At 47.2% G+C, this 288,358-nt stretch overlaps 8 protein-coding genes and 1 long non-coding RNA gene across 18 annotated transcripts in view; 2 read left to right on the forward strand and 7 right to left on the reverse strand.

The window, feature by feature from the left end:
* Window positions 1-6,855: 6,855 nt before the first annotated feature.
* Window positions 6,856-26,005, reverse strand: LOC141162630 (serine protease 27-like). Of its 2 annotated transcripts, none has more exons than XM_073648916.1 (6): window positions 25,902-26,005; window positions 10,537-10,563; window positions 10,096-10,258; window positions 9,534-9,808; window positions 8,961-9,130; window positions 6,856-8,285 (listed from the first exon to the last, which is right to left on the reverse strand). In XM_073648916.1, exons 2-6 carry the CDS (start codon window positions 10,541-10,543, stop codon window positions 7,872-7,874), a joined length of 1,029 nt encoding a protein of 342 aa, XP_073505017.1. In that variant the 5' UTR covers window positions 10,544-10,563; window positions 25,902-26,005; the 3' UTR covers window positions 6,856-7,871. The 2 variants fall into 2 exon arrangements, with proteins under 2 accessions (XP_073505017.1, XP_073505016.1); XM_073648915.1 differs by lacking the exon at window positions 25,902-26,005 and adding an exon at window positions 10,722-13,632.
* A 12,186-nt stretch (window positions 26,006-38,191) lies between these two features.
* On the reverse strand, window positions 38,192-51,817 carry LOC141162631 (very long chain fatty acid elongase 4-like). 3 transcript variants are annotated; one of them, XM_073648917.1, is made up of 8 exons: window positions 51,549-51,817; window positions 49,095-49,161; window positions 46,757-46,944; window positions 43,808-43,888; window positions 43,631-43,687; window positions 41,521-41,635; window positions 39,278-39,405; window positions 38,192-38,918 (listed from the first exon to the last, which is right to left on the reverse strand). In XM_073648917.1, exons 2-8 carry the CDS (start codon window positions 49,150-49,152, stop codon window positions 38,748-38,750), a joined length of 798 nt encoding a protein of 265 aa, XP_073505018.1. In that variant the 5' UTR covers window positions 49,153-49,161; window positions 51,549-51,817; the 3' UTR covers window positions 38,192-38,747. The 3 variants fall into 3 exon arrangements, with proteins under 3 accessions (XP_073505018.1, XP_073505019.1, XP_073505020.1); XM_073648918.1 differs by having other exon boundaries at window positions 50,348-51,817; XM_073648919.1 differs by having other exon boundaries at window positions 38,780-38,918; window positions 39,181-39,405.
* Window positions 51,818-55,142: 3,325 nt separating this feature from the next.
* Window positions 55,143-89,996, reverse strand: PFAS (phosphoribosylformylglycinamidine synthase). Its single transcript, XM_073648920.1, has 29 exons — window positions 89,858-89,996; window positions 86,123-86,256; window positions 85,768-85,903; window positions 85,585-85,690; window positions 85,202-85,388; window positions 84,935-85,040; window positions 84,715-84,855; window positions 84,359-84,483; window positions 84,156-84,284; window positions 83,937-84,068; window positions 83,689-83,817; window positions 83,508-83,581; window positions 83,268-83,424; window positions 83,115-83,176; window positions 82,877-83,038; window positions 82,595-82,705; window positions 82,383-82,514; window positions 82,072-82,302; window positions 81,691-81,871; window positions 81,533-81,616; window positions 81,298-81,453; window positions 77,031-77,150; window positions 76,811-76,956; window positions 76,343-76,544; window positions 76,168-76,259; window positions 74,286-74,400; window positions 56,003-56,155; window positions 55,771-55,923; window positions 55,143-55,634 (listed from the first exon to the last, which is right to left on the reverse strand). The coding sequence occupies exons 2-29, from the start codon at window positions 86,232-86,234 to the stop codon at window positions 55,315-55,317; spliced, it is 3,954 nt and encodes a 1,317-aa protein (XP_073505021.1). The 5' UTR covers window positions 86,235-86,256; window positions 89,858-89,996; the 3' UTR covers window positions 55,143-55,314.
* LOC141162638 (uncharacterized) lies at window positions 89,965-92,611 on the forward strand. Its single transcript, XR_012250794.1, has 2 exons — window positions 89,965-90,515; window positions 92,447-92,611. It is a non-coding gene; the product is annotated as an uncharacterized lncRNA (long non-coding RNA).
* A 1,550-nt stretch (window positions 92,612-94,161) lies between these two features.
* Window positions 94,162-105,303, reverse strand: NIF3L1 (NGG1 interacting factor 3 like 1). Of its 2 annotated transcripts, none has more exons than XM_073648921.1 (7): window positions 105,184-105,303; window positions 95,601-96,044; window positions 95,380-95,533; window positions 95,179-95,305; window positions 94,792-94,930; window positions 94,621-94,704; window positions 94,162-94,442 (listed from the first exon to the last, which is right to left on the reverse strand). In XM_073648921.1, exons 2-7 carry the CDS (start codon window positions 96,022-96,024, stop codon window positions 94,258-94,260), a joined length of 1,113 nt encoding a protein of 370 aa, XP_073505022.1. In that variant the 5' UTR covers window positions 96,025-96,044; window positions 105,184-105,303; the 3' UTR covers window positions 94,162-94,257. The 2 variants fall into 2 exon arrangements, with proteins under 2 accessions (XP_073505022.1, XP_073505023.1); XM_073648922.1 differs by having other exon boundaries at window positions 105,149-105,268.
* A 14-nt stretch (window positions 105,304-105,317) lies between these two features.
* On the forward strand, window positions 105,318-107,635 carry PPIL3 (peptidylprolyl isomerase like 3). The gene is made up of 6 exons (XM_073648929.1): window positions 105,318-105,473; window positions 105,656-105,730; window positions 105,998-106,091; window positions 106,295-106,362; window positions 106,605-106,723; window positions 107,320-107,635. Exons 1-6 carry the CDS (start codon window positions 105,396-105,398, stop codon window positions 107,444-107,446), a joined length of 561 nt encoding a protein of 186 aa, XP_073505030.1. The 5' UTR covers window positions 105,318-105,395; the 3' UTR covers window positions 107,447-107,635.
* Window positions 107,636-112,165: 4,530 nt separating this feature from the next.
* LOC141162635 (uncharacterized) lies at window positions 112,166-135,404 on the reverse strand. 2 transcript variants are annotated; one of them, XR_012250793.1, is made up of 5 exons: window positions 134,977-135,404; window positions 134,716-134,842; window positions 134,503-134,573; window positions 113,419-113,866; window positions 112,166-113,076 (listed from the first exon to the last, which is right to left on the reverse strand). XR_012250793.1 is itself a non-coding variant. In XM_073648924.1 (4 exons), the coding sequence occupies exons 1-4, from the start codon at window positions 135,290-135,292 to the stop codon at window positions 113,541-113,543; spliced, it is 840 nt and encodes a 279-aa protein (XP_073505025.1). In that variant the 5' UTR covers window positions 135,293-135,404; the 3' UTR covers window positions 112,166-113,540. The 2 variants fall into 2 exon arrangements, 1 of the variants encoding a protein (XP_073505025.1); XM_073648924.1 differs by having other exon boundaries at window positions 112,166-113,866.
* A 191-nt stretch (window positions 135,405-135,595) lies between these two features.
* Window positions 135,596-173,769, reverse strand: LOC141162636 (uncharacterized). 4 transcript variants are annotated; one of them, XM_073648926.1, is made up of 8 exons: window positions 172,212-172,544; window positions 157,530-157,592; window positions 147,067-147,086; window positions 146,302-146,376; window positions 143,134-143,202; window positions 143,043-143,059; window positions 139,012-139,267; window positions 135,596-137,646 (listed from the first exon to the last, which is right to left on the reverse strand). In XM_073648926.1, the coding sequence occupies exons 1-8, from the start codon at window positions 172,364-172,366 to the stop codon at window positions 137,492-137,494; spliced, it is 810 nt and encodes a 269-aa protein (XP_073505027.1). In that variant the 5' UTR covers window positions 172,367-172,544; the 3' UTR covers window positions 135,596-137,491. The 4 variants fall into 4 exon arrangements, with proteins under 4 accessions (XP_073505027.1, XP_073505026.1, XP_073505029.1 ...); XM_073648925.1 differs by having other exon boundaries at window positions 157,530-157,595; XM_073648928.1 differs by lacking the exon at window positions 172,212-172,544 and adding an exon at window positions 173,499-173,769 and having other exon boundaries at window positions 135,597-137,646.
* A 30,060-nt stretch (window positions 173,770-203,829) lies between these two features.
* LOC141161261 (uncharacterized) overlaps window positions 203,830-288,358 on the reverse strand; it is a 120,979-nt gene continuing 36,450 nt past the window's right edge. Inside the window, exons 2-10 of one of the 2 annotated variants that reach the window (XM_073646044.1) lie at window positions 237,427-237,486; window positions 237,301-237,357; window positions 236,545-236,564; window positions 235,575-235,649; window positions 215,971-216,045; window positions 215,639-215,707; window positions 215,548-215,564; window positions 212,370-212,625; window positions 203,830-204,220 (exon numbers count right to left, since the gene is read on the reverse strand). In XM_073646044.1, coding sequence (XP_073502145.1) covers window positions 204,066-204,220; window positions 212,370-212,625; window positions 215,548-215,564; window positions 215,639-215,707; window positions 215,971-216,045; window positions 235,575-235,649; window positions 236,545-236,564; window positions 237,301-237,357; window positions 237,427-237,486 — 784 coding nt within the window. In that variant the 3' untranslated portion in view covers window positions 203,830-204,065. The remainder of the gene's footprint in view (window positions 204,221-212,369; window positions 212,626-215,547; window positions 215,565-215,638; window positions 215,708-215,970; window positions 216,046-235,574; window positions 235,650-236,544; window positions 236,565-237,300; window positions 237,358-237,426; window positions 237,487-288,358) is intronic. The other variant, XM_073646045.1, reaches the window with a different exon arrangement.

The following is a 288,358-nucleotide window of genomic DNA, read 5'->3' on the forward strand; positions in this document are numbered from 1 at the left end:
GTATATTTTCTATAGGAATATGAGGTAGCAGGAGCACAGGACAATACATGAGGTAGCAGGAATATGAGGTAGGAGGAGCAGAGGACAATATATGAGGTAGCAGGAATATGAGGTAGCAGGAGCACAGGACAATATATGAGGTAGCAGAGGCACGGGACAATATATGAGGTAGCAGGAATATGAGGTAGCAGGAGCAGAGGACAATATATGAGGTAGCAGGAATATGAGGTAGCAGGAGCACAGGACAATATATGAGGTAGCAGAGGCACGGGACAATATATGAGGTAGCAGGAATATGAGGTAGCAGGAGCACAGGACAATATATGAGGTAGCAGGAATATGAGGTAGCAGGAGCACAGGATAATATATGAGGTAGCAGGAATATGAGGTAGCAGGAGCACAGGACAATATATGAGGTAGCAGGAATATGAGGTAGCTGGAGCACAGGATAATATATGAGGTAGCAGGAGCACAGGACAATATATGAGGTAGCAGGAATATGAGGTAGCAGGAGCACAGGACAATATATGAGGTAGCAGAGGCACGGGAAAATATATGAGGTAGCAGGAATATGAGGTAGCAGGAGCACAGGACAATATATGAGGTAGCAGGAATATGAGGTAGCAGGAGCACAGGACAATATATGAGGTAGCAGAGGCACGGGGCAACATATGAGGTGCAGCTTCTCATACGATAATGCACCTAAATTGATAAAATCAGGCATGGAAAGAGTGGGTATAAGCCAATTGTCTGTGGATATTAGACATGCTGTGCGATACTAATGTCACCTCCTCAGTGACCTCAATGGACCTAAATGAGCAGGTGTCTATTCTGTACTGCAGCCAGGGCCGTATTTGGCGTTCATGCTGCCCTAGGCACTTTAAGTGTTCATATCCCCTATTGGTAAGTTAGACTAAGAGTATATATGCACATTACGTTTATTTAAGGTGTATCCACTCCGTAATATGCCTCAAAAACTGCTAAATAAACACTAATAAGAATGCGCATATGCAATGCAGTGTAATAACAACTTGCTGAACATATGTATTTTGAGCTTCTTTTAACCACTTCAGATTTACAAAGACATAAAACAGTTAACATACTGTAAGTACGGCATAACCACCAGCAGTACTTGAATACATCACCAAAGCAACAATCAGAACATGAATAATGCATCACCAGAACCAGCATATGAACACATCCCTAAATCCACCATTAGTTCATGAATACATTACAAGAACCAGCAACAGTAAATGAATATAGCACAAGACCCGTCATCAGTGCATAAATACAGCACCAAAACCATCAACAGTACATGAATACATTATCAGAAACATCTTCAGTACATGAATAGAGCACTATACACACCATCAGTGCATGAATATAGCATCAAAACCACAATAAGAAGATGAATACATCAACACCACCATAAATGTTGGCTTTACAGGAGTTATACAGGGTTGTATAGAGGTTATGTATAGGTGTACTGGTTTTACAGGGTTAACCCCTTTACAACCCAAGGTGGTTTGCACGTTAATGACCAGGCCAATTTTTACAATTCTGACCACTGTTACTTTATGAGGTAATTACTCTGGAACGGATCCCCCTGATTCTGAGATTTTTTTTTCGTGACATATTGTACTTCATGATTGTGGTAAAAATTTCTTCGATATCACTTGCTTTTATTTGTGAAAAAAACGGAAATTTGAATGTAAAATTTGCTTGAATAATTAGCGGACGAAATGTTGCATTTGAGGAGCCCCTGATGTGCCTAAACAGTGGAAACCCCCCACAAGTGACACCATTTTGGAAACTAGACCCCTCAGGGAACTTATCTAGATGTGTGGTGAGCACCTTGAACCCCCAGGTACTTCACAGAAGTTTATAACATTGAGCCGTAAAAATAAAATTTTTTTAATTTTTCCCACAAAAATGTTTTTCAGCCCCAACTTTTGCATTTTCATAAGGGTAACAGGAGAAATTGCACCTTGCAGTTTGTTGTGCAATTTCTCCTGAGTAAACAGATACCCCATATGTGGGGGAAAACCCCTGTTTGGGCGCACGGCAGGGTTCGGAAGTGAAGGAGCGCCATTTGACTTTTTGATTGTAAAATTTGCTTGAATAATTAGCGGACGCCATGTTGCATTTGGGGAGCCCCTGATGTGCCTAAACAGTGGAAAACCCCACAAGTGACACCATTTTGGAAACTAGACTCCTCAGGGAACTTATCTAGATGTGTGGTGAGCACCCTGAACCCCCAAGTCCTTTACAGAAGTTTATAACATGGAGCCGTGAAAATAAAAAAATCAAACTTTTTCCACAAAAAATATGTTTTAGCCCCATTTTTTTTATTTTCACAAGGGTAAGACGAGACAATGGACCCCAAAAACTGTTGTGCAATTTCTCCTGAGTACGCCAATACTCCATTTGTGGGGAAAATACGCATACGCAAGTGCTCGCTACTTGAGTTGCATCGGGTACTCGGTTATGTACAAAGTATCGCGCGTGCTCGAGTCCCTACCCCGCATGTTTCACGGTTATTAGACACCCAAAAAAAAACATGCAGGGGATCGCTCGTGCATGGCAGGCAATCCCTGCGAAGTTTTTTTGGCCGCGAAGCATATGGGGCGGAGACTCGAGCATGTCACTCGAGCACCCGCGATACTCAGTGCATACCCGAGCACCCGATGCAGACTCAAGTAGCGAGCACTTGCGCTCAACACTAGTTTCCATATCGTCATCTTTTTTTTTTTTTTACTTTTGAAAAAAATCTCAACACTAACCCCAACACCAACCCTAACCCTAGCCCAACCCTAGCCCAACCCTAGCCCTAATCCCAACCCCAACCCTAGCCCAACCCTAACCCTAGCCCAACCCTAACCGTAACCCTAGCCCAACCCTAGCCCAACCCTAGCCCTAATCCCAACCCCAACCCTAACCCGAACCCTAACCCTAGCCCAACCCTAACCGTAACCCTAGCCCAACCCTAGCCCTAATCCCAACCCCAACCCTAGCCCAACCCTAACCCTAGCCCAACCCTAACCCAACCATAACTCTACCGCAACCCTAACCCTAGAGTTTATTTTTTACGCCATTCCTCGTGCGGTATAAGTCGGTGTGATTACAGCGATACCAGAATCATATGGGGTTTTTATGATTGACAGCTGTCACACACTAAAAGACGCATTTTTTTGTAAAATCTAGTTTTTGCATCGCCATATTTTGAAAGCTATAATTTTTCTATATTTTGGCAGACGGAGTCATGTGACGGCTTGTTTTTTGCGGGATGAGTTGACGTTTTTATTGGTGCCATTTTCAGGCACGTGACATTTTTTGATCGCTTTCTATTCTGATTTTTGGGAGGTAGAATAAAAAGAAAGAACAATTCAGGAATTGTTTTTTTTGTTTTTTTTTATTCTGTTCCGCGTGTGGTAAAATTGATAAGGCAGCTTTATTCTTCGGGTCAGTACGTTTACAGGGGTACCACATTTATATTGTTTTTCTATGTTTTGGCGCTTTTACATAATAAAAGCAATTTTCTAGAAAAAATTATTCTTTTGCATCGCTTTATTCTGAGAGCTATAACTTTTTTATTTTTTGGCTGATGGAGCTGTATGGCGGCTTGTTTTTTGCGGGACAAGGTGACGTTTTCAGCGGTACTATTTTTATTTATATTCGTCTTTTTGATCGCGTGTTACTCCATTTTTTGTTTGGCGGTATGATGATAAAGCATTGTTTTTTGCTTCGTTTTTTATTTTTTACCATTTTCATAATAATATTTATTGATGGGTACATTATATTTTTATTTTTGGTGGATTATTTTTAAAAAAAATATTTTTACAATTTTTTTTTCACTTTCTGACAGTTTTTTTTACTTTTATTCTTTGTCCCACTATGGGACTTTCCCATTTTTTATTCTGATCGCTTGTATAGCACAGTAATGGAGCACCATCCCTGTGCTTTGCAGGCTATCAGCGCTGCACAGTGAGAAGATAGTTTGGTCGTGCACTGCGCATGACCAAAAAATCTTCCTGCTGTCTGGTGACCCGGATGTTGTCATGACGACATCGGGTCGTCATGGCAACATCCGGGAAGCCGCTGCAGACAGCGCTGGAGGCCAGAAGAGGAGGTGAGTATTGCGATTGACTTTGCACCACGACAAGGTGTACCCAATTGGGGTGAACGCTAACTCTTCTAGTTAACCTCATTATATGAGAGTAGACCTCAAAATAGATGGGGGCAGAGCATGACTGGGTACCGACTGTTCAGAAAACAACAACAAAGAGCCACACCCGTGTATGTACAAAAGTACAAAAAACAAAAGCAAAACCAAAGAAATGAGCCAGTGGAGCCACAGTGTGAATGTGTACCTACATTGCACTTATACCAGCATATGATCTGGCTCATTTCTTTGGTTTTGCTAGGGTTGTCTATAAAGGTGTTATATGAAGGATTACTGGTTACATAGTTTTAGGGATTCACAGGGATTCGTGCACACACGACCCCCATTACTCACTACGTAGTTATCGGCAAGCAAGCAGAAAGCGTATGGGTACACAACTCCGGATTCCAACTCATGGAATATGTGTATACGCCCCAGTATGGTCACTGCCAGCTTCACGATAGCCCACTTAGTATTGACGCCTGCTTTCTGGTAGCGTATGTGGCTTCGGGGGAAGGACGATTACAGGACAAAAGAAACAGGACTATTAAATTTTATATTTAATCCAAAAGGGAGACAGTGTTTATGAAAAATATATAAAAGGTTTTACAAAAGGAGACATAAAGTACAAAATATACAGTTACACAAAATAAATGGGATTAAAGAAGAACTTACTATAAAGATCGCAGAGACAATTCAGTTTAGCTGGAGGGGAGGCACTCCAATGGACCGTTATCGAACATGACCCGTGCTATATGAAATATAAACTCCTGGCATGAGTACTGACCCATCCTCAGCTGGGTCTTTTATGCTGAAGGGGGAGACCTGCCCATACACCCTCTGTAATGACATCACATGGGCTCGGCTCCAGCCTTCACATTTTTATTAAAATCTCTAACTTATCGCTGGTTGATCGCAGAAGCTTGCAAGTGACACCATATTCTTTATTACGAATTTACCTTTTTTTTTAGAGAGTACATATGGCATAACTTCGGTCCATTATTTTGGTACTTTTGCGCCCAGCTCACCGGAGGGGCTACTGCTACGGAAAAATAAGCGTATTGTTCCTTAGCTGACCCTGACGCTAAAGATATGTGTCCCATTATTATCGAAATCATAGAAATTCTGATATTCCATATTTCATGTCGGTGCCGGCGAGACTGCAAACTGCTGTTGAGCAAATGGAGGGTGCCCTGGGGGGTGAGAAAGAATTTTTTTGAAGCCAAGGACTACATCCTCGTCACCTAGGTGTATATTTATCGCAGGCCTGTGCCACTGGAAAATACACTCGTATGTTAATTGGGTTAGTAGCTCTCTTTGTACTAGCATTTGCCTATCAGCCACTTCTCCTGTGTGTGCTAATTTGCATAGAGACAGCTCCGTAGATTGCCAGCTTTTCTACTCTGACAGATGCTCGATAAGGGAGGGGGGAAGAGCGGTTTGGGAGAAATTCTTAATATTTCTATGACCATATGAAATGGCTCATTTCTTTAGTTTTGCTAGGGTTGTGCAGATGTTCTATAGAAGTGTGCTGATAATTTAAGAGTATATAGGTGCTATATGAAGGTTTACTGGTTACATAGGGATTCAGTTGAGGTCTACTAGTTATGTATGGTTACATGGTGATACTGAATATGGAGGTATGCTGGTGTAATATGGAGGTATAATGTCATCAAGCTTGTGAGGAAAAGTAGATTTGGTCGCACCCGCTCAGCCCTTACGAGACCCCGTGTGTCGTGCCCTCAGTCTTCAGGCAGATGTACGCACCACAGATAATCCATTATATTTGGTGGTAATCAGGACCACAGCGTTCAGTTACAGATTGTCACCGCAGCTTTATATTACATGTGACGAGTGAGAAACTCTGAGGAATCTTTCCATGTCACATATACGTTACAAAAAGTCCAAAGGCACATAAAGCCAAAATATAGTGTAGAGTGAACCCCTAATGGGGCGAACACCCCCTGCCCAAAAGGTGAATAACGGAGAGTCAAGATCTGGTCTACTACTCTTGTCCTCTTTTGATGTAATAAATACTTTTCATTATTACTCACCGCCACTTGTTTTTCTTCTTTCTGTTCTGCGCAAGTTTTATAGGACTTCTATCCCATGTCTAGCAGTAAAACGTCCCAATTGTGTCAGCTGCGGAATTGTATCGATATAAGGAAATAGTTCAATAATGGGAAAACCCATCTGATTGTGGCCCTTCCCGACATCTCGGGCCCCTTCTCTCTACTGTATAGTTTGGGGTGTAATATTCAGGGAAAGGGAGAGATTCTACAATGTGTCCTCATAGGAGTCATTCGGGAAGAAACAAATCACCAACACAGAGGGTTTCATTGAAAAAAACAAAATAAATAAAAGTTTATTATTTATACACAATTGAAACAATAAAAATAACGTCTTTTTGGATCAGAAACACAAAACTCTTGTAACAGACGGACGGACATTATATACAGCAGATATGTCGCATATAGGTGACGTCATTACACTGAGGGTCATATGGTCACTGTCATTTCGATGAAGCCGTGGTCATCCAATGGCCGATGCAGCGCCGAAAAAAATTCCAAAGTATTTTGTTTACCCAAATGGATCTTCTAAAAATCTCGACAAAATTCCGACACCAACTTCATGTCAAGTGCAATCAACCTAGAGCATTAAAGACACCAAGAAGAATTTCAGGAAGTGATGCGGGTCTTTGTCTCTCCACAGGAAGTGGAGGCGGGTCTTTGTCTCTCCACAGGAAGTGGAGGCGGGTCTTTGTCTCTCCACAGGAAGTGGAGGCGGGTCTTTGTCTCTCCACAGGAAGTGGAGGCGGGTCTTTGTCTCTCCACAGGATATGGGGTGGGTCTTTGTCTCTCCACAGGATATGGGGTGGGTCTTTGTCTCTCCACAGGATATGGGGTGGGTCTTTGTCTCTCCACAGGATATGGGGTGGGTCTTTGTCTCTCCACAGGAAGTAGAGGTGGATCTTTATCTCGCCACAGGAAGTGGAGGCGGGTCTTTGTCTCTCCACATCTCCACAGGAAGTAGAGGAGGATCTTTGTCTCTACACAGGAAGTAGAGGAGGATCTTTGTCTCTACACAGGAAGTGGAGGCAGGTCTTTATCTCTCCACAGGATATGGGGTGGGTCTTTGTCTCTCCACAGGAAGTAGAGGAGGATCTTTATCTCGCCACAGGAAGTGGGGGTGTTTTCTTCTCTATAGGGAATAGATGATTGTCTTTATCTCTACAGGAATGAGGTAGAGGGTTTGTCTCTTTGGATTTCAGTTCAGGGCAGGGAAATCATTTGGCAATGGTAGAAGAAATGCATATTGGGAAGTGAGGAAAAGAAAGTCCCTGCACTTATAGTGCCCCCAAAATACACGTGAAGAGGGAAAAGACCACTTTAAAAAGAGTGATTGGCAAGTTACAGTTCCTGGATATATTAGACTTGTATGTGCCCCATAAGCAGTTTTGTCTTGGAGGAATTGTCAGGTTTGCATTCAGTCAATAGAATCTAGATGTGAATTATGTACGGCCGGTATATAGAGTGTGTAGATCTCACTGGCTCCAGAAAGCTGTAAATCGTAGAGGTTCAAGGGTTGATAGAGGTAGAGCTCATGTAGGAGCCCAGTCAGGACACATGAAGACCATCATTTCCGTCCCGTCCTTCTGGCGGACAGAGCGTTGAACGATCTAACAACTGCTGCAGACGTCATCATGTAACTATAGAAGAAGCACCAGACCCAGGAGGACAAGCACGGCATTAGCCATGGACCCCTGCCTTGTATGTGCCTTGCTGCCCACTAGAAGTTCTATCTTGGGCTTGCTGCTGTCGTCCGTTAGGTTCCCGCTTTCTGTATAGTTTTGCTCATACAGCATGTAGCTCTGGCTGCTGTTCTCTGGTGTGAATCCTAAAGGAGGATCCACTTTGTCTAAGTGTTTAGTGACTTGGAAAGTCTTCAGTCCATTGCTGTTCTCCGAGGACGTCATGTACAGACCAATCCAGGACACGTAATTTTGGACTCTCGTATAGACACCAGGATGATAGGGCTCTGCACATCCAATACCCCAACTGATAATGCCCATCTGCACCCAGACACCTTTAATATTGCAGACTAGGGGTCCACCGGAGTCACCCTGCAACAAAGAAAAGATGAGAAAATTGGTTCAGTGTTAATTCAGGAGAATCTAAATATTTTTGTGATTATAGTAATAATACTATTCCTGTTGCTCTACTGTCCCACTACCTCAGCTCCCCATCTTTTGCTACATGCATCTTCTTCTGGGTTATTTTTTCCTTCACCACCATGCATGACGTCTTCGCTGCATTTTCACTTTACACCTGGCTAGTAGACCTCTGAAGTGATGACTTCATGCATATGTTGGCACAGTTGAGGCTGGATGAAGCTGCATGCAGGACAGGATGGTGGGCTGCGGTGGTAGTACAGGTGAGCGGAGAGGAGAGCATTATTTTTTTTTTTTCAAAGCTTGAAGAAAAAGCACCAAAATTTTTTTCGAACGCAAACAATTTTCAATATAAATTGAACCAGTTGGAGAACATGGTACCATAACACCGAGGATGGGAACGGTCCCAAATCTCAAAGTTCTTTTTGTGTACCCTATTGAACACAGGGATCTTTTATATCTGAATTCAATAGCGTGTCGCTTTTGGACGCCTTAGTACTGTGCTATGAAATTGTTACCATATTTCCATCAAATGTCTACTCAATGTAGGACCTTCTGGTAGAACAGAACTCAAACAGAACAGGCGTCAAGAAGATCATCATATAGTGGTTTCATATCTTCACATACCTGGCAGGCATCCTTCTGTCCATATTTGAACCCAGCACAAAGCATGTCGTCATGGATCAGCCTCATATTGGGGCTGTAGCCAAAGCTGTCCCGATACAAGGATTCACAGTTGTTGTTGCTAATCAGTGGGAGCTGGACCGCCTTCAGAGTCTTTGGGCCAGTGAGTGGCACTGCAAAGAGAAGATGCCTTCATTGCCACCCGTTGGATGTCTTATCCAGATTAACTGGATTCTGGAGGCCAGATAACCCTCTACATAGTCCCCTTCACCAGAAATAGTCCCCTGTGATAGTACTTGCCAGATAACTGGTGACATTCCCCAATAATCAGTCCACAGAACCTTGTGATGACCACATCGTTACATGCCAGTCATCATAATGACCAGCTCTTTGAGACAGTTACCTAAGAATGAGTTGACAAGTGGACTATTTGAGGTGGTCTTTTCAAAGAAAGTGTCAAGAATGCAATGGTGGACCCTTAAAAATCTGTTACAGGAAAATCAAATCTGGATAAGGAAAGGTCTTTCGAAAAGTTTATATCCAGATGTCTATGGTATAGTCTACTTATGGTCTTACCATTATCTCTGACATAACCCCATCCAGTTGCCCAGCACAGCATTCCCTCTGGGAGGTTTACGGTATTGGCTGGCAGACAGATTGGAAGTATAGTTGGGGTATAATTGACCGGACTCTCCAACTTCACCAAGGCAATATCTCCACTGGATCCTTGATCTGTGTAGGTTGGATATACAATGACTTGTTTCACTTTTTTGACCACAATTTTGCGGTCCTGCAGGTCTGAAAGCTTCTGTACTCCAAGGTATGCAGTGACTTGTGAGACATTCACCGGCCTGTAAGAGAAATGATTAAAAAAATGTGTCACTCAATGTCAGATAGCTCCGGGAAAGTCTTAGCCTAAAGCTAGGAGGTAAAGAATGGGGACAAGAACCATTGTAGACCTCAGCTGTCACCATCAGTAAGGAACTAACTGTCGCCCACAGTATGGGAAGCCCAGGGTCTACCATAGATCAAGCAGATGTTCCCCCAAGTGCAGTGTAAGTAGATTTCTATAAATACAGAGTTTGACATTTTACATGTGAACACGTCCATAGAAACAGAAGTAATAGTGAAAACTTACGTATAGAAGCAATGAGCGGCTGTGAGCACCAAAGACTCGCTGATCAGTGTCCCGCCGCACTGGTTGCTATCGTAGAGCTGCAGGTAGACCTGCCACGGCCATTGTCCGATAGTCGTATCTGCTCCTCCTACGATTTTCTCTGATGCCAATGGTTTTCCACAAACTACACCATCCAAAGAAATTGTCATCAGATACTAATACATTGCTTCAACCCCCAAGACCGACCAGCTACGTGTCAACTACTGCCCCATGTTATCGCGTCAACTACTGCCCAATGTTATCGCGTCAACCCGATACCACGTATGTAGCCAGCATAGAAGTACAAAGTTCTAGACTTTTTCATAAAAAAACTATGATATTCTCATTTAGTTGACCCCTTTCTAATATATCTATGATGTAATATTCACAGAAATGATAAAAGAACATAAAATATATATTTACGTGTCATCGCAAGAAGTCCCGGGAATCCTGGGAAGGATGAACATTGGAGAATATGGAAACCATGGAAAGAGAAGATATGAAAAAAAAATAAGATCAATGGCACCAAGATCAAAGACATTATAATGACCATAAAATAGCCAAAAGTGATGAAACTTTGAGTGTTACACGTAGGGTCAGGTTCTTACCGGGTAGTGAGAGGACTGTGAGGAGCACAAGGAGCTTCTGCATGTTGCTGTGCTGGTGGCCTTGGTTGTCCTCCTGTTATCTTCTGGTTTTCTTTGATTAGTGATGTCTCTTGTAGTTTCTTAGGCCAAGGACATGACTTTTATAGAGACCAAGAGCCGCCCAACTGGTTCTTACTCATTAGCAACTCAGCCAAGATGTCCCGTAGGCATCAGACGATGCCCTGGAGGGAGCAGATAGGACTCTAGCCAATTTGTCACCCCATTGTTTTATGACTTTCCCCATCACATACAAGACTAGATTGATATTGAGAGTTTGATATCAATTCTTTAAAGTTCTAAAATTGACAAAAAGTTGCTATTTACTAAAGTTTTTGTAGAAGTATAATAACTCATTAATACAGAACGGATCACAGATGGTCCTCCTCCAGCCATTCGGGCTCAGTTATTGCTTCCAGGGTCTTATCCATTTTATTTATTTATTTTATTTTTATTTTCTTGTCTTTTTTTCTACCTTTTGCTTCATTGTTTTATAAAAACATTAAAAAACCCAACAAGCTGTGGATTTCTGGTACCAGGATTCGGCTCTGGGTCGGATCCTTAGTTGCCTGCCCCATTAGATCGGACGGCAGGAACAGAGCCGCGGCTTCTTTACTTTGCACTTTTCATTTCTTTTTTGGGGAAATTTTTTAACAGAAATTGCACCAAAAATGTCATGTGTAAGCAGACCTCCAGGGGGGAGGAGGTGTGGGGGTCTAGACCACAGACCCCAAAAACTGGATCTGTCCAAGAGTGAGCGTCCAGAGGAGGAGCAATATTGCATTTTATAGGATATATTTTGTGTTGTGTTGGCTTTTCTGTTGTTTGTGTCCTGTGTGTGATATTTCATGATGTTTGTATCAGATTTTTTTTTATATCCTTTCCTGTTTATATAGAATTTTTTAATAAATGTTATTTTGATTTGTTTTGGATGTTTTCTGCTTTATGAGTTGTAATTTGCCTTTTTTTTTGGCATGTGTTCTGTTGTGTCGTATTTCATGATGTCGCGTCACATTTTTGTTCTGTTTTGTGCTGGATTTTTAGTTTGATTTTATTTTTCTGTGTTGTATTTTGTTTCTATTTATTTTATTTATTTTGCATTGCGTTGCATTTCATGATTTTGTGCTGGATTTTATTTTTTTCAGTTTTTTTTTTTGTTGTATTTTATTATTTTATTTATTTATGCACTCCATAATTTTATGGTATTTTGTGTTTGTGTTGAATTTCATAATGTTTTTATTCATATTTTTTGCTGTATTTTGTGTCTTTTGTCTTGTATTTCATGAAGCTTTTTTTTTCATTTTTTGCCGTTTTCTGTTCTATTTGGATTTGTATTGTGATTTCTCGTTGTACCGCAGTTCTCTTTGTTTTTGTTGGATTTATTTTTTGATATGTTTTTGTCTTTCATGTTATTTTGTGTTGTATTTTTGTTTTAAATTTCACATTTTGTTGCATTTCATGATGTTCGTGTTGTATTTTGTGCTGTATTTTTATGTGATGTTTTACATTTTGAGTTTTGCTTTGTGTTACTTTCCTTTGTGTTTGGCTTCACTTCCATAATTAATAGTAACTTTACTGGGAATTCTTAGAGTGACAGTTCAGCCTTCATCATCTTCAGCATCTCACCTGCAGGTGGCAGTAAATCAGGGCAGACGCTGCCCCCTGGTGGAGCGGCCTGGAACTAGAAGCAGTTCTCTGTAAATCACCATGTCTGTAGTGGGGTCCTCAGGCCTCTCATAAATCATAGCGGGGGTCATATTCATTCCTACAGGATCCTGAAGGAGCTTTCACTATAGCATCCTGGGGACTAAAGGAGGACACAAGTGACGGAGAGACGATGTCACCTGCCCCCATCCCCCATCCACAACTATGACATAATGGCTCCTTGCTGTATATACTGCACATAGGTCAGAACTCAGACATATAGTAACGTGACGTAAAGTGACAAACCCAGCTCTGCTACATCAACAGTGCTGCAGGTAACACCAGACACATTACTTGTCATTTTACATAGGACTGCGGGGAGCATCTACTTCATTGCCTATGATGTTGCTTAGGACTGTAAGCATCATACAGGGCACTAACTGTGATCTTACATAGGACTACAGGTGACAAGTGTCACATTATTAACAATTGTACATAGGACTGTGGGTAACACCTTCTTTGCCTATGATGCTACATAGGATCACAGGTATCATATAGGGCAATGTTACATAGGACTGCATGTATTATATATATTTCCTGGTGAGTTACATAGGACTGCGTGTCTTATATATATACATTTCCTAGTGAGTTACATAGGACTGCAGGAATTATATATACATTTCCTGGTGAGTTACATAGGACTGCGGGTATTATATATGCATTTCCTGGTGTGATACACAGGCCTGCGAATATTATATATACGCATTTCCTTGTGAGTTACATATGTGGCGCCCCTGCGGGTCCAGTTGCCACAGAGGTACTGCATCTCAGCCAGAGGTGTGGTACCCCACTGTCAGGTAAGGAGGGAGCAGTACCCGGGACCCACACCACCACATCCAACACTATGCCACCTCATAAGGGAAGGTCCAGATAGCTCCTAAGGGAGAGCACAGACCCGGTCCCTCTCTGGAGGATGGAACTAAGTAGAGGAAGTGGGTGGAGGAAGTAGTTTAGGGGAGCACTGAAGGAAGAGTATAAAAGAAGGGTAGAAACATCTAGAAGGGGTCAGTCAGTTCAGTTAGTGAGGACCGTGGAGGAGTAGGGCCCAGTCAGGGAGGCCCAGTAGGAGAGTGAGGAGATAACACCGGAGCAGTGAGAGGAGCTCCAGAGAGAGGAGAGGATCCTAGGGGCACGGGAAGTGCGGAGTCAACCTGTGCGCCCGAGTTCACGCTGATCGTGAAGGGATAAGGTCGCAGTAGGGCACCGGCCCCAGACTAATGGACGACTGCAAGATTCAGCTAGAACACCGGAGGTTGCGGTATCTTCAAGTGCCTTAGCCAAAAAACACACACAATTGTTGAAAAGGTGGCCATATGGGACAAAGGGGACAGAAAGGACGTCACCCGACAAGGCCCGCGGCCACTGGCTCGGGACACTGTGTGTGAGGCGCAGGGCAGGAGGGTGAGAGCCAGCGCAGAGAGACGACCCGGGAAAGGTACACAAGAAGGGGGTCCCGATCAAGTGCACCCAAGTTATCTGAGAGTTGGCTGGATCACTTCCCCGGAGGACAGAGGACGACGTGGGCGGTTATAATCCAGAAAGTGTAACCTGGAACATCATAAGAACTATGAGTAAAAACTTGAAGACTCCACCCAGCTGCCTTGCAACACAACATCAACATCCTAAATCTCTTATTTAACTGCCCTGGGGCCTAGCTCTACCCGTGGAGAGCTGAACCATCTCTGCTGCGTCACCAACAGCCCTAGTGGATCTGAACAGCAGCGGCGGCCACCTATAGCCGCATACCACGGTTGGCGTCACAAATCTTTATTTTCCCAATTGACTTTCCATTTGTTGACAGCCCTGGGCCACGGACCGGGTCACTGCCACCATGACTACCCCAAAAAGGACCGGCCCGTCTACCGAGTACCCCTCGGCCCCAGGGGGCGCGTCAACTTTGGCGTCACGAACAGGATGTACCGACCCGCTACATCGGGTCTCGTGCGCCTATAGACTGTGCTTATTACTGAATGTGGCGCCCGCCCCAGAAGAACGGGCTCCATTATGTGTGTATTAAAGGACGAAAAGAAGCCTCCCATCGTGGGCCAGGTTCCGGAATGGCGCCAAAAACGGAGCCCGCCCCATGCATCTGCGGCCATATACATAGACTTGTCCATCAGTCTGGGGGAGCTGCCCCCTGGTGTGGGTGACAGCAAACTGGAGTGGAACCGCCCCCGGAAGTGGAGAGGAGAAGGAAAATCTTGGAGACAGGGCGGGGCCACAGGCAGAGGGGTCAGAATACACCCTGCAGGCGCCATGGAAGGAGGTGATGGCCAGACTCCCGCCTGTGGCCTGCAGGCAGAAGATTCCCCCCTTAACCTTGAGGGGATCCTGGGCAAGCTACCCCTGGAGAATATGGGGTTCCTGCGTGCCGAGGTACAGGAGCTGGGCCGGCAGATGGAAGAAGCCCAGAAGGCCGCTGTCGCGCAGTGGAAGGACGAGCTGCTGGAGAAGCTAACCCAGCAGCGGACCGCGCTAAGTCCTACCACCAGCACCCCAGCCCCGACGGGGCCTGTCCTGACCCCGGAGGCGACACGCAGTACCGGAGCGACAGAGAGCGCAGGCAACAACAGCACTCCTGACCCTGCCACCAATGACACTGATACCCTCCTAGACCCCCTTGAGGAACCACCTGCCCCTACACCCGGCTGGGTGTACCGGTGCGCCAAATGGGACTGGTCCGCAAGGATCAAGGACCAGCAGGGAGCCCCTTTAACACCCACGCCTGCGTCCCCGGTTGCCTGCAAAGGCGGAGAGGAGTTCCGGTGGGACAACCAGGAGGGCGACCTTATGGGATTCCCACAGGAGACCCAAAGAGAGGTCCTATGGAGAGAGGAGTATTGCAGGCGGGAACTCCAAAAACTGGCAGTGGAGCGGCGGGAACAACAAGAGCAGTGGGAGGCGATGGAGGCTTGCAACATGCAGGCTAAGACCCTGTCCCACAAAGTCAAGCCTTCCAAAACCAGTCGCCGCACCGAGGGAACTGTGGTTAAGTTCGATCTCGAAGGAGGTTGAGGCATTATTTGGGAGTCTCAAGTGGCCATGGACCTCTTCGTCAACCGGCGTGATGCGGAGTCCCACCTACAGCAGGGACACCCGGGACGGGATCTTTACTCTGGAGACAGGGTCACTTATACCCGGCACCATGGAGAACGGGGGCGGTACGCCCTACATGTGCATAGGGTAGTGGAGGAGGAGAATGCACCCCTGCCCTCTGAGGCTGATGACCCAGCTGGGCCATCTAGTGGTGGACAATTGTTCCCCCGGAGGGAGCACAACTACTAAACTGCACTAGTTAAAAATGGAAAAACTGTATATAGTTACCCGGAAGGGTATTGATACAATCATTTAATGTGTTTAAAGAAAAAGTTTTTGTTTGTTTTGTGTGTACCCGGTTAAGGTACAAGGACTTATAGGTTGTGGGCGTTGAACAGCCAGAACTCTTATTGTAAATAGTTAGCACTTCTTAACGTGATCCTTGTTGGTTTTATAGACCACTGAACAAAAACCCGTTTGTCGTGGCCGAACACGTGGTCCAACGAGTGGATCAGCTATGCTTTGCAACCAAGGGCCTACGTTGGGGTTTTTCGGACGGGTCCCTCATATTGCACCTACAACAGTGAGATGGACACCTGATAAGGATCTCACTACAGTCTGCTGAACTTACTTGAAAAAGTGATAAAAATGTTTTATATGTAAAAGAATGTTATTTAAAGTGGTTTTATATTGTTTTATATACTGGTAGTAATGTGTAACGTTTAAGAAAAAGTGCCTCCCATAAAGGGAAGAAAAAGTTATCTATTTACTTTCTTAACCCGGAAAAGCATTCTAAAAATTTTGCATGTCTTAAATCCTTGTTCTACTCTGTTCCAGCCTGCGGACGTGCTGTGTTTAACGGGGATGGGGGGGGGTGGGGGGTGGCGCCCCTACGGGTCCAGCTGCCACAGAGGTACTGCATCTCAGCCAGAGGTGTGGTACCCCACTCTCAGGTAAGGAGGGAGCACTACCCGGGACCCACACACTCACATCCAACACTACGCCACTTCAAAAGGGAAGGTTCAGGTAGCTCCTAAGAGAGAGCACAGGCCTGGTCCCTGTTAAGAAGGTGGAACTAAGTGGAGGAGGTGGGTGGAGGAAGTAGTTTAGGGGAGCACAGACAAAACAGTATAAAAGAAGGGTAGAAACATCTAGGAGTTCACGCTGATCGTGAAGGGATCAGGTCGCAGTAGGGGACCAGCCCCAGACTAGTGCAGGACTGCAAGATTCAGCTAGTAAACCGGAGGTTGCGGTATCTTCAAGTGCCGTAGCCAAAAAACACACACAATTGTTGAAAAGGTGGCCATATAGGACGAAGGGGACAGAAAGGACGTCACCCAACAAGGCCCGCGGCCACTCGCTCGGGACATTGTGTGTGAGGCGCAGAGCAGGAGGGCGAGAGCCAGTGTGGCGCCCCTGAGGGTTCAGTCACCACAGGGGTACTGCACCTCAGCCTGAGGTGTGGTATCTCCTCTTCCAGGTAAGGATGGACCACTTCTCGGGACCCTACTTCATCACTCAACACTACACCACTCCTGTCCTGTAGGGGGTCTAAATGCACCAGGGTGCTGCCCCAGCCCGGGATACAGGAGATGGGGGGAACCAAAGATAGGGGGAACCATGTAGTGGGTGAGGGTGGAGGACACACTTTTAGGGTACACTTACTAATTCATATTTAATTTACGGCCATCTTAGGTTCAAGGTCTTTGATTGTGATCTTCATTAGTGATTGTGGTCTCCATCTCTGATTGTGGTCACCCACCAGAGTTCAGTAATATGCCTCATCCGACTGAAGATACACGATCCTCGTTCTCTGGCCTTGAGGCGAGGAGCGGGTCAGAGTTAACCACTGTCTCTACCCAGTCAAGGTCTCTACCTAAGAAGGCCTGGAGGGGAGCAGAGGAGTAAAGCTCCACAGGCAAAAGGATCCCAGGGGGATACGGACGGAGCGGCATACGCCACCTGTATACCTCACTCTGGCCTAGTCAGAGGGACTCCTGCTGCAAGAGGGGTGACCGGCCCCCGATATCTGACTTTGTTACTTCACGTCTCAGTCAGAAAAGCCCGGAGGCTTAGTGGATCCCAGAGGGATACGGACGGAGCGGCATAAGCCACCTGTATCTCTTACACTGCGTTTATCCAGTGGGACCGGGCCTTACACCTAGTTCTAACTACACATACAGTCAGGAGAAGAGTTAGTGGGAGAACAACTTACCAGGGAGAGGAACACAGAGGGGTCTCGACAGGTGCTCCTGATCTACCTGGAAAGTGCTGAACCCCCTTCCCGGTGGCCGCAGTACGCCGCGAGGAGCAGAGGGAAGCTTTGTGGCTAAAGTTCATCTGAATGTGAGTAAAAACCCTGGATGACTTCACACCCCGCTTCAGCCTGTTATTTCCTGCGCGGCACTGCACCCACCATTCCTCATCACACTGCCCTGAGGCCTGCTCCGCCTGCGGGGAGCCGTCCCATCTAAACTGCCCCTTTAACATCGGCCTCAGTGGACTGAAGCAGCGCTGGTGTCTATCACCGGAAACCGTAGGTGGCGTAGTCGGAAAATACCACTCAACCCTGAAAGCCCATTAAAAATCTTTTATGTGACCGCCCTGGGCATAGACCGGGTCCGGGCCACGACTGCAACCCCGAGACACCTACACTGACCCAGCTCAGAGTAACCCCATTTACCAGGGAGGGCTGTGAGCGTCACACCAGCGCAGAGCGACGACCTGGAAAGGTACACAAGAAGGGGTCCTGATGAAGTGCACCCAAGATATCTGAGAGTTGGCTGGATCACTTCCCCGGAGGACACAGGACTCGGCGGGCTGTTATAACCTGCTGGCAGTTGTAACCTGGAACACCATAAGAACTGTGAGTAAAAACTTGAAGACTGCACCCCGCTGTGTCCTTGACTTAATTGCTGCGTCACCTGCCTTGCACCACAACACCACCATCCTAAATCTCTTATTTAACTGCCCTGGGGCCTAGCTCTACCCGTGGAGAGCTGAACCATCTCTGCTGCGTCACCAACAGCCCCAGTGGATCTGAACAGCAGCGGCGGCTCCCTATAGCCGCATACCACGGGCGGCGTCACAAATCTTTATTTCCCCAATTGACTTTCCGTTTGTTGACCGCCCTGGGCCACGGACCGGGTCACTGTCACCGTGACTACCCCAAAAAGGACCAGCCCGGCTACCGAGTACCCCACGGCCCCAGGGGGCGCGTCACATAGGACTGCAGACAATATACTGTATATACTGTACATTTCATGGTGAGTTACTTAGGACTGCGGGTGTTATATGTGCATTTTCTGGTGACTTACTTAGGACTACAGGTATTATATATACATTTCCCGGTGAGTTACATGTCTTGTCTTTGTCTGTGAAGAAGATGATATGTCCATTGTCCATAGAAGCTTTAATACTCTGGGAAGAAGAAAGAAGAAGAAATCTCCATTGTACTTGGGAACCTTAATTGTGAAAGAGTTTGTAAGCCCCAACCTGGACGTAGAAGAAGATGGATCGTCTGAACAATTGATGTCTCCTCTAACATCCCTACTCTCGTGAACATTATATATATATATATATATATATATATATATATATATATATATATATATATATATATATACATATATACAGTACAGACCAAAAGTTTCAACACACCTTCTCATTTATAGATTTACCCCAAACCATCTCGATTGGGTTCAGGTCTGGTGACTGTGGAGGCCAGGTCATCTGGCGTAGCCCCCCATCACTCTCCTTCTTGGTCAAATAGCCCTTACACAGCCTGGAGGTGTGTTTGGGGTCATTGTATAATAAATGATGATCCAACTAAGCGCAAACCGGATGGAATAGCATGCCGCTGCAAGATGCTGTGGTAGCCATGCTGGTTCAGTATGCCTTCAATTTTGAATAAATCCCCAACAATGTCACCAGCAAAGCACCCCCACACCATCACACCTCCTCCTCCATGCTTCATGGTGGGAACCAGGCATGTAGAGTCCATCCGTTCACCTTTTCTGCGTCGCACAAAGACACAGTGGTTGGAAGCAAAGATCTCAAATTTGGACTCATCAGACCAAAGCACAGATTTCCACTGGTCTAATGTCCATTCCTTGTGTTCTTTAGCCCAAACAAGTCTCTTCTGCTTGTTGCCTGTCCTTAGCAGTGGTTTCCTAGCAGCTATTTTACCATGAAGGCCTGCTGCACAAAGTCTCCTCTTAACAGTTGTTGTAGAGATGTGTCTGCTGCTAGAACTCTGTGTGGCATTGACCTGGTCTCTGATCTGAGCTGTTGTTAACCTGCGATTTCTGAGGCTGGTGACTCGGATAAACTTATCCTCAGAAGCAGAGGTGACTCTTGGTCTTCCTTTCCTGGGGCGGTCCTCATGTGAGCCAGTTTCTTTGTAGCGCTTGATGGTTTTTGCAACTGCACTTGGGGACACTTTCAAAGTTTTCCCAATTTTTCGGACTGACTGACCTTAATTTCTTAAAGTAATGATGGCCACTCGTTTTTCTTTACTTAGCTGCTTTTTTCTTGCCATAATACAAATTCTAACAGTGTATTCAGTAGGACTATCAGCTGTGTATCCACCAGACTTCTGCACAACACAATTGATGGTCCCAAACCCCATTTATAAGGCAAGAAATCCCACTTATTAAACCTGACAGGGCACACCTGTGAAGTGAAAACCATTTCCGGTGACTACCTCTTGAAGCTCATCAAGAGAATGCCAAGAGTGTGCAAAGCAGTCATCAAAGCAAAAGGTGGCTACTTTGAGGAACCTAGAATATAAGACATATTTTCAGTTGTTTCACACTTTTTTGTGAAGTATATAATTCCACATGTGGTAATTCATAGTTTTGATGCCTTCAGTGTGAATGTACAATTTTCATAGTCATGAAAATACAGAAAAATCTTTAAATGAGAAGGTGTGTCCAAACTTTTGGTCTGTACTGTATATATATATATATATATATATATATATAGACAACACAACCAATATCTCCTTGTATGTGGAGAAGAAGAATACAACATCCCCATGGTCCTCAGAAGCCAACTTGGACGTAGACAGAAGATGGATCGTCTGGATAATTGATATCTCCTCTAACATCCCTACTCTTGTGAACATTAAATAAATATATATATATATATATATATATATATATATACATACATATATATATATATATAGACAATACAACCAATATCTCCTTGTATGTGAAGAAGAAGAATACAACATCACCATGGTCCTTACAAGTCAACATGGACGTGGACAGAAGATGGATCGTCTGGACACCAGCCCTACTAATATGGCTCTGCTGAGCGCTATGGTGTACGCTGGAGTATGGTGGGTAGTTACCAGTCATCATACACAAGCCATATCTCAGCTCTTGGTTTCTTGTTACATATTACATAGACAATATGTCTCTGCTTGGGCTTTTAACCTACAATGTATGGGCTGGTAGAGCTAGTTAAAACCACCTGTGACTGAATGGGAGGGACACATGGTCAGAAAAAAGGCTGTCCCCATGGCTGTAGATGTTGAGGGGATAATATGATATTGTTGGTGAATTTTAGGGCAAAGAATCTCGTGTATAATGGAAACTTTACCACCGTAAAGAAAGCAAAATTCCGCCTTCAAACTAAGAAACTTCAGGTGGTCCTTCAAGCCTCACCATCTATGTGAGGTCCCACCATGTGAGAGGTGAACTATCTCCAAAGAGGAGCAAAATATCCTACAGATCTGCACATTACAACGACTCTTATCTTGTAAGGTGGGACCTGAAATTAGGGCAAACATCTCATCAAGACAAACCCACTGAAGGCTTTTTTGGAAAATCTATGAAATTCATCAGGTCTGTGCCTGTCTGTGGACGTGACAACTCGAGTCCTCCTCATCCCATTAAAGGGGCCTACGTGACAGAGGGAGCCTGGTAGGAGATAATAAGAAATTCTTGTGTTTGTGTTGAAGATCTCATTATCAGAGTTACCTGTTTAATGTGGAAAAACCAGTGTTGGGGACAAAGGCGAATGGATCTGTGGTGCCTTCATCTGCATCAGAAAGGTAGTCTTCTACATGGCTCCCTGTTTATTGCCTCAATCTAACATCTCGAGGCCGGAGCTGGCACCACAATCCCATGGTGACATCTTTGACTCCAGCTATTTATTGCACAACCAGAGTGCTTAGGTTTACTACTATGGTAGACATGGATACTCTCATTGACGGGAGTATGTGGCTGGTGGGTCGCATTCATGTCTATAATAGTAGCCAAGCAGAAGCAATTGGCACCAGATTGGGTTCAAAGTTTGACATTGTTGAACATAGATATAGGGTTCATCGAGTTCACCGAATAAATGGTGGCGATGCTCTAAGAGGTGGAGATCTCCTTCCATCTCACCGGGTCATATCTGGTTACATCAACATCACATTTATCTATGAGGTTCATATATAGGATCCAGATGGGTTCTGCACCCTCCTACACCGGCACACGTTATCCTGTGCCCATTCCCGAAGTAGCAGACGGTGCTAACTATATATATATACATCAAGGATGGCAGCACTCACATTACACTGTACAAGTATAATATGGAGTATAATACAGGATCAGTAATGTAATGTATGTACACTGTAGTATCAGAGACGCCGTCCCTCTTACCGCCGCGCTCCCCGCCCGGCGTCCCCCGGCGATCCTGCTGCTGCTGCCGGTGCATGCAGCTTCCTGGACACTGTGCTTAGGGCGCGCGCGAGCGCACTCTCTCCCTCTTAAAGGGGCCGCGTGCGCTGTCCTAAGGAGTCCCCGGCCCATGGCCGGAGGACCTCTCATATAAAAGGCACCTCCTCCAAAATGGAGGTGCCCGTGCAAGGTTGTAGCTTTGTGTCCTAAACTCTGCTTCAGCCCTCAGGTCCCGCTGCTAGTCTGACTACCAGTCCAGTCCGCCAGCCTGACTACCAGTCCAGTCCGCCAGCCTGATTACCGGTCCAGTCCGCCAGCCTGACTACCGTTCCAGTTCGCCAACCTGACTACCGGTCCAGTCTACCAGCCTGACTACTAGTCCAGTCCGCCAGCCTGACTACCAGTCCAGTCCACCAGCCTACCTGTCCTATACGCCAGACTGACTACCAGTCCAGTCCGCCAACCTGACTACCAGTCCAGTCCACCAGCCTGACTACTAGTCCTGTCCGCCAGCCTGACTACCAGTCCAGTCCGCCAGCCTGACTACCAGTCCAGTCCGCCAGCCTGACTACCAGTCCTGTCCGCCAGCCTGACTACCAGTCCAGTCCGCCAGCCTGACTACTAGTCCAGTCCGCCAGCCTGACTACCTGTCTCCGCCAGCCAAGTGCACTCTCCAGCCCGACGGTCTGCCTACGATCCAAACCCGCTCGTCTGTCTATGGGCCAGGCTTGCCTGCCTGCCCGGAAAACGTACCAGTTACCTGCCGTGCCTACCTGTCAGCCTACCTGGAGGCTCCTGTCAGTAACCTGCCGTGCCTACCCGGAGGCTCCTGCCAGTTACCCGGAGGCTCCTGCCAGTTACCCGTGGGAGTCACCTGCTCTCATACAAGGACTGGTCCAGAGTAGCACCTGGTCCCTCTGCTCGTTCCTTCCCTGGTTCACGGAGTCGATTGAGCCGCCGTGCGACCTGGGTCAGTCCGAGTTGATACCTAGTTACGCCCCTCTGGTCCCTCCTTGCACCTCAGCACAGAGGTTCCTCCACCCAGATCCGTAACATACACAGTGACTGCAACAGCAGAATGGTGAGTGCAGCTCTGGAGTATAATATAGGATGTAACTCAGGATTAGTACAGGGTAAGTAATGTAATGTATGTACACAGTGACTCCACCAGCAGAATAGTGAGTGCAGCTCTGGAGTATAATACAGGATGTAACTCAGGATCAGTAATGTAATGTATGTACACAGTGACTCCACCAGCAGAATAGTGAGTGCAGCTCTGGAGTATAATACAGGATGTAACTCAGGATCAGTAATGTAATGTATGTACACAGTGACTCCACCAGCAGAATAGTGAGTGCAGCTCTGGAGTATAATACAGGATGTAACTCAGGATCAGTAATGTAATGTATGTACACAGTGACTGAACCAGCAGAATAGTGAGTGCAGCTCTGGAGTATAATACAGGATGTAACTCAGGATCAGTAATGTAATGTATGTACACAGTGACTGCACCAGCAGAATAGTGAGTGCAGCTCTGGAGTATAATACAGGATGTAACTCAGGATCAGTAATGTAATGTATGTACACAGTGACTCAACCTGCAGAATAGTGAGTGCAGCTCTGGAGTATAGTACAGGATGTAACTCAGGATCAGTAATGTAATGTATGTACACAGTGACTGCACCAGCAGAATAGTGAGTGCAGCTCTGGAGTATAATACAGGATGTAACTCAGGATCAGTAATGTAATGTATGTACACAGTGACTGCACCAGCAGAATAGTGAGTGCAGCTCTGGAGTATAATACAGGAGGTAACTCAGGATCAGTAATGTAATGTATGTACACAGTGACTGCACCAGCAGAATAGTGAGTGCAGCTCTGGAGTATAATATAGGATGTAACTCAGGATTAGTACAGGGTAAGTAATGTAATGTATGTACACAGTGACTCCACCAGCAGAATAGTGAGTGCAGCTCTGGAGTATAATACAGGATATAACTCAGGATCAGTAATGTAATGTATGTACACAGTGACTCCACCAGCAGAATAGTGAGTGCAGCTCTGGAGTATAATACAGGATGTACCTCAGGATCAGTAATGTAATGTATGTACACAGTGACTGCACCAGCAGAATAGTGAGTGCAGCTCTGGAGTATAATACAGGATGTAACTCAGGATCAGTAATGTAATGTATGTGTACACAGTGACTGCACCAGCAGAATAGTGAGTGCAGCTCTGGAGTATAATACAGGATGTAACTCTGGATCAGTAATGTAATGTATGTACACAGTGACTCAACCTGCAGAATAGTGAGTGCAGCTCTGGAGTATAGTACAGGATGTAACTCAGGATCAGTAATGTAATGTATGTACACAGTGACTGCACCAGCAGAATAGTGAGTGCAGCTCTGGAGTATAGTACAGGATGTAACTCAGGATCAGTAATGTAATTTAGGTACACAGTGACTGCACCAGCAGAATAGTGAGTGCAGCTCTGGAGTATAATACAGGAGGTAACTCAGGATCAGTAATGTAATGTATGTACACAGTGACTCCACCTGCAGAATAGTGAGTGCAGCTCTGGAGTATAGTACAGGAGGTAACTCCGGATCAGTACAGGAGAAGTAGTGTAATGTATTATAAGGTGGCTAATGGTCGTGTAGTCGATGGGATGTAGCCCGGTGTATTTTCTCTAGTGCACGCATGCACTAAGAGGATTAATTGGTGCAGCTGGGAGCCGGGGTACGGGTTGCTAGGAGAGAGGGGCGAGTCCAGGCGCCCACGTACCTCACCTCTGGGTGTGGTTACCAGCCTATATAATGGAGGCTGTTTGTTTGGCACATGGTCTGTGTTTGGAGGGAGAAGCCTCCTGTGTGTAGTGCCAAGACTGAGCTGTGTGCAGTACGCTCATCAGACTGTGTGACCGCAGGTTCGCTGTACCAGAGACTTTCTACAAAGTACTGTTCTCCTTTGTTTTGCCTGCAGTAAAGGCTGCTTATTTGCACTTTTTACTTTTGCCTGTTATGAAGTTTAATAAACCGCTGTGGACATCTACAAGAACCTGCCTCCTCTTTACCTCTCAACGCACCTGAGTGAGTACCATCCGTACAATTGGTGTTAAACGTGCGGGCAGCGTTCCCTGCAGAGACGTGTGACTGCTATAGGAAGGACTGCGTGTCCTGGGTCAAGTCTGTCGTAAGCCAGCAAGTATCGCCAGACAAAATGGAGGACCTGCTGAAACACTTGGTCCAGTCGCAGCAGCAGGAGACCAACAGGTTGTTGTTAGAGCAGATCCAGCGGCACCAGCAGGAACAACGGCAGCAGGTGCAGGTTCTGGTAACCGCCATCCAGGGCATGACGAGCGCCCCAACCCCAAGTCCGGCTGATGACACCCACGTCAGGAAGTCGGTAAGATGGCCTTTGCAGAAAATGACTCCGGGGAATGCCTTCCTGACCATGTTTGAAAGAGTCGCCGAGAGGGAGAAACTTCCACCAGAGCAGTGGGCAGAGGTACTGGCGCCATACTTGACGGGAGAGGCCCAGAAGGCGTACTATGACTTAACTGTGCAGGACGCCAAAGCGTATAGCAAATTAAAATCTGAGATCCTCGCGTGCTTCGGGGTGACAATGACTAACAGGGCGCAGAAGGTTCATCGCTGGACATATCACCGGGACACACTGTAGCATCGGCGTCTCTGCCCCCTGACAGGCAGAGACGCTGTCCCCCTTACCGCTGCGCTCCTGGCCCGGCGTCTTCCGGCTCTCCTGCTGCTTCTGCTGCCGGCGAGCGGAGCTTCCCGGGCACTGTGCATATGGCACGTGTGCGCGCTCCCTCCCTCTTAAAGGGGCCGCGCGCGCAGTCCTAAGGAGTCCCTGGCCAATGGCCGGAGGACTTCTCATATAAAAGGCACCTCCTCCAAAATGGAGGCACCCGTGCAAGGCTGTAGCTCTGTGTTCTAAACTCTGCTTCAGCCCTCAGGTCCTGCTGCCAGCCTGACTACCAGCCCAGTCCGCCAGCCTGACTACCAGCCCAGTCCGCCAGCCTGACTACCAGTCCAGTCCGCCAGCCTGACTACCAGTCCAGTCCGCCAGCCTGACTACCAGTCCAGCCTGACAGTCTGCTTACAGCCCAGCCCGCCAGTCTGTCTATGGGCTTGGCCAGTCCGCTTATCCAGAGCCTGTCTCCGCCAGCCAAGTACACTCTCCAGCCCGACGGTCTGCCTACAGTCCAAACCCGCCAGTCTATCTATGGGCCAGGCTAGCATGCCTACCTGGAGAACGTACCAGTTACCTGCTGTGCCTACCAGCCAGCCTACCTGGAGGCTCCTGCTTGTTACCTGCCGTGCCTACCAGCCTGCCTACCTTGAGGCTCCTGCCAGTTACCCGAGGTGTCTGCCAGTCCGTCTACCCGGATCACCCGTCAGCCTGACTGCCGTGCTCATCTGCTGTACTGGTCAGTCCCTGCCTTCTGACCGGTACAGCCTTTGTTGTACCGGGTCACGAAAGTAAGGGAGTAGCTGGTGGAGCAGTCGTTGATGCCGGGGTCCTATAGACCGAAGGTGTTGGACATGGCCCATTCACATATCTTGGGGGGACATCTAGGGGTGGAAAAGACGCAGCAACAGATTATGCAGAGGTTCTATTGGCCCGGGTGTCACCGGGAAATATTGAAATATTGCAGGTCCTGCCCTACCTGTCAGTTGACTGCCCCCAACTCTCACTTTCGAAGTCCCCTCGTGCCATTGCCCATTATTGAAGAGCCATTCGACAGAATTGCCATGGACTTGGTCGGTCCCTTGGTTAAATCTGTGTCACGGGTGTGTCGCCACGAAGATCGTCGCGATTACACAGTCTGACTTCTCGCAGCTGAGTTTTTGGTGCTTGGTGTTTTTCGGCAGGGAGGGAGTTAATTCTCTCTCTCTGTGCTAGACGAGGCCCAGCCTCGCCCAGCTGCAGTTAATTCTGCAGTATGGGGACTCCTTCAAATACCTGCCGTTCTGATAGGGTAGTTGTCGGTGAAAGCTTCTCATGCAGACTATCAGAGCGGTACGTGGTATTGTGGAGTTAGGAGCGAAGTGTACTCGGTGTGGTTTTTTCCCTTCCTCACTTTATTCTTTATCCCCTTACCCATTGGTGTTCCCTCCGTTGTAGTGGTGTAAGTTTTTGTATGCGAGGTGGTTTTTGATTTGCCCCTTGTACTGTCTCGTTCGTCTTGTACTGTGTTTGGCATACACGGTCCTGTCCCCTATTGTTGTGATCGGTGTCCTTCTCAGGACTAGATTACTGAGGTTCAGGGCTTCTCAGGAGGTAGGTTTACGCTGGCGGCCTGGACCTCTGTACCATCAACAGTACCTCCAGTTTGAGGGATTAGGCAGGGCCTCAGTGTAGGGTCAGCATAGGCTCCTGACCTCCTGTACGCCGAGTTAGCGTGACATTTTCACTGACCACTAAAAAATTCTCTCCAGCCACCATGGATCCAGTAGCCAGTATAGCTCGGCAGTTGCAGAGTTTGTCCTTGGAGCTGGCGGACGTTAAGTCCAAGGTTTTGTATCCCCTGGAGCAAGCCGGATCAGAACCCAAAGTCGCTCTCCCTGACAGGTTCACGGGGGGGGCGGGACAAGTTTTTTGTTTTCCGGGAGGCATGTAAGTCGTACTTTCGGCTGCGGCCTCGGTCATCGGGGAGTGAGGAGCAAAGGGTGGGAATTGTCATCTCGCTCCTTCAAGGGGACCCCCAATCTTGGGCGTTCTCTCTTCCCCCGGGCTCTCCGGCTCTCTGGTCAGTTGATGGGTTTTTCTCTGCTCTGGGTCTCGTATATGATGACCCGGATTGGATCTCCCTTGCTGAATCTAAGTTACGTAGGATCCAGCAGGGAGATCGTCCAGTGGAGGAATTCTGTTCAGAGTTCTGTAGGTGGGCAACGGACACCCAGTGGAATGACCCGGCTCTTCGGAGCCAGTTTTGTCAAGGTTTATCTGACAAATTAAAGGATGTGTTGGCACAGTATGACTCTCCCGTGTCGCTGGAAGCCGCTATGGCCCTTGCTATTCGCATTGACAGACGGCTTCGGGAGAGGTGCGGGATAACTCCACCCCCTGTGATGACTCCACCTCCTACAAGGGTCCCTTATATGGAGGTTCCCCTGGTCAGTCCGGAGGAACCTATGCAGTTGGGAGGGACAGCCTTTCGGGGGAGGGGACCGGCGGTGCGCCACAAGACAGGAAGGTGTTTCTTCTGCGGGAGAAAGGGACATTTTATTGGGGGGTGTCCTTCCCGTCCTTTGCAGAGCAAAGAGTCGTCGGAAAACTGTTGATCCCAGGTTGTGTGGTGGACGGCAATCTGGGAGTAGGTATTTCGTCCCTAGCTTCATCTCAGTTTCTTGTACCGGCGGAGGTGGTGGTGGGTACGAGAACTGAGAGGTTATCTGTTCTTCTGGATAGTAGGGCCGGGGCTAATCTGGTGGACGCTAGGTTTGCTTGGGTTCAAGGTATGCGATTGAGTGTGTTGGCTAAACCCATCCCCATGTTCTCGATCGACGCCAGGCCTCTCGGTCAGGGAAGTTTTTCGCAAGTGGTGCATAACATAAATCTTCAGGTGGGGGCGATACATAAAGAACTGTTGTCTTGTTACGTGTTGGAGGGTCTTCCCACTCCTATTGTGTTGGGCCTTCCTTGGTTAATTAAGCATAACCCGGTTATTAATTGGCAATCCAGAGAGATAAGCCAATGGAGTGAATTCTGTAAAAAAAACTGCATGAATACGGTCAACGGTACGGTCGCTCCTAGGGTCTTACCCCCATTTCTGGCTGACTTTGAGGATGTGTTCTCGGAAAGAGGGTGTCAGGAACTACCTCCTCATCGCGTGTATGACTGTTCGGTAAAACTGCTTCCTGGGGCCAAGTTACCTAAATCTAGGTTGTATAATTTGTCTGGTCCGGAGAGGCAGGCCATGAAGGATTATATTTCAGAGAGTCTGGCTAAGGGGCATATTAGACCTTCTGATTCCCCGGTGGCCGCGGGGTCTTCTTTGTGAAGAAGAAAGATGGAGACCTACGCCCTTGTCTGGATTTCCGTGAACTTAATCGGATTACGGTCCGAGATCCGTATCCGCTCCCACTTATCCCCGATCTCTTCAATCAGATCGTGGGCGCCAAGTGGTTCTCTTAAGTTGGATCTCAGGGGGGCGTACAATCTGATTAGGATGAAGGAGGGGGATGAGTGGAAGACGGCGTTTAACACTCCGGAGGGGCATTATGAGAACCTTGTCATGTCATTTGGTCTGACTAATGCCCCGGCGGTGTTCCAACACTTTGTTAATGACATTTTTCGCCGCCTGGTTGGACAGTTTGTTGTCATATATCTGGATGATATCTTAATTTACTCGCCTGATCTGGTGTCTCATCAGGAGCATGTTAGGCAGGTGTTACAGATCTTGCGGGATAATAAACTGTACGCCAAGTGGGAAAAGTGTGTGTTCGCTGTTCAGGAACTCCAGTTTCTAGGCTTCCTAGTGTCAGCGTCTGGTTTTCGTATGGACCCTGGGAAAGTGCGGGCAGTTCTTGAGTGGGATCTGCCAGAGAATCTTAAGGCACTACAACGTTTCCTGGGGTTTGCTAATTATTACCGGAAATTCATTCGTAATTTCTCATCCCTGGTTAAACCTCTCAAAGACATGACAAAAAAAGGGACGGATTTTTCTAGGTGGTCAGACAAGGCTTGTCAAGCTTTCTCCTCCTTGAAAAAATGTTTTGCCTCGGCACCCATACTCATTCTACATGATGCGTCACAGCCATTCATTGTAGAGGTAGACGCTTCCGAGGTAGGGGTGAGAACAGTATTGTCACAAGGTTCGTCCCCTGGTAAGTGGCATCCGTGCGCTTTTTTCTCTAAAAAATTGTCGTCCGCTGAGAGGAATTACGATGTCGGCAATAGGGAACTCTTGGCCATTAAGTTAGCTTTTGAGGAGTGGCGCCATTTTTTGGAGGGGGCAATCCATCCGATCACCGTCATCACTGATCACAAGAACCTGCTATATCTGGAGTCCGCAAAACGTCTGAATCCCAGACAAGCCAGGTGGTCATTGTTTTTTACCAGGTTTAATTTTGTCGTCACATATCGTCCTGGATCAAAAAATGTGAAGGCGGATGCCTTATCTCGTAGTTTCCCTGGGGCCGGGAATACGGATGATCCGGTTCCTATCCTTCAGGAGGGGGTGGTGGTGTCGGCAGTATGCTCTGAGCTTGAGGAGGAAGTATTGGAGGCTCAGGGGGACGCCCCTGTTGGACCTCCTGGGAGACTGTTCCAGATCAGTTGCGACAAAAGGTGATCGAGACACACCATAACTCAGCTTTGGCAGGACACCCAGGGAGTAAAGCAACTGTGGATCTCCTTTCACGTCGGTTTTGGTGGCCTAATTTACATAGGGAGGTGGGAACTTTTGTTGCGTCCTGTGGGGTTTGTGCGCGCTCTAAGACCCCACATACCCATCCATCTGGGGCTCTCTTACCTTTGAAGATCCCGGAACGTCCTTGGACTCATCTGTCTATGGACTTTATTACGGATCTCCCGCCATCTTCGGGTAAAACGGTCATACTCGTTGTAGTGGACAGGTTCAGCAAGATGGCACATTTTATCGCTCTTCCTGCTCTTCCTAATGCTAAAACTCTTGCGCAGGTGTTCATGGAGAGATTGTGAGGCTTCACGGGGTACCCTCCGATGTGGTGTCCAATCGGGGGTCTCAGTTTGTGTCCAAATTCTGGAGGGCTTTTTGTACACGGCGGGGGATGCATTTATCGTTCTCATCGGCTTTTCATCCTCAGACCAATGGTCAGACGGAACGTCTGAACCAGAGTTTGGAGACATATCTCCGGTGTTTTGTGTCAGAGAACCAGGAGGACTGGGCTTCTTTCTTACCTCTGGCGGAGTTTGCTCTTAATAATAGGCGGAGCGAGTCCACTGGTAAGTCCCCGTTTTTTGGGGCATATGGTTTTCACCCCCAGTTTTGTACTTTCAGTAGGGGGGGCTCTTCGGGGGTTCCTGAGGAGGAACGATTTTCGTCATCACTCGCTTCAGTATGGAGAGGGGTGCTGAATAATCTGTGTACTATGGGGAACCAATACAAACGTATGGCTGATAGGAGGAGAGTGTCTGGTCCGGACCTAAGTGTGAACGATCTGGTATAGTTGTCTATCAAGAATATAAAACTTAAGGTTCCCTCCTGGAAACTGGGTCCCAGGTTCATCGGGCCGTATAGGATCTGCTCTATAATTAATCCGGTGGCATTTCGTCTTGACCTCCCCTCTACTTTTAAAATTCACAACGTGTTCCACAGATCTTTGCTTAAAAGGTATGTGGCTCCGGTGATACCGTCACCTTTACCTCCTCCTCCTGTGGTGGTCAATGGTAACTTGGAGTTTCAGGTATCGAAAGTCATTGATTCACGTTTTAATCGCCGGTCCCTTCAGTACCTGGTTCATTGGAAGGGGTATGGTCCTGAGGAGAGGATGTGGGTTCCTGCGTCGGAGATTAACGCAGACCGATTAATTCGGGCCTTCCACACGACTCACCCGGATAAACCTGGCCCTGAGGGTCCGGAGGCCCCTCGTAGAAGGGGGGGTACTGTCACGGGTGTGTCGCCACGTAGATCGTCACGATTACACAGTCTGACTTCTTGCAGCTGAGTTTTTGGTGCTTGGTGTTTTTCGGCAGTGAGGGAGTTAATTCTCTCTCTCTGTGCTAGACAAGGCCCAGCCTCGCCCAGCTGCAGTTAATTCTGCAGTATGGGGACTCCTTCAAATACCTGCCGTTCTGATAGGGTAGTTGTCGGTGAAAGCTTCTCATGCAGACTATCAGAGCGGTACGTGGTATTGTGGAGTTAAGAGCGAAGTGTACTCGGTGTGGTTTTTTCCCTCCCTCACTTTATTCTTTATCCCCTTACCCGTTGGTGTTCCCTCCGTTGTAGTGGTGTAAGTTTTTGTATGCGAGGTGGTTTTTGATTTGCCCCTTGTACTGTCTCGTTCGTCTGGTACTGTGTTTGGCATATGTAGCGCCCCGAGGGTTCGGCCGCTACAGGGGTATTGCACCTCTGCCAGAGGTGTGATATTCCACTCCCAGGTAAGGATGGAGTGTGGACCAGGGCTCAGTTAGCTGCATTCAGCACACACACCCCATTTCTCAGGGACAGCTCAACGGTGCTCCCACTAGACAGAAGTGCAGGCACGACCGACTATGTCCCTGTTGGAGTGGGGAGGGAGGGGTGGAACACCCAGTGCTGTAGGGGCAGATAGGGGTTGGTTCCTGAGCGTAGGTAGGAGCCCATTGGTTGCTGGTCACCTGGGCTCATGGTCAGAAGGAGGTATAAAAGGTGGGCACCATCTTAGTTCGGGGTTCGTTCAGCCAGAGGAGAAGACAGGGAGTAGAGGCTCTGTAGGAGCTCTACTCCAGGAGGGCCTAGTGAGAGGCCGAGGAGGAGGTGAAGGGGAGCTGAGATTCTGGCTCATCTCAGCTCCAAGAGAAAGGAACAGAACAGGAACTGCAAAGAAGGAGAGACAGAGAAACAGAAGGGCTCAGGAACAAGAAGGTGGAAGGGACCCTAAGAACCCACGAGAATCCAGGGTGCAGGGTCAGGCAGACTAAGGGTACCGGATCCCAAGTTGGTGGAGGAGAAACAACCCTCAGCCAAAGACCGGTCGTCGTGATCATCTATTGGTGCGACACCTAATCAAACCTGCTAGGAAGGCACCATATAGGACAGCGGAGAACGGGGCCCACGTTTAACCGCACAAGTCCGCGGCAGCTGGACAAAAGTGGGTCACTGGTGAGGCAGGCCAGAGAAAGGATAAAAGGGGGTCCTGTGCCATGCTCCTGAGCTGCCTGGGAGTTGACCGAGCCCCTCACCTGGTGGACGCAGCACGGCTCGGGCGGTCACTGCTGACAGAAGTGACCCGGAACAAACGAACTGTGAGTAAAGACCCTGGACTGTAACTTGTTGTCTGTGTGCTCCTTCGCGCCTCCAGCACTCTCAGCACGGGGACTCTCACCACCATCACTCCCACCATCCACTACACTGCCCTGGGGCCTCACTCTTCCCGTGGGGAGTCACACCATCCCAGCTGCCTTCATCATCGGCCCCAGCGGACTGCCTTGCAGCGGCGGTTCCTAATAACCGCAATCCACGGGTGGCGTAGTCGGACATTATCTGAAGCGCGTAACAGACTACCATTGGTCTGACCACCCTGAGCCACGGGATCGGGCCGCCACTACTACTCCCAGCGTCTCCCTATTGCCCGGTTCCGCGTGCCCCACGGCCCAGGGGGCGAGTCAGCTTTGGCGTAGTCGGCAGGATCATTACCAACCCGCCACAAGCGGGTATTGCGTGCCTGAAAAAAATTGCACATGTACCTTAAAAAGAAGTTTCCCGCCGTCCGGAGTCGTTTCCTGCCATCCGGAGCCGATTCCCGCCATCAGACGCCATCTTGGACCGTTTCCCGCCATCTTCATCCGTCTTTCCCGCCCTGGCAGAGCGGACGCCATTATGTGCGCACCAAAAGACAGCAGGAAGCCACCTCCCATCGTGGGCCAGGTCCCAGAATGGCGCCAAAGGAGGGGCCCGCCCCCACCAGCCATGAATGCAGCAGTGGAGATGTCTATCAACATGAGGGGGCTGCCCCTGAAAGTGATTGTCACCAAGTTGCCCCGGGGCCGCCCCCAATGGGGGTGGGAAGAGAAGAAAACTGCGGGGCAGGAGGTGGTCTGGATCAGTCCAGACAGACCGCACCCGGGAATGGATGCCCTGAGCAGCACCAGTCTCCTGGCCCGAAGCCTGCTGCAGGCCGAACCGCTCTGCAGCCTAGCAGAAGTCCTGGCGCAGCTCCCCAGAGATCCGGAGCGTGCGCAAGCTGCACTGGAGGACCTGGAGCGGAGGATGGTCCGGGCGCAGCAAGATGCACTCACAGAGTGGAGAAAAGAACTGGCCCGGCAGGCCGAGACCCACCAGCGACAGACTTCAGCCGCACCCCGCGGTTTGCCTGCCTTGGAGGACGGCGCAAGAGGAGAGAGGACCGGAGGCGACGCCGCGGAGGGAGCCGCGAGGACTGAGGCAAGTGAAGGGGACGTCACCACCCCAAGCCCAGCAACCGCAAGCCTGCCCCAGCCCCCAGTCGCGGCACCCGAAGCCCCACTCACCGCGCCTGTTGCCGCGCCGCCACTACTTCCAGCTAGGCCTCAAGCGGTGAGTGCCGAGGCCACGACCCGCCCGTCGCCACGCCCCTTGACCCCGGGCGCCGTAAAACGAGAAGCGTCATCGGCCCGGTCGCAGGGCCTGGATGACCCGGGCGCCATCGCTGAGCCTGCGCCCCTGTCCCGGACGGGACTACCACCTAGCGCGACCGAGAGACCCCTGGCCTGGTCGCAAGGCCGAGTGCCCCCGGGCGCTGCCCCCAGATCAAGTCCCTCTACCATACCAGCGCATAACAGACTACCATTGGTCTGACCACCCTGAGTCACGGGATCGGGCCGCCACTACTACTCCCAGCGTCTCCCTATTGCCCGGTTCCGCGTGCCCCACGGCCCAGGGGGCGAGTCACATACACGGTCCTGTCCCCTATTGTTGTGATCGGGGTCCTTCTCAGGACTAGATTACTGAGGTTCAGGGCTTCTCAGGAGGTAGGTTTACGCTGGCGGCCTGGACCTCTGTACCATCAACAGTACCTCCAGGTTGAGGGATTAGGCAGGGCCTCAGTGTAGGGTCAGCATAGGCTCCTGACCTCCTGTACGCCGAGTTAGCGTAACAATCTGCTCTTGGGCATCAATATATTTTGGTCATCTTGGACTATGCCATCCGCTATCCCGAAGCGATACCGCTGAGAAACTCTTCTGCCAAGACTATAGCCCATAAGTTTGTCCATGTTTTCTCCGGCACAGGGTTGCCAATGGAGATCCTGACTGACCAGGGAACACCCTTTATGAGTAAGGAAATGAGAGACTTGTGCAAGGTCCTGCAAATCTCCCAACTGAGAACATCAGTGTACCATCCTCAGACAGATGGCCTTGTAGAGAGGTTCAACAAAACACTGAAAAGTATGCTGAGGAAGGCCATAGAAAAGGATGGGAGAGGCTGGGACTGTCTCCTGCCGCACCTGTTGTTCTCTATCCTAGAGGTTCCACAGGCTTCTACGGGGTTCTCGCCATTCAAACTCCTGTATGGCCGACATCGGCGGGGTCTCCTGGATGTAGCAAAGGAAACCTGGGAAGCCGAACTCACACCCTACAGGAGCGTCATCGAGCACGTCACTCTGATGCAAGAGAGGATAGCGAAGGTGATGCCCATAGTAAAAGAACATCTCCAGGCACAAGAGGCGCAGACCAGGGTCTACAACCGCTCAGCCAGAGTGCAGCAATTCAATCCTGGTGACAGAGTCCTCGTTCTGATACCTACGGTGGAAAGCAAGTTCTTGGCCAAGTGGCAAGGACTGTATGAGGTGGTGGAAAAGGTTGGTGAAGTGAACTATAAGGTCCACCAACGGGGACAACGTAAGCCGTGCCAGATATACCACGTCAACCTCATGAAGCCGTGGCAAGACAGGTAGGCTGTGGAAGCTCCATGCTTGCTAGGCAAGCCAAAAGGTGACGTTGGAGGGGTTGCAATAGCAGAAATGCTAACGAAGGCCCTGAAACAGCAATGTTGGGAGTTACTGCAGAAGAACCGGGATTTGTTCTCGGAATTGCCATGCTGCACAAGTGTGATAAACATGAGGTTCTGACGGAGCCACATGTGCGGGTGAACTTGAAGCCCTATTGGATATCTGAGGCCCGACGAGAGTTGATTTCCTAAAAGGTGGCTGGTATGCTGAAACTCGGTGTCATCGAAGAATCCAAGAGCGGTTGGTCGAGCCCGATCGTCTTGGTCCCAAAGCCCGATGGTGAGTGGAGATTTTGCAACGACTATCAGAAGTTGAATGAAGTCTCCAAATTTGACGCATATCCCATGCCACGCGTTGATGAGCTGATCGAGAGGCTTGGGCCAGCAAGGTACATTACCACCTTGGATTTGACAAAGGTATATTGGCAGATCCTCATGGCTCAGGGTGCCAAGGAAAAGACTGAGTTTTCTACGCTTGATGGATGCTTTCAGTATGTCCAGATGCCGTTTGGACTGCAGGGGGCCCCTGCAACCTTCCAGAGAGCTATGGAATTCTTGCACCCGATAAGCAATACACCGCGACATACCTGGATGATATTGTTATCTTCAGCCTGGACTGGGAGAGTCATCTGGAAAATATCCAAGCGGTGTTTGATGCTCTCAGGAAGGCAGGGTTTTCAATTAACCCGAAGAAATGTGCCATGGGAAAAGAAGAAGCCAAATACCTGCGTTATGTGGTTGGTAGAGGCGAGAGCAAACCCCAAATCAGTAAAGTGGAGGCAATCCAAACCTGGCCGAGACCTCTGTCAAAATATCAGGTTAGAGCCTTCCTGGGGATCGTCAGATACTACAGGAGGTTCATCCCAAAATTCACCATGATGGCCGCACCCCGACTGACCTTCTTAAGGGGACAAAATCAGCCGTGGCCAAGTGGACGGCAGAGGCGGAGACGGCCTTTCAAGAAATGAAAGTGGCACTGTGTAGGCAACCGGTCCTGGTTGCCCCTGACTTCAAGAAAGAGTTTATACTCCAGACAGATGCCTCAGATGTCGGTTTGGGAGCAGTCCTTTCCCAGGAGATACACGGGGAGGAGCACCCTGTCCTCTACCTGAGTAGGAAGCTGTCCTCCTGCGAGAAAAATTATGCGGTCATAGAGAAGGAGTGCTTGGCCATAAAGTGGGTGGTGGACACATTGCGGTACTATCTGCTAGGTCAAAAATTTAGGTTGGTATCTGACCATGCCCCACTCAGATGGATGAGGGAAAAAAAGGGGAAAAATGCAAGTCACCTGCTAGTTTTTAGCCCTACAGGATTTTAACTTCCATGTAGAACATAGAGCAGGGAAGCTACATGGTAATGCTGATGCCCACTCGAGAATCCTCTGTCTAGTGGTTGAAGGTGCCAAGCCCCACGGCTTTAGGCAGAGGGGGGAGGTATGTAAGGTGGCTAATGGTCGTGTAGTCGATGGGAGGTATGTATCACAGAGATGGCTGGTCTCAGTGATGTAACCCAGTGTATTTTCTCTAATGCACTAAGAGGATTAATTGGTGCAGAATAATGAGTGCAGCTTTGAAGTATAATACAGGATGCAACTCAGGATTAGTACAGGATCAGTAATGTAATGTATGTATATAGTGACTGCACCAGCAGAATAGCGAGTGCAGATCTGGAGTATAATGCAGGATGTAACTCAGGATCAGTAGTTGCACATATGATTATGGAATACTTTGTATACTTTGGCTAGAACGTGTAGACTGCTATAGATTGTGGTTCCACCATTGGGGGGCGCTGTGACAGTGATTACTAGTCGATCCTTGGTCGGCCAATGATCACAACCCTCCAATCTCCTCATCTTCTAGCGCAAAGTAAGACATATAATGTAACTTCATGGCGTCTGAGGCAGTGAATGGGTTAATATTGCCCCTTTAATAATCTTTGATCTGTTTGTCTTCTACAATCCAGTCTGCTTTGCTTTATGGCGTGTAGTAAATACAGCAGAGAGGAGACGTCATTTTCTTCGCTGTAGAAGAAGATATATTTTTCCGATCAGAGTCTGGCGATGTTGGCGCCGGTCGCGGCCTCCAGGAGACGTCGCCCTGTGACCTCGGGTGACCTCGCTCATATACAAGAGGCCGATACTGGAGTTATTACAGGATGATGCATCACAGGTCTGCAGACGGTTAATGGCTGCATAGTAATCACTGCATAATCCCAAGAGGCTGCGAACGGCCTCGATCACCCGATCAATGCAGCAGTCATGCATGCAGGTCAACTCTTAAAGGGCCATACACGTTAAAATGCTGCATGGAGCCGCCATCAGTTGGATCTTTTATATGACATATCGAGCCTGTACGCTACACACCGCACCGCCACACCATACGGGGTACATAAAACAGGCATTTATTGATGTAGTGATATCCTCGGGGGAGGGACTTCAGCTCCTCATGGTCACATGATCTGCATGACAATCTGATATTTGCATATAATATCCTGTGAAGTGAGCAGTGATAACACTGAGTCCTGGGTTACTGGAGGAGCCGGGGCCCTTGTGCCGGGGCCCTTGTACCGGAGTCCTTGTGCCGGAGTCCTTTTAACGGAGCCCTTGTGCCGGAGCCCTTGTGCCGGGGCCCTTGTGACGGGGCCGTTGTGATGGAGCCCTTGTGCCGGAGCCCTTGTGTCGGGGTCCTTGTGCTGGGGCCCTTGTGCCGGGGCCCTTGTGCTGGAGCCCTTGTGACGGGGCCCTTGTGACGGGGCCCTTGTGCCGGGGCCCTTGTGACGGGGCCATTGTGACGGGGCCCTTGTGCCGGGGCCCTTGTGCTGGGGCCCTTGTGCCGGGGCCCTTGTGCTGGGGCCCTTGTGACGGGGCCCTTGTGATGGGGCTCCTGATAATGCACTTTCAGTCCCACACGACACCAGTCAGTAAATTGTGGCCCCTGAGGGCTCAGACCTTCTTCTTCTGGGGGCGGCGGAGGTAGGTCTGGAAGTAGAAGTTAAGGAAGAGGATGATGAGGGTGATGATGTAGGTGAAGACGGCCAAATTAAAGCCATCCGGGAACGGACAGTCTGTGAACAGGTTGTATCCGGAGTGAAGAGCGATGGCGGCAAACTGCGTCTACGGGAAGAAGACAGGATCATTATACCGGTGTAACGGAAAATCACTATTATCACAGGAGGGGGAGGGCACCACGACGCGCGATGCGATATTGTAACGTAAGATCCAAGAATGTGATAATGGGAAATGTATGGATCCATCACAGATTGTATCACATGAGATACATGGCGAATCGGTACATCGATACTTTGTGTTTTATTTATTCCATTATTAGATATTATCACATCCTCATAAATTACATTATGGTGACGTAATATCCTACAGTGTAATCATAACCATGTGACCCCCGACATCTAGTGACATCATCTGTTATACTGATGTGATGTCACACTGTTGTATCTGCGCCGTCTCCCCGTTACCAGCTGCAGGATCGTCAGGTGTCGCTTCCACCACAGATATTTCTGCAGCGGCGGCCCCAGGACCGCGAGAGCGTAATACAGGTACATGAAGGTGTGGACCAAGGAGTTCAGCATCCCGATGAAGAAAGCTGCCGAGATATTAGAGGAGAATTATATATATATATATATATATATATATGTACAGTATATATATACATATATACACACATATACATATACAGTATACACACACATACATATATATATATATATATATATATATATATATACACACACACATATATAAGCAATATACACACATACACTACCGTTAAAAGTTTGGGGTCACTTAGAAATCTCATTATTTTTAAAAGAAAAGCACATTTTTTTTCAATTAAGCTAACATTAAATGAATCAGAAATCCGCTCTATACATTGTTAATGTGGCAAATGACTATTCTAGCTTCAGATGTCTTGTTTTTATTGCAGTATCTACATAGGTGTATAGAGGCCCATTTCCAACAATCACCACTCCAGTGTTTTAATGGTACATTGTGTTTGCTAACTGTGTAAGAAAGCTAATGGATGTTTAGGAAACCCTAGAAAACCCTTGCACAAGTATGTTACCCAGCTGAAAACGGTTTGGCTGATTTGAGAAGCTATAACATTGACCTTCCTTTGAGCTAGTTGAGAATCTGAAGCATTACATTTGTTTGTTCTATGAAACTCTCAAAATGGCCAGAAAAAGAGAACTTTCATGTGAAACTCGACAGTCTATTCTTGTTCTTAGAAATGAAGGCTATTCCATGCGAGAAATTGCCAAGAAACTGAAGATTTCCTACAACGGTGTGTACCACTCCCTTCAGAGGAGAGCACAAACAGGCTCTAACCAGAGTAGAAGGAGAGCACAAACAGGCTCTAACCAGAGTAGAAGGAGAGCACAAACAGGCTCTAACCAGAGTAGAAAGAGAAGTGGGAGCCACGCTGCACAACTAAGCAGCAAGACAAGAACATTAGAGTCTCACAGCCTCACAGCTCCTCAACTGGCAGCTTCATTAAATAGTACACGCAAAACGCCAGTGTCATCGTCTACAGTGAAGAGGCGACTCCGGGATGCTGGCCTTCAGGGCAAAGTGGCAAAGAAAAAGCCATATCTGAGACTGGCTAATAAAAGGAAAAGATTAATATGGGCAAAAGAATACAGACATTGGACAGAGGAAGACTGGAAAGAAGTTTTATGGACAGACGAATTAAAGTTTGAGGTGTTTGGAAAACACAGAAGAACATTTGTGAGACGCAGAACAACTGAAAAGATGCTGGAAGAGTGCCTGACGCCATCTGTCAAGCATGGTGGAGGTAATGTGATGGTCTGGGGTTCCTTTGGTGCTGGTAAAGTGGGAGATTTGTACAAGGTAAATGGGATTTTGAATAAGGAAGGCTATCACTCCATTTTGCAATGCCATGCCATACCCTGTGGACAGCGCTTGACTGGAGCCAATTTCATCTTACAACAGGACAATGACCCAAAGCTCACCTCCAAATTATACATGAACTATAGGGAAGAAGCCGGCAGCTGGTATTCTATCTGTAATGGAGTGGCCAGCGCAGTCACCAGATCTCAACCCCATTGAGCTGTTGTGGGAGCAGTTTGACCGTATGGTGCAAAAAGTGCCCATCAAGCCAATCCAACTTGTGGAGGGGCTTCAGGAAGCATGGGGGGAAACGTCTCAAGATGACCTCAGCAAATTAACAGCTAGAATGCCAAAGGTCTGCAATGCTGGAATTGCTGCAAAGGAGCAAAGTGTGAAGGAGAAAATTATTCTCTCTAATAAAAATCATTATTTCTGACCTCGTCAATGTCTGGACGATATTTTCTAATCATTTTGCAACTGATTTGATAAATTAAAGTATCATGGAAAACACAAAATTGTCTGGGTGACCCCAAACTTTTGAACGGTAGTGTGTATGTATATATATATATATATATATATATATATATATATACACACACACACACACACGTAAATTCATATACATACATATATATATACAGTATATACACACATATAAATACATATACAGTATATATATATATATATATATATATATATATATATATATATATCCGCACACTACAGATTCTTACAAGAAAAGACACAAGAAAGTGACGCAGCCGAGACCGAGTGTTATACAGGATGACTCCCACAAAGGGTTAACGTTGGGAATGTGGGGTCAGGCCAGCGAGATGCCGGGGTACACACTCACCCTGACCCCCGGCCACGTACTTCACCCCCGCCCACCAGTTGAAGATCATGGTGCCGTGGTGGTAAACGTGAAGGAACGAGATCTGACTGAACTTCTTTCTCATAATGAAGAAAATCTGCAGAGAGAAGATGAGAGAAATACAGCCCATAATGCTGAGATACGGCCCATAATGCTGAGATACGGCCCATAATGCTGAGATACGGCCCATAATGCTGAGATACAGCCCATAATGCTGAGATACGGCCCATAATGCTGAGATACAGCCCATAATGCTGGGATACAGCCCATAATGCTGGGATACAGCCCATAATGCTGGGATACGGCCCATAATACTGAGATACGGCCCATAATGCTGAGATACAGCCCATAATGCTGAGATACAGCCCATAATGCTGGGATACAGCCCATAATGCTGGGATACAGCCCATAATGCTGAGATACAGCCCATAATGCTGGGATACAGCACATAATGCTGAGATACACTGGGTGACTGATACATTGTACAAAATAATTTCCCTCCCCAGACCCCTCTGTTCTCCTTTCCCCAGACTCCTCTGCCCTCCTTCCCCAGGATCCCTCTGCCCTCTTTCCCCCAGACCCCTCTGCCCTCCTTCCCCAGGATCCCTCTGCCCTCCTTCCCCCAGACTCCTCTGCCCTCCTTCCCCAGGATCCCTCTGCCCTCCTTCCCCCAGACTCCTCTGCCCTCCTTCCCCAGGATCCCTCTGCCCTCCTTCCAATTGACGACTCTGCTCTCCTTCCTCAGACCCCTCTGCCCTCCTTCCCCCAGAACACTCTGCCCTCCTTTCCCCAGACCACTCTGCCATCCTTCCCCAGACCACTCTGCCATCCTTCCCCAAGACCTCTCTGCCATCATTCCCCAAGACCCCTCTGCCCTCCTTCCCCAAGACCCCTCTGCCCTCCTTCCCCAGACCACTCTACTCTCCTTCCCCCAGACCACTCTGCCCTCCTTCCCCAGACCACTCTGCCCTCCTTCCCCAGACCACTCTGCTCTCCTTCCTCAGACCCCTCTGCCCTCCTTCCCCAAGACCCCTCTGCCCTCCTTCCCCAAGACCCCTCTGCCCTCCTTCCCCAAGACCCCTCTGCCCTCCTTCCCCAGACCACTCTGCCCTCCTTCCCCCAGACCACTCTGCCCTCCTTCCCCCAGACTCCTCTATCCTCATCAACTTCTCTTCCTCTGCCCTCTTCCCATTGATGACTCTGCTCTCCTTCCCCCAGACCCCTCTGCCCTCCTTCCCCCAGATGACTCTGCTCTCCTTCCCCCAGACCTCTCTGCTCTCCTTCCCCCAGACCCCTCTGCCCTCCTTCCCCCAGATGACTCTGCTCTCCTTCCCCCAGACCACTCTGCCCTCCTTTCCCCAGACCACTCTGCCCTCCTTTCCCCAGACCACTCTGCCATCCTTCCCCAGACCACTCTGCCATCCTTCCCCAAGACCTCTCTGCCATCCTTCCCCAAGACCCCTCTGCCCTCCTTCCCCAGACCCCTCTGCCCTCCTTCCCCCAGACTCCTCTATCCTCATCAACTTCTCTGTTTTTCTCCCTCTCCTTCAGATTCCTCTGTCCTACTCCTCATCCAAACTTCTCTGTTCTCCTCCTCCAGACACTTCTTTGCTCTTCCTCCTCCAGTCTTCCTCCTTCTCCTTCAGACTACTCTGGTGTCCTCCTCCAGACTCCTGTTCTCTTACTCTTCCAAACTCCTCAATCCTCTTCCTCCTGACTGCTCTGTCCTCCTCCTCCTCCTCCAGACCCCTCTGCCTTCCTGACTCTTCTGTTCTCCACCTCCAGACTCCCCTGTCCTCCTTCTCCACCTCCTCAAAACCCCTCTGTCCTCCTCCAGACTCCTCTGTTCTCCTCCTCCAGACTCTTCTATCTTCCTTCTCCTCCTCCAGACTCCTCTGTTCCCCCCAGTTTCCTCTTTTCCATGTAAACTCCGACATGTTCACTCCTTTTCTCTGTCACATGCTGTCAGGGTAAGTTAGGACACCCCCATACACATTTACATGTCGAAGATCCTCAATTTTATACAGTGAATGAGAGGAAAAGAGGAAAAGATAATGGAGAGAGGAGTGACCGCAGCGGCCTCTGTCCTCACCGTGTCAAGAAGCTCGATCACTTTTGAGAAGAAGAACCACCAGCAGACCCTCGCCATCTATGGGACAGAAGAGTGGGGGAGACTTACCACCCGGACCACAGTAATGCAGCACTCCGACCCAACGGACCCCTCGGGGACCACCGCCATGACACCTCATACAACATATGTTATACTCACCCGCAGGCCCAGCTCACTGTTACTGTAGTCCACAGGCTGACAGAAGTAGCTGTACCCGGCCAGCACCGACGTCACCAGGAACTGAGGAGAAACACAAGAAACCAGGAGAAAGAACATGCAGAGCACAAATCTAAGATCATAGACTGCATGGTATGGGGGGGGGGGTCCATGTAGATCAGGATGGGATATATAGACTGCATGGTACGGGGTGGGGGTCCATGTAGATCAGGGTTTGGTATATAGACTGTATGTTACGGGGCGGGGGTCCATGTAGATCAGGGTGGGGTATATAGACTGCAAGGTACGGGGTGGGGGTCAGTGTAGATCAGGGTGCGGTATATAGACTGCATGGTATGGGGTGGGGGTCCGTGTAGATCAGGGTGGGGTATATAGACTGCAAGGTACGGGGTGGGGGTCTGTGTAGATCAGGGTGCGGTATATAGACTGCATGGTACGGGGTGGGGGTCCGTGTAGATCAGGATGGGATATATAGACTGCATGGTACGGGGTGGGGGTCTGTGTAGATCAGGATGGGATATATAGACTGCATGGTACGGGGTGGGGGTCTGTGTAGATCAGGATGGGATATATAGACTGCATGGTACGGGGTGGGGGTCTGTGTAGATCAGGATGGGATATATAGACTGCATGGTACGGGGTGGGGGGTCCATGTAGATCAGGATGGGGTATATAGACTGCATGGTACGGGGTGGGGGTCTGTGTAGATCAGGATGGGATATATAGACTGCATGGTACGGGGTGGGGGTCTGTGTAGATCAGGATGGGATATATAGACTGCATGGTACGGGGTGGGGGTCTGTGTAGATCAGGATGGGATATATAGACTGCATGGTACGGGGTGGGGGTCTGTGTAGATCAGGATGGGATATATAGACTGCATGGTACGGGGTGGGGGGTCCATGTAGATCAGGATGGGGTATATAGACTGCATGGTACGGGGTGGGGGTCTGTGTAGATCAGGATGGGATATATAGACTGCATGGTACGGGGTGGGGGTCTGTGTAGATCAGGATGGGATATATAGACTGCATGGTACGGGGTGGGGGTCTGTGTAGATCAGGATGGGATATATAGACTGCATGGTACGGGGTGGGGGTCTGTGTAGATCAGGATGGGATATATAGACTGCATGGTAAGGGGTGGGGATCCGTGTAGATCAGGGTGGGGTATATAGACTGCATGGTACGGGGTGGGGGTCCGTGTAGATCAGGGTGGGGTATATAGACTGCAAGGTACGGGGTGGGGGTCCGTGTAGATCAGGATGGGATATATAGACTGCATGGTACGGGGTGGGGGTCTGTGTAGATCAGGATGGGATATATAGACTGCATGGTACGGGGTGGGGGTCTGTGTAGATCAGGATGGGATATATAGACTGCATGGTAAGGGGTGGGGATCCGTGTAGATCAGGGTGGGGTATATAGACTGCATGGTACGGGGTGGGGGTCCGTGTAGATCAGGATGGGATATATAGACTGCATGGTACGGGGTGGGGGTCCGTGTAGATCAGGGTGGGGTATATAGACTGCATGATACGGGTCCGTGTAGATCAGGGTGGGGTAGATAGACTGCATGGTACGGGATGGGGGTCCGTGTAGATCAGGGTGCGGTATATAGACTGCATGGTATGGGGTGGGGGTCTGTGTAGATCAGGATGGGATATATAGACTGCATGGTATGGGGTGGGGGGTCCATGTAGATCAGGATGGGGTATATAGACTGCATGGTACGGGGTGGGGGTCTGTGTAGATCAGGATGGGATATATAGACTGCATGGTACGGGGTGGGGGTCCGTGTAGATCAGGATGGGATATATAGACTGCATGGTACGGGGTGGGGGTCTGTGTAGATCAGGATGGGATATATAGACTGCGTGGTACGGGGTGGGGGTCTGTGTAGATCAGGATGGGATATATAGAATGCATGGTACGGGGTGGGGGTCTGTGTAGATCAGGATGGGATATATAGACTGCATGGTACGGGGTGGGGGGTCCATGTAGATCAGGATGGGGTATATAGACTGCATGGTACGGGGTGGGGGTCTGTGTAGATCAGGATGGGATATATAGACTGCATGGTACGGGGTGGGGGTCTGTGTAGATCAGGATGGGATATATAGACTGCATGGTACGGGGTGGGGGTCTGTGTAGATCAGGATGGGATATATAGACTGCATGGTACGGGGTGGGGGTCTGTGTAGATCAGGATGGGATATATAGACTGCATGGTAAGGGGTGGGGATCCGTGTAGATCAGGGTGGGGTATATAGACTGCATGGTACGGGGTGGGGGTCCGTGTAGATCAGGGTGGGGTATATAGACTGCAAGGTACGGGGTGGGGGTCCGTGTAGATCAGGATGGGATATATAGACTGCATGGTACGGGGTGGGGGTCTGTGTAGATCAGGATGGGATATATAGACTGCATGGTACGGGGTGGGGGTCTGTGTAGATCAGGATGGGATATATAGACTGCATGGTAAGGGGTGGGGGTCCGTGTAGATCAGGATGGGATATATAGACTGCATGGTAAGGGGTGGAGGTCCGTGTAGATCAGGATGGGATATATAGACTGCATGGTACGGGGTGGGGGTCCGTGTAGATCAGGATGGGATATATAGACTGCATGGTACGGGGTGGGGGTCCGTGTAGATCAGGGTGGGGTATATAGACTGCATGATACGGGTCCGTGTAGATCAGGGTGGGGTAGATAGACTGCATGGTACGGGATGGGGGTCCGTGTAGATCAGGGTGCGGTATATAGACTGCATGGTATGGGGTGGGGGTCCGTGTAGATCAGGATGGGATATATAGACTGCATGGTACGAGGTGGGGGTCCGTGTAGATCAGGGTGGGGTATATAGACTGCATTGTGCAGGGTGGGGGGTCCATGTAGATCAGGGTGGGGTATATACTCTGCCTGGTCTCACCTCATAGAACATATAGGCTGACAGCCCCACCAGAGCCAGGTTATAGACCAGGAGGACGGAGCGCAGGGTGAAGGGTTCCCTTCCTTCCATTATTTTAGGGCCCAGGGCCACAAGAATGAGGTAGATGGCAAAGATCAGGGTGACAGGGACGGGCGAGTAGACGAGCAGCCAGGGGTCCGTGCGGCTGTCTGCAAATAACAGGAAACAGAAGAAATGATATCCACATGTCAGGACCAGCAGACCACCATGGCAGACAGCAGGGAGCCATCTGTGACTAATGGGCATCACTAGTGATGAGCGAGCATGCTCGTTTAACCCTTTCATTGAGCATGCTTGGTTGCTTACTGAGTATCTTTGGCGTGCTTGTATATTACAGTGGTGGCCAAAAGTATTGGCACCCCTGCAATTCTGTCAGATAATACTCAGTTTCTTCCTGAAAATGATTACAATCACAAATTCTTTGGTATTATTATCTTCATTTAATTTGTCTTCAATGAAAAAACACAAAAAGAATTGTCCTAAAGCCAAATTGGATATAATTCCACACCAAACCTAAAAAAGGGGGTGGACAAAAGTATTGGCACTGCTTGAAAAATCCTGTGATGCTTCTGTAATTGGTGTAATTAACAGCACCTGTAACTTACCTGTGGCACCTAACAGGTGTTGGCAATAACTAAATCACACTTGCAGCCAGTTAACATGGATTAAAGTTGACTCAACCTCTGTCCTGTGTCCTTGTGTGACCACATTGAGCATGGAGAAAAGAAAGAAGACCAAAGAACTGTCTGAGGACTTGAGAAACCAAATTGTGAGGAAGCATGAGCAATCTCAAGGCTACAAGTCCATCTCCAAAGACCTGAATGTTCCTGTGTCTTCCGTGCGCAGTGTCAGCAAGAAGTGTAAAGCCCATGGCACTGTGGCTAACCTCCCTAGATGTGGACAGAAAAGAAAAATTGACGAGAGATTTCAACGCAAGATGGTGCGGATGGTGGATAAAGAACCTCGACTAACATCCAAACAAGTTCAAGCTGCCCTGCAGTCCGAGGGTACAACAGTGTCAACCCGTACTATCCGGCGGCGTCTGAATGAAAAGGGACTGTATGGTAGGATACCCAGGAAGACCCCACTTCTTACCCCGAGACATAAAAAAGCCAGGCTGGAGTTTGCCAAAACTTACCTGAGAAAGCATAAAACGTTTTGGAAGAATGTTCTCTGGTGACATGAGACAAAAGTAGAGCTTTTAGGGAAAAAACATCAACATAGAGTGTACAGGAAAAAAAAGAGGCATTCAAAGAAAAGAACACCGTCCCTACAGTCAAACATGGCGGAGGTTCCCTGATGTTTTGGGGTTGCTTTGCTGCCTCTGGCACTGGACTGCTTGACCGTGTGCATGGCATTATGAAGTCTGAAGACTACCAACAAATTTTGCAGCATAATGTAGGGCCCAGTGTGAGAAAGCTGGGTCTCCCTCAGAGGTCATGGGTCTTCCAGCAGGACAATGACCCAAAACACACTTCCAAAAGCACTATAAAATGGTTTGAGAGAAAGCACTGGAGACTTCTAAGGTGGCCAGCAATGAGTCCAGACCTGGATCCCATAGAACACCTGTGGAGAGATCTCAAAATGGCAGTTTGGAGAAGGCGCCCTTCAAATATCAGGGACCTGGAGCAGTTTGCCAAAGAAGAATGGTCTACAATTCCAGCAGAGCATTGTAAGAAACTCATTGATGGTTACCGGAAGCGGTTGTTTGCAGTTATTTTGGCTAAAGGTTGTGCAACCAAGTATTAGGCTGAGGGTGCCAATACTTTTGTCTGGCCCATTTTTGGAGTTTTGTGTGAAATGATCAATGATTTGATTTTTGCTTCATTCTCTTTTGTGTTTTTTCCTTGCAAACAAATTAAATGAAGAGAATAAGACCAAAGAATTTGTGATTGCAATCATTTTCAGGAAGAAACTGAGTATTATCTGACAGAATTGCAGGGGTGCCAATACTTTTGGTCACCACTGTATGTTTGAGTCCCTGAGTCTGCATGATTTATGGCTGTTAGACAGCCTGAATACATGTGAGGATTCCCTAACAAACGGGCAATCGCTGCATGTGTTCAGGCTGTGTAACAGCCATAAATCATGCAGATTCAGGGACTCGAACATAATATACGAGCACGCCGAAGATACTCGGCAAGCACCCGAGCATGCTGGATGAAAGGGTTAAACGAACATGCTCGCTCTTCTCTAGGCACCACCCTAGCGTGGGCGGGGTCTATGTCCACCCCACAATTGGAGACTCCAAACCATGGCGCTCGTGCCCAGCATTGGAAGGAGCTTGTCATCTTCTTACCTCCATTCTCCAGGGCCCAGGAGTAGAAATCTTGTGCTGCCTGCCATGTAGATCCCATCCTGCAGACCTGAAAGACGAGATATGTGGGGGTCACCAAGCACAGGAAGCCCACTGATCACTACAATCGGGGGAAATCACATATGATCATATTGGTTCTGTGGCCGGGATGGCGGACAGAGAGCGAATGATGAGACGCCGATCACCTGCAGCTTCCCAAGAACTGACCCTGGGTCACCAAAAACTACATTGTATCCACCGAGTGTAAACACAATGTATCCGCCGGGTGTAAACACAATGTATCCGCCGAGTGTAAACACACAATGTATCCGCCGAGTGTAAACACACAATGTATCCGCCGGGTGTAAACACAATGTATCCGCCGAGTGTAAACACACAATGTATCCGCCGAGTGTAAACACACAATGTATCCGCCGAGTGTAAACGCACAATGTATCCGCCGAGTGTAAACGCACAATGTATCCGCCGAGTGTAAACGCACAATGTATCCGCCGAGTGTAAACGCACAATGTATCCGCCGAGTGTAAACACACAATGTATCCGCCGAGTGTAAACACACAATGTATCCGCCGAGTGTAAACACACAATGTATCTGCCGAGTGTAAACACACAATGTATCTGCCGAGTGTAAACGCACAATGTATCTGCCGAGTGTAAATGCACAATGTATCCGCCGAGTGTAAACGCACAATGTATCTGCCGAGTGTAAACGCACAATTTATCCGCCGAGTGTAAACGCACAATGTATCCGCCGAGTGTAAACGCACAATGTATCCGCCGAGTGTAAACACACAATGTATCCGCCGAGTGTAAACACACAATGTATCCGCCGAGTGTAAACACACAATGTATCTGCCGAGTGTAAACACAATGTATCCACTGAGTGTAAACACACAATGTATCTGCCGAGTGTAAACACAATGTATCTGCCGAGTGTAAACACACAATGTATCTGCCGAGTGTAAACACACAATGTATCTGCCGAGTGTAAACACACAATGTATCCACTGAGTGTAAACACAATGTATCAGCCGAGTGTAAACACAATGTATCTGCCGAGTGTAAACACACAATGTATCCACTGAGTGTAAACGCACAATGTATCCGCCGACTGTAAACACACAATGTATCTGCCGAGTGTAAACACAATGTATCCCCTGAGTGTAAACACACAATGTATCTGCCAAGTGTAAACACAATGTATTCAGGTACATTATACATATTTCTTATGTTACCCCACTGTAGATGACCTTGGCTTTTTCCAATCAATCAGGAGGAAGACCCCGACATCAGGAAGCCCCCCGTGAAGGGACAATATGTGGCCGCTTTCCTCCTCTGACAGCTCCGTACTGAGTGCCCTCTTGTGCCTCAATCACCAATCATTGGAAGCCGTACATAATCTATCGGATGGAAAGGAGCCATTTCCAGGAGACAGGGGGTCCCCTAAATACTGGACCCGGCTCAGCTGCCTCCAAATTTAAGCCCAGTTCACACCGGCTGATAATCTGTCAGATTCTCACACTAACGCCTCGTCGCTCTCGATAGTTGTGATGTGAATGGGGCGAGCGACAGAGCGATGTGTCCAGAAAGGGTCGCTCATTGCGTGTGACATAGTTTATGTCAGCAAAAAAACTTCTCGTTCCTCCTCTGAAGTTTGTGTGAAGTAAATGGAGATTGTGGAATGATTGGACCGACAAGGAGGAGGAGAGGAAGGAGCCTGCTCCGCCCACCAGGCAGGATTCTCCTCCTGTATATACATTGTCTGACATCTATTCCTTGCTGCGAGTTATGATTGTAGGAATATCTGCAACGATCATTACCATTACAATAAATCTCTGCTTTACTGCAGCTGCCTGACGCTGTGTCTCCTGACCCCACTGCTTCCCAGGCGTGATAAAATAAAGCAAAAGAGTGGCTGATAACAGAGAATAACAGACTTCATTTCCACAGGAAGTTTCAGACACTTTCTATGTAGATGACTGTGGCCTGAAGCCAGGTGCAGGTCGCCCTCCGCTCTCACCTGTGCAGGTCGCCCTCCGCTCTCACCTGTGCAGGTCGCCCTCCGCTCTCACCTGGGCAGGTCGCCCTCCGCTCTCACCTGGGCAGGTCGCCCTCCGCTCTCACCTGGGCAGGTCGCCCTCCGCTCTCACCTGGGCAGGTCGCCCTCCGCTCTCACCTGGGCAGGTCGCCCTCCGCTCTCACCTGGGCAGGTCGCCCTCCGCTCTCACCTGGGCAGGTCGCCCTCCGCTCTCACCTGGGCAGGTCGCCCTCCGCTCTCACCTGGGCAGGTCGCCCTCCGCTCTCACCTGTGCAGGTCGCCCTCCGCTCTCACCTGTGCAGGTCGCCCTCCGCTCTCACCTGTGCAGGTCGCCCTCCGCTCTCACCTGTGCAGGTCGCCCTCCGCTCTCACCTGTGCAGGTCGCCCTCCGCTCTCACCTGTGCAGGTCGCTGGCCTCCGCCTGGTGCCTCCTCGCCCTCTGCTCCCAGCGCAGAGTCACCCTGGACTCTCACAATGACTCTGTGTAATCCCCGAGAGCACAGGCTGCATTACACAACTGAGGGAGGGAGAAGGCGAGAAACTCCCTCCACCGCCATAATGCCGAGATTAACCCCGTACACGCTGCAGCCACAGCCGGATCCCTGCACACAAGTCATTACTGTACTGGAAGGAGAACGGAAACCGCCTCAACACTGAGCAAGCAGGGAATGCTGGGAGATTGCACCACAATGAGTGCAGCTCTGGAGTATAATACAGGATCAGTAATGTAATGTATGTACACAGTGACTGCACCAGCAGAATAGTGAGTGCAGCTCTGGAGTATAACACAGGATGTAACTCAGGATCAGTAATGTAATGTATGTACACAGTGACTGCACCAGCAGAATAGTGAGTGCAGCTCTGGGGTATAATACAGGATGTAACTCAGGATCAGTAATGTAATGTATGTACACAGTGACTGCACCAGCAGAATAGTGAGTGCAGCTCTGGAGTATAATACAGGATGTAACTCAGGATCAGTAATGTAATGTATGTACACAGTGACTGCACCAGCAGAATAGTGAGTGTAGCTCTGGAGTATAAAACAGGATGTAACTCAGGATCAGTAATGTAATGTATGTACACAGTGACTGCACCAGCAGAATAGTGAGTGCAGCTCTGGAGTACAATACAGGATGTAACTCAGGATCAGTAATGTATGTACACAGTGACTGCACCAGCAGAATAGTGAGGGCAGCTCTGGAGTATAATACAGGATGTAACTCAGGATCAGTAATGTAATGTATGTACACAGTGACTGCACCAGCAGAATAGTGCGTGCAGCTCTGGAGTATAATACAGGATGTAACTCAGGATCAGTAATGTAATGTATGTACACAGTGACTGCACCAGCAGAATAGTGAGTGCAGCTCTGGAGTATAATACAGGAGGTAACTCGGGATCAGTAATGTATGTACACAGTGACTGCACCAGCAGAATAGTGAGCGCAGCTCTGGAGTATAATACAGGAGGTAACTCGGGATCAGTAATGTATGTACACAGTGACTGCACCAGCAGAATAGTGAGCGCAGCTCTGGAGTATAATACAGGAGGTAACTCAGGATCAGTAATGTAATGCATGTACACAGTGACTGCACCAGCAGAATAGTGAGTGCAGCTCTGGAGTATAATACAGGATGTAACTCAGGATCAGTAATGTAATGTATGTACACAGTGACTGCACCAGCAGAATAGTGAGTGCAGCTCTGGAGTATAATACAGGAGGTAACTCGGGATCAGTAATGTATGTACACAGTGACTGCACCAGCAGAATAGTGAGCGCAGCTCTGGAGTATAATACAGGAGGTAACTCAGGATCAGTAATGTAATGCATGTACACAGTGACTGCACCAGCAGAATAGTGAGTGCAGCTCTGGAGTATAATACAGGAGGTAACTCAGGATCAGTAATGTAATGCATGTACACAGTGACTGCACCAGCAGAATAGTGAGCGCAGCTCTGGAGTATAATACAGGATGTAACTCAGGATCAGTAATGTAATGTATGTACACAGTGACTGCACCAGCAGAATAGTGAGAGCAGCTCTGGAGTATAATACAGGAGGTAACTCAGGATCAGTAATGTAATGTATGTACACAGTGACTGAACCAGCAGAATAGTGAGTGCAGCTCTGGAATATAATGCAGGATGTAACTCAGGATCAGTAATGTAATGTATGTACACAGTGACTGCACCAGCAGAATAGTGAGTGCAGCTCTGGAATATAATGCAAGATGTAACTCAGGATCAGTAATGTAATGTATGTACACAGAGACTGCACCAACAGAATAGTGAGTGCAGCTCTGGAATATAATGCAGGATGTAACTCAGGATAAGTAATGTATGTACACAGTGACTGCACCAGCAGAATAGTGAGTGCAGCTCTGGAGTATAATACAGGAGGTAACTCAGGATCAGTAATGTAATGTATGTACCCAGTGATTGCACCAGCAGAATAGTGAGTGCAGCTCTGGAGTATAATACAGGATGTAACTCAGGATCAGTAATGTAATGCATGTACACAGTGACTGTACCAGCAGAATAGTGAGTGCAGCTCTGGAGTATAATACAGGATGTAACTCTGGATCAGTAATATAATGTATGTACCCAGCGATTGCACCAGCAGAATAGTGAGTGCAGCTCTGGAGTATAATACAGGATGTAACTCTGGATCAGTAATATAATGTATGTACCCAGTGATTGCACCAGCAGAATAGTGAGTGCAGCTCTGGAGTATAATACAGGAGGTAACTCTGGATCAGTAATATAATGTATGTACCCAGTGATTGCACCAGCAGAATAGTGAGTGCAGCTCTGGGGTATAATACAGGAGGTAACTCAGGATCAGTAATGTAATGTATGTACACAGTGACTGCACCAGCAGAATAGTGAGTGCAGCTCTGGAGTATAATACAGGATGTAACTCAGGATCAGTAATGTAATGTATGTACACAGTGACTGCACCAGCAGAATAGTGAGTGCAGCTCTGGAGTATAATACAGGATGTAATTCAGGATCAGTAATGTAATGTATGTACACAGTGACTCCACCAGCAGAATAGTGAGTGCAGCTCTGGAGTATAATACAGGATGTAACTCAGGATCAGTAATGTAATGTATGTACACTGTGACTGCACCAGCAGAATAGTGAGCGCAGCTCTGGAGTATAATGCAGGATGTAACTCAGGATCAGTAATGTAATGTATGTACACAGCGACTGCACCAGCAGAATAGTGAGTGCAGCTCTGGAGTATAATACAGGATGTAACTCAGGATCAGTAATGTAATGCATGTACACTGTGACTGCTCCAGCAGAATAGTGAGTGCAGCTCTGGAGTATAATACAGGATGTAACTCAGGATCAGTAATGTAATGTATGTACACAGTGACTGCACCAGCAGAATAGTGAGTGCAGCTCTGGAGTATAATACAGGATGTAACTCAGGATCAGTAATGTAATGTATGTACACAGTGACTCCACCAGCAGAATAGTGAGTGCAGCTCTGGAGTATAATACAGGATGTAACTCAGGATCAGTAATGTAATGTATGTACACAGTGACTGCACCAGCAGAATAGTGAGTGCAGCTCTGGAGTATAATACAGGATGTAACTCAGGATCAGTAATGTAATGTATGTACACAGTGACTGCACCAGCAGAATAGTGAGTGCAGCTCTGGGGTATAATACAGGATCAGTAATGTAATGTATGTACACAGTGACTCCACCAGCAGAATAGTGAGTGCAGCTCTGGGGTATAATACAGGAGGTAAATCAGGATCAGTAATGTAATGTATGTACACAGTGACTGCACCAGCAGAATAGTGAGTGCAGCTCTGGAGTATAATACAGGATGTAACTCAGGATCAGTAATGTAATGTATGTACACAGTGACTGCACCAGCAGAATAGTGAGTGCAGCTCTGGGGTATAATACAGGAGGTAACTCAGGATCAGGTGTTGATTCTGTAACAGAGGGACCCAGGAGACACAGAGTAGGTATGTTGCTGCAGCTTTATTGACTGCTCCTGGCATTGAGTGATGACTACTGACATTTATTCTCCGTTCACATGTAGAAAAGCTTAATATAAGCAACAATAGTCACATTAGAGATCTGCGCTGAGGAGTCGCTCCAATCCCGAGGTGTGGATTACGCGGCCCCCATCGTCAGTCCTGCACCGCGCTCTTCAGGCACCAGCTGTGACCGTTCTGGAAGAGTCGCATCCAGGGGGACACGTGCAGCGTCGTCCTCCAGTCCTCCGGCATCCAGGGCCACTGCCACCTCAGGACGCAGCGCTCAGGGTGCGGCATCATGGCCAGATGGCGTCCGTCCTCCGAGCAGAGGCCGGCGATCCCGAGTGGGGAGCCGTTCGGATTCATGGGGTACTCCTCAGTGGCCACATTCTGGTCGTTCACGTAGCGCAGAGGAGCCAAATGATGGGAGGTCAAGTGATGACGAACCTTCTCAGATCGGAACCTCATGAGACCTGGAGGACGGTGGAGAATGGTCAAAGCGGGAGACAACCAATGCACGACCCGACAACCAACGCACGACCCGACCACCGGCAGAACCTTCACAGACTTCTCCTTTAAGAAGGTCAGAAGTCACCAGGAGACACTTACCTTCTCCATGTGCCACCCAAACCCCCAAAGACGACCCCTCCATCCCCTGCAGGAGGACACAGGGACTCTCTTCAATATTCACAGTCACAAAGCGAGACTCGAACCTTCCGGACAGGTTGTGGCTCAGCAGGACCCCCTGTGTAGGACGCCCCCCTGCCGGAAGGACAAGTAGTGAGAAGAAAGGAGAAGCAGAATATACAGAAGCCCAACACCGGACGTGCGGGTCACTCACCTGTACCAACTGAGCCCTCCGCTCCTACCCAACCCAGCAGCGCCATCAGCTGGCAGCCATTACAGATCCCAAGGCTGAAAGTGTCAGCGCGACGGCGGAAAGTGTCAAACTGATCCCGAACACCAGAGTTATACAAGACCGACGCCGCCCAACCTACAACAGAGAAGAGAAAGAGGAATGTAAGAAATACCAGAATATAACAGCTATAATACTGTCCCCTATGTACAAGAATATAGCTACTATAATACTGCTCCTATGTACAAGAATATAACTACTATAATACTGCCCCTATGTACAAGAATATAACTACTATAATACTGCTCCTATGTACAAGAATATAGCTACTATAATACTGCTCCTATGTACAAGAATATAACTACTATAATACTGCCCCTATGTACAAGAATATAACTACTATAATACTGCCCCTATGTACAAGAATATAGCTACTATAATACTGCCCCCTATGTACAAGAATATAACTACTATAATACTGCCCCCTATGTACAAGAATATAGCTACTATAATACTGCCCCCTATGTACAAGAATATATCTACTATAATACTGCTCCCTATGTACAAGAATATAACTACTATAATACTGCTCCTATGTACAAGAATATAACTACTATAATACTGCCCCTATGTACAAGAATATAACTACTATAATACTGCCCCTATGTACAAGAATATAACTACTATAATACTGCCCCCTATGTACAAGAATATAACTACTATAATACTGCTCCCTATGTACAAGAATATAACTACTATAATACTGCTCCCTATGTACAAGAATATAACTACTATAATACTGCTCCCTATGTACAAGAATATAACTACTATAATACTGCTCCCTATGTACAAGAATATAACTACTATAATACTGCCCCTATGTACAAGAATATAACTACTATAATACTGCCCCTATGTACAAGAATATAACTACTATAATACTGCCCCTATGTACAAGAATATAACTACTATAATACTGCCCCCTATGTACAAGAATATAACTACTATAATACTGCTCCTATGTACAAGAATATAACTACTATAATACTGATCCCTATGTACAAGAATATAACTACTATAATACTGCCCCTATGTACAAGAATATAACTACTATAATACTGCCCCTATGTACAAGAATATAACTACTATAATACTGCCCCTATGTACAAGAATATAACTACTATAATACTGCCCCTATGTACAAGAATATAACTATTATAATACTGCCCCTATATACAAGAATGTAACTACTATAATACTGCCCCCTATGTACAAGAATATAACTACTATAATACTGCTCCTATGTACAAGAATATAACTACTATAATACTGCCCCTATGTACAAGAATATAACTACTATAATACTGCTCCTATGTACAAGAATATAACTATTATAATACTGCTCTCTATGTACAAGAATATAGCTACTATAATACTGTCCCCTATGTACAAGAATATAGCTACTATAATACTGTCCCCTATGTACAAGAATATATCTACTATAATACTGCTCCCTATGTACAAGAATATAACTACTATAATACTGCCCCCTATGTACAAGAATATAACTACTATAATACTGCTCCCTATGTACAAGAATATAACTACTATAATACTGCCCCCTATATACAAGAATATTACTACTATAATACTGCTCCCTATGTACAAGAATATAACTACTATAATACTGCTCTCTATGTACAAGAATATAACTACTATAATACTGCTCCTATGTACAAGAATATAGCTACTATAATACTGTCCCCTATGTACAAGAATATAGCTACTATAATACTGCCCCCTATGTACAAGAATATAGCTACTATAATACTGCCCCCTATGTACAAGAATATAGCTACTATAATACTGCCCCCTATGTACAAGAATATAACTACTATAATACTGCCCCCTATGTACAAGAATATAACTACTATAATACTGCCCCCTATGTACAAGAATATAACTACTATAATACTGCCCCCTTTGTACAAGAATATAACTACTATAATACTGCTCCCTATGTACAAGAATATAACTACTATAATACTGCCCCCTATGTACAAGAATATTACTACTATAATACTGCTCCCTATGTACAAGAATATAACTACTATAATACTGCCCCTATGTACAAGAATATAACTACTATAATACTGCTCCTATGTACAAGAATATAACTACTATAATACTGCCCCTATGTACAAGAATATAGCTACTATAATACTGCCCCCTATGTACAAGAATATAGCTACTATAATACTGCCCCCTATGTACAAGAATATAACGACTATAATACTGCCCCCTATGTACAAGAATATAACTACTATAATACTGCTCCTATGTACAAGAATATTACTATAATACTGCCTCTATTTACAAGAATATACCTACTATAATACTGCCCCTATGTACAAGAATATAACTACTATAATACTGCTCCTATGTACAAGAATATAACTACTATAATACTGCTCCCTATGTACAAGAATATAACTACTATAATACTGCCCCCTATGTACAAGAATATAACTACTATAATACTGCCCCCTATGTACAAGAATATAACTACTATAATACTGCTCCTATGTACAAGAATATAACTACTATAATACTGCTCCTATGTACAAGAATATAACTACAATAATACTGCTCCTATGTACAAGAATATAACTACTATAATACTGCTCCTATGTACAAGAATATAACTACTGTAATACTGCCCCCTATGTACAGGAATATAACTACAATAATACTGCTCCTATGTACAAGAATATAACTATTATAATACTGCTCCTATGTACAGGAATATAACTACAATAATACTGCTCCTATGTACAAGAATATAACTATTATAATACTGCTCCTATGTACAGGAATATAACTACTATAATACTGCTCTTATGTTCAAGAATATAACTACTATAATACTGCTCCTATGTACAAGAATATAACTACTATAATACTGCCCCCTATGTACAGGAATATAACTACTATAATACTGCCCCCTATGTACAGGAATATAACTACTATAATACTGCTCCTATATACAAGAATATAACTACTATAATACTGCTCCTATGTACAAGAATATAACTACTATAATACTGCCCCCTTATACAAGAATATAACTACTATAATACTGCCCCCTATGTACAAGAATATAACTACTATAATACTGCTCCTATGTACAAGAATATAACTACTATAATACAGCCTCTATGTACAAGAATATAACTACTATAATACCGCCCCTATGTACAAGAATATAACTACTATAATACTACTCCTATGTACAAGAATATAACTACTATTATACTGCTCCTATGTACAAGAATATAACTACTATAATACTGCTCCTATGTACAAGAATATAACTACTATAATACTGCCCCCTTATACAAGAATATAACTACTATAATACCGCCCCCTATGTACAAGAATATAACTACTATAATACTGCCCCCTATGTACAAGAATATAACTACTATAATACTGCCCCCTATGTACAAGAATATAACTACTATAATACTGCTCCTATGTACAAGAAAATAACTACTATAATACTGCTCCTATGTACAAGAATATAACTACTATAATACTGCTCCTATGTACAAGAATATAACTACTATAATACTGCTCCTATGTACAAGAATATAACTACTATAATACTGCTCCTATGTACAAGAATATAACTACTATAATACTGCTCCTATGTACAAGAATATAACTACTATAATACTGCTCCTATGTACAAGAATATAACTACTATAATACTGCTCCTATGTACAAGAATATAACTACTGTAATACTGCCCCCTATGTACAGGAATATAACTACTATAATACTGCTCCTATGTACAAGAATATAACTAATATAATACTGCCCCCTTATACAAGAATATAACTACTATAATACTGCCCCCTATGTACAAGAATATAACTACTATAATACTGCTCCTATGTACAAGAATATAACTAATATAATACTGCCCCCTTATACAAGAATATAACTACTATAATACTGCTCCTATGTACAAGAATATAACTACTATAATACTGCCCCCTATGTACAGGAATATAACTACTATAATACTGCTCCTATGTACAAGAATATAACTAATATAATACTGCCCCCTCATACAAGAATATAACTACTATAATACTGCCCCCTATGTACAAGAATATAACTACTATAATACGGCTCCTATGTACAAGAATATAACTACTATAATACTGCTCCTATGTACAAGAATATAACGGCTATAATACTGCCCCTATGTACAAGAATATAACTGCTATAATACTGCCCCTATGTACAAGAATATAACTGCTATAATACTGCTCCTATGTACAAGAATATAACTGCTATAATACTGCTCCTATGTACAAGAATATAACTACTATAATACTGCTCCTATATACAAGAATATAACTACTATAATACTGCTCCTATGTACAAGAATATAACTACTATAATACTGCTCCTATGTACAAGAATATAACTACTATAATACTGCTCCTATGTACAAGAATATAACTACTATAATACTGCTCCTATGTACAAGAATATAACTACTATAATACTGCTCCTATGTACAAGAATATAACTACTGTAATACTGCCCCCTATGTACAGGAATATAACTACTATAATACTGCTCCTATGTACAAGAATATAACTACTATAATACTGCCTCTATGCACTAGAAAATAACTACAATAATACTGCTCCTATGTACAAGAATATAACTACTATAATACTGCTCCTATGTACAAGAATATAACTACTGTAATACTGCCCCCTATGTACAGGAATATAACTACTATAATACTGCTCCTATGTACAAGAATATAACTACTATAATACTGCCTCTATGCACTAGAATATAACTCCAATAATACTGACCCCTATGTACAGGAATATAACTATTATAATACTGCTCCTATGTACAAGAATATAACTACTATAATACTGCTCCTATGTACAAGAATATAACTAATATAATACTGCCCCCTTATACAAGAATATAACTACTATAATACTGCCCCCTATGTACAGGAGTATAACTACTATAATACTGCTCCTATGTACAAGAATATAACTACTATAATACTGCCCCCTTATACAAGAATATAACTACTATAATACTGCCCCCTATGTACAAGAATATAACTACTATAATACTGCTCCTATGTTCAAGAATATAACTACTATAATACTGCTCCTATATACAAGAATATAACTACTATAATACTGCTCCTATGTACAAGAATATAACTACTATAATACTGCTCCTATGTACAAGAATATAACTACTATAATACTGCCCCTATGTACAAGAATATAACTGCTATAATACTGCCCCTATGTACAAGAATGTAACTGCTATAATACTGCTCCTATGTACAAGAATATAACTACTATAATACTGCTCCTATGTACAAGAATATAACTACTATAATACTGCTCCTATATACAAGAATATAACTACTATAATACTGCTCCTATGTACAAGAATATAACTACTATAATACTGCTCCTATGTACAAGAATATAACTAGTATAATACTGCTTCTATGCACTAGAATATAACTACAATAATACTGCTCCTATGTACAAGAATATAACTACTATAATACTGCTCCTATGTACAGGAATATAACTACTATAATACTGCTCCTATGTACAAGAATATAACTACTATAATACTGCTCCTATGTACAAGAATATAACTACTATAATACTGCCCCCTATGTAGAGGAATATAACTACTATAATACTGCCCCCTATGTACAGGAATATAACTACTATAATACTGCTCCTATGTACAAGAATATAACTACTATAATACTGCTCCTATGTACAAGAATGTAACTACTATAATACCGCCTCTATGTACAAGAATATAACTACTATAATACCGCCCCTATGTACAAGAATATAACTACTATAATACTACTCCTATGTACAAGAATATAACTACTATAATACCGCCTCTATGTACAAGAATATAACTACTATAATACCGCCCCTATGTACAAGAATATAACTACTATAATACTACTCCTATGTAGAAGAATATAACTACTATTATACTGCTCCTATGTACAAGAATATAACTACTATAATACTGCTCCTATGTACAAGAATATAACTACTATAATACTGCCCCCTTATACAAGAATATAACTACTATAATACTGCCCCCTATGTACAAGAATATAACTACTATAATACTGCCCCCTATGTACAAGAATATAACTACTATAATACTGCTCCTATGTACAAGAATATAACTACTATAATACTGCTCCTATGTACAAGAATATAACTACTATAATACTGCTCCTATGTACAAGAATATAACTACTATAATACTGCTCCTATGTACAAGAATATAACTACTATAATACTGCTCCTATGTACAAGAATATAACTACTATAATACTGCTCCTATGTACAAGAATATAACTACTATAATACTGCTCCTATGTACAAGAATATAACTACTATAATACTGCTCCTATGTACAAGAATATAACTACTATAATACTGCTCCTATGTACAAGAATATAACTACTATAATACTGCTCCTATGAACAAGAATATAACTACTGTAATACTGCCCCCTATGTACAGGAATATAACTACTATAATACTGCTCCTATGTACAAGAATATAACTACTATAATACTGCCTCTATGCACTAGAATATAACTACAATAATACTGCCCCCTATGTACAGGAATATAACTACTATAATACTGCTCCTATGTACAAGAATATAACTACTATAATACTGCTCCTATGTACAAGAATATAACTACTATAATACTGCCCCTATGTACAGGAATATAACTACTATAACACCGCTCCTATGTACAAGAATATAACTACTATAATACCGCTCCTATGTACAAGAATATAACTACTATAATACCGCTCCTATGTACAAGAATATAACTACTATAATACCGCTCCTATGTACAAGAATATAACTACTATAATACCGCTCCTATGTACAAGAATATAACTACTATAATACCGCCCCTATGTACAAGAATATAACTACTATAATACTACTCCTATGTACAAGACTACAACTACTATAATACTGCCCCCTATGTACAGGAATATAACTACTATAATACTGCCCCTATGTACAAGAATATAACTACTATAATACTGCCCCCTATGTACAAGAATATAACTACTATTATACTGTTCCTATGTACAAGAATATAACTACTATAATACTGCTCCTATGTACAAGAATATAACTACTATAATACTGCCTCCTATGTACAAGAATATAACTGCTGTAATACTGCTTCCTATGTACAAGAATATAACTACTATAATGCTGCCCCCTATGTACAAGAATATAACTACTATAATGCTGCCCCCTATGTACAAGAATATAACTACTATAATGCTGCCCCCTATGTACAAGAATATAACTACTATAATGCTGCCCCCTATGTACAAGAATATAACTACTATAATGCTGCCCCCTATGTACAAGAATATAACTACTATAATGCTGCCCCCTATGTACAAGAATATAACTACTATAATGCTGCCCCCTATGTACAAGAATATAACTACTATAATGCTGCCCCCTATGTACAAGGATATAACTACTATAATACTGCCCCCTATGTACAAGGATATAACTACTATAATACTGCCTCTATATACAAGAATATAACTACTATAATACTGCCCTCTATGTACAAGAATATAACTACTATAATACTGCCCTCTATGTACAAGAATATAACTACTATAATACTGCTCCTATGTACAAGAATATAACTACTATAATACTGCTCCTATGTACAAGAATATAACTACTATAATACTGCCTCTATGTACAAGAATATAACTACTATAATACCGCTCCTATGTACAAGAATATAACTACTATAATACCGCTCCTATGTACAAGAATATAACTACTATAATACCGCTCCTATGTACAAGAATATAACTACTATAATACCGCTCCTATGTACAAGAATATAACTACTATAATACCGCCCCTATGTACAAGAATATAACTACTATAATACTACTCCTATGTACAAGACTACAACTACTATAATACTGCCCCCTATGTACAGGAATATAACTACTATAATACTGCCCCTATGTACAAGAATATAACTACTATAATACTGCCCCCTATGTACAAGAATATAACTACTATTATACTGCTCCTATGTACAAGAATATAACTACTATAATACTGCTCCTATGTACAAGAATATAACTACTATAATACTGCCTCCTATGTACAAGAATATAACTGCTGTAATACTGCTTCCTATGTACAAGAATATAACTACTATAATGCTGCCCCCTATGTACAAGAATATAACTACTATAATGCTGCCCCCTATGTACAAGAATATAACTACTATAATGCTGCCCCCTATGTACAAGAATATAACTACTATAATGCTGCCCCCTATGTACAAGAATATAACTACTATAATGCTGCCCCCTATGTACAAGAATATAACTACTATAATGCTGCCCCCTATGTACAAGGATATAACTACTATAATACTGCCCCCTATGTACAAGGATATAACTACTATAATACTGCCTCTATATACAAGAATATAACTACTATAATACTGCCCTCTATGTAAAAGAATATAACTACTATAATACTGCCCTCTATGTACAAGAATATAACTACTATAATACTGCTCCTATGTACAAGAATATAACTACTATAATACTGCTCCTATATACAAGAATATAACTACTATAATACTGCTCCTATGTACAAGAATATAACTACTATAATACTGCTCCTATGTACAAGAATATAACTACTATAATACTGCTCCTATGTACAAGAATATAACTACTGTAATACTGCTCCTATATACAAGAATATAACTACTATAATACTGCTCCTATGTACAAGAATATAACTACTATATTACTGCTCCTATGTACAAGAATATAACTACTATAATACTGCTCCTATGTACAAGAATATAGCTACTATAATACTGCTCCCTATGTACAAGAATATAACTACTATAATACTGCTCCCTATGTACAAGAATATAACTACTATAATACTGCTCCCTATGTACAAGAATATAACTACTATAATACCGCTCCTATGTACAAGAATATAACTACTATAATACCGCTCCTATGTACAAGAATATAACTACTATAATAAAGCTCCTATGTACAAGAATATAACTACTATAATACTGCTCCTATATACAAGAATATAACTACTATAATACTGCTCCTATGTACAAGAATATAACTACTATAATACTGCTCCTATGTACAAGAATATAACTACTATAATACTGCTCCTATGTACAAGAATATAACTACTATAATACTGCTCCTATGTACAAGAATATAACTACTATAATACTGCCCCCTATGTACAGGAATATAACTACTATAATACTGCTCCTATGTACAAGAATATAACTACTATAATACTGCCCCCTTATACAAGAATATAACTACTATAATACTGCCCCCTTATACAAGAATATAACTACTATAATACTGCCCCCTATGTACAAGAATATAACTACTATAATACTGCTCCTATGTACAAGAATATAACTACTATAATACTGCTCCTATATACAAGAATATAACTGCTATAATACTGCTCCTATGTACAAGAATATAACTACTATAATACTGCTCCTATATACAATATAACTACTATAATACTGCTCCTATGTACAAGAATATAACTACTATAATACTGCTCCTATGTTCAAGAATATAACTACTATAATACTGCTCCTATATACAAGGATATAACTACTATAATACAGCCTCTATATACAAGAATATAACTACTATAATACTGCTCCTATGTACAAGAATATAACTACTATAATACTGCCCTCTATATACAAGAATATAACTACTAATATTCTTGTACATAGGAGCAGTATTATAGTAGTTATATTCTTGTACATAGAGGGCAGTATTATAGTAGTTATATTCTTGTACATAGGAGCAGTATTATAGTAGTTATATTCTTGTACATAGGGGGCAGTATTATAGTAGTTATATTCTTGTATAAGGGGGCAGCATTATAGTAGTTATATTCTTGTACATAGGAGCAGTATTATAGTAGTTATATTCTTGTACATAGAGGGCAGTATTATAGTAGTTATATTCTTGTACATAGGAGCAGTATTATAGTAGTTATATTCTTGTACATAGAGGGCAGTATTATAGTAGTTATATTCTTGTACATAGGGGCAGTATTATAGTAGTTATATTCTTGTACATAGGAGCAGTATTATAGTAGTTATATTCTTGTACATAGGAGCAGTATTATAGTAGTTATATTCTTGTACATAGGGGGCAGTATTATAGTAGTTATATTCTTGTACATAGGAGCAGTATTATAGTAGTTATATTCTTGTACATAGGAGCAGTATTAAACTACTATAATACTGCTCCTATGTACAAGAATATAACTACTATAATACTGCCCCCTATGTACAAGAATATAACTACTATAATACTGCTCCTATGTACAAGAATATAACTACTATAATACTGCCCTCTATGTACAAGAATATAACTACTATAATACTGCTCCTATGTACAAGAATATAACTACTATAATACTGCCCCCTATGTACAAGAATATAACTACTATAATACTGCCCCTATGTACAAGAATATAACTACTATAATACTGCCCTCTATGTACAAGAATATAACTACTGTAATACTGCCCCTTATGTACAGGAATATAACTACTATAATACTGCTCCTATGTACAAGAATATAACTACTATAATACTGCTCCTATGTACAAGAATATAACTACTATAATACTGCTCCCTTATACAAGAATATAACTACTATAGTACTGCCCCCTATGTACAAGAATATAACTACTATAATACTGCCCCCTATGTACAAGAATATAACTACTATAATACTGCTCCTATGTACAAGAATATAACTACTATAATACTGCTCCTATGTACAAGAATATATTCACTATAATACTGCCCCCTATGTACAAGAATATAACTACTATAATACTGCCCCCTTATACAAGAATATAACTACTATAATACTGCCCCCTATGTACAAGAATATAACTACTATTACACTGCTCCTGTGTACAAGAATATAACTACTATAATACTGCTCCTATGTACAAGAATATATTCACTATAATACTGCCCCCTATGTACAAGAATATAACTACTATAATACTGCCCCCTTATACAAGAATATAACTACTATAATACTGTCCCCTATGTACAAGAATATAACTACTATAATACTGACCCCTATGTACAAGAATATAACTACTATAATACTGCTCCTATGTACAAGAATATAACTACTATAATACTGCTCCTATGTACAAGAATATAACTACTATAATACTGCTCCTATATACAAGAATATAACTACTATAATACTGCTCCTATGTACAAGACTATAACTACTATAATACTGCCTCTATGTACAAGAATATAACTACTATAATACTGCCCCCTATGTACAGGAATATAACTACTATAATACTGCTCCTATGTACAAGAATATAACTACTATAATACTGCCCCCTATGTACAGGAATATAACTACTATAATACTGCTCCTATGTACAAGAATATAACTACTATAATACTGCCTCTATGTACAAGAATATAACTACTATAATACCGCCCCTATGTACAAGAATACAACTACTATAATACTACTCCTATGTACAAGAATATAACTACTATTACACTGCTCCTGTGTACAAGAATATAACTACTATAATACTGCTCCTATGTACAAGAATATAACTACTATAATACTGCCTCTATGTACAAGAATATAACTACTATAATACTGCTCCTATGTACAAGAATATAACTACTATAATATCGCTCCTATGTACAAGAATATAACTACTATAATACCGCTCCTATGTACAAGAATATAACTACTATAATACCGCCCCTATGTACAAGAATATAACTACTATAATACTACTCCTATGTACAAGAATATAACTACTATTATACTGCTCCTATGTACAAGAATATAACTACTATAATACTGCTCCTATGTACAAGAATATAACTACTATAATACTGCTCCTATGTACAAGAATATAACTACTATAATACTGCTCCTATGTACAAGAATATAACTACTATAATACTGCTCCCTATGTACAAGAATATAACTACTATAATACTGCTCCTATGTACAAGAATATAACTACTATAGTACTGCTCCTATGTACAAGAATATAACTACTATAATACTGCCCTCTATGTACAAGAATATAACTACTATAATACTGCTCCTATGTACAAGAATATAACTACTATAATACTGCCCCCTATGTACAAGAATATAACTACTATAATACTGCCCCTATGTACAAGAATATAACTACTATAATACTGCCCTCTATGTACAAGAATATAACTACTGTAATACTGCCCCTTATGTACAGGAATATAACTACTATAATACTGCTCCTATGTACAAGAATATAACTACTATAATACTGCTCCTATGTACAAGAATATAACTACTATAATACTGCTCCCTTATACAAGAATATAACTACTATAGTACTGCCCCCTATGTACAAGAATATAACTACTATAATACTGCCCCCTATGTACAAGAATATAACTACTATAATACTGCTCCTATGTACAAGAATATAACTACTATAATACTGCCCCCTTATACAAGAATATAACTACTATAATACTGCCCCCTATGTACAAGAATATAACTACTATTACACTGCTCCTGTGTACAAGAATATAACTACTATAATACTGCTCCTATGTACAAGAATATATTCACTATAATACTGCCCCCTATGTACAAGAATATAACTACTATAATACTGCCCCCTTATACAAGAATATAACTACTATAATACTGTCCCCTATGTACAAGAATATAACTACTATAATACTGACCCCTATGTACAAGAATATAACTACTATAATACTGCTCCTATGTACAAGAATATAACTACTATAATACTGCTCCTATGTACAAGAATATAACTACTATAATACTGCTCCTATATACAAGAATATAACTACTATAATACTGCTCCTATGTACAAGAATATAACTACTATAATACTGCCTCTATGTACAAGAATATAACTACTATAATACTGCCCCCTATGTACAGGAATATAACTACTATAATACTGCTCCTATGTACAAGAATATAACTACTATAATACTGCCCCCTATGTACAGGAATATAACTACTATAATACTGCTCCTATGTACAAGAATATAACAACTATAATACTGCCTCTATGTACAAGAATATAACTACTATAATACCGCCCCTATGTACAAGAATACAACTACTATAATACTACTCCTATGTACAAGAATATAACTACTATTACACTGCTCCTGTGTACAAGAATATAACTACTATAATACTGCTCCTATGTACAAGAATATAACTACTATAATACTGCCTCTATGTACAAGAATATAACTACTATAATACTGCTCCTATGTACAAGAATATAACTACTATAATATCGCTCCTATGTACAAGAATATAACTACTATAATACCGCCCCTATGTACAAGAATATAACTACTATAATACTACTCCTATGTACAAGAATATAACTACTATTATACTGCTCCTATGTACAAGAATATAACTACTATAATACTGCCCCCTATGTACAAGAATATAACTACTATAATACTGCCTCTATGTACAAGAATATAACTACTATAATACCGCTCCTATGTACAAGAATATAACTACTATAATACCGCTCCTATGTACAAGAATATAACTACTATAATACCGCTCCTATGTACAAGAATATAACTACTATAATACCGCTCCTATGTACAAGAATATAACTACTATAATACCGCTCCTATGTACAAGAATATAACTACTATAATACCGCTCCTATGTACAAGAATATAACTACTATAATACTGCTCCTATGTACAAGAATATAACTACTATAATACCGCCCCTATGTACAAGAATATAACTACTATAATACTACTCCTATGTACAAGAATATAACTACTATTATACTGCTCCTATGTACAAGAATATAACTACTATAATACTGCTCCTATGTACAAGAATATAACTACTATAATACTGCTCCTATGTACAAGAATATAACTACTATAATACTGCTCCCTATGTACAAGAATATAACTACTATAATACTGCTCCTATGTACAAGAATATAACTACTATAATACTGCTCCTATGTACAAGAATATAACTACTATAATACTGCTCCTATGTACAAGAATATAACTACTATAATACTGCCTCCTATGTACAAGAATATAACTGCTGTAATACTGCTTCCTATGTACAAGAATATAACTACTATAATGCTGCCCCCTATGTACAAGAATATAACTACTATAATGCTGCCCCCTATGTACAAGAATATAACTACTATAATGCTGCCCCCTATGTACAAGAATATAACTACTATAATGCTGCCCCCTATGTACAAGAATATAACTACTATAATACTGCTCCTATGTACAAGAATATAACTACTATAATACTGCTCCCTATGTACAAGAATATAACTACTATAATACTGCTCCCTATGTACAAGAATATAACTACTATAATACTGCTCCCTATGTACAAGAATATAACTACTATAATACCGCTCCTATGTACAAGAATATAACTACTATAATACTGCTCCTATGTACAGGAATATAACTACTATAATACTGCCCCCTATGTACAAGGATATAACTACTATAATACTGCCTCTATATACAAGAATATAACTACTATAATACCGCCCCTATGTACAAGAATATAACTACTATAATACTACTCCTATGTACAAGAATATAACTACTATTACACTGCTCCTGTGTACAAGAATATAACTACTATAATACTGCTCCTATGTACAAGAATATAACTACTATAATACTGCCCCCTTATACAAGAATATAACTACTATAATACTGTCCCCTATGTACAAGAATATAACTACTATAATACTGACCCCTATGTACAAGAATATAACTACTATAATACTGCTCCTATGTACAAGAATATAACTACTATAATACTGCTCCTATGTACAAGAATATAACTACTATAATACTGCTCCTATGTACAAGAATATAACTACTATAATACTGCTCCTATATACAAGAATATAACTACTATAATACTGCTCCTATGTACAAGAATATAACTACTATAATACTGCCTCTATGTACAAGAATATAACTACTATAATACTGACCCCTATGTACAGGAATATAACTACTATAATACTGCTCCTATGTACAAGAATATAACTACTATAATACTGCCCCCTATGTACAGGAATATAACTACTATAATACTGCTCCTATGTACAAGAATATAACTACTATAATACTGCCTCTATGTACAAGAATATAACTACTATAATACCGCCCCTATGTACAAGAATACAACTACTATAATACTACTCCTATGTACAAGAATATAACTACTATTACACTGCTCCTGTGTACAAGAATATAACTACTATAATACTGCTCCTATGTACAAGAATATAACTACTATAATACTGCCTCTATGTACAAGAATATAACTACTATAATACTGCTCCTATGTACAAGAATATAACTACTATAATATCGCTCCTATGTACAAGAATATAACTACTATAATACCGCTCCTATGTACAAGAATATAACTACTATAATACCGCCCCTATGTACAAGAATATAACTACTATAATACTACTCCTATGTACAAGAATATAACTACTATTATACTGCTCCTATGTACAAGAATATAACTACTATAATACTGCCCCCTATGTACAAGAATATAACTACTATAATACTGCCTCTATGTACAAGAATATAACTACTATAATACCGCTCCTATGTACAAGAATATAACTACTATAATACCGCTCCTATGTACAAGAATATAACTACTATAATACCGCTCCTATGTACAAGAATATAACTACTATAATACCGCTCCTATGTACAAGAATATAACTACTATAATACCGCTCCTATGTACAAGAATATAACTACTATAATACCGTCCCTATGTACAAGAATATAACTACTATAATACTACTCCTATGTACAAGAATATAACTACTATTATACTGCTCCTATGTACAAGAATATAACTACTATAATACTGCTCCTATGTACAAGAATATAACTACTATAATACTGCTCCTATGTACAAGAATATAACTACTATAATACTGCTCCCTATGTACAAGAATATAACTACTATAATACTGCTCCTATGTACAAGAATATAACTACTATAATACTGCTCCTATGTACAAGAATATAACTACTATAATACTGCTCCTATGTACAAGAATATAACTACTATAATACTGCCTCCTATGTACAAGAATATAACTACTATAATACTGCCTCCTATGTACAAGAATATAACTGCTGTAATACTGCTTCCTATGTACAAGAATATAACTACTATAATGCTGCCCCCTATGTACAAGAATATAACTACTATAATGCTGCCCCCTATGTACAAGAATATAACTACTATAATGCTGCCCCCTATGTACAAGAATATAACTACTATAATGCTGCCCCCTATGTACAAGAATATAACTACTATAATGCTGCCCCCTATGTACAAGAATATAACTACTATAATGCTGCCCCGTATGTACAAGAATATAACTACTATAATGCTGCCCCCTATGTACAAGAATATAACTACTATAATGCTGCCCCCTATGTACAAGAATATAACTACTATAATACTGCTCCTATGTACAAGAATATAACTACTATAATACTGCTCCTATGTACAAGAATATAACTACTATAATACTGCTCCCTATGTACAAGAATATAACTACTATAATACTGTGCCTATGTACAAGAATATAACTACTATAATACTGCCCCTATGTACAAGAATATAACTAGTATAATACTGCTCCTATGTACAAGAATATAACTACTATAATACTGCTCCTATATACAAGAATATAACTACTATAATACTGCTCCTATATACAAGAATATAACTACTATAATACTGCTCCTATGTACAAGAATATAACTACTATAATACTGCTCCTATATACAAGAATATAACTACTATAATACTGCTCCTATATACAAGAATATAACTACTATAATACTGCTCCTATGTACAAGAATATAACTACTATAATACTGCTCCTATGTACAAGAATATAACTACTATAATACTGCTCCTATATACAAGAATATAACTACTATAATACTGCTCCCTATGTACAAGAATATAACTACTATAATACTGCTCCTATGTACAAGAATATAACTACTATAATACTGCTCCTATATACAAGAATATAACTACTATAATACTGCTCCTATATACAAGAATATAACTACTATAATACTGCTCCTATGTACAAGAATATAACTACTATAATACTGCTACTATGTACAAGAATATAACTACTATAATACTGCTCCCTATGTACAAGAATATAACTACTATAATACTGCTCCCTATGTACAAGAATATAACTACTATAATACTGCTCCCTATGTACAAGAATATAACTGCTATAATACTGCTCCTATGTACAAGAATATAACTACTATAATACTGCTCCCTATGTACAAGAATATAACTACTATAATACTGCTCCTATGTACAAGAATGTAACTACTATAATACTGCCCCTATGTACAAGAATATAACTACTATAATACTGCCCCTTATGTACAAGAATATAACTACTATAATACTGTGCCTATGTACAAGAATATAACTACTATAATACTGCTCCTATGTACAAGAATATAACTACTATAATACTGCCCCTATGTACAAGAATATAACTACTATAATACTGCTCTTATGTACAAGAATATAACTACTATAATACTGCTCTTATGTACAAGAATATAACTACTATAATACTGCCCCTATGTACAAGATTATAATTACTATAATACTGCTCCTATGTACAAGAATATAACTACTATAATACTGCTCCTATGTACAAGAATATAACTACTATAATACTGTGCCTATGTACAAGAATACAACTACTATAATACTGCCCCTATGTACAAGAATATAACTAGTATAATACTGCTCCTATGTACAAGAATATAACTACTATAATACTGCTCCTATGTACAAGAATATAACTACTATAATACTGCTCCTATGTACTGCTCATATGTACTTGCCTTTCGCGGACCCTAGAACATCTGCATAGCTGAATCCTCCGACAAATATTAGACCCCTAAATATATCCAGCGTTGTTCCTCCGGACAGGAGATCTTCCATGGTGACATCCCAGACCTGAGGAGGAGGAGAACATCTGAAGAAGTAGTAGCAGTTGTCCGCTTCCTCTTATACAGTCGTGGCCGATAGTTGTCACCCTTGACATTGTTCCAGAAGATGAAGTTTTTCCCCCAGAATATTCTCACACTTCCACATGTTTCTTATACAGGATTATTTCCTTTGTGTTTATTTGAACAACACAAAAAACAGAAAAAAAGGCAAATTGGAGATAATTTCACACAAGACTCCAAAAATGGTCCGGACACAATTGTTGCCCCCTCCTTAATACTTGGTTGCACCCATTGTAATAAATACCTGCAGTCAATCGCTTCCTATAACCATCAGCTTCTTCCTCCTCAGCTGGGATCTTGGACTCTTCTTACAAATGTCTCCATATGTGAAGACGTCTTCTCCCAACGGCAATTGTAAGATCTCTCCACCGGCGATCAATGGGATTTAGATCCGGACTCATTGCTGCCACTTCAGATCTCTCCAGCGCTTTGTTTCCATCCATTTCTCGGGGGCTTCTTGAAGTATGTTTGGGGTCATTGTCTTGCTCGAAGACCCATGACCTAGGACACATACCCAGCTTTCTAACACTGGACACTACATTGCCACACAAAATCTTCAGCTTTTATGTTGCCTTACAAACAGTCAAGACACCCAGTGCCAGAGGCAGCAAAACAACCCAAAACATCTCTGAGCCTCCACCATATTTGACTGTAGGTACAATGTTCTTTCCTTTGTAGGCGTCATTCTGTTTTCGGTAAACAGTAGAATGATGTGCTTTACCAAAAAGCTTTATCTTGATCATATCTTTCCAAAAGACTTTTCTAGAAGAATTCTGGCTTACTTATGTACATTTTGGCAAACTGCTGTCTATCTTTTTTTATGTCTCCGTGTCAGCAGTGGCGTCCTCCTGGGTCTCCTGCCATAGCGTTTCATTTCCTTTACATGTGGACGGATAGTTTGCACTGACACTGATGCCCCCTGAGCCTGCAGGACAGCTTGGATTTCTTTGGAACTTGGTTGGAGTTGCTTATCCACCATCCGGACTATCCTGCGTTACAACCTTTCATCAATTTTTCTCTGCCGTCCACGTCCACGGAGATTAGCTACAGCGCCATGGGTTGTAGACTTCTTGATTATGTTGCTCACCGTGGACAAAGGAACATCAAGATCTCTGGAGATGGACTTGTAACCTTGAGATTGTTGATATTTCTCAACAATTTTGGCTCTCAAGTCCTCAGACAGTTCACTTCTCCTCTTTTCTGTTCTCCATGCTTATGCAAAGATTGTGTCACCTTCTCTCCTTTTTATCTGGTTTCAGGTGTGATTTTCATATTGCCCACACCTGTTACTTGCCACAGGTGAGTCTGAACGAGCATCACATGCTTGAAACAAAGTTGTTTACTCGTAATTATGGAAGTGTCCCAACAATTTTGTCCGGCCCATTTTTTCACGGTTTTGCGTGAAATTATGTACAATTTGCCTTTTTTTCCAGTTTTTTTTTTGTGTTGTTCCAGAAAATAAACGTCTATAACAAAATGTGTGGAATTGTGATAATGTTCTGGGAGAAATACTTCGTTTTCTGGAACAATTTCAAGGGTGCCAACACTTTCCGCCATGACTTTATTTCTTCTCTATTATTGAAGCCATCATGGCCGTACAGTGAGAAGATCCTGAGAGTCAGCAGGAAGTGAGCAGAGCGTTTGCTGCAGCTTTTGATGTGACTGGAGCAATGTTAAAGGGCATGTAATATGGACGGACAGTACAAGGCGTTACCTCAAACCCGGCCATCAGCAGCGCGGCCGCCATCTCTCTGTCCCCGTTACTGCCCTCTTCACGTACAACAGCGATGCGCGGCTGAGCGGAGCCTGCGAGGGAGAGACAAGTGTCCAGTTATACGGTCACCCTACACCCCCCCCCGTATAACCACCACCATCCATCACTACTGCACCTATCAGAGCCGGCTTTTCTGATGGGTTGAACGTCAGCTGGTAGTTTGGCCCCTCCCTCTTACGGAGCCCCGCCTCCTCCTGGGTCACGCAGCCGGGGCTGGCCTGCAATCGCTCCAACTGGAAACTCGTCTCCTCCCACCGCGCCCGCAGGGTCCCCACGTCATCGCACAGGACCTCCTCCCCATTCACTCGGACTCTGACCTAGGGATTTAAAAAAAAAAAAAAAAAAAAAAAAAAAAAAGTCTCCTTTAAGAGGGGGGGGGGGGGGGGGGGAGTCTCCTTTAAGAGGCGGGGCCATTAAAGGGGAAATGCAAATTATTGCACAAAATACAAGAACAGCAGCACAGAGGACACGGTGCTTCAACTGAGTGACCACAGAAGTCTCCAGCGCACGTCCTGTACCTTTTAAAAAATTCAGGGTTCATGGCCCTTTAAATAAAGGGAATGTTACCGACGATGGGCCTCACCGTAGAGCCCGGGCCCCTTCCCTGGGTCCGTCCTAGTCTCACGCACTGCAGCCCCGCTGCTCGGTACTGCTGTATAACCCGCTCATGTGCCGCCTCCGAGACCTCCAGAACAATCCCCAGCTCCTCCGAGAAGAGCAGGTCCAGAGCTGAGGAAGAGGAAGGAGACGTGAAGACGTCCAGACGCCGACCATCACCCGAGAGGAGCAGCGCAGACACTCACCGCCGACATCTGGGGAGGAGAAGTCCACATCGAGCCCGCAGTTACCAGCGAACGCCATCTCCAGGAGGCAAGTAATGAGGCCGCCGTCGCTCACGTCGTGCCCCGCGCTCAGTGCACGCTCTACGGAGGCGAGGAGACGGAGGAAGGGTTAAAATAAAGTGCATAGTATGGAACGATGGAGAAGACCCCGACAATCACAGCCGCTCGTCATCTGACATCCTGCAGGTTCAGTGCCGCCACACGCTCTGCTGCCGCGCACAGTGGTCGTGTGTCCTGCCAGCGCCTGGGACAAGGCAAGTGTTCTGTGCCCCCGTAACCAGAGGACTGGTAGATACAAAGAGTCAAAGAGGAGTTCATACATTGTTACAGACTTTATGCAACTATTATTTACCTCCAGCCCAAAACCTAGCCCTAACGCTCACACTATCCCCAACTGTAGCCCTAGCCCTCACACTATCACCAACTGTAGCCCTAACGCTCACACTATCCCCAACTGTAGCCCCAGCCCTAAAGCTCACAATATCACCAACTGCAGCCCCAGCCCTCACACTATCACCAACTGTAGCCCCAGCCCTCACACTATCACCAACTGTAGCCCCAGCCCTAAAGCTCACACTATCACCAACTGTAGACCTAGCCCCAACTGTAGCCCTAGCCCTAAAGCTCACACTATCACCAACTGCAGCCCCAGCCCTCACACTATCACCAACTGTAACCCTGGCCCCAACTGTAGCCCCAGCCCTAAAGCTCACACTATCACCAACTGTAGACCTAGCCCCAACTGTAGCCCTAGCCCTAAAGCTCACACTATCACCAACTGCAGCCCCAGCCCTCACACTATCACCAACTGTAACCCTGGCCCCAACTGTAGCCCCAGCCCTAAAGCTCACACTATCACCAACTATAGCCCTAGCCCTCACACTATCCCCAACTGTAGCCCCAGCCCTCACACTATCCCCAACTGTAGCCCCAGCCCTCACACTATCCCCAACTGTAGCCCTAGCCCTCACTGTAGCCCCAGCCCTAAAGCTCACACTATCACCAACTGTAGCCCTAGCCCCAACTGTAGCCCCAGCGCTAAAGCTCACACTATCCCCAACTGTAGCCCCAGCCCTAAAGCTCACACTATCACCAACTGTAGCCCTAGCCCTCACACTATCCCCAACTGTAGCCCTAGCCATCACACTATCCCCAACTGCAGCCCTAGCCCCAACTGTAGCCCCAGCCCTAAAGCTCACACTATCCCCAACTGTAGCCCTAGCCCCAACTGTAGCCCTAGCCCTCACACTATCCCCAACTGTAGCCCTAGCCCTCACACTATCCCCAACTGCAGCCCTAGCCCCAACTGTAGCCCCAGCCCTAAAGCTCACACTATCCCCAACTGTAGCCCTAGCCCCAACTGTAGCCCTAGCCCTCACACTATCCCCAACTGCAGCCCTAGCACCAACTGTAGCCCCAGCCCTAAAGCTCACACTATCACCAACTGTAGCCCTAGCCCTCACACTATCCCCAACTGTAGCCCTAGCCATCACACTATCCCCAACTGCAGCCCCAGCCATCACACTATCCCCAACTGCAGCCCCAGCCCTCACACTATCCCCAACTGCAGCCCCAGCCCTCACACTATCCCCAACTGCAGCCCCAGCCCTCACACTATCCCCAACTGCAGCCCCAGCCCTCACACTATCCCCAACTGCAGCCCCAGCCCTCACACTATCACCAACTGTAGCCCTAGCTCCAACTGTAGCCCTAGCCCTAAAGCTCACACTATTACCAACTGTAGCCCCAGCCCCAACTGTAGCCCCAGCCCTAAAGCTCACACTATCACCAACTGTAGCCCTAGCCCCAACTGTATCCCCAGCCCTAAAGCTCACACTATCACCAACTGTAGCCCTAGTCCCAACTTTAGCCCCAGCCCTAAAGCTCACACTATCACCAACTGTAGCCTTAGCCCCAACTGTAGCCCCAGCCCTAACGCTCAAACTATCCCCAACTGTAGCCCTAGCTCTCACACTATCACCAACTGTAGCCCCAGCCCCAACTGTAGCCCCATCCCCAACTGTAGCCCCAGCCCCAACTGTAGCCCCAGCCCCAACGCTCAAACTATCACCAACTGTAGCCCTGGCCCCAACTGTAGCCCCAGCCCTAAAGCTCACACTATCACCAACTATAGCCCTAGCCCTAAAGCTCACACTATTACCAACTGTAGCCCCGGCCCCAACTGTAGCCCCAGCCCTAAAGCTCACACTATCACGAACTGTAGCCCTAGCCACAACTGTATCCCCAGCCCTAAAGCTCACACTATCACCAACTGTAGCCCTAGCCCCAACTTTAACCCCAGCCCTAAAGCTCACACTATCACCAACTGTAGCCCTAGCCCCAACTTTAGCCCCAGCCCTAAAGCTCACACTATCACCAACTGTAGCCCTAAAGCTCACACTATCACCAACTGTAGCCCTAGCCCCAAATGTAGCCCCAGCCCTAAAGCTCACACTATCACCAACTGTAGCCCTAGCCCAAACTGTAGCCCTAGCCCTAAAGCTCACACTATAACCAACTGTAGCCCCAGCCCCAACTGTAGCCCCAGCCCCAACTGTAGCCCCAGCCCCAACTGTAGCCCCAGCCCCAACTGTAGCCCCAGCCCCAACTGAAGCCCCAGCCCCAACTGAAGCCCCAGCCCCAACTGAAGCCCCAGCCCCAACTGAAGCCCCAGCCCCAACTGAAGCCCCAGCCCCAACTGAAGCCCCAGCCCTGAAGCTCACCCCAGCAGCTTGCCCTCGCCCCAACTGTAGCCCCAGTCCTAACGCTCACACTATCCCCAACTGTAGCCCCAGCCCCAACTGTAGCCCTAGCCCTAACGCTCACACTATCACCAACTGTAGCCCCAGCCCCAACTGTAGCCCCAGCCCCAACTGTAGCCCCAGCCCCAACTGTAGCCCCAGCCCCAACTGTAGCCCCAGCCCCAACTGTAGCCCCCGCCCCAACTGTAGCCCTATCCCTAACACTCACACTGTCCCCAACTGTAGCCCTAGCCCCAACTGTAGCCCCAGCCCCAACTGTAGCCCTAGCCCCAACTGTAGCCCTCGCCCCAGCTGTAGCCCTCGCCCCAACTGTAGCCCTCGCCCCAACTGTAGCCCTAGCCCCAACTGTAGCCCCAGCCCTAAAGCTCACACTATCACCAACTGTAGCCCTAGCCCAAACTGTAGCCCCAGCCCTAAAGCTCACACTATAACCAACTGTAGCCCCAGCCCCAACTGTAGCCCCAGCCCCAACTGTAGCCCCAGCCCCAACTGAAGCCCCAGCCCCAACTGAAGCCCCAGCCCCAACTGAAGCCCCAGCCCCAACTGAAGCCCCAGCCCCAACTGTAGACCCAGCCCCAACTGTAGACCCAGCCCCAACGCTCACACTATCACCAACTGTAGCCCCAGGCCCGACTGTAGCCTCAGCCCCAACTGTAGCCCCAGCCCCAAAGCTCACACTATCACCAACTGTAGCCCCAGCCCCAACGTTCACACTATCCCCAACTGTAGCCCCAGCCCTGAAGCTCACCCCAGCCCCAACTGTAGCCCCAGCCCCAAACGTAGCCCTATCCATAACGCTTACACTATCCCCAACTGTAGCCCTAGCCCCAACTGTAGTCCCAGCCACAACTGTAGCCCTAGCCCCAACTGTAGTCCCAGCCACAACTGTAGCCCTAGCCCCAACTGTAGTCCCAGCCACAACTGTAGCCCTCACCCTACGAGTTACTAACAATACGTAAAAGCTCACTTTTTATTAAAGTTGATACCTTTTTTTTTTCTGCTTGTGAGTGGAGAGACATGGAGAAGTCGGAGAGCGCAGTGCAGCCCTTGACATCTACATTGCTGCCTATGAAGAGTGCAGCAGTCGGGAGAAGCTCATCTTCAGCTGGGGATCTTTGCACAGGCAGCGACCTAGATGACAACGCTCACTTCTTCATACTGAGAGCTTTGTTATCTTGGTGGCTGCCCATGGAGCTGATGACCAACTTATCTTGACTTCTGCGCTCTGTATCCGGAGCTCTGGCACCGACCTAGATATCAGTGCGACCCCCTGGCTGCTCTACTTGTATAGAAGCATTTTGCTCTGCTATAGAGTTTGGCACCTTTTTTGCCGTCTCCCCCCATAGTGTGTGCTCCCCAAATACTGTCCGAGTAATAAAACCCCTGCGCCTTCTGCAACCTGAGAGCCAACAGCAAATCAGCAGAATGCAGAGTGCAGCTCTGGATGTAAAGCAGAATTGTCCTACCTTTGATGAGTTCTTGTGTGACCTTGAAGCAGGAGACCAAGTTCTGGGGATTGTCCAGGTCAGGCGGGTGCTCTCCCAGCTGTAAATAGCACTGAGCCAGGGCGCTGCCACCCAGACGATGCTTCCCGGGATTGATGGGGACATAGAGGAGGACGCCTGACGTGCAGGTAGAAGAGACCAGAATTATCCCAAGTCCTCTGCTGTATGGTGCCGAACCGCCGAGGGGGGCACTTACCTTTCTGCCCAGGGTTCTTCAGGTCTGGTGTGACGGTGGCAGAGATATCGGGGCACACTGCATACACAGAGATGACCAGAGACCCTGGAGAGCAGAGACAGTATGAGACCAGGAGGATGGAGACAAGACCCTTGAAAGGACACAGGGCCATCGGTCACCTGGAGCCTTCACAGTCTCCGGTCCCACTCTGGCGGCCATACTGAGCGAGTCCTTCCCTCCATCCACAGCGATCCCAACCTGCGCCATGACATCACACATGGCCACACACGCGTCGTACAACGCGGCACCTTCACCCGGGAGTTTGGCCGCCCACATCCAGTTACCGCTACACTTCACATCCTGCAAAAATAAAAGAGACAGGCGTCTGTACGGACGGGCGGCCGACCCTGCACATGTCCCGAGAGACTGGGCACTACCACAGGGGTCAACGTCTGAGGTCCACCTTCCACGGAGCCGCATGGCGGACCTCCACACAAAGTGGTGTACATCCTACGCCTATGACACCACTAGTATCTCCTGAAATTCACAGGAAAAATTACCTTAAGGTCGCTCACTAAGGCAAACACCAGATTGGTAAGAGCCTCGCCCACCGCCATGCGGGCCCCTGCCGCTGGGTCCAGGAGGCCTTTAATTGGCTGCTCCCCGATTGCTGTGGCGCCACCTACAGTATCCGTGTAGGACAGCGAGATGACAGCTACATCAGCCAAAGGGGTGTGAAGTGGCCCAACACATTGCTGCTGGGCTACAAGACCGGTGACGGATCGATCCACCTGCAGATAGAGGGAAGTTTCCAGGTCACTGTGGGTAGGTATGAAGTCACCACAAGTCCCAGCATGGACGTGAAATCCACCTTGTTGGTCAGGTATCGTTTGCTGGCAACAGCCGGCAGTTTCAGAACTCGCTCAAGGGCGTGCTGGACGCTCAGGTTTTCAGGGAGGGTCAATGATAGAAGTGTGGGGGCAACGCGACTCAACTCAAAGTCCTATAGAAAAGGAGAAATAGAAGAGATCAGAGACGGGACAACAAAGTCTGGAGGAGCCGAACACAAATGAGGCTCTCTACCTTCCGAGGCATCTTCCCCAGGACCCACTCCAGCTCCAGGTCCACCGGGACGCAGTTACGATCACTGCAATCGGGAACAGGATCGTTCTCGCTTCCATTCACTAAGACGATCTATACAGGAGATACAAGAATTATAGATCTCATCAATGGTGACCTCGAGATCAAGGAATCAGAAGCCTCACACATGAGGATGACACAGGTCTGGTCTAATTTAGGGGGATATCATCCGACTCTGCATATAACAGAGCTCCATCCATAACCTGAGGGGCTGTAGGTTCTCACCCGGCCATCTCCTGTGATTCTACCCACAAAGTCCACCGGAGATCTCTCCCTAAGACACACGGACTGCAGGAATTCTGCATCTTCTGGACGGATGAGCAAAGCGTTCGATTCCTGGTACTCGGCCCCCCATATTTCCAGGACGCTCAGAGTGGGGTCTCCTAACTGGAGAAAACACAAGATCAGAGAGGAGTTACTGATCCAAGAGATCCTCCACCCAGAAGATCCACAGGTCTCCTACCTGAAAGTTCTTGGTGTAGATGATGGCCCCTTGTGGTTCGCTCAGCTCCTTCAGGACATTTCCTGCACAGATTGAGAAGTGTACAAGTCAAGACAGAGGCAGAAACCAGGATTCATAGGGGCAGAAATGACAACACAGTCATCCATCTCTCACCATTCCCACCGGCCCCCTGGTCGTGAATGCTACAGATTGGATTCCGTTCGCCTCGCTCCACACAGGCGCGGACGGCTCGGTTCATCTTCTGCTCCATCTCTGCGTCACCTCGCTGCACTGCCCCAAAGTCCAGTTCACTGGCGTTGTCCCCCTGAACCTGTTCCCCCACCGAGAACTGAGTAACGACCCCATAAAAAAATGTCTAGAATGCATATGATACATTTCAGAATCATTACTCACTTGAATGGAAGATGCGGCACCGCCGCCCACCCCGATTCTATAGATGGGACCCCCAATCTTCACAACGTGCATCCCTGAGGGTGAAGAAAGGAGCTGTGAGGAGTGGGGGGAAGTGAGGTCTACACATCGGCCACCAAACCAGAAACACATGGCGACTCCATTCGTCGTGGAGGAGCCTTACCAGGTTCTGGAGCCTCTTTTGTCCGATGTCTATCTTCCATAGAACCGATGCCTCCACTGAACATGATCGGCTTCACCCACTCTCTTCTCTCCCCGGAGGGCAGGCGCAGGCCGAAAGAGCGAGCGAATCCTGTTACCATAATGAAAGGACCAGAAGAATCGATGGTGAGAAGAGTCCCAAGTGTCCCAGATTGGACGACCCATCCCAATGGTGGCAAGTCATCGAAACTTGGAGGTGGGTGGCCTCACCTGCCAGAACCGGCTCTCCAAACTTATTGCCATAGTCTGAGGCTCCATTACTGGCTTCGATGACCACCTCCAGGGGTCGGGCAAACTGGACTGGATATAGATAGGAGGCGTCCTCCCACGGCATAGAGTATCCTGAGGACAGAAGGAGCCGCGAGGTGAATAACCCGAAGAACGACATCTTACCGGACAGAAAAGACCAGTCCGGCATAATTCACTTACCGGGAATGTGCAGGTTCCCAAAGCAGTATCCAGCAGTGCCGGCGATTACGTGAGCCCCCTTCCCGGTGCTCTGTACATCCCGAATACGACCCCCCGTGCCTGTTGTCGCACCACTGAATGGAGCAACGCCTATAGGGGAAGGAACAATGTTATAAGAAGGGTCATCCACGGTTACACCGGGAAACACCGAGCCCTGCGCTCACCTGTAGGAAAGTTATGGGTTTCGGCAGTGAAGATGAGGTGCCGGGTGGAACTCTTCTGTTGGTAGGGACCGGGACGTGAAGGATCGGTGGGGATCAGGCTCAGCACTGGTTTCCCCTGGATTGCACTAGACGGGTGAAGGCGTCAGCGTTAGTCGCAAATTAATTCTACTCAATCCTCCTCATTGTCAACCATTTTTATCCGTCATCATCCACCATCAGTCATCGTTGATCGTCATCGTCCACAGCCTTTATCATCAAACAGCATCATACATCCACATCATCATGGTCAACTGTCGTCACCCATAGTCCTCGTTGTCATTCCAACCATCGCGTCCTTCTGAGGAACAGCCACTTACCTGCTGTTATCACAGAACTTGATGACATTGTTCTGGTTGCTGGTGTCCTGGGTCTTCATGATCAGATCGAACAGCGAGTGCGGCCTCTCCTCCCCGTCCACCACGAGCTTCCCCTTGAAGAACCAATGGCGGCTGTGCTCACTGCAAGATGGAGGAAAGGGTCAGCAATACCCTGGGGAGACCCTGAAGATGAGTCACAGCCAACGTCCGAGACACGGACCTGTTAGACTGCGCCAGATCGAAGCACTCCACGCTGCTTGGGTTGCGCCCCACACGCTGGAAGAGAGACGTGTAATAATCCAGATCCCAGGAGTCAAAAGCGAGACCTGTAAATGATAACGGGAGGTTGGCGAGTTGACGGGGCCACAAGCCAGAAACGAGGCTGAAAACCGATCTGGCGCCATTTATACTATACTATAAATGAGGCACAGCTCAACTCTTAGGGATTCAGGCAGCATGTTGATTGCAGCTCTGGAGAGCCACTTACCCAGCTCCGTGTTGGCCGCTTCCAGCGCCGCTCGCCCTCCTCCTATCACATCCACCTCGTAAACCTTCTCCGGCCGCACAGAGACGTCAAAGCTTCTGGTGGTCTCTGGATAGACGCACTCAGTCATCCGATCGTACAGAGACGACACCAGCTTCCGCTTCTCGCCCTCTTTGGGGACTTTCTGAAACTGACGGGTGGAGATATTCAATCACTAGAAAATTTCCAGTTACAACCCCAAGAGGATCGTAGGGTAAAGCAGGACCATGGCTGGTGGATTGTCAGAGAGGTCACCGCCTCAATCACTGATCGATCCTCACAGCAGCGATCACCACCGATCAAAGCGCCAGTGCAGAAAATGTGCGAAACATGGCGCCCGACCTCACCTTCATCAGATAGCGCCTAGAACACTCGATCCGGTCGATGTCGGCCAGACCGATGGAGCGACAGATGGAGGCAGCATTGGTGGAAGACGCAGTGGAGAAATTCAACCTACAGATGAGAGAAGAAACCATCAGCAGGAGGTTCTCCCATAAGACATGGAGGCAGTCAGCAATCCTCCTACTCACCTGGGTCCTACCTCCACCAGCAGGTCCGCAGGCTCTGGGCGAAGGAAACTAGTGTCCGAAATACTCTGAGGGTCAAAGGGGCAACTGAAGAGCCAACGCAGGGCAGCCGTCTGCTCGGGAGTCGGGGGAGAGTCGCCTGCAGGGTAAGAGAAGTCAGCGAGCGGTGACGGCAGAGATCGGAGCTGCAGGCCCATGTGTGTCCTCCTCCATCCTCATCACCAACAGCCAGAGCTGTAAACGGTGAGAGCCGGAGAGGAAGCCGATCACGGCGAAACCTCAGGGACCCGAGCCCAGAGGGGGCAGGACGACCAGTCATCATATATAGTGTGCGATACCAGCATATCTAATCCCTCACCCGTCCAGTTCACATTGTAGCACAGCTCGCTCTGCACGGTCGGGATATTCTCCGTCCTGGACAATCGCAAGGAATCATCAGAAGCCCGGAAAGAGCAATAGAAGTGCAACATCTCCAATCACCGAGGACGAGGCCTGGAGGAAGAGAAAGCGTCAGGATGGCGCCGGGTATCTGATGCCGCCACGTGGGATACCGCCTGCGGAGCCGTGTATCTGATGCCGCCACGTGGGATACCGCCTGCGGAGCCGTGTATCTGATGCCGCCACGTGGGATACCGCCTGCGGAGCCGTGTATCTGATGCCGCCACGTGGGATACCGCCTGCGGAGCCGTGGATCTGATGCCGCCACGTGGGATACCGCCTGCGGAGCCGTGTATCTGATGCCGCCACGTGGGATACCGCCTGCGGAGCCGTGTATCTGATGCCGCCACGTGGGATACCGCCTGCGGAGCCGTGTATCTAATCCCGCCACGTGGGATACCGCCTGCGGAGCCGTGTATCTAATCCCGCCAGGTGGGATACCGCCTGCGGAGCCGTGTATCTAATCCCGCCAGGTGGGATACCGACTGCTGAGCCGTGGATCTGATGCCGCCACGTGGGATACAGTCTGCGGAGCCGTGGATCTGATGCCGCCAAGTGGGATACCGCCTGCGCAGCCATATATCTAATGCCGCCACGTGGGATACCGCCTGTGGAGCCGTGTATCTGATGCCGCCACGTGGGATACCGCCTGTGGAGCCGTGTATCTGATGCCGCCACGTGGGATACCGCCTGTGGAGCCGTGTATCTGATGCCGCCACGTGGGATACCGCCTGCGGAGCCGTGTATCTGATGCCGCCACGTGGGATACCGCCTGCGGAGCCGTGTATCTGATGCCGCCACGTGGGATACCGCCTGCGGAGCCGTGTATCTGATGCCGCCACGTGGGATACCGCCTGCGGAGCCGTGTATCTGATGCCGCCACGTGGGATACCGCCTGCGGAGCCGTGTATCTGATGCCGCCACGTGGGATACCGCCTGCGGAGCCGTGTATCTAATCCCGCCAGGTGGGATACCGCCTGCTGAGCCGTGGATCTGATGCCGCCACGTGGGATACAGTCTGCGGAGCCGTGGATCTGATGCCGCCAAGTGGGATACCGCCTGCGCAGCCATATATCTAATGCCGCCACGTGGGATACCACCTGTGGAGCCGTGTATCTGATGCCGCCACGTGGGATACCGCCTGTGGAGCCGTGTATCTGATGCCGCCACGTGGGATACCGCCTGTGGAGCCGTGTATCTGATGCCGCCACGTGGGATACCGTCTGCTGAGCCGTGCATCTAATCCCGCCACGTGGGATACCGTCTGCTGAGCCGTGCATCTGATCCCGCCACGTGGGATACCGTCTGCGGAGCCGTGCATCTGATGCCGCCACGTGGGATACCGCCTGCGGAGCCGTGCATCTGATGCCGCCACGTGGGATACCGCCTGCGGAGCCGTGTATCTGATGCCGCCACGTGGGATACCGCCTGCGGAGCCGTGTATCTGATGCCGCCACGTGGGATACCGCCTGCGGAGCCGTGTATCTGATGCCGCCACGTGGGATACCGCCTGCGGAGCCGTGTATCTGATGCCGCCACGTGGGATACCGCCTGCGGAGCCGTGTATCTGATGCCGCCACGTGGGATACCGCCTGCGGAGCCGTGTATCTGATGCCGCCACGTGGGATACCGCCTGCGGAGCCGTGTATCTGATGCCGCCACGTGGGATACCGCCTGCGGAGCCGTGTATCTGATGCCGCCACGTGGGATACCGCCTGCGGAGCCGTGTATCTGATGCCGCCACGTGGGATACCGCCTGCGGAGCCGTGTATCTGATGCCGCCACGTGGGATACCGCCTGCGGAGCCGTGTATCTGATGCCGCCACGTGGGATACCGCCTGCGGAGCCGTGTATCTGATGCCGCCACGTGGGATACCGCCTGCGGAGCCGTGTATCTGATGCCGCCACGTGGGATACCGCCTGCGGAGCCGTGTATCTGATGCCGCCACGTGGGATACCGCCTGCGGAGCCGTGTATCTGATGCCGCCACGTGGGATACCGCCTGCGGAGCCGTGTATCTGATGCCGCCACGTGGGATACCGCCTGCGGAGCCGTGTATCTGATGCCGCCACGTGGGATACCGCCTGCGGAGCCGTGTATCTGATGCCGCCACGTGGGATAACGCCTGCGGAGCCGTGTATCTAATCCCGCCACGTGGGATACCGCCTGCGCAGCCATATATCTAATGCCGCCACGTGGGATACCGCCTGCGGAGCCGTGTATCTAATCCCGCCACGTGGCATACTGACTGCTGAGCCGTGTATCTAATCCCGTCATGTGCGATACTGTCTGCTGAGCCGTGTATCTAATCCTATCCTGTGTGATACTGTCTGCTGAGCCGTGTATCTAATCCTCTCCTGTGTGATACTGTCTGCTGAGCCGTGTATCTAATCCTATCCTGTGCGATACTGTCTGCTGAGCCGTGTATCTAATCCTCTCCTATGTGATACTGTCTGCTGAGCCGTGTATCTAATCCTCTCCTGTATGATACTGTCTGCTGAGCCGTGTATCTAATCCTATCCTGTGTGATACTGTCTGCTGAGCCGTGTATCTAATCCTATCCTGTGTGATACTCTCTGCGGAGCCGTGTATCTAATCCTATCCTGTGTGATACTGTCTGCTGAGCCGTGTATCTAATCCTATCCTGTGTGATACTGTCTGCTGAGCCGTGTATCTAATCCTATCCTGTGTGATACTGTCTGCTGAGCCGTGTATCTAATCCTATACTGTGTGATACTGTCTGCTGAGCCGTGTATCTAATCCTATACTGTGTGATACTGTCTGCTGAGTCGTGTATCTAATCCTCTCCTGTGTGATACTGTCTGCTGAGCCATGTATCTAATCCTCTCCTGTGTGATACTGGCTGCTGAGCTGTGTATCTAATCCTCTCCTGTGTGATACTGACTGCTGAGCTGTGTATCTAATCCTCTCCTGTGTGATACTGTCTGCTGAGCCGTGTATCTAATCCCGTCATGTGCGATACTCTGCTGAGCCGTGTATCTAATCCCGCCATGTGTGATACTTGTTGACCCCCATGTCCTGGACTTTGGTGCACAGATACATGACCTCCTGAGGCCGATCGGGTGACTGCAGAGTAACAGCGGCTGCAGCTCTGGATGTGACTGGAGTAGTAGAAGTGATGTGATGAATACAAACACCGCGCTGTGGAGTGCAAGCTCTTGGGTCCAGGACCTGAGCAGGCAGCGCTACTATATCACCTGGCTGTGTGACCCCTGTACACTTATCCACAGGTGGCCCACCAGCCTCCAGTGCCCGGGCACCAGCCCACCAGCCTTCAGTGCCCACCAGCCTCCAGTGCCCGGGCACCGGCCCACCAGCCTCCAGTGCCCGGGCACCGGCCCACCAGCCTCCAGTGCCCACCAGCCTCCAGTCTCTTGTGCCCACCAGCCACAGGGGGCACAGTGATCACTTCCTTACCCACTACTGATCGCCCCCCACACCGCCATTGCTTTCCCCTGTATCTGCATCCCCAGAAAGCGGCACTGCCAGTGGCGCCCCCACAGCCAGCGAGTCCAGTGCAGGAACAGCCCCACGATTACAGCAATCGTGATCACTGTCCCTGCAACGTAAAGACCCCAAACACACAGCCCCCAAGAGCCACAGAGCACCCGGCCCCATCCTAACAATCACTGACCTGCACCATGTGCTTCCAAAGCCAGAGCCTCCAGGAGGAGGAAACCCAGAGCATAGAGAGGAGGAGGAGGATGGGGGTGATAGGTGGAGACTGGGAGGGATGATGGGGGTTGTAGGTGGAGACCTTGCAGAGGAGGATGGGGGTAGAGCTCAGAGCTTCCTGTCCTGTGACAATCACCCCCTGCCCATTAGTTCGCTCCTATGTGACTGGATACAATGTATAAGATTGTCAAATGCTACATTGTATCAGGAGAAGTCACATGGGGAAGTTTAAAGTGACAGTACGCCTGGAATCTCTGCTCTCATGGGTGGCAGAAAAGCTATTGTCCTCTGTTATCAGCCAATACAGACTGGACAGAAGCTGTTTGCTGATGATTGATTAAACCTCCCTGTTACATGGGACTGCCACTTGCATGCAACTGGTCTGTTCTTTTACAGAAAAATGACAGCGATAAAAAAATAGTTGCACAACAACAAGTCACCTATTGCTGTCACCAGCCTTAAAGGCAAAGGGGCGCATCTCAGTAACATCTTATGATGGAGTCAAAAACAGGCAGAGAAATGTGATGTGACCCGACCTCAGTAATGCACCGGCCTCCTATCACTACCATGACAGATAACGCTTCCTCATCATCATCATCATCGTCCTCGTGGCTCCGGTAAGTGCAGATTCAGATCTCAGAGTGAAGAGAAATGACGGATGAGTTTTCAGATGGAGGAAATTATGAAGAAAAGATGGTGGCGGTATTCCCTGGTGACGGTATTCCGTGGTGACAGTATTTCCTGGTGACGGTATTCCCTGGAGAGGGTATTACCTGGTGACGGTATTCCCTGGAGAGGGTATTCCCTTGTGACAGTATTCCCAGGAGAGGGTATTACCTGGTGACGGTATTCCCTGGAGAGGGTATTAACTGGTGACGGTATTACCTGGTGACGGTATTCCCTGGAGACGGTATTCCCTGGTGACGGTATTCCTTGGAGACGGTATTTCCTGGAGACGGTATTCCCTGGAGACGGTATTCTCTGGTGACGGTATTCCCTGGAGACGGTATTCCCTGGTGACGGTATTCCCTGGTGACGGTATTCCCTGGTGACGGTATTCTCTGGAGAGGGTATTCCCTAGTGACGGTATTCCCTGGTGACGGTATTCCCTGGAGAGGGTATTCCCTAGAGAGGGTATTCCCTGGTGACGGTATTCCCTGGAAAGGGTATTCCCTGGTGACAGTATTCCCTGGAGAGGGTATTCCCTGGAGACGATATTCCCTGGAGACGGTATTCCCTGGAGACGGTATTCCCTAGAGAGGGTATTCCCTGGAGAGGGTATTCCCTGGAGACGGTATTCCCTGGTGACGGTATTCCCTAGAGAGGGTATTCCCTGGTGACGATATTCCCTGGAGAGGGTATTCCCTGGAGACGGTATTCCCTGGAGAGGGTATTCCCTTGAGACGATATTCCCTGGAGAAGTCTCTGCTCCTTTAGCTGCTCACAGTGGCGTACACTTTATTCATCACCAGGATCTCAGTTCTAGGGGAGGTGGTTTTTGCGCCATAACAGATTCCGTATTTTCCACGTTGCATTCATTCTCCTTCCAGGAAATGCACAAAGTTTTGCCGCTTTCTGTATAATTACGGCGCCATGATACAAGGTGTCATGTACGGCAATGACCATTAGAGGGGAGCATGACGCACAGGAGCCTGCTCTAGCACGCACCTCCTTCTACCGGCTGGCATCTCTTCTGGTTAGTCACTGTGCCACGATGATGCCTACTGATCAGAAGATTCCACCATGAGTGACTGTAGGTAGGTGTTTTCCAGGACTCTGACTGGCAGCCATGCACCACCAATGTTACCGTTAGACCAGGCTCCTGTGAATCGCTTCGCACAACTCTTACCAGCCGTGAAATCTCCTCTGGTGAATTCGCAATAATAATTTCTTCAGCCATTATCTGAGATTCAAGTCTCTGATGCCGTCACCGGCTGTCGTGACCGGACCTGCAGCTCGTGCGCTGTGTACGGCCAGAGACAATGGTGCAGACAGGGTGCAAAAAATCATTCTCTGCCAATAAATACGGAGTTAAGTGATGATGTTATTCGGCTCAGTCCAGACCTCTGTGTCACCGATGACGTGAAACATTTATTTTAGTCATTTATTAATGCCACAGCCTTCCAGACACCATCACTGTCCCCATCGGGGCTCATCATCTACATTCTCTATCAGTAGGTCTATGCAGTGTGGAAGGGAACAGAGAACAGGGAGGAAACCCACAAAATATGGGGAGAACATACATCTCCACCGAACCAAAAAGCACTACAGATACTGGCTGGTGATGAGCTCAGGCAGCCTTTATCTATCCCTCATCTCCTCAAGATGGCCGGACCATCCTTGTAAATAAGCCCCTGTACTTTGTGTCACCCCCACCTCATTGTAGATTGTAAGCTCTTAGGAGCAGGGTCGCCATTATTTTTGCTGTAATTATTGTATTATCTTTAGCTATGTTACTTATGACTGTTCCATATGAACCTGTGAATTGTTAAGCGCTGCGGAATATGTTGGCGCTATACAAATAAAGATTATTATTATTATATTACAGGTCAGCAAATCTTCTGAAATTCAGATTCTCCAAGTTCATCAAATTCTTCCCAAAAATTCAATTCATCGTGAATGTAAAGTACTACAAAGCCTCCGATTGCCCTGAAAACAATATATGTAACACTCTGTGGTCTACTAGGACTGTATAAAACCCCTTGAAACACAAGCATAGCTTTAGTAATGCTATCACACACTATCCGTAATGTTTGTGTTTTCTCTCTGTATCTCTATTGCTGAGCTGTAACATCCTCTCACTATCCAGATTCACTGTAAAAAAAAAAAAAAAAGGCTGCTGCATTCCCTGCTTTGGCTTTTATACAGGCTATAACAGTCCCTGACCGATTGGCAGCGTCATGTGACGCTTGCTTGGCTGCAGCCGAGATCACGTGAGCCTTCTCCGATTGATCAAGCTTCTAGGGCATTATTCTGGAGAATGGTCTAACATAAGAGAGGCTTTGTCGGTCCATAGCCACCAACCAGAGATGGTCGTTCTGTTCCTGCTCCTGTGTAGTGATGGCCGGAGCATGGACCCGTCCCGTGTGCATCTGACCTGACAGACACATGGATGTGTGAATCCGGCATTATGGGCATCACAAAACATGGCAGACGCGCTGTAAACTGGAAATGTGAATCCAGCTGTATCTGTGTGTGTGCATCACCTGGAATTATACATCAACCCTGTGAGTAACGGGCAGACAGAATATTTATAAGCGAGTGATCTGCCCGAGTCCTGCTGGGGTATTATATGGCATCCAATATCAGTCCGAGATGGACTTTGTTAATCTCTATTGGCACAACAATGTTGAAGCGAGCGGCGCATACCAATGTGGTAGAGGAAAGGCACCGAGGAGAAGAGAAACCATGACGCCGCTCCAGGTAATGGATGAAGAGGAAACGAAGCCCAGACCATAGGGAAGGAAACAATTATTACACAGATTCAGGACAAGTTACAGAAACAGAACCCAAATACGTGGAGGAAATCAAAGCCAAACCTAAATGTGACTATGTATTTCCCATGGATAGGTGCTGGTGCCCCCATTCTTCTGCTGCCTCCCTGGAAAGGCACGAGGAGCATTGTGGAGTCTGAACAGCGCCTCTCCTGTCAGTGGTAGGACCCAGCACCGTCATCATTTCAACACAGCGCTGCCCATGTGACTGCTGTTGGAAAATAGCTAGAGAACTGAGAAGGAAAGGCACAAAGCAGGGTACTAGTCGTCGGAAACGCATAGTCACATTTAGGTTCAAGGGTCACTTAAAATGTCGTTTTTTTACCTTAATCTTTTATCGCTCCAGCAATTTTTCATTTTTGCTATTGTTTTTTGTTTTTCTCCTCTTCTACTAAGAACCATCAATTTTTTAGTTTCCCGTCTCCTGAGCCGTACAAGGCCTGTTTAATCCGCACGCCGAGGGCTCCCTGGCCCTCCGCACGCTGAGCTCATGTTTTCTTTGCTTTTCTTGCATGTTTGGGAGACGTTTGGTGACGCGACATAAGACATCCGGGATTAAGAGTAATTATATATATATATAGTTATTGTATGTAATATACCAGCGTGAGTCCACTATATACACCCATACTGTGTACGCACCATGATAGGAAGTGATAAAAGGGTTGTTTGTCACTGCTCACTTTGCACTGCTCCGCGTAAGGCACTGATTATGTGGCATCCCCCCGCGACTGACTGCACCGGACGTTGCCCCCACAGACTGACACAAGTCGTGTGTGATTCGCTTTATTACAGCCGTATAGTCATCCACGCTGCGCTGTGATCAGCGACGGCCCCTTAATGTTGTGCTGGTGGCTCCTGCTGTTCCTCACACCACCTCCAGGGGGTCGCGGTCAGTCTGGGACACCATCACCTCCACCTGCCCCTCCAGGCGCTGTGCTATCTGAGCCGCCAGTTCCCGCAGGTAGCCCCGCTCCGAGTTACTGTGCTCACACAGGATCACACTGCGGCCCTCCGCCACCGCATCCAGGACCTCGTGGTGCGACATCTCACCTGCGGAAGAAAGAGGGCGCTGTCATCAACAGCAGCAAGAACAAGGGTGCTTATTATAAAGACAGAGCTGTCACCATCTGCACCTGTCAGGTGTAATACCTGACAAAACCTGTGGAGAGAGGTGGCGCTGTGTTCCCTAATGACATATCTCCCTGTGGTCGTCTCTCCACTGTGTTACCTGTCAGGTAGAGGTCGGCGGGGACGCCACTTAATATGCTGCTCCCAGAGCCGGCGCAGACGGCCATGACAGTCACAGGGGATTCTGGGAAAATCAAGAAGGAATGAAGCGTGAAGGATCCTCCAGGGAGAGCAGAGAAACCGACACAGAGATGATGGGGGTCACACTCACCCAACGTCTTCCCTCGCCCCAGGGCGAGACGCACGTGCTTCAGGCCCACGTGACTTTTGATGCGTTCAACAGCGTCAGCCATGGACACGGGATCCGCGAGAGTGCAGAGGCGACCCATCCCCGTGTCCAGCAGAGGGGGCTGCGGAGACAGAGAATATCCCCAGGGGTCTGTACAATGTCACCAGTAGAGGGAGCTGGTGAGATTACACACCGGGGGTCTGTACAATGTCACCAGTAGAGGGAGCTGGTGAGATTACACACCGGGGGTCTGTACAATGTCACCAGTAGAGGGAGCTGGTGAGATTACACACCGGGGGTCTGTACAATGTCACCAGCAGAGGGGGCTGGTGAGCATATCCCCGGGGGTCTACACGGTGGGCATCTTACCTTCTGCAGGGTGAGCAGCTCCGCGCCCCTATAGACCTCGGGGTCCTCGGACAGTATGGCGAGGGCCTGCAGCATTGCACTGTGGGAGCAGCTGAGCCGGACCCGGGCGCCGTCCTCCTTGCTGCTCCTGGTGATGGTCGGGGTCAGGTGTATACAGCGACTGACATCATACAGGTATGTATATACTCTGCAGGACGTTACCTGAGCGGGAAGGTGCGCACACACGCCCCCTGCAGGGCGCTCACCCTGCTCAGCACGGACTCCGGGACGTCTCCCCCAAACTCCAGGACGTGTCCGTGTCCTCCGGGGTGAGAGAGGGCGGTGGAGGTGCGGAGCGGCACGGACACAGCGCCACCTGCAGACAGTCGGGGGTTAGACAGGGTCTTGGGGCGAGTGCCCCTGGATACGAGGACATGACTCACCCAGCGCTCGCCCCAGCCAGGCGTTCACCCCGTTGGCGAGGGCGTCGCAGGCGGTGTGTGGGGAGTACACCGCCAGCCGCTTCTCCAGCGCCGTCACCACCAGCCGCTCCTTCCAGTGGGCGCCAGTCAGACGCTTCAGCGCCCTGAAGATGGGCGGGTGATAGGACAGCACCAGGTCGGCCCCCGCCGCAAGCGCCTCCTGCAGGACGTCCTCCGTCAGGTCATTGGTCAGCAACATCTTACGCACCTGGTGCGGGGGGCTCGGCTCCACCAAGAGCCCGACGTTATCCCAGCTCTCCGCCAGGGCCGGGGGAGCCAGCGCATCCAGACGCGAGACCACCAAGGACAGGTCCATCATGTGCCGGCGAGGAGGACGCGAGGAAACGGCAAGGAGGAGGGGCCACAGCGGCCGGCAATGCAGCATTCAGGACAAAGGGGCGGAGTCTGGAGGAGGAGCAAAGAAAACATCAAAAGAAAAAGTGCGAACAATGGATATAAATGTCAACACCCCTCTGCCCTGCGCCCCCTCCTCTAATGCTGTACACCCTGCGCCCCCCTCCTCCGCGCTCCATGCCCTGCGCACTGTATACCTTCCGCCCCCTCCTTCACACTGTATACCCTGCGACCCCTCCTCTAATGCTGTACACCCTGCGCCGCCCTCCTCCGCGCTCCATGCCCTGCGCCCCCCTACTCCGCGCTCCATACCCTGCGCACTGTATACCTTCCGCCCCCTCCTCCACACTGTATACCATGCGCCCCCTCCTCTAATGCAGTACACCCTGTCTCGCGCCCCCTCCTCTAATGCTGTACACCCTGCGCCCCCCCTTCCTCCGCGCTCCATGCCCTGCACCCCCCTCCTCCGCGCTCCATACCCTGCGCACTGTATACCTTCCGCCCCCTCCTCCACACTGTATACCCTGCGCCCCCTCCTCTAATGCTGTATATCCTGCGCCCCCTCCTCTAATGCTGTATGCCCTGCGCCCCCTCCTCTAATGCTGTATGCCCTGCGCCCCCTCCTCTAATGCTGTATGCCCTGCGCTGCGGTCCCTCCTCTAATGCTGTATGCCCTGCGCCCCCCTCCTCCGCGCTCTACACCCTGCGCCCCCTCCTCTAATGCTGTATGCCCTGCGCCCCCTCCTCTAATGCTGTATGCCCTGCGCCCCCTCCTCTAATGCTGTATGCCCTGCGCCCCCTCCTCTAATGCTGTATGCCCTGCGCCCCCTCCTCTAATGCTGTATGCCCTGCGCCCCCTCCTCTAATGCTGTATGCCCTGCGCCCCCTCCTCTAATGCTGTATGCCCTGCGCCCCCTCCTCTAATGCTGTATGCCCTGCGCCCCCTCCTCTAATGCTGTATGCCCTGCGCCCCCTCCTCCGCGCTCTATACCCTCCGCGCTCTATACCCTCCGCCCCCTCTACCCTCCGTCCCCTCCTCCGCGCTCTATACCCTCCGCCCCCTCCTCCATGATGTATACCCTGCGCCCCCTCCTCTAATGCTATATACCCTGCGCCCCTTCCTCCGTGATGTATACCCTCCGTTCCCTCCTCTAATGCTGTATACCCTGCGCCCCCTCCTCCAATGCTGTATGCCCTGCGCTCCCTCCTCCGCGCTCTATACCCTCCGTCCCCCTCCTCCGCGCTCTAAACCCTCCGCCCCCCTCCTCCGCGCTCTATACCCTCCGCCCCCCTCCTCCGCGCTCTATACCCTCCGCCCCCCTCCTCCGCGCTCTATACCCTCCGCCCCCCTCCTCCGCGCTCTATACCCTCCGCCCCCTCCTCCGCGCTCTATACCCTCCGCCCCTTCCTCTAATGCTGTATACCCTCCGCCCCCTCCTCCGCACTGTACACCCTGCGCCCCCTCCTCCGCCCTGTATACCCTCCGCCCTGTATACTCTCGGCCCCCTCCTCCGCCCTGTATACCCTCGGCCCTGTATACCCTCGGCCCCCTCCTCCGCCCTGTATACCCTCCGCCCTGTATACCCTCGGCCCCCTCCTCCGCCCTGTATACCCTCGGCCCCCTCCTCCGCCCTGTATACCCTCGGCCCTGTATACCCTCGGCCCCCTCCTCTGCCCTGTATACCCTCGGCCCCCTCCTCCGCCCTGTATACCCTCCGCCCTGTATACCCTCGGCCCCCTCCTCCGCCCTGTATACCCTCGGCCCCCTCCTCCGCCCTGTATACCCTCCGCCCTGTATACCCTCGGCCCCCTCCTCCGCCCTGTATACCCTCCGCCCTGTATACCCTAGGCCCCCTCCTCCGCCCTGTATACCCTCCGCCCTGTATACCCTCGGCCCCCTCCTCCGCCCTGTATACCCTCCGCCCTGTATACCCTCCGCCCTGTATACCCTCCGCCCCCTCCTCCGCCCTGTATACCCTCCGCCCTGTATACCCTCGGCCCCCTCCTCCGCCCTGTATACCCTCCGCCCTGTATACCCTCGGCCCCCTCCTCCGCCCTGTATACCCTCCGCCCTGTATACCCTCGGCTCCCTCCTCCGCCCTGTATACCCTCCGCCCTGTATACCCTCGGCTCCCTCCTCCGCCCTGTATACCCTCCGCCCCCTCCTCCGCCCTGTATACCCTCCGCCCTGTATACCCTCGGCCCCCTCCTCCGCCCTGTATACCCTCCGCCCTGTATAACCTCGGCTCCCTCCTCCGCCCTGTATACCCTCCGCCCTGTATACCCTCGGCCCCCTCCTCCGCACTGTATACCCTCAGCCCTGTATACCCTCGGCTCCCTCCTCCGCCCTGTATACCCTCGGCCCCCTCCTCCGCCCTGTATACCCTCGGCCCCCTCCTCCGCCCTGTATACCCTCCGCCCTGTATACCCTCGGCCCCCTCCTCCGCCCTGTATACCCTCCGCCCTGTATAACCTCGGCTCCCTCCTCCGCCCTGTATACCCTCAGCCCTGTATACCCTCGGCCCCCTCCTCCGCACTGTATACCCTCAGCCCTGTATACCCTCGGCCCCCTCCTCCGCCCTGTATACCCTCAGCCCTGTATACCCTCAGCCCCCTCCTCCGCCCTGTATACCCTCGGCCCCCTCCTCCGCCCTGTATACCCTCGGCCCCCTCCTCCGCCCTGTATACCCTCGGCCCCCTCCTCCGCCCTGTATACCCTCCGCCCTGTATACCCTCGGCCCCCTCCTCCGCCCTGTATACCCTCCGCCCTGTATACCCTCGGCCCCCTCCTCCGCCCTGTATACCCTCCGCCCTGTATACCCTCGGCCCCCTCCTCCGCCCTGTATACCCTCCGCCCTGTATACCCTCCGCCCCCCTCCTCCGCCCTGTATACCCTCGGCCCCCCTCCTCCGCCCTGTATACCCTCCGCCCTGTATACCCTCCGCCCCCCTCCTCCGCCCTGTATACCCTCGGCCCCCCTCCTCCGCCCTGTATACCCTCGGCCCCCCTCCTCCGCCCTGTATACCCTCGGCCCCCCTCCTCCGCCCTGTATACCCTCGGCCCCCCTCCTCCGCCCTGTATACCCTCCGCCCTGTATACCCTCGGCCCCCCTCCTCCGCCCTGTATACCCTCCGCCCTGTATACCCTCGGCCCCCCTCCTCCGCCCTGTATACCCTCCGCCCTGTATACCCTCGGCCCCCTCCTCCGCCCTGTATACCCTCTGCCCTGTATACCCTCGGCCCCCTCCTCCGCCCTGTATACCCTCTGCCCTGTATACCCTCGGCCCCCTCCTCCGCCCTGTATACCCTCTGCCCTGTATACCCTCGGCCCCCTCCTCCGCCCTGTATACCCTCTGCCCTGTATACCCTCGGCCCCCTCCTCCGCCCTGTATACCCTCTGCCCTGTATACCCTCGGCCCCCTCCTCCGCCCTGTATACCCTCGGCCCCCTCCTCCGCCCTGTATACCCTCTGCCCTGTATACCCTCGGCCCCCTCCTCCGCCCTGTATACCCTCGGCCCCCTCCTCCGCCCTGTATACCCTCGACCCCCTCCTCCGCCCTGTATACCCTCTGCCCTGTATACCCTCGGCCCCCTCCTCCGCCCTGTATACCCTCTGCCCTGTATACCCTCGGCCCCCTCCTCCGCCCTGTATACCCTCGGCCCCCTCCTCCGCCCTGTATACCCTCTGCCCTGTATACCCTCGGCCCCCTCCTCCGCCCTGTATACCCTCGGCCCCCTCCTCCGCCCTGTATACCCTCGGCCCCCTCCTCCGCCCTGTATACCCTCTGCCCTGTATACCCTCGGCCCCCTCCTCCGCCCTGTATACCCTCTGCCCTGTATACCCTCGGCCCCCTCCTCCGCCCTGTATACCCTCTGCCCTGTATACCCTCGGCCCCCTCCTCCGCCCTGTATACCCTCGGCCCCCTCCTCCGCCCTGTATACCCTCGGCCCCCTCCTCCGCCCTGTATACCCTCGGCCCCCTCCTCCGCCCTGTATACCCTCGGCCCCCTCCTCCGCCCTGTATACCCTCGGCCCTGTATACCCTCGGCCCCCTCCTCCGCCCTGTATACCCTCTGCCCTGTATACCCTCGGCCCCCTCCTCCGCCCTGTATACCCTCGGCCCTGTATACCCTCGGCCCCCTCCTCCGCCCTGTATACCCTCTGCCCTGTATACCCTCGGCCCCCTCCTCCGCCCTGTATACCCTCTGCCCTGTATACCCTCGGCCCCCTCCTCCGCCCTGTATACCCTCTGCCCTGTATACCCTCGGCCCCCTCCTCCGCCCTGTATACCCTCTGCCCTGTATACCCTCGGCCCCCTCCTCCGCCCTGTATACCCTCTGCCCTGTATACCCTCGGCCCCCTCCTCCGCCCTGTATACCCTCTGCCCTGTATACCCTCGGCCCCCTCCTCCGCCCTGTATACCCTCTGCCCTGTATACCCTCGGCCCCCTCCTCCGCCCTGTATACCCTCTGCCCTGTATACCCTCGGCCCCCTCCTCCGCCCTGTATACCCTCTGCCCTGTATACCCTCGGCCCCCTCCTCCGCCCTGTATACCCTCTGCCCTGTATACCCTCGGCCCCCTCCTCCGCCCTGTATACCCTCTGCCCTGTATACCCTCGGCCCCCTCCTCCGCCCTGTATACCCTCTGCCCTGTATACCCTCGGCCCCCTCCTCCGCCCTGTATACCCTCTGCCCTGTATACCCTCGGCCCCCTCCTCCGCCCTGTATACCCTCTGCCCTGTATACCCTCGGCCCCCTCCTCCGCCCTGTATACCCTCTGCCCTGTATACCCTCGGCCCCCTCCTCCGCCCTGTATACCCTCTGCCCTGTATACCCTCGGCCCCCTCCTCCGCCCTGTATACCCTCTGCCCTGTATACCCTCGGCCCCCTCCTCCGCCCTGTATACCCTCTGCCCTGTATACCCTCGGCCCCCTCCTCCGCCCTGTATACCCTCTGCCCTGTATACCCTCGGCCCCCTCCTCCGCCCTGTATACCCTCTGCCCTGTATACCCTCGGCCCCCTCCTCCGCCCTGTATACCCTCTGCCCTGTATACCCTCGGCCCCCTCCTCCGCCCTGTATACCCTCTGCCCTGTATACCCTCGGCCCCCTCCTCCGCCCTGTATACCCTCTGCCCTGTATACCCTCGGCCCCCTCCTCCGCCCTGTATACCCTCTGCCCTGTATACCCTCGGCCCCCTCCTCCGCCCTGTATACCCTCGGCCCCCTCCTCCGCCCTGTATACCCTCGGCCCTGTATACCCTCGGCCCCCTCCTCCGCCCTGTATACCCTCGGCCCCCTCCTCCGCCCTGTATACCCTCTGCCCTGTATACCCTCGGCCCCCTCCTCCGCCCTGTATACCCTCTGCCCTGTATACCCTCGGCCCCCTCCTCCGCCCTGTATACCCTCTGCCCTGTATACCCTCTGCCCCCTCCTCCGCCCTGTATACCCTCTGCCCTGAATACCCTCGGCCCCCTCCTCCGCCCTGTATACCCTCTGCCCTGTATACCCTCGGCCCCCTCCTCCGCCCTGTATACCCTCTGCCCTGTATACCCTCGGCCCCCTCCTCCGCCCTGTATACCCTCTGCCCTGTATACCCTCGGCCCCCTCCTCCGCCCTGTATACCCTCTGCCCTGTATACCCTCGGCCCCCTCCTCCGCCCTGTATACCCTCTGCCCTGTATACCCTCGGCCCCCTCCTCCGCCCTGTATACCCTCTGCCCTGTATACCCTCGGCCCCCTCCTCCGCCCTGTATACCCTCAGCCCTGTATACCCTCGGCCCCCTCCTCCGCCCTGTATACCCTCGGCCCCCTCCTCCGCCCTGTATACCCTCTGCCCTGTATACCCTCGGCCCCCTCCTCCGCCCTGTATACCCTCAGCCCTGTATACCCTCGGCCCCCTCCTCCGCCCTGTATACCCTCGGCCCCCTCCTCCGCCCTGTATACCCTCTGCCCTGTATACCCTCGGCCCCCTCCTCCGCCCTGTATACCCTCTGCCCTGTATACCCTCGGCCCCCTCCTCCGCCCTGTATACCCTCTGCCCTGTATACCCTCGGCCCCCTCCTCCGCCCTGTATACCCTCGGCCCCCTCCTCCGCCCTGTATACCCTCTGCCCTGTATACCCTCGGCCCCCTCCTCCGCCCTGTATACCCTCGGCCCCCTCCTCCGCCCTGTATACCCTCTGCCCTGTATACCCTCGGCCCCCTCCTCCGCCCTGTATACCCTCTGCCCTGTATACCCTCGGCCCCCTCCTCCGCCCTGTATACCCTCTGCCCTGTATACCCTCGGCCCCCTCCTCCGCCCTGTATACCCTCTGCCCTGTATACCCTCGGCCCCCTCCTCCGCCCTGTATACCCTCAGCCCTGTATACCCTCGGCCCCCTCCTCCGCCCTGTATACCCTCAGCCCTGTATACCCTCGGCCCCCTCCTCCGCCCTGTATACCCTCAGCCCTGTATACCCTCGGCCCCCTCCTCCGCCCTGTATACCCTCTGCCCTGTATACCCTCGGCCCCCTCCTCCGCCCTGTATACCCTCTGCCCTGTATACCCTCGGCCCCCTCCTCCGCCCTGTATACCCTCTGCCCTGTATACCCTCGGCCCCCTCCTCCGCCCTGTATACCCTCTGCCCTGTATACCCTCGGCCCCCTCCTCCGCCCTGTATACCCTCTGCCCTGTATACCCTCGGCCCCCTCCTCCGCCCTGTATACCCTCTGCCCTGTATACCCTCGGCCCCCTCCTCCGCCCTGTATACCCTCTGCCCTGTATACCCTCGGCCCCCTCCTCCGCCCTGTATACCCTCTGCCCTGTATACCCTCGGCCCCCTCCTCCGCCCTGTATACCCTCTGCCCTGTATACCCTCGGCCCCCTCCTCCGCCCTGTATACCCTCTGCCCTGTATACCCTCGGCCCCCTCCTCCGCCCTGTATACCCTCTGCCCTGTATACCCTCGGCCCCCTCCTCCGCCCTGTATACCCTCTGCCCTGTATACCCTCGGCCCCCTCCTCCGCCCTGTATACCCTCTGCCCTGTATACCCTCGGCCCCCTCCTCCGCCCTGTATACCCTCTGCCCTGTATACCCTCGGCCCCCTCCTCCGCCCTGTATACCCTCTGCCCTGTATACCCTCGGCCCCCTCCTCCGCCCTGTATACCCTCTGCCCTGTATACCCTCGGCCCCCTCCTCCGCCCTGTATACCCTCTGCCCTGTATACCCTCGGCCCCCTCCTCCGCCCTGTATACCCTCTGCCCTGTATACCCTCGGCCCCCTCCTCCGCCCTGTATACCCTCTGCCCTGTATACCCTCGGCCCCCTCCTCCGCCCTGTATACCCTCTGCCCTGTATACCCTCGGCCCCCTCCTCCGCCCTGTATACCCTCTGCCCTGTATACCCTCGGCCCCCTCCTCCGCCCTGTATACCCTCTGCCCTGTATACCCTCGGCCCCCTCCTCCGCCCTGTATACCCTCTGCCCTGTATACCCTCGGCCCCCTCCTCCGCCCTGTATACCCTCTGCCCTGTATACCCTCGGCCCCCTCCTCCGCCCTGTATACCCTCTGCCCTGTATACCCTCGGCCCCCTCCTCCGCCCTGTATACCCTCTGCCCTGTATACCCTCGGCCCCCTCCTCCGCCCTGTATACCCTCTGCCCTGTATACCCTCGGCCCCCTCCTCCGCCCTGTATACCCTCTGCCCTGTATACCCTCGGCCCCCTCCTCCGCCCTGTATACCCTCTGCCCTGTATACCCTCGGCCCCCTCCTCCGCCCTGTATACCCTCTGCCCTGTATACCCTCGGCCCCCTCCTCCGCCCTGTATACCCTCTGCCCTGTATACCCTCGGCCCCCTCCTCCGCCCTGTATACCCTCTGCCCTGTATACCCTCGGCCCCCTCCTCCGCCCTGTATACCCTCTGCCCTGTATACCCTCGGCCCCCTCCTCCGCCCTGTATACCCTCTGCCCTGTATACCCTCGGCCCCCTCCTCCGCCCTGTATACCCTCTGCCCTGTATACCCTCGGCCCCCTCCTCCGCCCTGTATACCCTCTGCCCTGTATACCCTCGGCCCCCTCCTCCGCCCTGTATACCCTCGGCCCCCTCCTCCGCCCTGTATACCCTCTGCCCTGTATACCCTCGGCCCCCTCCTCCGCCCTGTATACCCTCTGCCCTGTATACCCTCGGCCCCCTCCTCCGCCCTGTATACCCTCTGCCCTGTATACCCTCGGCCCCCTCCTCCGCCCTGTATACCCTCTGCCCTGTATACCCTCGGCCCCCTCCTCCGCCCTGTATACCCTCTGCCCTGTATACCCTCGGCCCCCTCCTCCGCCCTGTATACCCTCTGCCCTGTATACCCTCGGCCCCCTCCTCCGCCCTGTATACCCTCTGCCCTGTATACCCTCGGCCCCCTCCTCCGCCCTGTATACCCTCTGCCCTGTATACCCTCGGCCTCCTCCTCCGCCCTGTATACCCTCGGCCCCCTCCTCCGCCCTGTATACCCTCTGCCCTGTATACCCTCGGCCCCCTCCTCCGCCCTGTATACCCTCTGCCCTGTATACCCTCGGCCCCCTCCTCCGCCCTGTATACCCTCTGCCCTGTATACCCTCGGCCCCCTCCTCCGCCCTGTATACCCTCTGCCCTGTATACCCTCGGCCCCCCTCCTCCGCCCTGTATACCCTCTGCCCTGTATACCCTCGGCCCCCTCCTCCGCCCTGTATACCCTCTGCCCTGTATACCCTCGGCCCCCTCCTCCGCCCTGTATACCCTCTGCCCTGTATACCCTCGGCCCCCTCCTCCGCCCTGTATACCCTCTGCCCTGTATACCCTCGGCCCCCTCCTCCGCCCTGTATACCCTCTGCCCTGTATACCCTCGGCCCCCTCCTCCGCCCTGTATACCCTCTGCCCCCTCCTCCGCCCTGTATACCCTCTGCCCCCTCCTCCGCCCTGTATACCCTCTGCCCTGTATACCCTCGGCCCCCTCCTCCGCCCTGTATACCCTCTATCTCACTGCCGGTTTGCACCAGCTTCCCTTGTATACTTTTCATTACAGAAAGCACCAAAGCCTCTAATAACCTGAAGTGGCTGATAACAGAGAGCAGTAGAGTGTATTCTGCCATCCCGCAGTCACCTGACAAGGCTCAGGACAATAAGCACTAATATCAACGCTTCCCTGCAACTCACCACAAGTTCCAGCATCTCCTACTCCCTGCACTCACCGGTTCTGCCCACAAGTCACCACCTGCAGCTTCAGAGCGCCGCCATCTTTCTACACCCAGATTGCGAGTCACTTCCGTTCCCAACAGGAAATGCCGCCATCTTACCTCACCCAGCCGCCTCCCGCGCTCCTCAGGACGTCGCCCTGTTTCTACACTCAACTAACGGAAGTGCAAGCTGAACCGGAAGTCGGCCATATTGCTACACCCATGAGATGAGAGAAAGGCGGGGGCGTCCATGTTGGTACACCCGGGAGCGCGGGCTCATTTCTGTCTTTCCCGTAGACACGATGGTGAGTTTTACTCCAGTATCATTATCGGCTGTCATGGCTTCTCTGTAAGTAAGTGAACCCCTGCTGCTGCTGCTGCTCTGGTCGCTCGGTACATGGTGGATATACAGTAACAATATGTGTCCACAATGGAGGAGGAGGCAGCGCTGTGTCTGGTTGATTCCCCTCACACTGTTTTCTATCAGGCGGTGACGCTGCACACGGACCTGGGCGACATCAAGATCGAGGTGTTCTGTGAGCGAGCGCCGAAGGCCAGCGAGGTGAGTGACCCCCCCCGTGAGACCGCCGCCGACCAGACGGCTGCCACCCCCGACCAGACGGCTGCCCCCGCCGACCAGACGGCTGCCCCCCGCCGACCAGACGGCTGCCCCCCGCCGACCAGACGGCTGCCCCCGCCGACCAGACGGCTGCCCCCCGCCGACCAGACGGCTGCCCCCGCCGACCAGACGGCTGCCCCCGCCGACCAGACGGCTGCCCCCGCCGACCAGACGGCTGCCACCGCTGACGTTCTCCGTCTCCTCCTGCAGAACTTCTTGGCTCTCTGTGCCGGAAACTACTACACCGGCTGCATGTTCCACCGCAACATCAAGGGCTTCATGGTGCAGACGGGCGACCCCACAGGTGAGGGGGCGGCTGGTGGGCGAGACACGAGGAGGGGACGGGCGGCTGGTGGGCGAGACACGAGGAGGGGACGGGCAGCTACAGGGTGAAATGAGGAGGGGGGATGGAGGGCTGTGGGGCGAGATGCCAGGAGGGTCAACAGCCCCCCGTCTTCCCTTTGTCTCTCGCGCTGCGCGGCCTCTCATCCTGGTTTTCTTTTTCAGGGACAGGGAAGGGCGGTCAAAGCATTTGGGGTCGTAAATTTGAGGATGAGTTCAGCGAATTCTTGAAGGTGAGTCACATTTTGTCCTCGTCCATCAGTCGGAGCCGGGGGCTGAATGTCACTCCGGCACCCGATGTTCTGGAGCAGCTGGCGCCTTCTCCCTTCTAAGGCCGCTGTGCAGACACCAGTATATGTATATTAGAACAACAGGTCTGATGATCCAGAATCAGTGCCGGAGTATCAGACTCTGCGTGATGTGATTAATACGAGCTACGCAGGATGATTCCCGTCCACCATCTTGTCCCCCGTAGCACAGCGTCCGCGGCGTCGTCTCCATGGCAAACAGCGGCCCCAACACCAACGCCGCGCAGTTCTTCATCACTTACGGAAAACAGCCGCATCTGGACATGAAGTACACCATACTGGGGAAGTAAGTGACCGGACAGCGCAGAGGATGTCAGGAGAGGGGGTGCCGCAGCGCAGAGGATGTCAGGAGAGGGGGCGCCGCAGCGCAGAGGATGTCAGGAGAGGGGGCGCCGCAGCGCAGAGGATGTCAGGAGAGGGGGCGCCGCAGCGCAGGGGCTGTCGGGAGAGGGGGCGCCGCAGCGCAGGGGCTGTCGGGAGAGGGGGCGCCGCAGCGCAGGGGCTGTCGGGAGAGGGGGCGCCGCAGCGCAGGGGCTGTCGGGAGAGGGGGCGCCGCAGCGCAGGGGCTGTCGGGAGAGGGGGCGCCGCAGCGCAGGGGCTGTCGGGAGAGGGTACTGGGGAAGTAAGTGACCCACGCCGAGGATGTCAGGAGGGGAGAGCTGTGATCTTATAGAGGGGGCACATACTGAGAGAGAGTATTTTAGGCCAGTAGTGGAGTGCTGTCAGCACCTTGTGCCCCGGAGCGCTCGCTCCCCTTTGTCTCCGTTCCCCTTTTCACATCCTGATGAATGGGAGGCTAAATATTTCATAGCAGAAAGAGCAGGGTCCCCAGCAGCACAGAGTATTTCAGGAGCTGATTGTTGTTTCCGCTACGCTCTGCAGAGTCATCGATGGACTGGACACGTTGGATGAACTGGAGAAACTTCCGGTACATGAGAAATCCTTCCGGCCCCTGGAGGAAGTGCGAATCAAAGACGTCACCATCCACGCCAACCCGTTCGCCCTGTGATTCGGGCCGGTGATCCCCTATCTCTCTCATCTGTATCAGATGCTGCATTGTGTACAACAGCGGTGCAGAGTGTTTAAGGGACTTGGACTATTGCACATGCTCAGTACAGGCATCAGGTGCAGTTTTGTTTTTTTTATACGTATGACAAAATTTTGCTGAAAAATTAAAACAAATTTTCTTTTTAGAAAATTTCTCCAGATGATTCGTCATCGGCGGAGACTGATAGCGGAAAAATCCAATCTGTCTGCTCAGAACCCTTCACTCCTGGCCGGGCCTGGATCTGTATGGGGGACGTCGGGCCGGAGAGAGCGGACCACCAGGCGAGGTCTGCAGACCAGTATTGGAGGTGTACGGACTGGAGATTGAGTGAATAGGAAGAACGCGACGGGCACAACTAGTAATGTGTTAGGAGTCAGTCAGGTATATAGAGAACAAAAGGTATCTGCAAAGCAGGGATTGCCCATCCAAAATGAAAAAATAACAGATATAACTGAAAGAAGGGTAGAAAAGCACTGTACAGAATACTGACCTCAACCGATGGGTGAAAAACAAAATAAAGAAGCCGATTAGCCAACCATGGCTGGAGACAAGAAGTAGGCGAGCAGAGAGGTCCAACGCGTTTCGCCAAACACAACTGCTTCCTCAGGAGATTGTGTAAAGGCTGAGTGCTGATGACACTTTCATGGCGGAGCAGGTTCGCTTCCCATACATCTACATCTCTGCAATGAACATCTTCCCATCCCCATCACTAACGGCAGGATGACGCTCTGAGCCGCCCTCGCTGACCAAATCTCTTACTGATCGACCTACTATGAAACCCTGGCCTATTCCTTTATCACAGCCCATGGGGGATTATAAGGGTATGTGCACACTGTCAGGAATGGCAGCGCTTTGTACGCGGTATACTTGATCCTGCGTTAAAGCTCTACGCGCAGGTGAAGCTGCCATGTGTTCATTGAACCATCCTGTACATTGCACTGATACAATTTCTCTTGCGGAGACTAGTGTCTCCGCAAGAGAAATTGACACGCTGCGGTCTGCGAAGACGCCGCATGTCCGTCTCCGCGGGTGAGCTACAGGAGAACGGGAACGCATAGTTGGCAAGGGGTTTCTACAAATCCCATCCACTATGCTGTAACATCTGGCCGCTGCGGATTTCACGCAGCGCAAGTGTACTGCGTCCAATCTGCTGCGTTTACTGATCGTCTGCACATACCCTTGAGGTTGGGGAGGGTCCTCCTGACGACCACACATTTGTACCAGTGTCAGTGCATAGATTGTATCTTCATTATTCTTCTTCCTCTGTCCTTCCATCTTCTGTTCTTCATTCTCCATAACACCTACAGGCCGTCTCAATACTCTGCAGCTCTCGCTGTATCTTCATCTTCTCTACATAATCTGTTCTCTATATCTCGCAGTATGAAGGATCGTTAAGTTTTGTAAAAAATTGGATTGTTTGCCCAGTTACTTACCTAATTAGTAAGTAATGGCGATGCCGGTGAGAGTGGAGTAAAAAAAAAAGACTTTAACTATGACTCTTGAGATGACGAGATTCTTCAGCCAACAATCAGGTATCTCATCTGTTGTACATGGAGCAGCTTCATTAGATAAGTACCCCAGATCCTCCTTGTAGGACTCTCCAGGCTCCTCGCTGATTTTGGCTCCTTGTAGGACGCTCCAGGCTCTTCGCTGATTTTGGCTCCTTGTAGGACGCTTCAGACTCCTCGCTGATTTTGGCTCCGTGTAGGACGCTCCAGACTCCTCGCTGATTTTGGCTCCTTGTAGGACGCTCCAGACTCCTCACTGATTTTGGCTCCTTGTAGGACGCTCCAGACTTCTCGCTGATTTTGGCTCCTTGTAGGACGCTCCAGACTCCTCGCTGATTTTGGCTCCTTGTAGGACGCTCCAGACTCCTCGCTGATTTTGGCTCCTTGTAGGACGCTCCAGACTCCTCACTGATTTTGGCTCCTTGTAGGACGCTCCAGACTCCTCGCTGATTTTGGCTCCTTGTAGGACGCTCCAGACTCCTCGCTGATTTTGGCTCCTTGTAGGACGCTCCAGACTCCTCGCTGATTTTGGCTCCTTGTAGGACGCTCCAGGCTCCGCGCTGATTTTGGCTCCTTGTAGGACGCTCCAGGCTCCTCGCTGATTTTGGCTCCTTGTAGGACGCTCCAGGCTCCTCGCTGATTTTGGCTCCTTGTAGGACTCTCCAGGCTCCTCGCTGATTTTGGCTCCTTGTAGGACGCTCCAGACTCCTCGCTGAATTTGGCTCCTTGTAGGACGCTCCAGACTCCGCTGATTTTGGCTCCTTGTAGGACGCTCCAGGCTCCTCGCTGATTTTGGCTCCTTGTAGGACGCTCCAGACTCCTCGCTGAATTTGGCTCCTTGTAGGACGCTCCAGACTCCTTGCTGATTTTGGCTCCTTGTAGGACGCTCCAGACTCCGCTGATTTTGGCTTCCCCATTTTTTTTTTTGCTATGATGAACAATCCTAAATGTCACCTTTAAATAATCAGGAGATTTTTTGGTCTTTGTCATTATTAGAGTGAAAAAGTCTTGACATCGTGGACCAGGTTCTTGAACTTCTCAGTAGCTTCTGTGTAAGAGATTGGTTGCTCCAGGATTGGGTCAGAAAAAAAATCAGCTTTCCAATACGATGACTAAAGTCGTCCTACAACCTTGATGAGACCATCGTTGTAGAGGAGATCTCACCTCTTTGCTCTGGTTACTTTGAGGCAACGCGTAAAAGCTCCCGAGGACTGGATGATGTGGAATGATGCATTGTGGACCTCACCTTGGGGATGTAATCTCTGGTTGAAATGTAACCCCCCCCATGCCCAAAAGGAGGAGACTCATGGATCCAACTTAGGTTTGCATATTAGTCTAGTCTAGCTTCCAACCGGGTTTTGAAGAAAGGAGAATATTGTTTTGAACCTTGGTTGTCTTAAGATTCTTTGGAAATATTTTCTGGACTGCTTTGAGGACTTAACACAAACCAAAGCCTCGCTCCTCCTATCCTCATGGAATAACAATTTGCTTTGTTTCACCTTTGGATCCATTTATCAGGATCTCTGTCTTCTCCACAAAGAATTATATGAAAGGTTTCATTCGTAGAGACTTCAATCTCAAAGATGAACCAACAAAGTAGCACTCTGTAACAGAGTGCTACTTTGTTTGTTCATTGTACATGGAAGTAGCTCCTCTTAGTAAGCACCTGTTCCCACCTATTTCTTGTAGTGGAAGTGCCGTCAGTTTCTTTGTTATTCAATCTCAAAGATATCCTGGTCATCTACAGAAGTCGGAGCTTTCTGAGGACGTGTGCGAATAATCATCTCCATTGTCTCTATAGGGCAGCACATTGGCTCAGTGATTAGCACTAAACTATATATATATAAGGCATCCCGATGGCTCAGTGGTTAGCAATTATATACGGTGGCTCAGTGGTCAGCCCTGTTACCTTGCAGAGCTGGGATCCTGCCAAGGACAACATCTGCAAGGAGTTTGTATCTTCTCCCCGTGTTTGCTTGGGTTTCCTCCAGGTTCTCCGGTTTCCTCCCACTCTCCAAACACTGATAGGGAATGTAGATTGTGAGCCCCAATGGGGACAGTTATTATATCTGTAAAGCTGTGAAATATGATGGTGCCATGTAAGCAATGCATAATAATAAATATCTCACAAGGAAAGTGAGGTGCTGCCGTGTATATGAGCTTCCCATGAGGAGGAACGCTTCAGTAGCAACTGAACTTGGTTTGTTAGGACAAGATGAAAACTTCATAAGCTCTGCCGTCTGCTGGCGATGTCATCTCCATAGGGTAGGTTTGTACTTCTGAAAAGGGTTATGGGGTGATTCACTTCGCGTGAATCATCCAAAACAGTCGCATTACAGATGACTGATCAGCCACAGAGGGCTCGGATGCTCCACCAATGATTCCTTGCAGTATCACATAGAGTAGTATAGCTCAGCCATTCAAGAAGGAGCATCGCAGCCTTTATAAAAGCAGAAGCAGGAAATGCAGCGGCTGTTCTAGGGTGAATCTGGATAGTGAGAGGACGTCACAGCACAGAAATGGGAAAATAAAGGCATACAACACAGAAGACACTGCACAGATAGTGTGATGAAAAGAGAATCGTGTTATAAATGCTTTTTCAGAGCATATCTTGTAGCTTGTGAGCCCTCGCTGGCAGAGTCCTCTCTACTCCTGGACCAGTCAGCGACTTCTATTGTCTGAGATTATCGTACTTGTTTGCGGTGTACAGTAATACCTATATAGCAGCCATACACTGCTGTGAAGTTCTATAGAGTGATACAACCACACAGATAATACCGCCATACAGTAACCAAACACCAGATACATAGACTAACAGCACCACCATTCACCATGACGGAAAAAGGCAACAGACTGTAACAAAATATTCAGCCCTGAGTCCGGTGCTGTGCAGTTAGAGGGATTGCTTATCTTCTCCCCGGCTCCCTGCTGACCATTGTGTTGCGCTCCAGAAGGTTGACCGTCCACCCAAACATCATGGCTGGTCGTACTGCTGGTCCGCGTTGCCTGTGCTGTACCGGAGGAGCACTGGGGATCTGAAGCTGGCTGCATCCAACAACGCCAGAAGCTTTACAAGCTCTAAAGAAAACTGCTTGGAAACAATTCTCTTATTGCCTAGGAGACCAACCTCCTCTGATAAGACATCAATGGTGGTCGGTAATTTAGGCAAAACAAAACGACCTTCATTCTCGAGAGACTTTTAATGAATAGTGTTCAGTAGAGATGACTGATATTTACAAGCCTTTTGCTGTTTTATTAATTTTAAGGAGATACAATCCTTTCTGATTGGTGGTCAGGAGTCCGATGGCCCCTAGACATGATGATGACCTGTGGCGTGGGTGGCCCCTAGAGATGATGGTGCTACGTGGCTCTGGTGGCCCCTAGAGACGATGGTGACCCGTGGCTCTGGTGGCCCCTAGAGATGATGGTGCTACGTGGCTCTGGTGGCCCCTAGAGATGATGGTGCTACGTGGCTCTGGTGGCCCCTAGAGATGATGGTGCTACGTGGCGCTGGTGGCTCTAGAGATGATGGTGCTACGTGGCACTGGTGGCTCTAGAGATGATGGTGCTACATGGCGCTGGTGGCCCCTAGAGATGATGGTGACTCGTGGCTCTGGTGGCCCCTAGAGATGATGGTGACCCGTGGCTCTGGTGGCCCCTAGAGATGATGGTGAACCGTGGCTCTGGTGGCCCCTAGAGACGATGGTGACCCGTGACGCTGGTGGCTCTAGAGATGGTGACCCGTGGCTCTGGTGGCCCCTAGAGATGATGGTGACACATGATGCTGGTGGCTCTAGAGATGATGGTGACCCGTGGCTCTGGTGGCCCCTAGAGATGATGGTGACTCGTGGTGCTGGTGGCTCTAGAGATGATGGTGACCCGTGGCTCTGGTGGCCCCTAGAGATGATGGTGACCCGTGGCTCTGGTGGCCCCTAGAGACAATGGTGACCCGTGATGCTGGTGGCTCTAGAGATGGTGACCCGTGGCTCTGGTGGCCCCTAGAGATGATGGTGCTACGTGGCGCTTGTGGCTCTAGAGATGATGGTGACCCGTGGTGCTGGTGGCTCTAGAGATGGTGGTGACCTGTGGCGCTGGTGGCTCTAGAGATGATGGTGACCCGTGGCGCTGGTTGCTCTAGAGATGATGGTGACCCGTGGTGCTGGTGGCTCTAGAGATGGTGGTTACCCGTGGCGCTGGTGGCCCCTAGAGATGATGGTGACCCGTGGCACTGGTGGCTCTAGAGATGATGGTGACCCGTGGCGCTGGTGGCTCTAGAGATGATGGTGACCCGTGGTGCTGGTGGCTCTAGAGATGGTGGTGACCCGTGGTGCTGGTGGCTCTAGAGATGATGGTGACCCGTGGTGCTGGTGGCTCTAGAGATGGTGGTGACCCGTGGTGCTGGTGGCCCCTAGAGATGATGGTGACCCGTGGTGCTGGTGGCCCCTAGAGATGATGGTGACCCGTGGCGCTGGTGACCTCTAAAGATGATGGTGCCCCGTGGCGCTGGTGGCTCTAGAGACGATGGTGCCCCGTGGCGCTGGTGGCCATCATCTGCTGCTCCTGTGGTTGCTCCTCAGCTTGGCGATCTCCCTCTCCAGCACCGCGCGGTGCATGTACTTGATCAGGAACTTCTTGCGCTCGGCTCTTTCTCTGATGACGTCACGTCGCTCTGACATCCGGAAGGCGACGTCCTGCAGAGCATTGCATAGGAAGGTCAGGATGGCGGTGTCCCGGCCGAGGGTCCGCAGGTGGTCCTCCTCCATGTAGTTCTCCACCAGCACCACATGCTCAGCTCCTGCCAGTCGGAATTGTCTTTCTATCTCCTCCACAGACGTACTGTTCTTGCGAGTAATGATGATTATGGGAGAGAGACCTGCGAGAAGAAGACAGGAAAGTCCCTGCTATCATCCACTGACGCCATAGATACACGGCCATCAGACAGTGGTTACAGCCGCCGAGGCCGCGGGGAAACTGTCGGATTCCTCAGGACTGCGCCCATCTTCACACTTGAAGGTTTTCTATTCTAAAATCAGCTGTCTTACCAGATTTTTATATCACAATCTGTATTAAAAAGGTATTATCAGTCATTATACAGGAGGGGGAGGAGGCGAGCTGTGACATCTATTGTGAATGGTGGGTCCTGTGTTATCTACTGTATATAGAGGTGTTATCAGTCATTGCACAGGAGGGGGAGGAGGTGAGCTGTGACATCATCTATTGTGAATTATGGGTCCTGTTATCTACTGTATATAGAGGTATTATCAGTCATTGTACAGCAGGAGGAGGTGAGCTGTGACCTCACTTATTGTGAATGGTGGATCCTGTGTTATCTACTGTATATAGAGGTGTTATCAGTCATTGTACAGAAGGAGGAGGAGGTGAGCTGTGACATCACCTATTGTGAGTGGTAGATCCTGTTATCTACTGTATATAGAGGTGTTACCAGTCATTGTAATCCTGCCTGCGATGATAATGAGTGTTCTGAAAAGTCTTCAATAAAGAACAGAAAGCGCAAGTCTAAAATAGCCCCAGTGACCAGTGTGAACCGTGCAAGATTTCTATTTAAACGTAACTGATTGTGATATGTAAGAAGAACATGGCCAAAAGGGTTTACAAAAAATAATTTAGCAAAAAAAAAAACTGATTTAAAAAATACATTCACTTTAAGACTCTTTTTAAGACATTGAAATGAATGAGAACTGTAACTCTGCCCGGGTCTGATGATTTGCTGCAGTCCTGCATTCCCACTAGTATCTCACAGGCCGCTGCAACAGAGACGTCACTGTGTCCAAGAGACAGAGGAAAAAAGAGGCGATGACGTCCGTACAGTGCACCTGCTGCACCGCCTGAGCGCACACAGTACAGAGAAGCGCACACAGTACAGAGAAGCGCACACAGTACAGAGAAGCGCACACAGTACAGAGAAGCGCACACAGTACAGAGAAGCGCACTGGGGAGATGGAGGCCAGGTAAGTAGTAGTTTTTTTTTATTATTTTCAGGTACTAAACTTAGATTGTGAGCCCCAATGGGGACAGTGATGATAATGTCTGTAAAGCGCTGTGGAATTAATGGCGCTATATAAGTGAGGACAATAAATAAAAAATAAATACTGGTGGATAGGATTGTAGGGACTAGCACTCTGTGTAAGGCCTCTAGAGCATCATCATACTGTGTGAAAGGCTGTGGGAACATATGTATTGGGTAGGTGGGTCATGGATGCATGATACTGTGTGAGTGGCCTCAGGGGAGAAATACTTTGGTGATATCATACTGTGTGTGGGGGGAATGTACTGTGGGGACATCATACTGTGTGTGGGGAATGTACTGTGAGGACATCATACTGTGTGGAGGGAATGTACTGTGGGGACATCATACTGTGTGTGGAGGAATGTACTGTGGAGACATCATACTGTGTGTGGGGGGAATGTACTGTGAGGACATCATACTGTGTGGAGGGAATGTACTGTGAGGACATCATACTGTGTGGAGGGAATGTACTGTGAGGACATCATACTGTGTGGGGGGAATGTACTGTGGGGACATCATACTGTGTGTGGAGGAATGTACTGTGAGGACATCATACTGTGTGTGGGGGGATGTACTGTGAGGACATCATACTGTGTGGAGGGAATGTACTGTGGGGACATCATACTGTGTGTGGGGGGAATGTACTGTGAGGACATCATACTGTGTGTGGGGGGAATGTACTGTGAGGACATCATACTGTGTGTGGGGGGAATGTACTGTGAGGACATCATACTGTGTGGGGGGAATGTACTGTGAGGACATCATACTGTGTGGGGGGAATGTACTGTGAGGACATCATACTGTGTGTGGAGGAATGTACTGTGGGGACATCATACTGTGTGGGGGAATGTACTGTGAGGACATCATACTGTGTGGGGGAATGTACTGTGGGGACATCATACTGTGTGTGGGGGAATGTACTGTGGGGACATCATACTGTGTGTGGAGGGAATGTACTGTGGGGACATCATACTGTGTGTGGAGGGAATGTACTGTGAGGACATCATACTGTGTGTGGAGGAATGTACTGTGGGGACATCATACTGTGTGGGGGAATGTACTGTGGGGACATCATACTGTGTGTGGGGGGAATGTACTGTGGGGACATCATACTGTGTGTGGGGGAATGTACTGTGAGGACATCATACTGTGTGTAGAGGAATGTACTGTGAGGACATCATACTGTGTGTGGGGGGAATGTACTGTGGGGACATCATACTGTGTGTGGGGGGAATGTACTGTGGGGACATCATACTGTGTGTGGGGGGAATGTACTGTGGGGACATCATACTGTGTGTGGGGGGAATGTACTGTGGGGACATCATACTGTGTGTGGGGGGAATGTACTGTGGGGACATCATACTGTGTGTGGGGGGAATGTACTGTGGGGACATCATACTGTGTGTGGGGGGAATGTACTGTGGGGACATCATACTGTGTGTGGGGGGAATGTACTGTGGGGACATCATACTGTGTGTGGGGGGAATGTACTGTGGGGACATCATACTGTGGGGGGAATGTACTGTGGGGACATCATACTGTGTGTGGGGGAATGTATTGTGAGGACATCATACTGTGTGTGGGGGAATGTATTGTGAGGACATCATACTGTGTGTGGGGGAATGTACTGTGAGGACATCATACTGTGTGGGGGAATGTACTGTGAGGACATCATACTGTGTGTGGGGGAATGTACTGTGGGGACATCATACTGTGTGTGGAGGAATGTACTGTGGGGACATCATACTGTGTGTGGAGGAATGTACTGTGGGGACATCATACTGTGTGTGGAGGAATGTACTGTGGGGACATCATACTGTGTGGGGGAATGTACTGTGGGGACATCATACTGTGTGGGGGGAATGTACTGTGGGGACATCATACTGTGTGGGGGAATGTACTGTGGGGACATCATACTGTGTGGGGGAATGTACTGTGGGGACATCATACTGTGTAGGGGAATGTACTGTGGGGACATCATACTGTGTGTGGGGGGAATGTACTGTGGGGACATCCTACTGTGTGTGGGGGAATGTACTGTGAGGACATCATACTGTGTGTAGAGGAATGTACTGTGAGGACATCATACTGTGTGTGGGGGGAATGTACTGTGAGGACATCATACTGTGTGGAGGGAATGTACTGTGAGGACATCATACTGTGTGGGGGGAATGTACTGTGGGGACATCATACTGTGTGTGGAGGAATGTACTGTGAGGACATCATACTGTGTGTAGAGGAATGTACTGTGAGGACATCATACTGTGTGTGGGGGGAATGTACTGTGGGGACATCATACTGTGTGTGGGGGGAATGTACTGTGGGGACATCATACTGTGTGTGGGGGGAATGTACTGTGGGGACATCATACTGTGTGTGGGGGGAATGTACTGTGGGGACATCATACTGTGTGTGGGGAATGTACTGTGGGGACATCATACTGTGTGTGGAGGGAATGTACTGTGGGGACATCATACTGTGTGTGGAGGGAATGTACTGTGGGGACATCATACTGTGTGTGTGGGGAATGTACTGTGGGGACATCATACTGTGTGTGTGGGGAATGTACTGTGGGGACATCATACTGTGTGTGTGGGGAATGTACTGTGGGGACATCATACTGTGTGTGGGGGAATGTACTGTGGGGACATCATACTGTGTGTGTGGGGGAATGTACTGTGGGGACATCATACTGTGTGTGGTGGGAATGTACTGTGAGGACATACTGTGTGGGGGAATGTACTGTGAGGACATCATACTGTGTGTGTGGAGGAATGTACTGTGGGGACATCATACTGTGTGTGGAGAATGTACTGTGGGGACATCATACTGTGTAGAGGGAATGTACTGTGAGGACATCATACTGTGTGTGGGGGAATGTACTGTGGGGACATCATACTGTGTGTGTGGGGGAATACTGTGGGGACATCATACTGTGTGTGTGGGGGAATGTACTGTGGGGACATCATACTGTGTGTGTGGGGGAATGTACTGTGAGGACATCATACTGTGTGTGGGGGAATGTACTGTGGGGACATCATACTGTGTGTGTGGGGGAATGTACTGTGGGGACATCATACTGTGTGTGGGGGAATGTACTGTGGGGACATCATACTGTGTGTGGGGGGGAATGTACCGTGGGGACATCATACTGTGTGGTGGGAATGTACTGTGAGGACATCATACTGTGTGGGGGAATGTACTGTGGGGACATCATACTGTGTGTGGGGGGGAATGTACCGTGGGGACATCATACTGTGTGGTGGGAATGTACTGTGAGGACATCATACTGTGTGGGGGAATGTACTGTGGGGACATCATACTGTGTGTGGAGGAATGTACTGTGGGGACATCATACTGTGTGGGGGAATGTACTGTGGGGACATCATACTGTGTGGGGGAATGTACTGTGGGGACATCATACTGTGTGGGGGAATGTACTGTGGGGACATCATACTGTGTGTGGGGGGAATGTACTGTGGGGACATCATACTGTGTGTGGGGGGAATGTACTGTGGGGACATCATACTGTGTGTGGGGGAATGTACTGTGAGGACATCATACTGTGTGTAGAGGAATGTACTGTGAGGACATCATACTGTGTGTGGGGGGAATGTACTGTGGGGACATCATACTGTGTGTGGGGGGAATGTACTGTGAGGACATCATACTGTGTGGAGGGAATGTACTGTGAGGACATCATACTGTGTGGAGGGAATGTACTGTGAGGACATCATACTGTGTGGGGGGAATGTACTGTGGGGACATCATACTGTGTGTGGAGGAATGTACTGTGAGGACATCATACTGTGTGTAGAGGAATGTACTGTGAGGACATCATACTGTGTGTGGGGGGAATGTACTGTGGGGACATCATACTGTGTGTGGGGGGAATGTACTGTGGGGACATCATACTGTGTGTGGGGAATGTACTGTGGGGACATCATACTGTGTGTGGAGGGAATGTACTGTGGGGACATCATACTGTGTGTGGAGGGAATGTACTGTGGGGACATCATACTGTGTGTGTGGGGAATGTACTGTGGGGACATCATACTGTGTGTGGGGGAATGTACTGTGGGGACATCATACTGTGTGTGTGGGGGAATGTACTGTGGGGACATCATACTGTGTGTGGTGGGAATGTACTGTGAGGACATCATACTGTGTGTGTGGAGGAATGTACTGTGGGGACATCATACTGTGTGTGGAGAATGTACTGTGGGGACATCATACTGTGTAGAGGGAATGTACTGTGAGGACATCATACTGTGTGTGGGGGAATGTACTGTGGGGACATCATACTGTGTGTGTGGGGGAATGTACTGTGGGGACATCATACTGTGTGTGTGGGGGAATGTACTGTGGGGACATCATACTGTGTGTGTGGGGGAATGTACTGTGGGGACATCATACTGTGTGTGGGGGAATGTACTGTGGGGACATCATACTGTGTGTGTGGGGGAATGTACTGTGGGACATCATACTGTGTGTGGGGGAATGTACTGTGGGGACATCATACTGTGTGTGGTGGGAATGTACTGTGAGGACATCATACTGTGTGGGGGAATGTACTGTGGGGACATCATACTGTGTGTGTGGAGAATGTACTGTGGGGACATCATACTGTGTAGAGGGAATGCACTGTGGGGACATCATACTGTGTGTGGAGAATGTACTGTGGGGACATCATACTGTGTGTGGGGGGAATGTACTGTGAGGACATCATACTGTGTGTGTGGAGGGAATGTACTGTGAGGACATCATACTGTGTGGGGGGAATGTACTGTGGGGACATCATACTGTGTGTGGGGGAATGTACTGTGAGGACATCATACTGTGTGTGGGGGAATGTACTGTGAGGACATCATACTGTGTGTGGGGGAATGTACTGTGAGGACATCATACTGTGTGTGGGGGAATGTACTGTGAGGACATCATACTGTGTGGGGGAATGTACTGTGGGGACATCATACTGTGTGTGTGGGGGAATGTATTGTGAGGACATCATACTGTGTGAAAGGCTGTGGGAACACATTGGGTAGGTGGGTCATGGATGCATGATACTGTGTGGGCAGCCTCAGGGGAGAAATACTTTGGTGATATACTGTGTGTGGGGGGAATGTACTGTGAGGACATCATACTGTGTGGGGGAATGTACTGTGGGGACATCATACTGTGTGTGTGGGGGAATGTACTGTGAGGACATCATACTGTGTGTGGGGGAATGTACTGTGGGGACATCATACTGTGTGTGTGGGGGAATGTACTGTGGGGACATCATACTGTGTGTGTGGGGGAATGTACTGTGGGGACATCATACTGTGTGTGGGGGGAATGTACTGTGAGGACATCATACTGTGTGTGGGGGAATGTACTGTGGGGACATCATACTGTGTGTGGAGGAATGTACTGTGGGGACATCATACTGTGTGTGGAGGAATGTACTGTGGGGACATCATACTGTGTGTGGAGGAATGTACTGTGGGGACATCATACTGTGTGGGGGAATGTACTGTGGGGACATCATACTGTGTGGGGGAATGTACTGTGGGGACATCATACTGTGTGTGGGGGGAATGTACTGTGGGGACATCCTACTGTGTGTGGGGGAATGTACTGTGAGGACATCATACTGTGTGTAGAGGAATGTACTGTGAGGACATCATACTGTGTGTGGGGGGAATGTACTGTGAGGACATCATACTGTGTGGAGGGAATGTACTGTGAGTACATCATACTGTGTGGGGGGAATGTACTGTGGGGACATCATACTGTGTGTGGAGGAATGTACTGTGAGGACATCATACTGTGTGTAGAGGAATGTACTGTGAGGACATCATACTGTGTGTGGGGGGAATGTACTGTGGGGACATCATACTGTGTGTGGGGGGAATGTACTGTGGGGACATCATACTGTGTGTGGGGGGAATGTACTGTGGGGACATCATACTGTGTGTGGGGAATGTACTGTGGGGACATCATACTGTGTGTGGAGGGAATGTACTGTGGGGACATCATACTGTGTGTGGAGGGAATGTACTGTGGGGACATCATACTGTGTGTGGAGGGAATGTACTGTGGGGACATCATACTGTGTGTGTGGGGAATGTACTGTGGGGACATCATACTGTGTGTGGGGGAATGTACTGTGGGGACATCATACTGTGTGTGTGGGGGAATGTACTGTGGGGACATCATACTGTGTGTGGTGGGAATGTACTGTGAGGACATACTGTGTGGGGGAATGTACTGTGAGGACATCATACTGTGTGTGTGGAGGAATGTACTGTGGGGACATCATACTGTGTGTGGAGAATGTACTGTGGGGACATCATACTGTGTAGAGGGAATGTACTGTGAGGACATCATACTGTGTGTGGGGGAATGTACTGTGGGGACATCATACTGTGTGTGTGGGGGAATGTACTGTGGGGACATCATACTGTGTGTGTGGGGGAATGTACTGTGGGGACATCATACTGTGTGTGTGGGGGAATGTACTGTGAGGACATCATACTGTGTGTGGGGGAATGTACTGTGGGGACATCATACTGTGTGTGTGGGGGAATGTACTGTGGGGACATCATACTGTGTGTGGGGGAATGTACTGTGGGGACATCATACTGTGTGTGGGGGGGAATGTACTGTGGGGACATCATACTGTGTGTGGGGGGGAATGTACTGTGGGGACATCATACTGTGTGGTGGGAATGTACTGTGAGGACATCATACTGTGTGGGGGAATGTACTGTGGGGACATCATACTGTGTGTGGAGGAATGTACTGTGGGGACATCATACTGTGTGTGGAGGAATGTACTGTGGGGACATCATACTGTGTGGGGGAATGTACTGTGGGGACATCATACTGTGTGGGGGAATGTACTGTGGGGACATCATACTGTGTGGGGGAATGTACTGTGGGGACATCATACTGTGTGTGGGGGGAATGTACTGTGGGGACATCATACTGTGTGTGGGGGAATGTACTGTGAGGACATCATACTGTGTGTAGAGGAATGTACTGTGAGGACATCATACTGTGTGTGGGGGAATGTACTGTGGGGACATCATACTGTGTGTGGGGGGAATGTACTGTGAGGACATCATACTGTGTGGAGGGAATGTACTGTGAGGACATCATACTGTGTGGAGGGAATGTACTGTGAGGACATCATACTGTGTGGGGGGAATGTACTGTGGGGACATCATACTGTGTGTGGAGGAATGTACTGTGAGGACATCATACTGTGTGTAGAGGAATGTACTGTGAGGACATCATACTGTGTGTGGGGGGAATGTACTGTGGGGACATCATACTGTGTGTGGGGGGAATGTACTGTGGGGACATCATACTGTGTGTGGGGAATGTACTGTGGGGACATCATACTGTGTGTGGAGGGAATGTACTGTGGGGACATCATACTGTGTGTGGAGGGAATGTACTGTGGGGACATCATACTGTGTGTGTGGGGAATGTACTGTGGGGACATCATACTGTGTGTGGGGGAATGTACTGTGGGGACATCATACTGTGTGTGTGGGGGAATGTACTGTGGGGACATCATACTGTGTGTGGTGGGAATGTACTGTGAGGACATCATACTGTGTGTGTGGAGGAATGTACTGTGGGGACATCATACTGTGTGTGGAGAATGTACTGTGGGGACATCATACTGTGTAGAGGGAATGTACTGTGAGGACATCATACTGTGTGTGGGGGAATGTACTGTGGGGACATCATACTGTGTGTGTGGGGGAATGTACTGTGGGGACATCATACTGTGTGTGTGGGGGAATGTACTGTGGGGACATCATACTGTGTGTGTGGGGGAATGTACTGTGGGGACATCATACTGTGTGTGTGGGGGAATGTACTGTGGGGACATCATACTGTGTGTGTGGGGGAATGTACTGTGGGGACATCATACTGTGTGTGGTGGGAATGTACTGTGAGGACATACTGTGTGGGGGAATGTACTGTGAGGACATCATACTGTGTGTGTGGAGGAATGTACTGTGGGGACATCATACTGTGTGTGGAGAATGTACTGTGGGGACATCATACTGTGTAGAGGGAATGTACTGTGAGGACATCATACTGTGTGTGGGGGAATGTACTGTGGGGACATCATACTGTGTGTGTGGGGGAATGTACTGTGGGGACATCATACTGTGTGTGTGAGGGAATGTACTGTGGGGACATCATACTGTGTGTGTGGGGGAATGTACTGTGAGGACATCATACTGTGTGTGGGGGAATGTACTGTGGGGACATCATACTGTGTGTGTGGGGGAATGTACTGTGGGGACATCATACTGTGTGGGGGGGAATGTACTGTGGGGACATCATACTGTGTGTGGGGGGGAATGTACTGTGGGGACATCATACTGTGTGGTGGGAATGTACTGTGAGGACATCATACTGTGTGGGGGAATGTACTGTGGGGACATCATACTGTGTGTGGAGGAATGTACTGTGGGGACATCATACTGTGTGTGGAGGGAATGTACTGTGGGGACATCATACTGTGTGGGGGAATGTACTGTGGGGACATCATACTGTGTGGGGGAATGTACTGTGGGGACATCATACTGTGTGTGGGGGGAATGTACTGTGGGGACATCATACTGTGTGTGGGGGAATGTACTGTGAGGACATCATACTGTGTGTGGGGGAATGTACTGTGAGGACATCATACTGTGTGTAGAGGAATGTACTGTGAGGACATCATACTGTGTGTGGGGGAATGTACTGTGGGGACATCATACTGTGTGTGGGGGGAATGTACTGTGAGGACATCATACTGTGTGGAGGGAATGTACTGTGAGGACATCATACTGTGTGGAGGGAATGTACTGTGAGGACATCATACTGTGTGGGGGGAATGTACTGTGGGGACATCATACTGTGTGTGGAGGAATGTACTGTGAGGACATCATACTGTGTGTAGAGGAATGTACTGTGAGGACATCATACTGTGTGTGGGGGGAATGTACTGTGGGGACATCATACTGTGTGTGGGGGGAATGTACTGTGGGGACATCATACTGTGTGTGGGGAATGTACTGTGGGGACATCATACTGTGTGTGGAGGGAATGTACTGTGGGGACATCATACTGTGTGTGGAGGGAATGTACTGTGGGGACATCATACTGTGTGTGTGGGGAATGTACTGTGGGGACATCATACTGTGTGTGGGGGAATGTACTGTGGGGACATCATACTGTGTGTGTGGGGGAATGTACTGTGGGGACATCATACTGTGTGTGGTGGGAATGTACTGTGAGGACATCATACTGTGTGTGTGGAGGAATGTACTGTGGGGACATCATACTGTGTGTGGAGAATGTACTGTGGGGACATCATACTGTGTAGAGGGAATGTACTGTGAGGACATCATACTGTGTGTGGGGGAATGTACTGTGGGGACATCATACTGTGTGTGTGGGGGAATGTACTGTGGGGACATCATACTGTGTGTGTGGGGGAATGTACTGTGGGGACATCATACTGTGTGTGTGGGGGAATGTACTGTGGGGACATCATACTGTGTGTGTGGGGGAATGTACTGTGGGGACATCATACTGTGTGTGTGGGGGAATGTACTGTGGGGACATCATACTGTGTGTGTGGGGGAATGTACTGTGGGGACATCATACTGTGTGGGGGAATGTACTGTGGGGACATCATACTGTGTGTGGGGGGGAATGTACTGTGGGGACATCATACTGTGTGTGGTGGGAATGTACTGTGAGGACATCATACTGTGTGGGGGAATGTACTGTGGGGACATCATACTGTGTGTGTGGAGAATGTACTGTGGGGACATCATACTGTGTAGAGGGAATGTACTGTGGGGACATCATACTGTGTGTGGAGAATGTACTGTGGGGACATCATACTGTGTGTGGGGGGAATGTACTGTGAGGACATCATACTGTGTGTGTGGAGGGAATGTACTGTGAGGACATCATACTGTGTGGGGGGAATGTACTGTGGGGACATAATACTGTGTGTGGGGGAATGTACTGTGAGGACATCATACTGTGTGTGGGGGAATGTACTGTGAGGACATCATACTGTGTGGGGGAATGTACTGTGGGGATATCATACTGTGTGTGTGGGGGAATGTATTGTGAGGACATCATACTGTGTGAAAGGCTGTGGGAACACATTGGGTAGGTGGGTCATGGATGCATGATACTGTGTGGGCGGCATCAGGGGAGAAATACTTTGGTGATATACTGTGTGTGGGGGGAATGTACTGTGAGGACATCATACTGTGTGGGGGAATGTACTGTGGGGACATCATACTGTGTGTGTGGGGGAATGTACTGTGAGGACATCATACTGTGTGTGGGGGAATGTACTGTGGGGACATCATACTGTGTGTGTGGGGGAATGTACTGTGGGGACATCATACTGTGTGTGGGGGGAATGTACTGTGAGGACATCATACTGTGTGTGTGGAGGGAATGTACTGTGAGGACATCATACTGTGTGGGGGGAATATACTGTGGGGACATCATACTGTGTGTGGGGGAATGTACTGTGAGGACATCATACTGTGTGTGGGGGAATGTACTGTGAGGACATCATACTGTGTGGGGGAATGTACTGTGGGGACATCATACTGTGTGTGGGGGAATGTACTGTGAGGACATCATACTGTGTGTGGTGGAATGTACTGTGGGGACATCATACTGTGTATGGAGGAATGTATTGTGAGGACATCATACTGTGTGAAAGGCTGTGGGAACACATTGGGTAGGTGGGTCATGGATGCATGATACTGTGTGGGCGGCCTCAGGGGAGAAATACTTTGGTGATATCATACTGTGTGTGGGGGGAATGTACTGTGAGGACATCATACTGTGTGGGGGAATGTACTGTGGGGACATCATACTGTGTGTGTGGGGGAATGTACTGTGAGGACATCATACTGTGTGTGGGGGAATGTACTGTGGGGACATCATGCTGTGTGTGTGGGGGAATGTACTGTGGGGACATCATACTGTGTGTGTGGGGGAATGTACTGTGGGGACATCATACTGTGTGGGGGGAATATACTGTGGGGACATCATACTGTGTGTGGGGGAATGTACTGTGAGGACATCATACTGTGTGTGGGGGAATGTACTGTGGGGACATCATACTGTGTATGGAGGAATGTATTGTGAGGACATCATACTGTGTGAAAGGCTGTGGGAACACATTGGGTAGGTGGGTCATGGATGCATGATACTGTGTGGGCGGCCTCAGGGGAGAAATACTTTGGTGATATCATACTGTGTGTGGGGGGAATGTACTGTGGGGACATCATACTGTGTGTGGAGGGAATGTACTATGGGGACATCATACTGTGTGTGGAGGAATGTACTGTGGAGACATCATACTGTGTGGGGGGAATGTACTGTGGAGACATCATACTGTGTGTGGGGGAATGTACTGTGAGGACATCATACTGTGTGTGTGGGGAATGTACTGTGGGGACATCATACTGTGTGTGGGGGAATGTACTGTGAGGACATCATACTGTGTGGGGGAATGTACTGTGAGGACATCATACTGTGTGGGGGAATGTACTGTGGGGACATCATACTGTGTGTGTGGGGGAATGTACTGTGGGGACATCATACTGTGTGTGGTGGGAATGTACTGTGAGGACATCATACTGTGTGTGGGGGGAATGTACTGTGGAGACATCATTCTGTATGTGGGGGGAATGTACTGTGAGGACATCATACTGTGTGTGTGGAGGGAATGTACTGTGAGGACATCATACTGTGTGGGGGGAATATACTGTGGGGACATCATACTGTGTGTGGGGGAATGTACTGTGAGGACATCATACTGTGTGTGGGGGAATGTACTGTGAGGACATCATACTGTGTGGGGGAATGTACTGTGGGGACATCATACTGTGTGTGTGGGGGAATGTACTGTGAGGACATCATACTGTGTGTGGGGGAATGTACTGTGGGGACATCATACTGTGTATGGAGGAATGTATTGTGAGGACATCATACTGTGTGAAAGGCTGTGGGAACACATTGGGTAGGTGGGTCATGGATGCATGATACTGTGTGGGCGGCCTCAGGGGAGAAATACTTTGGTGATATCATACTGTGTGTGGGGGGAATGTACTGTGGGGACATCATACTGTGTGTGGAGGGAATGTACTATGGGGACATCATACTGTGTGGGGGGAATGTACTGTGGAGACATCATACTGTGTGTGGGGGAATGTACTGTGAGGACATCATACTGTGTGTGTGGGGAATGTACTGTGGGGACATCATACTGTGTGTGGGGGAATGTACTGTGAGGACATCATACTGTGTGGGGGAATGTACTGTGGGGACATCATACTGTGTGTGTGGGGGAATGTACTGTGGGGACATCATACTGTGTGTGGTGGGAATGTACTGTGAGGACATCATACTGTGTGTGGGGGGAATGTACTGTGGAGACATCATACTGTATGTGGGGGGAATGTACTGTGAGGACATCATACTGTGTGTGGGGGAATGTACTGTGAGGACATCATACTGTATGTGGGGGGAATGTACTGTGAGGACATCATACTGTGTGGGGGAATGTACTGTGGGGACATCATACTGTGTGTGGGGGAATGTACTGTGGAGACATCATACTGTGTGTGGGGAATGTACTGTGAGGACATCATACTGTGTGTGGGGAATGTACTGTGAGGACATCATACTGTGTGTGGGGAATGTACTGTGGGGACATCATACTGTGTGGGGGAATGTACTGTGGGGACATCATACTGTGTGTGGGGGGAATGTACTGTGGGGACATCATACTGTGTGTGGGGGAATGTACTGTGAGGACATCATACTGTGTGTAGAGGAATGTACTGTGAGGACATCATACTGTGTGTGGGGGGAATGTACTGTGGGGACATCATACTGTGTGTGGGGGGAATGTACTGTGGGGACATCATACTGTGTGTGGGGGGAATGTACTGTGGGGACATCATACTGTGTGTGGGGGGAATGTACTGTGGGGACATCATACTGTGTGTGGGGAATGTACTGTGGGGACATCATACTGTGTGTGGGGGAATGTATTGTGAGGACATCATACTGTGTGTGGGGGAATGTACTGTGAGGACATCATACTGTGTGGGGGAATGTACTGTGAGGACATCATACTGTGTGGGGGAATGTACTGCGAGGACATCATACTATGTGTGGGGGAATGTACTGTGGGGACATCATACTGTGTGTGGAGGAATGTACTGTGGGGACATCATACTGTGTATGGGGGAATGTACTGTGAGGACATCATACTGTGTGTGGAGGAATGTACTGTGGGGACATCATACTGTGTGTGGAGGAATGTACTGTGAGGACATCATACTGTGTATGGGGGAATGTACTGTGAGGACATTATACTGTGTGTGGAGGAATGTACTGTGAGGACATCATACTGTGTGTGGGGGGAATGTACTGTGGGGGCATCATACTGTGTGTGGGGGAATGTACTGTGAGGACATCATACTGTGTGTGGGGGAATGTACTGTGAGGACATCATACTGTGTGTGGGGAATGTACTGTGAGGACATCATACTGTGTATGGGGGAATGTACTGTGAGGACCTCATACTGTGTATGGGGGAATGTACTGTGAGGACATCATACTGTGTATGGGGGAATGTACTGTGGGGACATTATACTGTGTGTGGAGGAATGTACTGTGGGGACATTATACTGTGTGTGGAGGAATGTACTGTGAGGACATCATACTGTGTGTGGGGGGAATGTACTGTGGGGGCATCATACTGTGTGTGGGGGAATGTACTGTGAGGACATCATACTGTGTGTGGGGGAATGTATTGTGAGGACATCATACTGTGTGTGGAGGGAATGTACTGTGGAGACATCATACTGTGTGTGGGGGAATGTACTGTGGGGACATCATACTGTGTGTGGGGGAATGTACTGTGGGGACATCATACTGTGTGTGGGGGAATGTATTGTGAGGACATCATACTGTGTGTGGGGGAATGTACTGTGAGGACATCATACTGTGTGTGGGGGAATGTATTGTGAGGACATCATACTGTGTGTGGAGGGAATGTACTGTGGAGACATCATACTGTGTGTGGGGGAATGTACTGTGGGGACATCATACTGTGTGTGGAGGGAATGTACTGTGGGGACATCATACTGTGTGTGGGGGAATGTACTGTGGGGACATCATACTGTGTGTGGAGGGAATGTACTGTGGAGACATCATACTGTGTGTGGAGGGAATGTACTGTGGAGACATCATACTGTGTGTGGGGGAATGTACTGTGGGGACATCATACTGTGTGTGGGGTTATGTATTGTGAGGACATCATACTGTGTGTGGAGGGAATGTACTGTGAGGACATCATACTGTGTGTGGGGAATGTACTGTGGGGACATCATACTGTGTGTGGGGAATGTACTATGGGTACATCATACTGTGTGTGGGGGAATGTATTGTGAGGACATCATACTGTGTGTGGGGGAATGTACTGTGAGGACATCATACTGTGTGGGGGGAATGTACTGTGGGGACATCATACTGTGTGTGGAGGAATGTACTGTGAGGACATCATACTGTGTGTGGAGGAATGTACTGTGAGGACATCATACTGTGTGTGGGGGGAATGTACTGTGAGGACATCATACTGTGTGTGGGGGGGAATGTACTGTGAGGACATTATACTGTGTGTGGGGGAATGTACTGTGGGGACATTATACTGTGTGTGGGGGAATGTACTGTGAGGATATCATACTGTGTGTGGAGGAATGTACTGTGGGGACATTATACTGTGTGGGGGAATGTACTGTGAGGACATTATACTGTGTGGGGAATGTACTGTGGGGACATCATACTGTGTGTGGGGGAATGTACTGTGAGGACATTATACTGTGTGGGGGAATGTACTGTGGGGACATCATACTGTGTGTGGGGGAATGTACTGTGGGGACATCATACTGTGTGTGGGGGAATGTACTGTGAGGACATCATACTGTGTGGGGAATGTACTGTGAGAACATCATACTGTGTGTGGGGAATGTACTGTGAGGACATCATACTGTGTATGGGGGAATGTACTGTGAGGACATCATACTGTGTATGGGGGAATGTACTGTGGGGACATTATACTGTGTGTGGAGGAATGTACTGTGAGGACATCATACTGTGTGTGGGGGGAATGTACTGTGGGGGCATCATACTGTGTGTGGGGGAATGTACTGTGAGGACATCATACTGTGTGTGGGGGAATGTACTGTGAGGACATCATACTGTGTGTGGGGAATGTACTGTGAGGACATCATACTGTGTATGGGGGAATGTACTGTGAGGACATCATACTGTGTATGGGGGAATGTACTGTGAGGACATCATACTGTGTATGGGGGAATGTACTGTGGGGACATTATACTGTGTGTGGAGGAATGTACTGTGGGGACATTATACTGTGTGTGGAGGAATGTACTGTGAGGACATCATACTGTGTGTGGGGGGAATGTACTGTGGGGGCATCATACTGTGTGTGGGGGAATGTACTGTGAGGACATCATACTGTGTGTGGGGGAATGTACTGTGAGGACATCATACTGTGTGTGGGGGAATGTACTGTGAGGACATCATACTGTGTGTGGGGGAATGTACTGTGAGGACATCATACTGTGTGTGGGGGAATGTACTGTGAGGACATCATACTGTGTGTGGAGGAATGTACTGTGAGGACATCATACTGTGTGTGGGGAATGTACTGTGGGGGCATCATACTGTGTGTGGGGGAATGTACTGTGAGGACATCATACTGTGTGTGGGGGGAATGTAGTGTGGAGACATCATACTGTGTGTGGAGGAATGTACTGTGGGGACATCATACTGTGTGTGGGGGGAATGTACTGTGGGGGCATCATACTGTGTGTGGAGGAATGTACTGTGAGGACATCATACTGTGTGTGGGGAAAGTACTGTGGGGACATCATACTGTGTGGGGGGGGTGTACTGGGGGGACATCATACTGTGTGTGGGGGAATGTACTGTGAGGACATCATACTGTGTGTGGGGCATGTACTGTGGGGACATCATACTGTGTGTGGGGGAATGTACTGTGGGGACATCATACTGTGTGTGGAGGGAATGTACTGTGGAGACATCATACTGTGTGTGGAGGGAATGTACTGTGGAGACATCATACTGTGTGTGGGGGAATGTACTGTGGGGACATCATACTGTGTGTGGGGTTATGTATTGTGAGGACATCATACTGTGTGTGGAGGGAATGTACTGTGAGGACATCATACTGTGTGTGGGGAATGTACTGTGGGGACATCATACTGTGTGTGGGGAATGTACTATGGGTACATCATACTGTGTGTGGGGGAATGTATTGTGAGGACATCATACTGTGTGTGGGGGAATGTACTGTGAGGACATCATACTGTGTGGGGGGAATGTACTGTGGGGACATCATACTGTGTGTGGAGGAATGTACTGTGAGGACATCATACTGTGTGTGGAGGAATGTACTGTGAGGACATCATACTGTGTGTGGGGGGAATGTACTGTGAGGACATCATACTGTGTGTGGGGGGGAATGTACTGTGAGGACATCATACTGTGTGTGGGGGAATGTACTGTGGGGACATTATACTGTGTGTGGGGGAATGTACTGTGAGGATATCATACTGTGTGTGGAGGAATGTACTGTGGGGACATTATACTGTGTGGGGGAATGTACTGTGAGGACATTATACTGTGTGGGGAATGTACTGTGGGGACATCATACTGTGTGTGGGGGAATGTACTGTGAGGACATTATACTGTGTGGGGGAATGTACTGTGGGGACATCATACTGTGTGTGGGGGAATGTACTGTGAGGACATCATACTGTGTGGGGAATGTACTGTGAGAACATCATACTGTGTGTGGGGAATGTACTGTGAGGACATCATACTGTGTATGGGGGAATGTACTGTGAGGACATCATACTGTGTATGGGGGAATGTACTGTGGGGACATTATACTGTGTGTGGAGGAATGTACTGTGAGGACATCATACTGTGTGTGGGGGGAATGTACTGTGGGGGCATCATACTGTGTGTGGGGGAATGTACTGTGAGGACATCATACTGTGTGTGGGGGAATGTACTGTGAGGACATCATACTGTGTGTGGGGAATGTACTGTGAGGACATCATACTGTGTATGGGGGAATGTACTGTGAGGACATCATACTGTGTATGGGGGAATGTACTGTGAGGACATCATACTGTGTATGGGGGAATGTACTGTGGGGACATTATACTGTGTGTGGAGGAATGTACTGTGGGGACATTATACTGTGTGTGGAGGAATGTACTGTGAGGACATCATACTGTGTGTGGGGGGAATGTACTGTGGGGGCATCATACTGTGTGTGGGGGAATGTACTGTGAGGACATCATACTGTGTGTGGGGGAATGTACTGTGAGGACATCATACTGTGTGTGGGGGAATGTACTGTGAGGACATCATACTGTGTGTGGGGGAATGTACTGTGAGGACATCATACTGTGTGTGGGGGAATGTACTGTGAGGACATCATACTGTGTGTGGAGGAATGTACTGTGAGGACATCATACTGTGTGTGGGGAATGTACTGTGGGGGCATCATACTGTGTGTGGGGGAATGTACTGTGAGGACATCATACTGTGTGTGGGGGGAATGTAGTGTGGAGACATCATACTGTGTGTGGAGGAATGTACTGTGGGGACATCATACTGTGTGTGGGGGGAATGTACTGTGGGGGCATCATACTGTGTGTGGAGGAATGTACTGTGAGGACATCATACTGTGTGTGGGGAAAGTACTGTGGGGACATCATACTGTGTGGGGGGGGTGTACTGGGGGGACATCATACTGTGTGTGGGGGAATGTACTGTGAGGACATCATACTGTGTGTGGGGCAAGTACTGTGGGGACATCATACTGTGTGGGGGGGGATGTACTGTGAGGACATCATACTGTGTGTGGAGGAATGTACTGTGAGGACATCATACTGTGTGTGGAGGAATGTACTGTGAGGACATCATACTGTGTGGGGGGGGATGTATTGTGGGGACATCATACCATGTGAGTGTGGGGGAAATGTAGTGTGGGGACATCATACTGTGTGAGTGTGGGGGAAATGTAGTGTGGGGACATCATACTGTGTGAGTGGGGGAAATGTAGTGTGGGGACATCATACTGTGTGTGTGGGGGGGGAATATAGTGTGGGGACATCTTGCTGTGTGTGGGGGGGATGTAGTGTGGGGATATCATACTGTGTGTGGAGGAATGTACTGTGAGGACATCATACTGTGTGTGGAGGAATGTACTGTGAGGACATCATACTGTGTGGGGGGGGATGTACTGTGGGGACATCATACCATGTGAGTGTGGGGGAAATGTAGTGTGGGGACATCATACTGTGTGAGTGTGGGGGAAATGTAGTGTGGGGACATCATACTGTGTGAGTGGGGGAAATGTAGTGTGGGGACATCATACTGTGTGTGTGGGGGGGGGAATATAGTGTGGGGACATCTTGCTGTGTGTGGGGGGGATGTAGTGTGGGGATATCATACTGTGTGTGTGTGGGGGGAATGTAGTATGGAGACATCTTGCTGTGTGTGGGGGAATATAGTGTGGGGACATCTTGCTGTGCGTGGGGGAATGTAGTGTGGGGACATCTTGCTGTGCGTGGGGGAATGTAGTGTGAGGACATCTTGCTGTGCGCGGGGGAATGTAGTGGGGGGACATCATACTGTGTGTGTGGGGGAATGTAGTGTGGGGACATTGCTGTGTGTGGGGGAATGTAGTGTGGGGACATCTTGCTGTGTGGGGGAATGTAGTGTGGGGACATCTTGCTGTGCGTGGGGGAATGTAGTGTGGGGACATCTTGCTGTGCGCGGGGGAATGTAGTGGGGGACATTATACTGTGTGTGTGTGGGGGGAATGTAGTGTGGGGACATCATACTGTGTGGGGGGAATGTAGTGTGGGGACATCAAACTGTGTGGGGGGAATGTAGTGTGGGGACATCTTGCTGTGTGGGGGAATGTAGTTTGGGGACATCTTGCTGTGCGTGGGGGAATGTAGTGTGGGGAAATCTTGCTGTGCGCGGGGGAATGTAGTGGGGGGACATTATACTGTGTGTGTGTGGGGGGAATGTAGTGTGGGGACATCATACTGTGTGGGGGGAATGTAGTGTGGGGACATCACCCTGTGGGTGGGAGGTGGTAAAATGTACTGCTGTGATGGGGCTCTGTGACTTCTAGTTACACATCCTGTACATTGCATTGGCGGTGTAGGATAATGAGTGCAGCCAGTTCTTTGAGGTTGTACCCAGCAGGAGCCGCTGTGTTCTTGGCTGTAATGTGATTGTATGATCCACGTGTTGTAATAAAACTATTCTTGTTTTCTGTGGGAACTCACCGGTCATAGTTGTACAGCCGCGCAGGAAGGAATTCATCTCAGCTGCATCCTCATGGATCTGTAATCCTCCGCTGTAAATTATAACAATATATAATGGAATCATAAATCTTAGTAGACTAATCCAAGAGAAAGAGACATTTATGAGGGCCCCTCTAGCAGTGTGATGGTGCCCACCCCCTCCCCCAGGATCCAGTTTAATATCACATGATTTACCAGTGCACCAACACGGGAACGGTGAGATCTGTGGAGTTAGGTTCCAAATCCGTCTCCTCCACTTTCTCTACCAGGTCTTCATATTCAGTGAGTTTTGCCACTGGCTCATCCAGGGGGAGGAAGGTTCCTGAGAAGGAAGGAATTAAGGATGAGGCTGCAGATCTCATTACCACCATTGTAATATCCATAGAAGGAAGAACTACAAGACGTAAGAGCGAGGACGTCACCGATCTGGTGGAGTCTGGGACAGGACCTTCTCACCGAGCTGAGCGTAGACTGTGGGTATTTCCCTGTAGCCCACGTACATCATGCCTCTGTTGTCCGCTATGGTGATGTTGGGGGTGAGCTGGTACGTCTTCCTGACCACGGTGGGCTTATCGCTGGCGTGCATGACGTATTCTCCTCCCTCCAGGACATACTTACAGGAGTTGATCAGCATTGACTTCCCAGATCCCACCGTGCCAAACAGCTGAAGTAGCACCCGCCGGTAGCCCTGATTACCGTGCACGCCGCCCTCCAGGCTGAAGTCACGGATATACTTCAACATTTCATCCACGGACATCTGCGGGTTTTGCATTTTCTCAAGACACTTTTTGTAATGAACAAGGAAAATGAAAGTGTTCAGAGTTCAGGGCGCGGCCGTCGCCTGCGAACATAATCCGTGACGAATAATGAAGGACGCACCCACTGCCTGCTGAAGAATACCAGCTCATCATCTGCCGACAACCAGCCTGGATACATGAGAGGTTTTGAGCCGCCCCCCGGTGATCACATCACTGATATAATTACATTGTGATAGAAATAATGGAAGAGAGACACAAAACGGGAAACTTGTATTTTTTTTTTTTTGTATGTTTTTAGTAATTTTTTTTTTATTTTTCATTGTTATTCAGAGACGAACCAGATCTAGCGCTAGAACCTTTTAATAAACCAAAACCTCTAATAATAACTTCAACTACTTCGGTATGATGCACATTTAGTGCAGATTATTGATTTCTACTCCTTTCATGGATTTCCTGAAGTTCGCGATGACGTCACCGCGGGATGAAGTGAAGACGGCGGCGGTTATAGATTCTGCTCTATTTTTCTTTTTGTACTCAACACCGATCCCTGCAGTATATATGCGGAATAACCTCGTGTGACGGATCAACCCCGTACTCCAAGATTTTGCCACATGGGGGTTGTCGTAGCGCCTATGTAGCTAATGGGACATAATGTTATAAAGTGGGGTGAATATTGTGGATTACATATTGTTGGACATTCTGTGATGTGACCGAAGCACTCTTGGCCCCCACCTTCCTGTGCTCACTTAGCAGTGGCAAACAGACAATGTGCTGATTAATGGGTTGTTGCATAACTGCTGTCTGGGAGCCTACTGTGGGGATTATTTGGTGAGAACAATGGGTGCTAAAAATAGCCTGTGTGATTCTCTATAAAACCTGCTTGTGAGAATAAAAGTTTACTTCATCTTGGAGACACTGTGCGATAGTCCTATTTTATATATCCCAGTGTAAGAAAAGCCTTTCCATGTCAGGGGCCTGCAGAAGAAGATTGGACATCTGCGGATGGGGTAACTAGCTCCTGTCACACCTCGTTACCTACAGAAGGATCCTCCCCGCTCTCCAGCTCAGATGACATGATGCCTTGCTGCACTTCTATGTGGCGGATTGCATGTTACATTGGTGACAATGACACCTGCACCTGTGTCTAAACCAGCCGGCGACTGGCACTGGGGATAGCGGAGGGATCGTCTGTCCATCAGGGTTTTCATATGTGACTGGACATGGAGGTTTCCTCAACTCATATTGGGCAGGGATTAGAGATGAGCATTTCTATTCAATGCGAGTCAAATGTGTTGAATTTGGACTATAGTAGCCTGTATAAAAGCAGAGGCAGGGAATGCAGCTGCAGTTTTGTACTAAGTCTTGATAGTGAGAACACATCAGTCCGAAAAAAACAGAACAATCTAGTAAAGATTAATGCGTTAGGAAAGGAATAATAGAGAATTGATAAGTAGAGAGCGGACAGCGGTGATGAATCACGGTGATTATAGTGCAGTTGCTGCATTTTAGTTACGTTTTTTTCATTCTTCATGCAGAGGTAATCCAGCAATATTGCTAAAGGGAAAAAAAAATCTCACTGAAAGTCTGCGCACGTCACAAAAGTCTGAACCGTGCGTGTCACCTGCTCATTTTGACATACACACTTCCGACACCAATACTTGCCAAAAAGGAATTATCACCACCTAAAACATCGCTTTTTACATTCACGCCCCCTGTATAACACTGGCACAGCGGGGTTCTGCCTTTCCCCAAAAGGGATAATTTTTAAAAAGCTTAAACCCCTCTCAGTGCATCGTGTTATCAGACGAGCTGTTAGCACCGGTCTGCATCCGTTTATCCCGAGCCACATGGAGGTCACGTAGACAATACAAAACCTGTAATTGCGTGAATAATAGGGGTTGGATTGAGGGTGACACGTCTTCTCCGGGCACAAGGAGGCTTTTTGTAGTATTTGAACTTTATGGCAAATCGATTCCTGTTAAATCAATTGTTTCAAAAAATGCGGCAAAACCGGAGAATTCCAACATTCTAAAGATTCACTCGTGTAAATCGGAGATGGTTGACCATCGTTGTTCGATGGCCGATGTCTGGTATTTTTAAAAGGTTTCCAATAACAGATATATTCTAATCTCTAATTAGTGCGATTCATCCTCATCGGCTTTGGGTACAGACCCATCGTTTATCACCGGCTCCTTCCTTCGTAGATGTTTTCTTTATTTCTCCTCCGTTACTTTCTTCTCATCTCCGGTGAACAGGAACACATCGGTGGCCAACGACTTGAGTTTGGGCTGTTCCTTCAGGATCTCATTCTTCCTCTCTTCACTACTGTCCTTCAGGTCATCGATCACCACAATCACGTTCTTCTTTTCTGTTTTTTCGGAAACATATTCTCTCGTTAAAACAAAATTACTTATTATAAAAAAGAGGAGAAAAAAGAATCAAAGGATTAGAGACCAATATTACCGCTATATAAGATTATTAAATACCACCCCACGATGACTACATAATACCATGGTATAGTAACTGGATAATGCCGTAATACCGATCTTTTAAGGGATTGTCCACCCCTGAATAATATTCAGCAAGCCATGCAGGTTGCTGAATCCCAGTAGTAGGATTCGGCTCTGCTTGCCGATCCAGCCGGTATGTGAGCAGAGCCGAACCCCAATGGTGTGTGTTCCTCAGACACCGCTAGGATACAGACAGCTGCATTGTTTGCCTCAACTTCACTCACAGATGTACAATCCTTTTAATAAATATGAATGTACCAATATCGATATTTGCATCAATATTGCCATTAATAAAGAAATAATAGCGCCAGACAACAACCAGCATATACTATAGTGCTAATACTGATCATTAATCACTGTACTAGGGCTGATATCACCATCATACAGTGACCATATAATGGTAATAGTTCAGTGCTCTGTACAGATAAATCCAGTGGTGCGCGCTGATCATAGTTATTCACTTTCCCTTTTGTTTTCCATTCGGCCCAGACCACCATGACCACTTCTCCACTTCTTCCATCCATAACTCGGCCCAGCAGAATGTACATTGGCTTCCTGCTTTTCCCAGCTGCTATAACCAGTGCCCTACACAGTAATAATGCCATTCTAGGACCTGCACAGTAATTGTACCCTCCTTTTGTGCCCCACACAATCATAATGTTATTAATTTGGGGATTGATTTATTTTACGTCATTTAGAAGTCCCTCCGGTTTATTCCGGCCTCAGAGCCGTCTTTGCTTTTAATTTTTCCTCTTCACTATTTTTTTCATGTTCTCATTGTATCAGAGATTGTTTGTTTTTTTTTCTATCACAGATTTCATTGTTATCATCACCATTTTGGTGTCTTTATGATCTCTTTTTATTCCATTTTTTGGGAGGCAAAGTACTCTCCAAAAAACAGCAATTCTGATGGTTTCCTTTTTATTTATTTTGGCGTTCACTGTATGGGGTGAATATTATGATATTTCATTAGTTTGGCCAATTACGAACGATAGCAAATAAATGGTATTTGTCCCTCTAGGGTACGTGAACCAGGGGTCACCTGATCGATTGTAATATTGCAGTGGATTATAAAACACCCGACCTCCTGTGGCTCGGCGTCATAGGTGGCGGACGCAGTAGCCTTCACTAGACCCCTCTCCTGTGCACCTCGGAGGTGTCTCTATGGCTGCCTCCTTGTACCAGTCCATCCTCTCCCACGGTCTCCCATCACTATCTCTTACCCAGCTTTGCGAACAGTTCTTTTAGCTCCTCGTCGTACAGAGAGTCTGTGATGTCCGTGAGATTGACTCGTCCTCTGTTCTGGGTATGATACAGGATCCCAAAGTCACACCTCGACACGTTCCCCGAAAACTCTGGTAACCCGTTGTTGGAGATGTAATAAGGCCGGACGCTCTTTACAAAGGACTCAGATTCCAGCATTCTCTTCAGCCAATCATATTCACTCTCCGCTGACCTCGAAAAAATCCCAACTTTTACCTTGTGAAAATAAGAACGTAAAAACCATTGTAACTGTATAGAAAGTCAATCACTGACTGTATAGAAAGTCAATCACTGACTGCATAGAAAGAAACCCAGTGATTTCTTCTTATTGTCATGGGATCATTGAGTCTCTGGAAAAACGCTTGCCTAAGGCAAAAATGAAGTAACTAGGGTGTAATAGAAAAACAGACAAAGAAAAAAAACCCAGAATAAAATGTAACTTTTAAAAGATATTTTAAAAGGCCGACTAATTGGTCACAGAATGGACAAACACCATAAAAATGTCGGTGCAACAAAGGGTAATGATCAGGGGTACGATGAAATAATGTCATTCAGGCTGGCCCTAGATGTCCCTAAATAAACTAGGACCCTACCTGACAGCGGACGCTTATCACCCTAGCGAGACGGTTTGGTGTCCCCGCTCCACGTCGGCTGTCCCTTGATTGCCCTATTAGGCCCTCGCACCAGACATACATTAACTAAATATTACTTGGCAAAATTTTTTATCCTATGCAGTGGTACTGCCCAGGTCACGGCCAGATATCTATACACATGTAATGGGGTGCTAAACATAGTTCAAACTCAATCAAGAGATAAAAACAGAAATAATCAATGATCTCAGAAAAGCAAATAAACACCTTTTATGATCTGTCATCGGATTATGTGCATTCGCGCCCCACTATACATGTCTGTGTTAGTGGGACCTTATTGTAGGGAGTAACGCCAGTTTGGGGATTAATTCCTTACCCCACAATGGTAGTTACGTTGTTTGAACGCATTTACGCTCCAGGTTAGGTGGCTAGCTGCGCATTGGTTCGCGCGGGTTGGGGGCATGACCGGAAGTTACGTGACCGGACGTCTCGTTACTGGAACGCAGCTGCGCTCCACCAGGACGCAGCGGTGACACATCAAGTGTCTCATTGGGCACAAGGGTATCACTGCTCTCCTCGGATATGACCTCTAGACTCCTGATTCTAATTGGTGGGTGGATTTTTGGCGCGTGATCACGGCTATATGAATGGGGATGTCTGCTACAATGTTGAATCAGCCATTTGCTCTGATGGTCCATGGCAGATACACTGATACTGCCGATGCTCCTATTATGGTGTTTCTCCTAATCTGTCCCCTGATGAACCCTGAACTAGGAGAAGGTGAAACGCGTTGGCATAGCTGCTGGCATCTATTGTGCCATGATTTTGGGACCTTTTCCTATGCATTGGTGCAACCTACAGGATTCTGCCTGAATTGATCTACCCGGTCCTTTTTTGAAAGCAATCTACTACCTAGCTCAGATAAGTTCATTTTTCTCTTATAGTACATATTGCAGTGTTTATTTGCTTTTCTGAGATCATTGATTATTTCTCTGTTTTTATCTCTTGATTGAGTTTGAACTATATCTAGCACCCATCATATGTGTATAGATATCTGGCCGTGACCTGGGCAGTACCACTGCATAGGATAAAGAATTTTGCCAAGTAATTTTTAGTTAATGTATGTCTGGTGCGAGGGCCTAATAGGGCAATCAAGGGACAGCTGACGTGGAGCGATGACACCAAACGTCTCGCTAGGGTGATAAACGTCCGCTGTCAGGTAGGGTCCTAGTTCATTTAGGGACATCTAGGGCCAGCCTGAATGACATTATTTCATCGTACCCCTGATCATTACCCTTTGTTGCACCGACATTTTTATGGTGTTTGTCCATTCTGTGACCAATTAGTCGGTCTTTTAAAATATCTATTAAAAGTTACATTTTACTCTGGGGTTTTTTCTTTGTCTGTTGATCATTGAGTCTCTTCCTTAAAGGTGTGAAAAATGTCATGGTAGATTTTCTAAATGGGCTAAAGTCAGGAGTGGACACCACAAGGATCTGTACTGGGAGCAGTGGAGACACCAAGGATTTGTGCTGGGAGCAGAGAAGACCAGAATGATCTGTACTGGGAGCAGAGGAGACCACAGGGATCTGTACTGGAAGCAGATGAGACCACAAGGATCTGTACTGGGAGCAGAGGAGACCACAGGGATCTGTACTGGGAGCAGAGGAGACCACAGGGATCTGTACTGGAAGCAGATGAGACCACAAGGATCTGAACTGGGAATAGATGAGACCACAAGGATCTGAACTGGGAACAGATGAGACCATAAGGATCTGTGCTGGGAGCAGAAAAGACCAGAATGATCTCTACTGGGAGCAGAGGAGACCAGAATGATCTCTACTGGGAGCAGAGGAGACCATAAGGATCTCTACTGGGAGTAGAAGAGACCAGAATAATCTGTACTGGGAACAGAGGAGACCACAGGGATATTTACTGGGAACAGATGAGACCACAAGGATCTGTACTGGGAGCAGAAGAGACCATAAGGATCTCTACTGGGTGCAGAGGAGACCATAAGGATCTCTACAGGGTGCAGAGGAGACCAGAAGGATCTCTACTGGGAGCAGAGGAGATCAGAAGGATCTCTACTGGGAGCAGAGGAGATCAGAAGGATCTCTACTGGGAGCAGAGGAGACCAGAAGGATCTCTACTGGGAGCAGAGGAGACCATAAGGATCTCTACTGGGAGCAGAGGAGACCATAAGGATCTCTACTGGGAGCAGAGGAGACCATAAGGATCTCTACTGGGAGCAGAGGAAACCATAAGGATCTCTACTGGGAGCAGAGGAGACCATAAGGATCTGTACTGGGAGTAGATGAGACCACAAGGATCTGTACTGGGAGTAGGGGAGACCACAAGGATCTGAACTGGCAGCAGATGAGACCACAAGGATCTGTACTGGGAGCAGATGAGACCACAAGGATCTGTACTCGGAGCAGGGGAGACCAGAATGATCTGTTCTGGGAGCAGATGAGACCATAGGGATCTGTACTGGGAGCAGATGAGACCACAAGGATCTGTACTGGCAGCAGATGAGACCACAAGGATCTGTACTGGGAGTAGAGGAGACTACAAGGATCTGTACTGGGAGCAGAGGAGACCTCAGGGATCTGTACTGGGAGCAGATGAGACCACAAGGATCTGTACTGGCAGCAGATGAGACCACAAGGATCTGTACTGGGAGTAGAGGAGACTACAAGGATCTGTACTGGGAGCAGAGGAGACCACAGGGATCTGTACTGGGAGTAGAGGAGACTACAAGGATATGTACTGGGAGCAGAGGAGACCACAAGGATCTGTACTGGGAGCAGAGGAGACCACAAGGATCTGTACTGGGAGCAGAGGAGAGCACAGGGATCTGTACTGGGAGCAGATGAGACCACAGGGATCTGTACTGGGAGCAGAGGAGACCACAAGGATCTGTACTGGGAGCGGAGGAGACCACAAGGATCTGTACTGGGAGCGTAGGAGACCACAAGGATCTGTACTGGGAGCAGAGGAGACCACAAGGATCTGTACTGGGAGCGTAGGAGACCACAAGGATCTGTACTGGGAGCAGAGGAGACCACAGGGATCTGTACTGGGAGCAGAGGAGACCACAGGGATCTGTACTGGGAGTAGAGGAGACTACAAGGATCTCTATGGGATTTAGTTCTGGCTCTACATTCTTAAAATTATATAGACTAGCAGGAGAAGGTTTGAGTTATGGTGGTAGAAGACAGGAGAGTGACCATAGGGGGTGCAGAGGGACACTTACACCTGGACCCCGATACCTGAAGCCCCTTAAGAAGACACTCTTATTACAGATGGTAGGATGGGGCCCTTGTATAGATTTTACTCCGGGGCCCGGATTTAGATTGTGCTTCTATGGGAGGAAAATAATGAACTTCTCCACTTACCGGCCTGGGAGGTTTCCCTGAAAAATAGAACAAAAGAAGATTTCAGTAACTTTAATATTGAGCTGGAGAGAAAGTAAGAAAAGACGATTACTTTTCATTGTTCTTCGCATCTGACACATTTTTTCTTCAAATGAAGAACTTTTTCCGTGACTAAATTCACCTACAAGAAATAGAAACAAGAAGATAAAAGAAAAAGTGAGGAACGAACATACAGGATGGAGGTTGAGTGATCTGGTACTGGGGGAATGTGGACAAGACATGGACAATATACAGACAGGACATGAGACATAACATAGATGTGACAAAACAGCTTCTTATCTTAAACAGCCAGACATCTAGAATTGTTAAGCCAATAGAAATACACTATTGTGTTTGTGTTGACTTTAGAACTTGTATGTGTTTCTTTGGTGGATCAAGAAGAACAGACCAATATTTGTATAACCCTGAATGTTGTCTTCTCTTGGTTCTGAAACAATGATGTTTGTTACTATGCTAATTGCATATTGTACTAAATCGAGCTAGATGTTTATTTACAAGAGCCCCCTGCTATACCAACTATGTAAATTGATTAAAGGCTCAAACAATGAGATCTAAGCCATGTGGAATAATACTCTCCCTAACCCTTGCCCTGTGGATGTGTATTTGAAACAACAAAAGTAAACTATTTAAGGAACATATGTCTCTGTAGCAGGCAGAATTGAAAGAGACTTTACAGGGAGAATCAAGGATCAGACTCACTCAGACCATCAGCTTGGTAGCATGGCTTTATCCAAAAAGACAGATATGGATTCTACATGATTCCAGCCTAAGGGTGTATGGCCCTGACTGGAAAAATACGGATCTGCTCCATTGACCATCAGAGAGGCCATGGATACATTTGGGGAGACCAGGTTGGGATGATGAAGTCGCCTGGCCCCATGGATATGTTGTTTGGGGTTACCAGGTGGGACCCTCCAGTCTCCTGGAACTCATGGAGACATTCGGAGAAGCCAGATTGGGACCAGCTAGTCATTTGGCCCCATTGAAACTCTCGGAGAGGCCAGGTTGGGACCCTCAGGTCTCCTGGCCTTGTACCTCGATGAACTGTCTGCTTCCTAAGCTTGCCGCTACCTACTCTCTATGGGGGCCCGCCAAAAGTGGGGGCCACTGGTTGAGGTAATTGGCCCTGGAAGTCCCAAAGTCGCAGCTGTTCTATCCCAGGTGGGCTGAGAAGGAAGGGTGAGACTGTGTAATGTTGCACCATCTTGGGTATTTGCTGGGACTGTTCTATGTGTTTATTGTCCATTTGGTGGTTCAATAAAGTATTGCCGCACTGTTTTACCCCTACCCTGTGTTGTCTGAGTAGTGTTACGCCCACGGAAGACCCCATGTCTTCACAACGGACAACATATCAGTTGACGCCTGCTGTATGTCAATGTCTCCTGTGGTCAGCAATGTAAATAGTGGTCAGCCCTGCCGTACAGGATGTGTCTTTGTGATTATGTAGGAATATAAGTGATATAATTGCGTGTATGTTCGTGTATCTAGACATTTTTTGCTACAATTAGTACCAGTCAAAAGTCCTGACACCTCTGCTGCTGTTATGGTTTTTCTTTTTCTTATCGGAGAGTGCACATCGTAGATTCAGACTGAAAGCGGCAAAACTGAGAAGGAAACAAGAAGTAAAGAAACATATGGGACACAAACCAGAATGTGTTTCCACTCACATTCCTCCTGTCTCCCCTCTACTCTGATGACCGCTTTACACCCCTCTTCTTCTCAGCTTCATCAGGTCGTCACCTTGAATAATTTCCAACAGTCTTGAAGAATTCCCAGAAGTGCTGAGCTCTTGTTGTTGCTTTGCCTTGACTCTGTGTTGAACTCACCCCAAACCATTGGTTTGAGACTGGTCATCTGATGCAGCCTCCATCCCTCTCCTTCTTGGTCACATCGCCCCTACATTGCCTGGAGGTGTTTTGGGTCATTGTCCTGTTATAACACATACAATGGTCCCACTAGGTGCAAACCAGATTGGATGTTAGTCGTTGCGGAATGCTCTGGTGGCCATGCTGGGTAATGTGCTTTGTATTTGGAATAAATCACCAGAACGTCCACCATCAACGCACCCACCACACCATTCCTTCTCCCTTCCATGCTTCACGCACCCCCCATCCCACCATCACATCGCCTCTCCGTGTTTCTCAGAGGGCTCTAGAAATGTAGAAACCATCCACTCACATTTCCTGCATCTTACATAGACATGGAGGTGGCTACCAAAAATCTCTCATTTCGACTACTCAGAGCACAGAACAGATTTCCACTGATCTAATGTTCACTTCTTGTGTTGCTCGGTCCATACACGTCTCTTCTTGTTTGTGGTCCTCAGTAGTGGCCTCTTCTTGTTTGCAGTCCTTGATAGTACATTTTTTGCAACAATTCGACCATAAAGTTCTGCTTCTTGCAGCCTCCTCTGTACAGTTAATGTTGAGATGTGTCTGCTACTTGATGTCTGGGTGTCATTTCTGAGGGCTGTTTTCTGAGGTTCTGTCAATTTTCATTTTTTAAGGCCGATAACTCTGATGAACTTATCCTCTGCAGCAGAGATCATTCTTGGTCTTCCTTTCCTGGAGCAGTCCCTATGAGAGTCTGTTTCATCATAGCGATTAATGGTTTTCATAACTGCACTTAAGGATACCTTCAAGATTCTTGTAATTTTTTGGATTGACTGACACAGTATGTCATCACTCCTTGTTTCCAGTAAGGATGGACAGTGGCTTCTCTTAATTGACACCGCCTCTGCAAAACACACCTGATGATGGTCACAAACTATTCCTTAGGGGTGGTGAATACACAAATGAACTCTGGATGATGCAATCTGATCATTGTAGGCCATTCCAGGAGAAGCCTGATGAAGCTGCTGGAGAGAAAGTCTAGGGGATGTAACCTCATCAGAACAATGGAGGCTCAGGAGGAATCTGGGGTGTAACTCGTATTCTGTATGTTTCTTAAGTGTGTTTTTACTCCGTGTTTCCATATTTCTCCCTTTGTAGTTTTGCTGCCTTTAATCTGAATCTACAACGTGCCCATTCTGAAAAGAACAAGGAGAACCATTGCATGTACTGTATGTGTGTTTTCTATAATTATGTATCCGTGTATTTATGTCACAATCACTGTCATGTTGCAGACAAATCTTTGTTTTCTTTGTACATTTTGATCAGATCTTTTACATTTTCACGCTCTGTATGAAGCTTTTTCTCACCTTCCCTCCATTATCACTTACTTTGTGCTGACTGTGGTGGCTCCGGGGAATCCGTCCTCCTTTGTGAAGTCTTCTCCAATGGTGCAACTTGGTTTTCTGTGATAGGCAGGAGTGTGAATATTGGAGGTTCATAAGTGTCTCCCCCCAAATACTGACCACGACCTTATAACATGTGTCAGAGACGTGCCCCCCCCCACCTCCCCCGCATACAGTGCCAATCTGCCTCATAAGTGCTCTGTATTAATATTGCAGCCCTTCCCCAATAAACAGAGTCAGTTTCCTCCCCATGGTCAGTGCTGGGACATCTCATCCCACCTGAGCTTGTAGAGAATCTGTCCATTTAGTAAATCCTTGTATCCCTCATAATGTCACAATTCCAGGCATCTGGAGCGGACAGATCCTCCTCCATCATTGTAACCATGACAGGTTCTTCAACATTTTAATGATCACTGCTGTCGATTTCACCATCAAGTCCTGCTCATACAGCTGAGGTCTTGTCACAGTGTATCACTGAAGCTATACTGGGAGAGTTGCTCTTACCTGAACTGATACATTGTAACGTCCATCAGCTGTGTGAGGAGGAACTGTCCCATTCATGGACTACCAGCAGAGATCCTGAAATGCTGAGAAACTTGAGATAATAAGTCCTTTATAAAGGACTGTCCACTACAGGAGATGACGGTGGCGGGTTCCCAGCCGTGGTCAGTGGACCGGTGCAGGGGGATTTATCTGGGGTGTGCAGACCTTTCTACAGGGCGCTGTTCATTATTATTATTGGTTTCTTACCTGCCAGCGCCCGATTCTTCCTATAATAAAAGACAAATAGATTAGAATAAAGCACTGGACCCCCTTCATGCCTCACATGTGGCCCCCGTGTAGATTTATCACTAGTGTCACAGGTGGAGGAATTAACGGGTGGATGAAAATAGCGGGAATTTTTGAAACTCGTCCTTATTACGTTATAAGGTTCTGGTGGAACCGGTGTGACCCCAGAGCCGCACCAGGAGCGGCACACGGCCAAATCTACAATGGGCCATGGACAATAGACTCAGCCACCCCGGATCCTAGAGGGAACATCCACATTGTTACACCAGGACACGAGTCACATCATGGAGGACTAGAGACTGTTCAGACTTCTGGCGAGGAAGAGGAGAAGTTCCCCCTTTACTTCACCATAATCCAGGGTCGGACTGGCCTGGCGGGGTATCGGGGAAATCTCCGGTGGGCTCTTGCTGTGGACAAGATAGAGGGGAAAGAAAGAAAAAAAAAGCCTGTGGTTTTTAGGGGCCCTTTAAAAGCGCAGGCAGCGTATGTGCAGGGGCGCATGCAAACAGCATTCATAACCTGAACCGCCGCATCGCATATCCCGATGAACACTGACTAGTGTGCTTCTGACGTCTCCAACGTATGACCTCAGTATCATGCGCTGCCTGTGACAGGCGCATTCATGTTAGCCGCCGGCCTCTGCTAGGTTGGCAGCCATTTTAACATGGGTGCATTGGATGTGTAAGAGGAGGTCACCGTGCGGCATCGGGAGTGTAGGCATGTAAATGGAAACTTTTTTTTATTCTTCTTTGGATATGGCATGGGGCGGGAACAAGGACAAGGGACCTACGGGGGGAGCAAGGACAAGGGACCTATGGGGGAAGCCCGGACAAGGGACCTACAGGGGAAGCCAGAACAAGGGACCTATGGGGGAAGCCAGGACAGGGGACCTACGGGGGAAGCCAGGACATGGGACCTACGAGGGAAGCCAGGACATGGGACCTACGGGGGAAGCCAGGACATGGGACCTACGGGGGAAGCCAGAACATGGGACCTACGGGGGAAGCCAGGACATGGGACCTATGGGGGAAGCCAGGACATGGGACCTATTGGGGAAGCCAGGACAAGAGACCTATGGGGGAAGCCAGAACAAAGGACCTACAGGGGAAGCCAGGACAAGGGACCTACGGGGGAAGCCAGGACATGGGACCTACGGGGGAAGCCAGGACATGGGACCTACGGGGGAAGCCAGGACAAGAGACCTACGGGGGAAGCCAGGACAAGGGACCTAAGGGGGAAGCCAGGACAAGGGACCTAAGGGGGAAGCCAGGACATGAGACCTACGGGGGAAGCCAGAACAAAGGTCCTACGGGGGAAGACAGGACAAGGGACCTAAGGGGGAAGCCAGGACAAAGTACCTAAGGGGGAAGCCAGGACAAGGGACCTACTGGGGAAGCCAGGACAAGGGACCTTCGGGGGAAGCCAGGACAAGGGACCTTCGGGGGAAGCCAAGACAGGGGACCTACGGGGGAAGCCAAGACAGGGGACCTACGGGGGAAGCCAGGCTGCTGGACATGGGATGGGGAAAGCCCATGATGAGGTATATTATTAAATAAAAGGGGCCAAGGTGAGGGACTTCATTACTGTTTGGGGCCCAGAATGAAGAAAATACATTATTATTTTATGGTGGCTAGTGTGCGACATTATTGCTGCTGTAATATGACTTACTTTTTAGGAAACTGTTTTTGCATGGGGGAAGGTGGGGAGGGAGGTCCTGTTACTGTGCGGGGTGACACTATGTTGCCTTTTTTCTTCATCTGGTGTAGTGTAGAAGTCGTGGATAAAAAGGGGAAAGTGCTCTATAAACTATCAGCTATTGATAACTGTGTTATTTTCTGCAGAGACAAGGTCTGGATGGAAGAAGTGATAGCGGTCTGTGCCAGATAAAGAAGAAAAATGAAGATGAAGGACTTCATTTAGAGACGTCACTGGTCACTCACTGTATCACATGTACATGCACATTTTATACTACATACAGAGCTCCTGTGTATAATGTCACTAGTGATCCCTGTATTACCTGTACACTATATACAGAGCTCCTGTGTATAATGTCACTGGTGATCACTGTATTACCTGTACACTATACACTATATACAGAGCTCCTGTGTATAATGTCACTGGTGATCCCTGTATTTCCTGTACACTGACACTATATACAGAGCTCCTGTGTATAATGTCACTGGTGATCCCTGTATTACCTGTACACTATACACTATATACAAAGCTCCTGTGTATAAAGACACTGGTGATCACTGTATTACCTGTACACTATACACTATATACAGAGCTCCTGTGTGTAATGTCACTGGTGATCACTGTATTACCTGTATACTATACACTATATACAGAGCTCCTGTGTATAATGTCACTGATGATCCCTGTATACTATACACTATATACAGAGCTCCTGTGTACAATGTCATTGATAATCACTGAATTACCTATACACTATATACAGAGTTCTTGTGTATAATGTCATTGGTAGTAACAGTGTTGTTAGTTTTGTGGTTTGTATGCATGATTAGTATTGTAGTATACGGGCACTATGTGGTAATATCTGGTCTGATCATTGGTCATGGTCTGGCAGTATTTGCTCCTTTTATGTGGTATTATTTGGTGACTATGTGATGGTAATATGTGGTCTGGTCATGGTGTGGCAGTATTTGTCCCTTGTATGTGGTATTATTTGGTCACTATGTGGTTGTAATAGGTAGTCTGGTCATAGTGTAGCGGTATTTGTTCCTTGTATGTCATTTGTTCTGTCTGATAATAATTAGAAGATTATTTATTTCCATTAGTGATTAAATACTTGGAACAAGATGCACTTACAGGGGTTTTCCGGTGAAAACAAGTAATCACTAGTGATGAGCGAGCACTAACATGCTCGGGTGCTCGTTGCTCGAGTCGAGCACATTGGAATACTCGGGTGCTCGGTCCGAGTAATGAGCCCAATGTAAGTCTATGGGAAACTCGAACATTTTTCAGGCGTCTCAAACCGGCGGTCTGCAGAGGACATAAAAATTGCCAAAATCGATGGGAACAGTGCTGAAATTACATGGGAACGGCATGGGGAAGACCCCTGGAAGCATCTCTGACTCGCAGGTCACTGCTGTCAACGATGTTGTCAGAGTATTACGCCACTTTTACGGACTCACAATAAAACATACAAAAAATAAACCAAAATGGATTTTCCTGGGAAATATGTTAAGGAACATCCTTTCCCGGGTAATGACTTGTATATAAGGCAAAATAAATAACCAAAACAAAAATGCTCCTCCACACCTTAGGCTATATTCACACATAGCGCTTTTGATGCGTTTTTGCACTTTTGCATTGCTTTCAACAAAGACAATTGCATTCACTGGGAAATGTCTTTTTACATTTTACAACCTTAGGAAGTGGGTCTCCCATACTGTTTGCATATGCAGTGAAGCAACGAATGCCAAAAATTTGGAGGAACTCCAATGCCCCTAGCAAGAGATGTAGAGGTCAGAGGGCCTCCTGAAAACAATGTTCCCATTATTAGGAAGTGGGAAGAGGAGGAGGAGGAGGAGGTGCAGGAGCTGTAGAATGTGGGGGCAACCCTGAATAACCCAGGGCCCGCAATCCTCGGCATCGGGAGGATGTGTTCCATTCCAAGGCTCAACTGGCTTCCACTATATTAACCCAGTGTGCCGTCAGCGAGATGTACCGTTCCTGCCCACAAGCACTAGTCCACGTGTCCGTGGTTAGGTGGACTTTCCCAGTAACTGCGTTGCTGAGGGCATGTCTAATGTTGTGGAACACGTGCTCGTGTAATGCGGGGACGGCACACCGGGAGAAATAGTGGTGGCTGGGGACCGAGTACTGATGGTGCTAGTTGAGAGTGTTCAACGACAGGTGAAGGGCGGGAGGAATCTTGGCATGTGCCATGGACAGAGGATTGGCTTGCACGCACAACAGCGGAACAAGCGGTCGTGTCACCCACAGACACTGTTGCTGGACCCTGGGGTTCGGCCCACTTAGTTGGGTGCTTTGCTGCCATGTGCCTGATCATGCTGGTGATGGTCAGGCTGCTAATTTTGCTACCCCTACTGATGCTGGCATGGCAGGTGGTGCAAATGGCCTTTTTGGGGTTATCTGCAGAGTCTTTAGAAAATAACCAGACTCGGGAAGACCTAACAGTTGTACAGGCAACTTCCGTTGTGTTGGCGTTACGAGGAACGCTTTCCTGCCACACTGCTTCTTCCTGCCTGTTGGGGTGCTCTGCCTCCCTCCCCCTGTGTGCTGCTGTCCTTGCTCTGTATATCCCTCTTCCAGGTTGGGTCAGTTACTATATCATTCACCACCTTGTCTTCCACTTCTGCACCCTGTTCCTCCTCCTGACTTTCTGGCAATTGTGTCTCATCATCGGCCACCTCTTGTGACAGTAATTGCACTTTCCTACCGTCACCACCGTGTGACCATGGCTGCTCCAATATTTGGGCATCACTACACGCATTCTCCTCTTGACTCACTTGAAGCTGGCCGGGCGAGAGGCTCGAATCTACAAATGGAAAAGTGAACAGCTCTTCAGAGTGTCCAAGTGTGGGATCAGTTGTCTCCGGGCACTCGGCATGGTGGGAGGAAGGAGGATCAGAGTGAGGAATATGCGGTTCAGACTCACGGCTACTGAGACTTGACTGTGTGGAAGACAGGGTGGTGGTGGTGGTGGCTAAGTGACTGGAAGCATCTGCTATCCAACCAACAACCTTTTGACACTTCTCTGTGGTCAATAGTGATGCACTGCGGTCCCCGAGTAATTGGGACAGGAAGGTCAAGCGACAAGATGTGGGTGTTTGTTGTGGCACAATTTCAGCATGCCCACAGCCACATCCTCGGCCTCTGCATGCACCATCAACATCACGTCCACTTCCCCATCCCTTGCCACACACCTTGCCCATTTTTAATGGAGGACAATATTTTCCACGTTCATGAGAAATGGCTTATTTTGGAACGCAGTTACAGTGCCTACAAGTAGTATTCAACCCCCTGCAGATTTAGCTGGTTGACACATGCAGAATTAACTTGCCATTGTGACATTTGTACTGTAGATCAGCCTGGAAGTGGGAAATGCACTGCAGCAAATATATATATATTTTTTTTAAAACGTTAAAAGTTAATTCAGAGTGTCATTTATTATTCAACCCCTCAAACCACAAGAATTCTGTTTGGTCCCCCTAAAGTATTAAGAAGTAGTTCAGGCACCAAGAATAATGAGCTTCACATGTGTGGATTAAAGATCTCTTTTGCCAGCCTTTTCTGACTATTTAAGACCCTCCCCAAACTTGTGAACAGCACTCAGACATGGTCAACATGGGAAAGACAAAGGAGCATTCCAAGGCCATCAGAGACAAGATCATGGAGGGTCACAAGGCTGGCAAGGGGTACAAAACCCTTTCCAAGGAGTTGGGCCTACCTGTCTCCACTGTTGGGAGCATCATCCGTAAGTGGAAGGCTTATGGAACTACTGTTAGCCTTCCACGGCCTGGACAGCCTTTGAAAGTGTCCTCCCGTGCCGAGGCCAGGCTTGTCCGTAGAGTCAAGGCTAACCCAAGGACAACAAGGAAGGAGCTCCGGGAAGATCTCATGGCAGTGGGGACATTGGTTTCAGTCAATACCATAAGTAACGTACTCCACCGCAATGGTCTCCGTTCCAGACGAGCCCGTAAGGTACCTTTACTTTCAAAGCGTCATGTCAAGGCTCGTCTACAGTTTGCTCATGATCACTTGGAGGACTCTGAGACAGACTGGTTCAAGGTTCTATGGTCTGATGAGACCAAGATCGAGATCTTTGGAGCCAACCACACACGTGACGTTTGGAGACTGGATGGCACTGCATACGACCCCAAGAATACCATCCCTACAGTCAAGCATGGTGGTGGCAGCATCATGCTGTGGGGCTGTTTCTCAGCCAAGGGGCCTGGCCATCTGGTCCGCATCCATGGGAAGATGGATAGCACGGCCTACCTGGAGATTTTGGCCAAGAACCTCCGCTCCTCCATCAAGGATCTTAAGATGGGTCGTAATTTCATCTTCCAACAAGACAACGACCCAAAGCACACAGCCAAGAAAACCAAGGCCTGGTTCAAGAGGGAAAAAGTCAAGGTGTTGGAGTGGCCTAGTCAGTCTCCTGACCTTAACCCAATTGAAAACTTGTGGAAGGAGCTCAAGAATAAAGTCCACATGAGACACCCAAAGAACCTAGATAACTTGGAGAAGATCTGCATGGAGGAGTGGGCCAAGATAACTCCACAGACCTGTGCCGGCCTGATCAGGTCTTATAAAAGACGATTATTAGCTGTAATTGCAAACAAAGGTTATTCCACAAAATATTAAACATAGGGGTTGTATAATAATTGACCCACACTTTTATGTTTAAAATTTAATAAAATTCAACTGAGCAACATAACTTTTTGGTTTGTAAGATTTATGCTTCTGTTCATAAAACCTACTCTCGTTTGCAGTTTGAAGGCTCTAACGTATTTGCATCTTATCAAACCAGCAAAATCTGCAGGGGGTTGAATACTACTTGTAGGCACTGTATATGTGACATGTCTGACAGAGAACCACGGTTTTAAATACCTGGCCTGTAATTTACTAATATTATCCTTCACAGACACCTAGTGTGAATAGCTTGACCGACACTGCAACAGAATGGAAAAGGAGAGCTGTGGAAAAATGCAAGAACGCAATAGGGTCTTATCAAATGAATAAATGTTACATAAGTATTAAAAACTGCTCACCTAGTAGAGTTGTGTAGGACACAACACCTATAAAGTCTTGACTCCAGATTCTGCAGCTTCCTATGAATATGTCAGAGATTGATGCTGGGAAGGAAGTTGTTTCTGCGCTCTCTTGAGTCATGACAAACCATTAGTATGGATAAAAATGTAGGTTTATTGTCTACACGTCTCAGAGTCCACCGGCTCCTTCCTCAGGACAACCATACATAACCAAAGTTATGTCTGTTGACCCTGAAACACGTAGACAATAAACCTACATTTTTATCAACCCGATCCGACCAAAGTCACACGGCGTCTGAATCGACTCCGTGAACCAGGGAGGAACCGAGCAGAGGGACCAGGTGCTACTCCAGGTCAGACCCCGGACACGGCTGTTGACCCACACCGGGGAATGCAGGAACAGGCAGGTTAGGCTGGCATATAGACAGGTGGGTATTCGCAGGCACGGCTGGTATGCAGACAGGTGGGTACTGGCAAGCACGGCTGGTATGCAGACAGGTGGGTACTGGCAAACATGGCTGGTGTGCAGACAGGGGGGTACTGGCAAGCACGGCTGGCGTGCAGACAGGTGAATACTAGCAACACCAACAAAAGTTCACTTTGGGAGTAAGAGGTGAAAGATGAAGGGAGAAAAGACCCCCTTATTATAAATAATTGCCTCTATCTTCCTGTAGATAATCCCAAACTGACACAAAAGGGGTTTGAATCAAAAATATATAAATTTTATTACGCAACATAAATTTTATTACACAGTAGCGATAAAAAAGTGTAAAAACGGATAGGGAGGGGAGAGGACATCTAGAGAAGGCAGGGTAAGTTAAAGACACCCTGCTCGGAGACTAACATCCCTTAAGGCAGCTTACAATATATAACAGATGTAGATATAGGCTGTCGGCTAGATAATACGAAAATAGAAAATCCTGGCAAAAAACATGCCAGGTAATGTCAAATCTACCAATGATAATATGGAAATGCAGCATGTAACATATATGACCGACAATAGTAGATTATAGGTTCAGAAATAACACTTTGAAAATGTCCATATCGTCAAGTCAGTAGAATTATGTGGTTTCCATTATCTTGAGTCATTATTGGTAGAGTCTAGGGCAGCGTGTGGTAAGATGCTGGGGATGCCTGGCAGCCTCGACGCGCGTTTCGCCCGGAAATGGCTTCGTCAGGAGGTGGATACTAGCAGGTTGGAGCGCAGGCTGGATAGGGACCAGTACAGACTGGGATACAGAAGCAGAGCTGCAGATGCGGTAGACAAGCAGAGCAGAGCGAAACCGCCGGAGCGGTGGACAAGGCAGAGCAGAGCGAAACCACAGAAGCGGTGGACAAGGCAGAGCAGAGCGAAACTGCAGGAGAGGTGGACAAGGCAGAGCAGAGCGAAACCGCAGGAGTGGTGGACAAGACAGAGCAGAGCGAAACCGCAGGAGCGGTGGACAAGGCAGAGCAGAGCGAAACCGCAGGTGCGGTGGAAAAGGCAGAGCAGAGCGAAGCTGCAGGAGAGGTGGAAAAGGCAGAGCAGAGCGAAACCGCAGGAGCGGTGGACAAGGCAGAGCAGAGCAAAACCGCCAGAGCGGTGGACAAAGCAGAGCAGAGGGAAATCGCAGGTGCGGTGGACAAGCGGATCAGAGAGAAACCGCCGGAGTGGTAGACAACGCAGAGCAGAGCGAAACCGCAGGTGCGGTGAGCAAGCAGGACAGAGCAAACCCGCAGATGCGGTGAGCAAGCAGAGCAGAGCGAAACCGCAGGTGCGGCGAGCAAGCAGGGCGAAACCGCAGGTGCGGTGAGCAAGCAGAGCAGAGCGAAACCACAGGTGCGGTGAGCAAGCAGAGCAGAGCGAAACCGCAGGTGCGGTGAGCAAGCATAGCAGAGCGAAACTGTAGGTGCGGTGAGCAACCAGAGCAGAGCGAAACTGCAGGTGCGGTGAGCAAGCAGAGCGAAACCGCTGGTGCGGTGAGCAACAGAGAGGACAGGGCTCTGTTCACATGGAACAGACTGGAAAATACAGGAGGATGGTTAGAACACAGGAGGTAGATACGGAGGAAGGGAAAAGGGACAAGCAGAACCAGATACACACAAGGTACTTACAATGAAGTAGCGAGTGGACACTAAACTCATAAACAGAAGTATAGAGACAACAAGTTGGAGTTAGGTGCAGGTTCAGACACTGCAGGAAAAGGGAAGGTACGAACATAGAGACAAACAGGTAACAGGCTAGGAGACAGTTCAGACAGGAACTGACACTGGAACGAGATACAGGAACGAGCCTGAGTACTCAGCCCCCAGGAAGGCGGAAACAGACTAGAAGTCACAGGTAACAGGCCTGGGTATACAGCCCTCAGGGTGGCGGAAACAGACTAGAAGTCACAGATACAGGTAACAGGCCTGGGTATGCAGCCCCCAGGGTGGCAGAAACAGACAAGATGTAGCACAAGACCTGGCAACTCAGAGGCAAGGAGCACACTGATAGTAAGTGATGCTCTGGCACCTCCAACTGGGTGGAGGGGGGTTAAGTATCCAGTGACTCACAGCAATAGGCTGGGGACACATTAGGAGTGCGCACACTGCAGCTATAAGAATCAGGAAATCACCGGGCCGCCACCCTAAGCAATCAGACAAGAGACATGCACACAGCATGTACTGGAGCAAAGTGTGCAACCTGGACTGATAGGTAAGATTGCGGTCTTGCATGGTGGGAGGTGGTAAGCCATGCAAGCACGCCACCAGGGATGTTACACTCTCCCTGACGCAGCATCTTTCCCTACTCTGCCTGGTTCCAGGGTAGACTGTGACGAGCATGGCGGTGCCAGGTCTGATATAGACCTGATGAAGCTGTGTGGCCAGCCAATCACTGTAATGGCACAACCAAATGGCTACGGCATTACAGTGCGTGGCAGGCAATCCCTGCATGTTCATTGGCTCTCTAAAGAGCGCCAAACATGCAGGGCGGAGACCCGAGCTCCCGCCGAGCAACCCTGGAAATACTCGGCGAGCTTGTCGAGCACAGTGATGCTCAGGCGAGTACCGAGCAGTGGCGAACATGCTCGCTCATCACTAGTAATCACCTCTCCACAGGATGAGTGATAAGCTATTGATTAGTGGGGGTCTGACTGCTGTGACCTGCACCAATTGGTAGAATGTGGAGTTTTTATCCCCATTAGACTGGAGCTCATGTGCGACTTGACCACTGATCCATTCATTCCCTCAGTGGCTGTTCTTGTTTTTTTTCTGGAAGCCCCAAAGAGAATGAATGGAGCCGCCGTCAGACGTCCCACCTGCCGCTGCATTATAAAATGGGGACAAGTCCTGTCAGGGATAAAACTTCCCCATTCTTCCGATAGGTGCGTTTTCCAATGTTCGGACCCAAACGATCAATAAATGATCACCGATCCTGTGGAGCCTATGGATCGGTGATAACTTGTTTTAACCAAAGAACCTCTTTAATGCAATTTACCTTAATTGTACATCCCAGTTATAATGTCACACAGTAGATGTGCAGGAGTCCCTGTGAGTTAAAGTCGACGCTCCACTACAACAGGGATAGCAGATAACTGATATTTGTATATGGCTGTAGGTGGGTCCCGAGGATCAGTTCCCCCTTTGGGCCCCAGACACCCCAGTTTGACCCTGCCCTCATCTCAATAATTGTCTTACTGTTTTCTAATGAAATTTAAGCAGCCAGAATCTTCCTTGTCAGACGAAGTGTTGTTCTTCTTCCTGCTGAAAACACCAAAACAAATAATCATGACTATCACCATTAGTGTCCTTCATCAGTACCATCATCATCCTCACCATCACTTTCATATCCACCATCATCATCACCATCATTATGATCTCCACTCTCATTTTTAGCCTCACTCCGATTTTCACAGTTTTCATTAATTTCACAGCTCAGGGTTTCACCAATATAAAGCTGAAGCAGGACAATATATTTTATGCATTCTCCCTCATAGTTTAATACTCCTTGAACATTGGTCCATGTCCCTTCCCAATTATTTAATGCTTCTCCTACAAAATTTACTTCCCCTCACTCATTGTTTTATACCTCTCCCCATTGTTTCATGACTCTTCTCTATAGTGTCATGCCCCTCCCCCATTGTTTCATGACCCTTCTCTATAGTGTCATGCCCCTCCACCATTGTTTCATGCCCCTTCTCTATAGTGTCATGTCCCTCCCTCATTGTTTCATGACCCTTCTCTATAGTGTCATGCCCTCCCCATTGTTTCATGACCCTTCTCTATAGTGTCATGTCCCTCCCCCATTGTTTCATGACCCTTCTCTATAATGTCATGCCCCTCCCCCATTGTTTCATGACCCTTCTCTATAGTGTCATGCCCCTCCACCATTGTTTCATGCCCCTTCTCTATAGTGTCATGTCCCTCCCTCATTGTTTCATGACCCTTCTCTATAGTGTCATGCCCTCCCCATTGTTTCATGACCCTTCTCTATAGTGTTATGCCCTCCCCCTTTATTTCATGACCCTTCTCTATAGTGTCATGCCCCTCCCCCATTGTTTCATGACCCTTCTCTATAGTGTCATGCCCCTCCCCCATTGTTTCATGACCCTTCTCTATAGTGTCATGCCCCTCCGCCATTGTTTCATGACCCTTCTCTATAGTGTCATGCCCCTCTACCATTGTTTCATGACCCTTCTCTATAGTGTCATGCCCCTCCGCCATTGTTTCATGACCCTTCTCTATAGTGTCATGCCCTCCCCATTGTTTCATGACCCTTCTCTATAGTGTTATGCCCTCCCCCTTTATTTCATGACCCTTCTCTATAGTGTCATGCCCCTCCCCCATTGTTTCATGACCCTTCTCTATAGTGTCATGCCCCTCCCCCATTGTTTCATGACCCTTCTCTATAGTGTCATGCCCCTCCCCCATTGTTTCATGACCCTTCTCTATAGTGTCATGCCCCTCCGCCATTGTTTCATGACCCTTCTCTATAGTGTCATGCCCCTCTACCATTGTTTCATGACCCTTCTCTATAGTGTCATGCCCCTCCCCATTGTTTAATGACCCTTCTCTATAGTGTCATGCCCTTCCCCCATTGTTTTATGACCCTTCTCTATATTGTCATGTGCCTCCCCCATTGTTTCGTGCACTTCAACCAGTATTTTATGCCCCATCACCATTTTTTCCCCCAATGTTTCATGTCCATCCTCTATAATTTCATGCTTCTCCTCTATAGCTTAATGCCCCTCCCTATTGTTTATGGGAATCTCCCATTGTTTTTTGTCCCTCTTTTATTGTTAAATGTTGTTTCCCCAATGTTTCTTCCACTCCTCTAAAATGCCATGCCTCTCCCCATTGTCCCATGCTCCTCCCCATTGTTTCATGCCCTCCCCTATGGTTTGATGCCTTTTCCCATTGTTCCTACTATTTTCTTACGAACCTCTGTGATCTGATAATGTTTGTGATGTTTCTGAGTTATACAGTAACATACAGTATACAGTAACATTTATAGTGTTGAAGGGATCTGTAACCCCCTGGGAGTTACCAGACTGCTACTATGGCCATACAGGTTATAGAAAAGTAAATCTATACATACCTGTATGGCTCATGGTACAGTTGAGCAGAGAGAGGAGGACCATGGTACAGGTCTGATTGCAGAGAAAAGTAGTTTTATCTTTTTGGTTTTCAACAGGTTTGGCGACCGGGGGACGCCAGGCAATGCCCGCCTATCTGATTCTTATTCCCCTAAATCGCCGCCTATCAGCCTAGTTACCACTTTCCGTTCCTCCCCCGCTTGTCACAGGGCTCTGTAACGTGCGCTTTCCTTCCTCACCTCCCGGCGCACGCGCAAAGTGCGGCTCTTATAGACCACGCTTTGTTTCCTCCCGGCCGGGTTTGTATGAGCACAGTGCCGCAGAAAACCTTCTTGTTATGTATCTGGAGTCACTGGAGCGGAAGTCACAGTGACTCCCCGGCGCCTGCGCAATAGAGCACTGAGGCACTCTGCTCATACAAACCCGGCCGGGAGGAAACAAAGCGCTCTCTATAAGAGCCGCGCTTTGCGCATGCGCCGGGAGGTGAGGAAAGAAAGCCCTGTGAAGTGCGGCAGAGGGAGGAAAAATGGTAACTAGGCTGATAGACGCAGATTTAGGGGAATAATAATTAGATAGGTGGGCATTGCTTGGCGGCCCCCGGACGCCAAACCTGTTGAAAACCAAAAAGATAAAACTACTTTCCTCTGTAATCAAACCTCTACCATGGGCCATACAGGTATGTATAAATTTTCTATAACCTGTATGCCCATAGTAGAGGACTGATATCTCCCAGGGGGGTGACAGATTCCCTTTAACGTCACTGTAACCAAGACGAGAAGGGTCAGAGGCTCATCAGCACCAGATCCGCAGGGGCAGCGGAAGTTTCATTATTGTTACCCAAGCCGTCTGACCCTAGTGACCCGGAAAGCAGGAGGCGCTCTACACTAGTCTGGGGAGAGGCATATGAAGCCGTCCGGTGCGGTTTATAGGAGGGGCAGATTTTTCTTGTCCCTGGTGGTCTCCAGCAGTGAAGAGATCATTACTATCTGTGTAAGTGAGGAAGGGAGAAATCCCGCTCATCTTAATCGTATATCAGGTATTGAAAAAATGTTATTTACCTGACTAATAAAAATACATCAATCATTAACCTACGTCTAGATATGGATCTGAACATGTGCCAATAAAGCAGCTTGAACTTTTTTTTTCTCCCACAAGTATTTAGGAATTATTAGTAATAACCATGATGGTCAGTGAACAGATTATTAGTACAGTCCCTGGTGGTCTTGAGCAGTGAATAGGTTATTAGTAAAGTGCCTAGTGGTCGTCAGCAGTGAAGAGGTTATTCGTAAAGTCCCTGGTGGTCTTGAGCAGTGAAGAGGTAATTACTGAAGTCTCCTGTGGTCTAGGGAAATGAAGGAGTTTTCGCAAAAGCCTCTAAGGGGGTTTAAGGTGAATATGTTGTTAGAAATATCCCTGTTCAATTGCATTGAAGGGTTTATCAGTAAAGTTCCTGGTGGTCTGAAGTAGTCATGGAGATATAACTAAAGTCCCTGGTGGTCTAGGACAGATGAGGGGATGTCAGGGAAATATTAATGTCAGGAAAATGTTCTGCCATATTTGCCTGAAATAGATGTTCACCCCCCTCCCTTATTCCCCTTCTGCTCAGCACAAAAGCGCCAATTAACACACGCCTGAGAAATAGCTTACACAAACAAATGCCAGCCAAGGAGCGTTATAACTTCATTAGGAAGCAAGCTCTTGTCCCTGGCACACGCAGGGTGGTAATTACTGGCAGGATTACACTAACTTGCTTGTAACTGGGAAAGTTACTTTCCCAAACTTAACAAAGAAATCTCCAGACAATCCGACTATGAAATGAAATATGAAATATTGTAAGTTCCATGCATCTGACAATAATGCGATCCATATTTCTAGTGACAGAAACAGCCGAGGAATGCATACGTAGTTTTTCATTGTTGCAAACCAAATCAGAGAGCTGTAGCACAAAAACCCCAGAATAGCAGACTGCAGCTTTGCGATGTGTTGTATCTAACTAAAGATAAAATCATAAGGGAAAAAATGGCGTTGTTTGCAAGCTCCTTCGATCAAGTGAGCGATGTCACCACAAGGGGCGTGTGGCCAGACCTCCCCTTAGGTATAAGAGAACCCATGGAGAAGACAGGAGTATTCATTGCCAGGGGGGTATAAGGATTATAAGCAACGGGTCCATTTCGATAACCGCATAATCAAAATGGCGAGCCCCTCCATCACCTATATTGAATCGTCGCAGTGATCTTTATAGAGTAAGTTGTCTTCTTTCATCCTGTTTATTTTATGTAACTGTTTAGGTATTTTAATGTCTCCTTTGTAACATCCTTGTATATATTTTTCCTAAACACTGCCTTCCTTTTGGATTAAATATACAATTTAATATTTCTTTTTTTTTTGTTCTGTAATCGTTCCCTTCCCCGAAGCCATACCCGCTACCAAAACGCAGGCGTCCGACCAGGCCTGTATTTTATTTCAAACTCGGCCGGTGGTGGCAGAGAGCAATAATAATTGGGCTATCGTGAAACTGACAGTCACCATACAGGGGCGTAAACACTGATTCCAGGCTTTGGAACTCGGAAGTATGACGCCATACTCTCACTGGTTGCTTGGCAGTATCAACATAGCGTGATGGCATGGTGAGATATCGCGTGATCTCCCCGATGTCGTTACTGTGTGTTGGGATCCCTGATAAATTGGTGGCAGCGGTGGGATATTACAAAACATCAGTGGCTGGATTGAGCAATCATTCCTGTCACTGAAAATTTGCACGGTTCTTGCGAGAATTCTGTGCAGAGTTTTAAGAAATCAGACTCAGTGTTTTAATATTTTTTATCTGGGACATTACTATACGTGTAGCAGTTGCACCCCCTCCCCTTCTTTTGTTTTTCTATCCTATTTTTTATTTGGCAATAATGGCTACATGTGGAGAGAACTGGTATCACCAGCAGTCAAAGGCCACTGTCACTGCCCTCTGTGAGCTGAGACAGATTGACCCAACGGGCAAAACCAAGGCCCAAATGATTGCTGAACTGTTGCAAGGTGCTGCAGAGCCTGTCCGACAGCAGAGCCCTGATGATGGGGCAGCTAGCCAAGGCCCAGACGGCGCTGCTGCAGGGGTCCCACCTGTGATTGCCAGCAAGACTTGCAGCCAGGGTAGTTTGCACCCCCACCTGCAGATGGCCCTGGAGCAGCTCGCCATAGACGATCATGATGGACGACTGCAGCTCATCCTGAAATTCCAGGAACGAGAGAGCCTGAGAGAGCTGAGCGGCAAGCTGACCGACAACACCAGCTGGAGCTAGCCCGGATTCAGAAGGAGTCTTCCTCCATGCAGACCCGTGAGTCCAACAGTGCCAACTGCTTTAAACCCCCTCCTGAGCATTTCCCTGCGATGGACAAGGATGGGGTCTTGGACACATTCCTGTGAGGCTTTGAAAAGGCCTGCAGGCAGTATCAGCTGCCCATGGACCAGTGGGCAAGGTACTTAACTCTAGGGCTCAGAGGAAAAGCTCTGGAGGTGTTTGCTTCCTTCCCTCGAGAGCAAAATGGAGACTATAAGGTTGTCAAGCAGGCCCTGATAAGAAAGTACCAGCTGACTCCGGAGGTTTACCGGAAAAAGTTCAGAGCCTTCCAATGTGGACCACATGACACCTACAGTGACGTGGTAGATGGGCTCAGAAGCTACTTTGAGCAGTGGATCTGAGGACTGCCCGTCACCACCTTCGAGGACCTGAAGGATCTTATGGTGAAGGACCAGTTTCTTTGTCTTTGCCCAGTGGAAGTGCGACAGTTTGTGCTGTACCGGGAGCCAAAGGAAGCCACCAAAGCAGCCCAGATTACAGATATCTATGAGGCCAACCGCACACCAGAGGTGCGGAAGTCAGCCGCCACCAGCTGGAAAGGGGGTAAGTCTACAACTATCCCCAGTGTTCCAGTCAGCCGGCCCTCAGTGGGTTCTGCCCAATCTCCCAGAACCTGGACTGCATTTGACTCCTGTAAGTGCTATACCTGTGACCAAACAGGTCACATTAGTCTTGTCTGCCCAGAGAGGCAGAAGATGAACACCACATCTAAGGCCCCAGGGCCTACTACAGCCATTCTTTTTGTGGGTGGGGCAATTGGCTTACAGCCTGTTACTGTGGGCAACGCTATCACTGTCGGTCTTAAGGATACTGGCGCAGAACGCACCCTGATCCGCCCTGAGTTTATGTTGCCAGAGGAACTCATTCCTGGGAAGACCCTGACTGTCACCGGGTTTGGGGGTGTTCGCCATCCCATACCAATGGCCCGAGTTTTCCTGGACTGGGGTGCGGAGAAGAGGTTAAGGGAAGTGTGGGTGTCGGAGAATCTCCCCACTAATGTTCTATTGGGAACTGATCTGGGACAGTTGGTTGCCCAATACATTCACGACAACCGTCCCAGATCTGATATGTCATGTAATGCAACTGTCAATACTGTTAATGTTAAGAATAATAAAAGTGTGCGTTGTTGTAAAGGGGAACTCAGCCACCTCACCCCGTGGGGTGATGCTGCTGAGGATCCCTTAAAGCAAGCCAGTATAAGTGCTATGGGTAAGGGGAGCAGGCACGGACACCAGGAAGCAGGTCGTCCCGTGCAGATGACCAGTGTCATGCCAGATAGTGGCATGGTCAATGGTAGCTGCCCCATGACTAGCACGGCTCCAGAGGTGATGAGAAAGGATGGGGAGAAGCACGGGAATCGTAAGGAAAGTGGTCCCGTGCTAACGACCAGTTCCACAATGGACTGTGACATGGCAGGTCATAGCTGCCCTATAGCTAGCCCGGTCCTCCAGGTAGCCATGAGGGGTGGAAGGGTAAGCCCCGCAACCAGACAAGGTAAGAGGAAGGTGTGTCCTCCTGTCTGCCAGGAGTATGGGAGGAAGGTACCCATAGCCTGTCAGAGGTGTGGGGAAAACGTATCCCCAACTGGTCAGGGTGATCGGAAAGCTGGACCCTCAGGTTGGTGGACAAGTGGGCCTGTGGCTTTTCAGATCAGCAGGAAGGGTGGGCCAGGAGATGGGCTTAAAGGGGTGATCTGTAAATCACCCCTTATGCTACATCAAAGCTGGGGAGATGTCAGGGAAATATTAGTGTCAGGAAAATGTTCTTCCATATTTGCCTGACATAGATATTCACCCCCCTCCCTTAGTCCCCTTCTGCTCAGCACAAAAACCCCAATTAACACACGCCTGAGAAATAGCTTACACAAACAAATGCCAGCCAAGGAGTGTTATAACTTCATTAGGAAGCAAGCTCTTGTCCCTGGCACATGCAGGGGGGTAATTACTGGCAAGATTGCACGAATTTGCTTGTAACTGGGAAAGTTGCTTTCCTGAGCTTAACAAAGAAATCTCCAGACAATCCGATTATGAAACGAAATATGAAATATTGTAAGTTCCATGCATCTGACAATAATGGGACCCATATTTCTAGTGACAGAAACAGCCGAGGAATGCATACATAGTTTTTCATTGTTGCAAACCAAATCAGAGAGCTGTAGCACAAAAAACCCCCAGAATATCAGACTGCAGCTATGCGATGTATGGTCTCTAACTGAAGATAAAATCATAAGGGAAAAAATGGCGTCGTTTGCAAGCTTCTGCGATCAACGAGCAATGAGTTATTGCAGAAGTTAGTGTATTTAATAATAATGTACAGGCTGGAGACCGGTCCACATGATGTCACCACAGGGGGCGTGTGGCCAGATCTCCCCGTAGGTATAAGAGAACCCATATAGAAGATAGGAGAACTCATTGCCAGGGGAATATAAGGATTATAAGCAACGGGTTATGTTCAATAACAGCATAATCCTGGGGAGCCCCTCCTCCACCTATATTAAATCGTCGCAGCGATCTTTATAGAGTAAGTTGTCTTCTTTTATCCTGTTTATTTCATGTAACTGCTTATGTATTTTAATGTCTCTTTTGTAACATCCTTGTATATATTTTTCCTAAACACTGCCTCCCTTTTGGATTAAATATAAAATGTAATAGTTCTTATTTTTTGTTCTGTAATCGTTCCCTTCCCAGAAGCCATACCCGCTAACAAAACTTAGGCGTCCGGCCAGGCATGTATTATATTTCAAACTTGGCCAGCAGTGGCAGAGAATAATAATAATTGGGCTATCGTGAAGCTGACAGTGACCATACAGGGGTGTAAACACGGATTCCAGGCTTTGGAACCCAGAGGTGTGACACCATACTCTCACTGGTCGCTTGCCGATATCAACACAGCGATTAGTCTGGATTGCGTGCTCGTGATTCCGGACGAAATACTGACAGTATGATGGCACAGTGAGATATCGCGTGATCTCCCCAATGTCGTTGCTGTGTGTTGGAATCCCTGACAGGGGATATGAGTAAAGTCCCTGATGGTAAAGGGTAGTGAATGTAATTAGTAAAGCCCCTGCTGCCCCTGCTGGTCTAGGGCTCGTAAAGGGTCACTATGACATTTCATGATGGTGTAGGAGGTGAAGCGGTTATTAGTAAATTCCCTGTTGGGGCATTAGAATGGCAGAGAGGAAACTTTTTACTTAATTTTCTAGGCTCCTGTGCAGCCCTACAGTGAGATGTAGGAAATCCCATCCCATTTTTTTGTGCAATTGTCCCTCCAAATGGACCTCTGCCAATATACATGCAAGTGGCATCTCCAGGAGCTTTTGTGGGTATTTCTGGGCAGGAGAGGGGAACAGCCGAAAACTACCCCATATTCACATACCAGGAGTGTGAAGAATATTCTTGAATAATCATATGTGCCCTGGTTGTCAGGTTTCCAGGCACAGTGTAACCCGACTCAAAGCTGTAAGAGAGAAGGGAGGGGGGCTTCAGTGTGAGTGTCCCTCTGTAGCTCTGAGCTGAGCTGACAGGCAAGCTCCCTGCCGTGATTCTTTCCTTTGTTCAATAATGTGCGCTTTTGTTAATATTTCAATACCGAGTTGTGGGAGAACTATATGTCCCAGTTCTTCTCAAAATGGATTTTCTAGCTCAGGAGGAGATAGCAAATGCCAGACTGCATCCTAGCCCAATCTAGCATGTAGAGATGAGGAGATACATGTCCCAGCCTTTTGGAACCTCCTAAAACCAGTGTGTTTGGTTTCCACACGTAGCAGGGGCCCGGCCGGGTCAGTTGACACCAGAACTGTTTCCCTGGGACCTTCCAGTAAGGAGGTATGGGCCACTTTAGTTCTTGGAGTCTCTTAGCTAGAAAGGAACAGGGGTGGAGACTTGTGGTTGAGCCGGGGGGCGGGAGTGGGAGTTCCCAGAGAGTTTGAAGGTCTCTGTAGCCAAAAGCCTATTGTCTTTTCCTGAGGAAGCTCATGACATCAAGAAGTGTGGTAGAAGTCCAGCAACCAAGCAGGGCCCACAACCTTCCCCATGTGACCTCCCATCCCCAGAGCAATGTTTTCCATCTACTGGTAACTGACTTTAAGATCTGTTATGCTTGATGTACCATGGTTTTGTATTTGTAACTCTGACCACTGTATATGTATAACCTTATGTATATAGTACATTGTTTAGTGAGCCCTTGTGGGAATTAAATATATAATTTAATCTTGGGCTGTTCTTGTATCTCGATCCACGAACCCCTACGTCTGTTGTTCGGTCCGACGAACGAGCTACTCGGCTGGTTTGTAGCCTGATATAAGTCTGTTATATGAAATAGAAACTGGTGACAGCTCTATCCAGGCCAACAAGGCTCTGCTTCACTGGAGTACTGAAAGAGCCTCTCAGCCTGTCTGGAGTGTGGGAGAGTGTGGGGCCACATCAGCATCTGAGTGGACCACCTTGTCACACTCCTTGGAGCCTCTCTGTACCCATGTGAACAGGAGGTGACGATGTAGAACTGTGCCGATCTGACCTTACGCGTTCTTGAGGGGTTGCGGAACAGCACATTGGAGCAAAGGGTAGATCCGTATCACGTGCTCCATCTGGTGTAGTGTGACATCAGGTGGATGGCGGGGTATGGATCCACTAAAAGAAGCGGCGACAGTGGGATTCTGCGGGGCCCCACTGGTGCCTTTTTTTCACAGGGAGTTATAGAGGAATCCAGGCAGAGTTACTGAGCTCACTCTCAGCATCTCCGTCCCCTCTCCGAGAAACAGAAGAAAGTGAGAGCAGCGGCTACTTTGGATCTTTATGTGCGTGTCACGAATAATTTGTAGATTTGTGGCAGCTATGATTATGCTGTAATTTAAATGTAGTTTTTCCTTTTGGTTCAACAAGGGTTAATGTTAGTATCTTACTGGCAGCCTCTTGTTAGCGTCAAATGTAGTGTTGAGCATTCCGATATTGAAATATCGGGTATTGACCGATATTCGCGGTATCGGAGTTCCGATACTGAGTTCCGATACTTTTAGAATATGGAATACCGGAATCAGAAGTTCCCATAATGCCTGTGCTCTGCCGTGTCTCTGAAGGATGACAAGCTGGATGGCAGCGCTCAGCTTACTGTACTTGTCATTTAGTGTTAAAGGATTTATTAAAAAAAATAATAGTGTTTTCATGCACCGTCTCTTTAAAAAAGCCGGCCGGCAATTCAGCATCGGTACTCGACAATTTATAACAGACAGAATAGAACATCACACATAGATTAGATAGATAGAAACATGTCAGTCACATATATAATAAATACAGTGACAGTGTTGGTTACTGTACTTATCATTTAGTGTTAAAATAAAGGATTTATTAAAAAAAAATTGGCGTGGGGTTCCCCGTAATTTTAGTCTCTAGCGGAGGTTAAGCAGACGGCTGGGGCAGATGTTTGTAGCCTGGGAAGGGAGTAATACCCACAGAGCTTCCCAGGCTACTAATATCAGCCCCCAGCTGAATACCTAGCCTTTACCAGCTATTAAAATGGGGGACCCCCCAAAAAATGACGTGGGGTCCCCCCTATTTTAATAGCTAGCAAAGGCTAGGCCGACAGCTGGGGGCTGATATTAATAGCCCAGGAAGGGTGCCATGAATATTGGCCCCCTCCCAGGCTAGAAACACCAGCCGTCAGCCGCCCCAGAAATGGCGCATCCATAGGATGTGCCAATTCTGGCACTTAGCCTCGCTCTTCCCACTGCCCTGCAGCGGTGGCAGTGGAGTAATAGGGCTGGGGTTGATGTCAGCTTATAATGCCAGCTGACATCAAGCCCAGGTTAGTAATGGAGAGGCGTCTATAAGACACCCCCATTACTAACCCCATAGTCAAAGTTAAAAAAACCCCACAAACACCCAGAATAAAGTCCTTTAATTGAATTAAACACGCAATTCTTTATTGTTCTAAATTAAACCATACTTACCATCACGCCCATTCCAGCTGAAGCCAACGATCTCCTGCAATAAAAGTAAAATAATAAACCAACCTCATCCTTACCTTTCCATGGTTCCCACGACGGCTCCAGCTCTGCTACATTGACATGACAGGCTGGATCGCAGCCGAAAGCTGCCATCCAGCTTGCCATGCCACAGACACTGAGAAGCGCAGGCATGCTTGTGCTCCTCAGTGTCTGGCTGTGACGGCATCCAGATGAGCCGACAATGAACTCAGCTCACTTCATGCACGTCACTGACAGCGTGGGAGAATTGCCTGCGCTCTGCAGTGTCTATGAAGGATGACATGCTGGATGGCAGCGCTCAGCTGTGATCCAGCCTATCATCTCAATGCCATCCCAGCGCGGGAGAATTCTCCTGCTCAAGCGCTGAGCGCAGGAGAATTTTCTCACGCTGTCAGTGACGTGCATGAGGTGAGCTGAGTTCATTCTTTATGCCGTCACAGCGAGACACTGAGGAGCACAAGCATGCCTGCGCTTCTCAGTGTCTGCTGAATGGCAAGCTGGTTGGCAGCTTTCGGCTGCGATACAGCTTGTCATGTGAATGTAGCAGAGCTGGAGCTGTCGTGGGAACCATGGAAAGGTAAGGATGAGGTTGCTTTATTATTTTACTTTTATTGCAGGAGATCGTTGGCTTCAGCTGGAATGGGCGTGATGGTAAGTATGGTTTAATTTAGAACAATAAAGAATTGTGTCTTTATTTCAATTAAAGGACTTTATTCTGGGTGTTTGTGTTTTCTTTTAACTTTGACTATGGGGTTAGTAATGGAGGTGTCTTATAGACGCCTCTCCATTACTAACCTGGGCTTGATGTCAGCTGGCATTATAAGCTGACATCAACCCCAACCCTATTACCCTACTGCCACCGCTACAGGGCAGTGGGAAGAGCGAGGCTAAGTGCCAGAATTGGCACATCCTATGGATGCGTCATTTCTGGGGCGGCTGACGGCTGGTGTTTCTCACCTGGGAGGGGGCCAATATTCATGGCACCCTTCCTGGGCTATTAGTATCAGCCCCCAGCTGTCTGCCTAGCCTTTGCTAGCTATTAAAATAGGGGGGACCCCACATCATTTTTTTGGGGGGCCCCATTTTAATAGCTTGTAAAGGCTAGGTATTCAGCTGGGGGCTGATATTAGTAGCCTGGGAAGCTCCGTGGGCATTACCCCCTTCCCAGGCTTCAAACATCTGCCCCAGCCGTCTGCTTAACCTCCGCTAGAGACTAAAATTACGGGGAACCCCACGCCATTTTTTTTTTAATAATAAATCCTTTATTTTAACACTAAGTGACAAGTACAGTAATCAACACTGTCACTGTACTTCATATATATGTGACTGACATGTTTCTATCTATCTAATCTATGTGTGATTCTCTATTCTTTCTATTCTAAATTGTCGGGTACAGATGCTGAATTGCCGGCCGGCTTTTTTAAAGAGACGGTGCATGAAAACACTATTATTTTTTTTAATAAATCCTTTAACACTAAATGACAAGTACAGTAACCAACACTGTCACTGTACTTCTTATATATGTGACTGACATGTTTCTATGTATCTAATCTATGTGTGATGCTCTATTCTTTATGTTATAAATTTTCGGTTTCAGATGCTGAATTGCCGGCCGGCTTTTTTAAAGAGACGGTGCATTAAAACACTATTATTTTTTTTAATAAATCCTTTAACACTAAATGACAAGTACAGTAACCAACACTATCACTGTACTTCTTATATATGTGACTGACATGTTTCTATCTATCTAATCTATGTGTGATGCTCTATTCTTTCTGTTCTAAATTGTCGGGTACCGGTGTATGCCGCTGCTGAATTGCCGGCTTTTCATGTAATACATTCTACATTATTCTTAGTTGTTTTCCTTCATGTAGAATAATTAACCTACAAGGAAAGAAAGGGTTTATTTTCATTCCGATATTTGTGTCCCATTGACTTGCATTGGTTTCAGGTATCGGAATCGACGATATCCGATATTTTTTGGGTATCGTTCTGATCCAATCCGATCCAATATTTCCCGATATCGGAAGGTATCTCTCAACACTAGTCAACTGATGTTGGTTGGTGTCACTCCCACCTCCCTTTAAATAGCCACATCATCCATCAGCTGACCACCCGTTATAGTTCATTCTATGCTGACCTCTTTGAAGGAGCCAGTCTCTGGAGAAGCTGTGGTGTTCGGTGCTATTGCAGCGGTGAAGTTTCTTTTTGGAGAGATAAGTGTATTTTATGTTGTTATCTTCCCATTATTACCGTCCTCATGTTGTATAGTGGTGAGACTACTGGCCTGCACACTAGCCAGGTTAAGTCCAGGGCCAGCGATGGTTTAGGCAAGTGATCGCGCACGGGTGGGGGGGACCCGACTAGGGATGATAGGGGAGCTTAGGGACAGACACAGGTTGGTGTCAAGGGGTGTCCCTTCCCTCGTTCCCTACCGCTAGAGGTTCCTCCTCTATAATCCTGTTGTATTTGTGTGCTGTGCCGTCCGCCGGACAACCCCTTCTCATTTTGTGACAGTGCACTCATCATTTCTTCTTTTTCTCTGCTAAGACGTTTTGGTAAACCAGATTATCAGGTCCAGCCGGCATGATTGTGGCAACTGATGAAAATGCAGGATGGCAGGATGAGAGGAAATGAGCCTGAAGGATCGGACACTGACTTGGGGTTAGGGGGTTAGACACTGACTTGGGGTTAGGGGGTCGGACACTGACTTGGTGTTAGGGGGTCAGACACTGACTTGGGGTTAGGGGGTCGGATACTGACTTGGGGTTAGGGGGTCAGACACTGACTTCTAGGGCTGCTGTCCCTTGTAGGTGGCACGTAACAGCTAATTTTCGTACTTTTCTTCCATCAATGGGGCAAAATCTAGCAAGTCTCCTTATTCAGTTCATCTGTTAAACCCCTTCCCCACATCCTTTGTACACCGTGTGTTGCATACATGGATACAGCCAGCACATGCCCCTGACAGCAGCCACCAGAGCTAGCTCAGGTCACTGCTGTGTAGCCACTTAAAGGGTTTGTCCATAAATATAAAAACATGGCTGTATGCAGCACAAGCCATCAAATGATCACAGGTTCCAGTCCCTAAGGTAAACCAAAGAAAAAGTAAGAAAAAAAAACATAAAAAGGTTGATTTATCTCCCATTACAGGTCTGCTATTGCTTCACCCCCAAAAGTTGTATCTTTCAAGATATAACATTATGTAACCTGCCCTGTAAATGCTGTAAAGTAAAAACTATATGTATTGTAATGGCAGAATTAACCCGCTTCTCCAAATAATGCAATAAAGCTCAATCAAAACCTTGTATGTGCTCCAAAATAATATATCAATGCAAACATCCAGCCTCGAGCAGCTGTACTATACAAAACTCAGGGGCTCGGACAATGGCGGCACAAACCACAGAGCTCCGAATTCAATTAACATTAATATATGTATTTATATCGCACTGACCTGGAGAATCGTGGCACCAGGTCATTACCGCACAATGAACATTGTGAAAACAAACCCCCCCAAAAAAACAATGTCGGAATTGTGCTTTCTTTTCCACCATTTGGATTTATTCTCCCCGTTTTCAGTGCAGCACATGATAAAATGGATGGCGTCATTCCAAACTACAGCGAGCCCTCATATGGCGATGATATGGCTCCCGGAAGAAGGGGGAGAATAAACAAAAGTGCAGGAACAAAATGTGGCAGCAGCGAGAAGGGAAAAAGAAGAAGCTGAACCCGTCCCCCCACTGGAGACTCCGCCACCTTCCTGCCCTGCACTGATCATAGAGGAGCGGATATGTTACTATGTGACAATGTATCCATGTTACTATGTGACAATGTATGTGTGTTACTATGTGACGATGTATCTGTGTTACTATGTGACAATGTATCCGTGTTACTGTGTATCAGGATTAACTCTCCGTCTCCCAGTATTTCTTGGACTGGTCTTGCTCACGTTCTATCGAGCCGTCGTGTCTTATAAGTGCCGTTATCTGTGTATATCAGTGTCCGTCATATGACAGGTCCGGCACTGCATCTTTGATGTTGATTGTACCCTTTAAAGGGGTTGTCCAGGATTATAGAACCATGATTAAATGCTTCAAGAAACAACGCCCCCCCCTGACCACCGGTTGTGTGTGGTATTACACTATAAGAGAACTGATAATAGCCAACACCAGGGGTGTAATTATAATAGGTGCAGTCGTACCCATTCATTGAAGCCACAGGGGCCCTATATAGAAAGACAAATGTTATTAAAGACTTGCCCTGTTGGGGCTCATGAGCTTCAAGTTACGCCATTGCCAGACACAACCTGTGAACCAGTGGGGGCGCTCTTTCTGGAAGATAGAAGTTCTTCTCATCCTGTGCAAACTCTTTAATTCATTGCTGCATGTTTTCTCTCCGGACAGAACGTTATTCCAGACTTTCTCTTTATATGCGTGGTGGTGCTCTAGTCAGTCACTCTCTTCAGTCGCTCTCGTTGGTCGCTCTCGTCAGATGCTCTCGTCCTTCGCTCTCGTCCATCGCTCTCATCAGTCGCTGTCATCAGTCGCTGTCAGTCGCTCTCATCAGATGCTGTCGTCAGTCGCTCTCATCAGATGCTGTCGTCAGTCGCTGTCGTCAGTCACTCTCGTCAGATGCTCTCATCAGTCGCTCTCATCAGTCGCTGTCGTCAGTCAATCTTGTCAGATGCTCTCGTCAGTCGCTCTAGTCCGCCGTCTCCGTTGTGTCCGTCATTATGTCGTACCTGCTCTTTTTGGATCCTGCGGCTTTATTTGACATCCTGATGTTTTCCTTCTCTTGTTGCCGTCACTTTCTTTACTTTTTCTCGCTTGTGATTTCTGTGACCCCCTTAACTCTTCAAGATCTCGCTCTACACTTTGGGGGGCGCAGCGACCTTCTCAACCTCCAATGAGAGCAGATTTTGTGATTTCTCGCCTTTGTGGTTTCATTAGAAGACAACGTTTCTTTCACTTTCATTTTCCTCCAGTGCTGGGAGGCGCAGGGAAAGCTGTGCTGCATCGCCTTAAAGGGGAAGGACCAAAGTAAAAGCAGAGTACAGGAGCATGACACCCACTCACAATACTGCACTGACAGAGAAGCACTAAAGAGCCCACAGCAGGGACATAACGTAGTGGGTGCAGAGGTTGCAGTCGCACCCGGGACCTGGAGCCCAAATAGTCCTTATGGACCACATGAAAAGACAAATAACATTAAAGTCCTGTGACAGTTGGGCTCCTGATGGAGATTTCTATTTGGGCCCCCGAGGTTCAGGTTACGTCACTGCTGGTGACTTCCTCGGTCTCTTGTGTCGCGTCCTTACAAATTCTATCTCATATCTGTCTCTGGGAAAGCTGGGGGACCACCACTACCAGAGATCATCCAGCTTCTCCGGGGGTCTGCATGGCAAAACAGCGATCCATCGGTCCTCTGGGGTCCATATATTCAGCTGATTCATTGGAGGGTCCAGGAAAGTCGTGCGACCATGTGTATAGGAATATAAGGAAAAAAAGGGGAAAATTTCAGCCTACCATGCAAATGCCATAAGGGTCCACTGGTGCACGGAAATCCTTGGTAGCAAATCCAGGGATGAAAAGCAGTAGGAAGTAGATGAGAAAAAAAAAAAACTCCAGCGCCTTCTCCGTATCCATCCCAAGCAATGTAAAGTTAAAACGTCCATTCTATTAGTTCCATTAAAAAAGCGCCACATGTAAGGCAGACCTTACGCGTTTCGAACCAAACAGGGTTTCTTAATCATAGCTAACATTGCTATGGTTAAAAGACATACAGTACAGACCAAAAGTTTGGACACACCTTCTCACTTAAAGATTTTTCTGTATTTTCATGACTATGACAATTGTACATTCACACTGAAGGCATCAAAACTATGAATTACCACATGTGGAATTATATACTTAACAAAAAAGTGTGAAACAACTGAAAATATGTCTTATATTCTAGGTTCTTCACAGTAGCCACCTTTTGCTTTGATGACGGCTTTGCACACTCTTGGCATTCTCTTGATGAGCTTCAAGAGGTCGTCACCGGAAATGGTCTTCCAACAATCTTGAAGGAGTTCCCAGAGATGCTTAGCACTTGTTGGCCCTTTTGCCTTCACTCTGCGGTCCAGCTCACCCCAAACCATCTAGATTGGGTTCAGGTCTGGTGACTGTGGAGGCCAGGTCATCTGGCGTAGCACCCCATCACTCTCCTTCTTGGTCAAATAGCCCTTACACAGCCTGGAGGTGTTAGGGGTCATTGTCCTGTTGAAAAATAAATGATGGTCCAACTAAACGCAAACCGGATGGAATAGCATGCCGCTGCAAGATGCTGTGGTAGCCATGTTGGTTCAGTATGCCTTCAATTTTGAATAAATCCCCAACAGTGTCACCAGCAAAGCACCCCCACACCATCACACCTCCTCCTCCATGCTTCACGGTGGGAACCAGGCATGTAGAGTCCATCCGTTCACCTTTTCTGCGTCGCACAAAGACACGGTGGTTGGAACCAAAGATCTCAAATTTGGACTCATCAGACCAAAGCACAGATTTCCACTGGTCTAATGTCCATTCCTTGTGTTCTTTAATTATATTTTAAAAGAGAACTCATGAAAATACTGCATAGTGAATCAGTCACAACGGATAATCTGACCACCAAAGAACGACAAGCACTGAAATTGTTAAAAAACAATGATAATATTATCATTAGAGCGTCCGACAAAGGCGGCTCTCTTGTAATCCTTGATAAGGCATTGTACATCAGAGAAATGAACTCCATGCTATCGGGTGTAAAAACCTATAGGAAACTAACTGAAGATCCAACCAGTCACGTAAAAGGAAAATGGGATTTTATCCTTAGAGGAGGCTTGCAAAAGGGACTCTTTAATCAAAAATTGTATGAATATCTATTAACTGAGTCCCCAGCGTGCCCAATACTGCACGCCCTTCCTAAACTGCACAAAGACACATTTCCACCCCCATTCCGCCCCATTGTGGCTGGAATTGGTTCACTTACTGAAAGACCTGCAGCATGGATTGATCAGCTATTACAGCCTATAGTTTTGGCCACTATAGGATATATCAGGGATAGCGAGCATTTACTATCTGCTGTGAAATCCTTTGAGAGGGAATGTAATGATAGATGGGTCACCACAGATATTGTGTCATTTATACACCGGCATCCCGCACCATCTCTCATTACAATCCATCTCCTATCACCTTAACACCAATCTCTATACAAAAGAATTAAATGAGTTTATACTAAATTTGATACAATTCTTACTTGAAAATATATTTTTTTGCTTTAATGGAGATTTTTTTCTGAAAATCTGCGGTTGTCCCATGGGTGCGTCTTTTTCCCCATCATTAGATGATTTATATGTAGCTTGGTGGGAATTAATTCATATTCACAATCTTGACAATCCTTTTTTGCCTTACATCAGGTGGTACGGCAGATACATAGACGATGTCATCATGATCTGGCGTACCCCTGATGATGTCATCATGATCTGGCGTACCCCTGATGATGTCATCATGATCTGGCGTACCCCTGATGATGTCATCATGATCTGGCGTACCCCTGATGATGTCATCATGATCTGCTCTGGTACATATGTCATTTATCAAGCTCTGTGCACATCTTGCAAAAAATTTAATGTGGGTTGCACAAGACTAAGACTTTGATGAAACATCACGCTTCAGGGCCCCACAACCCAGACTTCTGAGATCAGAGACTCCCCCATACCTCACAGGTCCAGCCGGAGAGCCCAGAATTTGGGAATCTGTCCCGCTGTCAGAGGAGATATACTGGAATACAATGGTGGAGCAGGGAGCCGTCTGATCTCTGCTCCACCATTCTGTCTGTCTATAAACACAAGGACGTTCAGGTCATGTGACAGCAGAGAGCAGGACACATGGGTGGTGGTGGACGGAGGATGGAGGGGGCGGTGGTGGATGCATGGGCTGGTGGTGGACAAAGGATGTAGGGGGTGGTGGTGGATGCAGGGGCTGGTGGTGGACAAAGGATGTAGGGGGCGGTGGTGGACAGAGGTCAGAGGGGGCGGTGGTGGACGGAGGATGTAGGTGGTGGATGGAGCTCAAAGGAGGCAGTGGTGGATGGATGTCAGAGGGAGCGGTGGTGCACAGAGTATATAAGGGGAAGTGGTAAGAGGAGGTTGGAGAGGGCGGTTGTACACAGAGGTCAGAGATGGTGGATAGTGTTGAGCCACCCCCGTAGTGTTCGGGTTCGGTTCGTCGAACACCGGCATGTTCACCGAACGGTTCATCGATCACTGTTAAAACCAATGGCAGACAAACAAAAACACATAGAAACACATAGAAAACACATAGAAAACACCTTCAAAGGTGTCCAAAAGCTGACAAACTGCTCAGAAGACACAACTAACACATGGAAAAGTGACAAGTACATATAGTCATGCGAAAAGAAAAGAGGTAGAGGAGTAAAAGGAGGGGGAGACACAGATATAGGCATGTCATGCCCTTCTAAAATCAAGAAAGGCTGGAGTAAAAATCTAAAATCAGCCTACCAACACCCAGACGTCGTGACAAGAAAATTAAAAAAAGAAATATCTTTAGGTAGAATGGCGGTTCCATTCAGAACACTTTTCTTACAAGACGTAGTGGTATCCCCGTTGGGAGTCGTGCCAAAAACGGAACCCAATACATTCGGACTAATCCACCATTTGTCATATCCAAGGGGCAGGTCAGTAAACGACAACATCGACGCGGAACCAAGTACAGTAGTATATACTGTACCTCCTTTGACTAGGCAATCAGGCGGATCAAGAAGTTGGAAAGGGGCACCCTAATGGCCAAAACAGACATTGAGGGGGCGTTCCGGTTACTTACTACCTGTGCCTCCGAATAGTGTCCGCCTATTGGGCTGCTTCTGGGAAGGAGCATACTATATAGATCACTGTTTGCCCATGGGGTGGTCCAGATCCTGCTCACTATTTGAGGCGTTTAGTTGCTTCCTCGAATGGGTTGTAATGGATGTTTCTATGGGGGCACATATTATCCATTACCTCGACGACTTCTTATGCCTGGGCCCAAAAGATTCGCCACAGTGTGAATAAACGTGGTAGTCCATCTGTGAGAAGGAGAGAGCTGGAGGGAGAGAGGAAACCACAGAGCCAAGGGGTTAGATGGAGAACGGAAGTAGGAAAGAGGGTGAGGGAGGTAAGGGACTACGGTGGAAGGCCGACCTGAGCTCCCCCACATTCCTGCTGGGCGGGGAACAGCCCTGGGAAGAAAAGCCGCTTGCTCATCCCTTTGAGGTTACAGGCGCGCGAGCGGGCAGAGGGACTACACTGGAGTGCGAAGCCGACACGGCCAGGCCATTCCTGCCCGTGCGACCTCCGTGTCGCCGGGTTTGTGCCAGAGCCGCGGTGGACCCTGACGGTCAGCCCCCCTATCCCAATACTGGTGCCTGTCCGCTGGTGGGTTGAGACCCCCCGCGGTGGAGGCAGGTCTAAGCTCCGTAATTTAAATTGTCTCTGTAATTTGAATGAGTACACTTTAAATCCTTTTACAAGGATCTATTGGAGGGCAAGTCTGGTGCCAGCAGCCGCGGTAATTCCAGCTCCAGAAGCGTCCACTAAAGCTGCTGCAGTTAAAAAGCTTTTATAAGGATCGAGCTTGGCGGTCCACCGCAAGGTGTGCTACCGCCAGTCCCAGCCCCTTTGCCTTGGGGCGCTTCCCCAATGCTCTTGACTGAGTGTCCTGGGGGCCCGAAGCATTTCCTTTGAAAAAATTAAGTGTCCAAAGCACAGGTGGTGTAGCTTGCTTAACAGCTGGGCTACTCCGCTGACTAGCAGACACTGCTACTAGGCCCAAAGTATTGCCTGGGCTAGATGCAGTTAAAAATTTGTAATTAGATCTACAGGCGGTGTAGCTTGCTTAACAGCTGGGCTACTCCGCTGACTAGCAGACACTGCTACTAGGCCCAAAGTATTACCTGGGCTAGATGCAGTTAAAAATTTGTAATTAGATCTACAGGCGGTGTAGCTTGCTTAACAGCTGGGCTACTCCGCTGACTAGCAGACACTGCTACTAGGCCCAAAGTATTGCCTGGTCTAGATGCAGTTAAAAATTTGTAATTAGATCTACAGGCGGTGTAGCTTGCTTAACAGCTGGGCTACTCCGCTGACTAGCAGACACTGCTACTAGTCCCAAAGTATTGCCTGGGCTAGATGCAGTTAAAAATTTGTAATTAGATCTACAGGCGGTGTAGCTTGCAAAACAGCTGGGCTACTCCACTGACTAGCAGACACTGCTACTAGGCCCAAAATACTACCTGGGCTAGATGCAGTTAAAAATTTGTAATTAGATCTACAGGCGGTGTAGCTTGCTTAACAGCTGTGCTACTCCGCTGACTAGCAGACACTGCTACTAGGCCCAAAGTATTGCCAGGGCTAGATGCAGTTAAAAATTTGTAATTAGATCTACAAGTGGTGTAGCTTGCTTAACAGCTGGGCTACTCCACTGACTAGCAGACACTGCTACTAGGCCCAAAGTATTGCCTGGGCTAGATGCAGTTAAAAATTTGTAATTAGATCTACAGGCGGTGTAGCTTGCTTAACAGCTGGGCTACTCCGCTGACTACCAGACACTGCTGCTAGGCCCAAAGTATTGCCTGGGGTAGATGCAGTTAAAAATTGTTATTAGATACAAAGGCGGTGTAGCTTGCTTCAGATGGGCTACTCCACTGACTACCAGACACTGCTACTAGCACAAAATGATTGGCTGGGTTAGACGCAGTAAAAAATTGTTATTAGAAACACAGGCGGTGTAGCTTGCTTCACAGCTGGGCTACTACGCTGAATAGCAGACACTGAAGCTTTGGAGCAGACATCTGATTCCCAGGCTATAGTATGAGTAAATGTAGCACCCTGAGGACTCGGCTGCTACAGGGGTATTACACCTCAAGCCAGAGGTGTGGTATTCCACTCCCGGGTAAGGATGGAGTGTGGAACTGAGCTAGTAGGCTGCATGCACTACATACATCCCATTTCCGGGGGACAGATCTACGGTACTCCCACCAGTTTATGTGCAGGTACGACAGCGTCTGTCCCTGGCTGGAGTGGGAGGGGGGTGGAACATCCCAGTAGTGTAGGGGCAGATAGGGGGAGTAGTCTGGGTAAAGATAGGAGCTCATTGGGTGCTGGTCACCTGAGCTCACACATAGAGGGAGTATATAAGGTGGGCACCATCTTAGGACAGTCAGTCAGTCAGTCAGTCAGTGAGTCAGCAGTAACTCCAGGAGAGGAGAAGGAAGAGGGACCCAGAGGCGCAGTACGAGAGGGGACCCCAAGATCCCAGAATAAGGACAAAAGGGTGAAGGGTCGGCAAAAGGGTACCGGATCCCAAGCTGGCGGAGGCCAAAGCAAACCTTAGCCAGGAACCGGAGGTTGTGGGCAGGATCTGCCACGACCCTCACCAAATCCACTAGAAAGGCACACCGAGCATAGGGTCAGGGAGCCCAGAGGAGGCTTGACCAACAAGAGACCCGATGGAGCCGGACATAAGTGGATCCCTGGTGGGAACGGCCAGAGGAAGGGAGAGTCAGAAGGGAGCTCAGGACCACGCTCCAGAATTGCCCGGGAGTTGACCGAGTCCCGCACCTGGTGGACGCAGCACGGCTTGGGTGGTCACTGCTGTACAGAGTGACCCGAGCAACACCAGTGAGTAAAAAACCCTGAAACTGCATTTCATGCCTCTGAGTCTCCTTGCTGCACCTTCACAACCACCATCCTCCACGTCTGACCCCCTGAGGCTATACCCCTCCCGTTGGGGGTTATACTACCACAGCTGCACACACACCACCAGCCTCAGCGGACCATCCTGCAGCGGCGGCCTTTTGACCGCAAATCAACGGGTGGCGTAGTCGACACTAAGAACATCTGCAAGGACTGCCGCACACTGAGTTTGACACCCTGGGCACGGACCGGGTCACAGCCACTCGGAGACTACAACCCCCATCTGATCCGGCTCCGGGTATCCCTAACAACATGGCCCAGGGGGCGCGTCAACTTTGGCGTAGTCGGCAGGATCACGTGCCCGCAACAACCGGGTACTGCGTGCCTGAAGAAAAATTCGCATTTACCTCAAAACGAAGTCTCCCGCCAATTCCAGAGGGTCCCCGCCATCGGACGCCATCTCGGATCAGTTCCCGCCATTTGCCCGTCATCTGCAGTCTTTTCCCGCCATCTGCAGTGTTTCCTGCCACTGGGAAGCGGTTCCCGCCATCTGAGAAGATTTCCCGCCTTGGCAGAGCGGACGCCATTATGGGCGTGCCAGAGTATGGCAAGAGGCCACCTCCCATCGTGGGCCAGGATCGGAAATGGCGCCAAAAGTGGAAACCGCCCCCACCAGCAGAGACTGTGATGATTGATATGTCCATCAGCGTGAGGGAACTGCCCCTGGAACTGGCAATCACAAAGTTGCCCCAGGACCACCCTCAATGTGGGCGGATACAGAACAAAAGAGCGAAGATGGGTGCAGCCTGGAGGAGTCTGGAGAGAGCGCACCCGGAGATGAGGAGTCTGGAGAGGAGTCCAGAGAAAACACACCCGGAGATGGAGGGAGAGTCAGGCAGCACCGACCCTGTGGTCAGGAGCCTGTTGCAGGCCGCCACTCCAGAAGGCCTGCTGGAGATCCTGGCACAGCTCCCCCGAGACCGGGAGCGTGCACAGACCGCGCTGGAGGGCCTCGCACGAAGGATGGCCCGGGTGCAGCAGGAAACACTGGCGGAGTGGACCCGAGAGATGGCCCTGCAGGCTGGAGCCTGCCAGCGAAGCATGCCACCCGCAGCGAGGAGCAAGTCCACCTCTGAGGACGGCGAAGGAGGGACGACGGCCGGAGACGACGCCGCGGAGGGAGCCGAAGAGATGAAGGCAGGTAATGGGGACGACAATATCCTGTGCCCAGAAGCCGTAAACCTGCCCCAGCTCCCCGTCGCAGAGCCCGAAGCCCCACTCACCGTTCCCGTAGCCGCTGCGTCATCGCTCCAAGCTAGGCCTCAAGCGGCCGGAGCCGCGGCCACGCCCCCTGTGACGTCACGCGCCTCGATCCAGAGCACGGCCAAGCAGGAGACGCCACCGGCCTGGTCGCAAGGCCGAGTGCCCCCGGGCGCCGCAGTACCAACAGCGCCCTCTACCTCCACTGAGCCACCGGCCTGGTCACTGGGCCAAGTAACCCCGGGCGCCGCCGTCTTCACGGTGCCCTTTACATTCAGGGTGCCCCAGGCCTGGTCGCAAGGCCTGGTGAACCCGGGCGCCGCCACAACAACAGCGCCCTCAACGTCCACAGCGCCACACCTGGGTGAAGACCTATTTGCCCAGCACACATGCCCGGATGGGCAGCCCTTTGTTTGGCCACCGGAGTTCCACCATCCCCGACTCCGGAAGGAAAGACCCCTGGATGAGCCCCTGATCCCGGCTCCGGCGCCCGCCAAGACCACCCCACTCTCGTTGGAGGAAGCACAGTTTGCGTGGGACCCCACCGGAGAAGACCTCATCGGGTTCACCGAGGAGACCCGGGCAGCCGCAGCCCAGCGTGCGGAGTGCTGCCGGCAACAATTGGAGGTTTTTGCTAGAGAGCGACGAGAGAGGCGGGTCCGCGAGGAGCGGCTCCAAGTGAAGAGCGCCGAGCAGAAGAGCCGAGCCCGCAGAAACCCCCGTGCTGCCCACGGTCCCCGTGCCAGCGGGACTGTAATAAAATTCCAGTTGGAGCACGGGTGGGGTTTCATCCGGGACCACAAGACCCCCGGCGACGTCTTTGTCACCCGCAGAGACGTTGAAAGTCATCTGCCGGAGGGACACAGAGGTCGTGACCTATACCTGGGTGATGAGGTCACCTTCACCCGGCATCAGTGCGCCAAGGGCCCGTATGCCCTGCACGTGCATAGACTTACTGAGAAGGAGCTACGGGGTGAGGAGGATCAAGAGGACCCGGACGGGTCTAAAGATTACCCTCAGCCAAGAGTACACCGCCACTGATGAACTGTAAATAGAATATGTAAATAGTTACCCGTGTGGGTACAAAAACTGTTGCTACAAAAGTGTAGTCCCAGTTGGGACCAGTGAACTGTTACAGTGTGTCCCATCTCCCCACAGGCTGAGGACTGTGAACAGCCATTCCTTTTCCCCACTGGCCGAGGACTGAGAGCGGCCATATTCCCCTTTGTACATAGTTGCGCTTCTTAAAGCGCCTGTGATGAAAGCCGGCCGGTGGGTGCAGCTCTCTGGCGCCCCCTTACCTCTCAGGTCAGTCAAGGTACTGCACCTAGAGAAAGTAGTGCCAGGAAGCTGCAACCAGCGCAGGCAACACGGTAGTGTGTTATCCCTTCAACGTCACTACACAGCACAACTCGCTAGCGCCCTCTTAGCCTCAGGTCAGTCAAGGAACTGCACCTAGGATAAGCGGTCGCCAGAGAGACTGTCCTGTAACCTACTGGGTATCGGGGCCCTCTGTAGTGAGGGCGGTATATATATCTTCCTTGGCCGCGCCAGGAATATATATATCTGAACCTCCGACCGTCACTACCAGCCTTCCCCAATCCCCAGTTGGTATGCTGCCACCAGTCCCTATTTTAGATATACGCCCAGTCCGTGAATGGGCCTATATCGGGTCAGGAACCAACCCTGGGTAGCGTTTTGGCTTGAGCCGAGCTCACACGGACGTGCGTTCGTTATGCAGAATAAAAGGCAGGCCCACAATTACTTGAGGTAATTGATTATAATAATACACTAGATACACGATATACAACTAAATATACACAGGTATAAGGTCAGGCTAAACTATACAACAATGGAATACAACACACAGAATCACCACAGCATATCAGTTACCGGTTTCTTGATTCTCTTGTGACGCAGGGAGAGGATTCTGCGGTCGCAGGCACGGTTCTTTGTTACAGGCTGAGGCCTACCACCGCATGGTCAAACTGCTCCTCCCCTTGGTGGCCTCAGCTGGTGCTCAGATGTTCAGCACCCCACTCTTGGGTCAAGACTGACTTGTCTCTTGTCTGTCCTGCTATCTTACCTGCCCTGTCCCGCCCACTGCTGGTGAGGTCAGCTGACTCAGTCTCCACCCTCAGGTCTAACTTCGATCAGAAGCCCAAATTCTAAGGAACCCAATAACTTCTTCTGGGATGGTCTCAGGATACCCACAGGGGTTCCCACGGATTCGGGCCGCCGTAACCGACCTTTTGATATCAATTATGATACCATACGGTCCTCAGGAATGGCTCCGCGCTATATCTTGGCTTCCAGAGCACGTACAAACGTCTACCGCGGAGGCTTGTGTGCGCAATGGCTCCGGGACGCCGTGATATTTTTTTATTGGCCCATCCCACGCAACATGCGTGTACTATTCATGTTTCTATATCTTATGCCTCCATGCTTGTGACAGACAAAGAAACTAGTCCTATGGGACAAATGGTCAGGTACAGATAGACGAAGCACCCCCCCCTGCTGGCTGTGTTTCCTCTCGAAGTCTTTGAAGCTCCTAGCATTCAAGTGTTAAGTAGGCTTCTTATCTTACAGGAGCCTGGATGGGGGGAAACTATCTAGTTGACGTTTTAACAGAAGGTCCCAAGGGTGGGGGCTGCTGAAGTGTGGCCATCCCTGGATATGATTTATCATTACCAAGATGGCGGCTACAGGTTCATCACACCTCCCCCTATACGAGGGCGCGAGGGGGTAGCACATTCCTGTGTTCCCCCGTGCGTCCTTCTGCACCCTCCCCTTGCCGGGATAACCCGTCAGCGTTACCGTGGTCACGGCCTCTTCTGTGGCGAATGGAGAAGTGGTACTGCTGGAGAGCGAGGCTCCAGCGTAGCAACCTGCCATTCGACCCAGAGACCGTGTGTAACCAGCTGAGGGGGTTGTGGTCCGTCTCCACGGTGAAATGGCTCCCGTACAAGTAGGGCTGCAGACGCTGCAGGGCCCATACAATTGCCAGGCATTCTTTTTCCACCGTGGAGTAAGCCACCTCCCGGGGCAGTAGCTTCCTGCTCAGGTACAAGACAGGATGTTCCTGGCCTGTCGTGTTGACCTGACTTAGCACAGCACCGAGGCCAAAGTCACTGGCGTCGGTCTGTACCACAAACGGCCGGTCGAAGTCGGCAGCTTGCAGTACAGGGGAGCTACTTAGGGCGGCCTTGAGTGCCCCGAAAGCTGTCTCGCAGGCGACTGTCCAGTCGACTGCGACGGGCAGCTTCTTCTTGGTGAGGTCCGTCAGGGGCTTGGCCAGGGTGCTATAGTGTGGGACGAACCTCCTATAGTACCCGGCGGTCCCCAAGAAGGACATCACCTGCTTTTTGGTCCTAGGAGTGGGCCAGGATGCGATGGCATCCACTTTCCCCGGTTCTGGCTTCAGAACCCCCCCGCCTACCCGGTGACCCAGGTAGGGGACCTCACTCATGCCCAGCTGGCACTTTTCCGGCTTGATGGTCAAGCCTGCCCGGTGGATCCGACCGAGCACCTGCCGCAGGTGCTCTAGGTGATCCTCCCAAGTGGGACTGAAGACTGCAATATCGTCCAAGTACGCAGCCGCGTACCCTTCAAGTCCCTCAAGCAGCGTATTGACCATCCGCTGAAAAGTGGCAGGGGCATTCTTCATGCCGAATGGCATCACTGTGGACTCGTACAGTCCAAAAGGGGTGATAAAGGCAGAGCGTTCCCTTGCCGCGGGGGTCAGAGGAATCTGCCAGTACCCCCGGCTCAGATCCATGATGGTCAGGTACTTAGCCCCGGCCATCCGATCGAGCAGGTCATCGATGCGTGGTATGGGGAACGCATCGGTGGCCGTTACAGCGTTGAGCCCCCGGTAGTCCACGCAGAACCGTGTAGTTCGGTCCTTCTTTGGTACGAGGACTACAGGCGAGGCCCACGCGCTGCTGGATGCCTGGATCACCCCCAGCTTCAGCATCTCGTCTATCTCTTGGCGCATGTTTCCCTGCACCTCGAAAGAGACCCGATATGCTGAACGCCGGATCGGCGGGTGATCGCCAGTGTCCACGTCGTGGACAGCCATCTCAGTCCTTCCGGGCAGGCTGCTGAACAGCCCCCGGAAGGGGTGCAGGGTGGTCCCCAGCTGGGACCGTTGGTCCTCCGTGAGCTGGTGGCCAACCCCCACATCCTCGATGGACCCACCCGCCTTGGCTTGGGTGAGCAGATCCAGGAGGGTTTCTACCTCTCCTTCCTCGGGAAGGTTGCACACTGGGTGGGCAGTCGCTTCCCGCTCATGATGAGCCTTCATCATGTTCACGTGGAAGGCCTTCCTCCTTCCACGGGCGTGATCCAGGGTGACCAGATAGGTGACGGCATTGAGTTTCTGGTGCACGAAGTAGGGACCTTCCCAGGCTGCCTGAAGCTTGTTCTGTGGTACGGGGACCAGTACCCACACCTTTTGACCCACCTGGTAGGTCCTCTCACAAGCATTCTGGTCGTACCACCGCTTCTGGTCGGCCTGGGCCTGGGCCATATTGTCCTGCACCAGCTTTGCCAAGGCCATCATCCTGTCCCGGTGGCGCACGACATACTCGATGACCGACACCTCGGGGGTGGCCAAATCCCCTTCCCATGCTTCCTTCACCAGAGCCAGGGGGCCCCGTACCCGTCGCCCGTACAGGAGCTCAAAGGGGGAGAACCCCGTTGAGGCCTGCGGAACCTCCCGGTAAGCAAATAGGAGGTGTGGGAGGTAACGCTCCCAGTCTCTCCCGTGGGAGTCGACCAACATCTTAAGCATCTGCTTTAAGGTGCCATTGAACCGCTCACACAGGCCATTAGTCTGTGGGTGATACGGGCTGGCCACCAGATGTTGCACCTGCATTTGCTTACAGAGGGACTCCATCAGCCGCGACATGAACTGGGTCCCTCGGTCGGTGAGCATTTCTTGGGGGAAACCCACTCTGGAGAAGATCTCCAGTAAGGCGGTAGCCACCTTGTCGGCCCGAATGGACGACAAAGCTACCGCTTCCGGGTACCGGGTGGCATAGTCCACTACCGTGAGTATGAAGCATTTCCCGGAGTGGCTGGGAGTGGACAGAGGTCCAATAAGATCCACAGCGACCCTCGAGAAAGGCTCTTCGATGATTGGCAGAGTTACCAGTGGGGCTTTGGGGCGCGGCCCCGCCTTCCCCACCCTCTGACAGGTGTCACACGAACGGCAGTAGGCACCCACCGCGGCTCCCATCCCAGGCCAGTAGAAATGCTGAGCTATCCTGGCCTTGGTTTTAGCGATCCCTAGGTGTCCGGCCATCGGAATCTCGTGTGCGATCCGCAACAATTCCGCCCTGAACGGATAGGGTACCACTAACTGTCGGTCCCTGGGCCACGCCTCCGGTGAACCCTGCTGGACCGTTACCCGGTACAGCCGTCCCTGGTCCCAGACCACACGCTCGCAGTCTGACTCCATGGGAGGCTGTGCCGCCTGTTCCTTGAGAGCTTTCAGGCTGTCGTCTGCTTCCAACGCAGCCTGAAATTCCTGACTTGATGTGGCCAGAATCGACGAAACTGCCACATCCTCCGTCAGCCCCTCCGGGCATGTCACCTGGCCGCTGTCTGACCCGGCAGACACTTGGTCAGAAGTGGGGAAGCCGTCGGACCTCTGCAAGGCTCCTTGGGCTCCGGCGCTCCCACTCCTGGTGACAGCGGCTATGACCGCTGTGACCGTGGGTAGTGCCTGCTTCCCCTCTGTTTCTGACCAAGCCGCCCGATCAGGCAGGCTTCCTAGGCCTTTGGACATCTCGGATGTGGGGAACTCCTGCCCTGGGGTCTTACCTGGCGGCTCCTCTCTTGGGACACCCCCACCTCCCATGGCCTGTTCCTCCCCCTGCAGTGGGCCTATACTCAGCAGCCTGGATACCCCTGGGAGCCCTACACTGCCGGTAGCTGCCCCCCTCTCCATCCCTGAGCTTCCCTCTACAGAATCCTGCCCGCCCCCTCCCTCACCGGAGGACAAGAGGTCACGGCACGCCGGCTGAGCACCTCTGCGGGCATCCCCACACTCCCCACCTGCTTTCACTAACCCTGTTTGTGTTGTGTCTGTGCAGGTGTTACCCTCAGGTTTCACTCCCTCCTCCTCAGCAGGACACACACTACATACAACATGGTTGGCATTAGCAGCAGACAAATCAATACACTCTTGGGGGGCCGAACTTGGGGGTTCAGAGGGTACATACTGCGATACTAGACGCCCCAAGTCGGTCCCTAATAAAACATTTGCGGGAATATTTGGCGTTACTCCCACCTCCCGCATCCCCCTCCCGGCACCCCAGTCCAAATACACCATGGCAACGGGAAGTGCCGGCTCCACGCCTCCAACCCCGGAGACGGAAAGAGTCTTTCCTGGTACCAAGTCCTGGGGGGACACCACCTCAGGCCGTACCAGTGTTCGTTCAGCGCCAGTGTCCCGCAGTCCCATGACCGCAGAACGGCCTATGGTGACGGGTTGGATGTTGTCCAGGGACCTACCACCACCCCCTCCCACACACAAAACATTGGGCGCTCTATCCCACCACTGCCACCAATGTGATGAAAGCCGGCCGGTGGGTGCAGCTCTCTGGCGCCCCCTTACCTCTCAGGTCAGTCAAGGTACTGCACCTAGAGAAAGTAGTGCCAGGAAGCTGCAACCAGCGCAGGCAACACGGTAGTGTGTTATCCCTTCAACGTCACTACACAGCACAACTCGCTAGCGCCCTCTTAGCCTCAGGTCAGTCAAGGAACTGCACCTAGGATAAGCGGTCGCCAGAGAGACTGTCCTGTAACCTACTGGGTATCGGGGCCCTCTGTAGTGAGGGCGGTATATATATCTTCCTTGGCCGCGCCAGGAATATATATATCTGAACCTCCGACCGTCACTACCAGCCTTCCCCAATCCCCAGTTGGTATGCTGCCACCAGTCCCTATTTTAGATATACGCCCAGTCCGTGAATGGGCCTATATCGGGTCAGGAACCAACCCTGGGTAGCGTTTTGGCTTGAGCCGAGCTCACACGGACGTGCGTTCGTTATGCAGAATAAAAGGCAGGCCCACAATTACTTGAGGTAATTGATTATAATAATACACTAGATACACGATATACAACTAAATATACACAGGTATAAGGTCAGGCTAAACTATACAACAATGGAATACAACACACAGAATCACCACAGCATATCAGTTACCGGTTTCTTGATTCTCTTGTGACGCAGGGAGAGGATTCTGCGGTCGCAGGCACGGTTCTTTGTTACAGGCTGAGGCCTACCACCGCATGGTCAAACTGCTCCTCCCCTTGGTGGCCTCAGCTGGTGCTCAGATGTTCAGCACCCCACTCTTGGGTCAAGACTGACTTGTCTCTTGTCTGTCCTGCTATCTTACCTGCCCTGTCCCGCCCACTGCTGGTGAGGTCAGCTGACTCAGTCTCCACCCTCAGGTCTAACTTCGATCAGAAGCCCAAATTCTAAGGAACCCAATAACTTCTTCTGGGATGGTCTCAGGATACCCACAGGGGTTCCCACGGATTCGGGCCGCCGTAACCGACCTTTTGATATCAATTATGATACCATACGGTCCTCAGGAATGGCTCCGCGCTATATCTTGGCTTCCAGAGCACGTACAAACGTCTACCGCGGAGGCTTGTGTGCGCAATGGCTCCGGGACGCCGTGATATTTTTTTATTGGCCCATCCCACGCAACATGCGTGTACTATTCATGTTTCTATATCTTATGCCTCCATGCTTGTGACAGACAAAGAAACTAGTCCTATGGGACAAATGGTCAGGTACAGATAGACGAAGCACCCCCCCCTGCTGGCTGTGTTTCCTCTCGAAGTCTTTGAAGCTCCTAGCATTCAAGTGTTAAGTAGGCTTCTTATCTTACAGGAGCCTGGATGGGGGGAAACTATCTAGTTGACGTTTTAACAGAAGGTCCCAAGGGTGGGGGCTGCTGAAGTGTGGCCATCCCTGGATATGATTTATCATTACCAAGATGGCGGCTACAGGTTCATCACAGCGCCCCCTACCGGTTTTATAGGAAACTGTGTTTTTTCTACAAGAGACTGTTGCACTTTACCCGGTCACAAGTTGCACCGTGGCCGGAGGAACAAGAATGTTTATATGAAAAAGTTTTATGATATATATAGTGTTTTATATGTTTATGATGTTTTAAAAAAAATTGTATGTTTGTGGATGTTTTTATTCTTTTACAGCCCGAGGACGTGCTGTGATTTACCAGGGGGGAATGTAGCACCCTGAGGACTCGGCTGCTACAGGGGTATTACACCTCAAGCCAGAGGTGTGGTATTCCACTCCCGGGTAAGGATGGAGTGTGGAACTGAGCTAGTAGGCTGCATGCACTACATACATCCCATTTCCGGGGGACAGATCTACGGTACTCCCACCAGTTTATGTGCAGGTACGACAGCGTCTGTCCCTGGCTGGAGTGGGAGGGGGGTGGAACATCCCAGTAGTGTAGGGGCAGATAGGGGGAGTAGTCTGGGTAAAGATAGGAGCTCATTGGGTGCTGGTCACCTGAGCTCACACATAGAGGGAGTATATAAGGTGGGCACCATCTTAGGACAGAGTCAGTCAGTCAGTCAGTCAGTGAGTCAGCAGTAACTCCAGGAGAGGAGAAGGAAGAGGGACCCAGAGGCGCAGTACGAGAGGGGACCCCAAGATCCCAGAATAAGGACAAAAGGGTGAAGGGTCGGCAAAAGGGTACCGGATCCCAAGCTGGCGGAGGCCAAAGCAAACCTTAGACAGGAACCGGAGGTTGTGGGCAGGATCTGCCATGACCCTCACCAAATCCACTAGAAAGGCACACCGAGCATAGGGTCAGGGAGCCCAGAGGAGGCTTGACCAACAAGAGACCCGAGGGAGCCGGACATAAGTGGATCCCTGGTGGGAACGGCCAGAGGAAGGGAGAGTCAGAAGGGAGCTCAGGACCACGCTCCAGAATTGCCCGGGAGTTGACCGAGTCCCGCACCTGGTGGACGCAGCACGGCTTGGGTGGTCACTGCTGTACAGAGTGACCCGAGCAACACCAGTGAGTAAAAAACCCTGAAACTGCATTTCATGCCTCTGAGTCTCCTTGCTGCACCTTCACAACCACCATCCTCCACGTCTGACCCCCTGAGGCTATACCCCTCCCGTTGGGGGTTATACTACCACAGCTGCACACACACCACCAGCCTCAGCGGACCATCCTGCAGCGGCGGCCTTTTGACCGCAAATCAACGGGTGGCGTAGTCGACACTAAGAACATCTGCAAGGACTGCCGCACACTGAGTTTGACACCCTGGGCACGGACCGGGTCACAGCCACTCGGAGACTACAACCCCCATCTGATCCGGCTCCGGGTATCCCTAACAACATGGCCCAGGGGGCGCGTCATAAACAGCTCTGCAGACTCAACCATCTGTGTTACCCCATACTCAGACAGGCAGCTGGAGACTTGAGAGCTGTGAGGAAGCAAGTGCGATTGGGGTGACACCTCTGAGGACTGGAGTATTTGTGATGTTGACGTTGAGGTGGAGGAGAGCCTACTTGAAGGAGCACTTGATATCCGTTGAAGCACCTGCTGTTTTTGTGCCTCACCTGGAATTTGTAGCGATGGGTGTGTCCGTAAGAAAGGGATCATATCACATTGTCCACGAAAAGAAGTACACATCTTAGTTTAGCTGGAAGATGGTCTTTCTTCTGCAGATGTTACTGTTGCTTTACCACCTACCCTATGGACACAACCTTTTTTCCCTTTCCAACACGCCTATTCCCCTTTCCACCAGCAGCAGGCCTTTTTCCACTCATTTTGGTGGTTAACTAATTGGCAACTCTGGAATTGTTTGCACAAAAAACGATGGATGGAAACCGAGCAGAGCTGAGTGGCCAAACTGTGGTACTAGCCCAAAAGGATTTGCTGGGTTAGATGCAGTAAAACAATTTTATTAGATACACAGGCGGTGTAGCTTGCTTCACAGCTGGGCTACTCCAATGACTACGAGACACTGCTCCTAGGCCCAAAAGGATTTCCTGGGTTAGATGGAGAAAAAAATTAGAATTAGATACACAGGCGGTGTAGCTTCCTTCACAGGTGGGCTACTCTGCTGACTAACAGACACTGCTACTAGCCCAAAAGGATTTCCTGGGTTAGATGCAGTAAAAAATTAGAATTAGATACAAAGGCGGTGTAGCTTCCTTCACAGGTGGGCTACTCCTCTGACTACGAGACACTGCTACTAGGCCCAAAAAGATTTCCTGGGTTAGATGCAGTAAAAAATTAGAATTAGATACACAGGCGGTGTAGCTTCCTTCACAGGTGGGCTACTCCGCTGACTACGAGACACTGCTACTAGGCCCAAAAAAGATTTCCTGAGTTAGATTGTAACGGGTCTGGGAGGCGGAACCTCTGATCAACTATACAAGGGGGCGGTCCTTGTAAGGAAGCGGGTGGCTCCCAGGGAAGACGGGCAGGTAGTCACGGCAAGTGACAGGGACAGTCTCTGGGTAGAATGGCAGGTAGTCACGGCAAGTGACAGGGACAGTCTCTGGGTAGAAGGGCAGGTAGTCACGGCAAGTGACAGGGACAGTCTCTGAGTAGAAGGACGGTTACTCACGGCAAGTGACAGGGACAGTCTCTGGGTAGAAGGACAGCAGGCAGGTGGCTGGTGAGCGCTCCCAGGTGAGCGGGCGAGAGTCTTTGGACAGGCAGGTGGTCACGGCAAGTGACGGCAGAGCCTCCAGGTAGGCTAGCAGGCATGTAGCAGGTGAGCGCTCCCAGGTGAGCGGGCAAGAGTCTCTGGACGGGCAGGTGGTCACGGCAAGTGACGGCAGAGCCTCCAGGTAGGCTAGCAGACAGGTAGCAGATGAGCGCTCCCAGGTGAGCAGGCAAGAGTCTCTGGACAGGCAGGTGGTCACGGCAAGTGACGGCAAAGCCTCCAGGTAGGCTAGCAGACAGGTAGCAGGTGAGCGCTCCCAGGTGAGCAGGCAAGAGTCTCTGGACAGGCAGGTGGTCACGGCAAGTGACGGCGGAGCCTCCAGGTAGGCTAGCAGGCAGGTAGCAGATGAGCGCTCCCAGGTGAGCGGGCAGGCTGGTCCATAGACAGACTGACAGGTGTCGGAAGGCAGACCGTTGGACCGCAGGCTTGCAAGCAGGTAAACGGATATCAGGCAGGTATCAAGCAGGAATCTGGCACGTGACTGGCAGGTAACAGGCAGGAATCTGGCAGGTGACTGGCAGGTAACAAGCAGGAATCTGGCAGGTGACTGGCAGGTAACAGGCAGGAATCTGGCAGGTGACTGGCAGGTAACTGGTAACGGGACCTGAGGGCTGAAGCAGAGTGAAGGCTTTGCAACAACATTGCTCGGGCACCTCCATTTTGGAGGAGGTGCCTTATATATGGTGAAGTCCTCCGGCCATTGGCCGGGGACTCCTTAGGACGGCGCGCGCGGCCCCTTTAAGAGAGGGGGAGCGCGCGCGCGCGCGCCCTAAGTGCCGTGGCCGGGAAGCAGCGCGCGCTGCCAGCAGGGCGGGAGGAAGACGCCGGGCACGGAGCGGAGAGGTGAGGGGAACAGCATCCCTGCCTAGCAGGAGGCAGGGACGCCGACGCTACATAGATGAAGTAAAAAATTAGAATTAGATACACAGGCGGTATAGCTTCCTTCACAGGTGGGCTACTCCGCTGAATAACAGACACTGCTACTAGGCCCAAAAGGATTTCCTGGGTTAGATGCAGTAAAAAATTAGAATTAGATACACAGGCGGTGTAGCTTTCTTCACAGGTGGGCTACTCCGCTAACTACCGGACACTGATACTAGCCCAAAATGATTTCCTGGGTTAGATGCAGTAAAAAATTTGAATTAGATACACAGACGGTGTAGCTTCCTTCACAGGTGGGCTACTCCGCTGACTAACAGACACTGCTACTAGCCCAAAAGGATTTCCTTGGTTAGATGCAGTAAAAAATTAGAATTAGATACACAGGTGGTGTAACTTCCTTCACAGGTGGGCTACTCTGCTGACTACGAGACACTGCAACTAGGCCCAAAAAGATTTCCTGGGTTAGATGCAGTAAAAAATTAGAATTAGATACACAGGCGGTGTAGCTTCCTTCACAGGTGGGCTACTCCGCTGACTACCAGACACTGCTACTATGCCCAAAAGGATTTACTGGGTTAGATGCAGTAAAAAATTGTTATTAGATACACAGATGGTGTAGCTTGCTTCAGATGGGCTACTCCACTGACTACCAGACACTACTACTAGGCCCAAAAGGATTTCCTGGGTTAGATGCAGTAAAAAATTAGAATTAGATACACAGGTGGTGTAGCTTCCTTCACAGGTGGGCTACTCCGCTGACTACCAGACACTGCTACTAGGCCCAAAAAGATTTCCTGGGTTAGATGCAGTAAAAAATTAGAATTAGATACACAGGCGGTGTAGCTTCCTTCACAGGTGGGCTTATCCGCTCACTACCATACACTGCTACTAGGCCCAAAATGATTTCCTGGGTTAGATGCAGTAAAAAAATAGAATTAAATACACAGGCGGTGTAGCTTCCTTCACACCTTGGCTACTCCACTGACTACCAGACACTGCTACTAGGCCCAAAAAGATTTCCTGGGTTAGATGCAGTGAAAAATTAGAATTAGATACACAGGCGGTGTAGCTTCCTTCACAGGTGGGCTACTCCGCTGACTACCAGACACTGCTACTAGGCCCAAAAAGATTTCCTGGGTTAGATGCAGTTAAAAATTTGAATTAGATACACAGGCGGTGTAGCTTCCTTCACAGGTGGGCTACTCCGCTGACTACGAGACACTGCTACTATTCCCAAAAGGATTTACTGCGTTAGATGCAGTAAAAAATTGTTATCAGATACACAGGCGGTGTAGCTTGCTTCAGATGGGCTACTCCACTGACTACCAGACACTGCTACTAGGCCCAAAATGATTTCCTGGGTTAGATGCAGTAAAAAAATAGAATTAGATACACAGGCGGTGTAGCTTCCTTCACACCTTGGCTACTCCACTGACTACCAGACACTGCTACTAGGCCCAAAAAGATTTCCTGGGTTAGATGCAGTGAAAAATTAGAATTAGATACACAGGCGGTGTAGCTTCCTTCACAGGTGGGCTACTCTGCTGGCTACCAGACACTGCTACTAGGCCCAAAAGGATTTTCTGTGTTAGATGCAGTAAAAAATTAGAATTAGATACACAAGCGGTGTAGCTTCCTTTACAGGTGGGCTACTCCATTCACTACGAGACACTGCTACTATGCCCAAAAGGATTTCCTGGGTTAGATGCAGTAAAAAATTGTTATCAGATACACAGGCGGTGTAGCTTGCTTCAGATGGGCTACTCCACTGACTACCAGACACTGCTACTAGGCCCAAAAAGATTTCCTGGGTTAGATGCAGTAAAAAATTAGAATTAGATACACAGGCGGTGTAGCTTCCTTCACAGGTGGGCTTATCCGCTGACTACCAGACACTGCTACTAGGCCCAAAAAGATTTCCTGGGTTAGATGCAGTAAAAAATTAGAATTAGATACACAGGCGGTGTAGCTTCCTTCACAGGTGGGCTTATCCGCTGACTACCAGACACTGCTACTAGGCCCAAAAAGATTTCCTAGGTTAGATGCAGTAAAAAATTAGAATTAGATACACAGGCGGTGTAGCTTCCTTCACAGGTGGGCTACTCCGCTGACTACGAGACACTGCTACTATGCCCAAAAGGATTTACTGGGTTAGATGCAGTAACATTTTTTATTAGATACGCAGGTGGTGTAGCTTGCTTCAGATGGGCTACTCCACTGACTACCAGACACTGCTACTAGGCCCAAAAGGATTTTCTGTGTTAGATGCAGTAAAAAATGAGAATTAGATACACAAGCGGTGTAGCTTCCTTCACAGGTGGGCTACTCCGCTGACTACCAGACACTGCTACTAGGCCCAAAAAGATTTCCTGGGTTAGATGCAGTAAAAAATTAGAATTAGATACACAGGCGGTGTAGCTTCCTTCACAGGTGGGCTACTCCATTCACTACGAGACACTGCTACTATGCCCAAAAGTATTTACTGGGTTAGATGCAGTAAAAAATTGTTATCAGATACACAGGCGGTGTAGCTTGCTTCAGATGGGCTACTCCACTGACTACCAGACACTGCTACTAGGCCCAAAATGATTTCCTGGGTTAGATGCAGTAAAAAAATAGAATTAGATACACAGGCGGTGTAGCTTCCTTCACACCTTGGCTACTCCACTGACTACCAGACACTGCTACTAGGCCCAAAAAGATTTCCTGGGTTAGATGCAGTGAAAAATTAGAATTAGATACACAGGCGGTGTAGCTTCCTTCACAGGTGGGCTACTCTGCTGGCTACCAGACACTGCTACTAGGCCCAAAAGGATTTTCTGTGTTAGATGCAGTAAAAAATTAGAATTAGATACACAAGCGGTGTAGCTTCCTTTACAGGTGGGCTACTCCATTCACTACGAGACACTGCTACTATGCCCAAAAGGATTTCCTGGGTTAGATGCAGTAAAAAATTGTTATCAGATACACAGGCGGTGTAGCTTGCTTCAGATGGGCTACTCCACTGACTATCAGACACTGCTACTAGGCCCAAAAAGATTTCCTGGGTTAGATGCAGTAAAAAATTAGAATTAGATACACAGGCGGTGTAGCTTCCTTCACAGGTGGGCTACTCCGCTGACTACGAGACACTGCTACTATGCCCAAAAGGATTTACTGGGTTAGATGCAGTAAAAATTGTTATTAGATACGCAGGTGGTGTAGCTTGCTTCAGATGGGCTACTCCACTGACTATGAGACACTGCTACTAGGCCCAAAAGGATTTCCTGGGTTAGATGCAGTAAAAAATTAGAATTAGGTACACAGGCGGTGTAGCTTCCTTCACAGGTGGGCTACTGCGCTGACTACCTGACACTGCTACTAGGCCCAAAAGATTTCCTGGGTTAGATGCAGTAAAAAATTAGAATTAGATACACAGGCGGTGTAGCTTCCTTCACAGGTGGGCTTCTCTGCTGACTACCAGACACTGCTACTAGGTTCAAAAGGATTTTCTGTGTTAGATGCAGTAAAAAATTAGAATTAGATACACAAGCGGTGTAGCTTCCTTCACAGGTGGGCTACTCCGCTGACTACCAGACACTGCTACTAGGCCCAAAAAGATTTCCTGGGTTAGATGCAGTAAAAAATTAGAATTAGATACACAGGCGGTGTAGCTTCCTTCACAGGTGGGCTACTCCATTCACTACGAGACACTGCTACTCTGCCCAAAAGGATTTAATGGGTTAGATGCAGTAAAAAATTGTTATCAGATACACAGGCGGTGTAGCTTGCTTCAGATGGGCTACTCCACTGACTACCAGACACTGCTACTAGGCCCAAAAAGATTTCCTGGGTTAGATGCAGTAAAAAATTAGAATTAGATACACAGGCGGTGTAGCTTCCTTCACAGGTGGGCTACTCCGCTGACTACGAGACACTGCTACTATGCCCAAAAGGATTTACTGGGTTAGATGCAGTAAAAAATTGTTATTAGATAAACAGGTGGTATAGCTTGCTTCAGATGTGCTACTCCGCTGACTACGAGACACTACTACTAAGCCCAAAAGGATTGGCTGAGCTACATTTCGCCAAATGCTGTGAAAAACACTTGCACAGCACTGGCACAGACCTGCCCGGCAAAAAGTGCTAGGAACTGCTGTAACCTAGCCCTAAAACGGCTGCAATTGCAACTAGTCCCTACTCCCTAAGCCTATCTCTCTATGTAACTGGAAATTCGCTTGAAATTCACACAGTTATACTGTATTGCGCCCACAGCAGCAGCGGTGCCGTATAACACTCAGCTTCAGCAGTGAGAAAATGGTGGCGACGGGGAAAATGGCTGGGTCTTATAGGACAAGGACATATGACATACACTGCCAATGACACATGCCCTTGCTTGTGTGAAAAAAAGCACTTTGCTCCGTGTGTGCGCTGCTGATAGGCTGACAGATTGCACCTCCCCACTGCAAATGCGGGAAAGAGAAAAAAAAATGGAGATCTTCATTGTTCCTGCAGAGATCCATCCCCTGCCCCTCCCCCCACCCCGCTGTACACTCAAACTGCGTATTAACATTAATTTTCATCATTACTGAGAAAAAATCCAGTTATGATTTTGGTGCACGAACAGTTATCGAACATAACCTCGAACAGCCGGATTTTTTTTCAGATCGTTCGAGTTCATCGAACGACTCGAACACCGCCCAAAACAGCTCGAATTTGAGATTGGCGAACAGTTCGAGTCGAACAACGCTCATCTCTAATGGTGGACAGAGGTCGGAGAGGGTGGTGGTAGACGGAGGAGGGAGGGTGTGGGATACAGAAGATATGAGGGTTGTGACGTCGTCCTGTTTAGGGCTGGCTTCAATGTGAAGGTTGTTTATATGATTGTGGTCCCATCTTCCTTTGAGAGTGTTTTTCTCCCGCACACTTGCCGAAGCTTTGTAGTGAGGTTGTTGTGCCAGGGTCGTCTATTCATTCCTCGCACTCTGCCATGCATGAGAGGGGCAACCGAGTCCATAGCTGATGCCAGTGTGGCGTGGTAGATAACGGTGGAGTTGTCTTTGTCGTGGAGTGAAGATATGGAGGACAGCGGCAGAATAGAATCAGAGCGTGTGTGACTGTCTAGGTGTGCGAGGTTTCTTTGGGGGGCGCTCGCTTCGCAGATGGACATGGTGGGCAGATGAGGAGGACAGGGATGAGAAAGTGAGTAGATGGTGGTCAGATAAGGGAAGAGGAGAGGTTAGATAGGGAACAGAGGTGGGTGAAGATGAGGTCTAGGGTATGTCCGTCTGTGCAGGTGGCTGAAAAGGATGACTACGTAAGACCAAAGGATGAAACAAGTGACAGGAGGCTGCTGACCGGTGAGTGTAAGAGGGGATAGTAATAGGAAAGATAGTAATAGGAAAGAGGTATAATATTGGAGGAGCTGAGGTAAAAGCTGAGTCCACACCTTATACAACATAAGCCTCACGTCAGTCTTGGATCACCACCTACTGGCCATAACCCTGCACTGCATGCACACTGACACATGTGCAAGAACAGAGCTGCATTTACAAGGCCGACCAATACAACTGCGCACATGGCCGCCTGAGCAGTCGTAAACATTTCATTTTTGAGTGAGAAATTCTTACATAAATTCTGGTTGTGGTTCCCCCTTGAGGAAGCGACATCTATGTATGCGAAACGTACGTCGGGGTAGCAAGTTTGGTAGCAGCAAGCAGTGTATATTGATAATGAGTAGGAGCATTTTTGCCATATAACTGTGACAAATATGAATTTATGTATAGCTGCTGATGTGCTCTGTATTTGGTACTGTGTTGTATACTCACCATTGTGTCTATTACTTATATTGTATTTGATCTGTGCATTCATATCAATATACCTATTTTTGACACTAAATATCTGTACTGTGTAGTTGCTAAAACACTCTGTGTTGTTGTGTTATGTATACTTCATTTTTTTGTTTGTTACGTGTAATTTCAATAAAGTATTTCTTTTAGCTATAAAAACTCCTTGCTTTGCGGCGTTAGCTTTTTGTGAAACCATATGGTTGTATAATGGATGAATTGGCGATTTAATGTGTCAGTGTGTATGTGCTCTGTGTACGCATGCGTTTGTATGTAGGTGCTCTGTATACATATGTCATCATGTACGTACATGCCTGTATGTATGTGCTCAGCGTATACATGTTTTGGTTGATCATAGTGATTATAGTGCATCAATGACGCATTTTTTCATTCTTCATGCAGCAGCGATCCAATGATATTGGTTAAGAAAAAATAGCTTCACCCACAAAAGTGACCTCACTGTCCCTAGCAGGGCTGGTCTCTGCTCTCCCCGTTCTCTCCTTACAATGTGCACTAACAGTGCGCTCTCTTTGTAGCTTGAGGTTGCGCACTGTCACTGTGCACTGAGAAGATTATTGCACAGTGACAAGACCCTACTGCCAATTGTCTCTTCAGAGAGGGAGAGGACTAGAACTCTAGCACCACCTATTGGAAATAGCAATTCTAAAAGTCAATATCGACTTTCTAACTAGCCCTGCATCATGACTTTGGATAAAAGCCCAAACTAAAATCTCAATTTGCTGACTTTGTGTTTCGAGGTGCTGCCCCTCATCAGTGCAGATTCTATAAACACATGACAGTGATAAGAGGAGTGAGAGGAAATCAGCAGATCAGGGATACCAGAGCTGCTACAGGACAACTGCCCCACACTCAGAGATGCTTTAATCACGGCCTGAATGTGGGATGGCATGTAATCTGCCGAACTCATCTGAGCATGACTGTCACCATGCTGCACTACTGTCTGTGTCAGCTGCTCTTGCTGGGATGACTGGGTCCAGGTGAGGACCTAACGCCAGTGCAGCTGATGCAACTGCAGTGGGGCCCGGTGGTGCAGTGAGGCCCTTGCCGGGTGGCTAATGATGAGGGCAATCTGGCCTGTTTCTTGGACCCCCAGGCTCCGGGGGGCCCATGGCCAGATTTCCCTCATTATATGCTGCGGGCAGGAAGCAATCCCTGCAGTTCTGCTGCTGACAGGAGGAAAATGGCAGCGGAGTTGGAGGGATCTGTCCTCACCTATGCTTCCTTCCCGGTGCTTCCTCCCTGACACAGGCCCGCACTGCTTGATGACATCATTAAGCAGCGCGGGCCTGTCTCAGGGAGAAAGTTACCGGGGACAGGGATGCTGCAGGGGAGCGGGCTGAGAGGTAAGTTGTGTTTTTTATTTTTTTATACTGAAATGCTGGGAGAGGAACAGGAGAAGGAGGGGAGGTGGGGGAGAGCAATGATGGGGCTGGAGAGAGCAATGATCGGATGATTGGGCTGGGGTGAGCAATGACGTGGATGGGGAGAGCAATGATTGGGCTGGGGAGAGCAATGATGGGACTGGGTAGAGCAATGATGGGACTGGGGAGAGCAATGATGGTGATGGGGAGAGCAATGATGGGGCTTGAGAGAGCAATGATGGGGCTGGGGAGAGCAATGATGTGGATGGGGAGAGCAGTGATGGGGCTGGGGAGAGCAACGATGGGACTGGGTAGAGCAATGATGGGACTGGGTAGAGCAATGATGGGACTGGGGAGGGCAATGATGGCGATAGGTAGAGCAATGATGGGGCTGGGGAGAGCAATGATGGCGATGGGAAGAGCAATGACGAGCCTGGGGAGAGCAATGATGGGGGTGCTTGGAGAGAGCAATGATGGGGGTGCTGGGAGAGAGCAATGATGGGGGTTTCACTTTGCTTGTACTGTAAAACCTTGTATATTTCCCGTGTGCACATAGCCTTACAGTTAATTGGGGAGAGTCACAGAGACTGAATAATTTATATTATTGGGTGGCAGAGATTATAGTTAATGGGGGGCACAGTGCTGCTTATCACTTTATATTTTGATTACTAAGTGGCTAATAGTATATTAATGGGGGGGTACATATCTGTATTCGAGGACGCAGAGCGAGGGAGACACATGTATGCATACAATATGTGACCTTGTTATTTTCTAGGCTCGAGATCATCGTGACAAGACGAGTCGTGGCTGGGAGATGTTGACATGAAGGTCTGACCAGACGGAGAAGAAGCAGCAGAAAACGACTCTGATCAGATGAGACGTCAGCGGTAAGTGCCTGGATGTAAATATTATTCTGTATCTGCACTGTGTGACTTGGAGTGATAATGTTGTCTGTAAAATCCCTTAGGCCACATTCTCACATTTGTGTGAAATGTCCGTGTGCTGTCAGATTTTTTTATCGGATGGTCCACGGACTTGTAGAGTTTTATAGGTCCATTCACACATCCATGAAAATCATGGATCTGAGAATGAGATCTAAGAGGGTCAGAGAATGTCCTGTTCTGATCCAATTTTGAGGATTAGAATAGGACATGCTCAATGCGACTGTAAAACAGGGCAGCACACCGACACTACACACCGATGCAGGAATGTAGCTGTATTACTGTATGTATAGCACAGTCTCTTAGTATATAGTGTACTCTCTTATTATGTACAGCACCCCTCACCCCCAATCCTGGAATGCATGGCACCCCTCATCCTGGTATGCATGATCCCCTCACCCCACAATCCTGGTATGCATGTGCCCCTCACTCACCAATCCTGGTATGTGTGGACCCCTCACCCCACAATCCTGGTATGTATGGCACCCCTCATCCCCCAATCCTGGTATGTATGGCACCCCTCATCCCCCAATCCTGGTATGCATGGTACCCCTCATCCCCCCAATCCTGGTATGCATGGTACCCCTCGTCCCCCAATCCTGGTATGCGTGGCCCCCTCATACCCCAATCCTGGTATGCGTGGCCCTCTCATCCCCCAATCCTGGTATGTATGGCACCCCTCATCCCCCAATCCTGGTATACATGGTGCTCCTCATCCCCCCCAATCCTGGTATGCATGGTACCCCTTGTCCCCCAATCCTGGTATGCGTGGCCCCCTCATACCCCAATCCTGGTATGTATGGCACCCCTCATCTCCCAATCCTGGTATGTATGGCACCCCTCATCCCCCAATCCTGGTATGCATGCTACCCCTCATCCCCCCAATCCTGGTATGTATGGCACCCCTCATCCCTTTCACGTTGTACACACATACAAAAAAATAAACACTTATACTCACCTTTCTTCCCTGTGCTCCAGCGCTGTGTCCTGTTGTGCCGGAGGCCGGGGGAGGAGTGCGCCGGAGTACGTGCATGCCCATACCGCACTGTTCGGCGCCATTTTACTGAAGACAGTAAAATGGCACCAGATAGCGCTACATGAATGCGCCGATCTGACGCCTCACTCCTGCCCCGGTCTCCGGCGAAGAGAGGCTCCGCGGCAGCGCTCCTCCCGGTCAGGTAAGTATGTAAGTATGGCGCCGGTGATCGCGGCATGCGTTCAGTGTCTACACCTACCGCAATCTCTGGTGCCATACACTCCTCTTACCTGTAACAGCTCCATGCGTTCTTCTGTCTGGAACCAGACTGCGTATCGCGCTTGCGCAGTCTATAAAGGCTTCAGACGGAGACACACATCTCCCGTTATATTATAGATGGTGCCGTCTCTTATTATATAGCTTCCTCTGCTGTTATGTACAGTGCTGTCCCTTATTATATAGCTTCTTCTGCTGATATGTACAGTGCTGTCCCTTATTATATAGCTTCCTCTGCTGTTATGTACAGTGCTGTCCCTTACATAGCGTATTCTTGTAATTTTTGTCAGTCACAGCGCCCTCTTTTATTACATAGTCGTCTCTTGTTAGATATATAATGATTGCTGATGGAGCAGCCGGTGACCAGAAGACCAGTCCATCAGCTCCTCCATCATAAAAGAAGCTTTCCCATGCTCCATCAGCCATCATTGCATTATATATCTAACAAGAGAGGACGCTATGTAATAAAGAACAGGGCGCTATAGATAATCCAATATGTAAGGGACGGTGCTATACATAGCAAGAGAGGGCACTGTGTAATAAGGGGCGGCAATATACATAATAAAGGAGGCTATGTTAGAGGTATATATGTGTGTGTGGCTATATATACATCTGTAGCTTTGTCGCCATAAAAGGTGGGGGGCCCAGACACATTTCTTGCACAGGGGCCCCAAGCAGTCAATGTCCGCCCCTGACTGAGTCACTAAGGATAATTAGGCTGACTGGCTACATCAGCATCATCCCCTCCTATCTCCTTCATATACTAAATGCAGATAGAAAGAAGCTGAGGTCAGGTCACCACTGGAGTTAATCCCTGCGTAGCGCAGGAATCTCAATTGGGGCTCCACGAGGAAGGTTTGCACGTGCGTCCCTGGAGTGAAGGAGCGGCCCACAGCTGGTACTGGCTCATCTGGCATTTGCCAGAATTGCCAGATGGCCAGTCCGGCCCTGGATACAGTCCTAGGGGACCTCAGAGTGTTACACACGTGTTTCCTGTACACAGAGATGGTTTACATTGTTGAGATTTGAGATGTCTTTATTGTTTCTTAAATCAAATTTTTGGGGAAAAATTCATCAAGGCTGAGATATGTTTAATTTTTTAATGATTGGTTGATCTGTAGTGGTGGATGACCATTGTTATAGATTGTTCTTTACACAATGGCCGCCCTCTGGTCAGTTAGAAGCTTTCCGATATTATAATTTACGATGGAGAGGTAGAGTTCTTCCCGGATTAGTGCGGTTCATCCTCGTCTGCATCACTTCTGTCTGACCCATCCCTTATCACAGGCTCCTTCCTTAGTAGATGTTTTCTTTATTTCTCCTCCATTACTTTCTTCTGATCTCCAGTGAACAGGAACACATCGGTGGCCAACGACTTGAGTTTGGGCTGTTCCTTCAGGATCTCATTCTTCCTCTCTTCACTACTGTCCTTCAGGTCATCGATCACCACAATCACGTTCTTCTTTTCTGCATTTCGGGAATATAATGTTCTGTCGTTAGAACAAAATTACAAAATTGTGATTATAAATAATAATAAAAAGAGAAGAAAAGGATCCAGGATGAGAGCCCGGCCTGGAGAAGAATGAGGTCCTATGATGGAGCTTCCTTGGGTCACGCTGTACATCACATGTGGTGTCGTCTCGTTTCACCCAGAGCTGCGCTCGTCTGCTCCTCTTTTCTCATCTTCCATTGATTAATTTAGTCACTTAGAAGATCAGAGGAGCCACTGACCTGGGGGTCAGCCCCAGGTTTACCCTCTTAGCAGAACCCTATTCACTTTAATTTTTCCTCCTCGCCTTCCAAGAGCTGACATTCTTTTTATTTTTCAGATGAAGGCGCTGTTTGTTTTTTTTGCGGTACAAGCTCTGTTTTATCATTACTAATTTGGTGACTTTCTGATCTTTATTTCCTCCATTTTTAGAAAGCAAAACCAAAAAAACCAGCATTTTTGACATTTTCATTTGTTCCTATGTTGGCGTTCATTGTACGGGGTGAATATGATGATATCTTAGTGGTTCGGACAGTTCCGCATGCTGCCATACCAAGCATGGGGATCATTTTATTTTTTATGTCATAGGTGGTGATAAGAACTATTAAATATTAATTTTTTTTTGCAAATATTATTCATATATTTTTCATTGCTTTTTATTCAGCCCCCCAGGGTACATGAACCAGGGGTCACTTGATCGATTGTAGAGTAATATTGCAGTTAGAGATGAGCAATTACATTTAAGTGGAATTGAATTCTACAAAGATCTGCAGATTTTTTTTTGCGCTTGAAGTTAGCTCAGATGCCAGCTGTATAGCACAGCCGCCACCAGGCACTATGAAGTGGACTTAGCTCTTCAGTCCGCTCCATGCACGTAGTGCACACACTAGCTGTATTTGATGTCACGAATTGAAACCTGGGCAAAGTGGGCCCCAGTAGTCGTTGGCTCCAGCACTTGCCGGGTGATGGAGCTTTGCCTGTACATCATAGGCGGTTCATAATGAGGGCAATATGGGCTACCGCTCGGGGCCCGATGCTCCGGGGGGGGGCCCATGGACAGACTGCCCTCATTATAGTGTTAGGTGCGCCGCCCGCAAGACAATGCAGCAGACGCGAACACGCAGCGCACTCTGCGTGGCCACGTCTGCTGTACTGACGTGCAGAGCCCCTGATGTTCCCGGCTATCTGCTCCTGCACCCTGTGGTGCTCAGTGCTGGTTCCACCTCCCTGCTCCTCTTGTGCTGCCTTCATTGCTTCCTGTTCCCTCCTGCTGGCAGCTCCTGGTGATGGTAAGAAGCAAATAGCAACCTGTTCTGTGAGAGAGTGACTTGGGCATGTCACCCTGTGGGCTGCAGGGTATGTGAGTATAGGGGGCCGCAAGGCATATGACCATGGGGGGGGCACAGGGTATATGACCATGGGGGGGCCACAGGGTATGTGACCGTGGTGGCTGCTAGTGGCTGCATAGTATATTATCTTGGGAGCTACAGATTAATGTTATCCTGTGGGTTTGGGGGCTGCAAGGAACTATGTGGGGGCTCATACTATATATTGTTAGCTATGTGAGGACACATACTGTATGTATATGGCTGTGTGGTGGCTCATACTGTATATTGGGGGACTGTGTGGTGTCATTGTATGTAGGGGACTTTGTGTGAATTCATACTGTATAAAGGGAGTTACGTGGGGGCTCAAACTGTATCTATGGGGCTGTGTGAGGGTTCTTACTGTAGCTATGTAGGGGCTCATACTGCATATTGGGGGCTATGTGAGGGCTCATACTGTATATTGGGTGCTGTGTGTGGACTCATGCTGTATGTGGGTGCTCATACTGTATATAGGAGGCTATGTGGAGGCTCATACTGTATATTGGGGGACTGTGTGGTGTCATATTGTATGTAGGGGACTGTGTGTGGATTTATACTGTATAAAGGGAGTCATGTGGGAGCTCATACTGTATCTATGGGGCTGTGTGAGAGCTCTTACCATATCTAGGTAGCTATGTGGGGGCTCATACTGAATGTAGAGGCCTATGTGTGGACTCATACTGTATGTAGGGGGCTATGTGGGGGCTCATACTGTATGTAGGGGCCTATGTGTGAACTCATACTGTATGTAGGGGGCTGTGTGTGGGCTCCTACTGTATGTACAGGGCTATAGGGGGCTCATACTGTATGTAGGGGCTGTGTGTGGGCTCCTACTGTATGTACAGGGCTATAGGGGGCTCATACTGTATGTAGGGGCTGTGTGTGGGCTCCTACTGTATGTACAGGGCTATGGGGGGCTCATACTGTATGTAGGGAGCTGTGTGTGGACTCATACTGTATGTTCAGGGCTATGGGAGGCTCGTACTGTATGTAGGGGGCTGTGTGTGGGCTCATACTGTATGTAGGGGGCTGTGTGTGGGCTCCTACTGTATGTAGGGGGCTGTGTTTGGACTCATACTGTATGTAGGGGGCTGTGTGTGGGCTCCTACTGTATGTAGGGGGCTGTGTGTGGGCTCGTACTGTATGTAGGGGGCTGTGTGTGGGCTCCTACTGTATGTACAGGGCTGTGGGGGGCTCATACTGTATGTAGGGGTCTGTGTGTGGGCTCCTAATGTATGTACAGGGCTATGGGGGGCTCAAACTGTATGCAGGGGGCTGTGTATGGGTTCACACTGTATAATGGGGGCTGTGTGGGAGCTCATATTTTATGTAGGGGGCCTTGTGTGTAGGGAGCTATGTGGGGGCTCATATTGTATGTAGGGGGCTATGTGGGGGCTCATACTGTATGTAGGGGGCTATGTGGGGGCTCATATTGTATGTAGGGGGCTATGTGGGGGCTCATATTGTATGTTGGGGGCTATGTGGGGGCATATTGCCTGGACCTGTAAGCTGCTATCCTGATTGCAGTTCGGCTTATGGTCTCCTTTTCTTGTCCTGATTGAAGGAATTCCCTGACGAATCCCTGAATGAGCAAAGGAGGAGAAAAAGCGTCGGAAGAAGTCGCCATTAAGCCAAGTACACAACTGTTTGGCCATTTAGGGTCTATATATATAATGTTGTATCTGCTGTTAGACAGATACAACACATGCGGGATTGCCTGTTTGTTAAGTGTTGTGGTTGTCTAACAGACAAAAACATAACACGCAGCCGCAGGGACTCGAGTATATTATCCGAGCACTACAAGATCCTCGGATAGCCCCCGAGCGTGCAGGGATAACACCTTATCTGAGCATGTTCGCTCATCACTAATGTCTGTATGAATTGAGTTTTTAACCCCTTTACCCCCGAGGGTGGTTTGCACGTTAATGACCGGGCCAATTTTTACAATTCTGACCAATGTCACTTTATGAGGTAATTACTCTGAAACGCTTCAACGGATCCCCCTGATTCTGAGACTGTTTTTTCGTGACATATTGTACTTCATGACTGTGGTAAAATTTCTTTGATATCATTTGTGTTTATTTGTGAAAAAATTGGAAATTTGGCAAAAATTTTGAAAATTTCACAATTTTCAAAATTTGAATTTTTATTCCGTTAAATCAGAGAGATATGTCACACAGAATAGTTAATAAATAACATTTCCCACATGTCTACTTTACATCAGCACAATTTTGGAACCAACATTTTTTTTTATTAGGGAGCTATAAGGGTTAAAAGTTGACCAGCGATTTCTCATTTTTCCAACAAAATTTACAAAACCATTTTTTTTAGGGACCACATCACATTTGAAGTGACTTTGAGGGGCCTTTATGACAGAAAATACCCGAAAGTGACACCATTCTAAAAACTGCACCCCTCAAGGTGCTCAAAACCACATTCAAGAAGTTTATTAACCCTTCAGGTGCTTCACAGGAATTTTTGGAATGTGGAAGAAAAAAATGAACATTTAACTTTTTTTCACAAAAATGTTACCTTAGACCCAAATTTTTTATTTTTGCAGGGGTAACAGGAAAAAATGGACCCAAAAATTTGTTGTGCAATTTCCCCTGATTACGCAGATACCCCATATGTGGGGAAAAACCACTGTTTGGGTGCACGGCGGGGTTCAGAAGAGAAGGAGCGCCATTTGACTTTTTGATTGTAAAATTTGCTTGAATAATTAGTGGACGCCATGTTGCACTTGGAGAGCCCCTGATGTGCCTAAACAGTGGAAACCCCCCACAAGTGACACCATTTTGGAAACTAGACCCCTGAGGGAACTTATGTAGATGTGTGGTGAGCACCTTGAACCCCCAGGTGCTTCACAGAAGTTTAGAACATGAAGCCGTGAAAATAAAAAAATCTAACTTTTTCCACAAAAATGATCTTTTGCCCCAATTTTTTTAGTTTCACATGGGTAAGAGGAGAAAATGGAACCCAGAAACTGTTGTGCAATTTCTCCTGAGTACGCCAATACCCCATATGTGGGGAAAATACAGTGTTTGGGCGCACGGCAGGGTTCAGAAGGGAAGGAGCATTGTGTGACTTTTTGAACGCAAAATTGCCTGGAATTAAGAGCAGACGCCATGTCGCGTTTCGGGAGCCCCTGATGTGCCGAAATAGTGGAAACCTCCCACAAGTGACCCCATTTTGGAAACTAGACCCCCCAAGAATTTTATCAAGGGGTATAGTGTACATTTTAAACCCAAAGGAACGACAGAATTTGACAACATTTGGTCATTATATTGAATAAGTTGTCATTAGTCTTGAGCGCAAGTGCTCGATACTTGAGTTTGCATCGGGTACTCAGGTATGCACCATGTATCGCGGGTGCTCGAGTGACTTCCTCGAGTCCTCGCCCCGCATGTTTCACGGTTGTTAGACACCCAAAAAAAAACATGTAGGGGATCGCTCGTGCATGGCAGGCGATCCCAGCAACGTTTTTTTTGGCCTCTGTCAGGCAAAAGGTATTTTTGCCCGAGTTTTAAAAAATGAGAGATGTTTTAAAAAAGCAAAAAAAACCCACCCCCTATCTGTTTGTAAGTGAAGACATAGAACTTACTTTTGCTTTTCCCCAAACCAGGAATTTTTATGACCCGCCATAAAACCTCAGTCCAGGGCAAGCGCTGGTACAAACCGGAAAATCCCTCCAAAAAATCCCATTGTTTAATTGTACAAACGTTTTATGCCAATTTTAATCACGCACAGGTCTGACAGAAACATCGGAACCACGTTTTTTGAATGCTTACCTTTTTCCCATTACAATAGTATAACTTGCATAACTGAGGAATGACCGGGAACTGAGATAATGGATTCTGAGCTTCTGAGCGTCATAGAGGTTTCATATTTAATATCTATCTTCATGAATATTGCTGACGGTCAAGATGATGTCTCCCTCTTGGATGTGGGACCCCCCCACACCAAGATATGGAATCTGAAGGATTTTTTAGGTCTTCTGCAGCTGGGTGGGCTCGCAAAGCCGAGCCCCCCTTGTAAGGTAAATAAGGGGTGTTCCCCAGAGTTTTGGCTGCTTGCTAAAAACCAGATCGGCCATTTTTCAAGCCATTCCAACCAGGGACGCAGACGCATGCACTACACGCTGCGTGAAGGAATCAAGTCTAATTTCCGGGGAGCCGTCCCCCCCACAGAATCTGAGACCATCACCTCGTGGTGCAGGTTTTGCTATTACTTATCCCTTTTATTTTAATAACTGTTTATGCATACATGTAAATTGTCTCCTTTATAATATCTTGTATATATTTTGTAAACACTGCCCCCCTTTTGGGAGTAAATCATTAATTATTTACCAGTTTCTTTCTTCTTGTCCTATGTCGAGCAAACACGTCCCTCACTCGCTAATTCACGTTACCTACCAGGTACCCGATCCACCTGTTAAGCGATCGGTGGTGGCAGTATACCAGTATTTATGTGATATTGTGGTTTGAGGGTGGCTGGTCGGAGGTATATATACGTTCCTGGAAGGAACTGGTGGTATATATACGTCCTGTCACATCACGTGCCGGAATAGTCGACATAAATTAGAGCAGCTGCACCCATGCTTATCCTCTGTCAATACCGTGTTTGACCAGCAGGATAAGGGGGCGCCAGAGAGCTGCAAGGTCTGACCCAAGAGTGGGTGTTGTTTTCATGACAGCCTCGAAGCATATGGGGCGGAGACTCGAGCACTCACGATACTCAGTGCATACCCGAGCACCCGATGCAAACTCAAGTAGCGAGCACTTGCGCTCAACACTGGTCGCCATATTGTCATCATTTTTTTTTCTTTACTTTTGAAAAATCCCCAATCCTAACTCCAGCGTTTATTTTTTACGCCGTTCCTCGTGCGGTATAAGTGATTAGACGACCTTATTCTTCGGGTCGGTGTGATTACAGCAATGCCAGAATCATATGGGGTTTTTATGACTGACAGCTGTCACACACTAAAAGACACTTTTTTTGCAAAGACTAGTGTTTGCATCACAATATTTTGAGAGCTATAATTTTTCCATATTTTGGCTGACAGAATCATGTGACGGCTTTTTTTTTGCGGGATGACTTGACGTTGTTATTGGTGCCATTTTCAGGCACGTGACATTTTTTGATCGCTTTCTATTCTGATTTTTGGGAGGCAGAATAAACAAAAACCAACAATTCAGGAATTGTTTTTTTGCGTTTTTTTTTTTTTTTTTAAGGTCGTTCCGCGTGTGGTAAAATTGATAAGGTAGCTTTATTCTTCGGGTCAGTGCATTTACAGCAGTACCGCATTTCTATTGTTTTTTTTTATGTTTTGGAGCTTTTACACAATAAAAACGATTCTAGAAAAAATAATTTTTTTGCATCGCTTTTTTCTAAGAGCTATAATTTTTTTTTTTTTTTCAGATGATGGAGCTGTATGGCGGCTTGTTTTTTGCGGGACAAGATGACGTTTTCAGCGGTACCATTTTTATTTACATTCGTCTTTTTGATCGCGTGTTATTCCATTTTCTGTTTGGCGGTATGATGATAAAGCATTGTTTTTTGCTTTTTTTTTTTTACCGTGTTCACTAAAGGGGTTAACTAGTGGGACAGTTTTATAGGTCAGGTCGTTACAGACGCGGCGATACCAAATATGTGTACTTTTATTGGTTTATTTTTTTTTTTTCTTCATAATAAATAAATATTATGGGTTCAATATATTTTTATTTTTTGGGGATTATTTTTTTCTTTTTTATATTCTTACATTTTTTTTTTTTTTTTTTAATTTTTCTACTTTTTTTTTTACTTTTACACATTGCACCACTATGGGACTTTCACTTTTTGCAGCCTGATCGGTTGCATGGCTTAGAGAGAAGCAGCAGCTCTCTATGCCATGCAGTCTGTCAGCGCTGCACACAGGGGAGACATTACTTTGGTCACGCACTGCGCATGACCAAACTAACGTCCTGCCTCCTGGTGACCTGGATGTTGTCATGACGACATCGGGTCATCGTGGCAACATCTGGAAGCCGCCACAGACATCGCTGGACCCCAGCAGGAGAGGTGAGTATACCGATCACCTCCCCCCTTGCCACCGTAATGCTGCTATCGACTTCGATCGCAGCATTGCGGGGGTTAATGTGCCGGGAGCGGTGCGGGACCGCTCCCTGCACATGGCACCGGGTGCCAGCTGTGACAATCAGCTTACACCTGGCGGCGATCTCCCTGCACCGCTTGGGGGGGGCGTGCCTTCTAAGCTGCCCGGGGCCCCGGCTACTCTTAATCCACCCCTGCCGTACATGATGGTAATAGCGAGTCTCTAGAAGTGGAGGTTGAGGTGCTCGCTGACAGCCATGACTAACAATGTGGATTGGGCATCATTGAAGCCAACGCCCATCTGAAATATAACAGGAATTATGACCTGTAATCAATGCATGCTGGGAGTTGTAGTTTTCCAACAGATTGGCAACACTGGCGATGCCATTGCACTCACTTGATGCTCTGATGATGATGATGGAGAATCAATGTATGAAATCAGTGATGGTGTTGTGTAATCCGGTAGATATTCGACCATCGATCAATGACTGGATGTACAACATGGTCCTCACCATTCACTTTCAGTGTCAGGGTAATGAGAAGGGACTTCTCCCATTGGATGTTGACTCATCCTAATAAATACTTGTGTCCGATGCCTCGGAGGTGTCTCTATGGCTGCCTCCCTGTACCAGTACATCCTCTCCCGCGGTCTCCCATCACTATCTCTTACCCAGCTTTGCGAACAGCTCTTTTAGCTCCTCGTCGTACAGAGAGTCGGTGACGTCAGTGAGATTGACTCGTCCTCTGTTCTGGGTATGATACAGGATCCCAAAGTCGCACCTCGACACGATGTCCGAGAACTCTGAGAAACCGTTGTTGGAAATGTAATAAGGCCGGACGCTCTTTACAAAGGACTCAGATTCCAGCATTCTCTTCAGCCAATCATATTCACTCTCCGCTGACCTCGAAAAAATCCCAACTTTTACCTTGTGAAAATAAGAACGTAAAAACCATTCCAACTGTATAGAAAGTCAATCACTGACTGCATAGAAAGTCAATCACTGACTGCATAGAAAGTCAATCACTGACTGCATAGAAAGTCAATCACAGAACATTCCCCCACACAGTATGATGTCCTCACAGTACATTCCTCCATACACAGAATATCTCCGCAGTACATTCCTCCATACATAGTATGATGTCCCCACAGTACATTCCCCCACACAGTATGATGTCCCCATAGTACATTCCTCCATACACAGAATGATATCTCCACAGTACATTCCTCCATACACAGTATGATATCTCCACAGTACATTCCTCAATACACAGTATGATGTCCCCACAGTACATTTCCCCCACACAGTATGATGTCCCCACACTACATTCCCCACACAGTATGAGGTCCGCACAGTACATTCCTCCATACACAGAATGATATCTCCACAGTACATTCCTCAATACACAGTATGATGTCCCCACAGTACATTTCCCCCACACAGTATGATGTCTCCACAGTACATTCCCCCCCACACAGTATGATGTCCTCACAGTACATTCCTCCACACACAGTATGATGTCCCCACAGTACATTCCCCCCACACACAGTATGATGTCCCCACAGTACATTCCCCCCACACAGTATGATGTCCCCACAGTACATTCCCCCACATACATAGAATGATGTCCTCACAGTACATTCCTCCATACACAGTATGATGTCCCCACAGTACATTCTCCACACACATAGAATGATGTCCTCACAGTACATTCCTCCATACAAAGTATGATGTCCCCACAGTACATTCCCCCCACACAGTATGATGTCCCCACAGTACATTCCCCCCACACAGTATGATGTCCTCACAGTATATTCCTCCATACACAGAATGATGTCTCCACAGTACATTCCTCCCCCTACACTGTGATGTCCCCACAGTACTTTCCCCACACACAGTATGATGTCTCCACAGTACATTCCCCACACACAGTATGATATCCTCACAGTACATTCCTCCATACACAATATGATGTCCCCACAGTACATTCCCCCCACACAGTATGATGTCCCCACACTACATTCCCCCCACACAGTATGATGTCCCCACACTACATTCCCCCCACACAGTATGATGTCCCCACCCTACATTCCCCCCACACAGTATGATGTCCCCACACTACATTCCCCCCCACACAGTATGATGTCCCCACACTACATTCCCCCCCACACAGTATGATGTCTCCACAGTACATTCCCCACACACAGTATGATGTCCTCACAGTACATTCCCCCCACACAGTATGATGTCTCCACAGTACATTCCCCTCCACATACAGTATGATGTCCTCACAGTACATTCCTCCATACACAGTATGATGTCCCCACAGTACATTCCCCCACACAGTATGATGTCCTCACAGTACATTCCCCCCACACAGTATGATGTCCCCACAGTACATTTCCCCCACACAGTATGATGTCCCCACAGTACATTCCCCACACACACAGAATGATGTCCTCACAGTACATTCCTCCATACACAGTATGATGTCCCCACAGTACATTCCCCCCACATAGTATGATGTCCCCACAGTACATTCCCCTCACACAGTATGATGTCCCCACAGTACATTCCCCCCACACAGAGTATGATGTCCTCACAGTATATTCCTCCATACACAGAATGATGTCTCCACAGTACATTCCCCCCATACACTGTGATGTCCCAACAGTACTTTCCCCACACACAGTATGATGTCCCCACACTACATTCCCCCCACACAGTATGATGTCCCCACACTACATTCCCTCCACACAGTATGATGTCCCCACACTACATTCCCCCCACACAGTATGATGTCCCCACACTACATTCCCCCCACACAGTATGATGTCCCCACACTACATTCCCCCCACACAGTATGTTGTCCCCACAGTACATTCCCCCCACACACAGTATGATGTCTCCACAGTACATTCCCCCCACACAGTTTGATGTCTCCACAGTACATTCCCCTCCACATACAGTATGATGTCCTCACAGCACATTCCCCCACTCACAGTATGATGTCCTCACAGTACATTCCCCCACACACAGTATGATGTCCTCACAGTACATTCCCCCACACACAGTATGATGTCCTCACAGTACATTCCCCCACACACAGTATGATGTCCTCACAGTACATTCTCCCACACACAGTATGATGTCCTCACAAGTAATGACAGCATTAAAAAAGGTATAAACTGCTGACTAAGCCCTGTCCCCCTGGTGTGCTGGTCTGCTTTGTGTGGACTGAGGCTTTGCACAGTAGGTTCAATCTAGCAACATATTTGCACCTGCCGCACTGAGACTCAAGCGCACAGGCTGAATGGTGAGACATAGAGTTGACAGTCCCCATCTTTTTCATTGTATTCTACACTTTGAGGATGCATATACCATTGAAATTGAGATGTTGGGTGAGGGGTTGGTGGCATCGGGCACAACTGACCCACAAGCCACATAGCGACTGTGTGGTCTGCCATTTTTAGGAGTACTTCCATAGTTTTTTGACAATTATAAGTTATTAGTTTACTTTCTGTTAATATTCACTTTTAACTTTCTACGGCTTTATTATTTTATGGCCGTGTTTTTGGTGGATGGCTGGAGAATTGTCTCTGGGCCATTTAATTTAATGAAATCCAAATTAATCCTAAATCCAGAGTAATGGTGATAGAAGACAGGAGTGTAACTATAGGGGGTGCAGAGGGACACTTACACTCAGACCCCGATACCTGAAGCCCTTCAGACACTATATCAGGCACTATATTATAAATGGTAGGTTGGGGCCCTTGTATAGATTATACTCAGGGGCCCAGGTTTAGATTGTGTCTCTATGGGAGGAAAATAATGATCTTCTCCACTTACCTGATTGGGAAGTCTCCCTAAAAAATAGAACAAAAGAAGATTTTAATAACTTTAATATTGAGCTGAAGAGAAAGTAAAGAAAGACGATTACTTCTCATCGATCTTCGCATCTGCTCCAATTTATCTTCAAATGAAGAACTTTTTCCGTAACTAAATTCACCTACAAGAAATAGAAACAAGAAGATAAAGGAAAAAAGTGAGGAACGAAGATGCAGGACGGAGGTGGAAATAGGTCTGGCATTGGGGGGGAATGTGGACAAGACATGGACAAGACATGGCCATGACATGGAGAAGACATGGCCAAGACACAAGGCATGGATAATATACAGACAGTATATACGCAATGCACGGACAGTATACAGAGGTCTCAGACTGTAGACTACCAGCGCACCCTCACATCCCATATTTGCGTGTATACATTACTTGCACTCTCCTGTGGCCCCACTTGGTTACTCTTCGTCCCTTGTGGAGTCGTCTCCCGCTGTTCATCATTGGTTTCTGTGGGGCGATAGGCAGCGATGTGAGTAGTGATCATTCCTGACATACAGGTCGTGGCGAGTATGTAATTGTGTCTGTAGGATTATTATTGTAAGTATATACAGGTTTTTTGCTGCATACTTCCACATTTGTGTATTATGACAAAGTCCCTGGCAAAGTGCTGGAGGGGAGGAATGTTTGACTGAGGCTATTAGCTTCACTGATTTGAAACCCAGAAGTTTTGCTCCAGCACACTAAGTGTTATGAGGAGTTAAGCAGCCATTTTAAGGGTTAGGTTTTTGAGAACAACCATAGAGCGGGTGGGAGGTTGTCCTCCATATCTCCACCCCAGGGTGTGGGCTGGGGTTTAAATAGACAGCCTGCTGAGGCATTCAGTGTTCAGGTGTCTGGAGAGGGTAGCTCAAGAGACGTGGTGTTGTGCTAACCTGAACCTTTTGCTAAACCCTGAGCAGGCAAATCCCCGCTACCACAAGGACTGTGCTTTGTGTTGCCACTTTGTTTTGTTTTTCCTGTTTTGCCCAAAGGGCCATGTTTACTTTCATGGACTCTATGTTGGTTTATGCCGCATTCTAATAAACCAACAAGAAATTTAAAGAGGCAGTGTTCCTGTGTCTAACTCTGTGTGCAGCTGAGTGACCCGATCTACCACAGGGGGTGTTTCGAATGCGGACAATGTTCCTGGAACACGTATAGCAGTTGTGGACAAACCGCGGCAATAAGCCAGGAAACGATGACAGACAGCATGGGGGACCTGATTAAGCACATTGTGCTAGCCCAGAATTAGACAAGTAAGCTGCTTATGCCATCAGATCCACCAACAGCAGCAGCAACAAGAACAGCACCAAAAACAGCAGAAGCAGCTGGAATTTCTCGCAGAGGCGGTTCATGGGAGGCTGGCAGCCCCTCCCCCAACTCCAGATGTCCGGAAGGCGGTAAGATGAGCCATACAAAAAATGACTCCAGGTGATGATGTTGAGGCGTTTTTGACTCTCTTCGAGAGGGTAGCAGAGCGTAAAAAGCTGTCTCCGGAGCAGTGGTCGGAGGTGCTGGCCCCCTATCTGACTGGTGACCCTCAAAAGGCTTATTATGATCTGGCCTTACAGGATGCCCAGGAATATTCAAAGTTAAGAACTGAGATACTGGCAGGCTCAGAGGTGACTATGTCTTTACGAGCTGCTTCCCCTCTGGCTGTTATAACCTGCTTCACAGATGATGCATTGTCAGACACCAGCTTCTGGCAGTGTTCCTGAGAAATTTATAGCTGTAAAGACACACTGTAGGCGGAAGACACAAAGCTTTCAAAAGCCACTCTTCTTAGCAGATCCCAAAGGATCTATCATCCTTTAAGCCCTATATTGAGATCTGGACTTATGCAGGTCCACCTGTGTTACATCCACAGAACAACAGCCGGCTGGTGGACCGAGTTGGCAGAGAGTTGTCATGATGCCAGGTATAAACTAGGAGGTAAAAGTCAGGGACAGAATTACGAGACAGGTAATCAGAAAAACAAGCCAAGGTCAGAAACTAATCACCAGGAAATTGAGGATACATTGCAAAATAAAGCAACAGACCAGGGGTAGTAGAACTTACCCTGACACATACTAAGAGCTAAGTGACACATTCAATATCCAATTCTAGTTATATCCAACAAACCAGCTCCTGAGGAAGCTTTGTAGTGAAACGTGCATCAAGAAGTTTCTGCAGTGGGTACATACAGTGTATTACAAGTAGAGAACGAGTAAATTGCCCAAAATTAGTTTCAGGTTTAATTCATCTGATTCGGCCCTAAATTGTTATTTGGATCAAATAGAGAGTAACTCCACAGGGAGGGAGCGTCTAACACGGCACTGACCAAGGTGGCCGCATCACAGGAGAGCTCCATTTACAACCACTCAGCCCAGCGACTGCAGGCGACTGCTCCCCATCTATATACAGTTGAAACCAGAAGTTTCCATACACTATATAAAAAGACACATCTACAGGTTTTTCTCAATATCGGACATGAAATCAGAATAAACCTTTCCCGTTTTAGGTCAATCAGGATTCCCATCATTTTTAATATTTGCCAAATGCCAGAATAATGAGAGAGAGAGAGAATGTTTTAAGGCATTTTTATTACTTACTGCAAAGTCAGAAGTTTCCATCCATTTCATTAGTATTTGGTCCCATTGCCCTTAAACTGAATGACTTGGGTCACACGTTTGGGATCTCCTTCCACAAGCTTCTCACAATAGTTGGTCGGAATTTGGGTCGATTCCTCCTGACAGAACTGGTGTAACTGATCCAGATTTGGAGGTCACTTTGCCCGCAGCCTTTTCAGCTTTACCCATAGATTTTCAATAGGGTTGAGATCAGGGCTTTGTGATGGCCACTCCAAAACATTGACTTGGTCATCCTTATGCCACTTTGTTACCATTTTGGCAGTATGCTTCGGGTCATTGACCATTTGGAAGACCCATTTCCGCCCAAGCTTTACCTTCCTGACTGATGTCTTGAGATGTTTCTTCAGTATTGCCACTAGTGTTGAGCCACCCCCGTAGTGTTCGAGTTCGGTTCGGTTCGTCGAACACCCGTGTGTTCGCCGAACTGTTCGTCGAACTGTTCGTCGAACACCTTCGAACACCGTTAAAACCAATGGCAGGCAAACAAAAACACATAGAAACACATAGAAAACACCTTCAAAGGTGTCCAAAAGCTGACAAACTGCTCAGAAGACACAACTAACACATGGAAAAGTGACAAGTACATATAGTCATGCGAAAAGAAAAGAGGTGGAGGAGTAAAAGGAGGGGGAGACACAGATATAGGCATGTCATGCCCTTCTAAAATCCAAAAAGTGAGAAGCCGACACGTTCGGTCCGCTCCTGCCCGTGCCACCTCCGTGTCGCCGGGTTTGTGCCAGAGCCGCGGTGAACCCTGACGGCCAGCCCCCCTCTCCCAATACTGGTGCCTGTCCGCTGGTGGGTCGAGCGAGCCCCCCTGTGGTGGAGGCAGCTCTAAGCTTTTTAATTTAAATTGTCTCTCTAATTTGAATGAATACACTTTAAATCCATTTACAAGGATCTATTGGAGGGCAAGTCTCATGCCAGCTGCCGCGTAATTCCAGCTCCAGTAGCGTCCACTAAAGCTGCTGCAGTTTAAAAGCTTTTATAAGGATCGAGCTCGGCTGTCCACCGCAAGGCATCCTACTGCCAGTCCCAGCCCCTATGCCTTGGGGTGCCTCCTGATGCTCTTCACTGAGTATCCCGTGGTCCCGAAGCATTTCCTTTGAAAAAATTAAGTGTCCAAACTACAGGTGGTGTAGCTTGCTTAACAGCCGGGATAATCCGCTGACTAGCAGACACTGCTACTAGGCACAAAGTATTTCCTGGGCTAGATGCAGTTAAAAATTTGTAATTAGATACTCTCGTTGGATGCTGAGAAAGCATTCCATAGAGTCTCCTGGCACGCCATATATGATTCTCTTAAAAAGCTTGGGGTAGGGGTCTAGGGGACCCTTTTATAGCCAAAATCACGGCCCTGTATCACAATACGTCACCTAGGCTGAAGATAAATGGAACTGTAGCACCCTGAGGGCTCGGTTGCTACAGAGGTATTGCACCTCACCCAGAGGTGTGATATCTCACTCTCAGGTAAGGATGGAGTGTGGATCAGGACCCGACACCTGCATGCATTACACCACATTGCCGTGGGGCAGGGCGACCAATATGCCTCTGAGATGGGCACGACAGTCCCTGTCCCTGGCTGGAATGGGGGGAGGGAACACTGAGGAAGGGGAACCCTGTAGTGCAGGAGCAGGGAGGAAGCAGTTCCTGGATGCATTGAGAAGGGAGTATAAAAGGTGGGCACCATCTTAGTTCAGTGCAGAGAAGTCTGAGCAGAAGTGGCAGGGAGCAGGGGCTCTGCATGAGCTCTGCTCCGGAGGCGGGCCTAGTAACAGAGGCCCAGGCCTGGAAGAGGGAGAAGGAAGGAAGAGGAGCGGAGAAGGCTCCAGGAATGAGGAATGAAGGGATTCCAGGGGTGCGGATGGGCGAGTCGCCACCGCACGCCCGAATCCACCTGCGTGGGGGGGTCAGGCCAAAGGGGGAGACCGGTACCCGAAACTAGTGGAGGCAGGAAACGACCCTCAGCTAGAAACCGGAGGCTGTGACATTTTATGTGGCGCAGCCCCTCGCTACACCCGCTAGGAAGGCACCACATAGGGTCAGGGAAACTGGCGCCAAGTTTACCAAGAGGAGGCCCGAGGCAGCCGGACAGAAGGGTTGGTAAGAAAGGCCAGACAAAGGACACACAAAGGGGGTCCTGTGAAGCGCTCCAAAGTTATCTGAGAGTTGTCTGAGCCCCTCACCTGGTGAGCACAGTACGACGTGGGCAGCCGTTACCTGCAGACGTGGTCTGGATAATAAGAACTGTGAGTAAAGGCCCTGGACTGCATCACTGACTCCGTGTCGTTACTGCTGCTGCCCTGCACCATCACCCCCATCCTCCGCATACACTGCCCTGAGGCTATACTCCTCCCGTGGGGAGTTATGCTACGCTCTGCTGCACCCACAACACCAGCCTCAGCGGTCTGCCCTGCAGCGGCGGTTCACTCTGACCGCAATCCACGGGTGGCGTAGTCGGACATTTAAACATCAAAACCACATAAATAGTTCCGCCACTGGTTTGACCACCCTGAGCCACGGAACCGGGTCGCCGCCACGAAGACTACAACCACCAGCATCCACCAAAAAGGGTCCGGCTCCGGGTGTCCCAAGGCCCAGGGGGTGCATCAGAACATTTTCATCACCTTTCACAATCACCAATGGGACAAGGCAGGGATGTCCTCTGTCCCGTCTCTTATACATCCTAGTGACGGAGCACCTGCTCTCATCAATTCGCCATAACCCCAATATTAGGTGGATTGAGGTGGGAGGCACCGAGTACAAGTGCTCTCTATTTGCTGATGATGTCCTAGTATATATCACTCAATCACATATATCCATCCCTGCTGTTATGGCTGAAATAGATCACTTTGTTACATGGTCAAATTTTAAAATCAATGCAGCGAAGTCTGAGGCCCTCGATGTCTCCCTCCCCAAATCCATATAGGATTCCATCCAGTCCAACTTTCCCTTTGCCTGGCCCTCACAGGGTATCAAATACTTAGGAATTCCTATTCATAGAGACCTCTCCCATCTATGTTATCTTAATTTTGGGCCCTTTATTGAACAACTCCATACAGACCACGGTTGGCAACTTAGAACTGTAAGATTCACTACGTGAACCACTGGTGTTTTGTGGAAAAGCACATGTACACTGTGTTCCAAATTATTATGCAAAAAGTGTTTAGGAGTGATAACGGAAGAATTTGTTTGTTTGTCAGTTAAACTCATTGATGGTGATGTGTGTCAGGGCTCTTTATATCACTGTAAGCAATTGCAGACACCTGTGCTAATTAGTTTGGCAGGTGTGTCCAATGAAAGGCAAGACTACTTAAGAAGGCTCTCTCACATTATTAAGCAGCCTACATTTTCTGCCAAAATGGGAAAGAAAAAGGATGTGTCGGCTGCTGAGAAGCAACAAATTGTGGAGTGTTTAGGTCAAGGCATGACTACAATCAACATTGTGCGATGATCAGGATGAAGTGTCTTGGCAATCAAGAAGTATGTAGCTGATTCACAGTACACATGTGTGCGTGCTGATAAGGGCAAATTGAGGACTCTTTCCTACAGGCAATTACGTCAGGTTGAAAGAGCAGCGGCAAAAAAGCCTTGTCATAGCAGCAGACAAGTTTTTGAAGCTGCTTGTGCCTCCAACGTCCCCCGAACAACAAGATGCAGGGTCCTTCAGAGGTTTGCAGCTGAGCATACGCCATCCTGTCGACCTCCTCTATCCACTTCACACAAGCAGAAACGGCTCCAGTGGGCCAAACATTACATGAAGACTGATTTCAAAACTGTTTTGTTCACGGATGAGTGCCGTGCAGCGCTCGATGGTCCAGATGGATGGAGTGGAGGATGGCTGGTTGATGGACACCCCACGCAAACACGGCTACAGCGACAACAAGGAGGAGGTGGAGTAATGTTTTGGGCTGGAATCATGGGGAGAGAGATTGTCGGGCCCTTTAGGATCCCTGAAGGAGCTAAAGATGAACTCCATAATGTATGTGGATTTTCTCAAACAGCACTTCCTGCCATGGTTCAAGAAGAAGAACCGTGTATTTCACAGCAAGATCATTTTTTTGCATGATAATGCACCATCTCATGCTGCACATAAAACATCTGCATCTCTGGCTGATATGGGCATAAAAGGGGACAAACTTATGGTGTGACCCCCATGCTCCCCTGACCTCTACCCCATTCAGAACCTCTGGAGCATCATCAAAAGGAGTGTCTATGATGGCGGGAGGCAGTTCACATCTAAGCAACAGCTCTAGGAGGGTATTCTGTCCTCATGCAAAACAATTGAAGCAGAAACCATCCAAAACCTGACAAATTCAATGGACGAGAGAGTTCAGAAGCTCCTTTCGAACAAGGGGTCCTATGTGAAAATGTAACATCACCTAGAATAAAGTTTTGAGTTGAAAACTGTTTGATATCAGTTTCTAATAACCTGCTAATGCTTATAATTTCAAAAATGACCATTTTTTTGGTCTTTATTAAAATGAAAAGGTTGATCGAAAAGTTTGGGGGATCTAAGAGTGTGGCAACCCAGTAGTCATGATTACTTCGAATCTGACAATATGAGGGTCATGTTGCAGGTAGTGCAGCAAGAAGGCACTTATGTGTCTTGCACATCTCGGAGCCCCAAAATTATTTTCCGGGCTAGATGCAGCTAAAAATTATTATTAATTTTAAATCTGGTGGAGCTTAGTATAGATGGCCTAATAGGATCAGTGCTGCACACTGCTACAAAGCCCAAATTATTTTCCAGTCAAGATACAGATAAACATGATTAGTAATTTTAAATCTGGTGGAGCTTATTATAGATGGCCTAATAGAATCAGTGCTGCACACTGCTACAAAGCCCAAATTATTTTCCAGCCAAGATACAGATAAACATGATTAGTAATTTGAAAGCTTAAAACGGTTGGTAGGGTGATTTTAACCAATCATCCATCTTTTACTCTCCCCAGGATGACACAGGGGTAGAAAAGTCGTTTCGGATCCATGATTTGTTCATCTTTATGAACGTGAGTCTGTCTACATTATCAGTGGAGAGCCGCGTGCGCTTATCTGTCAGCACACCACCAGCAGCGCTGAACACACGTTCAGACAGAACGCTGGCTGCGGGGCATGACAAGATCTCCAAGGCGTAAGTGGCTAGCTCCGGCCATTTATCCAGATTGGAAGCCCAAAAAGAGCAAGGGTCCAGTGACACACTCATGGCTTCAATGTTTACTTGGAGATACTCCTGTACCATCGTCTCTAGGCGTTGACTATGTGTCAGACTTCTTGTCTCCTGTGGCCTTGCAAAGGATGGGCTAAAAAAGTGGTGAAATGATTCCGCAAAATTGATGTTACCAGCAGATACTGTGGTTCTGTTACGGTTTGAGTGCTGAACACTTGACGGTCCCACAGTTGGCAAGTTGGAACTGTGAGATTCACTACGTGCACCACTGGTGTTTTGTGGAAAAGCACATGTAAGATTCTGCAACAGTCTCTGCTGATACTCCTGCATGCGTGCATCCCTTTCTATGGCAGGAATAATTTCTGCAAATTTACTTTTGTACCGGGGATCTAACAGTGTGGCAACCCAGTAGTCAGGATTATTTCTAATTCTCACAATTCGAGGGTCATGTTGCAGGTAGTGCAGCAAGAAGGCACTCATGTGTGTTGCGCATCCAGGAGCACCAAGTCCCTGTTGTGTTGGTGGCGAGGTAACAATCATGCTTCCTTCCTCTGTCCTCTCCCCCCAACCTCGCACAACAGAAATGTGATCAAGGTCTCCCTCATCTGATGAGTCTTCCATCAGTTCGTCCTCCACTTCTTCCTGGGCTCCTGCACCTTCCTCACTAGTTTGGCTGCTACCATGCGCCCTGGTAAAACCATCTCCCCCACCCTCACATGCCTGCTGCTTTGGTGCTGCCGACCGGCTGGACCTTGCAGATGTTAGCCCATCTGCATAGAACTCCTCCTCCTCTACTTCCTCCACCTCCTCTTGTGCCACCACCTGACTCCGAATTCTGTTTAACATGTGCTCCAGCATGTAAATCACCGGAATAGTCATGCTGATAATGGCATCGTCAGCACTAAACATCTTCGTCGCCATTTCAAAACTGTGCAGAAGGGTGCATAGGTCCCTGATCTGAGACCACTCCTCCAGCGTGATTTGCCCCACCTCTGGATCTCGTTGGCCCAGGCTATACGTCAGAACGTATTGCACCAGGGCTTGTCGGTGCTGCCACAGTCGCTGCAACATGTGCAGAGTTGAATTCCACCGGGTAGGCACATCGCATTTTAGCCGGTGAAGTGGCAGGCCCAACGACTTCTGTAGAGATGTAAGTCGCTGAGCTGCGGGATGCGAACGGCGGAAGTGAGCACACAGCGACCGTGCCCTCTGCAGAAGGCCATCTAGTCTGGGATAGTGGGCTGAAAATTGCTGGACAACCAGGTTCAACACGTGAGCCATACAAGGCACGTGTGTGACATTGCCCCGGCGAAGGGCCGCACCCAGGTTTGCAGCATTGTCGCACACGGCCTTCCCTGGTTTCAGGTCCAGTGGAGACAACCATTCATGAAATTGGTTCTCCAGAGCTGACCACAACTCCTCAGCTGTGTGACTCACATTTCCCAGACATTTCAAAGTAAAAACCGCCTGATGACGTTGAGCCCTACTGCCAGCATAGTAAGGAGGTGTGCAGGATCCCTTCTGCGCAGTTAGAAAGCTTGTGGCATGACCAGACAGGCTTTGGGTGCAGGTGGAAGACTGAGAGGAGGTTGAGGAGGCAGAAGCAGTGGAGGAACTTTGACATAAAGAGGATTGACGCACAACTCGTGGGGACGGCAAGACTTGGACAGCAGCCCCTTGTCCTGCTGTCACCATAGTTACCCAGTGCCCAGTCAGCGACATGTAATGCCCCTGTCCATGCCTACTCGTCCAAGTGTCTGTGGTGAAATGCACCCTGTCACACACAGAGTTTCTCAAAGAAGCGGTGATGTTGTGTGCGACATGCTGGTGGAGCGCAGGCACACCTTTCTTTGAGAAGTAGTGCCGACTGGGCATCTGGTACTGGGGCACTGCGACGGACATAAGGTCTCGAAAATCCTCTGTGTCCACCAGGCGGAAAGGCAGCATTTCTGTAGCCAAGAGCTTGCAGATGGTGAAATTCAACCTCTTAGCTTTCTCATGGCTAGGAGGAAATGGTCTTTTACTTGTCCACATCTGAGGGACCGAGGGCTGGCTATTGTGCTTAGACGGGGTTGATAAGGGTGTCCCCGGCAAACTGCCGGTCTGTGAGGAAGATGCAGGCGGACATGTTAGGTTGCCTTGATCCAAAGGTGGTGCTATCGATGTCGGACAGCGCTCAACACCAGCTGGTGTTACCACCTCCAAAGAAAATGATGACCTGCCAATCACGCTGGCTGTTGCGGGTAAAGAGGTGGCAGGTCTGCGCCCCAAAACAGGTGTGACTTCTTTGAGAAGTAGTGCCGACTGGGCATCTGGTACTGGGGCACTGCGACGGACATAAGGTCTCGAAAATCCTCTGTGTCCACCAGGCGGAAAGGCAGCATTTCTGTAGCCAAGAGCTTGCAGATGGTGAAATTCAACCTCTTAGCTTTCTCATGGCTAGGAGGAAATGGTCTTTTACTTGTCCACATCTGAGGGACCGAGGGCTGGCTATTGTGCTTAGACGGGGTTGATAAGGGTGTCCCCGGCAAACTGCCGGTCTGTGAGGAAGATGCAGGCGGACATGTTAGGTTGCCTTGATCCAAAGGTGGTGCTATCGATGTCGGACAGCGCTCAACACCAGCTGGTGTTACCACCTCCAAAGAAAATGATGACCTGCCAATCACGCTGGCTGTTGCGGGTAAAGAGGTGGCAGGTCTGCGCCCCAAAACAGGTGTGACTGCTGTCCCCCCAGTCACAGAGGATGAAGAGGCCGCGGATGCACAAGATATGGCAGACGGTGGTTGGCCCGGCCGGCTAGGCCGCATTGTAGCACACTGCGCTTCCCACTGCAACTTATGCTTCATGTCCATGTGCCGGTTCATGCATGAAGTACTCAAACTATGTATTTTTTGGCCTCTACTTAGCTTTTGCTGACAAATGTTACAGATAACACGAGTTGGGTCATCTTTATCGATCTGAAAAAATGCCCAGGCTATGCAAGGCTTAGCACCCATGCGACCTGAAGAGCCACCACGACTTGTGGTGAGAGGCAGAGTTGTGTTTGAGGATGCAGTTGTTGACGTGCTTCCAGTACTACGTCTCTGTCCAGGAAGGCGCAACCTGACCTCGTCGTCACTAGCATCTTCCTCCACCTCCTCTGCTGACCTCATCTCTTGGCTGACTGTGGGTTGACAGTAAGTGGGATCTCCAACCTCATCATCATCACCCTGTGCGTTATCACACCCGTCGTCCTCAGAGCCAACCTGTTCCTGCCCTGACAAAATACTAAAGTTGTCGCTCCAATCAGGTATTTGAGTCTCATCATCGTCTTCCTCATTGTCTCCACCAACAGGAGTTACAGTTTGGGAATGAGGGTCTACATTATGGTCAGAACCTTCTGCGTCTGGTCCTGGATCCGACTCATAAAGATTCTGGGCATCAGTGCAGATCATTTCCTCGTCTGGATTCACAGAAGCGCTGGAGTCGACCTCTGATTCCCAGGCTATAGTATGAGTAAACAGCTCTGCAGACTCAACCATCTGTTCTACCTCATACTCAGACGGGCAGCTGGAGATTTGGGAGCTGTGAGGAAGCAAGTGCGATTGGGGTGACACCTTTGAGGACTGGAGTATTTGTGATGTTGAAGTTGATGTGGAGGAGAGCCCACTTAAAGGAGCACTTGATATCCGTTGAAGCACCTGCTGTTTTTGTGCCTCATCTGGAATTTGTAGCGATTGGCGTGGCCGTAAGAAAGGGATCTTATCACATTGTCCACTAAAAGAAGTAGACATTTTAGTTTGGCTGGAAGATGGTCTTTCTTCTGCAGATGTTACTGTTGCTTTAACACCTACCCCACGGACACAACCTTTTTTCCCCTTCCCAACACGCCTATTCCCCTTTCCACCAGCAGCAGGCCTTTTTCCACTCATTTTGGTGGTTAACTAATTCACAACTCTGTAGTTGTTTGCACAAAAAAACAATGGATGGTAACCGAGCAGAGCTGAGTGGCCAAACTGTGGTATTAGGCCAAAACTATTGGCTGGGTTAGATGCAGAAAAAAATTATATTCAATTTGCAACCTGATGGAGGTCAGTATAGATGGATTAATAGAACAAGTCCCACACACAGCTAGAAGCCCAATATTTTTTCAGAAGTAGATGCAGAAAAAAAAATATATTCAGTTTGCAACCTGATGGAGGTCAGTATAGATGGACTAATAGAGAAAGTCCCACACACTGCTAGAAGGCCAAATATTTTTTCAGAGCTAGATGCAGAAAAAAATTATATTCAGTTTGCAACCTGATGGAGGTCAGTATAGATGGACTAATAGAATGATGCTATGCCCAAAAGATTTTACTTCACTAGGTGCAGTAAAAAAATTGGTATTCTATACACAGGTGGTATATCTTGCAACACAGATAGGCTACTCCACTGACTAACACACTCTGCAATAGGCCAAAAAGGATTAGCTTTGCTAGATTCAGCCAAATGCTGTGAAAAAAAACTTGCACAGCACTGGCACAGACCTGCCTGGCAAAAACTGATAGGAACTGATGTAACTTAGCCCTGAAAAGGACTCCAATTACAATTAGTCTTTACTCCCACAATCTATCTATTTAAGAGCACAGACCTGCCTGATAAAAGTCGTAGGAAATGCTGTAACCTAGTCCTTAAAAGGACTGCAATCACAACTATTCCCTACTCCCAAGCTATCTGTAGATTTGTGCGAAAATTGGCTTGAAATTAACAAGGTATAGCGCACACAGCAACAGCGGTGCCGTCTAACACGCAGCTGCAGCAGTGAGAAAATAGTGGCGACGGGGAAAATGGCTTGGTCTTATAGGGCAAGGACATGTGACATACACTGCCAATGACACATGCCCTTGCTTGTGTGAAAAAAAGCACTTCGCTCCGTGTGTGCGCTGCTGATAGGCTGACAGATTGCACCTCCCCACTGTAAATGCGTGAAAGAGAAAAAAAAATGGAGATCTTCATTATTCCTGCAGAGATCCATCCCCTGTCCCCTCCCCCCGCCCCGCTGTACACTCAAACTGCGTATTAACATTAATTTTCATCATTACTGAGAAAAAATCCAGTTATGATTTTGGTGCACGAACAGTTATCGAACATAACCTCGAACAGCCGAATTTTTCTCAAATCGTTCGTGTTCGCCGAACGGCTCGAACACCGCCCAAAACAGCTCGAATTTGAGATTGGCGAACAGTTCGAGTCGAACAACGCTCATCTCTAATTGCCACATAAACTTCTTTTCTCATGATGCCATCTATTTTGTGAAGTGCACCAGTCCCTCCTGCAGCAAAACAACCCCACAACATGATGCAGCCATCCCCGTGTTTTATAGTTGGGATGGTGTTCTTAGGCCTCCAAGCTTCTCCCTTTTTCCTCCAAATGCAACAATGGTCATTATGCCCAAAAAGTTCAATTTTAGTTTCGTCAGACCACAGGACATGTCTCCAAAAATTAAGGTCTCTGTTCCTGTGTGCATTTGCAAACACTAATCTGTTTTTTTTTATGTTTATTTTGAAGTAATGGCTTGTTCCTGGCAGAGTGGCCTTTCAGCCCATGTTGATACAGTACTCATTTCACTGTGGATATTGACACAATCTTACCAGCTTCCGCCATCATCTTCACAAGGCTTTTTGCTTTTGTCCTTGGGTTGATATGCACATGTTGGACCAAAGCACGTTCATGTCAGGGACCCAGAACCCGTCTCCTTCCTGAGCAGTATGATGGCTGGACATTCCCATCTTGTTTATACAGATGAATGAGGAACCTTCAGGTATCTTGAAATTGTACCCATTGATGAGCCAAACTTGTGCAAGTCCACAATTCTCTTCCTGATATCTTGGTTGATTTCTTTAGACTTTCCCATGATGCTACACAAAGAAGCAGTGTGTTTCAGATGTGCATTAAAATACATCCACAGGTGTGTCTGTTATTAACTCAGATGTTGCTGTAGAGGGGAGCACACGAGGCCGCTACCATCATGCTGTGTGCCGGAACTATCTTTCCTTTGCCCAATGCCCCCTCTATTATTAAGGACTGAGACCGGAGTGTGTGCTGCAATGGAGGACTTTCTGTACTCACTGTTTCCCCTTTCATGGAACAAACACCAACTTCAAGGAAGACAAGAGATGTTAGATCCGGGTTAACAGACTCACTTTTACTGTACAATTCTTCCATACACGGTTGCAGTATACAGATCAAGACAAGTTCTTTGGTTAGTGAAGTACCCTTGGTTATGGGCCTTTCTTGTGTTTGGTCTCGTCCCTTCCTGAGACACAACATCATCCACTTCTTCTGCAACCCAGCTGAGAATCTCCCCTCTAGGGATATAGAGGCCTCGCCTTGAGCACCTCTGACAGGCCATGAGCCTAGGACTGTGTCAGCGTCCAGATTCCGTCTCAAATGTATCCTCATTCTGTTCTGATAACTCACACTAGTAAAACACTTCTTCACTGCTGCTACTGCTGATGGGAGTCTGTTTTCCTGTCTGCTTAGTCTTCCTCAACACTCCGTCTCTCTCTGTACATGGAACAGAACCTACACCAGCCCTGTGCAATCGGGTCTTGCACCCAGGTGGACTGACACAGGCCTCCCCTAAAGCCAGGCATACACGCCTAATGCTTCTCACTACTCACTAGACTAGACTGTCTGCAACCCGAAATGATTTTCTATAAAACAGTTGTAAGACAGTAACTCCTCCCAACTGGGAATTTCCCTTGTGCTGTGGGTGTAATGCTTAACTACTTTTATACTGAACTTAACTAACTTCCTGAACTACAGTGCCCTTTCCCATTACTAACCTAAACTATGAACCCTACACTATACCTGTCAGGAATATTATAAAATATTGATATCAGGGACAGCTTAACAGAATATTAGCCCTTCTCCCATGCCCTCTGCTGTAGTGTTTGTCCAGAGATGACAATCATACAGTGTCTAATGCAAATTATCACCCACTCTTTCTGCTCAGCACAAAAGCCCCAATTAACGCACGACTGATAAATAGTTATTCACACACGGCCAGGGAAGAAGTGTGAAAACTTTGTTAGGAAGCAGGCCTCTTGTCCCTGAAAGACCCAGGAGGTACTTAAAATGCAGGCTTCCCTAATTTGTGTGTAACTGTGAAGGGTCTTCCCCGAGCTTCAAAGGGGAATTTGCAGACATGATGACTCCGATATTAGATATGAAATAATATGAGTTCTATAGGTCCGACAATAACGGGACCCATATGTAGAGTAACCAAATCAGCCCCGGAATATGCAGGTATTTTTCCACGGCCGTAACCAACATCGGGGGGCCGTAGTGCAAGAACCCCGGAATAGCAGACTGCAGCGATGTGATGCGTAATATCAAAAGAAAGATACAATCATGAGGGAAAATATGGCGCAGTTTGCGAGCTTCTGCGATTAACAGGCGATGAGTTATCGCAGAAATCAGCGGTTCTAATAAAAATGTACAGGCTGGAGACCGGCCCACATGATGTCACCACCAGGGGCGTGTGGCCAGATCTCCCTTAGGAATAAAAGAGTCTATGGGGAAGACAGAAGTACTCATTGCTGGGGGGAATATGAATTATACGTAAAGGGTCCTGTTCAATAACAGCAATCTGGAGAACCCCCCCTCCCACTATATTGAATCGTCTCCGCGATCGTGTAGTGTAAGTAATTTTCACTCTTTATCTTGTTTTATTTTATGTATCTGCTTATGTATTTTAATGACCCCTTTGTAACATCCTTATGTATATATTTTTCCTAAACACTGCCTCCCTTTTGGATTAAATATAAAATTTAATAGTTCTGTTTCTTTTGTTCTGTAATCGTTCTCCTCCCCGAAGCCATAAACGCTACCGGGTTGGTTCCTGACCCGATACAAGTCCAGTAATACCGGGCTGTATCAAACCAGAACTGGTGGCAGCATACCATCTGGGGGATTTGAGGAAGACTGGCAGTGACGGTCGGAGGTGTGGATATATATTACTGGCGCAGCCAGGGAAATATATATATACCGCCCTCACTGCAGAGGGCCTCAAATACCCAGTGGGCTACAGGACAGCCTCTCCGGCGACCACTCGCTCTAGGTGCAGTACCTTGACTGACCTGAGAGGCGAGGGGGCGCCAGAGAGTTGTGCCTGTATTGTGGCGTCACGGATTGGTGACGTGTAAGGGATAACACACCACCGTGTTTTCCCCCGCTGGTAGCGGCTTCCTGGCACTACTTACTCTAGGTGCAGTACCTTGACTGACCTGAGAGGCAAGGGGGCGCCTGAGAGCTGCACCCACCGGCCGGCAAGTTTTCCTGACAATACCTATGTCCTACACTTAACCCTATGTGTTTTACATGAAGAGTATTATACATTCACATATGATAACAGTCACAAATCAGCATGAACACTGTTTAAAGAGGGAGAGGGATGTTACAGCCCCTGTCACACCCTTACATCGTCAAAAAAAACCTATGAGAAGCTTCCAAACACATGACATCATCATATGGGCCGTCCAGAATTGTTTAAAGGCAAAGTAATCTTAGTGTATGGAAACTTTTGACTTTGCAGTAAGTAATAAAAATGCCTTAAAACCTTCTCTCTCTCTCATTATTCTGACATTTGGCAAATATTAAACATTATGGTATAATCCTAATTGTCCTAAAACGGGAAAGGTTTATTCTGATCTCATGTCAGATATTGAGAAAAACATCATATGTGTCTTTTTATATAATGTATGGAAACTTCTGGTTTCAACTGTATCTGCATGTGACTTCGAGATTCCTCCTTACTTCAAATCATGACAAAAGGAAAGAAGCTCCTCTGAAGTGGCTTTTTTTCTTTTTATGGCTCTTTATGTTTTTTTTTTGTTTTTTTTAATACTCATGACCTTCCACAATGAGTGACAGGCAGGCAGTGACATCATTGGACCGGTGATAATTATTCAGTCTACAATATCGGTAAATCCCCTCTGGACGGGATATCACTAAATTCTCCCTGATTGCCCTATAACACCCGCCGATGCCATCTCCTATTTGTTGTTGCAGAATATACGACAATATTCAATATCGGAGGCAGAGTCCACACTCGACGAATGGAAACAATGAGATGAGACTATTCTTTTTTTATATAACTTTGTATCCGCTCCTCGTGGGCAGTATATATATATATATATATGATATGAGAATCACGAGCTCAAAGGAACTGCCCAAAGTGCTCAGAGACAGAATTGTGGCCAAGGTTACAAAAAAATTACTGCATTACTCAAGGTTCCTAAGAGCCCAATGGCCTCCATAATCCTTAAATGGAAGAAGTTTGGGACCACCAGAAGTCTTCTTAGACCTGGCCGTTCAGCCAAACTGAGCAATCGTGGGAGAAGAGCCTTGGTGAGAGAGGTAAAGATGAACCCCAAGATCACTGTGGCTGAGCTCCAGAGATGCAGTAAGGAGATGGGAGAAAGTTGCACAAAGTCAACTATCACTGCAGCCCTCCACCAGTCGGGCCTTTATGGCAGAGTGGCCCGACGGAAACCTCTCCTCAGTGCAAGACATATGAAAGGCCGCATAGAGTTTGCTCAAAAACACATGAAGGACTCCCTGACTATGAGAAATAAGATTCTCTGGTCTGATGAGATGAAGATAGAACTTTTTGGTGATAATTCTAGTGTGGTGTGGAGAAAACCAGGCACTGCTCATCACCTGCCCAATACAATCCCAACAGTGAAACATGGTGGTGGCAGCATCATGCTATGGGGGTGTTTTTCAACTGCAGGGATAGGATGACTGGCTGCAATTGAAGGAAACATGAATGCGTCCAAGTACAGAGATATCCTGGATGAAAACCTCTTCCAGAGTGCTCTGGACCTCAGACTTGGCCAAAGGTTCACCATCCAACAAGACAATGACCCTAAGCACACAGCTAAAATAACAAAGGAGTGGCTTCAGAACAACTCTGTGACCATTCTTGACTGGCCCAGCCAGAGCCCTGACCTAAACCCAATTAAGCATCTCTGGAGAGACCTGAAAATGGCTGTGCACCAACGTTCACCATCCAACCTGACGGAACTGGAGAGAATCTGCAAGGAAGAATGGCAGAGGATCCCCAAATCCAGGTGGGAAAAACTTGTTGCATCATTCTCCAGAAGACTCATGGCTGTACTAGCTCAAAAGGGGGCTTCAACTCAATACTGAGCAAATGGTCTGAATACTTATGACCATGTGATATTTCAGTTTTTCTTTTTTAATAAATTTGCAAAAATTTCTACATTTCTGTTTTTTTTCAGTAAAGATGGGGTGCAGAGTGTACTTTAATGAGAAAAAAAATTAACTTTTCAGAATTTACCAAATGGCTGCAATGAAACAAAGAGTGAAAAATGTAAAGGGGTCCGAATACTTTCCGTACCCATTGTGTGTATATATACAACCCCTGGCAAAAATTATGGAATCACTGGGCTCAGAGGATGTTCATTCAATTGTTTAATGTTGTTGAAAAAAGCAGATCACAGACATGGCACATAACTAGTCATTTCAAATGGCAACTTTAGGGCTTTAAGAAACACTAAAAGAAATCAAGATTAAAAATGTGGTACTCAGTAAGGGTAATTTTTTTTAGACCAAGCAGAGGGAAAAAACTATGGAATCACTCAATTCTGAGGAAAAAATTATGGAATCATCCTGTACATTTTCATTTCCAAAACAAACAACTGCATCAAATTATATCTGCTCGTTAGTCTGCATCTAAAAATGAGTGATCACACCTTGGAGAGCTGTGGCACCAAGTGGACTGACATGAATCATGACTCCAACACGAGATATGTCAATTGAAACAAAGGAGAGGATTATCAAACTCTTAAAGGAAGGTAAATCATCACGCAATGTGGCAAAAGATGTTGGTTGTTCATAGTCAGCTGTGTCTAAAATCTGGACCAAATACAAACAACATGGGAAGGTTGTTAAAGGCAAACATACTGGTAAACCAAGGAAGACATCAAAGAGTCAAGACCGGAAACTTAAAGCAATATGTCTCCAAAACAGTAAATGCACAACAAAACAAATGAGGACCGAATGGGAGGAAACTGAAGTCAATGTCTGTGACCGAACTGTATGAAACCGCCTAAAGGAAATGGGATTTACATACAGAAAAGCTAAACATAAGCCATCATTAACACCTAAACAGAAAAAAACAAGGTTACAATGGGCTAAGGAAAAGCAATCGTGGACTGTGGATGACTGGATGAAAGTCATATTCAGTGATGAATCACGAATCTGCATTGGGCAAGGTGATGAAGCTGGAAATTTTGTTTGGTGCCGTTCCAATGAGATTTATAAAGATGACTGCATGAAGATAACATGCAAATTTCCACAGTCATTGGTGATATGGGGCTGCATGTCAGGTAAAGGCACTGGGGAGATGGCTGTCATTACATCTTCAATAAATGCCCAAGCTTACATTGATATTTTGGACAGTTTTCTTATCCCATCAATTGAAAGGATGTTTGGGGATGATGGCATCATTTTTCAAGATGATAATGCATCCTGCCATAGAGCAAAAACTGTGAAAACATTCCTTGAAAGAAGACACACAAGGTCAATGTCATGGGCTGCAAATTATCCGGATCTCAATCCAATTGAAAATCTTTGGTGGAAGTTGAAGAAAATGGTCCATGACAAGGCTCCAACCTGCAAAGCTGATCTGGCAACAGCAATCAGAGAAAGTTGGAGCCAGATTGATGAAGAGTACTGTTTGTCAATCATTAAGTCCATGCCTCAGAGAACGTAAGCTGCTATTAAAGTCAGAGGTGGTGCAACAAAATACTAATGGAGTTTTGGAGTGTTCTTTTGTGTGTTTGTTTTTCATGATTCCATAATTTTTTCCTCAGAATTGAGTGATTCCATAATTTTTTCCCTCTGCTTGGTCTGAAAAAAATTACCCTTACTGAGTACCTCATTTTTTTATCTTGATTTCTTTTAGTGTTTCTTAAAGCCATAAAGTTGCCATTTGAAATGACTTTAGTTTTGTGCCATGTCTGTCATCTGCATTTTTTCAGCAACATTAAACAACTGAATGAACATCCTCCGAGCCCGGTGATTCCATAATTTTTGCCAGGGGTTGTATATCTATATATCTGTTATATTATAACCTTTGTGTGACTTTTCCTTGTACATTTGACCTGATCTTTCACATGAAGCTGTTTCTCACCATCACTTACCCCGGTGTGCCGGTGTTGGCTGCTCGGAGATGACCCTGCTTTGTGGAGGTGTCTCGTGCCGCCCATTCTCCTTTCCTGTAGGTTTGATGGACAGGTTTATATGTACGAGTCTTCCTCACAACCGTACCCTGTGTGATCACTGCAGGCCTTCCCCTATAATCAGTGTCATGCTTCCATAAGCGGTGCTGGAATATCTCATCTCTGCCCCCCACAGTCATCCCAGCTGAGCCCCCCGTAATCAGTGCTTGCTCGAATAAGTGGAGGATACAGCAGCAGATGTTGCATCTGTCGACCGAGTGGTCACTAATGCTGACACCTGAGGGGTCACACATCCGGCACACATCGCTTCCTGCCATGTCAATTTTTTTCTTAAAGGGCCAGCGTTCTGTCTATTTTTCCTGCAGATGGTGGAGAATCTGTCCACTCTCCTGACTCGTCTGGTTTAGTAAATGCTTATTTTCCCCATTATTAATACACCGTTCTTCTGTTATTCTTCCTGGAAATGTATGAATACAAAATTAACAAGTGGGCGGTATCAGTCTGTGTAGGGATGAGCCCCTTTGACGAGGGAAATGGTAATGCCCAGTTGTCAGTTATTCATAAGTTTCCAGGAGGAATAGCAGAGGATCGGCACAATGTAGACTCTTAAGAAAAGATGTTCCAGAATCATTACATCCTAGAAAATATAAGTAGTTACTAAAGCAGACAATCCCGAGAGCGACCAGATCCACTGCCATGATCGTACAGGAATTGCTTCATTCATTGACAGCAAGCAGAAATTAAGAAATGTAAAACACAAGTCCCTTATAAAGCTGCAGGACTGTCCCTTATACAGGAGATCACAGTGACGGGGTCTCAGCCGTGGTCAGTGGACCGGTGGAGGAGGGTTTATCTGGGGTGTACAGACTTCTCTCCAGGGCGCCGGTCATTATTATTACGTTACATTGTTGCTGTGATTTTGGTTTCTTACCCAACAGAGACTGATTCTCACTGCAATAAAAGACAAGTAGATTAGAGCGAAGCACCGGACGCCCGCCGGGCCCTTTATGCCGGACGTGTGGCCCCAACAGAGGAGATTTATTACAGACGGAGGAATTAATGGGTGGATGAAAATGGCGGATATTTTTAAAACTATAAGGTTCTGGTGGAGCCGGATCAGCACTAGGTGCGGCACACAGTCAGGTCTACAACAGACCCGAGACTCAGCCTCTCCAGATCCTGGAGGGTAAGACCACATTGTTACACCGGTTTATATTACTTTCGGCACTCGTGGCTCGGCAGATGGTGCTCAGTACCAAGAAGCCAAGAAAGAACCCTCCAATATTCCCAGCTGAAAATAGTAATGTCTAACAGTTCACATGGGAGGAACCGTGGTGGGGACGGCCACAATCCCGTCTGTCCAACACCTTGATCACGGCCTGAGTCCTAAGTGTGTTATAACTTGTCAGCCTCCATTACTGCATGCACAGGACTCAGGCCAGGATCAAGATGTTGGAAAGATGGGATTGTTGCTGTCCCCACCACGGTTCCTCCCATGTGCACTGTTAGACATTACTACTCTTCAGTTTCTGTGGTTCTTTCTTTGCTACATTGTTACACCAGGACAAGAGTCATATCTGCAAGACTGGAGACAATTCAAGAGTTCAAGGAGGCTGAGCGGTAGCCCCACTGATGTACCACCATCACTATCATCATCACTATCAGGAAATCACAGGAATTGACTTACTCTTGTGGTTTACAGCAAGCGCAGCTGCTATGAGTGCAAAACATATGGTTCACGCCCCTGATGAAAACAGCAAAATAAATGATCATGACTATCATCATCATTGGGAAATCACAGGCATTCACTTACTCTTCTGTTGATGTACTGCAAACAAAGCAGTCAAGATTGCAAGATAGACAATTCTTGCACCTGCAAAACAACAGAGTATAAGATCATCATCATCATCACAATCGCAGCTCCCATCATTGCCATCACCATCATCATCATTATTTTCTCCCCCATCGGTTCATGCCTCTGATCAAAAGTAGACACTGACAGTTTGGAGCCCCTGTGCAAGAAATGTGTCTGGGCCCCTGCTCTCTCCTTTTATTGTGATAAAGCTACTATTGGGCTCCTTCTTAGAAAATGTCAACGATCCTGGGCTCCTTCTAGGGAAAATGTCCCCCATCCTGGGCTCTTTCTAGGGAAAATGTCCCCCATCCTGGGCTCCTTCTTGGAAAATGTCCCCCATCCTGGGCTCCATCTAAGAAAAATGTCCCCCATCCTGGGCTCCTTCTAGAAAAATGACCCCCCATCCTGGGCTCCTTCTAGGAAAATGTCCCCCATCCTGGGCTCCTTCTAGGAAAATTGTCCCCCTTCCTTGGCTCCTTCTAGGAAAAATGTCCACCTCCTGGGCTCAATCTAAGTAAAATGTCCAGCATCTTGGGCTCCTGCTAAGAAAAATGTCCCACCATCCTGGGCACCTTCTAGGAAAATGTCCTCCATCTTTGGCTCCTTCTAGAAAAATGTCCCCCCCATCCTGGGCTCCCTCTTGGAAAATGTGCCCCCATCCTGGGCTCCCTCTAGGAAAATGTCCCCCATCCTGGGCTCCTTCTTGGAAAATGTCCCCCATCCTGGGCTCCATCTAAGAAAAATGTCCCCCATCCTGGGCTCCTTCTAGAAAAATGTCCCCCCATCCTGGGCTCCTTCTAGGAAAATGTCCCCCATCCTGGGCTCCTTCTAGGAGAAATGTCCCCCTCCTTGGCTCAATCTAAGTAAAATGTCCAGCATCTTGGGCTCCTGCTAAGAAAAATGTCCCACCATCCTGGGCACCTTCTTGGAAAATGTCCTCCATCTTTGGCTCCTTCTAGAAAAATGTCCCCCCAATCCTGGGCTCCCTCTTGGAAAATGTGCCCCCATCCTGGGCTCCTTCTAGGAAAAATGTTCCCTCATCCTGGGCTCCTTCTAGGAAAATGTCCCCCATCCTGGGCTCCTTCTAGGGAAAATGTCTCCCATCCTGGGTTATTTTGTAAGAAAAATGTCTCCCATTCTTGGCGCCTTCTGGGAAAAATGTCCCCTATCCTGGGCTCAATCTAAGAAAAATGTCCCCCATCCTGGGCTCCTTCTAAGAAAAATGTCCCACATCCTGGGATCCTTTTATGAAAATGTCCCCCATCTTGGGCTCCTTCTAAGAAAAATGTCCCCCATCCTTGGCTCCTTCTAGGAAAAATGTTCCCCCATCCTGGGTTCAATCTAAGTAAAATGTCCAGCATCCTGGGCTCCTTCTAAGAAAAATGTCCCCCCATCCTGGGCACCTTCTAGGAAAATGTCCTCCATCTTTGGCTCCTTGTAAGAAAAATGCCCCACATCCTTGGTGTCTTCTGGGAAAAATGTCCCCTATACTGAGTTCAATCTAAGAAAAATGTCCCGCATCCTGGGCTCCTTCTAGAAAAATGTCCCCCCCATTCTGGGCTCCCTCTTGGAAAATGTGCCCCCATCCTGGGCTCCTTCTAGGAAAAATGTTCCCCCATCCTGGGCTCCTTCTAGGAAAATGTCCCCCATCCTGCGTTTTTTTGTAAGAAAAATGTCTCCCATTCTTGGCGCCTTCTGGGAAAAATGTCCCCTATCCTGGGCTCAATCTAAGAAAAATGTCCAACATCCTGGGATCCTTTTAGGAAAATGTCCCCCATCTTGGGCTCCTTCTAAGAAAAATGTCCCCCATCCTTGGCTCCTTCTAGGAAAAATATACCCCCTTCCTGGGCTCCTTCTAGGAAAAATGTTCCCCCATCCTGGGCTCTTTCTAGGAAAAATGCCCCCCCATCCTGAGCTCCTTCTAGGAAAAAATGTGCCCCCATCCTGGGCACCTTCTAGGAAAATGTCCTCCATCTTTGGCTCCTTGTAAGAAAAATGCCCCACATCCTTGGTGTCTTCTGGGAAAAATGTCCCCTATACTGGGTTCAATCTAAGACAAAATGTCCCGCATCCTGGGCTCCTTCTAGAAAAATGTCCCCCCCATTCTGGGCTCCCTCTTGGAAAATGTGCCCCCATCCTGGGCTCCTTCTAGGAAAAATGTTCCCCCATCCTGGGCTCCTTCTAGGAAAATGTCCCCCATCCTGCGTTTTTTTGTAAGAAAAATGTCTCCCATTCTTGGCGCCTTCTGGGAAAAGTGTCCCCTATCCTGGGCTCAATCTAAGAAAAATGTCCAACATCCTGGGATCCTTTTAGGAAAATGTCCCCCATCTTGGGCTCCTTCTAAGCAAAATGTCCCCCATCCTTGGCTCCTTCTAGGAAAAATATACCCCCATCCTGGGCTCCTTCTAGGAGAAATGTTCCCCCATCCTGGGCTCTTTCTAGGAAAAATGTTCCCCCATCCTGGGCTCCTTCTAGGAAAAATGTGCCCCCATCCTGGGCTCTTTCTAGGAAAAATGTTCCCCCATCCTGGGCTCCTTCAAGGAAAAATGTTCCCCATCCTGGGCTCCTTATAAGAAAAATGTCCAACATCCTGGGATCCTTTTAGGAAAATGTCCCCCATCTTAGGTTCCTTCTAAGAAAAATGTCCCCCATTCTTGTCTCCTTCTAGGAAAAATATCCCCCATCCTGGGCTCCTTCTTGGAAAATGTCCCCCATCCTGGGCTCCTTCTAGGAAAATGTCCCCCATCCTGGGCTCCTTCTAGGAAAATGTCCCCCATCCTGGGCTCCTTCTAAAAAAAATGTCCCCCATCCTTGGCTCCTTCTAGGAAAAATATCCCCCATCCTGGGCTCCTTCTTTGAAAATGTCCCCCATCCTGGGCTCCTTCTTGGAAAATGTCCCCCATCCTGGGCTCCTTCTTGGAAAATGTCCCCCATCCAGGGCTCCTTCTATGGAAAATGTCCCCCATTCTGGGATCCTTCTTGGAAAATGTCCCCCATCCTGGGATCCTTCTTGGAAAATGTCCCCCATCCTGCAATCCTTCTTGGAAAATGTCCCCCATATTGGGCTCCTTTTTGGAAAATGTCCCCCATCCTGGGCTCCTTCATGGAAAATGTCCCCCATCCTGGGCCACTTCCAATAATAATGTCCCCTGTTCTGTTCTTCTCAAGCACATTTTAAAAAAATCTTACCTTCCTCTGCTCCCACAATGTGCGGTGTCCTCTTCTATAGCTGGCGCTGGAGTCAGTTACTGCCCACCACGGTGCATGATGTCACTACCATGTGCCGCTAACTACCAGCTACCAGTCTGGTGTACTGCAGTGCAGTGATCCAGTGGGTCTCTGTTTTGCAATACATTTCAGCTGGATGTGTGTCCTCTAGTGATGAGCGATGAGCGAGCACTAAAATTCTTGGGTACTCGTTGCTCTGGTCGAGCACATTGGAATACTCGGGTGCTCGGTCGGAGTAACGAGCCCAATGTAAGTCTATGGGAAACTCGAGCATTTTTCAGGCGGCTCCCCCCCGGCGGTCTGCAGAGGACCTAAAAATTGCCCAAATCGACTGGAACAGTGCTCAAATGACATGGGAATGGCATGGGGAAGACCCCTGGAAGCATCTCTGACTCCCAGGTCACTGCTGTCAACAACGTGGTCAGAGTATTACTACACTTTTACGGACTCACAATAAAACATGTAAAAACGAAACCAAAATGGATTTTCCTGTGAAAAATGTTAAAGAACATCCTTTCCAAGGTAATGACTTGTATATAAGGCGAAATAAATAACCAAAAACAAAAATACTCCTCCACACCTTGGGCTATGTTCACACGTAGCGTTTTTGATGCGTTTTTGCACCATTGCATTGCTTTTGTGGCACCCCAGGAGTCCGGTTGCCACATTGGCATTGCCTAACTCACAGGGGGTGATGCCATGCCTGGAAGCAAGGAGGGGTCCCCTAATCAAGTATATCAGCATCCAACACTTTCCTGGCTCCAGACCAGAAAGGGGAGCTCCTCCCTGTTAAGACTGGAATCTGGAGGCGGAGTTAATTAGAGGAAAAGAGAGGAGTTGGAGACAAGAGAGTGACGAGGAAGAACCTGGGGAAGGAAGCTGTGAACAAGCTCGCCCTAGAGGAAAAAGCACAAGGAACCGGACACCGGAGTCCGTGGTTGTGCGGGCACTGAAGGCCCAGCAACTAAATCCGGAGGGCAGGAGACTGCAGGAATCCTGGCCCCACCAGATGCCCGGTGGCTCAGCAGTATACTAGGGCCCAGCGCCGCCACGAAGGAGCGACACCAGAAGAAGGCTCGAGCTGCCTGCCATACGGGCGAGGAATAGACATTTGCTCAGGAACGAGGGCCGGAGCATAGCTTCAAGCAGCAGGGCCAAAGAGAATAGCGCAGGGGGAAGGCCTACAACTCCACCTGGTGAGGTGAATTCCCAGATTGCTTCTAGGCCACCCGGATCTCCACTACCAGCTATTACCAGTGCCCGGTCAAATGTCAAGTAAAGGGAGAGGAAACCGCCATTAATGTGTTGTCTGTTCATTACCTGCGCCCTCAGCCCTGCACGACACTGTCCCTGCCAACAACATCTACTCTTAAAATCATCTACACCAGAGGTCCCCAACCTTTTTTGCACCAGGGACCGGCTTTAAGCAAGACCAGTTTTCCATGGCCCGGTGGGGGTGGGGGCGGGGCTTTGGTCATATGGGGGTGGGGTTATGGAGGGGTGGAGCTGTATGGGGAGGATGCTGGCGGGACCTCGGTGTACAGCGCTGCTAAGTAGCAGCATTGTACATTGAGCGTCAGTGTATACAGCGCTGCTGCTTAGCAGCGCTACACACTGAACACCGGTACCGGGAGCCGCGTCACTGAAGCCAGTCTGCTGCCCCAGAACGCCCCACATAACATGTTCTGCCGGGGGCGTGTCAGTGAGGAGAGCCTGCCGCCCCACCCCGTCAGGAACACACCATGCTGTCCAGGAGGGCCGCGTCACTAAGACCCGCCCCGTGACATACAACAGGTACCATGCTGTGCTGTGGAGGGCTGCGTCACTAAGACCCGCCCGACGCCCCACCCCGTCCTGCATAATGTTCTCTGCCGGGAGCTGCGAGCTGTCACGGCTATGGCAGAAAACATTATAAATCCACACAGAGCGAGTTCTGACCAGGCGCAGGGCCGCGGAGCTAGCTGTCAGCGGCAGGGCCGGCTCCAGGTTTTTCTGGGCCCCGGGCGAAAGAGTCTCAGTGGGCCCCTTTAACACATACCACGATTCATGATGCAGAGATACGGCGGAGAAATATATATATATAGTACAATGCAAAGATTTCACTTCATGAGTGATATCTATTGTAAATTCTACAATAGCTCAGAAACCGGTGAATCGCTCCACACAGAATAGTGGCCCCCATATAAGGCTCCATACGGAATACTGGTCCCCATATAACGCCCATACGGAATACTGGCCCCCATATAACGCTTCATACGGAATACTGGCCCCCATATAAGGCCCCATACGGAATACTTGCCCCCATATAAGGCCCCATACGGAATACTTGCCCCCATATAAGGCCCCATACGGAATACTTGCCCCCATATAAGGCCCCATACGGAATACTTGCCCCCATATAAGGCCCCATACGGAATACTGGCCCCCATATAAGGCTCCATACAGAATACTGGCCCCCATATAACGCTCCATACAGGATACTGGCCCCCATATAACGCTCCATACAGGATACCGGTCCCCATATAATGCTGCATGCAGGCTGTTACCCCCCACATAATGCCCCATACAGGCTGTCCCCCCCTTATAATGCTCCATGCAGGCTGTTACCCCCCACATAATGCCCCATACAGGCCCCTCCCTTTTAATGCTCCATGCAGGCTGTTACCCCCACATAATGCCCCATACAGGCTGCCCCCCCCCTTATAATGCTCCATGCAGGCTGTTCCCCCCCACATAATGCCCCATACAGCCCCCCCCCTTTTAATGCTCCATGCAGGCTGTTCCCCCCCACATAATGCCCCATACAGGCCCCCCCCCTTTTAATGCTCCATGCAGGCTGTTACCCCCCACATAATGCCCCATACAGGCTGCCCCCCCTCTTTATACTGCCCCATGCAGGCTGTCACCCCTCCTCTTTATACTGCCCCATGCAGGCTGTCACCCCTCCTCTTTATACTGCCCCATGCAGGCTGTCACCCCTCCTCTTTATACTGCCCCATGCAGGCTGTCACCCCTCCTCTTTATACTGCCCCATGCAGGCTGTCACCCCTCCTCTTTATAATGCTCCATGCAGGCTGTCACCCCTCCTCTTTATACTGCCCCATGCAGGCTGTCACCCCTCCTCTTTATACTGCCCCATGCAGGCTGTCACCCCTCCTCTTTATACTGCCCCATGCAGGCTGTCACCCCTCCTCTTTATAATGCCCCATGCAGGATGTCCCCCCCTCTCTTTATAATGCCCCGTGCAGGCTGTTCTCCACCTTATAATGCCCCATGCAGGCTGGTCCCCACCTTATAATGCCCCATGCAGGCTGTCACCCCTCCTCATTATAATGCCCCAAGCAGGAATCCCCCCCTCTTTATAATGCCCCATGCAGGCTGTCACCCCTCCTCTTTATAATGCCCCATGCAGGCTGTCACCCCTCCTCTTTATAGTGCCCCATGCAGGATGCCCCGCCTCTCTTTATAATGCCCCATGCAGGCTGTCACCCCTCCTCTTTATAATGCCCCAAGCAGGATGCCCCCCTCCCCTCTTTATACTGCCCCATGCCTCCATACATTAAAAAAAAAAAAAAAAATCAAATACTCACCTCCCTTCTCCTCACCTGCTACCTGCTGCCCGCCGCTCGCTGCTCGGCTCCGAACTCCAGCGTTGTCGTTTCTTCCCGCTCAGCGCTCCCTGTGACGGCTCAGGGGAGGGCGCGGTGTAAAGACGTCACCGCGCCCTCTGACCTGAGACGTCACAGGGAGCGCAGAGCAGGAAGACAGCTGATCTGCGGAGGCACGGGGAGAGGTAAGTATCGGGCTGCCGGGGCCCTGAGCAAGCGGCGGAGAAGGGCGGGCGCTGACACCGCTCTCCTCCGCCCATAGCCCAGCGGGGTGCGCGACCGCCAGTGGGCCCCTCTGCCTGCTCAGAGCCCCGGCATTTGCCCGGGTGCTGACGCCGGCCCTGGTCAGCGGCGCCGCGGACCGGCTGAAAAACCCCAACGGCCCGGTCCTGGTCCGCGGACCGGCGGTTGGGGACCTCTGATCTACACTGCCCTGGAGCTTAGCTCTGCCTGTGGAGAGCTGAACCAACTCTGCTGTGTCACCATCAGCTCCAGTGGATCGGCACCGCAGCGGCGGCCCCATATAGCCGCATACCACAGGTGGCGTCACATGAACATTATTCCAAAAACTTTATTCCCCTTTTACCCTTTCCTTTACTTGACTGCCCGGGGCCACGGACCAGGTCACTGCCACCGTGACATCCCCAGCACCGACCGGCCCGGCTACAGAGTACCCCACGGCCCCAGGGGGTGAGTCACTTTCAAGACAAATGCATTCACCGGGAAATGTAATTTTAACATTTTACAACCTTATCTGGCCATGTGGTGTGTGACACATCATGAGACACATGCATACAGTGCTGAAAAGACATGGTAACAGGATGTGGAAGACCCCTGGAAGCATGTCTGACTCCAGGTCACTGCCTAAGTGTGCCCATCATAAGTGATCCTTGGTGCATGCGAAGATGCAACAATCACCATCCACGTCCTTGTCCCAGTGGAGCGTTCAGTTGTCCCTACCCCATTCTTTGTAATGCAAGCGCAAGTATGCAGCCAGCCACCCACCCACCCACAGGCTGCAATACTATACTGCCAAATTTTTGACAGCTGCTTGCACTTGAAATGTGGCGGAAGCTGTCCACTACCTTATGGCAGCAGCGGCCGGGTGCACTTACTGGGAAGGACTGCCTAACCACAAGGACTGCCTAACCTAAACCGTTGGGCCCTGGCTACTCCATTGGGAGAGTTTATAGTGCCGAGGTGAGACCATGATGATGATAGAGGTCACCATCTGCTTAGTTTTCTGTTACTTGGAATACAAGCGCAAGTATGCAGCCAGCCACCCACCCACCCACAAGCCGCAATAGTAAACTGCCAGATTTCTGGGCAGCTGCTTGCACTTGAAATGTGGCCTTTTAGGCTTGTGGAGGCGGAAGCTTTTCACAACCTCATGGCGGCGACCGGATGTCCATACTCGGTCCCCAGCCGCCACTATTTGTCCCGGTGTCGTCTCCGCCATCCACAAGCATGGGTCCCGCAACATTACTCGTGCCCTCCCCAGTGCAGTTACTGGTAAGGGCCACTTAACCACAAACACGTGGTCAAGTGAATGTGGCCAGGGACAGTACAGAGCCAGTCCACAGCTTGTCGGTGAGTTGTATTTCACCACAGCCATATTTTTTAGCTCGGTGGAAGGACTGGCTTGGGAAACCGTATCTACTCTGGATGTCATTTCTCCATCACCAGGTTCCGCCCATTGTCACACACGACCATGCCTGGCTGTATGTTCAGCGGTGAGAGCCACAGATCAGGCTGCTGTGCTACCGCTTTCAACAACTCTGCAGCAGTGGGCGGTTTGTCATCTAAGCATGTTATCTTCAGCACAGCCTGTTGCCGCTTGGCCAAGGCAGTGCTGCAGTGCTTTCAGCTTGTGACTGATGTGGTCTTTTGGAGATGGAGACCGAACTGGAGGAGAGGGTGCAGGAGCGGAACAATGTGATTACATTGAGGTTACATTGGCGACTCAGGTTTTTATACTAAAGAAAGATCCTACTGTGTTTTCTTTTACGTTATTTTTTAAGACAAATGCATTCACCGGGAAATGTCATTTTAACATTTTACAACCTTATCTGGCCATGTGCTGTGTGACACATCATCAGACACATCCTGTTTCATTTATGATGGAGGGACTCTGAAAGTCACAAACCTATTTTTATAGAGCCATCAGGTGGCCCTTACTATTCTTAAAGGGCCAGCAGTCGGCCCTCGCTATTGTTAGAGAACCATCAGCCGGCTATGCTTTGTTGTTCCCATTATTAATGAGTGGGTCTCCTATATTGTTATTGCATATGCAGTGACTGAAAGGGATGCAAAAAATTTGGAGGCACTTCACTGCCCCTTGCAAGAAATGTAGAGGTCAGAGAACCTCCTAAAAACAATGTTCCCATTATTAGGAAATGGGTCTCCCATAGTGTTTGCCTATGCAGTGAATGCAACGGCTGCCAAAAATTTGGAAGAACTCCAATGCCCCTTGCAAGAGACGTAGAGGTCAGAGAGCCTCCTAAAAACAATGTTCCCATTATTAGGAAGTGGGTCTCCCATACTGTTTGCCTATGCAGTGAATGCAACGGCTGCCAAAAATTTGTAAGAACTCCAATGCCCCTTGCAAGAGACGTAGATATGTTGATATGGTACTTATGGTGGTGACATGGTGCTGGAGGATGATGATGCGGAGGAGGAGAACAAAGAGCAAATAGACAAAATCAGGAAGCGTATACCCATGTCTGGGTGTGAATACAGAGGTGCATGGGAATAGAGTTAGACCTCCCCAAAAAAAGACACTATATTTGAGTTTATGTTACGCTGCTATCATTCGGTGGTGTTGAGAAGTCTGGCAAAATCCAGCCCTTGTTCATTTTTTATAAGAGTTAGCGGGTCAGCATTTTCAGTTGACAGGCGGATGTGCTTATCAGTTATAATTCCACCGGCGGAACTAAAAACCCGCTCCGATAAAATGCTAGCAGCAGGGCAGGCCAGGACCTCCAAGCCATAGAGAGCCAGTTCATGCCACGTGTCCAGCTTGGATACCCAATAATTATAAGGCACAGAGGAATCACGGAGGACGTTGGTATGGTCGGCAAGGTACTCCCTCAGCATCTTCCCAAACTTTGCACTCCTTGTGAGAGTACCCCGCGCCTCAGGGCCTGTCCGATGGGAGAGTCTGAGAAAACTCTCCCAGAACTCTGACAGTGTTCCCCTGCCTCTGCTGGATTGCATTTGTGTCTCTCTCGCCTGTACTCCTTGGTTGTCCAACAAACTATGACCTCTGCCGCCAGCCTTTTCAGATGGGAATTTTTTCACTAATTCTGCAACAAAGGGCTTCTCGTACTGCCCCATTTAATTAGGCCTGTCCGGCGTGGGAATAAGAGACAGAAAGTTCTCCCTGTAGCGTGGGTCCAGAAGCGTCACCAACCAGTAATGACTGTCGCCCAAAATTTGGACAACGCGAGGGTCACGGGAAAGGAAGCGTAACAAACTCAGCCATGTGTCAGACTGCAAAGAGGCAAGACTTCCGTGTCCTCATCAAGAGGATGACTGACCATGCTCTCATCCTCATCCTCCTCATCCCTGTCCTCAGGCCATCCATGCTGAACAGACGGTATAGCAGTTGTGCAGGTAGTACCATCTATAGCGCAGGAAACTAGCTCATGTTCTTCCTCCTCCTCTTCCTCATTTTCACCCAATCCACGTTGGGATGAGATGAGGCTTGGCTGTGTGTAATCACCCTGTATGGTTCCTTGCTCCATCTCATCGTGCTCCACCTGCAATGCATCCTCTTTGATTGTGAGCAGAGAGCGTTTCAGAAGACAGAGCAGTGGGATGTTGACACTAATTATGGCATCCTTGCTGCTCACCATCTTGGTGGAGTCCTCAAAGTTTTGGAGGATGGTACAGATGTCTGACATCCAGGTCCACTCCTGAGGTCTTATGTGTGGCATCTGAACTGAATACCGATGGCCTTGTTGATGCTGGTACTCAACAACTGCCCTCTTCTGCTCACAAATCCTTCCCAACATCTGCAGTGTAGAGTTCCAACGCGTGGGGACATCACACACCAGTCTGTGAGCCGGAAGCTGCAAACGCTGCTGAAACACGGAAAGGGCGTTGGAAGCTGTAGCTGACTTTCTAAAATGGGTACACAAGCGGCGTACTTTAACAAGCAGATCCGACTGATCTGGGTAGATTTTGAGAAACCACTGAACCACAAGGTTAAGCACATGGGCCAGGCATGGTACGTGTGTGAGCTCGCCTTGCCTCAGAGCCGCCACCAGGTTCCGGCCATTGTCACACACGACCATGCCTGGCTGTAAGTTCAGCGGTGTCAGATCTGCCTGCTCTTTCAGAGCTGTCCACAACTCATCAGCATTGTGTGGTTTATCACATAATCATATTAGCTTCAGCACAGCCTGTTGTCGCTTGGCCAAGGCAGTGCTGCAGTGCTTCCAGCTTGTGACTGATGTGGTCATTTCGGGGATGGATGCTGAAAAGGAGGAGGAGGAGGTGCAGGAGCTGTAGAATGTGGGGCAACCCTGACTGACCCAGGGTCCACAATCCTCTGCGTCGGGAGGACGTGTTCCGTTCCAAGGTCCGACTGGGTCCCAGCTTCCACTATGTTAACCCAGTGTGCCGTCAGCGAGATGTACCGTCCCTGCCCACAAGCACTTGTCCACGTGTCCGTGGTTATGTGGACTTTCCCAGTAACTGCTTTGTTGAGGGCACTGCTTATGCTATGGGACACGTGCTTGTGTAATGTGGGGACGGCACACCGGGAGAAATAGTGGCGGCTGGGGACCGAGTATCGAGGGACGGCCGCCGCCATGAAATTGCAGAAAGCTTCCATCTCCACGAGTCTGAAAAGCAACATTTCGAGCGCAAGCATTCGTGAAATGTGTGAATTTAGTAGTGTGAACTGTAGGTCATTAGCTGCGTATTTGCGCTTGCATTCCAAGGACTGGGGTATGGACAACTGAACGATGCGCTGGGACAAGGATGTGGATGTGCTTGCTGATGGTGAAAGTTGAGAGTGTTCAATGACAGGTGCAGGTTGGGAGGCATCTTGGCATGCGCCATGGACAGGGGATTGGCGTACATGTACAACAGCGGAAGAAGCAGCGGTGTCACCCGCAGACACTGTTGCTGGACCCTGGGGTTTGGCCCCCAAAGTTTAACGCTTTGCTTTCATGTGCCTGATCATGCTGGTGGTGGTCACGCTGGTTGTTTTGCCACCTCTGCTGATGCTGGCCTGGCAGGTGGTGCAAATGGCCTTTTTTGGGTTATCGGCAGAGTCTTTAAAAAACAACCAGACTCTGGAAGACCTAACAGTTGTAATGGAATCTTCTGTCGTGTTGGTGTTAGGTGGAACGGTTGCCTGCCTTCTGTCTGTTAATATTTGGGCATTGCTACATGCGATCTCCTCTTGCCCCGCTTCAAGTGGGGCAAATCTATAGATAGAAAAGTGAACAGCTCTTCAGAGTGTCCAAGTGTGGGATCAGTTGTCTCCGGGCACTCGGCATGGTGGGAGGAAGGAGGATCAGGGTGAGGAATATGTGGAAGACAAGGTGGTGGTGGTGGAGGTGGCTAAGTGACTGGAAGCATTATCCGCTATCCAACCAACAATATTTTGACACTGCTCTGGGTTCAATAGTGGTGGGCTGCGGTCCCCTATTAATTGGGACAGGAAGATCAGGCGAGAAGATGTGGGTGTTTGTTGTGGCACAATTTCGGCTTGCCCACGGCCTCGGCCTCTGCATGCACCATTACCATCACGTCTAGTTCCCCGTCCCTTGCCACGCATCTTGCCCATTTTAAATGGAGGACAATATCTTCCACGCTCACGACAAATGGCTGAATTTGAACCGCAGTGATATGTGATACGTGTGACGGAAAACCACAGTTTTAAATAGCGGGCCTGTAGGTTACTATTTTTCAGCAGCAGACAGAATTGGAATGGAGCCTCTTGTGCTATGTGCACTGCAGTCTGCTATATACCCTGCCTGCCTATATACACTGCCTGCCTGATATCTCTGCAGATGGATTAGTCCTCAGAAGGACTGTTTGTTGAGATGGATATGTGTCTCTAATATAGTCTGGTATACATACACTAACTAGAAACAAGCAAATCTCTCCCTGACACAACAGCAGCACCTCTCCCTACACTGTCTGATTCCGGAGTGACTGTGACGAGCATGGCGGCGCCAGGTCTGATATAGACCTGATGACGCTGTGCGGCCAGCCAATCACTGTAATGCCACAACCAACATGGCTACGGCATTACAGTGTGTGGCAGACAATCCCTGCATGTTCATTGGCTCTGTAAAGAGCGCCAAATATGCAGGGAGGAGATCCAAGCTCCCGCCGAGCAACCCGGAAATACTCGCAGAGCGCCGAGCATCTCGAGCAGTGAGATGCTTGGGCGAGCACCGAGCAGTAGCGAACATGATTGCTCATCACTAGCGTCCTCAGAATAGGCATTCGTGTCGGCAGGCCCCCTGCAGCGGCGGTATGTCCAACCCCTGTCTCTGATGATAAGTGGGGCGTCTGTGCAGCAACATCATATATCGAAGCTCTGTTTGAGCTTTGGATATACAGTTATAAATTAACATATTGGTGAAGTCGTATTGTCACTGTAACTATAAGGAAGAGGGTCAGCAAACAGTCAGCCCCTGAGCAGCAGCGAAATGTCAACCACGGAGCAGCTGCGAATTCACACTGAAGGCATCAAAACTATGAATTACCACATGTGGAATTATATACTTAACAAAAAAGTGTGAAACAACTGAAAATATGTCTTATATTCTAGGTTCTTCACAGTAGCCACCTTTTGCTTTGATGACTGCTTTGCACACTCTTGCCATTCTGTTGATGACCTTCAAGAGGTAGTCACCGGAAATGGTTTTTACTTCACAGGTGTGCCCTGTCAGGTTTAATAAGTGGGATTTCTTGCCTTATAAATGGGGTTGGGACCATCAGTTGTGTTGTGCAGAAGTCTAGTGGATACACAGCTGATAGTTCTACTGAATAGACTGTTAGAATTTGTATTATGGCAAGAAAAAAGCAGCTAAGTAAAGAAAAACGAGTGGCCATCATTACTTTAAGAAATGAAGGTCAGTCAGTGTGAAAAATTGGGAAAACTTTGAAAGTGTCCCCAAGTGCAGTTGCAAAAACAATCAAGCGCTACAAAGAAACTGGCTCACATGAGGACCATCCCAGGAACGGAAGACCAAGAGTCACCTCTGCTTCTGAGGATAAGTTTATCCAAGTCACCAGCCTCAGAAATCGCAGGTTAACAGCAGCTCAGATTAGAGACCAGGTCAATGCCACACAGAGTTCTAGCAGCAGACACATCTCTACAACAACAGTTAAGAGGAGACTTTGTGCAGCAGGCCTTCATGGTAAAATAGCTGCTAGGAAACCACTGCTAAGGACAGGCAACAAGCAGAAGAGACTTGTTTGGGCTAAAGAGCACAAGGAATGGACATTAGACCAGTGGAAATCTGTGCTTTGGTCTGATGAGTCCAAATTTGAGATCTTTGGTTCCAACCACCGTGTCTTTGTGCAACGCAGAAAAGGTGAACGGATGGACTCTACATGCCTGGTTCCCACCGTGAAGCATGGAGGAGGAGGTGTGATGGTGTGGGGGTGCTTTGCTGGTGACACTGTTGGGGATTTATTCAAAATTGAAGGCATACTGAACCAGCATGGCTACCACAGCATCTTGCAGCGGCATGCTATTCCATCCGGTTTGCGTTTAGTTGGACCATCAATTATTTTTCAACAGGACAATGACCCCAAACACACCTCCAGGCTGTGTAAGGGCTATTTGACCAAGAAGGAGAGTGATGGGGGGCTACGCCAGATGACCTGGCCTCCACAGTAACCAGACCTGAACCCAATCGAGATGGTTTGGGGTGAGCTGGACCGCAGAGTGAAGGCAAAAGGGCCAACAAGTGCTCAGCATCTCTGGGAACTCCTTCAAGATTGTTGGAAGACCATTTCCGGTGACTACCTCTTGAAGCTCATCAAGAGAATGCCAAGAGTGTGCAAAGCAGTCATCAAAGCAAAAGGTGGCTACTGTGAAGAACCTAGAATATAAGACATATTTTCAGTTGTTTCACACTTTTTTGTTAAGTATATAATTCCACATGTGTTAATTCATAGTTTTGATGCCTTCAGTGTGAATGTACAATTTTCATAGTCTGAAAATACAGAAAAATCTTTAAATGAGAAGGTGTGTCCAAACTTTTGGACTGTACTGTACATTTTCTAACTGAAATCAAACAAAATGTTATCTAAGTTATATGAGGATGCGGGGCAAGAGGAGATCGCATGAATCGATGCCGAAATATTTGAGCAGCCACGGTCACACGAAGGCGTCGGTGGGAAAGTGTCTTAAGAGGTGGACGATGATGAGACACAATAGGCAGAAAGTCAGGTGGAGGACCAGGGTGCGGAAGTGGAAGAGGAGGAGGTGGTGGTTGATCTAGTAACTGACCCAACGTGGCAGGGGGACATGCAGAGCGAGGACAGCAGCACACGGGAGAGGGAGGCAGAGTACCCCAATAGGCAGGAAGAAGCAGTGTGGTGGCCGCAGACAGAAGGCAGGCAACCGTTCCCCATAACACCAACCCGAAGGAAGTTGCCAGTACAACTGTTAGGTCTTCCCAAGTCTGGTTCTTTTTAAAAGACTCTGCTGATAACCCCAAAAAGGCCATTTGTACCACCTGCCAGGCCAACATCAGCAGAGGTAACAAAACTACCAGCTTGACCACCACCAGCATGATCAGGCACATGGCAGCAAAGCACCCGACTAGATGGGACGAACGCCAGCAATAGGGAGCGCGCTAAACAAAGAGGTGTCACAGGGGATCGCCAGGTGCTTTTTATGGCATGAGCAGACATTGATTGTATCGTACTTGTCCCTGGTAGTGATGGGCGAGTGTGCTCGTTTAACCCTTTCACCGAGCATGCTCGGGTGCTTACCGAGTAGCTTCGGCATGCTCGTATATTATGTTGGAGTCCCTGAGTCTGCATGATTTACAGCTGTAAAACAGCCTCATCACATGCAGAAATTGCCTGTTTGTTAGGGAATCCTCACATGTGTTGGGGCTGTCTAACAGGTATAAATCATGGAGACCCAGGGACTCCAACATAAAATAAGAGCACGCCGAAGCTACACGGTAAGCACCTGAGCGTGCTCGGCGAAAGGGTAAAACTAGCACACTTTCTCATCACAAGTCTTTGGTGGTCTAGGGCAGTGAAGGGATTAATAGGATTTAAGAAGGGGAGAAATAAAAAAAGAAGTCTAGCACTTAGACTATAGCAGGAGTCACACTAGTGTATAGGTGCGGAGGAGATGGGGAAAAGAAATGTATAACATTGGGACGAGTGCGATCAGACGAAACATCACAGAGCACCGGCCTGTTATACCCTCAAGTGAACGAGGCGGAAAAATTATTTTGAAATTTAGTAACAAATGTTTTTCCTCACAAGAGTTTATTAGTAATAGGGGGTGTTGTTAGGCCCTGGTGGTCTAGTAAAGGAGTTATTAGTAAAGTCTCTGGTGGTCTAGTAAAGGAGTTATTAGTAAAGTCTCTGGTGGTCTAGTAAAGGAGTTATTAGTAAGGTCCCTGGTGGTCTACTTAAGGAGTTTTTAGTAAAGTCCCTGGTGGTCTAGTGATGGAGTTAATAGCAAAGTCTCTGGTGGTCTAGTGAAGGAGTTATTAGTAAAGTGTCTGGTGGTCTAGTAAAGGAGTTATTAGTAAAGTCTCTGGTGGTCTAGTAAAGGATTTATTAGTAAAGTCTCTGGTGGTCTAGTAATGGAGTTATTAGTAAAGTCTCTGGTGGTCTAGTAAAGGAGTTATTAGTAAAGTCTCTGGTGGTCTAGTAATGGAGTTATTAGTAAAGTCTCTGGTGGTCTAGTGAAGGAGTTATTAGTAAAGTCTCTGGTGGTCTAGTAATGGAGTTATTAGTAAAGTCTCTGGTGGTCTAGTAAAGGAGTTATTAGTAAAGTCTCTGGTGGTCTAGTAAAGGAGTTATTGGTAAAGTCTCTGGTGGTCTAGTAAAGGAGTTATTAGTAAAGTCCCTGCTGGTCTAGTAAAGGAGTTTTTAGTAAAGTCTCTGGTGGTCTAGAAAAGGAGTTATTAGTAAAGTCCCTGCTGGTCTAGTAAAGGAGTTATTAGTAAAGTCTCTGGTGGTCTAGTAAAGGAGTTATTAGTAAAGTCTCTGGTGGTCTAGTAAAGGAGTTATTAGTAAAGTCCCTGCTGGTCTAGTAAAGGAGTTATTAGTAAAGTCTCTGGTGGTCAACTGAAGGAGTTATTAGTGAAGTCCCTGGTGGTCTAGTAAAGGAGTTATTAGTAAAGTCCCTGCTGGTCTAGTAAAGGAGTTATTAGTAAAGTCTCTGGTGGTCTAGTAAAGGAGTTATTAGTAAAGTCTCTGGTGGTCTAGTGAAGGAGTTATTAGTGAAGTCCCTGGTGGTCTAGTAAAGGAGTTATTAGTAAAGTCCCTGCTGGTCTAGTAAAGGAGTTATTAGTAAAGTCTCTGGTGGTCTAGTAAAGGAGTTATTAGCAAAGTTTCTGGTGGTCTAGTAAAGGAGTTATTAGTAAAGTCTCTGTTGGTCTAGTAAAGGAGTAATTAGTAAAGTCTCTGGTGGTCTAGTAAAGGAGTTATTAGTAAAGTCTCTGGTGGTCTAGTGAAGGAGTTATTAGTAAAGTCTCTGGTGGTCTAGTGAAGGAGTTATTAGTAAAGTCTCTGGTGGTCTAGTAAAGGAGTTATTAGTAAAGTCTCTGGTGGTCTAGTGAAGGAGTTATTAGTGAAGTCTCTGGTGGTCTAGTGAAGGAGTTATTAGTAAAGTCTCTGGTGGTCTAGTGAAGGAGTTATTAGTAAAGTCCCTGCTGGTATAGTAAAGGAGTTATTAGTAAAGTCTCTGGTGTTCTAGTAAAGGAGTTATTAGTAAAGTCTCTGGTGGTCTAGTAAAGGAGTTATTAGTAAAGTCTCTGGTGGTCTAGTAAAGGAGTTATTAGTAAAGTCCCTGCTGGTCTAGTAAAGGAGTTATTAGTAACGTCTCTGGTGGTCTAGTAATGGAGTTATTAGTAAAGTTTCTGGTGATCTAGTAAAGGAGTTATTGGTAAAGTCTCTGGTGGTCTAGTAATGGAGTTATTAGTAAAGTCTCTGGTGGTCTAGTGAAGGAGTTATTAGTAAAGTCTCTGGTGGTCTAGTAATGGAGTTATTAGTAAAGTCTCTGGTGGTCTAGTAAAGGAGTTATTAGTAAAGTCTCTGGTGGTCTAGTGAAGGAGTTATTAGTAAAGTCTCTGGTGGTCTAGTAAAGGAGTTATTAGTAAAGTCTCTGGTGGTCTAGTAATGGAGTTATTAGTAAAGTCTCTGGTGGTCTAGTAAAGGAGTTATTAGTAAAGTCTCTGGTGGTCTAGTGAAGGAGTTATTAGTAAAGTCTCTGGTGGTCTAGTCAAGGAGTTATTAGTAAAGTCTCTGGTGGTCTAGTAAAGGAGTTATTAGTAAAGTCCCTGCTGGTCTAGTAAAGGAGTTATTAGTAAAGTCTCTGGTGGTCTACTGAAGGAGTTATTAGTAAAGTCCCTGCTGGTCTAGTGAAGGAGTTATTAGTAAAGTCTCTGGTGGTCTAGTAAAGGAGTTATTAGTAAAGTCTCTGGTGGTCTAGTAATGGAGTTATTAGTAAAGTCTCTGGTGGTCTAGTAATGGAGTTATTAGTAAAGTCTCTGGTGGTCTAGTGAAGGAGTTATTAGTAAAGTCTCTGGTGGTCTAGTAATGGAGTTGATAGTAAAGTCTCTGGTGGTCTAGTAAAGGAGTTATTAGTAAAGTCTCTGGTGGTCTAGTGAAGGAGTTATTAGTAAAGTCTCTGGTGGTCTAGTAAAGGAGTTATTAGTAAAGTCTCTGGTGGTCTAGTAAAGGAGTTATTAGTAAAGTCTCTGGTGGTCTAGTAAAGGAGTTATTAGTAAAGTCCCTGCTGGTCAAGTAAAGGAGTTATTAGTAAAGTCTCTGGTGGTCTACTGAAGGAGTTATTAGTGAAGTCCCTGGTGGTCTAGTAAAGGAGTTATTAGTAAAGTCCCTGCTGGTCTAGTAAAGGAGTTATTAGTAAAGTCTCTGGTGGTCTAGTAAAGGAGTTATTAGTAAAGTCTCTGGTGGTCTAGTAAAGGAGTTATTAGTAAAGTCTCTGGTGGTCTAGTGAAGGAGTTATTAGTGAAGTCCCTGGTGGTCTAGTAAAGGAGTTATTAGTAAAGTCCCTGCTGGTCTTGTAAAGGAGTTATTAGTAAAGTCTCTGGTGGTCTAGTAAAGGAGTTATTAGCAAAGTCTCTGGTGGTCTAGTAAAGGAGTTATTAGTAAAGTCTCTGTTGGTCTAGTAAAGGAGTAATTAGTAAAGTCTCTGGTAGTCTAGTAAAGGAGTTATTAGTAAAGTCTCTGGTGGTCTAGTGAAGGAGTTATTAGTAAAGTCTCTGGTGGTCTAGTAAAGGAGTTATTAGTAAAGTCTCTGGTGGTCTAGTAAAGGAGTTATTAGTAAAGTCTCTGGTGGTCTAGTAAAGGAGATATTAGTAAAGTCTCTGGTGGTCTAGTAAAGGCGTTATTAGTAAAGTCTCTGGTGGTCTAGTAAAGGAGTTATTAGTAAAGTCTCTGGTGGTCTAGTGAAGGAGTTATTAGTGAAGTCTCTGGTGGTCTAGTAAAGGAGTTATTAGTAAAGTCTCTGGTGGTCTAGTAAAGGAGTTATTAGTAAAGTCTCTGGTGGTCTAGTGAAGGAGTTATTAGTGAAGTCTCTGGTGGTCTAGTGAAGGAGTTATTAGTAAAGTCTCTGGTGGTCTAGTGAAGGAGTTATTAGTAAAGTCCCTGCTGGACTAGTAAAGGAGTTATTAGTAAAGTCTCTGGTGGTCTAGTGAAGGAGTTTTTAGTGTAGTCCCTGGTGGTCTAGTAAAGGAGTTATTAGTAAAGTCCCTGCTGGTCTAGTAAAGGAGTTATTAGTAAAGTCTCTGGTGGTCTAGTAATGGAGTTATTAGTAAAGTCTCTGGTGGTCTAGTCAAGGAGTTATTAGTAAAGTCTCTGGTGGTCTAGTAATGGAGTTATTAGTAAAGTCTCTGGTGGTCTAGTAAAGGAGTTATTAGTAAAGTCTCTGGTGGTCTAGTAAAGGAGTTATTGGTAAAGTCTCTGGTGGTCTAGTAAAGGAGTTATTAGTAAAGTCCCTGCTGGTCTAGTAAAGGAGTTTTTAGTAAAGTCTCTGGTGGTCTAGAAAAGGAGTTATTAGTAAAGTCCCTGCTGGTCTAGTAAAGGAGTTATTAGTAAAGTCTCTGGTGGTCTAGTAAAGGAGTTATTAGTAAAGTCTCTGGTGGTCTAGTAAAGGAGTTATTAGTAAAGTCCATGCTGGTCTAGTAAAGGAGTTATTAGTAAAGTCTCTGGTGGTCAACTGAAGGAGTTATTAGTGAAGTCCCTGGTGGTCTAGTAAAGGAGTTATTAGTAAAGTCCCTGCTAGTCTAGTAAAGGAGTTATTAGTAAAGTCTCTGGTGGTCTAGTAAAGGAGCTATTAGTAAAGTCTCTGGTGGTCTAGTGAAGGAGTTATTAGTGAAGTCCCTGGTGGTCTAGTAAAGGAGTTATTAGTAAAGTCCCTGCTGGTCTAGTAAAGGAGTTATTAGTAAAGTCTCTGGTGGTCTAGTAAAGGAGTTATTAGCAAAGTTTCTGGTGGTCTAGTAAAGGAGTTATTAGTAAAGTCTCTGTTGGTCTAGTAAAGGAGTAATTAGTAAAGTCTCTGGTGGTCTAGTAAAGGAGTTATTAGTAAAGTCTCTGGTGGTCTAGTGAAGGAGTTATTAGTAAAGTCTCTGGTGGTCTAGTGAAGGAGTTATTAGTAAAGTCTCTGGTGGTCTAGTAAAGGAGTTATTAGTAAAGTCTCTGGTGGTCTAGTGAAGGAGTTATTAGTGAAGTCTCTGGTGGTCTAGTGAAGGAGTTATTAGTAAAGTCTCTGGTGGTCTAGTGAAGGAGTTATTAGTAAAGTCCCTGCTGGTATAGTAAAGGAGTTATTAGTAAAGTCTCTGGTGTTCTAGTAAAGGAGTTATTAGTAAAGTCTCTGGTGGTCTAGTAAAGGAGTTATTAGTAAAGTCTCTGGTGGTCTAGTAAAGGAGTTATTAGTAAAGTCCCTGCTGGTCTAGTAAAGGAGTTATTAGTAACGTCTCTGGTGGTCTAGTAATGGAGTTATTAGTAAAGTTTCTGGTGGTCTACTAAAGGAGTTATTAGTAAAGTCTCTGGTGGTCTAGTAATGGAGTTATTAGTAAAGTCTCTGGTGGTCTAGTGAAGGAGTTATTAGTAAAGTCTCTGGTGGTCTAGTAATGGAGTTATTAGTAAAGTCTCTGGTGGTCTAGTAAAGGAGTTATTAGTAAAGTCTCTGGTGGTCTAGTGAAGGAGTTATTAGTAAAGTCTCTGGTGGTCTAGTAAAGGAGTTATTAGTAAAGTCTCTGGTGGTCTAGTAATGGAGTTATTAGTAAAGTCTCTGGTGGTCTAGTAAAGGAGTTATTAGTAAAGTCTCTGGTGGTCTAGTGAAGGAGTTATTAGTAAAGTCTCTGGTGGTCTAGTCAAGGAGTTATTAGTAAAGTCTCTGGTGGTCTAGTAAAGGAGTTATTAGTAAAGTCCCTGCTGGTCTAGTAAAGGAGTTATTAGTAAAGTCTCTGGTGGTCTACTGAAGGAGTTATTAGTGAAGTCCCTGGTGGTCTAGTAAAGAAGTTATTAGTAAAGTCCCTGCTGGTCTAGTAAAGGAGTTATTAGTAAAGTCTCTGGTGGTCTAGTAATGGAGTTATTAGTAAAGTCTCTGGTGGTCTAGTGAAGGAGTTATTAGTAAAGTCTCTGGTGGTCTAGTAATGGAGTTATTAGTAAAGTCTCTGGTGGTCTAGTAAAGGAGTTATTAGTAAAGTCTCTGGTGGTCTAGTGAAGGAGTTATTAGTAAAGTCTCTGGTGGTCTAGTAAAGGAGTTATTAGTAAAGTCTCTGGTGGTCTAGTAAAGGAGTTATTAGTAAAGTCTCTGGTGGTCTAGTAAAGGAGTTATGAGTAAAGTCCCTGCTGGTCAAGTAAAGGAGTTATTAGTAAAGTCTCTGGTGGTCTACTGAAGGAGTTATTAGTGAAGTCCCTGGTGGTCTAGTAAAGGAGTTATTAGTAAAGTCCCTGCTGGTCTAGTAAAGGAGTTATTAGTAAAGTCTCTGGTGGTCTAGTAAAGGAGTTATTAGTAAAGTCTCTGGTGGTCTAGTAAAGGAGTTATTAGTAAAGTCTCTGGTGGTTTAGTGAAGGAGTTATTAGTGAAATCCCTGGTGGTCTAGTAAAGGAGTTATTAGTAAAGTCCCTGCTGGTCTAGTAAAGGAGTTATTAGTAAAGTCTCTGGTGGTCTAGTAAAGGAGTTATTAGCAAAGTCTCTGGTGGTCTAGTAAAGGAGTTATTAGTAAAGTCTCTGTTGGTCTAGTAAAGGAGTAATTAGTAAAGTCTCTGGTGGTCTAGTAAAGGAGTTATTAGTAAAGTCTCTGGTGGTCTAGTGAAGGAGTTATTAGTAAAGTCTCTGGTGGTCTAGTAAAGGAGTTATTAGTAAAGTCTCTGGTGGTCTAGTAAAGGAGTTATTAGTAAAGTCTCTGGTGGTCTATTAAAGGAGTTATTAGTAAAGTCTCTGGTGGTCAAGTGAAGGAGTTATTAGTGAAGTCTCTGGTGGTCTAGTAAAGGAGTTATTAGTAAAGTCTCTGGTGGTCTAGTGAAGGAGTTATTAGTGAAGTCTCTGGTGGTCTAGTGAAGGAGTTATTAGTAAAGTCTCTGGTGGTCTAGTGAAGGAGTTATTAGTAAAGTCCCTGCTGGACTAGTAAAGGAGTTATTAGTAAAGTCTCTGGTGGTCTAGTGAAGGAGTTTTTAGTGTAGTCCCTGGTGGTCTAGTAAAGGAGTTATTAGTAAAGTCCCTGCTGGTCTAGTAAAGGAGTTATTAGTAAAGTCTCTGGTGGTCTAGTAATGGAGTTATTAGTAAAGTCTCTGGTGGTCTAGTCAAGGAGTTATTAGTAAAGTCTCTGGTGGTCTAGTAATGGAGTTATTAGTAAAGTCTCTGGTGGTCTAGTAAAGGAGTTATTAGTAAAGTCTCTGGTGGTCTAGTAAAGGAGTTATTGGTAAAGTCTCTGGTGGTCTAGTAAAGGAGTTATTAGTAAAGTCCCTGCTGGTCTAGTAAAGGAGTTTTTAGTAAAGTCTCTGGTGGTCTAGAAAAGGAGTTATTAGTAAAGTCCATGCTGGTCTAGTAAAGGAGTTATTAGTAAAGTCTCTGGTGGTCTAGTAAAGGAGTTATTAGTAAAGTCTCTGGTGGTCTAGTAAAGGAGTTATTAGTAAAGTCCATGCTGGTCTAGTAAAGGAGTTATTAGTAAAGTCTCTGGTGGTCAACTGAAGGAGTTATTAGTGAAGTCCCTGGTGGTCTAGTAAAGGAGTTATTAGTAAAGTCCCTGCTAGTCTAGTAAAGGAGTTATTAGTAAAGTCTCTGGTGGTCTAGTAAAGGAGTTATTAGTAAAGTCTCTGGTGGTCTAGTGAAGGAGTTATTAGTGAAGTCCCTGGTGGTCTAGTAAAGGAGTTATTAGTAAAGTCCCTGCTGGTCTAGTAAAGGAGTTATTAGTAAAGTCTCTGGTGGTCTAGTAAAGGAGTTATTAGCAAAGTTTCTGGTGGTCTAGTAAAGGAGTTATTAGTAAAGTCTCTGTTGGTCTAGTAAAGGAGTAATTAGTAAAGTCTCTGGTGGTCTAGTAAAGGAGTTATTAGTAAAGTCTCTGGTGGTCTAGTGAAGGAGTTATTAGTAAAGTCTCTGGTGGTCTAGTGAAGGAGTTATTAGTAAAGTCTCTGGTGGTCTAGTAAAGGAGTTATTAGTAAAGTCTCTGGTGGTCTAGTGAAGGAGTTATTAGTGAAGTCTCTGGTGGTCTAGTGAAGGAGTTATTAGTAAAGTCTCTGGTGGTCTAGTGAAGGAGTTATTAGTAAAGTCCCTGCTGGTATAGTAAAGGAGTTATTAGTAAAGTCTCTGGTGTTCTAGTAAAGGAGTTATTAGTAAAGTCTCTGGTGGTTTAGTAAAGGAGTTATTAGTAAAGTCTCTGGTGGTCTAGTAAAGGAGTTATTAGTAAAGTCCCTGCTGGTCTAGTAAAGGAGTTATTAGTAACGTCTCTGGTGGTCTAGTAATGGAGTTATTAGTAAAGTTTCTGGTGGTCTACTAAAGGAGTTATTAGTAAAGTCTCTGGTGGTCTAGTAATGGAGTTATTAGTAAAGTCTCTGGTGGTCTAGTGAAGGAGTTATTAGTAAAGTCTCTGGTGGTCTAGTAATGGAGTTATTAGTAAAGTCTCTGGTGGTCTAGTAAAGGAGTTATTAGTAAAGTCTCTGGTGGTCTAGTGAAGGAGTTATTAGTAAAGTCTCTGGTGGTCTAGTAAAGGAGTTATTAGTAAAGTCTCTGGTGGTCTAGTAATGGAGTTATTAGTAAAGTCTCTGGTGGTCTAGTAAAGGAGTTATTAGTAAAGTCTCTGGTGGTCTAGTGAAGGAGTTATTAGTAAAGTCTCTGGTGGTCTAGTCAAGGAGTTATTAGTAAAGTCTCTGGTGGTCTAGTAAAGGAGTTATTAGTAAAGTCCCTGCTGGTCTAGTAAAGGAGTTATTAGTAAAGTCTCTGGTGGTCTACTGAAGGAGTTATTAGTGAAGTCCCTGGTGGTCTAGTAAAGAAGTTATTAGTAAAGTCCCTGCTGGTCTAGTAAAGGAGTTATTAGTAAAGTCTCTGGTGGTCTAGTAATGGAGTTATTAGTAAAGTCTCTGGTGGTCTAGTGAAGGAGTTATTAGTAAAGTCTCTGGTGGTCTAGTAATGGAGTTATTAGTAAAGTCTCTGGTGGTCTAGTAAAGGAGTTATTAGTAAAGTCTCTGGTGGTCTAGTGAAGGAGTTATTAGTAAAGTCTCTGGTGGTCTAGTAAAGGAGTTATTAGTAAAGTCTCTGGTGGTCTAGTAAAGGAGTTATTAGTAAAGTCTCTGGTGGTCTAGTAAAGGAGTTATGAGTAAAGTCCCTGCTGGTCAAGTAAAGGAGTTATTAGTAAAGTCTCTGGTGGTCTACTGAAGGAGTTATTAGTGAAGTCCCTGGTGGTCTAGTAAAGGAGTTATTAGTAAAGTCCCTGCTGGTCTAGTAAAGGAGTTATTAGTAAAGTCTCTGGTGGTCTAGTAAAGGAGTTATTAGTAAAGTCTCTGGTGGTCTAGTAAAGGAGTTATTAGTAAAGTCTCTGGTGGTTTAGTGAAGGAGTTATTAGTGAAATCCCTGGTGGTCTAGTAAAGGAGTTATTAGTAAAGTCCCTGCTGGTCTAGTAAAGGAGTTATTAGTAAAGTCTCTGGTGGTCTAGTAAAGGAGTTATTAGCAAAGTCTCTGGTGGTCTAGTAAAGGAGTTATTAGTAAAGTCTCTGTTGGTCTAGTAAAGGAGTAATTAGTAAAGTCTCTGGTGGTCTAGTAAAGGAGTTATTAGTAAAGTCTCTGGTGGTCTAGTGAAGGAGTTATTAGTAAAGTCTCTGGTGGTCTAGTAAAGGAGTTATTAGTAAAGTCTCTGGTGGTCTAGTAAAGGAGTTATTAGTAAAGTCCCTGCTGGTCTAGTAAAGGAGTTATTAAGAAAGTCTCTGGTGGTCTAGTAAAGGAGTTATTAGTAAAGTCTCTGGTGGTCTAGTAAAGGAGTTATTAGGAAAGTCTCTGGTGGTCTAGTAATGGAGTTATTAGTAAAGTCTCTGGTGGTCTAGTGAAGGAGTTATTAGCAAAGTCTCTGGTGGTCTAGTAATGGAGTTATTAGTAAAGTCTCTGGTGGTCTAGTAAAGGAGTTATTAGTAAAGTCCCTGGTGGTCTAGAAAAGGAGTTATTAGTAAAGTCCCTGCTGGTCTAGTAAAGGAGTTATTAGTAAAGTCTCTGGTGGTCTAGTAAAGGAGTTATTAGTAAAGTCTCTGGTGGTCTAGTAAAGGAGTTATAAGTAAAGTCCCTGCTGGTCTAGTAAAGGAGTTATTAATAAAGTCTCTGGTGGTCTAGTAAAGGAGTTCTTAGTAAAGTTTCTGGTGGTCTAGTAAAGGAGTTATTAGTAAAGTCTCTGGTGGTCTAGTAATGGAGTTATTAGTAAAGTCTCTGGTGGTCTAGTAAAGGAGTTATTAGTAAAGTCTCTGGTGGTCTAGTAATGGAGTTATTAGTAAAGTCTCTGGTGGTCTAGTAAAGGAGTTATTAGTAAAGTCTCTGGTGGTCTAGTAATGGAGTTATTAGTAAAGTCTCTGGTGGTCTAGTGAAGGAGTCATTAGTAAAGTCTCTGGTGGTCTAGTAATGGAGTTATTAGTAAAGTCTCTGGTGGTCTAGTAAAGGAGTTATTAGTAAAGTCCCTGCTGGTCTTGTAAAGGAGTTATTAGTAAAGTCTATGGTGGTCTAGTAAAGGAGTTATTAGTAAAGTCTCTGGTGGTCTAGTAAAGGAGTTATTAGTAAAGTCTCTGGTGGTCTAGTGAAGGAGTTATTAGTGAAGTCCCTGGTGGTCTAGTAAAGGAGTTATTAGTAAAGTCCCTGCTGGTCTAGTAAAGGAGTTATTAGTAAAGTCTCTGGTGGTCTACTGAAGGAGTTATTAGTAAAGTCTCTGGTGGTTTAGTGAAGGAGTTATTAGTAAAGTCTCTGGTGGTCTAGTAAAGGAGTTATTAGTAAAGTCTCCGGTGGTCTAGTGAAGGAGTTATTAGTAAAGTCTCTGGTGGTCTAGTAAAGGAGTTATTAGTAAAGTCTCTGGTGGTCTAGTGAAGGAGTTATTAGTGAAGTCTCTGGTGGTCTAGTGAAGGAGTTATTAGTAAAATCTCTGGTGGTCTAGTGAAGGAGTTATTAGTAGAGTCCCTGCTGGTCTAGTAAAGGAGTTATTAGTAAAGTCTCTGGTGGTCTAGTGAAGGAGTTATTAGTGTAGTCCCTGGTGGTCTAGTAAAGGAGTTATTAGTAAAGTCCCTGCTGGTATAGTAAAGGAGTTATTAGTAAAGTCTCTGGTGGTCTAGTAAAGGAGTTATTAGTAAAGTCTCTGGTGGTCTAGTGAAGGAGTTATTAGTGAAGTCCCTGGTGGTCTAGTAAAGGAGTTATTAGTAAAGTCCCTGCTGGTCTTGTAAAGGAGTTATTAGTAAAGTCTCTGGTGGTCTAGTAAAGGAGTTATTAGCAAAGTCTCTGGTGGTCTAGTAAAGGAGTTATTAGTAAAGTCTCTGTTGGTCTAGTAAAGGAGTAATTAGTAAAGTCTCTGGTAGTCTAGTAAAGGAGTTATTAGTAAAGTCTCTGGTGGTCTAGTGAAGGAGTTATTAGTAAAGTCTCTGGTGGTCTAGTAAAGGAGTTATTAGTAAAGTCTCTGGTGGTCTAGTAAAGGAGTTATTAGTAAAGTCTCTGGTGGTCTAGTAAAGGAGATATTAGTAAAGTCTCTGGTGGTCTAGTAAAGGCGTTATTAGTAAAGTCTCTGGTGGTCTAGTAAAGGAGTTATTAGTAAAGTCTCTGGTGGTCTAGTGAAGGAGTTATTAGTGAAGTCTCTGGTGGTCTAGTAAAGGAGTTATTAGTAAAGTCTCTGGTGGTCTAGTAAAGGAGTTATTAGTAAAGTCTCTGGTGGTCTAGTGAAGGAGTTATTAGTGAAGTCTCTGGTGGTCTAGTGAAGGAGTTATTAGTAAAGTCTCTGGTGGTCTAGTGAAGGAGTTATTAGTAAAGTCCCTGCTGGACTAGTAAAGGAGTTATTAGTAAAGTCTCTGGTGGTCTAGTGAAGGAGTTTTTAGTGTAGTCCCTGGTGGTCTAGTAAAGGAGTTATTAGTAAAGTCCCTGCTGGTCTAGTAAAGGAGTTATTAGTAAAGTCTCTGGTGGTCTAGTAATGGAGTTATTAGTAAAGTCTCTGGTGGTCTAGTCAAGGAGTTATTAGTAAAGTCTCTGGTGGTCTAGTAATGGAGTTATTAGTAAAGTCTCTGGTGGTCTAGTAAAGGAGTTATTAGTAAAGTCTCTGGTGGTCTAGTAAAGGAGTTATTGGTAAAGTCTCTGGTGGTCTAGTAAAGGAGTTATTAGTAAAGTCCCTGCTGGTCTAGTAAAGGAGTTTTTAGTAAAGTCTCTGGTGGTCTAGAAAAGGAGTTATTAGTAAAGTCCCTGCTGCTCTAGTAAAGGAGTTATTAGTAAAGTCTCTGGTGGTCTAGTAAAGGAGTTATTAGTAAAGTCTCTGGTGGTCTAGTAATGGAGTTATTAGTAAAGTCTCTGGTGGTCTAGTAAAGGAGTTATTAGTAAAGTCTCTGGTGGTCTAGTGAAGGAGTTATTAGTAAAGTCTCTGGTGGTCTAGTCAAGGAGTTATTAGTAAAGTCTCTGGTGGTCTAGTAAAGGAGTTATTAGTAAAGTCCCTGCTGGTCTAGTAAAGGAGTTATTAGTAAAGTCTCTGGTGGTCTACTGAAGGAGTTATTAGTAAAGTCCCTGCTGGTCTAGTGAAGGAGTTATTAGTAAAGTCTCTGGTGGTCTAGTAAAGGAGTTATTAGTAAAGTCTCTGGTGGTCTAGTAATGGAGTTATTAGTAAAGTCTCTGGTGGTCTAGTAATGGAGTTATTAGTAAAGTCTCTGGTGGTCTAGTGAAGGAGTTATTAGTAAAGTCTCTGGTGGTCTAGTAATGGAGTTGATAGTAAAGTCTCTGGTGGTCTAGTAAAGGAGTTATTAGTAAAGTCTCTGGTGGTCTAGTGAAGGAGTTATTAGTAAAGTCTCTGGTGGTCTAGTAAAGGAGTTATTAGTAAAGTCTCTGGTGGTCTAGTAAAGGAGTTATTAGTAAAGTCTCTGGTGGTCTAGTAAAGGAGTTATTAGTAAAGTCCCTGCTGGTCAAGTAAAGGAGTTATTAGTAAAGTCTCTGGTGGTCTACTGAAGGAGTTATTAGTGAAGTCCCTGGTGGTCTAGTAAAGGAGTTATTAGTAAAGTCCCTGCTGGTCTAGTAAAGGAGTTATTAGTAAAGTCTCTGGTGGTCTAGTAAAGGAGTTATTAGTAAAGTCTCTGGTGGTCTAGTAAAGGAGTTATTAGTAAAGTCTCTGGTGGTCTAGTGAAGGAGTTATTAGTGAAGTCCCTGGTGGTCTAGTAAAGGAGTTATTAGTAAAGTCCCTGCTGGTCTTGTAAAGGAGTTATTAGTAAAGTCTCTGGTGGTCTAGTAAAGGAGTTATTAGCAAAGTCTCTGGTGGTCTAGTAAAGGAGTTATTAGTAAAGTCTCTGTTGGTCTAGTAAAGGAGTAATTAGTAAAGTCTCTGGTAGTCTAGTAAAGGAGTTATTAGTAAAGTCTCTGGTGGTCTAGTGAAGGAGTTATTAGTAAAGTCTCTGGTGGTCTAGTAAAGGAGTTATTAGTAAAGTCTCTGGTGGTCTAGTAAAGGAGTTATTAGTAAAGTCTCTGGTGGTCTAGTAAAGGAGATATTAGTAAAGTCTCTGGTGGTCTAGTAAAGGCGTTATTAGTAAAGTCTCTGGTGGTCTAGTAAAGGAGTTATTAGTAAAGTCTCTGGTGGTCTAGTGAAGGAGTTATTAGTGAAGTCTCTGGTGGTCTAGTAAAGGAGTTATTAGTAAAGTCTCTGGTGGTCTAGTAAAGGAGTTATTAGTAAAGTCTCTGGTGGTCTAGTGAAGGAGTTATTAGTGAAGTCTCTGGTGGTCTAGTGAAGGAGTTATTAGTAAAGTCTCTGGTGGTCTAGTGAAGGAGTTATTAGTAAAGTCCCTGCTGGACTAGTAAAGGAGTTATTAGTAAAGTCTCTGGTGGTCTAGTGAAGGAGTTTTTAGTGTAGTCCCTGGTGGTCTAGTAAAGGAGTTATTAGTAAAGTCCCTGCTGGTCTAGTAAAGGAGTTATTAGTAAAGTCTCTGGTGGTCTAGTAATGGAGTTATTAGTAAAGTCTCTGGTGGTCTAGTCAAGGAGTTATTAGTAAAGTCTCTGGTGGTCTAGTAATGGAGTTATTAGTAAAGTCTCTGGTGGTCTAGTAAAGGAGTTATTAGTAAAGTCTCTGGTGGTCTAGTAAAGGAGTTATTGGTAAAGTCTCTGGTGGTCTAGTAAAGGAGTTATTAGTAAAGTCCCTGCTGGTCTAGTAAAGGAGTTTTTAGTAAAGTCTCTGGTGGTCTAGAAAAGGAGTTATTAGTAAAGTCCCTGCTGGTCTAGTAAAGGAGTTATTAGTAAAGTCTCTGGTGGTCTAGTAAAGGAGTTATTAGTAAAGTCTCTGGTGGTCTAGTAAAGGAGTTATTAGTAAAGTCCATGCTGGTCTAGTAAAGGAGTTATTAGTAAAGTCTCTGGTGGTCAACTGAAGGAGTTATTAGTGAAGTCCCTGGTGGTCTAGTAAAGGAGTTATTAGTAAAGTCCCTGCTAGTCTAGTAAAGGAGTTATTAGTAAAGTCTCTGGTGGTCTAGTAAAGGAGTTATTAGTAAAGTCTCTGGTGGTCTAGTGAAGGAGTTATTAGTGAAGTCCCTGGTGGTCTAGTAAAGGAGTTATTAGTAAAGTCCCTGCTGGTCTAGTAAAGGAGTTATTAGTAAAGTCTCTGGTGGTCTAGTAAAGGAGTTATTAGCAAAGTTTCTGGTGGTCTAGTAAAGGAGTTATTAGTAAAGTCTCTGTTGGTCTAGTAAAGGAGTAATTAGTAAAGTCTCTGGTGGTCTAGTAAAGGAGTTATTAGTAAAGTCTCTGGTGGTCTAGTGAAGGAGTTATTAGTAAAGTCTCTGGTGGTCTAGTGAAGGAGTTATTAGTAAAGTCTCTGGTGGTCTAGTAAAGGAGTTATTAGTAAAGTCTCTGGTGGTCTAGTGAAGGAGTTATTAGTGAAGTCTCTGGTGGTCTAGTGAAGGAGTTATTAGTAAAGTCTCTGGTGGTCTAGTGAAGGAGTTATTAGTAAAGTCCCTGCTGGTATAGTAAAGGAGTTATTAGTAAAGTCTCTGGTGTTCTAGTAAAGGAGTTATTAGTAAAGTCTCTGGTGGTCTAGTAAAGGAGTTATTAGTAAAGTCTCTGGTGGTCTAGTAAAGGAGTTATTAGTAAAGTCCCTGCTGGTCTAGTAAAGGAGTTATTAGTAACGTCTCTGGTGGTCTAGTAATGGAGTTATTAGTAAAGTTTCTGGTGGTCTACTAAAGGAGTTATTAGTAAAGTCTCTGGTGGTCTAGTAATGGAGTTATTAGTAAAGTCTCTGGTGGTCTAGTGAAGGAGTTATTAGTAAAGTCTCTGGTGGTCTAGTAATGGAGTTATTAGTAAAGTCTCTGGTGGTCTAGTAAAGGAGTTATTAGTAAAGTCTCTGGTGGTCTAGTGAAGGAGTTATTAGTAAAGTCTCTGGTGGTCTAGTAAAGGAGTTATTAGTAAAGTCTCTGGTGGTCTAGTAATGAAGTTATTAGTAAAGTCTCTGGTGGTCTAGTAAAGGAGTTATTAGTAAAGTCTCTGGTGGTCTAGTGAAGGAGTTATTAGTAAAGTCTCTGGTGGTCTAGTCAAGGAGTTATTAGTAAAGTCTCTGGTGGTCTAGTAAAGGAGTTATTAGTAAAGTCCCTGCTGGTCTAGTAAAGGAGTTATTAGTAAAGTCTCTGGTGGTCTACTGAAGGAGTTATTAGTGAAGTCCCTGGTGGTCTAGTAAAGAAGTTATTAGTAAAGTCCCTGCTGGTCTAGTAAAGGAGTTATTAGTAAAGTCTCTGGTGGTCTAGTAATGGAGTTATTAGTAAAGTCTCTGGTGGTCTAGTGAAGGAGTTATTAGTAAAGTCTCTGGTGGTCTAGTAATGGAGTTATTAGTAAAGTCTCTGGTGGTCTAGTAAAGGAGTTATTAGTAAAGTCTCTGGTGGTCTAGTGAAGGAGTTATTAGTAAAGTCTCTGGTGGTCTAGTAAAGGAGTTATTAGTAAAGTCTCTGGTGGTCTAGTAAAGGAGTTATTAGTAAAGTCTCTGGTGGTCTAGTAAAGGAGTTATGAGTAAAGTCCCTGCTGGTCAAGTAAAGGAGTTATTAGTAAAGTCTCTGGTGGTCTACTGAAGGAGTTATTAGTGAAGTCCCTGGTGGTCTAGTAAAGGAGTTATTAGTAAAGTCCCTGCTGGTCTAGTAAAGGAGTTATTAGTAAAGTCTCTGGTGGTCTAGTAAAGGAGTTATTAGTAAAGTCTCTGGTGGTCTAGTAAAGGAGTTATTAGTAAAGTCTCTGGTGGTTTAGTGAAGGAGTTATTAGTGAAATCCCTGGTGGTCTAGTAAAGGAGTTATTAGTAAAGTCCCTGCTGGTCTAGTAAAGGAGTTATTAGTAAAGTCTCTGGTGGTCTAGTAAAGGAGTTATTAGCAAAGTCTCTGGTGGTCTAGTAAAGGAGTTATTAGTAAAGTCTCTGTTGGTCTAGTAAAGGAGTAATTAGTAAAGTCTCTGGTGGTCTAGTAAAGGAGTTATTAGTAAAGTCTCTGGTGGTCTAGTGAAGGAGTTATTAGTAAAGTCTCTGGTGGTCTAGTAAAGGAGTTATTAGTAAAGTCTCTGGTGGTCTAGTAAAGGAGTTATTAGTAAAGTCTCTGGTGGTCTATTAAAGGAGTTATTAGTAAAGTCTCTGGTGGTCAAGTGAAGGAGTTATTAGTGAAGTCTCTGGTGGTCTAGTAAAGGAGTTATTAGTAAAGTCTCTGGTGGTCTAGTGAAGGAGTTATTAGTGAAGTCTCTGGTGGTCTAGTGAAGGAGTTATTAGTAAAGTCTCTGGTGGTCTAGTGAAGGAGTTATTAGTAAAGTCCCTGCTGGACTAGTAAAGGAGTTATTAGTAAAGTCTCTGGTGGTCTAGTGAAGGAGTTTTTAGTGTAGTCCCTGGTGGTCTAGTAAAGGAGTTATTAGTAAAGTCCCTGCTGGTCTAGTAAAGGAGTTATTAGTAAAGTCTCTGGTGGTCTAGTAATGGAGTTATTAGTAAAGTCTCTGGTGGTCTAGTCAAGGAGTTATTAGTAAAGTCTCTGGTGGTCTAGTAATGGAGTTATTAGTAAAGTCTCTGGTGGTCTAGTAAAGGAGTTATTAGTAAAGTCTCTGGTGGTCTAGTAAAGGAGTTATTGGTAAAGTCTCTGGTGGTCTAGTAAAGGAGTTATTAGTAAAGTCCCTGCTGGTCTAGTAAAGGAGTTTTTAGTAAAGTCTCTGGTGGTCTAGAAAAGGAGTTATTAGTAAAGTCCCTGCTGGTCTAGTAAAGGAGTTATTAGTAAAGTCTCTGGTGGTCTAGTAAAGGAGTTATTAGTAAAGTCTCTGGTGGTCTAGTAAAGGAGTTATTAGTAAAGTCCATGCTGGTCTAGTAAAGGAGTTATTAGTAAAGTCTCTGGTGGTCAACTGAAGGAGTTATTAGTGAAGTCCCTGGTGGTCTAGTAAAGGAGTTATTAGTAAAGTCCCTGCTAGTCTAGTAAAGGAGTTATTAGTAAAGTCTCTGGTGGTCTAGTAAAGGAGTTATTAGTAAAGTCTCTGGTGGTCTAGTGAAGGAGTTATTAGTGAAGTCCCTGGTGGTCTAGTAAAGGAGTTATTAGTAAAGTCCCTGCTGGTCTAGTAAAGGAGTTATTAGTAAAGTCTCTGGTGGTCTAGTAAAGGAGTTATTAGCAAAGTTTCTGGTGGTCTAGTAAAGGAGTTATTAGTAAAGTCTCTGTTGGTCTAGTAAAGGAGTAATTAGTAAAGTCTCTGGTGGTCTAGTAAAGGAGTTATTAGTAAAGTCTCTGGTGGTCTAGTGAAGGAGTTATTAGTAAAGTCTCTGGTGGTCTAGTGAAGGAGTTATTAGTAAAGTCTCTGGTGGTCTAGTAAAGGAGTTATTAGTAAAGTCTCTGGTGGTCTAGTGAAGGAGTTATTAGTGAAGTCTCTGGTGGTCTAGTGAAGGAGTTATTAGTAAAGTCTCTGGTGGTCTAGTGAAGGAGTTATTAGTAAAGTCCCTGCTGGTATAGTAAAGGAGTTATTAGTAAAGTCTCTGGTGTTCTAGTAAAGGAGTTATTAGTAAAGTCTCTGGTGGTTTAGTAAAGGAGTTATTAGTAAAGTCTCTGGTGGTCTAGTAAAGGAGTTATTAGTAAAGTCCCTGCTGGTCTAGTAAAGGAGTTATTAGTAACGTCTCTGGTGGTCTAGTAATGGAGTTATTAGTAAAGTTTCTGGTGGTCTACTAAAGGAGTTATTAGTAAAGTCTCTGGTGGTCTAGTAATGGAGTTATTAGTAAAGTCTCTGGTGGTCTAGTGAAGGAGTTATTAGTAAAGTCTCTGGTGGTCTAGTAATGGAGTTATTAGTAAAGTCTCTGGTGGTCTAGTAAAGGAGTTATTAGTAAAGTCTCTGGTGGTCTAGTGAAGGAGTTATTAGTAAAGTCTCTGGTGGTCTAGTAAAGGAGTTATTAGTAAAGTCTCTGGTGGTCTAGTAATGGAGTTATTAGTAAAGTCTCTGGTGGTCTAGTAAAGGAGTTATTAGTAAAGTCTCTGGTGGTCTAGTGAAGGAGTTATTAGTAAAGTCTCTGGTGGTCTAGTCAAGGAGTTATTAGTAAAGTCTCTGGTGGTCTAGTAAAGGAGTTATTAGTAAAGTCCCTGCTGGTCTAGTAAAGGAGTTATTAGTAAAGTCTCTGGTGGTCTACTGAAGGAGTTATTAGTGAAGTCCCTGGTGGTCTAGTAAAGAAGTTATTAGTAAAGTCCCTGCTGGTCTAGTAAAGGAGTTATTAGTAAAGTCTCTGGTGGTCTAGTAATGGAGTTATTAGTAAAGTCTCTGGTGGTCTAGTGAAGGAGTTATTAGTAAAGTCTCTGGTGGTCTAGTAATGGAGTTATTAGTAAAGTCTCTGGTGGTCTAGTAAAGGAGTTATTAGTAAAGTCTCTGGTGGTCTAGTGAAGGAGTTATTAGTAAAGTCTCTGGTGGTCTAGTAAAGGAGTTATTAGTAAAGTCTCTGGTGGTCTAGTAAAGGAGTTATTAGTAAAGTCTCTGGTGGTCTAGTAAAGGAGTTATGAGTAAAGTCCCTGCTGGTCAAGTAAAGGAGTTATTAGTAAAGTCTCTGGTGGTCTACTGAAGGAGTTATTAGTGAAGTCCCTGGTGGTCTAGTAAAGGAGTTATTAGTAAAGTCCCTGCTGGTCTAGTAAAGGAGTTATTAGTAAAGTCTCTGGTGGTCTAGTAAAGGAGTTATTAGTAAAGTCTCTGGTGGTCTAGTAAAGGAGTTATTAGTAAAGTCTCTGGTGGTTTAGTGAAGGAGTTATTAGTGAAATCCCTGGTGGTCTAGTAAAGGAGTTATTAGTAAAGTCCCTGCTGGTCTAGTAAAGGAGTTATTAGTAAAGTCTCTGGTGGTCTAGTAAAGGAGTTATTAGCAAAGTCTCTGGTGGTCTAGTAAAGGAGTTATTAGTAAAGTCTCTGTTGGTCTAGTAAAGGAGTAATTAGTAAAGTCTCTGGTGGTCTAGTAAAGGAGTTATTAGTAAAGTCTCTGGTGGTCTAGTGAAGGAGTTATTAGTAAAGTCTCTGGTGGTCTAGTAAAGGAGTTATTAGTAAAGTCTCTGGTGGTCTAGTAAAGGAGTTATTAGTAAAGTCCCTGCTGGTCTAGTAAAGGAGTTATTAAGAAAGTCTCTGGTGGTCTAGTAAAGGAGTTATTAGTAAAGTCTCTGGTGGTCTAGTAAAGGAGTTATTAGGAAAGTCTCTGGTGGTCTAGTAATGGAGTTATTAGTAAAGTCTCTGGTGGTCTAGTGAAGGAGTTATTAGCAAAGTCTCTGGTGGTCTAGTAATGGAGTTATTAGTAAAGTCTCTGGTGGTCTAGTAAAGGAGTTATTAGTAAAGTCCCTGGTGGTCTAGAAAAGGAGTTATTAGTAAAGTCCCTGCTGGTCTAGTAAAGGAGTTATTAGTAAAGTCTCTGGTGGTCTAGTAAAGGAGTTATTAGTAAAGTCTCTGGTGGTCTAGTAAAGGAGTTATAAGTAAAGTCCCTGCTGGTCTAGTAAAGGAGTTATTAATAAAGTCTCTGGTGGTCTAGTAAAGGAGTTCTTAGTAAAGTTTCTGGTGGTCTAGTAAAGGAGTTATTAGTAAAGTCTCTGGTGGTCTAGTAATGGAGTTATTAGTAAAGTCTCTGGTGGTCTAGTAAAGGAGTTATTAGTAAAGTCTCTGGTGGTCTAGTAATGGAGTTATTAGTAAAGTCTCTGGTGGTCTAGTAAAGGAGTTATTAGTAAAGTCTCTGGTGGTCTAGTAATGGAGTTATTAGTAAAGTCTCTGGTGGTCTAGTGAAGGAGTCATTAGTAAAGTCTCTGGTGGTCTAGTAATGGAGTTATTAGTAAAGTCTCTGGTGGTCTAGTAAAGGAGTTATTAGTAAAGTCCCTGCTGGTCTTGTAAAGGAGTTATTAGTAAAGTCTATGGTGGTCTAGTAAAGGAGTTATTAGTAAAGTCTCTGGTGGTCTAGTAAAGGAGTTATTAGTAAAGTCTCTGGTGGTCTAGTGAAGGAGTTATTAGTGAAGTCCCTGGTGGTCTAGTAAAGGAGTTATTAGTAAAGTCCCTGCTGGTCTAGTAAAGGAGTTATTAGTAAAGTCTCTGGTGGTCTACTGAAGGAGTTATTAGTAAAGTCTCTGGTGGTTTAGTGAAGGAGTTATTAGTAAAGTCTCTGGTGGTCTAGTAAAGGAGTTATTAGTAAAGTCTCCGGTGGTCTAGTGAAGGAGTTATTAGTAAAGTCTCTGGTGGTCTAGTAAAGGAGTTATTAGTAAAGTCTCTGGTGGTCTAGTGAAGGAGTTATTAGTGAAGTCTCTGGTGGTCTAGTGAAGGAGTTATTAGTAAAATCTCTGGTGGTCTAGTGAAGGAGTTATTAGTAGAGTCCCTGCTGGTCTAGTAAAGGAGTTATTAGTAAAGTCTCTGGTGGTCTAGTGAAGGAGTTATTAGTGTAGTCCCTGGTGGTCTAGTAAAGGAGTTATTAGTAAAGTCCCTGCTGGTATAGTAAAGGAGTTATTAGTAAAGTCTCTGGTGGTCTAGTGAAGGAGTTATTAGTAAAGTCACTGCTGGTCTAGTAAAGGAGTTATTAGTAAAGTCTCTGGTGGTCTAGTGAAGGAGTTATTAGAGTAGTCCCTGGTGGTCTAGTAAAGGAGTTATTAGTAAAGTCCCTGCTGGTATAGTAAAGGAGTTATTAGTAAAGTCTCTGGTGGTCTAGTAAAGGAGTTATTAGTAAAGTCTCTGGTGGTCTAGTAAAGGAGTTATAAGTAAAGTCCCTGCTGGTCTAGTAAAGGAGTTATTAATAAAGTCTCTGGTGGTCTAGTAAAGGAGTTATTAGTAAAGTTTCTGGTGGTCTAGTAAAGGAGTTATTAGTAAAGTCTCTGGTGGTCTAGTAATGGAGTTATTAGTAAAGTCTCTGGTGGTCTAGTAAAGGAGTTATTAGTAAAGTCTCTGGTGGTCTAGTAATGGAGTTATTAGTAAAGTCTCTGGTGGTCTAGTGAAGGAGTTATTAGTAAAGTCTCTGGTGGTCTAGTAATGGAGTTATTAGTAAAGTCTCTGGTGGTCTAGCAAAGGAGTTATTAGTAAAGTCTGTGGTGGTCTAGTGAAGGAGTTATTAGTAAAGTCTCTGGTGGTCTAGTAAAGGATTTATTAGTAAAGTCTCTGGTGGTCTAGTGAAGGAGTTATTAGTAAAGTCTCTGGTGGTCTAGTAAAGGAGTTATTAGTAAAGTCTCTGGTGGTCTAGTGGAGGAGTTATTAGTGAAGTCTCTGGTGGTCTAGTGAAGGAGTTATTAGTAAAGTCTATGGTGGTCTAGTGAAGGAGTTATTAGTAAAGTCCCTGCTGGTCTAGTAAAGGAGTTATTAGTAAAGTCTCTGGTGGTCTAGTGAAGGAGTTATTAGTGTAATCCCTGGTGGTCTAGTAAAGGAGTTATTAGTAAAGTCCCTGCTGGTCTAGTAAAGGAGTTATTAGTAAAGTCTCTGGTGTTCTACTAAAGGAGTTATTAGTAAAGTCTCTGGTGGTCTAGTAAAGGAGTTGTTAGTAAAGTCTCTGGTGGTCTAGTAAAGGAGTTATTAGTAAAGTCCCTGCTGGTCTAGTAAAGGAGCTATTAATAAAGTCTCTGGTGGTCTAGTAAAGGAGTTATTAGTAAAGTCTCTGGTGGTCTAGTAAAGGAGTTATTAGGAAAGTCTCTGGTGGTCTAGCAATGGAGTTATTAGTAAAGTCTCTGGTGGTCTAGTAAAGGAGTTATTAGTAAAGTCTCTGGTGGTCTAGTAATGGAGTTATTAGTAAAGTCTCTGGTGGTCTAGTGAAGGAGTTATTAGTAAAGTCTCTGGTGGTCTAGTAATGGAGTTATTAGTAAAGTCTCTGTTGGTCTAGTAAAGGAGTTATTAGTAAAGTCTCTGGTGGTCTAGTAAAGGAGTTATTGGTAAAGTCTCTGGTGGTCTAGTAAAGGAGTTATTAGTAAAGTCTCTGGTGGTCTAGTAAAGGAGTTATTGGTAAAGTCTCTGGTGGTCTATTAAAGGAGTTATTAGTAAAGTCCCTGCTGGTCTAGTAAAGGAGTTATTAGTAAAGTCTCTGGTGGTCTAGTAAAGGAGTTATTAGTAAAGTTCCTGCTGGTCTAGTAAAGGAGTTATTAGTAAAGTCTCTGGTGGTCTAGTAAAGGAGTTATTAGTAAAGTCTCTGGTGGTCTAGTAAAGGAGTTATTAGTAAAGTCTCTGGTGGTCTAGTAAAGGAGTCATTAGTAAAGTCCCTGCTGGTCTAGTAAAGGAGTTATTAGTAAAGTCTCTGGTGGTCTACTGAAGGAGTTATTAGTAAAGTCTCTGGTGGTCTAGTAAAGGAGTTATTAGTAAAGTCCCTGCTGGTCTAGTAAAGGAGTTATTAGTAAAGTCTCTGGTGGTCTACTGAAGGAGTTATTAGTAAAGTCTCTGGTGGTCTAGTAAAGGAGTTATTAGTGAAGTCCCTGGTGGTCTAGTAAAGGAGTTATTAGTAAAGTCCCTGATGGTCTAGTAAAGGAGTTATTAGTAAAGTCTCTGGTGGTCTAGTAAAGGAGTTATTAGTAAAGTCTCTGGTGGTCTAGTAAAGGAGTTATTAGTAAAGTCTCTGGTGGTCTAGTAAAGGAGTAATTAGTAAAGTCTCTGGTGGTCTAGTAAAGGAGTTATTAGTAAAGTCTCTGGTGGTCTAGTGAAGGAGTTATTAGTAAAGTCTCTGGTGGTCTAGTAAAGGAGTTATTAGTAAAGTCCCTGGTGGTCTAGTGAAGGAGTTATTAGTAAAGTCTCTGTTGGTCTAGTAAGGAGTTATTAGTAAAGTCCCTGCTGGTCTAGTAAAGGAGTTATTAGTAAAGTCTCTGGTGGTCTAGTGAAGGAGTTATTAATAAAGTCCCTGCTGGACTAGTAAAGGAGTTATTAGTAAAGTCTCTGGTGTTCTAGTAAAGGAGTTATTAGTAAAGTCCCTGCTGGACTAGTAAAGGAGTTATTAGTAAAGTCTCTGGAGTTCTAGTAAAGGAGTTATTAGTAAAGTCCCTGCTGGTCTAGTAAAGGAGTTATTAGTAAAGTCTCTGGTGATCTAGTAAAGGAGTTATTAGTGAAGTCTCTGGTGGTCTAGTGAAGGAGTTATTAGTAAAGTCCCTGGTGGTCTAGTAAAGGAGTTATTAGTAAAGTCTCTGCTGATCTAGTAAAGGAGTTATTAGTGAAGTCTCTGGTGGTCTAGTAAAGGAGTTATTAGTAAAGTCTCTGGTGGTCTAGTAAAGGAGTTATTAGGAAAGTCTCTGGTGGTCTAGTAATGGAGTTATTAGTAAAGTCTCTGGTGGTCTAGTAAAGGAGTTATTAGTAAAGTCTCTGGTGGTCTAGTAAAGGAGTTATTAGGAAAGTCTCTGGTGGTCTAGTAATGGAGTTATTAGTAAAGTCTCTGGTGGTCTAGTAAAGGAGTTATTAGTAAAGTCTCTGGTGGTCTAGTAAAGTAGTTATTAGTAAATTCCCTGCTGGTCTAGTAAAGGAGTTATTAGTAAAGTCTCTGGTTGTCTAGTGAAGGAGTTATTAGTGAAGTCTCTGGTGGTCTAGTGAAGGAGTTATTAGTAAAGTCTCTGGTGGTCTAGTGAAGGAGTTATTAGTAAAGTCCCTGCTGGTCTAGTAAAGGAGTTATTAGTAAAGTCTCTGGTGGTCTACTGAAGGAGTTATCAGTGAAGTCCCTGGTGGTCTAGTAAAGGAGTTATTAGTAAAGTCTCTGGTGGTCTAGTAAAGGAGTTATTAGTAAAGTCTCTGGTGGTCTAGTAAAGGAGTTATTAGTAAAGTCTCTGGTGGTCTAGTAATGGAGTTATTAGTAAAGTGTCTGGTGGTCTAGTGAAGGAGTTATTAGTAAAGTCTCTGGTGGTCTAGTGAAGGAGTTATTAGTAAAGTTCATGGTGGTCTAGTATAGGAGTTATTAGTGAAGTCTCTGGTGGTCCAGTGAAGGAGTTATTAGTAAAGTCTCTGGTGGTCTAGTGAAAGAGTTATTAGTAAAGTCTCTGGTGGTCTAGTACAGGAGGTACTAGTACGTTCGCTGGTGGTCTAGTGAAGGAGTTATTAGTAAAGTCTCTGGTGGTCTAGTAAAAGAGTTTTTAGTAAAGTCCCTGCTGGTCTAGTAAAGAGTTATTAGTAAAGTCTCTGGTGGTCTAGTAAAGGAGTTATTAGTAAAGTCTCTGGTGGTCTAGTAATGGAGTTATTAGTAAAGTCTCTGTTGGTCTAGTAAAGGAGTTATTAGTAAAGTTGCTGCTGGTCTAGTAAAGGAGTTATTAGTAAAGTCTCTGGTGGTCTAGTGAATTAGTTATTAGTAAAGTCCCTGGTGGTCTAGTAAAGGAGTTATTAGTAAAGTCTCTGGTAGTCTAGTAAAGGAGTTATTAGAAAAGTCCCTGCTGGTCTAGTAAAGGAGTTATTAGTAAAGTCTCTGGTGGTCTAGTAAAGGAGTTATTAGTAAAGTCTCTGGTGGTCTAGTAAAGGAGTTATTAGTAAAGTCTCTGGTGGTCTAGTGAAGGAGTTATTAGTAAAGTCTCTGGTGGTCTAGTAAAGGAGTTATTAGTAAAGTCTCTGGTGGTCTAGTGAAGGAGTTATTAGCGAAGTCCCTGGTGGTCCAGAAAAGGAGTTATTAGCAAAGTCCCTGCTGGTCTAGTAAAGGAGTTATTAGTAAAGTCTCTGGTGGTCTAGTGAAGGAGTTATTAGTAAAGTCCCTGGTGGTCTAGTAAAGGAGTTATTAGTAAAGTCTCTGGTGGTCTAGTAAAGGAGTTATTAGAAAAGTCCCTGCTGGTCTAATAAAGGAGTTATTAGTAAAGTCTCTGGTGGTCTAGTAAAGGAGTTATTAGTAAAGTCTCTGGTGGTCTAGTAAAGGAGTTATTAGTAAAGTCTCTGGTGGTCTAGTGAAGGAGTTATTAGTAAAGTCTCTGGTGGTCTAGTAAAGGAGTTATTAGTAAAGTCTCTGGTGGTCTAGTGAAGGAGTTATTAGTGAAGTCCCTGGTGGTCTAGTAAAGGAGTTATTAGTAAAGTCCCTGCTGGTCTAGTAAAGGAGTTATTAGTAATGTTCCTGGTGGTCTAATAAAGGAGCTATTAGTAAAGTATCTGGTGGTCTAGTAACGGAGATATTAGTAAAGTATCAGGTGGTCTATTGAAGGAGTTATTAGTAAGGTCCCTGGTGGTCCAGAAAAGGAGTTATTAGTAAAGTCTGTGGAGGTCTAGTGAAGGAGTTATTAGTAAAGTCTCTGGAGGTCTAGTGAAGGAGTTATTAGTAAAGTCTCTGGATGTCTAGTGAAGGAGTGATTAGTAAAGTCTCTGGTGGTCTAGTGAAGGAGTTATTAGTAAAGTCTCTGGAGGTCTAGTGAAGGAGTTATTAGTAAAGTCTCTGGATGTCTAGTGAAGGAGTTATTAGTAAAGTCTCTGGTGGTCTAGTAAAGGAGTTATTAGTAAAGTTCCTGGTGGTCTAGTAAAGGAGTTATTAGTAAAGTTCCTGGTGGTCTAGTAATGGAGTTATTAGTAAAGTTCCTGGTGGTCTAGTGAAGGAGTTAATAGTATAGTTCCTGGTGGTCTAGTGAAGGAGTTATTAGTAAAGTCTCTGGTGGTCTGGTAAAGGAGTTATTAGTAAAGTCTCTGGTGGTCTAGTGAAGGAGTTATTAGTAAAGTCTCTGGTGGTCTAGTGAATGAGTTATTAGTAACGTCTCTGGTGGTCTAGTGAAGGAGTTATTAGTAAAGTCTCTGGTAGTCTAGTAAAGGAGTTATTAGTAAAGTCCCTGGTGGTCTAGTGAAGGAGTTATTAGTAAAGTCCGTGTTGGTCTAGTAAAGGAGTTATTAGTAAAGTCTCTGGTGGTCTAGTAAAGGAGTTATTAGTAAAGTCCCTGGTGGTCTAGTGAAGGAGTTATTAGTAAAGTCAGTGGTGGTCTAGTAAAGGAGTTATTCCTAAAGTCTCTGTTGGTCTAGTAAAGGAGTTATTAGTAAAGTCTCTGGCGGTCTAGTGAAGGAGTTATTAGTAAAGTCTCTGGTGGTCTAGTGAAGGAGTTATTAGTAAAGTCCCTGGTGGTCTAGTAAAGGAGTTATTAGTGAAGTCTCTGGTGGTCTAGTAAGGAGTTATTAGTAAAGTCTCTGGTGGTCTAGTAAGGAGTTATTAGTAAAGTCTCTGGTGGTCTAGTAAAAGAGTTATTAGTAAAGTCCCTGGTGGTCTAGTGAAGGAGTTATTAGTAAAGTCCCTGGTGGTATAGTAAAGGAATTATTACTGAAGTCTCTGGTGGTCTAGTAAAGGAGTTATTAGTAAAGTCCCTGGTAGTCTAGTGAAGGAGTTATTAGTAAAGTCGCTGGTGGTCTAGTAAAGGAGTTATTACTGAAGTCTCTGGTGGTCTAGTGAAGGAGTTATTAGTAAAGTCCCTGGTGGTCTAGTGAAGGAGTTATTAGTAAAGTCTCTGGTGGTCTAGTAAAGGAGTTATTAGTAAAGTCTCTGGTGGTCTAGTAAAAGAGTTATTAGTGAAGTCACTGTTGGTCTACTGAAGGAGTTATTAGTAAAGTCTCTGGTGGTCTAGTAAAGGAGTTATTAGTAAAGTCTCTGGTGGTCTAGTAAAGGAGTTATTAGTAAAGTATCTGGTGGTCTAGTGAAGGAGTTATTAGTAAAGTCTCTGGTGGTCTAGTGAAGGAGTTATTAGTAAAGTCACTGGTGGTCTAGTGAAGGAGTTATTACTGAAGTCTCTGGTGGTCTAGTAAAGGAGTTATTAGTAAAGTCTCTGGTGGTCTAGTGAAGGAGTTATTAGTAAAGTCTCTGGTGGTCTAGTAAAGGAGTTATTAGTAAAGTCTCTGGTGGTCTAGTAAAGGAGTTATTAGTGAAGTCTCTGGTGGTCTAGTGAAGCAGTTATTAGTAAAGTCCCTGGTGGTCTAGTGAAGCAGTTATTTGTAGAGTCCCTGGTGGTCTAGTAAAGGAGTTATTAGTAAAGTCTCTGGTGGTCTAGTAAAGGAGTTATTAGTAAAGTCCATGGTGGTCTAGTAAAGGAGTTATTAGTAAAGTCCCTGGTGGTCTAATAAAGGAGTTATTAGTAAAGTCTCTGGTCGTCTAGTAAAGGAGTTATTAGTAAAGTCCCTGGTGGTCTAGTAAAGGAGTTATTAGTAAAGTCTCTGGTCGTCTAGTAAAGAAGTTATTAGTAAAGTCCGTGGTGGTCTAGTAAAGGAGTTATTAGTAAAGTCCCTGGTGGTCTAGTAAAGGAGTTATTAGTAAAGTCTCTGGTGGTCTAGTAAAGGAGTTATTAGTAAAGTCCCTGGTGGTCTAGTAAAGGAGTTATTAGTAAAGTCCCTGGTGGTCTAGTAAAGGAGTTATTAGTAAAGTCTCTGGTGGTCTAGTGAAGGAGTTATTAGTAAAGTCTCTGGAGGTCTAGTGAAGGAGTTATTAGTAAAGTGTCTGGTGGTCTAGTGAAGGAGTTATTAGTTAAGTTCCTGGTGGTCTAGTGAGGGAGTTATTAGTAAAGTCCCTGGTGGTCTAGTAAAGGAGTTATTAGTAAAGTCTCTGGTGGTCTAGTAAAGGAGTTATTAGTAAAGTCCCTGGTGGTCTAGTAAATGAGTTATTAGTAAAGTCCCTGGTGGTCTAGTAAAGGAGTTATTAGTAAAGTCTCTGGTGGTCTAGTGAAGGAGTTATTAGTAAAGTCTCTGGAGGGCTAGTGAAGGAGTTATTAGTAAAGTGTCTGGTGGTCTAGTGAAGGAGTTATTAGTAAAGTCTCTGGAGGTCTAGTGAAGGAGTTATTAGTAAAGTCTCTGGAGGTCTAGTGAAGGAGTTATTAGTAAAGTCTCTGGTGGTCTAGTAAAGGAGTTATTAGTAAAGTTCCTGGTGGTCTAGTAATGGAGTTATTTGTAAAGTTCCTGGTGGTCTAGTAAAGGAGTTATTAGTATAGTTCCTCGTGGTCTAGTGAAGGAGTTATTAGTAAAGTCTCTGGTGGTCTAGTAAAGGAGTTATTAGTAAAGTCTCTGGTGGTTTAGTGAAGGAGTTATTAGTAAAGTCTCTGGTGGTCTAGTGAAGGAGTTATTAGTAAAGTCTCTGGTGGTCTAGTGAAGGAGTTATTAGTAAAGTCCCTGGTGGTCTAGTAAAGGAGTTATTAGTGAAGTCTCTGGTGGTCTAGTAAGGAGTTATTAGTAAAGTCTCTGGTGGTCTAGTAAGGAGTTATTAGTAAAGTCTCTGGTGGTCTAGTAAAGGAGCTATTAGTAAAGTCCCTGGTGGTCTAGTGAAGGAGTTATTAGTAAAGTCCCTGGTGGTCTAGTAAAGGAATTATTACTGAAGTCTCTGGTGTTCTAGTAAAGGAGTTATTAGTGAAGTCTCTGCTGGTCTAGTGAAGGAGTTATTACTAAAGTCTCTGGTGGTCTAGTGAAGGAGTTATTAGTAAAGTCCCCGGTGGTCTAGTAAAGGAGTTATTAGTAAAGTCTCTGGTGGTCTAGTAAAGGAGTTATTAGTGAAGTCTCTGGTGGTCTAGTAAGGAGTTATTAGTAAAGTCTCTGGTGGTCTAGTAAAGGAGTTATTAGTGAAGTCTCTGGTGGTCTAGTAAGGAGTTATTAGTAAAGTCTCTGGTGGTCTAGTAAGGAGTTATTAGTAAAGTCTCTGGTGGTCTAGTAAAGGAGTTATTAGTAAAGTCCCTGGTGTTCTAGTGAAGGAGTTATTAGTAAAGTCCCTGGTGGTCTAGTAAAGGAATTATTACTGAAGTCTCTGGTGGTCTAGTAAAGGGGTTATTAGTAAAGTCCCTGGTGGTCTAGTGAAGGAGTTATTAGTAAAGTCCCTGGTGGTCTAGTAAAGGAGTTATTAGTGAAGTCTCTGGTGGTCTAGTGAAGGAGTTATTAGTAAAGTCTCTGGAGGTCTAGTGAAGGAGTTATTAGTAAAGTCTCTGGTGGTCTAGTGAAGGAGTTATTTGTAAAGTCTCTGGTGGTCTAGTGAAGGAGTTATTAGTAAAGTCACTGGTGGTCTAGTGAAGGAGTTATTAGTAAAGTGTCTGGTGGTCTAGTAAAGGAGTTATTAGTAAAGTTCCTGGTGGTATAGTGAAGGAGTTATTAGTAAAGTTCCTGGTGGTCTAGTAAAGGAGTTATTAGTAAAGTCTCTGGTGGTCTAGTGAAGGAGTTATTAGTAAAGTCACTGGTGGTCTAGTAAAGGAGTTATTAGTAAAGTCTCTGGTGGTCTCGTGAAGGAGTTATTAATAATGTCCCTGGTGGTCTAGTGAAGGAGTTATTAGTAAGGTCCCTGGTGGTCTAGTGAAGGAGTTATTAGTAAAGTCCCTGGTGGTCTAGTGAAGGAGTTATTACTGAAGTCTCTGGTGGTCTAGTAAAGGAGTTATTAGTAAAGTCTCTGGTGGTCTAGTGAAGGAGTTATTAGTAAAGTCTCTGGTGGTCTAGTAAAGGAGTTATTAGTAAAGTCTCTGGTGGTCTAGTAAAGGAGTTATTAGTGAAGTCTCTGGTGGTCTAGTGAAGCAGTTATTAGTAAAGTCCCTGGTGGTCTAGTGAAGCAGTTATTTGTAGAGTCCCTGGTGGTCTAGTAAAGGAGTTATTAGTAAAGTCCCTGGTGGTCTAGTAAAGGAGTTATTAGTAAAGTCCCTGGTGGTCTAATAAAGGAGTTATTAGTAAGGTCTCTGGTGGTTTAGTAAAGGAGTTATTAGTAAAGTCCCTGGTGGTCTAGTAAAGGAGTTATTAGTAAAGTCTCTGGTCGTCTAGTAAAGGAGTTATTAGTAAAGTCCGTGGTGGTCTAGTAAAGGAGTTATTAGTAAAGTCCCTGGTGGTCTAGTAAAGGAGTTATTAGTAAATTCCCTGGTGGTCTAGTAAAGGAGTTATTGGTAAAGTCTCTGGTGGTCTAGTAAACGAGTTATTAGTAAAGTCCCTGGTGGTCTAGTAAAGGAGTTATTAGTAAAGTCCCTGGTGGTCAAGTAAAGGAGTTATTAGTAAAGTCTCTGGTGGCCTAGTGAAGGAGTTATTAGTAAAGTCTCTGGAGGTCTAGTGAAGGAGTTATTAGTAAAGTGTCTGGTGGTCTAGTGAAGGAGTTATTAGTAAAGTTCCTGGTGGTCTAGTGAGGGAGTTATTAGTAAAGTCCCTGGTGGTCTAGTAAAGGAGTTATTAGTAAAGTCTCTGGTGGTCTAGTAAAGGAGTTATTAGTAAAGTCCCTGGTGGTCTAGTAAATGAGTTATTAGTAAAGTCCCTGGTGGTCTAGTAAAGGAGTTATTAGTAAAGACTCTGGTGGTCTAGTGAAGGAGTTATTAGTAAAGTCTCTGGAGGTCTAGTGAAGGAGTTATTAGTAAAGTGTCTGGTGGTCTCGTAAAGGAGTTATTAGTAAAGTTCCTGGTGGTCTAGTAATGGAGTTATTAGTAAAGTTCCTGGTGGTCTAGTAAAGGAGTTATTAGTATAGTTCCTGGTGGTCTATTGAAGGAGTTATTAGTAAAGTCCCTGGTGGTCTAGTAAAGGAGTTATTAGTAAAGTCTCTGGTGGTCTAGTGAAGGAGTTATTAGTAAAGTCTCTGGAGGGCTAGTGAAGGAGTTATTAGTAAAGTGTCTGGTGGTCTAGTGAAGGAGTTATTAGTAAAGTCTCTGGAGGTCTAGTGAAGGAGTTATTAGTAAAGTCTCTGGAGGTCTAGTGAAGGAGTTATTAGTAAAGTCTCTGGTGGTCTAGTAAAGGAGTTATTAGTAAAGTTCCTGGTGGTCTAGTAATGGAGTTATTTGTAAAGTTCCTGGTGGTCTAGTAAAGGAGTTATTAGTATAGTTCCTCGTGGTATAGTGAAGGAGTTATTAGTAAAGTCTCTGGTGGTCTAGTAAAGGAGTTATTAGTAAAGTCTCTGGTGGTTTAGTGAAGGAGTTATTAGTAAAGTCTCTGGTGGTCTAGTGAAGGAGTTATTAGTAAAGACTCTGGTGGTCTAGTGAAGGAGTTATTAGTAAAGTCTCTGGTGGTCTAGTGAAGGAGTTATTAGTAAAGTCCCTGGTGGTCTAGTAAAGGAGTTATTAGTGAAGTCTCTGGTGGTCTAGTAAGGAGTTATTAGTAAAGTCTCTGGTGGTCTAGTAAGGAGTTATTAGTAAAGTCTCTGGTGGTCTAGTAAAGGAGCTATTAGTAAAGTCCCTGGTGGTCTAGTGAAGGAGTTATTAGTAAAGTCCCTGGTGGTCTAGTAAAGGAATTATTACTGAAGTCTCTGGTGTTCTAGTAAAGGAGTTATTAGTGAAGTCTCTGCTGGTCTAGTGAAGGAGTTATTACTAAAGTCTCTGGTGGTCTAGTGAAGGAGTTATTAGTAAAGTCCCCGGTGGTCTAGTAAAGGAGTTATTAGTAAAGTCTCTGGTGGTCTAGTAAAGGAGTTATTAGTGAAGTCTCTGGTGGTCTAGTAAGGAGTTATTAGTAAAGTCTCTGGTGGTCTAGTAAAGGAGTTATTAGTGAAGTCTCTGGTGGTCTAGTAAGGAGTTATTAGTAAAGTCTCTGGTGGTCTAGTAAGGAGTTATTAGTAAAGTCTCTGGTGGTCTAGTAAAGGAGTTATTAGTAAAGTCCCTGGTGTTCTAGTGAAGGAGTTATTAGTAAAGTCCCTGGTGGTCTAGTAAAGGAATTATTACTGAAGTCTCTGGTGGTCTAGTAAAGGGGTTATTAGTAAAGTCCCTGGTGGTCTAGTGAAGGAGTTATTAGTAAAGTCCCTGGTGGTCTAGTAAAGGAGTTATTAGTGAAGTCTCTGGTGGTCTAGTGAAGGAGTTATTAGTAAAGTCTCTGGAGGTCTAGTGAAGGAGTTATTAGTAAAGTCTCTGGTGGTCTAGTGAAGGAGTTATTTGTAAAGTCTCTGGTGGTCTAGTGAAGGAGTTATTAGTAAAGTCACTGGTGGTCTAGTGAAGGAGTTATTAGTAAAGTGTCTGGTGGTCTAGTAAAGGAGTTATTAGTAAAGTTCCTGGTGGTATAGTGAAGGAGTTATTAGTAAAGTTCCTGGTGGTCTAGTAAAGGAGTTATTAGTAAAGTCTCTGGTGGTCTAGTGAAGGAGTTATTAGTAAAGTCACTGGTGGTCTAGTAAAGGAGTTATTAGTAAAGTCTCTGGTGGTCTCGTGAAGGAGTTATTAATAATGTCCCTGGTGGTCTAGTGAAGGAGTTATTAGTAAGGTCCCTGGTGGTCTAGTGAAGGAGTTATTAGTAAAGTCCCTGGTGGTCTAGTGAAGGAGTTATTACTGAAGTCTCTGGTGGTCTAGTAAAGGAGTTATTAGTAAAGTCTCTGGTGGTCTAGTGAAGGAGTTATTAGTAAAGTCTCTGGTGGTCTAGTAAAGGAGTTATTAGTAAAGTCTCTGGTGGTCTAGTAAAGGAGTTATTAGTGAAGTCTCTGGTGGTCTAGTGAAGCAGTTATTAGTAAAGTCCCTGGTGGTCTAGTGAAGCAGTTATTTGTAGAGTCCCTGGTGGTCTAGTAAAGGAGTTATTAGTAAAGTCCCTGGTGGTCTAGTAAAGGAGTTATTAGTAAAGTCCCTGGTGGTCTAATAAAGGAGTTATTAGTAAGGTCTCTGGTGGTCTAGTAAAGGAGTTATTAGTAAAGTCCCTGGTGGTCTAGTAAAGGAGTTATTAGTAAAGTCTCTGGTCGTCTAGTAAAGGAGTTATTAGTAAAGTCCGTGGTGGTCTAGTAAAGGAGTTATTAGTAAAGTCCCTGGTGGTCTAGTAAAGGAGTTATTAGTAAATTCCCTGGTGGTCTAGTAAAGGAGTTATTAGTAAAGTCTCTGGTGGTCTAGTAAACGAGTTATTAGTAAAGTCCCTGGTGGTCTAGTAAAGGAGTTATTAGTAAAGTCCCTGGTGGTCAAGTAAAGGAGTTATTAGTAAAGTCTCTGGTGGCCTAGTGAAGGAGTTATTAGTAAAGTCTCTGGAGGTCTAGTGAAGGAGTTATTAGTAAAGTGTCTGGTGGTCTAGTGAAGGAGTTATTAGTAAAGTTCCTGGTGGTCTAGTGAGGGAGTTATTAGTAAAGTCCCTGGTGGTCTAGTAAAGGAGTTATTAGTAAAGTCTCTGGTGGTCTAGTAAAGGAGTTATTAGTAAAGTCCCTGGTGGTCTAGTAAATGAGTTATTAGTAAAGTCCCTGGTGGTCTAGTAAAGGAGTTATTAGTAAAGACTCTGGTGGTCTAGTGAAGGAGTTATTAGTAAAGTCTCTGGAGGTCTAGTGAAGGAGTTATTAGTAAAGTGTCTGGTGGTCTAGTAAAGGAGTTATTAGTAAAGTTCCTGGTGGTCTAGTAATGGAGTTATTAGTAAAGTTCCTGGTGGTCTAGTAAAGGAGTTATTAGTATAGTTCCTGGTGGTCTATTGAAGGAGTTATTAGTAAAGTCTCTGGTGGTCTAGTGAAGGAGTTATTAGTAAAGTCTCTGGTGGTCTAGTAAAGGAGTTATTAGTAAAGTCTCTGGTGGTCTAGTGAAGGAGTTATTAGTAAAGTCTCTGGTGGTCTAGTGAAGGAGTTATTAGTAAAGTCTCTGGTGGTCTAGTGAAGGAGTTATTAGTAAAGTCTCTGGTGGTCTAGTGAAGGAGTTATTAGTAAAGTCTCTGGAGGTCTAGTGAAGGAGTTATTAGTAAAGTCTCTGGAGGTCTAGTGAAGGAGTTATTAGTAAAGTCTCTGGATGTCTAGTGAAGGAGTTATTAGTAAAGTCTCTGGTGGTCTAGTAAAGGAGTTATTAGTAAAGTTCCTGGTGGTCTAGTAAAGGAGTTATTAGTAAAGTTCCTGGTGGTCTAGTAATGGAGTTATTAGTAAAGTTCCTGGTGGTCTAGTGAAGGAGTTAATAGTATAGTTCCTGGTGGTCTAGTGAAGGAGTTATTAGTAAAGTCTCTGGTGGTCTAGTAAAGGAGTTATTAGTAAAGTCTCTGGTGGTCTAGTGAAGGAGTTATTAGTAAAGTCTCTGGTGGTCTAGTAAAGGAATTATTACTGAAGTCTCTGGTGGTCTAGTAAAGGAGTTATTAGTAAAGTCCCTGGTGGTCTAGTGAAGGAGTTATTAGTAAAGTCCCTGGTGGTCTAGTAAAGGAGTTATTAGTGAAGTCTCTGGTGCTCTAGTAAAGGAGTTATTAGTAAAGTCCCTGGTGTTCTAGTGAAGGAGTTATTAGTAAAGTCCCTGGTGGTCTAGTAAAGGAATTATTACTGAAGTCTCTGGTGGTCTAGTAAAGGAGTTATTAGTAAAGTCCCTGGTGGTCTAGTGAAGGAGTTATTAGTAAAGTCCCTGGTGGTCTAGTAAAGGAGTTATTAGTGAAGTCTCTGGTGGTCTAGTGAAGGAGTTATTAGTAAAGTCTCTGGAGGTCTAGTGAAGGAGTTATTAGTAAAGTCTCTGGTGGTCTAGTGAAGGAGTTATTAGTAAAGTCTCTGGAGGTCTAGTGAAGGAGTTATTAGTAAAGTCTCTGGATGTCTAGTGAAGGAGTTATTAGTAAAGTCTCTGGTGGTCTAGTAAAGGAGTTATTAGTAAAGTTCCTGGTGGTCTAGTAAAGGAGTTATTAGTAAAGTTCCTGGTGGTCTAGTAATGGAGTTATAAGTAAAGTTCCTAGTGGTCTAGTGAAGGAGTTAATAGTAAAGTTCCTGGTGGTCTAGTGAAGGAGTTATTAGTAAAGTCTCTGGTGGTCTAGTGAAGGAGTTATTAGTAAAGTCTCTGGGGGTCTAGTGAAGGAGTTATTAGTAAAGTCTCTGGTAGTCTAGTAAGGAGTTATTAGTAAAGTCTCTGGTGGTCTAGTAAAGGAGTTATTAGTAAAGTCCCTGGTGGTCTAGTGAAGGAGTTATTAGTAAAGTCTCTGGAGGTCTAGTGAAGGAGTTATTAGTAAAGTTCCTGGTGGTCTAGTGAAGGAGTTATTAGTAAAGTCTCTG

The sequence above is a fragment of the Phyllobates terribilis genome, unplaced genomic scaffold, assembly GCF_046119375.1.
Source record: "Phyllobates terribilis strain yellow unplaced genomic scaffold, ASM4611937v1 Scaffold_9__5_contigs__length_417890890, whole genome shotgun sequence".
NCBI classification, from domain to species: domain Eukaryota; kingdom Metazoa; phylum Chordata; class Amphibia; order Anura; family Dendrobatidae; genus Phyllobates; species Phyllobates terribilis.

Coding starts and splice junctions, on each gene's coding strand:
- LOC141162630 (XM_073648915.1), bottom strand. CDS start 10,764: ATGCAGAAGCTCCTTGTGCTCCTCACAGTCCTCTCACTACCCG. Junction 10,564..10,721: donor CACAGTCCTCTCACTACCCG/GTAAGAACCTGA, acceptor CATCCTTCCCAG/GATTCCCGGGACTTCTTGCG. Junction 9,809..10,095: donor GCCGCTCATTGCTTCTATAC/GTAAGTTTTCAC, acceptor TTTCTCTTACAG/GCCGGTGAATGTCTCACAAG.
- LOC141162631 (XM_073648917.1), bottom strand. CDS start 49,152: ATGGGATCTACATGGCAGGCAGCACAAGATTTCTACTCCTGGGCCCTG. Junction 41,636..43,630: donor TGATCGAGCTTCTTGACACG/GTGAGGACAGAG, acceptor TTCTCTCTGCAG/ATTTTCTTCATTATGAGAAA. Junction 38,919..39,277: donor ACCTGACGATCCTGCAGCTG/GTAACGGGGAGA, acceptor TTCTTCCCGTAG/ACGCAGTTTGCCGCCATCGC.
- PFAS (XM_073648920.1), bottom strand. CDS start 86,234: ATGTTGCACTTCTATTGCTCTTTCCGGGCTTCTGATGATTCCTTGCGA. Junction 82,303..82,382: donor AACGATACCTGACCAACAAG/GTGGATTTCACG, acceptor CTCTATCTGCAG/GTGGATCGATCCGTCACCGG. Junction 81,617..81,690: donor GGAGACTGTGAAGGCTCCAG/GTGACCGATGGC, acceptor TCTGCTCTCCAG/GGTCTCTGGTCATCTCTGTG.
- NIF3L1 (XM_073648921.1), bottom strand. CDS start 96,024: ATGCTGCATTGCCGGCCGCTGTGGCCCCTCCTCCTTGCCGTTTCCTCG. Junction 94,931..95,178: donor AGCTGCTCACCCTGCAGAAG/GTAAGATGCCCA, acceptor CTGTCTCCGCAG/CCCCCTCTGCTGGACACGGG. Junction 94,443..94,620: donor CGCCGACCTCTACCTGACAG/GTAACACAGTGG, acceptor TTTCTTCCGCAG/GTGAGATGTCGCACCACGAG.
- PPIL3 (XM_073648929.1), top strand. CDS start 105,396: ATGAGAGAAAGGCGGGGGCGTCCATGTTGGTACACCCGGGAGCGCGGG. Junction 105,474..105,655: donor TCTTTCCCGTAGACACGATG/GTGAGTTTTACT, acceptor GTTTTCTATCAG/GCGGTGACGCTGCACACGGA. Junction 106,092..106,294: donor GCAGACGGGCGACCCCACAG/GTGAGGGGGCGG, acceptor TTTCTTTTTCAG/GGACAGGGAAGGGCGGTCAA.
- LOC141162635 (XM_073648924.1), bottom strand. CDS start 135,292: ATGCAAAACCCGCAGATGTCCGTGGATGAAATGTTGAAGTATATCCGT. Junction 134,843..134,976: donor CACAGTCTACGCTCAGCTCG/GTGAGAAGGTCC, acceptor CTTCCTTCTCAG/GAACCTTCCTCCCCCTGGAT. Junction 134,574..134,715: donor GTTCCCGTGTTGGTGCACTG/GTAAATCATGTG, acceptor TATAATTTACAG/CGGAGGATTACAGATCCATG.
- LOC141162636 (XM_073648925.1), bottom strand. CDS start 172,366: ATGACGCCATCCATTTTATCATGTGCTGCACTGAAAACGGGGAGAATA. Junction 157,596..172,211: donor CTGGTGCCACGATTCTCCAG/GTCAGTGCGATA, acceptor TGGTGTTTTCAG/CAGGAAGAAGAACAACACTT. Junction 143,203..146,301: donor GCCACCACAGTCAGCACAAA/GTAAGTGATAAT, acceptor TATTTCTTGTAG/GTGAATTTAGTCACGGAAAA.